We start from the raw sequence: 288,358 nt of genomic DNA, 5'->3' as shown, positions 1-288,358 counted from the left end.
GTTTCCTGCTGCATTGCTCTGTGCGTGCGTGCGTGCGTGCGTGCGTGTGTGTGTGTGTAACTGCGCACATATGCTCATATTAGCATGTACCACTGGCTTCCCTGCCCTGACCCACCACACTTCCCCCAGGAAGGGATGAAGAGGAGGGTGGGAGAGGGCAGCAAGAATCTTCCCATCATTGCCTTCAACATCATTGGAAGCAGAAAAGCTTAGGGGGACCCTAAATGATACTTCCCCAAACCCTCACTCCCATTCTAGGTCATTGGGTGTGGGGGGAATTCCAGGAGGGAGAGTAGGGTACCAGGGCCTGACCTCTGTGCATTTCGATGTGTGTGAACAGCATGCAAAGCAGATGCAAATATTATGCAAACTAGAACTTTTCTTTTTCTAGTCAACAGCTCTGACAGGCTCCGAAATGGGCTATAGGGGGCCCAGAGCCCAAGAGGAGGTGTGGAGGTGAGGGCAGGCATCTGGTCTGCTTGCCAAGAGGATGCTATGTTGTTCAAGCAATTCTTGAGCACCTACTATATACTTGACACCAAGCTGGGGTACAAATGAATATGCAGGCACACAGTGCAAGTAAGGGAAGTAAGGGTAAAATCTATCTTCACAGGACTTTGGGTGAAGGCCTTCTGGAGACATCCTTGCATTTAGCAGCATATGAGACTAAGTAGCAGAATGGTTAAATTTCTTCTGACCTCAGCCAGACCTGGGTTTGATTCCCAGCTCCATCACTTAATCACTGTGTGATCTTGGGCAAGGTACTTCATCTCTGGAAGTTTCTGTTTATTTGCTCTGAGCTCCTAGAGCACAAAATGCCAGAACCAAATGCAATTGCGTTGTCTGAGCATCTGCCTGAGGGCAGGGCCTGGGTTTTCTTTTCTCTGTCCCCACCACAGCCTTGTCTGGAGGTTCACTCAACTGATTGAATGAATGATACTGAATCTTTCAACTGTTCTGGCAGGCAGGGAGGGCAGGCTAATCTCGAGATCACTGAGGGGCTCAGAGGGTTACCCTAGGATGGTGAGTTGGAGTCCTGGGATGAGGAGGGACCCCAGTTTAGGGAACAAGGACTGGGTCTCTTCCTAAGGACTTCACCCCTTTAACTGCCCTCCAAACGAAGGTGTTATGGGAGACAGGAAGAGGAGCACATGAAACAGGGCCAGAGTAGGTGGGGAGGAAAGGCCAGGGGAAGGTTCTCGCACCAAGTGTCAGCTGCATATGAGGGGGGTGAGTGGAGTAGCAACAACATCCACAATACTATCCAAAATTTATTAAGCACCTATCCTTTATCAGGCTCTGTGATAAACTTTTCATGTTATATCATATTCAAATCTTACAATGCCAATCTTCCTTTTCTTTTAAAATGCTCAAGGAAATTGATAGAGACGCTTCCCTAAGGTCACTCACTGGTGACTATCAGTATCAGAATTTGAACCTTGGGATTCTTGCTCGGTGGCTTTACCCTTCAGGTCTAAGTAGCTTTCAAGCTCCCAAAGGCCTACCTGGGTTCAACTTCTGCCTCTCTCACCAAGCTTCTGTTGTTCTACCTCACCCTCACGTCCACTTCATCTGCCAAAATATATCACTGATCCAGTGACCTCACCTTCACTTTTTCTCTCCAGCCTCACCCTCTCCCCCACTTCCCTGATCTTGCTGCTTGCACCTTTGCCTTCCTCTGATCTATACAGTAGCCAGAGGGATCTTTTAAAAATTTAAGTTGGACCATGTCACTCCCAGCTTAGAACCCACTTTGCATAAACCCTGACACCTCACCTGCTCTGCAAAGCCCCCTGCTCTATTTACTTTCCCTTTGAGTCATGTCCACAGTGCCATGCTCCACACCCTCTCCTTTGCTTGGCTGGCTCCTCCTGGCCTTTCAAGCCTCATTGCAGATGTCACCTCTTCAGAGAGGCCCTCTTTGACTACCATAGCTAATACGGTCCCCTCCCTGAAGTCAGTTTCGCATGACCTATTTCGATAGCTTCATGGCTTTTCAGACTCTGAAATGCTCTTATTCAACTATTTGTTTACCTGATTATAGTCTATCTCCCTGAATTAGAACGTTAAGTCCTATGAGGCTGGGGGCAAAACTATTTTTGTTTTTTGGTGTCTCCATAGTCTAAACACTGCCTGGCACTTATTAGGTACTCAATAAACATCTGAAAGAATGTGGTCGTTGGTGTGACCTGGATCAAGAAGTACTGGCTCCTCTCTACCTCAGTTTCCCTTTTCTGTTGAGCTCTGTCTCCTTTCAGCCTCCCAGGGAGCGCTGTGAATGAGATCAGAGATGGCAAAAGGCGCCCTTCGAGGGAGGGAGGGCATGATGCCTGCTTGGGGATGAGGTCAGCGCGGCAGACACCTCTCCGCAGTGCAGAAGGCAAGCAGAGCCGCAAAGATCGTCTTGGCTAGACCCCTGCCCCAGCATGAGATCCTAGACGGGCAGGGGAGGGCACCGCAACCCCTTCCACCGGTGGGAAGCTTCTCCTGGCGGGGCCTCCTCTTCCTCCCTCCCCGGGGAGGCAGGTGGAGCTGCGTCCTCATCTTTGTTCCCATCTGGAGCGCGTTTGGCGCGGCGTGGCGGGGGCGGGGCTGCGCCCCCGCGGTGCCCAGAGAGACGGGCCCGCCCGCTTATCTGATCTGCGGCTAATTGAAACTCCCTGCTCGCGAAGGTCAGCTCGGTCCCTTGACAGCTGCCGAGTCGAGCCGGGCCGGATGGAAAACCCGGGCTGTGCAGGGCCCGGCGGGGCGCAGGGGGAGGGGTTGTGGGGGGCTGCCTCTGCGGCAAAGTAGACAAAGGCAGCCCCTCCCTCCCCGTGAGCGCTGCTGGGGGTCGCCAGAGGTAGCGGCCTCCGCCCTCACCCAGCGGGGCGCTCCGGCCGGGGTCACATGGCCTACTGCTACAGGGGAGGGGGGCGCCCTTAATCCCCATGCGCCCGCCTACCCCGCTCCCACGCCGGGGCCCCGTCTGGGGTCTCTGGGAGAGTCACCCCCAACTTCCTGCCCCTACCCCGCCTCCACGCCCCGGCTCTGAGACTTCCTGCCTCCCTGGCTCCGGGCAGCTCAGGCTGTGGGAAGCTGGCGGGGCGGGGGCGGCCCGGTCCCCTCCCCCTGCGAGCCCGACGGGGCTCTGGGGTCCGGGAGGAAGTGAGCGCGGTGGGGGGCACGGCCTGGCCCCGGGGCGGCCATCCGGTGGGGCAGGTGCGGCCTCAGCCCTGGGAGGGAGGGCTGGAAGGCCTGTTGCTAATGGTGCTGGGGCGGGGGAAGGGGGGCGCTGCGGGGAGCCCCGTTTCCAGGGTTCCGGGTGCGGATGTGGCTAGCTCCGGAGACTCCAACCCCGCCCGCTGCGCCCTAGGCGGACCCAGGCAGTGCGCAGCCCGCACGCGTCTCCTCCCCTCCCACCTGTGAGTCTAGGCTGAGGATCTGGGGAGCTCCCAAGGTGTAACTTCCAGCCCCGAGGCTGACCGCGCCCTTGAACAATACTTTTTGGGCCTTGGCTTTCCCAGCCTGGAAAAAATGACCCCAATTACGCTACCATTTTCCGGAACCACGTGACTATCATAGAGTTAAGCGTTTAACGTATTCTGTCTTAAGTCTCACAACAATTCCATTTTACTGAAGAGCATGCTGAGACGCAGAGAGGTTGTGACTTGGCCGAAGTCACATAGCTAGTAAGTTACTTAGGCTGGACTCGGCTGACTCCCGAGTCCGCGTTAACCACAGGTCGTCGCGTTTTAGCCAGAGCTCTGGAGTCGTGCGTCTACATAGGTCTATTCCCCAGGGCATTCACAAGTGCAGTGAGCCCCTCGGCGGCGTCTTGCAGCACACGTTCGTGTCTCGGAGCTGGGCACGTGTTTCTTGGCGCATCTCCGCGTGCCAGAGCCCGAGGACAGAGGCACAGCTTAGCGCACGGGTGCCCAGGTGCGCGGTTTCCGGTTGGGACCAGACCATCATATGGCCAAAGCCGCGGGCAGTGTGGAGCGGGGGCGGGGAACTCGGAGTAGAGTCCACGCGGGCCGCGGCGCCTGGGAGGCCGCAATCCGGGCGTCTGCAGCCGGCGAGGCGCGGGGTGACGCGCGGGGGCCCAGCTACCGTGACCTCCTCCGCGGTTTCCATGGAGACGGTGCACTATAAATAAAAAAAAAAAAAAAAGAGGAATTTCAAACCCGTTTTCTACGGCGCTTGGCGGGAGGGGGGAGGAAAGCTCTCTTTGAATCGAGTTTCCCATTTCACCTTCCCAGGCGGTGGGAGCGCTTCCCCCACAGCCCAGCCGGGAAATTGCTGCCCCTCACGCCGCGTGGCGCCCCCCGAGGAAGCTAATTAGCGCAGCCCGGGAAGCTGGGGACTGGGGACCTGGCCCAGGGGGCTGGGGCCCGCTTCTTGGGTAGGGAGAGCGCTTACAAATTGCCACCCCCCCACTCCAATCTCTCCAGGCGCGCACGCAGCCCGGCGCAGGCCAGGGCACAGGGCGCAGGCGGGAGGTCGCATCTGCAGCTTTGGCGCAATGAATCAGGCGCGGCGGCCGCCGCCGCCGCGGAGCGCGTCTGGCATCCGGAGTCTCCCGGGATCGAAAATAATTTGGGCAAAACGGTGGGAGGTGTGTGCGCGCGCGCTCCGAGGGGAGGGCGGGGGAGCAGGCCGGGCGGGGTGCGCCGGGCGGGGGGAGGTGCCATCCGACAGCCCCGCTGTGGTGAGAACAGAGTTGACACTTCTTTCCTTTCCACTTACTGCGGCAAGTACTGCGAGGAAGCTTAACCCTCTCGTTGCTTGGAGGGTTATAGGCGCCGCGAGCGCCCTCATGAGGCCGTGCCGGGGTTGGGGGCCAGGTGCGTAGGCTCTTTTGAGACCGGTCTTTGCGGCTGAACGGGTTCAGCTCCTGGCTCCTCAGACCCGCGCCCCCACCGGAACATTCCTGAAGGCATCCTCCCTGGGGCTTTTCTCGATCCCTACTTTTACCTTCTCCAGATCTGGCAGGGTCAGCGCAATGACCTCAGTTTCCCCACCTATACAAGAGGGTATATGTGTGTGTTTTTCTGTAGTAGCTTCTCAGTCTGGCGACTCTAGTTTGTGACCATCCGGCTTGGGCACTGGGCAGAGGCCGGAGTGGGAGGTTAGGGAGGCGGGTGCAGGCCAGTGTAAGAGTGGGACCCCACCCTCTTTCATCTCCCGCACGCACTCTAGGCGCCCTTCATCAAAATGGCCGGGTTCCTGTTTTTGCCTCTGACGGCAGAAATGTCACCGCCGCTGCATTAAGCACGCTCGGTGGGAACTCGGTTTGGATCGAGGAGCTGGCGCTCAGCCCTGCCAAGCTGCCTGCCGCAGGGGCGTGGGGGTGGGCTGGCTGGCCAGTCGGTCTGGCTGGGGTCAGCCTTTGTCTGTCTGTGTCAGTTCCCACCTTCCTGCCTCTCCAGTCGCCCCCACCCACTCCCTTTCCTTTAGCTGTGCTCCTTGCTCCCACCCCCTGTTTTTTTTTTTTAGGAAGTATCTGTTCATACCCTTATGCCTGTCTGGCTCAGGGATGGCAGGGGGAGATGACTGGGGGGCAGAACTCACTTATAACTCCTTCCCACCCCCTTGATGGGGTACACCTCTAGAACTCATGGATCTTCTCCCTTTTAGATGAGAAATCGCCCATTAGATGAGCGAAGAGTGGTAGGCAGGTCTCTGAACATCCCTGCCATTATGACCTGAAGTTCCTCCATCAGGGATTGAGTTGGGTTGCTTTCTACTTTCCTTCTGGCCAAGGGCTCCCACCACCTCAGGAATTCTCAAGCCTTGGTACACTGCAGACCACTTGGCTTGTGAACTTACAGTTGTGGAGAGGGAGGGGAGCTGTATGTGGAGAGTCTGATTTAGTGTCCTGTCATCTACATGCTTCCCAAGACTCCAGGGAAGGCCCTGGTTCTCTGAGGCAAGGTTTCCTCACCTGGGAGTTAGAGCTCAGAGTCCCATGGAGTTTGGAGGTCATAGTGACTAGCACCCTCACTGCTCAGGCTGAGAGACTGAAAGAGGAGAAGGGACTATCTAGGGTTCCTCCGTAAGATTGGGGCCCCATGGTTAAGAAAGTGGGCTCTTCTGGCTCTACTACCTGTGGAGGACAGATGAGCTAATGTCTGTGCCTTGGTTTCCTCAATTGTAAAATGGGAATCACACTGACAGTTCCTACCTTACCATAAAAATGTGTGGCTTCAGTGCATGCAAAGTGCTGAATGCAGGTTCAGGTACTTAGTAACTGCATGAAAAATGTGAACTTTATTACCACTGTTATTACTTTCAGAACCAGAACTGGAACTCAGGTCTGTAGTTCAGACACTGGTTCTGGAGGCAGGGAGTCTGGCCCAACTCTCTCTGGTTCCCTAATCTGTCCTTCAGGGACTCTGCCAGGTCCTGGGCAGGGAAGAGTGAGAGTGGAGTAGGAGTCAGTCCCCTGGCAGTGGTCTCATCTGTGGGTCTTCCCCAATAGACACTAGTGCTTTGGGTCTTTTTTACCCTTGGGAATTATGTCCCCTCACAACTCTAGCAGTTACAGATGCCCATTGGTCACTGGCTTGGTTGTGCCTAAGGGTTTGCCTCTCCTAGACCCACGCCCAGCCCTACTTCTTTGTCAAGCATCAGATCCTGCAATAGTGGGAAAGGGGCCAGGTAACTTAGACCCACCCCCTCACAAAGGGGACAGTGGTGAGACAGGTAGTGTTGATGTTGGGCATTCTAGGAGTAGGAATAGGATAGGAATAGGATACCCATACTGGAGAGGGTTTTGGGAATGTCAGATCCCACCTCTCGCCTTTGGAAGGGCAGGTTGAGGGGGAACTGAATGAGGCTGTAGGACCACCATGTACATGGAACCTAGGGCCAATGTCTGTTTCATTCAGGTGCTTTGGGACTACTGGTTTCTGAAGTGTCACCCAGGGATCCTGGTCAGAATGCTGGAAGGACTTCCCGAAAACGGGGGCTATGCACTGGGGAGGGTCCTGGGGTGGCATCGGGAGAGACTCACACTAGCCCAGATGTTCTCATGTACATTCATGTACCCATGAACATTTGTGCACACACATGTTAAACACCAAATGTGTAACACACTATGCACTAACACACAGATATGCATTTGGGCACCCAAATGCACAGACACTAACATGCATGTACGCATGGATATCTTGATGTACCCATACATACATGTAAACACACGTACACACATGGCAAACCCCTAGGCATTTTCACTATCATCAGCTAATTTGTGTATATGTGGATTGTCTGTTTCCCACAAGGATCGATCTATCTTTATTCATTGGCAAGTACCCTGGAGAACAGATTTGTTCAACCTCGGGACCCACATGCCTAGTGCTCATAAGGTGTACAATTCAGTATTATCTGGAATAGATGAGTAAATGTATAACCGTATTTAGTAAATGTATGTGTGAATAATACCCATAATAGTAGAAACAACTACCATTTATTGAGCACATGCTGTGCCCCTAATCCTGTGCTAAGTGCTGTCTTATAGGTACCATCTTATCTAAGGCTCATAGCAACCTCATAGCAAGTACTATTAAAAGTCCTGTTTAGGCCTATGAGAACTAGGATCCAAGAAAGAGGTACTACCTATATTAGTTTCCTAGGGCTATCCTAACAAAGTACCACAGACTGGGTGGCTTAAACAACAGAAATTTATTCTTTCACAGTTCTGGAGACTGGAAGTCCGAAATCAAGTTATTAGCAGTCTTCTTTAGAGGGCTGAGGGAAGGAACACTTCTAGTCTTCTCTCCTTGACATGTAGATGGCCATCTTTTCCACATCTCTTCACAAATTGTCTTCCCTCTATGCATATCTGTGTCTAAATTTCCCTTTCTTGTAAAGACACCAGTGGTACTGAATTAAGGCCCACCCTAATGACCTAGTTTAACTTGATTATCTCTGTAAAGGCCCTATCTCCAAATAAGTTTGCATTCTGGGAAACTGGGGGTTAAGAATGTCAACATATGAATTTTGGGGGGACACAGTTCAAGCCATAATGCTACCTAAGGTCACACATCTAGGAAGTAAGGTAAGCAGGATTCAATAGCAGGTCTGGAATGCCAGAGCCCACAATATCATTCTGTCATCCTCCTATTGGGAGGGGTGGGAAGAGAGAGAGAGAGGGAGAGAGGAAGGAAGAGAAAGAGAAGAGAGACCTAGTAGTCACTCTTTATGGCTCCCTGATTCCCACCAGCATGTGGGTGTCTAGTGCCTGCTTGCATGAGGACTTGGCCCTTTGCAGCCTTAGCTCACTGGCATGCTGGTAGCTTTAATGTTCCTTCGGCCATGATGTGGACACCCAGAGCCATCCCTCAGGACCCTGTTGGTCACTGCTGCCCGACAAGTCAACATTGACAGGAGTGCCTGGAGATACACACCAGGGGCCAGGGGGGTGCCTGACTCCCCCCACCAGCTGCCATCTCAGATGCTTCAGCCTCATTTCAGAGGCTGCTGGCTTTGAAGCGCTTAGCCTAGTCAGGCGGGAAACTGGAGCCAGTGTGGGGGCAGGGTGGGGCAGTCAGGAGGCCTCTTGCATCAGCTGGGGCGGCTAGGACCAGGCAGGCCTGTGCTGGTCTATGTCCACAGCATGAACCTCTCCTTGTGTTGCAAGGAGGCAGGGGAGCTGGACCTTACTCCCTCCTGTTCCTGTGAGATTGACTGGGGACGCTAAAAAGGAGACCAAAACCAACAAGGGTGACAAAACCCACAGCCTGACAGGGGAGGCACAGCCTCAATCCTATGGGGAACCCAGACTTGGGAGGCGGGGCCTCTGCCTTCAGGGAGTTTTCGGTCTGAAAAGCTGTAGCTTTTCTGAGCCTCAATTTGCCCATCTAGGAAGTGGGATGATGGTCTAGTTTTCTGTGAAGGTTCTGGGAATTACTATGGCAGAGAAGGACCAGGACTAACATGGGCATCTTACCCCATGCATAACTATAGCATTTAGGGGGATGATGATGATGGTGGTGATAATGATGGTAACGGATAGTACTCACTGAGCACTTATTGGGCCTCAAGTTGAATGCTGAGTGCATTCTTATCCAGTTATCTCATTTAATCTTTTTAGGAAGTGTGGGAGGTGGCTACCATTATCACTGCCATATTATAAGTGAAGAAATAGAAGTTCACTGAGGTGGACTTGCCCAAGGTCGCACAGCCAGAGAGTCAGGGAGTGGGGGTTTAACCTTGCACTAAAGGTTTCACAGCAGACCCTGCAACTGTGAGAGGATGGGAGTCTCAAGGTGGGAGCGTAGGGGTGAGACTCTACCACGGCCAGTAATGGCCCTGGTTCTGGGGTCCCCACCCTCTGAGCCTTACCCTGGTCTTGGTGGCAGTGGCTAAGGCATATCCATGGTCGCGATGATGTGTACTCTTCACCGAGGTGAACCTAGTGTCTGCCTCTACACTTGAATTTGGTCCTCACAGCAGCATTGTGAGGTCAGCGGGGTGGGAATTATTTCTGTTTTGCAGATGAGGATGCTGAGACTCAGAGTGGTGGAGTCAGTCTCCTACGCAAGTCAGAAGGGTGAGGCTGGTCTCAAACTCAAGTCTCCTGACACCATGCAGATATTCTTTCTGCTGGAGGCAGGTAAGTGTCTTCAGGTCATTTCAGAACAAATCCTCTGTCCCGCCCCCCCCCCTCCCCTGCCTTGGGCTGCTGGAACTGTGACAGGGTTGGGATAGGGAAGAAGAGGATGCACATTCCCAAGAACCAACTCCCAATAGCAACAACAGTGTTGACAGTTGATGTATACTGAACTCTCACTTTGTGGCAGGCACGGTGCTTAAGTATGCTTATGCAGCCTCAGAATTTTTCTCAATACAGCGCTTTAGGTAGCCACTACCAGCCAGCGTGAGTAGGCACAGGGAGTGCAGGGAAGACCAAGGGCAACATTGCGGGGCAGATGCGAGACGATCGCGATAACTAACGTAGGGCAACAACTAGACTATAGGCACACAGGCACAGAGAGCCCCTTGTATCTTAACTGAGGAGCTAGGAAAGGTTTTTCAGAGGAAGTGATATTTAAGCTAAGGATTGAGAGTTCAATATGATTTAGCTAGGCAAAGATAAAAAGGCAAAGAGTCCTAGGTTAAGAGAACAGCGTAGAACCACAGAGGCCTGAAGGTAGGAGAACAGCCTAGCTGATGAACTTAAGGATGCTAAATGTGGTGGAGGGTGGAGGTGGAGTGTGAGGTGAGAGGGGAAGGCAGGACATTGATTCAAGGCATTGCAGGTGGGGATAAGAGGTCTGGTCTTGGCCCTGTGGTATAGGGGCCCACTGATCCAGCTTCCTGTCCCCCCTCCACATGGTATTTTCCTATCTCCAAGACACCCTCACATCAGTTAGACTCATTCACTACCTCTGAGTAGGAAGCGGAGCAGGGGTCACCATGCCCATTTTACAGAGAAAGAAACTGAGTTTCAGAGGTTATAAGGTTGGTTCACTCTACCTGGCTGGTAAGGAAGGCTTTGGGCCTGGGCCCAGACCTTTTTAGGCTGGTACTGAGCTGAGGGCCTAGACTATTTGTAGGACATCAGTGTGGGTTCTGGGGTGATGTATGGGGTAGTGTAGGGGCACAGTCTGATTTGGGGAAGTAGAGAGAGGATGAGGACTCCCTCTCCCCAAAGCTCCAAGCTGGAGAGGACCATCACCACATTCCTCTCACAATCCATCCCCAGTGGCTGGCTGGGGGTGAGTCAGCCTGGATGAAGTCACCTGCTTCCGCGCACAGCCTGTGCCCCCTGACCTGGGAGGCGCCTGCCAGGGGCACCAGCCGAGCCAGAGGACGGGCTGGGCAGCTCTCCAGGTTGCTCTGTCGCAGCTGATTTAGGGGGGCTGAAGGTGTCCGGAGCCATCAGAAGCAGCTGGGCGTCTGGGGCTGCAAGGCCCATAAGTCATGCTGCTGCCCGCCTTTCCCTGCAGTGGTCCCCGAGAGGTCTGTGATGAATCGCCAGAGACTGGGCTCATCAAAATCAGTTTATGCCAAAGTGAAATTAATTTCTGTCTCTCTGAGATGAGGTGTGGGAAAGAGAAGGGCAGCTCTAGAGGCAGGCCTGTGACAGCACTGCAGGGAGTGGGTGGGATCCTACAGCGTGGCCACGGTGGTCCCTGGGCTAGAGGCCCTGTCCATTCTACAGAGGGGGTGACGGAAGTTTCAAAGGAGCCTCCTAGTCTTGGAGACAAGAACCCAGGTTTTTGTTCTTAATTAATTCTTTCTCCCCTGCCTTCCTCTCTTTTCTATTTCTCTAAGTATTTATCGAGCACGTGCTTTGTACCAGGCACCGTTCTATGGTGGGGACACAGTGATGCACAAGGCGAAGTCCTGCTTTCATAGAGCATGCATTCTGGTTGGGTATGACAGACAGACTGGTAATAGATAAATAAGAAAATACCAGATAGGAAAGAGAGCTAGGTGAGCATTAAAACCGAGTAAGATGGTCAGAGAAGACTTCTCTGTGGGAGACAGGCAAGCTGACCCTGGAGTTTTGAGATAATAATCCTTCAGTTGTGAAGCAAAAGTTCTGAAAATCTAGCCCTGGTGGGGCTGGGGCTGGGGTAGGAGTAGGAGGAGAGCACATTTCAGGGGAAAGAATCAGCAAAAAGGCAGTAAAGGCAGTAAAGGCAGGGGCCTCCCAACCAAGTACTCTTCTGTGGCTGCTGACCACAGCCTCTGTGTGCTTCAGCCTGGGCCTGGCAGTGTGGGGGCCTAGGGCAGGCTGGGTAAATGGCTCTGCTTCCTGGCATGTCTCTCTAACTAGGGGGAGAGTTCAGTAACTTAATATATTACTATTATTATTTTTTTTCCCCAAGAAACAAGCATGGATTTCTTATAGGGAAATTCATAAGACTTTTTAAAGGTAAAACAGAAGATTTCAAAGAAACTTTGAGTGGGGCAGCTGGCTCTGACCCAAGAATCTGCTTTCATTCTTCTAGAGCCCCTGGGCTCCTTTGCAGTGAGGCATCAGCAGCTAGGTCAGTCCTTTCCCAGCCCGTCTTTACTTGAGCCCCTCTCTATCAGGAATCCACTGTGGCTCTCCATGGCCTGGTAACAGTGACAGTCCTCAATTCTTGAATAATTTCCTTAGCCTGGGCATAGTTCTGTGTGAATCCTCAGAACAACTCTTTTAGGCAGAAACTATTATTATTTTCATTTTAAAGATAAGGAAACTGAGGCTCGGAGAGGGGAAGAGACTTTTCCAAGGTCCTACAGCTGATCCGTGGTAAAGACAGGAATCAAACTCACAGCCTCTCCTGTAGCCACATCCTCACTCTTACCTGCTCTTGACCCACTTTCCGTTATCCTGTGCTCCACAGGCGGACCCAATGGTCCCTTTGCTGCTCCTCAAACATGCCGCACAGGTTCCCACCTCAGAACCTCCTCATGTGCTCTTCCTTCCATCTGGAGTCCCCTGCTTCCCTGTCTCTGTTTGTCGAAACCCTAACCATTCTTCATGGTTTTGTTCAGCTTCTTCCTCTTCCATGAAGTCACGTGCTTAATCCCCCAAACAAGGGGCTGCCCTTATCTCTCACGCCCCACAGCTCTGTTTGGGCTCAGGGCCCTTGTCACACATATTTTCTTTGCCCAGGGATTGGAGTGTGACAGAATAGAATTTAGGTTCAAGTCTCATTTTTGTCACATGTTGGCTCTATGATCTCGGGAGGGCAACAACCTTTGTAAGTCTTAGTTTCTTCATTTGTAAAGTGGGCCTATAGTGGGGAGCAAATAGATAATGAATTAGAAACACTTCGCATAGGGTCTAGTTAGCACTGAATAAATAGCAACTGTTGTTACTTAGCCTCTCCCAGCCTCAGTTCTTCATCTGTAAAATGGATGGGGAAATACAGTAATTCAATGCTCTTTTGTAGGGTGGACGTGAAAGATGACAAAGGATGTCCGAAGTGTCTGGCAGTGTCCATTTAGAGAGGGCAGATCCAGGGGTTCATCACACACATCTCATTACCTCACAAGCCCAGCCCAGGGCTTCCGTGGCTTGGAGCATATTCCTTCAGTTGACTCAGGTAGAGTTACATTTCTGTGGGATATGGCCTCAGTCAGTCCAGGCAGCCCTTATGCCCAACCTTGTGGGAGAGGTGGCATGATGGGTGCCCACAAAAGCTCCATCATCATTATCATTATAATAAATTTTTTGATTATGTGCAACTGGCATTTTCTTCACTCTATGTAAAGCACTTTTGGAAAACTTTGCTGTTTTTATTGATTTGTAACCTATTATTTAAGTACAAACAGCAGCTGTACATGCAGCTTTAAGCAAAGTCCCCAGCTACCTTCCAAACAGACCGCTGCTGCCTGAAGTCCTTCCTGAGTAGAAATTTGGGAGCTCTCTCTGTCTAGCCACCCCCCACTCCTATCCTCCCTTGGTTATGAAGCAAATTTTTTATAAACTCTGCTTTTTAGTGACTGGGGGGTGCAGTGAGGATAGGGGAAGAGCCCAGCTCCTTTTATAGAGGGAGGTGTCATCTTCAGTGGCCTCCACAGGAGAGACCAGGTCTGAACAGCATTAGCAGGAAGGTGGTGGTCTGAAGGGCCAAGTAGGTAAATCTACTCTGAGGTCTGCCGGGAGGGGGCTGTCCTCACAAGGCCAGTGGGGCCTTTGTCCCTGAAGACCTGCAGCCTTTCCCACTACAAGGGGAGGTGGATCCTACTTTAGAAGTACAGAGACAGCCGACAAGAGGCTAGGACTTGTGTTTCCTTTCTGGATGGCAACTGATGGAAATGGAGCCTCTCAAAGGAAGAAGCTCTGTTTTTCCAAAGGGTAACTCTTAAGTGTGAGGTCCCTGCAGTTTGTCTGGTCTCCTGGATGTTCAGGTGTCCTACCAGTTGGGGTTGGAGCATCAGTTTGGGAAAACATTCAACAGGAGCTAGAGAAGCTGTCCAATAGTTTAGAAAATTGGATATAAGAAGAAAGAAATGGGGAAGTAAACCCTAAGAAGGCTCTTTTTTGTTCATAGTGCCTGAGAATTTTAAGAGACCTTTGTGTGGAGGAACATGGAGACCTGGAAGCAGCTGGGCTTCCAGGTGTCCCTGTGGGGCCTGGTAGCCCCTCCTTCCCACCTTAGTTTTCCATGGCCTCATATGCCCAGGGACAGCCCTTGCCTCCTATCTACTTGGGTATTAGAAGTCCAGCCATCCTCATTGTGTAAAGTTATTTAGCCAACAGTGTTTCTTGAGAATCCCTGTGACTGGGCTGGGCTCCTGGGTCCCCTAAAAATATATCCCCATGGGAGCCCTCAAGGGACTCACTATCAAGATAGGGATGTCAAACTAGTGGACAGCTGATTACATCTCATGTCTGAGGTTGGGGATGCTCATAGCAAAGACCCTTCATCTGGTCTGAGAGGCCAGGGAAGCCTGCCTGGAAGTGACTTGCTGGGTTCCAGGGTCAGTCATGTGCTGCATAATGACATTTAGAGTATACGGTGGTGGTCCCATAAAATTATAATGGAGTTGAAAATTTCCTATTGCCTAATGATGTTGCCATTGTGATGTCATAATGCAACACATTGTGTGTTTGCGGTGATACGGGTGTAAACAAACCTAGTGTGCTGCCAGTATTACAGAAGTACAGCACGTACAATTATAGTAGTAGGCTGTTCCATCTAGGTTTGTGTAAGTGCATTATGTTTGCCAGTGACAAAACTGCCTAAGGACACATTTCTCAGAACCTATTTCCATCGTTAAGCAGTGTACGAGTGGTTATAGCTTTACGACTTACTAGCTGTGTGACCTTGGAAGAGTTCTTTAACCTTGCTGTGCTTTACTTTCCTCATCTTTAGAGTGGGAATAATACTTCAAAGGGTTGTTGAGAGGATTTAATGAATTAATACATGTACATATCCCTTAGAACAATGTCTGCTACACATGTTAAATAAAATATAAAAGCAGCTACTACTTGGACAAGTAGGACCTGGCAAGCAGATGGATGGGCAAGAATGTCTTAGGCAAAGAGAACAAAGGCCTGGTTATGACAAAGTAGGCTCCTCTGAGGAACTCCTTTCTGTGTCACTGTGACTGGTGGCGACCCTGGTTTATGATCTGGGCTGGTAACTCTACCTCTCCCTCCTCCACTGCCTTGGGGCCAGAGATGTGACTAAGTCCATGTGTCTGGCTGTGCCCACTTGCCTATTCCTCTGCCACGCCTGCCGCTGCCTGTGATCTGGGCGCTGGGCTGGGTGATGCTGGGCATTCTCCCGTGGGCGTCTGGAGTTCCCTGTTTGGTGGGGCAGCCCAGGGGTCAGGAGTGGTTTTTGGCCTAGGTGTTCTCTGAGCAATGTCCTAAAGGAAAATGAAAATGTCCCCAGACAAGGGGAGGGGAGGGAACTCTAGACAGATGGAACGACCTGTGCAAATGTTGGGAGGGAGAGATTCAACTCAGAGAAGCAAATAAACCTTTGGTGGAGTTTAAGCTGTGGGCCTGGGAGCCTCTTTGGTCGGGTTTTTATCAGGCAGTTTGGATTGTCCTCACCTTGCCCTTTTGCCCCAGTAGGGTTGGTGGCCTAAGAGGTTAAAGTCCAGTCTTGCTCCAGGGCCAGCCCAGGAACTGGGGGTAGGGGCCAGTTGCCCTGGTCCCTCCCTCCCACTCCAGAGCCGGGAGGGTTTGGCAAAGCAACAAGGCAGCCTTTGTGTCCCTCTGTGGGTCTAGGCACGTCTGGCCCAGCCTAGGCGGCTGCTGGTTTCAGTGCCCTGTGATCCAGGCCAGGCGGTGCAGGGCGGGGCAGGCACTGCATCCTCAAGGTCCCCAGTGTGGCTGTCTTATATCCCTTGCACCCTCACCAGAGCTCCCCAAGTGGGGATGCCTGTGCCAGGAGTATGTGGGGATGTGAGGGGCTGGTGGTGTGGACCCAGAGAGGTGCTGACGGTGGGAGCTGGTGCCTTTGAAGGCTCCTGTGTGCCACAGCATGTGCCTGAGGGGTCCCCCAGTGTGAGTCTGCATTGGGGTGAGGATGTGCTTCAGGGTGTGAGGATCTGGGCTGGAGCACATGAGCAGCCCCCAGCCTGCTCAGAACAGAGCACTGCTGTCTCTCTCTGCAGCGCCAACAACGAGGCCTCTCTCTTGGTGCATAATGTCCCCTCTGTATTGTCTGCTGCACAGTGGTGACGATAATTTTAAGGCCCAAGTCCTTTTCATGGGTGGTGGGGGGGGGGGGAGGATGGAGGCTGTCTGGGAAGGGCCAGAGCTCTTGGGCTGGGTTTCAACCCTGTGTGTGGGGAGGCCTGTGGTGTGTTTGGGGCCTCCCCCTATATACGACCCCTACAGGAGCAGCAGAGGGAAGTTGGGGACTCCCATAAGCTTCTATCTGACTCCCACCCTGAAGTCACATGGCCCCATCCTACTCCAAGTCTCTCCCCCCAATCCCAGCCCACATTTCAAGGCCTGGGGCCAGGACCTCAAAAGAGCCAGCTCTGGTAGCTCGTTTTGGTCACTGCCTATCTCTGTTAATGCAGATGTTTCTTCATGTCTACACCTAGTCTTTCCTACTGCGGAAGCACTGGACCACCAGTTGTCAACCTTTGTTCTCAGGACTCTGTTATGGGCTTTATAATTATTGAGGACCCCAAAGAGCTTTTGTTTATGTGGGTTATAGCCATCGAGATTTACTATATTAGAAATTAAAACTGAGAAAATTAAACATATACATTCATTCTTTTAAAAATAGCTAATAATTCTATTACATGTGAACAGAGATACTATATTTTTATGAAAAATAACTTTGTTTTCTGGAACAAAACAAAATTAGCAGGAAGAGTGGCATTGTTTTGACATTTTTACAAATCTTATTAGTATCTGGTTGAATAGAGCGAACAGCCCCCTTGGGGTTGGATTCTCAGATCTGCTTTGGCTTCAATCTGTTGTGGTATATTTGGCTTTATATTTTATTGTTGAAGTATATAAAGAAAATCCGGCCCCACACGGCTTTCCGTTGGGAAAAATGAAGAGTATTTTCATAGCTTTTTCAGATAATTTGATACTACACCAAAACTTGACACGCGGTAGTTTCTTAAAGTTCAATTACCAAGTAGAATCTGAAACCCTACCAATGAACTTTTCATATTCTGTTACATTACAGTCTATTTGTCTAGCTCTCACTCTGAGTGGATCTTTTGCCCATGCATGAATTTTTTTTTTTTTTTACCCATGCATGATTTTTATAACGTAATGTACTGGTCATTTAGAAAACATTAGTTCACTGAGTTATACAGATCTCTCAAATGTTAACATATTTCATTATATAATCACATCTGATATTACCAATTTCATTAGAAATGTACCAAGAAGCTGTCAAGCTATTTTGACCTATACAAGTATTCTAAAATTCAGATTTTCACATTAAAAAAACCCAGAATTTTATCATTGGCAATAAATACTAGTTATTTTCCTTGATGTGACAGGCTTACTTGATTATTTTTGAGCATATCTCTGCCAGATAGCCAAATCTGAAGTTTGTCAGTCTTTCTGGTCAAGTAAAAACGGTGTTACATTAAAAAACTAGCTAGTTCAGCTTGTAACTCAAACAACTGCACAACTGCTTTTCCTGCGGCAACAATCATACTTTGGTATGTTACAGAAGTGCTTTATGTGAACTTCCCATATCATCATATACAATGTTAAATCAATGTCTATGCAAGATTTAGAAAAATTACTAATTTTTGCTTCGCTTCAACAAGGACATTCTTAAGTGAAACATGCTTTTTTTTTTTTTTTTTTTTTTTTTTTTTTAAATGGAAGCTCTTGACAGTGACAAATACAAAAACTCCTAGTATAGTTTGGTGTCACTGCTTCGATTTGTATTAAGGCACCAACAATTTCACTCGCTACTGCTTTTGTACCGAAATGCAAATCTCAACACAGTAAAAACATCAGATAATGTCTTAGTATTATTAGTAAAATAATGTTAACCTCACCTACCCGTGAGGAGGACTTGGAGACTCCTAGAGGTGCGTGGACCCTGCTTCAAGAACCGCTGTGCTAGGTTATTCTGCCTCATTCTGTGCTCAGTGGTGACGGGCCAGTGTCTTACATATTTCACTGGTTCGGACACTGAGGCCCAGAAAAATTCCACTTGGGTCCTCCTTTCTTATTCCAGCACCAAAGTAAGAATTTTTTTCCTGGCAGGGGATTGGAAAGGCTTCTCAGGGGAGGTGGCATTGAATTGATGGATGGATGGGCAGTATGCGAAAAAGTGAGGGTGGGGCCTGGGAATGCATTCTTGGTGGAGGAAAGAGCATTGGTAAAGGCCAAGGGAAAAGAACACAGATTGAGGCCAAGTAACTAAGGGCCTTGAGTGCCAGCCTGAGGGCAATGGGTGCCACGGAGCAGTGTTGACAAAGGAGGTGATGGATGAGATGTGCCCAGAGACAGAGGGCCAGAGAAGAGGGCCCTGGCCCTTCACCAGGAGGCCTTCCCAACCCAGCTAACCTCAGAGCTGTGTCCTTAGGGTGGTTTTGACATGACCATGACATGACCACCTTTCATGACCAGGATAGCAGAGTGTGGTTCGCTGTCCAGAACCCCCTGCTGAAAAGTGTCTCCACAGGTTTCTGCACTGACAGACAGCTTCTCTTTCCCTTTGTATTGGCTTTTGTGGTGACCGTGACTAGCCTCACCTAGTTTCTTAGGCCACACATGAATGTGAGGGTGATGGGCAGAAAGGTACATGAGGGGAGAGATTGGTAGTGGTGGCACGTCAGTATGTGATGAGGGCCTCGGCCCAAGTCCTGTGAAAGTAGGGACTATAGAGCTGACCCTGAGAAGGAGCTGCCTTCCCACTCCACCCCAGGCCTTACCTGCCCTTCTCCTCCTCCAATGGCCTTGTGTCCCTGCTATATTCTTCCCCTCCTCCCAAGCTGCTGGGGCTCAGCTTCTGACCAGGTCATATATGGGGAGACAGATCTCAGTTTCTGTGCAACACAGGCCTCTCCACCCTACTGTGGACATCAGTGCTTCACTGTGAGCCTCAGCTTCCTCATCTGTAAAATGGGCACAATAATTGCCTTCTCCCAGTGGTACAATGCTCATGGCATAGTACCTGCATGGAGTAGGGCAACTGGGGTGGGGATGGGACAGAGCTGGAAGTTGGCAGATCCTCCCCAGGGCTTTCTGCTCAGCCCCGGGAAATGGGTGGCAGGTAGGGAGGAGGAGGAGCAGATGTGCCCGCGTCTCACAAGAGCAGCCGCATTTAGCCACGGAGTCAGGATTGAAATATTCCTGAGGGAGAAGAACCCTGAGGCTTCAGGGCGGCAACAGCTCGTCAGTGGGGAGTGGGGAAGGGATGTTGTCACCATCTGCCTCGTGTCTGTCTGCGACTAAAATAATACTGGGGTGAGACTCGCCGCAGGCACGGACCCAGCCGCAAGGTTCCCTGCGAGAGGGAGGGGCTGCGGTGCTGGGAGGCTTGTGGGGGGCTCTGCCTCCTGAGTGCAGGGTTAAGGGATCCCCAGACCAGGCTGGGGTCTGCTCCAGAGGGGAGACCAAACAGTAGCTAAGATCCCAGGAAAGCAGGGGCAACAACAGAAACACAACGAGAGGGACAGACAAATTGCCTGATTCAGCTTCCATGAGCTGATCCCGAATATAGGAACCAGAAAACGTAGCAAGAAGCTATTTTAATTTCAGCCGACTTATAAATTTTGGGCCTATGGTTTACTGTGGTTTTTATTTTGAATTAAATATGGAGGATGCACCATCATCTCAGAGCTCAGGGCTCTGGGGATGGAGTGCCCCCGCCTTTCCCACTGGGAACAGTAGTCACGTGCCAACTGCCTCTCAGTGCTGACACCCCTGGGCCTGGGCAGGTGCCCCTTCTGATTGGAACCTGGCTGGGAGCCTGATGCTTGGCCTCTGGGAGGTGAAGCAGTCACGTCTGGTCTTTTGCTGTGGGTCTCACCAGGCACGAGCTGTTAGATATTTTTATTTTTGCAGAGAGAACAGACCCATGACCTCAGCAGTTTATTTTAACTGCAGAAGTACCCTAACTGCTGGTTGCTGTGTGCTGACATGGTACAGGGCTGTCAGTTCAGCAGGCAGCACATGAACACCTACTATGTGCAGGCCCTGAGCTGGGACAGGCTGGGCCAACTCTTAGCATACAAGACCAGCCACCTGGGTGCAAGGGAGGGTGATGGGGAGGTCAATGCGTTGGTGCAGGGTATGGCAGGAGACCACGGCTATCATCCTGGAGGAGGTGGCAGATGTATTCAGCCTTGAAAAGAAGACAGGAGGTAACAGCAAAGGAGAGTGGGGAAGATGCCCCAGGCAAGAGGGAACTGCGCATACATATAGCCCACCTCATAGTTGCTGTCTCTTTGCAGCAAGGGTATCTGCATTTCAATCTTAGGTGCAGTGCGGGTCCCTTTCTGCAGACCAGACGCTATGCTAACTGTTTTACCTGTGCTTTCCCAGTCAATCCTTATCAATATCCCATGAGGATGGTCTACTTAGTGTCCATCATACAGATGAGGAAATTGAGGCTCAGAACTAGCTAATAACTTGAGTAAGTAAGTGGTGGAGGCATGGCCTTGGGTTACTGTGTGCCACTCTTGCACAATGCCCTCCTTCAGCGGACAGCAACTGAGCATCGGCTGTGTGCAGGCCCTGAGCCCGGGTGCGTCCTGGATTTAGACCTCAGCAGCACACTCCAGGGTATCCTCGGATGGCTGGGATCTCTTATCTCCATCTGGGCAGAGTGGCCAAAAGGACGTCTCTAGGGTGTGTGCGTGTATATAGTGGGGAGGGATATAGGTAGGACCCTAGAAAGCTCTGCTTTACAACCTTGAGAAAATCTCTTCCTCCTCTGAGCCTCAGTTTTCTTATCTATAAAATGGGGCTGCAGCATGTGCTGTGCAGGCCGCTGGTAACAATTAAAATCGAAAGCCTGAGTGAGTAGTCCTCTATGAGTTCACTGAGCCCCCAATCAGGGCTGATTCCCCTCAAAACACTGGGAGAGCGATCTTCCCGGAACAATCCAGCCACCAAGCTTTCCTTGTAGCTGACAGGCCCCCTGCCACCACAGCAGCCACCACCCTAAATTATTCAGGACCCTCCATGCCTCTGTGACAGCCCCTCCTCTTCTCCTGCACACCAGGCTGTTGGCCCCAGCCTCTGAGCCTCTGCCAGGTCTCTGCTGACCTTGGAACCCCAGAAATTCAGCCTGTTCAGGTGGGGCTGTGAGTGTGAGAGAGTGACAGTGAATGAGGAGAGCATGAGTGTGAGTGTGCATGACGGTGTGTAAATGTGTGAGTGTAACTGAGGGTGTGAAATGTGGCTATATGAGTGTGAAAGTGTATGAATATGACTGGGAGTGACAGTGTGAGTGTGTGTGATGGTGTGAACGTGAGTGTTAGCATATGTATGAATGCGTGTGAGTTTGTGTGAAGATTAGTGTGTGAGTGACAGCATATGTGTGAGTGTGATATACTGCGTGTGAGTGAGGATAGGAGTGTACCTGGACCCTGGGTCCTTTTTAGGGGAGAGAAGCCAGGCTCAGAGAGAGGATCCCTCTGTTCAAGAGTGTACTGTGATCTGGGAGTCAGATTCCAGCCTGGGGAAGGAGGGGGTTCACTCACTTCTACTTCTAGTGTCCCTTAGGGTTGGGTACAGGGAAAGAGGCAGAGGTTTGTGAAGAGGGTATGGTAGTATTTGGTTCATGGACAGGACCTGGAGTCTGCTACCCTGCAGGGGTCAGGCCACTGCCAAACTGTTCCTGGTGTGTCTCATTTCCTTGTGCATTGAGACCCTTAGAGGAGAGGTAATGCCCTCCCACTAGTCTGTTTGCTCCCCTGAGGCTGGGAGAGCTGAGAGCCCTGTGGTGGGAGGTTGGGACTATTCTCTTGGATCTGTGGCCAGGTGGCAGCCCCCCAAGGTCTTAGGAGGGTTGGGGAGAGGGTGGGAGTCCGCTGACACTCTTGCTGGAGGGCCCCCACCCATAGACAGGAAGGACAGAGCAGACCTCTGTCTACTTGGCCTTCCAGGTCTCTGTGGCAACCCCTCCCTTCATATTGCTAACCAAACCTACCCACTCCTACCTTCACACTGGCCCTGCTTGTAGGGTCACTGTTCGGTGTGTAGAAAGATGGAGTAGAGTAGCTAGGGGGTAGGGTGGGATTTAGGAACTCAGAGCCAGCAGTGTGTGGAGGTTGGGGGGTTGACTGTGGTGTGAGTGGTGAGGTCTGTGTGTTTGTGTGAGGATGTGGGTGACTAAATTTACATTTCTATCTGTGAGTTTGTATGTGTACCAGCAATATATGTGTGACTGTGCTTGTGTTTATTTGCAAGTGTGTGTGCAAGTACCTGTTGGTGTGACTAGATGAGCATGTGCAGTCTGTATTTTAGAGCGCATGTGTGTAGAGAAGCATGCTGTTTGTGTGAGAAGGGTGAGAGATGATTGATGGGAGGGACATGTTGGGCGCCATACTCAGCCCTACAGCCTCATCCTTCTTCAGGCCTTCCTGGCATGGCCTGACAGCCTGTCTGACTATGCTGGGGCCATGCTGCTGGGAGTGTAATTGCCTGGCTATGGCTGGCACAACCTCAGAGCCCTATGAGAGGAGAGCTATAGGTAGTGGAAGTGAGGCAAGGTGAGAGCCCTGATTGTTGAAAGGGACACAATGAACTGGGAACAGAATGTGAGTTGCTGGAGCCTCGTGCCTGGGTCCAAGTCCTAGCTCCTCCACTCACTGAAGTGAGCTGGGCGAGTCACTTTCCTCTCTGAGCCTCAGTTTCTGCATCAGAGCAATGTGGATTATCATGGTCACTCAGCAAACATCCTATGAGCTTGCCTTTTCCTGGCTCTGGGAAGTTGACTAGTTGGGGGCCTGGACACTGGCCTGCTAGAGGCAGTGGAAATGCCTCTTCCTCCCTTTTCCTGGGGCCCAGAAAGCCTGACTTGTCCCTGCTGCACCCCTCTCATTAGAGGGATATGCGTGTACATACATGTAGAGGACTCACAGGAGCATAAGTTAGCAGGTCATTCTGTCCATCCCCTTGCATTCTGGGAGGGTCAGCCCCCAGCCCAGGGAGTGTTTTCCATTCCTCTACTGCTCCCATGGTCAGAAGCAGGAGCGGAGCAAGTCCTGCCTGTCTCCATTCTGGCCTCACTTTCTCCCTCTATAGAGTGAGGCAGGTAGGGTGCACTGGGGTGGGAGTTCTGCTGCCAGGTCCTCACAGTTGGCTAGCTCCCCTAGTGCCCCGCACCCGCTTGCCTACAGAGCTATGGCCTGGGCAGCTGTCCGGCTGAGTGGGTTAGCAACACAAGACAGATGGCGAGGGATTATCTCAGCTTCTCAGAGTGCAATGGCGGCAGCAGTAAGGGTGGGGGTGGGGGAGGCTCACACCCTCCCTATGTGTGTATACATATACACACACAAATGCATGCATGTACACGTAGCTCCCCACTGCTGCCCCAGCCCCAGCCCCAGCCCAGCCTATTTATGAGGAAGGCAAGGAGGCAGGAAGAGAGATTCTGAGAAGTGGTGAGAACCGTGGGACTTGGCAATCTTGTCCTTGTCCAATTTGACTCCTGGACCACAGGCTGAACCAGCTGGGCTGCTAAGAAGGCCCTCCCAGGCCCCTCCTGGACTCTGCCCCTTTTTCTAGGATTTCTCTGCGGCTGCTTCCACTGAGAATGTGTTCAGGAGAACATGTACTTAGAGTGAAGCCTGAGGCTCAGAGATGTGTGAATTGCACCCAAAGTCACACAGCAAGTTTGGCATATCAGTAGACTCAGCTCTGGGGTTCAGCAGGTGGCAGAGTCTCAGATATCTTGGCACTGGTATAGGGCCCCTAGGTCTTCTGCAAACAAGGTGTATTTTCCCCAGCACTTGATGTTGCTGCCCAAGGTCCCACAGGGGTGCGTGCATAACTCATCACAGGAGCAGCTGTACGCACACAGGACTCAGGCATCGCCTCTCCTTCACATGTTTCAAGTTCTGGATGTAGGCTATTTGGAGTTGAGCGACAGAGCTGGGTCTCCAGCCTATGTCACTAAGAAAGAATTGGGGTGTGGTTAGAGCCCAACAGAGTGAATTCTCCCACCTGTCCCCCAATTTGTCATACACAGATGATTGGAGGGCTTTCTCTCCAGCTTCAGCCACAGGCTCAGCACCGCCCCCCATCCTCGCTTAGATTCCCTCTCCTCTTGCCAGGCCTGAGTCATCTGTACTGCACCCTGGGGAGGGGTGTAGGCTGGGAAGCAGGCCGGATTTGAAAATGGCAACCCCATAGGACACTTTTCCTAGCATGAGCCGGAGAGGGAGGGCAGGGCGGAGCCCCCATGATAGAAATTGGTTCTTCACTTATAGCTGCCAATGTCCAGACCTCTCCTTCCTCCCCAAGAGTGACTCACTCCCGCTGAACTCTGGAGTGGGGACTAGGGGCAGTGCAAGGCTGCTAGGGTCGCCTGGCCTCACTCTGCATGCAGTAAATCCATTATTCTAGGCTCCTGAGCATCAACCTGTCACTGGGCTCCCTTGTATTCTTGTGTGCCTGTCTAGGACTCATGGTCATGCTGGCCTGGCAGTCAGCTGGGGAACCAATTGGGCCTACCTTTGAAGCTGCATTATTTGCATGCTTGCAGGACTTGGTGAACACCATGTTCTTGTCACAGGTAAGACTCTGTGAACCACAGACTTCCCATCTCCAAGCCAGGCCAGCCTCTGTCTCCTCCCATACTCTAGTCCAAAATGACCCCTGACCATGCACACATCTGGATATCTGAAGGTGGGCACAGACAGAGAAGGGTGCTGGGGAGAACCTAGCCCCTAGTTCAGGCCAAGCACTAACCTCTCAAGTTAGTCATCTATATTGTGAAGGTTGGGGAGACCATGTCTAAGCTCCCATCTTCTTTCAGAGTTTGGCCTGGGGGGGTAGGCTTCATGAATATGTGGGGTCTGAGAAGGGTTCCCCTTCACTCTCACCATTGGGACTTTTCGTCTTCTTAAGGTTTCACAGTAACATTCTAAAGAGTCACGGTGAGAGCCAATCAGAGAGCCCATGTAAATGAGGGCTCGCTGATTGGCTATCTCTTTCACGCCCTTTACGAAACTTCAACTTCATCAACTCAGCAAAGATTTTTCCCTCCGGCCTCTAGCGCCCGGCAGGAGGCGGGGCCGGGGTCACTAGGACCATTCCCCTGCCGCAGGCTGCCTGGCCCGCCAAGTCTGGCGGTTTAGGGACAGGCGTGGGCGAGTGCGTCGCTCGCTCCGGCGCGGGCCTTCGGGAATTTATTCCCGCATAGAATTCCCGCGGGGGCGGCTCAGGAAGTGAGCCCCCTCCCCTTCTTTGTCGGACCGCTGCAGAGCGGACTGCAGGCCGCGGGTATCGAGCTTGGCTGGGCCGGATCGATATCTGCCCGCTGGACTGATGCGCCAGGGAGTCGGCTCGACAGGGCGGGTTCTGCGTCAGAGTGATGGCCCTGCAGCCCCCCTCACCACCCGCCCCCATCCCCTTCACCGGCACTCCGGGGGAAACAGAGGCGGAGAAGTGTGTTGGGATTGAGGGCACGGCCTGGGGCGGCGACATTGCCTTGTACTGGGCCGTGGCCCTCATGGTGGGGGCGAAGGTAGACCCGGCTGCGCCCTGCTTCCCAACCTCCGTTTGTTTCCCACCTCCCCATGGTTACCACGCAGTTCGACGTCCTCTCGGCGTTGTGCCTGTATCTCGTCCCCTCGTCCTTTCCTTCGCCTTCCTCCCACTCTGTGTCTCCTCTCTGTCTCTGAGGTCCCTCCCTCCTCTCGGTGTGGGTGTCTCTGTGTCTATCTCTACATCTCCGTCTCCATTTCTTTCCCTGCCTTTCTCTGTCTCTAGCTGTCTCTGTCCCTCAGTCTCAGCTTAGGTCTCTCCTGCTTCTTGCTCATTTTTGCTTTTCTCTCTTTGTCTGTCTAGCTCTCTCTGCTCTCCCTCCCCTCAACCCCCGCCACCACCCCAACACACACACACACACCTCACAGTCCTGTTTACGACATCCCCAGGGCTGGCAGGTGGGCGGGGCTGCAGCAGAGAGGGGTGAGGGAGAGAGACGCAGCCTCCCCCCCCCCCCCAGCTGTTAACCTTCACGCTTCAGGCCTCTGCGGATGGCAGAGGAGGGGGAAAGCCCAGATGCCAGCTTGGCGGAGGTGACCAGGAGGGGGCTGGGGGCTGCCCCTCCCTCAGGGCTCGTCTCTGGGGAGATCTGGGGCCGGAAGACGTGCGACAGAGGGCGCCTCCGGCAGAGAGAGGCTATTGGCGGATGAGTGGCCTCCCAAAGGCTTTTGCTGGCGGGGCAAGTGCCCAAAGGAGCCTCTGAGCGGGGGCCCGCCCTGCCCGCGGCCGAGCCGGACGTGGGGGCCGGCGTGAGAATCCCGCCCATCTGTAAGCCGGCCTCACGCCGTCAGACCCAATTTATCTCGCCGCCAAAGTTTCACAGCCATCTGCTCGAGTGGAACGGCTTCCAGCGCTGGCCCCACCGGGCCCCCCAGCCAGCGCGGGGATGTTTTCCAATACGGCAGTATCGCAGTCCCCCCACCCCAAAGCAAGGAGGGGGTGTGGGGGGAGGCGGCAGAGCGCGGTGCGTGGGGCTGGCAGGCAGCCCTCTCCGGCAAGCGAGCCGACCCTGAATTTTAAGCGATTGATCAGGAAGCGCAGGCCGTTCCCATCACTTAGAGCAGCCAAATGCGACGGCGGCAGGGATTTCAAGGGGCCTTTGCGGAGGCGGTAATGAGGTCACCGTCACCGCGCCAGCCCGCAGACAGGAGGGGGCGAAGGCCTGCGGGTACACGTGTGTACACAGGCCTGTGAACACAGCCACACCTGTATCCACGTGATCCCTGGGGCCCCAGCACTGACCGAGGGAAACTAGGCATTTGAATATGAGCTCAACACTGTCTCACTCGCTCCCCATTCCCCCCCCCCTGCTCCCGCTCCCCCCGCCCCCCCCTGCCTCCAGCGGGTCAGACCAAGTTAAAACTTAGCCTCTGTCCCATCCAATATCACCTCAGACAGCTTCAGCACAGGGAACCCCAATCCTCGTCCCGCTCTGCTATCTACCTAAAATAAAAACATTTGGACACCTGCCCACTGCACTTCGGAACAAGCCTGCAGAGACGGATGTACCCCAGGCCCCAATCACATAGGTGCATACATCCCGATTACACATCTGACTTCTGTGTTCATCATTGGTACACTCCCGACCACCCCCTCACACACACACAAACATGAACACTGGAGCTGCACCATTCTCAGCCCAGCACACCCCTCCCCTGGACGCACACATGTGCACACTCGCTCCCAAGACTTGGCGCTTGCTGCTGTGTCCATGCACCGGTGGGCGCCTTCACTGCCCACCAGGCAGCGCGAGTGCAGACCTCAAAGAGAACAAAGGCCGGGCGGGTGGGAGGGGGGCGGTGAGCCCCCTGCCTCGTCCTCCTTGGCGTTGTTCGTCTGTCTCTGCTCCACGGCCACCGCATCGAGCGGCTCTGATTGCTGAGTAAATCACCGCGATGATCTGAATAATTATCGTCTCCTGAAAAGGGAAAAAACAAGGGAATAAATAAACAGGAGAGAGCAGCCACCTGATTCTCAGAGCCCTGGGTGGAGGGCATACATCAGGGTGGGTGTCAGTGGTCCCCTGCAGATCCTAAGGACTTCCTTAGGATGCAGTGCGGGTGGGGGCGGGGTGGGCCTCAGAGCAGAGTTCTTCCGCACAGGTGGCAGCTAGGGTCTGGTCTCCTCTCTTCATTCATCTCCCCAGGATAAATCAGTCCCGCCCCCAGTTGTCCTCTCCCCGCTCTTCACAGTCAGGCCTATCTGCCCTGTAGAGCTCCCTCGGTCTCTAAGGTTTGGCTCCAACCTATCTGCCCCCAGGGATGTCCTCTCCTTTCCACTTTAGTTTGCCTGACTTCCATCTCTGAAGTTCATCCCCAGGCTACTTCCTTTGGGAGGTTCTTCCTGACTACCCAGCTCTCCAGGATCCTCCCCTTCCAACATTCCTCAGAGCCTGACTGATTTGGTGGTGTTCACCTGGTCTTCTCAGCTGGATAGAGAGCTTTGGTGAGAAGCAGCTATGTTTTAGACAAAATAATTGATAACAACAATAGCAATAACTACCCCATCCTGAACATTACTGATGTACTGGCCCCATGCTTAAACATCCTCTCACCATGGATCCTCACTCAGAATTCTGTCTGGAAAGTAATATTCCCATTTTACCCATGGGAAAACTGAAGCTTAGCGACAGTGAGGCTTGGCCCTGCCCTTTCCTCCAGGATTGAAATGCTGGTCATTTTCTGGATCCTTCCTCTAGAACCTACAGGTCCCAGCATCATGACATAAACATCTTAACTTCATCCTGCCCATCCCTGATCTGCCCACCTCCCTCATCTCTGTTTTTCTATCCTCAGGAGGAGTGCCATCTATGCACTGTGACCTCCAAACCCCCAAAGGGCATGACCCTTCCCCATAGCCTCAGCATCAAAGGAGGGGCATCTCAGCCCTATGCTTCTCCTGCCTGAAATGGTTCCAGATGTGGGGACTACATTGGCCTGCAGAAGACACAGGGTTAGGCACATGGCCAGGTTTCCTCCTGGAGGCTGCCCTGAGGGAGGCCCATCCATCTCCCACTCCTGGCACCTGGGAGCAGGGTTAGGCACATGGCTAGGTTTCCTCCTGGAGGCTGCCCTGAGGGAGGCCCATCCATCTCCCACTCCTGGCACCTGGGAGCAAAACAAGCATGGTTCCAGGAGGAAGTCCCCCAGGAGGCTGAGGAAGGAGGTCCCTTTGTGGAGGCTGGGTGTCTGGGGTAGGAGAGAAGCTGAGTTTGCATTCTATCCTCTGTGTACAGCAGGCTGCTGGATCTGTGGTCTGGGGGCCTTATCCATGACTGGGCTCTCCAGGCTGTGCAAGGAGGCCCAGGACTGAGTGGTTTAGATCCCCTACAATCCTCTTCAGAGACGTGCCATTGTAGATGGGGGAAACTGAGTCAGGGGTTCCAAACTGGCTCTTAGCTAATGGTGCCTATGCAGACCTGTCCCATGGGGGTCCCGATTCATGGGCCCAAGTTTTCCTGGAGGCATTGGGGGAACCCGAAAATCTTTGTCTGTCGCTTGGATAGAGAACGGAGAAGTAAGACATAGTGTTGGTCTAAAAACACGTCAGGTAGTTCTTTCTACCTTTGAAGATGAGACAGGGCCCTGCCTGGCTCTGGAAAACCCTCAGCCCCTACTTCCTAGCCCTCTTTGGGGCCCAGGACAGCACCTCCACTCTAGGGGGGAAGCAGAAGTGGTCAGAATCCATGGGGTGGTTCACAAGCACCCCTTTGCCCCAACACCTCTGCCAACTTCTCTTAGCCTCAGAGGGGAACAGGATGTCTTGGCTTTCTACTCCTTCCAACAATAAATATTTCTTTGGCACCTACTATGTGCTGGTACTGGGGGCACAGAACCCTGGAGTTCAGAGTGCTCAGGCAGATGGGGAGGCATACTCACCTACCCACATGTATTCACACAAATTCTCCTCCCTCCCTTCCTCTCCCCAGCGCGTGACCACTGGGAACCCCAGGGGAGGCAGTAATAAATGTGGCAAGACCTTTTGAGTTAGGCAAACCTATGTTCAAACTCTGGCTCTACTACTTATTAGCTGTGAGCAAGTCGATGAGCCTCGGTTTCCATATCTGCAAAGTGGGAATTCTAATAGTACATGTTTCATAGTGTGTCTTGAGGGTTCAGTGAAATAATCCAAATGTAGGATTTAGCTTGGTGCCTAGCCCATGGTGACTGCTCATCACTGTTAGTTATTAGGGAAGAAGGGAGGGAGGAACTCTACGGTGTCCCTTGGTCATGCCAGGGCAGCCTCGCCATAGCATGGCTTGTGACCAGCCTTTCTAATCATGGTTGGAGGTGGTGGATCTTGACAGGTCCTCTGAGCTGCACACTCTTCTGAAAGCTTGGTTCCCTTCCTGACACAGGCTTTCCTGACTGGCCTGGGCTGGCTGTCACTTTCTTGCTGGCTGCCCATATTCCACCCATTCATGTCTCCTCCCAAATACACAGAGCTCTCCCACCCACAAGAACATACTCCTACCCCCACCTCCATATCTAGCTCAATTCATCAGGCCCATGCACATAACAGTCACAGTACAGGCACTCACACCCAGTGCACACAGGCCAGGAGATACACACAGAGGCAGAATGGTAGACACAGCCATGCACAGACACTCGAGTACAAAGAGGCACGAGGACATCTACATCAACATCCACACACACACATAGGTACACACACAGCACAAATAGGTACAAATAGGTGTATGTATACACACTCAGTGACAAACAGGATATGCAAGCATATTGCACACAAAAGAATCCACAGGTATATGCTCTCCCCGCACACATGCATACTAGGATAGGCACAAACAAGTACATACAGACACACAAGGACACAAGCACGTGTGCACAGCAAGAGACATGCACACATGTACGCACACAGGCACACACCAGCTCTCACCCCCAACCCCCTGTGGGGAGCTGGCCTCCCGCCAAGCGCGGCGCTTTCTGCTGGGTGTGCACAACCTTTCACAGACTCTAATTGAGTCGAGGGTGATTTATAACACAGCAGCGCCCCTGCCCGAGTGGGCTGCCCCCTCCTGCTGCAGCCCTGGCCACAGCCTTCGTCCCCCACCCCCATCCTCCTTATACAGGGTCATACACATAGGCCCCATAGAGGGAGAAAGGGGCCTTTCCCTCCTTGCCACCAGCTCTGTTCTTTATTTTTGCCTTTCTCCCAGGCCAGACAGGGCTTTGAGAGGTTTTGCTTGAACTTACCCCTTCCTCCCTGCCCCCAGCATTACACAGCCCTGACACTAGGAGACCAATCACAGCCTTCTTAACCTGTCTGGCTAGGGACAGCCACAGTCGGGACCTTGGTTGCAGCTCTCATGTGCTTCCTGAGTTGCAGCAAGAAAAATTGGATTTAGACATGAGAAGGGACTACCCCAGTGTGCGGGAGGTGAAGGTGGGCTCTAGTCAGCAGGGACTAGGAGAGTTTGGGTTCAGGGTAATGGGAGAGGGAAAGGCTCCTGAGAATCCCATTTCCTGCCCCTTCATCCTTTTGGATAACTGAGCTGACTGTGACCCTCCCTCCCAGCTGTCCCCACGGCCTGTGTGGCCGGGCCTGTGATTAATCGCATTAATTAGGCCTTGAGGTTTGGCTCATAAAGTCCTCTTGTCCACCTAACGGCTGTAGGGAGGGCCTTTGTCTTGGTGTGTATAGGGGAGTATGCACCCTGACCCATCACCTCTGACCCCTCACCTCTGACCCCAACATAGGCTAGCAGCTCTAGCCATGGCCCATGAGCTCAGCAGAGAGCTATTTCACTCTCTCGGCAACCTCCTGTGTTGGGTGCTGATGCTATTAACCCATTCGACAGTGAAGACAACCAAGGCTTAGAGAGGCCAAGTCCTTGCCCAAATTAAACACCTGGTTTATGGCAGAGCTGGGATTTGAAATCAGACAGCAAAACAAAGCATGCCTGACCCAGGGCCTGACTCCATGATAAAGCCCCACGTTGCCCCCCAGGAACCCTGGTGCTCAGGGTGCTGTGTTTTGGAGCCCTTCCTTGGAGGGGCTAACCCTCTCCATTTCCAGAACTGGGGTTAGTTTATAGCATGAGGGACTCGGGTTAGATTTAAGAGGGGTATCCCTGGCAATAAAAAGACTGGGATCCAGGAGAAATGTGTGTGTGTGTGTGTGTGTGTGTGTGTGTGTGTGTGTGTGTGATGGCAGCCAACATTTAGTACTTGCCTATTGCCTATTGACCTACACAATCCCCTGAGAGAGGAGTTGAACCCCATATTAGGGGTGAATAAAACTGATATTCTCACAGTTTAAACCATCTGCTCCAGCCTCATGGATTCAGAACAGTGGCACCCCACCCCTCCCCCCACTGTCTGGCCTGGCCTCTATGGCTCAGTGACCCCACTTCACCTTTGCTGTGGTTCAGTCCAGCCCTTGGCCCTTCCGAACTCACTTGAACACACATGAATACCAATGAGCGAGGGTGTGAAATGGGTGGCCTTGAGAGGATGGGGTGTGTCCCAGAGACTGGTGGAGTAGGGATTTGTACTTGGATGTGTGTATGTCACTTGTGTATGCTTTTGTGACCCAGGCCTGTTTGTGCCTGGGTGTCTTTGTGACACTATGTGGGTTTGTGCTTGTCTTTGCGTATCTCTGCATCTTTGTGTTTGTCTATAGATCTCAGTGTATATCAGTCTGTCTCTGCATGGCTTCTGTGATGTTTGTATGTCACTGTGTCTCTGTGAGCTTCCTCTTCATTTGCCTCTGTGTGTGTGTATTTTTGTATGTCTGCCTCTGTCCTAGCTTATGGGTGTATCTCTACATGAGCGTTTCTGCAGGCCCTGCTGGGTATGTGTGTCCTGTGTCTGTTTCTGCAAGTGACTGTAGGTGTGACAGTGTGTGTGATGGTGTGTCTATGCGTCTGTATCTGCGTGTATGACTGTGTGTGAGACTATCTTAACTGTATCTGTGTGTATGTGAGACAGTGTGTGCGTGTCACTGAACAATGCTGTGTGACTGTGTTTTAGAGCTGGGACTAGGGTGGGCACAAAATTTTTTAGTGTAGTATTTTTCAAAAATCACTATTAATGCAAAAAAAAAATTCCACGATGCAAAAAAGAATAAACATATTAAAGTCTGAATCAGTATGTGTGCCTGTCTGCGCGACTGTGAGTGTGGCTGTGAGTGTGCGCCTTCCCTCCCGAGTCCCGCCAGGTGAGCCCACCCCCCTCCAGTCATGCTGCGCTGGGCTGAGCCGCGGTAATTTCCGAGTCGGCGGCGGCTTTGTGTGCACCGGCCGCTGTCTTGGGGGCGGGATGGAAGGGAGGGTTATTTCTCCCCCCTCTTCCTTTTTATTGGGTCATTAACAACGGCCCGGACTGCCGCTGTGCCCCCCCCACTTTCATGTCTGCCGCGCCTCCCGCCATTATCTCCCTCCGCCGCGCGGCGTAATTCGATGCCAATCAGGTTTGGGGCGCAGAGGCAGCGGGATCAAAGACCCGACCGCGGCGCTGGAGGGAGTCGGGTGGGGGAGCCGTCTGTGCTCCCCCAGGGTCGGGGCACCCACCCTGTGCCCTGTTCAAGTGTCCAGGGTCAGACTGGGGAGGCCCCGCCCGCCCCGAGTAGGGGTTCAGAAAACCGCGTGGGGTGGACAAGGTAGTCAGTGGTGGGACCCTGCAGTCCAGCAGGCCACCGGGGTCCCCTAGAAAGCTGAAGTTGGGACTGGTTTCTTGGAAGGCGTGGCCTTTAGGCGGAGCGGTGAAAGATTTTGGTAACAAATGTGGAGCTGGCCGGGAAATGGCATTCTAGGCAGAGGGACCAGCTTGGGCAAAGGCTGGGGGGCAGGAACCAGCAGTGTTTTAGGCACAGGGAAGAATCTGGCAGATTCTTCTGGCTGCGGTATTCTATGAGCACCGAGCAATGGAGAGTTCTCTAGAGGGAGCAATGGAGAGTTCTCTAGAGGAGAGGGACAGAATCCTAGGGCCTTTAGGACAATTTATCTGTCGATGGCCCCTGCCTGCTGGAAGCCCTGTGGACTGACTCAGTTTCCTCCTTTGGTAAATAGGGAAGCTCTTAGCTCCCCTCACCTCCTCCACAAGAGATAAGTGAGATGGTGAACATGATAAAACAAACAAAAACAAGCACAGCTCACATTTATTGAGCACCTACTACTTGCTGGGCCAAATCCTGATCTTGTTTCTTCTTCACAAGAGCCCTGCAAGATTGGAACTCATTTCACAGATGAGCAGAGGCAGAGAGGTAAAGTGACTTGCCCAGGGTCCCAGAGCTCACAGGAAGAGGGTCCTCTCCTGGGAAGGTCCCTGCCCCAGCTATCTGTCCTACTCCCGCCACACCTGGGCCTTAGGGAAGGTTTTGCCTGTGTGGAGAGGCGATGGTTCCACAGAGTGGGTTCAGTGGTGTTGAGGGGAACCAGAATCATCTTCCTCAGACTCACAGCCACCTTCACTGTTTACAACCCCTGACTTCGGCCAAGTTCCTGCCACTTCCCCCCGGTCTGTTTCTTCATCTGTAAAATGGGGTTAAGTTTCTTTGGCATGTTTCTGCTGTGAAGGGTCAGTGAATGCATTCGGCAAAGGGCGTTTTGAAAGTTAGATGCAGTATAAATGGCAGTTTTTATTATGATCAACCAAAGATTGGGTGGGGATTTGTGTGTGCCAAGCAGCCTGGGCAGAGGATGGAAAGCCCCCTTTTCCCCCAAGGAGAATGTCAATGTTCAGTCCCAATGATTTTGGAGAGTAGTTTTCCTATCCCCACTCCTGAGAGAAATAGATTTTTCTCTCTCAAATAGTGCTGGATCTTCACAACTCTAAAAATCTCAGATCTGAGAATGTTCTAAGCAAACCGCTGTATACATAATACATGCTTCTGTTCTCAACTGAAAACAGGCCTCTGGGCAGCGAAGGTACCAGCCAGCAAGGGACCCCACCTTTGTCCTCTACCCCACACCCTCAGATCTGGGCTCTGGTAGTCTGGGATTGGCGGGGTGGGGAGTGGAAGCACCTGAGCCACTGGTATCTTCCACATGGTTTCCTGAGTACCTGCCGGGCTGGGTTTGCAGGCTGGGTCTGTGTTAACACTAGGGAGGTGGCTGTAGGAGGCCCCCAGAGAGTACCCGTTCTGGTGGGGGAGGCCAGTGAGAGCACCGTTCCTGCACTTGGGGGGATCCCTGCTCAAATGGGCGAGGCTCCCAGTGAGCCCGGAGGCACCTTTTCTTCCTGGAGGGACAAATAAGTTGGACTGAGAAGAATGAATAGAAGTTCACCTGATGAGGGCAGGGGACAGGAAGCACATTTTAGGAATGTGCAAAGCCTGGAGGCCTGAAAGAATAATGCACGATGAGTGTTTCTGGAGGTGGGGAGGATGAGCAGGGGTGGATTGGGCTAGAAAGGGCTGTGAGACCCCAAAGGGGCAGAGCCTGAAGGAGGTCGGACCCAGGGCAGCTTCAGAGCAGAAAGTCACCCTACCTCGGCCTCCTCATCTGTACTGTGGGCACAAGACACCATCCCCCACCCCCCTCAGGGTTGGATGGAAGGTAAATGAGACAGAGGAAGGGGAGGCCGCACATTCTCCACCCAGTTAGGGAACTGAAGGATGGGCAGAGGCTGGGGTGAAGAAATAGGAAAGGAGGTCTTTGCCTACACTGTTCTCCATGCACAGGGAGACTGACCAGAGATCCTGAGCCCTCTCCCAGACCTCATCTAGCTGTTCTGCTAGGAAGAATGTTGGAGAAGAGGTGGCTATGATTAGCAGCCCCTGAGACATGGGCATGTGGCTTTGGCAGAGTCTACTGCTGGGGAAATGGGATCTGGGTCCTAGCTGTCAGGTCAGGAAAGCTGCTCTCCACTGGGGGGCTCTGCAGGGTGGCAGCCTCAGGTCTAGCTAGGATTTTTTGCTGTCTGTTGGTTCTCCATCTCCTGCCTTCCTGAAGAGGTCCATTGCCCCCCATCCTCTATCTCTCCTGGGGAGTCCCTGCCTGGCTGGAGCTGGGTGCTTGTGTGTGTTGGGGAAGGGGGTGGTGGCTGTGCTGCACACCACAGATCCCAGCTGCCTCTGGACACTGAAAATCCAATTTTCTTCCTAATTGTCACCGCCCGCGCTCTCTCTCCTCACAGCCTACTTCTGCTTGGCGGCACCATGTCCCCCCCATGCTCCCCGACTCCTGCCTCCTGCTGCCCACCCCACGGCGGACGCTGCCCCCCCTCTCGGTCACCCGTGTCGGGACGCACCATATATCATGTCCGCAGCTGGGAGGGGCTGGGGGAGCGGATGGCCCCCGCCCCAAGCTCCCTGACGAAATCGTCCTTTTCCGAGGCGGATGACAGGTTGTGGGAACAACAGCTTGAATTACGGAAAGAAGTTTCCCCACTGAGTTAATCTGCAGTGGCTGGAGGTGACCTTCTGGAGACGGCGATTAATCACGGGCCGTGGCGGGCGCCGCGCCACGCCGGGCCCTTTGGGGGAATACTAATTCCACTACAAGATAAATCATAATTTGACAATAATCATCTGCCCTAATCACTCCAATTCTTCCGTTTAATTATTTGTATACACCATGTTTCTTCAGCGAGGACCCTGTGTGCCCATGGGTGGGGAGGGACGGCTGCCAGGGCACAGACCCCTCCTGGGTCCCTCGGCCTCTTGCCCTACTGGTGTGCCTGGAGAGGCCTGACCCAGAACTGCTAGGGAGAATGTTGGAGAAGAGTTGTGACGGCGTGACTGGGGAAACTGAGACTCAGAGAGAGGCCAGGACTTGCCCAGGCTTAGGGTGAGCCAAGCAGAAGACTTAGGCCTCTGGTGTTCAATCCGAGGCAGCACCCCATTGCACTGCCCTGCTAAAGAATTAGCCCAGGGCGCCTCACTTCCACTGCCCTGCTCCCTGACCTCTGTCCCCAGTCTTCAGTGATGCCTGGTACCACCCTCCATCTGTCAGCATGGACAGGGTTGCTGACTGCTTTCACTCCCCCTACCCAGGCCCTGGGCCTGGCCGTCTACTCAGGATATGAGGATCAGGGGCTATGGGCATCTGGGAAGATGTTGCCTGGTGCCACCTACCAGGTACTGTGTGACCGCTGACAGTTGATGGGACCTCTCTGAATCCTGTAAGCCTTTACCTGTAAATTGGGTGGGGATCCGTCTCTTCTAGCGCCAGACCCTTCGGGGCACTCATGGGGACATCCACGGCCCCTTCCTGTTCTGTCAGGGCTCAGCCACTAGAGCACTGCATTTCTTACTCCCAGCCCCCTACGGATCTGGCTCCTGGTGTCACCATGCTCAGCCTTCGGGTTGGGCTGCCAGGAGAGTTTCAGAGACCTAGCTCTGCTGTCTCTGATGTCCCCCTTGGCGGGGCTGGCTGGGCTGCTGCCAGCTCTGGCTCCCTAAAGTAAGAATTAGAATGACTCAGTGTCTTCCTTCTTCCAGGCCAACTCCGCGCACCCTTTGGTGGGGTATAGTAGTGAGGGGGGTACAGTGGGATCATTGGACCCAGCGCACCCCCCCCCAGGTGAGACTCATGTGGGAACTTCGGCACACCTTTGGCAATATGAAGGGAGATGGCTTTCACAAACAAGAGCTAAAAGCCTCGCTTGGTGTGTGCTGATGGGGCTACAACCGTAGAGAATGCTATACTGATGACGATGAAAATAATGCTCATGGCAGTGAGTGTTCATTCCTGACAGCAGCCTGCTTGGCAACCTCCTGGTCCTAAGGACGGCGAAGGAAGACCAATGATGGAAACACAGCCCTCAGCCTCAGGATGCCCAGTCTCAGGGAAGAGATGTGGCCTCTTTCCTCAGACCTGGGAGAGAAGAAAAAAGTGGGAAAAATACAAACCACAGTAATTACCTGCCAACATTTACAGAGCTCCCACCACGTGCCAGGCCTGATGCTCAGTACTATGCCTACTTCATACCTGAGTCCTCGTGACGAAGTGTGTGTGTGGTATGGAGTCAGCCTATTTACAGATGGGGAAATCAAGTCTCAGAAAGGTGAAGTCACTTGCTCTGTGTCACCAAACTTTTGAGTACAAGGTTGCGATTTAAATCCAGCTTCTTCTCCTCTCTCCTGTCTCGCAGAAATCTTGACAAAACCATCTTATCAGTATTATAGAATTTCTGGTCAAAGGATCTTGGAAAAGCCGAGCCAGTCTTTTCACCTCTCAGGGTCTCAGTCTTTCCAGCTGTGAAAGGGGCCTGGGGCAATTGTGAGACTGGGGATGTGACAGGGGAGCTGGTTGGGGCCTCAGCCCCTCCGTACCCGTAAGTCCCTTCCCTGCTGCTGTGGTTTCCCTTCGCTCATGCTTTGTGGACACAGGGCTTCCTTCTTCTCTGTCTTTAGCCAGACCTGTGCCCTCCCACCCCAGCTTCTCCGTGACCCCTGCCTGGAGGAAGAATGTATGTGGGACAGGCGGTGTCTTATAGCCCAGAGACCGCTATTTGATGCCATTCTCTGACAACCCCTGGGCAGATCAACCATGGCTTGTGACTGGTGGGGGGGACCCTGCTGGCTTTGTGAGAAGTGTTTTAGTCAGGCACTGCCTGGCTATCCCACAGTCCTTACCCCACCCAGCCTGCCTTTGGGGCCAGTATACCCACATAGCAGCTATGCCTCTTGAGGGTGGCTGTGCAGGAGTGCCACACCCCAGCTATAAAGACCTGATTGGGGGGGGGGTGTCATTTAGCCTTTTTTGATCCTCAGTTTCCTTATCTGCAAACCAGGGATAATAACACCTGGTTACCTATTGTTAGTATAAATATCAGGCGTGGTCAGGTCACACAGCCAATTGTCGCGGTCCCTTGCTCTGGCCCCTAAGTCCCCTTTTCGGGGTGATCAAAGGGAGAGGCATCCTCCTTGCAGACAGCACTACTCTCAGCAAGGCACTGGGTCGGCCCACTCCCAACCAGAGCCTGCCACCCTTCCTGGGAGAGGAAATGACAAGAGTAGTGGCTGGTCAGGTGGTGGGGGGGCTGTGGCAGGAGAGAGGGGAAGCAAAGGCTGCCCCCAGTGGGAGAGAGATGGCCTGGGGGGAGAGCAGCTGAGTCGCAGGGGAGGAAGGGAAGGAGGGAGGCTGTCGTGCTATAAATACCTCCCAGGTAACAGGACGCATAAATGAAGGGAGGGAATTAGTCACATTCCACGGCGCCTCCGAGAAAGGACAAGGAGCAATGACCTAAATCCATGGAAGGGAAAAAATTAAGCTAATCTTGGAGGGGATGGTTAGGGGCTGGACACTGTGCCTCCTCAGAGCAGTGCCCTGGATGGGATCTGCTTGCTGGACAGGGACCTGGGAGGAATCACCCATAGCAGGAGAAGTCTGGAAGGCACATCTTGTCTTCTCCATGCCCAGATGTGTGAGATGTATGACAGGCTCTTTTCTAATCAAGGTTTCCCTGGCCTCTCAGAAAAAAATCCATTCTTCTTGGAAGTCCTTTGAGCAGTCTATCCCTGGTCTTTCCTCATATTACTCTGGAGCATGTTCCTGTTTGCCGCATTCCTTGTCTTCACACTCTCTGAGACTCTCACCGTATCATGCGCCCAGATCTGGTTATTGGGTTCCTGGTTCAGGCAGAAGAATCTTTGCTTGGGAAACAAGAAAGACGTACCCTGTTGCTTCTCTGCACGTCACTGCCGGTGCTGGGTCCACCTGTCCCTGACTGGGATGATGACTATGGTCTACTCTCTAGTTTCCCAGCGCCAAGCTTCACCCCCTTGTGCTCCAGCACCTCTCTTATGGTTGCCAGAGCAACAGTTAGTGCATGCCCTCCCTTGCTCACACCTTCCCTACTTCTATAGGAATGGAGTCCAGTCCTCTTGGCCTGCAAGCTGAGCCTCCAAGCCAAAGTTCTGCCTTGCCTTTACTTATTTGCACCCATCCTGCCACTCTAAGTTCTCCAGCTCTTTGCATGGATTGTCCTTTCAGCTGAGGATGTCTCCCCTTGCTCTGCCTGGCAGACTTGCATTTTCTTCTAGGCCCCAAGCTGGAGTCTGAAATTCTCTCTGCAACCTCTGGGGCTGACTTGGGGTCCTTGCCATCTATATTCTGGAAACATTTGCAGCAGGGTTAGTGTGGGGAAGTGGTTAAGATCCAAGTTAGGAGGCCAGCTCTGCCCCTTCCTATGTGGCCTCTGGTGAATAAATGAGCTCTCTTGTGCCTCAGTTTCTTCATCTGTAAAAAGGGGTTCTCGCAGTGCTTCCCAATGGTGGTTCAGTTTGGGTGAGAGAGACCCTGCATGATAGCACAGCCCACAGTCAGCAGGCGGCTGTTGTTGGGGTCACAGTATTGATCGCACTGTTTCTGTGTCTGCCTCCTCTGTGGGCTGTGAGATGTTGGGGGGTGGCGCTGCGTCCTCGTGTGACTCGTCGCCGCAGCCGCAGTGGCCAGCTCACGCCTGGCACTGAGACGGTCGGCAAATGTTTGCTGAATTAATGAGTGGGGGCTGCAGGGCGTGCTTGGGCTGCAGTTCCGCCTGGGCTGTTGCAGCTGGGGCGCCTGTGTACATGAGTGTGCCGTGGGAGTATGAGAGAGGGGTGTCTGTGGGTGAGGGAGCTGTATCTGTGTCCCGGGGGTCTGGCGGCGCCGTGGGCAGCCTGGCGCGCCCGCTCCCTGGGGTCCCCGCCGAGTGCCTGCCTGGCTGCGGGACCCCGTTGCCAGGAGCAGTCAGGATGCGGCAGCGTCTCCATGGCAACGCGGCATCTCGAGCCGCGAGCCGCCCTCCCCCGGCGCCCCGCAGTGGGCAGGAGGCCGAGCCTGGCAGCCCCTCCCGGCCCAGCAGCCAGCAAGCTGGGCCAGGAGGCCGAAACCTGGTGGGAGGGACTGAAGAGGGGGCTCTTTATTTTTCTAGTGATGAGGGGCTGTCTTGCTTCTACTTCGTTCTCAACTGGGGAAGGTAGACAATGTGAGAGCTCTGTCTTCTGCCCACGTGCCGCGCTGCTTTCCATTTCTGGCCAGGGAATTAGGAACAGTCCTGGTCAGACCAGGAGACCCTCACTGGCCCAAGGACATCTCTGATTTAAATCCTACCCGTGAAAATGGCACAATGATACAGGCTTCTGGGGCCGTTGTGAGGTGGCATTGAAACACTTCCAGGGAAGTGCCATCCTGGTCCAGGGTACGAATGCAAGCTTAGTGACTTCCTATACTTACCCAAATGTCTGCCAGTACCCCCACTTCCCACCGACAATGCCCATGTCTCCAATATCTGTCAAGAGCTGTCTCAGTGCTCCTTTCATGCCATTTCCACAAACCCACTCAATGTTCTCACTGTGGGCTCATTACCCCCACTCCCCAGTTTCCACCCAGTGCCTCTGGTACTCACCCAATACCTTCCCAGGGCCTCCCAGTACTTCCAAGTACTCACTTGGTGTCTCCAGTTGTTATCCAGTATCCCTCTATGCCTACTCAGTATTTTCGAATATCTACTCAGGCCTCCTAGTTATTACCTAGTAAGAATCTCGTGCCATACTTCTAGTTTAGGCTTGCTGCCCCTTAAAATCCCCTAGGGAGGACTCACCGCTACCAGTACCTGCCTAGTGGCCCCTAGTGCCCTCTTATTACCCATTAGTACATGCGCATCGAGCATGGCTCCCAGTACCTTCCTAGTACTACTGTTCACCCAGTGCTAACCAGTACAACCTCTTTCTGCCTAGTATACCGTACTCCCACTCCATACCCTCTCCCCACTCTCTGCTTCTAGGTAAATCCTCCTTAGCCTCCTGCGGGGCTCCCAGCCTCTCCGCCCGAGCTCGGCCAGACCGCACTGTTTTCGGCGGCCAGGAGGGGGCGCGCAAACGGTCAGCTGAAGACCGAAGCGTGGGGCGCGGCCGGGGTGGAAGTCGAGAGACTGCATCCGAGGCCCTTGTCTTACGGAGTCTGAGTCCTCGTCCAGGGTGGGGCTGCATTTTGGACGAGTACTGCTGGGAGTGATTACGCCCCCAACCCCGCATCCTTTGCTAGGCCCGCTGGGCCAGCCGCCGTCGCCGTCGTGGTTTCGGCTCAGGGAGGGGGCGCGCGCCCTCTGGTGGCCATGGAGCGGCTCAGCGCCCTGGGCTGCTGCGCAGGGACGGAGTGGTGCGTTCTTTCCCTCCCTCTTCCAGCGTCCTAGTTTATTGGGCCTGTCCTGGAGCTGGCGCGCAGAAGGGAGTTGGGTGGGGGCGTTGGGGTTGTAGGCAATCCAGGCTTCTCTCTGGGGGCTAGGCAGAGGGACTGGAGGCGGAGATGAAGGGAGAACTTTGGCTAGGGAGCTTGGGACTGAGAACCCTGGGGAGGGACTGTGTGAGCAGAGTGGTGGTGGTGGGGAGAGCGCTGAGTCCGCCAAAGAATGGATCTCTACTCAGGGATTCAGCATTTTGGGCTTTTATCTGGGTGTGCTGCCTGCAGAAGGAGGGTAGGGGAAGATGGCGGTGGCAGGATGAGGCATCGCCATTTCAGGCCCGGCAGCTTCTGACTGGTGCTAGGCCCTTAACAGTGGCGTCGCCATCGATCTACCTACCGATTACTGCCCATTACTGCCTCTGCGCACCTGCCAGCCCTCAGTCCTCTTCTCACCTGCCTGCGCCTGTTCTCCAATTTTTAGCAGTCTAGGAGGGGTGGGGACACCCTCTCTGCTCCCACGGTGTGAGGTTTCCTCTCCTCTGTATGTTGGGGAAATGGATGGAGCTACAAGTAGGAGGGATTCAGGTTAGACTTCTGCAGTCTGTCCTGGATTTGGGTGACCTTGGCCTGTAGGACCATCCAGCGTCAGTTCTGTGATCTTGTGCCCATCTCTGGTCTGGCATCAGGACAGCACTCAGTAAGCCTCTGCTCAGTGGATTAGCGAGTTCCTTTCCATTTATATGGCCTTAGAGATGCTTCCTCTGTCCTCCTCCTCACTGTATGGATGAGGAAAACAAGGTACCCAGCAGGTAAAGAATTACTCCAGGATCACCAGGAGTAGATGGGTGAGTGGCAGGATGAAGAGCACTGGTCTGGTCTGGGTTTGAGCTCAGTTCTGATGCTTGCTGAAGGAACTTGGGTGAGTCACTTCCTACTTTCTAAGCCTCAGTTTCCTCATTTATAAAATGAAGATAAAACCTCTATATACTTCCCAAGATGGTTGTGAGGATTAAATCTGATGATGATGATGTTGAGGAGAATAATAACAGTCATAGACACTGTAAGCTGAGTGCTCACTTTGTGCCAGGTGCTGTGGACCGTGACTCAGCACCTAACACCCAAAGTTTGTTATACTAGATTGACAGTAAAAGCCCTGGCTTAGGGCCTTTCTGAAGAGGCTGTCAGCAACTACCAGTATGAGCTCACAGGCAGATTGACAAAGCCCCTACCAGAATCCAGGCATCTAGGATGAGCTCAGAGCTCCTTTGCCTGTGTTAGACCTGGAGGCAGAGGGAGGGACAAGATGACCTTGAGCTATCCCCTGTGCATGTTCTCTAGGCCTGGATCAGATTTCCGGCCCTTGCGAGGGCTGAGAGAGCTACATGATGGAGGAAGCATGTGTCCTGGCCTGGGCAGCTGGACCTGGAAGCCTTGCCCCGGAACCTGGGGCCTTTCCTGCAAAGGGAATATCCAAGAGCAGGAAGGAAGGAAGTGGGGAGGGGGAGGAAATGGGGGGAGGGAGAAAGGATGGGACAGGCCCCAGCTGGGAGTGAGTTCTCTCTGGGACTAGCCAAGAAAAGAGGACATCTGGACTGGCCTGGCTGAGAGGCCATCAGTCCGGTCACCCTGGCTGGGGCTCAGATGTGTGTGTGGTTGGAAAGGGGGGTGGTCAGGCGAAGAGGATGACTCCCACCCTTCGTCTCCTGGTCTGTGGAACAGGTACAAGAACTCTTCAGTCCAAAGCTTGATGGGAGTAAAATGAGGTTAGGGATGCAAAGCGCCATCTGGGCCTTGAATGTAGTAGGTGCCTCAAGTTCTTCCTCCCTGACCCTCCTGCCTGTTCTGTGAGACAATAGACAGCTCCCAGTGCCTGTGAACTCATGCATTCATTCAACAACCATGATTGAGCACCTAGTATGCGTTGGGGTCTGGGGCTGTTAAACTGAACAGAAGCCAGTCCCTGCCCCACAGAGTCCGTCTGTAGTGAGGAGGGAAGGATGAATCACCAAGCAGTGATGGGGGAAGTACAAGGTCTATTATAGTTCGGAGGAGGTACCTGACTCAGCCTGGGAAATGGGGGGAGGCTTCTTAGAGGAAGTGATATCATGTCAAGACCCAAAGGGTGAGAATACATTAGCCGGAAGTAGGGGCATGGTAGGGAAGAGGGTTCTGGGTAGAGGGAGGGGCAGGTGCTAAGCCCAGGGTTCCGGGGGAGCAAGGCTATGGTGGCAACAGAATGTGTGGCAAGGGAGGGGAGGTGGGGCTTTGAGACTCAGGTATAGGGCTGTGAAATTTATTCTGAGGGCATTGGGGAACCACAGAAGGTTCTAGGCAGGGGTGGCACGGTCAGAGTGGAATAGGGCCCAGCGGAGGGCACTCAGGGCCCCCACGGTGAGTGAGCCTGCCATCTCCATGCCCTCGTCTCTCATGGCTCCTCCATGGGAAGCAGCCAGGCTGGACCATCACATACCCTTATTACTCCTCAGGTTTTCCCACCCCCCTTTGATTGGCACTCCCCACCTGGATATTATTTCCCTGGATAAGCCAACCCCTCACGCTGGCCATGAAGACATAGCACAAGGAAAGACAGAGCCATCCACAGTCCCTTTTCTTTTCAGATGAAGATAGAGAGTATTGCTAGAATGTACTCAAATCACAAAGTGAAATAAAAACAGTTGAGTTAGTTTGTACTTTTTTTTTTTTTTTTTTTTACCTTTCTAGTAAGAATAAAAAACATGTATGCACAAGCCAAAATATGAATTGTATAATTTCGGTGATTCTGCATAAGAGCGAAATGCCCATATATTTGCATTTAAAACTGACATCACACAGCGTAAAGATAAACGATAAAATTCATGTTACACATTTAAATTTTTAATTTTTCTTTTCTTAGAATGACATTAAACAAATAAACAGTGAAGAATCAAGAGATAGACTACATAAGAAAAGATAAAGCTACCTTTATATATATTTAATTTTATTATATAATATTAGATCCTTTTCCCTTGTTTTTGAACAAGGAGCTCTGCATTTTCATTTTGTGCTGGGTCCTACAAAGTAACCGGTCCTGGGTAGAAGGACCTTCCATCTCTGTTTTAGAGTGGGGAACTGTAAGGGCAAAACCACCTCTTTTTCTGTGATATGCTTCCTGGCTGGTGGAAGCCTCAGCCCTCCTTGGGGTCCTGCTCTCTCTAGGTGTACCACGATCCAGGGTTCGGGGCAGGGCTGGGCATCTGGGAAAGCCAGTCCCTTGGGCCTGAAGATACTGCTGCCCCTGGCCTTGGGGGGCAACTTCACTGGCTACCAGGCTGCCACTCAGCCTGGTAAGGTTCATGGGGTTCCTGATGCCCTCCCCGTAAGATGGGCTCTCCAGGGTCAGGGCCTGGAGATGGGCCTCAGAAACAGGCTACTGTGGAGCTGGAGATGAGCTTTGGTCTCCTCTCTCCCAGCGCCTGTCCTTAGCTAAGAGAGGGAAAGGGGGTGGGTTCTCTCTTCTTGGCTTACTTTTGGGGACAAAAAAGAGGAATGGAACCCCCTTGGCAGTGATCATCCTGCAACCTGGCCACCTATAGGAGGTCCTCACACTTGAGGCAGAGGGCCAAGGGGTGGCAGCAAGGCTAGGTGGGAGGGAAGCACCTCCCCTGACTCAGTCCCTGAGGGGGTGGGGGAGGAGCAGGCAGCACAAGTGCTTTGACTTCCTCTCCGCCTTTTGTCTTTGACTTTGGTTTTAGACCCACCAACTTGCCCAAGCTCTTTGACACTGTTTCCTCCTATATGCCATGGGATAATGCCTGTACCTGCCCCAAGGGCTATTGTGAGCCTTCTCTGAGCTAATCCACAAAAACATTTAGTGCAGAGCTGGGCACTTAGAGGCCACCATTCACAGAAGCTCACCTGTTGTGGAAGAAGAGGTTGGCGACTCAGTGGGATCACCAGAAATGCCCTCCGTCTCCTCTCTTTCCTTTGGATCCTCCTTCTTTCTTCTCTACCCTGCTTCCCCACTTCCTCTCTCTGCTGTTCCTCTAACACTCCAGGCTCGTGCTCACCTCAGGGCCTTTGCACCTGCTATTCTTTCTGTAGCTCTGGTTTTTTGGGTCTTAATATAAATGTCACTTTCTCTGGGATGGTGTGCCTGACTACCCCAGCTGACATCTCCCTGATGAAGACACTCTGTTATATTTCACTATTTAATTTTTCACATAGCACTTGATAAGTGATAACTTCGGTTACTTGGTTGTTCAGTGTCTTTCTCCCCTCCCTCTAGGCTGTGAGCCTCGGGTGGGTGGGTACCTAGTCTGTCTTGTTCCCCGTGTCCTCAGTGACTGGCAGCACACAGTAGGTGCTCCACACAGACTGAGCCCTGCTCTTATGGAGTTCATAGTTTAATGAATGAGGCAGGATTGAACAAGCAAACAAACGTTTTGATACATTTTTAAAACTGCTTTTTAATCGTGCTAAGATATAACGTAAAATATATGATATGATATAAGATATAAGACATAACGTAAAAAATCACCATCTTAACCATTTTAAGTTTCCAGTTCAGTGGCATTAAGTACATCGCATTGTTGTGCAACCATCACCACCATCCATCTCCAGAACCCTTGTCATCTTCCCAAACTGAGACTCTCTACCCGTCAGACAGTAACTCCCCATTCCCTCTACTCCCAGCCCCAGGCAACCACCATTTTGCTTTTCGTCTCTATAAATTTGACTACTGTAGATAGCTCATATATGTAGAATCATATAGTTTTTTTTTTTTTGTGACTGGCTTATTTTGCTTAACATAATACTCTCAAGTTTTACCCGTGTTGTACGTAGCATGTTTCAGAATTTTCTTCCTTTTTAAGGCTACATAACGTTCCATTGTATGTATACACCACATTCATCCAATGATGGCCACTTGGGTTGCTTTTACCTCTGAGCTATTGGTAATAATGCTGCTATGAACACGAGTCTTTGAGACCCTGCTTTTTAATTCCTTTGTGTAAATACCCAGAATTAGAATTGTTAGATCATATAGTGATTCTATTTTTAATTTTTGAGGAACCATTATACCCTTTTCTACTGTGACTGCACCCTGTTACATTTTCAACAATGCGCAAGTGTTCCAATCGCTCCATATCTTCACCAACACTGGTTATTTTCTTTTTTTGTTTTCTGAGTCGTCCTAATGGATGTGAGGTGGTATATCATTGGGGTTTTGATTTGCATTTCTCTAATGATTATGATACACATTTTGAAGGAAACATGTTTTGAGAGACTGGAAGAAAGGAAGCATCTGAGCTCCAGTGGCCTGGAAGCTCTGGTGGTCTGGAAGGAGGTGGTATTTAGATTGAGGCCTAACAGAAGGGAAGGAGGCAGCCAGTGAGGATCTGGAGGGCACGGGAATAGTGAGTTCAGGGGACCTGAAGTGTGAGTGAGCAGCGCATATTTCTTTTCTGGAGAGATAGTGAATCATGGGCAAGGGGCTGGTGCTGGGAGACATGGTCTGATGGGGAGGCAGGGCTGGGAGATCCAGGGCTTTAGGCCAAGGAAAAGAGTTCGTGTTTGCAATTTATAGTCAGCACTGGTTTCCTCAGGTTGTGGGGATGAGGAGGGAAGAGGGGACACCCGGGGACAAAGGGATGGATGGTCGTAAAAATGGCTGATTGGGTGATGATGTCACAGTATGCATTAACGAAGGGCCTGGGTCCTGTGGGTGTGTGCCTGTGTTCATGTGTGCAGATGGAGGCCTGGTGTTTACCTGTGTGTGTCTGGAGAACACCCAAAGACCCAGATCATTACGTGATCTATCTTAAGAACGTGCTGTGCGTACCTCCCTCCAGCCCACAGTGGAGGGAGGGCGCAGTGTTGCTACCCGGCTCCAACTCCAGCCTGGAACCAGCAAGAAGGATCCAGAGCCATACCTCGGGGTTGAGGCTGGCGTCTGAGAATGACGACCGGTCTTTGAAGGTTTGGAGACTAGAGATTGCCCACTTGAGACCAGGAGATGACTTCACGCCCACCTTTGCAAGGCTGCACGAGACACGGGGGGCGGGGGTAAGGAGGGCGCACCTTCTAGGGGAGCAGGGTCGGCTACTGCAGTACCGAGGAGGGCCGCGCGGGGGCGGCCGAGGGCGCCGAGCAGCGGAGAGGAGGAGGGAGTGAGGGGTGGGAGAGGAAACGTGGGGTGGACAGAGGAGCGGGCAGATCTGGGGGTGTATGTCTGCGGGGCTTTGCTGTTTGTTTCCGTCTTCATGTGGCTGTGTGTGTGAGGGTGGAATGAAGTCATGAGCTCATCTCCATCCCAGTGGTATCTCATTTCATCCTCAAGGCAACTTCCTGGCAGGCCCAGAGAAGTGGAGACATTGCCCGAGGTCACTCAGCAAGGTTGTGCAGCCCAGGCCTGCCTGACCGTTCCTGTGCTCTAGCCATTGGCCCTCCTTGAGAGAGTTCATCTGTCTCCTGGCCTCACTTCGCCCTCATTCCTCCCTGTCTCATCAGAGCACCTCGCCCTGGCAGGGCCAGGGAGCTGGCGGGGGTGGGGGGGGAGGTGGGGGGGGGTGTGGGGGTAGGGGGTGGGGGGGGGAGCTGGGGGGTGGCTTGGACTTGAGACCTCCCTGAGGCCCTAGGGGACTGTAAGCTGGGTCCTCTTTAGAAAAACTCTCGCTGAAACTCCGTGCCCCCTTCAGATATATGAGTGTGTGATTGTGGCAGTTTGGCCATCCCTGGAAGAAAAAATATGAATGATTTCAGCTGAGACCATTGAACAGAGGGGCAGACTGCGGCCCAGAGAGGAGCGGGGAGTCATCCAGGATTCTGCAGCAGGGCAGGGGATGAGGGCCTGTTTATTTTTATCTGAAAGGGGCTAGAGGACCCCAAACGAGGGAATCAGTAAGATATATATCACAGGTTGGAGACCAAGGGGCAGAAGGGCCATGATCTGGCCTCTGCCTCCAGAAAGTTCTCCCTGACTACCTCCTCTGCCACCATTGTCAGAAATGGCCTCAGAGTTCCACTGACACTTTGTCTGGTTAGGCAGGCTAAAAATTCACTGTGAGTTGCTTTAAGGAACCTCAGAGACCTTCAGTCCATCCTTCTGGCCAGCCTACAAATTCCCTCTTTAACCCTCCTGACAGTCAACTTATCACCTTGTTTGTACACCTCATGTAACGGGGAGCTCACTGCCTTAAAAGGCAGTCTGTTCTATTGTAGGACAGCTCTTTCCAGTGAGACCAAACTGGCCTTCCTGTGCCGTCCCACTGTTGGAATTATCTCACCCTGTGGAGCACAGAACAGTGCCTCTGTCTGCTGGACACAGGCCCTGGAGGGCAGCAGAGAGGGATACACCCCCCCACCCCACCCCCCGCCTTCTCTCCAGATTAAATGGTCCCAGTTCCCCATAAACAGTCTTTCCTGCCCTTCAACTCCGAGGTGTACTCTGGATGGGAATGGCCCCTTCTGCGCTGTTTTGTCTTCAAATTTTACAGTGAACATCCATATAGCCACCACTTAGATTTTATAATTTAGGCTAATATTATATTTGCTTTATCATTGTCTATGTATCTCTCCTCCATCAGATATCTCCTTTTTTGGAGGTATTTCAAAGTAAGTTGAATGTAACATCACACTTTACCCCAAAACAGTTCAACATGCATATCACTAACTAGAGTTCAATATTTGTGTATAGTTATTTGTCTTTTTGAGGCAAAAATTTATATATAATGAAATGCACAAATCTTAAGTATACCATTGGTTGAGTTTTGACAAGTGCATGTACAAATGCATGGATCTTGGCCCATCCGATCAAGTTAAAGAATATAAAGAAGTTTCCTAGTCACCCCCTGCCCCCACTGAATTCTTTCCACAATGGCCCATTCTAGAACATCATAAAAAAAAAGAATCATGCAGTATCTACTCTTTTTGTGTCTGGCTTATTTCATGCAGCATAATGTTTTAGAGATTCATCGGTAGTTCGTTCCCTTTTATTGCTGTATAACAGTTTGTTAATCCATCTGTCTCTTGATGGACCCCTTGGGCTGGTTCTTATGGACAGATGAATGGATGGATGGATGCCCAGCCAGGTCTCCCTGATCCTGAACTTACACAATTGCTTTGCTGGAACCTGGATGTCAGCTTCTCCATTTGTCCTCATTAAATTCCATCTTGTTGGTTTTGACTTAACCCTCCAGCTGGTCCTGATAATGATGAGGTGGTGAACTCACATACATTTACTGTGTGCCAGCACCGAGCTAATCCATCCAGACTTTAGAACCACACTATGAGGGAGCTACTATTATCTCCATTCTAGAGATGAGGAAATTGAGGCACAGAGAGGTTAAGTTACTTGCCCAAGTGACCCAGTTGTAAATGACAGAGCTAGGATTAGAACCCAGGTAGTTTAGAACCAGATATTATGGTCTTAACCACTCACGCTATTGCCTCTTTTTGGCTTCTGGTGTCATCTCCCTTCATCTTCTAGTTTCTGCAAACATGTTCATGCCTCTAGGTCTTCATTCAAATTATTGGTTAAACAACAACAACAACAGCAGCAGCAGCAGCAAAAAACAGGCTATGGACCAGCTAAGTCTAGGGCCAAGGACAGAACTTGGTGGCATAGCTGTAAAGGTCCCCTTTTGCACTGGCCATATTCTATTTGTCATTAATCCTTGATGGTGATATCTCCACCAGCTGCAAAGCCACAGGATCGAGATCTAGCCATGGATCTCTGCCATGGTCTCAGGACAGCGTCCATCAAACATGCCTCTGTAGTCTCCACACAACCAGCATCTCGTGTCCTCAGGTTCACCTGCCCAGGGGCTGAGGAACAACGGGAGCAGATTGGGGCCAGGGTAGCACTTATTTGAACCCATGTGGACACCCGGTGGCCCATTATAGTTCCTGGATCTTGGCCCAGCATCTAGCTTGTAGTAGGTGCTCAGCAAATGCTTGTTAATTATTTTCTTGAAGGCAACTTTATTTTATTTTTTATTGCAGTACAATATACATAACATGAAAGTTACTAATTTACCCATTTTTAAGCATACAATTCAGTTGCATTAGGTACATGAAAAGTGTAGTGTAACCATCACCACTATCTATTTCTAGAACTTTTCGTTATTACAGACAAAAACTCTGTACCCATTAGACAATAAATCTCCATCCTCCAATCCCTGGTAATCTCTATTCTACTTTCTATTTCTATGAATTTACATATTTAGATATTTCTTATAAGTGGAAATGTACAATATTTGTCCATTGGTGTCTGGTTTGTTACATAGCATAATATTTCCAAGGTTCATCCCTGTTGTAGATGTGTCAGAATTTTATTTCTTTTTAAAGCTGAATAATATTCCATTGTGTGTGTACATGCCACATTTTCTTTATCCACGTATCTGTCAGTGGACACTTAGTTTGTTTCTACCTTTTGGCTATTGTGAATAATGCTGCTATGAAGCTTGTTGCTTGTTATAATCCCTTTCTAATCAAGTTCTCCCCAATCCTTTTCACTAAGATGGTTCTTGTCAGGGTCTCTTGTGACCTTCATGTAGCTAAATCCAATGGTAAATTTTCAGTCCTCGTCTCACTTGATCCATCAGCAGCATTTGACTTGGCCCATCTCTTTCTTCCCTGACTTTGTTTCTTCATTTGTTTCTGGGATCCCACGTTCTCCTGCTTTTCCTCTACCTCTCCGGATGCTCTTCCTCAGTCCCCCTTCTTGTTTCTCCCCTTTTTCCTCCCCTACCTCTTCATGCTGGAGACCTTCAGGGCTCCATTTTTGGTCCTCTGACCCGCCCCCTCCCCAACTCCCAGGTGACCTCATTCCTCTTCCGGAATGTACATCTCTAGCCAAGACTACCTGCCGATGTGACATCTCCACTTGGGTGGCCAATGGACATCTCGAACTCCACTTATCTAAAAGCAAGTACCTGCTTTTCCTTCTTCAACACTTTCTTCCCCGCTTCCCCACATTAGTTCCTGGCAACTTTCGTCCTTCCCATTGTTCAGGTCCCCAACTTTCGCTTCGCTCTTGACTTTCCTCTTTCTCTTACATCCCACACCCAACCCCTCAACTCACCTTATTGGCTTTACTTTCAAATTATAGTCAGGACCTGGCTACTTCTCACCAGCTCCACTGTTCTCATCTTGGTCTGAGGCCCCATCGACTTGCCCCTGGAATTCTGCTGTAGCCTCCTCGTAGGTCTCCAGGCTCAGCCCTGACTCCTTCAATCTATCCCCAGCGCTGTGTAGCCAGAGGGATCCTTAAAAAAATACGAGTCAGATGGGGTCGGTTCTCCTGCTAGCTTTCTGCCTCATTTGCACTCTCCCATTGTTCTCTCTGCTCCTTGTTGTTCCAAGTCCATGCTATGGCCTTTGCACTGGCTGTTCAGTTCCTTAAACCTCTCCTCCATATCTATATGACAAATTCTCTTACCTCTTTCTTGTCTTTGCTCGAATTCACCTTCTCAATGTGTCTACCAGTAACATTTTTTTTTTTAAGCCTATGGCACCTGGTATTCCCAGGTGGTCTCCCATCCAAGTACTAACCAGGCCCAACCCTGCTTAGTTTCTGAGATCAGACAAGATCAGGCATGTTCAGGGTGGTAAGGCTGTAGGGCAAGTTGCGTTCTTTTTAAAGCTGCAATACCCCTCACCCTGTCCACCTCCCGATCCCCTTTATGTTGTCCTATTTCCCCCTGGAGTACTTATCACGATTTATATTATAAATTCTACTTCTGTAAGGTGTTTGTTGTTTCTTTTCTTCTCCCACCCCCACTGGAAATAATTCAGGAGAGCAAGGATTTTCATCTCTTTTGTTTACTGATATGATTCACCTAGGCTAGTGCTTGGTACAGGTAGGGACTCAGAAAAAAAGTTGTTGAACAGAAAAATGAAGGAAGGAAGAAAGTATGATCATTTGGGAAGAAGTCTGCAATCTAAAATGGGTTGAAGTCACGAAAAGGCGGGCTTCTGGCTGTCGTGGACATTAGTGCTGCTGTGCAGCAGTCAATTCTCCTTCTGGTAACTCCCCCTCCCCCCAGCTTCACCCCTCAGTTTTCCTTTGGGACACATGCCCTCCCACAGTTGGTCTGGTCTGTATGAATGGCCCAGAGCCAACTCCACTCCTTACTCCAAGGGGGGCAGTGACGCTTTAGGCCACAGGGATTGATTCAGGGCTGGGCATGAAATGAAGGCAACACAGAGGGCTACTGAATGCAAATGTGGAGAAAGATCCCGTTTGGGAGCCTGGATTCAGTACCACCTGTGGCTGGATCTACTCCTGGACATTTACATGAGCCTTTGCACCGAAGCCAGTTTCTGTCCCTTGCAACTGCTTACACTCTGCCTGCCTGAGCTCCTGAATTAGGAAGTGAGGAAGGGGCTGAGTAGGTCCTGCAGGGTGGCTGTCCCAAGTGAGAGGAGCTGAGCATACAGAGGGCCCACAATGATCTGTGCTGAATGATAGGACATGGAGCCCTCAAGCTGTCAGGGGAGTACACAAACATTAATGGGGCAAGACAGACTGAGGGCTCCTGCTGTACCAGTGGCAAGCTAAGCTGAATTTCGAGCAAGAAATAGGAAGGGGGAGCGCTCCCAGATAGGGCTCCTTCCTGAGCTGCCACTCCCACCACCTCTAGTGCAGGCTGAAGAGCCAGTTAAAGTGCGCACCAGGGATAAAGTACGCCCCAGGGAGTGGAGTCTGGGCTTTGACACTTACTAGAGCTGTGTTCTGGGATAGGTTACAACTTTCCTGGCTTCAGTGTCCTCATAGGTAAAATGGGATGAATGATGTCCACCTCATAGGGTTGCTGTGAGAATGAAATGGGATAATGTGTGAAATGAGATAATACCAAGAATTTAGCTTGAATCTGGCTTACAGAGCTCTCAGAAGTCAGCAGCTATGATTATTGCCATCAGCGGTCTCGCCTAGAGTCATTGTGCCTTGTGGGGCAGGTACAGTTCTTGTAGACACCGGCAGGTGGCGCCCTGAACCCAAAAGAGCTCATTCCTGCAGCGACTGTTCTGAAGGGCTCCGGAAGTTGGGCGGGGTGGCCTTTTGGATCTCGGCCAGGTAGACCCTTGCCTGCCCGGCTGCGGTGGGGAGAGATACCTGCATTCCCCTCATATCCAAGGAAGCTTGGGTCACAACGGGATAGTCATGGGCGCCTCAGTTTTCCATCTGTATTGTGGAAGAGCATGGCCTTCGGAGACATCTGGGCCAAGTTGAGGAAATACTCAGGTCGGACCAGGTAAAGGACTTCCAGAACGAGCGCTCATCCTAGCGCGAAGGATGGTTACAGAGCACCAACGGCTGGATCTTAGGGCGCGGCTGAGCCTAGTGCTGAGCCAGGGGGATGACCCATATGACCTCTGTTCACTTGCTTTCTGGATATGAGGCAGAGAGCGGGGCTGCACGGCGCGGAACACCCGGGACCGTGCTTGGACCCATGACGCGGAACGCTCTGGTAATTCTGAGCCTGGCCAGCAGGGGAAGAAGAGAGCCGCATGGGCCTCGCACGGCAGCCTCGCCGCCCCGAGCTCGCCGTCCTGGGAACCATTCCGGCTTGGCCACGCCTCCCTGGGCAGGAGTCGACTTGTCCCTTGTCCTTCGCTTTGAAACAGGCTTGCCCTACTCCCTCCCTCTGGGCTTCTTGGGGGCAACGCGTGGGGTGAGGGGAGCGTCAGCTTCAACTCTAACTCTGCACCCCCCAGCTGAGTGCCATCCTCCCTGGACCTCAGTAACCTGGATGGGATCTGCTGGCCACTCAAATCTGAGCAGCTCCGACTTCCTGGGATGGGGTGGTGTTTTGTCCCCAAGGGTGAGGGTCCTCTCCCTAAGCCCCCACTAACCCAGGCCTGCATGGCCAGCTGGACCTCCGGAAGGAGGGGAGTGCCCACCCCATAGCACCCTGGCCAGTTCCCGGCATTCCCCTGGATAGGCTCCCAGAGGCCCACAAAGGACCTCAGACAAAGTTCTGGGCCAGGCTTTGCCTGTGCCCTGGGCCCAAAGCCGGTTGGCTCTAGGCACTGCAAGTCCCTGGCACTCCTTGTGGGGCTTTGTCCACCAGCTCTGGACCAGTGCTGGCAGGGCCATATTTGCTGGGGGAGGGGTGGAACAGGCGACTCTCAAAGTTTACACAGTCTCCCTTTCCTGGTGCCCAGGGCTATGCTCCCCTCCAAGTGACCTTCCCCCTACCTCATGGTTGCTCAAGTGGCGCCCTTTTCCTACTTGCCTTCTCTTGACTGGAAGTCCAAATCCTCACCTTCTTCACTGAGCTGCTCGTATTTTACCACCCTTATTCATTCACTCATTTATTCAGTAAGTACTTATTGAGTTCCTACTATGCTCCAAGCCCTTGCTAGATGCTGGGGATTCAGCAATAACAAGATACATAGTTCCTGCCCTTTTAAAAGACTTCACAGTCCAGGGAGGTAATTGGCAGGAGACTAGTAGAACCTATACTTAAAATTTGATTTCATCTAGTGATTAACAGGGTGATGCAAATAAGTTGTTTGCTCCAGGAAGCTCCACCTACAAGGATACTTCTCCCTGAGCTGTGGATGGAAGGGCTTTGTCTGGGCCCTTCCCTAACCTCCTCCCAGGGCCTGGCTACAGGCACATAGTAGGTGCTCAGTAAGTATTAGTTGAATGAATGAATGAATCATCACTTCACAGCCAGAGGCTGTCCAGTCAGTGAGAGTGGACTTTCCTCCCCACCCTCCCTCCTGGCTAACCCAGGAGTAGGTAATGTTGGGGATTATACAAGCCAGATCCTGAGGCTCCAAGGACCTCCCCGCCTCCAGGCATCTAAGGCTCCCTGCCTAGCTCCTTACTGCACGGCTTCCCTACCTGGGCCCTGTCAGAATCCCAAGCCTCATTCTTGGCTTTATCACACATCCAGTCCAGACAGTAATGGCACAATGTGATCCCTGCCGTCATGGGGGAAGACGATGGCACCGCGTGGGCCTAGAGGGTGGTGTGCCCAGCCTGGGGACATCGCCTCAGAGGAGTCTTCTCTGACCACCTTGCTAAAGTTGCCTGCACCCTTTCAACTAGGTGCTGTCACATCCTCCTTTTTTGGTTTCAAAGCACTTTTTAGTAACTGCAGTTCTCTTTATCTGTTGGAGTGTTCTTTATCTGAGTGCTTTGCTGAGTGCTTAGCAATGTGCTAGGCTCAAGGGATACAAATGTGAAAGAATAAATTGCCTGCCTTCCTGGGGCTTATGGTCTAGTGATGATAGTGCTGGTGGGGAGACAGACAATCACCAGAATAAGTAAGTAAACATGGCATACAAACGTGTGTTATGGAGGAAAAGAAAGCAGGCAAAGAGGAGGTGTGGGCGAGGGACAGGTAGTATTTTAGGTAGGGTAGTTGGAGAAGGTGACGTCTGAGCAGAGAGCTGAAGGGGGATGAGGTGAGTCATGCAGCCGCCTGGGGGTGAAATGTTTCAGGCGCGGGAATAGCAGTGCAAAGGCCCTGAGATGGGAGCATGTCTGGTATGTTAGAAGAACAGTGAGGCGGCCAGTGTATCTGGAGAGGAGTGAGGTCAGAGAGGTGGTGGGGGTCAGGTCACATAGGACCTGGTGGCCATGGCAAAGACGTGGTTTAACTCTTAGTGACATGGGAGCCATTGGAGAATTTGGAGCAGAGGATTAACATGACTTACATTTAACACGATCCCTTTGGCTAGTGTGTTGGGAATGTCAGTAGTGGAAGTGGCAGGATTGATTAAGAGGCTACAGTAATAACCCAGGTGAGAGTTGATGGTGGCTTGGGCCCAGGTGGTGGCAGTGGAGCCGATGAGAAGTGGCCAATTGGGACATACTCTGAAAGTAAATTCCACGGCATTTGTTGAGGAATCGATTAGATGTGGGTATGAGAGAAAAAGAGGCAAGGATGACTTCTAGGTTTTCAGCCTGAGCTGAGGGTGGTCATGTGTGCCGTGATGATGAGGGAGAGGGGGTCAGTTTTGGTTGGGATGAGTTGGAGCCACAATTTGGATGTCCTAGTGGAGCCTTCTGGTCAGCCGTTGGGTCTGTTGGTCTTACCTCAGGGGGAAAATGTTGGGGCTGGAGAATCTCACACAAAGAGTCATCAGGGTTTAGATGGGAAGGCACAGCCAGGCAAGGTAAGAGGCAAGCCAGGCAGTAATGCATCCTGGAAGTCAAGGGAAGAAAATGTTTCAAGAAGGAGGAGGTGATGTCAAATGCTGCCGAAACTTTAAGATGAGGCCTAAGGATTGACTTTTGGGTTTGGCATCATGACAGTCACTGACAACAAAGCCACAGTCAGTCTATTGAGCCCCTTTGTACAAATATCAGAAAGAGGCAATCTCTTCAGGTGGACCCAGATGCACATCCAGGTGCAGGCACAAAGACGGGAGATACCTCAGTGTGAAGGACAAGGGATCCCCCCCTCCCCCATAGCCAGATGTAGCCTTGTGCCAGGCACACAGCATGGTGAGAGGACGACAAGCTGGATTTCAGCTTCCTCTCCATTCTTTGTGCAGTGCCCAACCTGTACATCTGTACTCAGCAGTTGTGTTTGTGACCTTGCCGAACTGTGTCAGTGGAGTGGGCATGGATGAGAGCATAAGACTCAGATCTGAGTGAATTTAAGAGAGAATGGGAGAGGAATTGGAGAGCATGGACTTTTTCAAGGAGCTTTGCTGTAATGGGGAAAAACAAATGAGACAGTAGCTGGAGAGTAGAGAGGAATTAGCCACGTGAGGGTAAGTGAAGGGGAAGGCATCGCTGGTCCCCTGCCTATCAAGTGAGGTCATTAGAAATGGTTGGGATGTATAAGGTTGGAAGGGGTCCTAGAAAATCACATTTAAGGTGGGAAGTGTTAGGTGAGGTCACTGGACAGTGGGCTGGGGTCTTTATCTTGGGGGTGCGGGGGGCAAGGGTAGGGTTGGAGCATGACTGGGCACACAGTAGGTGCTCACTTAGCACTCTGGGATTGGCTTGGGGAATCTCTGCCCAGTCTCTCCTCCCTGGGCCTCAGTCTTCTAGCTGGAAAATGAGAGAGTTGGGTGCTTTCTAAGCCAAGCTTCCTCTAGGCCCAGGGTTGGACCCAAATGGCTTCCTCCAGTTGACAGGTCTCAGATTCTGGCTTCTTCTTCTCCCTGATGCTGTACCTTGTTCAGGCTGAGGAAGAGCAGGAGGCCCTACCTGGGTATGGGGAGGCAGGGGGTCAGATAGGGGCTATGGGGGCTAAGTGGGCCGAGAACTGTTCCTCCCACTCCTGTCCAGCCTCCGAAGCCAGCTTTTTCTAGAATCACCCTCAGGTGGTTGGGAGAAGGTGGGGGAGGATGAAAGGGAAGTCACTTGGAGGAATGGGGAGAAGCTGCAGATTCTTTTTTTCTGGAGGAATGCTGGGTAATGTAATGCATTTTGGCTGCTGGGGGGAGGGGTATGCTGACCTTGTTTTCTTTCAAGAGGCTGAAGTAGTTACAAGGAATAATAGTAGTAACCTTCTATCCTGTGTCTGTGGCACCCAAAGCACTCGCACAGAGCCCACCTGTGTCCTTGTGGCAGCCCTTTGAGTCTTTGAGCCAGTTCCAGTTGACATGGGAGAGTGAGGTTTAGGAACGGAGTATAGCTGCCAGTGGCCACACAGCCAGGAAGCAGCAGAGGCCAGACTAGAACCCAGGTCTCCCACTCATGCAATAGGCTCCCAAAGCTGCCACAGACAGCGGGCAGATCCAGGCCAGGGGTTAGGTTCCGTGCACTAGCCTGGACCAGATTGAGTGGAGAGACAGCTGAATCTTTCTCCTTCTGTTCCTCCCTCCCCTCCGCCCTCCATTCTTTCCTTCCACATGTATTTATTAAGCTATACTGTGTGCTGGGTGCTAAGGATATGTGTGAACAAGGCTGATCTTGCCTTCAGGGGGCTCACAGTTCATCTTGTCGGCCAGAGGTTAAATAATCCATTCCATGAGTAAGTCACTCATTACAATGGGAACAGCCATGGCCTGTTAGTGCATCTGTGTGCCAGGTCTTGGGTGGGTGGGCACTGAACAATCAGCTCCTTTTATCCCCACGCCAGCCCCACAAGAGAGGAGCTGTGACCATCCTCATTGGGTAGATGAGGAAGTGGAAGCTAAGGAAGGTGGCCCAGCTGTGTGACTTGAGGTCCTGAGGATGGGGAGTATGGAAGCAAAGCCTTGTCAACTTCACTTCCCCTCATAGCCCTTGCTGGTTGCCACCCCTTCCTACAAGTAGCAGAGGGCAGATGGTAGAGGGCAGGGCATCAGGGAAGCTATAGTCCTCCCTCTATGCCCTTCATGAAGATCCTGGGAACCTGCAATAGAGTGCTCCTTGTTTCTGGGCCCTGTGGTGATGTCCTAGGGTTTGATGGGCAGTGAAGTGGTGTGGCCGGAGTGCCTTCCCAGTTTCCCAGCTGTATTTACAGACTCAGAACTCCTGGGATCTTAAGCATGTGGCTTATGCTTTCGGAGCCTCAGTTTTCTCATCTGTAAAATGGGTTGCAGAATTGTTTTGAGGGTTAAATTTAACACATGGAAAGCACTTAGTATAGTAGATGCAGAGTTAATAGCAGAAGTGTCACTATGGTTGCTGAAACCTTGGTTCTAGATGTAGCCCAGCTTGAAGAGGGAAGAGACTAATCCTACCTCAGACCCTGCACCTCCAATTACTGCCACAGCTTAGACACCCTTCATAGGCCAGCACATCCTCTCTTCTTTCAACCTCTGTTTCCTAATGAGAGGGTCCCTAACTGTCTGTTGAGGAAGGGGGATCTAAGCAGGAATTTGAGGACTGAGTAGAAGTTCATTGAGCACAGCAGGATCAAGGCCTGACCAGGCAGAGAGAGGGTGGAACACCGGCAAAGGTCCAGAGGTGAGAAGGAGCCGGGCTGGGGTAGTAAACGGCCCTGCTGGTGGTGGCAGAGCCAGGAATGGTAGAGAGGTGGGACTGGCTTCCTGAGGCTAACCCGGAGCTCCCTTCTCTGTGGGACTGGGCCTACTCACCCTCCCCTCCCCGCAGCTCCCGGTCTCCCTATACCCCTATGGGCAGGAGCCCTTTATTACCTCTCTGGGAGGTGGAAAATTCCCTGCAGGAGCCTAAGGCCAGGAAACTATTCTTGGTGTCTAACCCAGGTACAATACTGTCAACCTTCTTCAGAGTTAGGGTTCTGGGGTCCGGGGTGACGACTAGCATGGGGGAAGGTCTGTGGGAAGGTCCATAGCCCCGAGCACCCTGTATCTCTCTGCTTAGGAAAGCCAGACCCTGACCTGGTGCTGGGACTCTGCATCTTTGATCGGACCCACTCCTCCTCTCCCTTCCTTTATCTTTTATCCTCTCTTTCGTAATCCCCCCACCTCGCCCCGCCCTCAGATCTGTCTCTAGCCCTCATTCTTACCCCATACTCCAGATCAGTCTGTCCTGTCTGTCTTGGTGGTAAGGTAGGTAGGTAGGTAAGGCTCTGTCTCCCTCTCTTTGGGATTGTGCGCCTTGTCTGCCCCCTGCACCTGCCCCCTGCACCCCCTCGCTCCAGGTGTGGAAGGCAAAAAGTCAGACCACAGCAGACCACGGGAGGAGGGCAAGGACTGCTTTCTCCTTTGCTTGGAGGAGGGCTTAGTGGATCCTGGGGTCTCAGGGTCTGGAGCCCGAGGGTACTGCCCAGGAGGTGGGGGTTAGAGGACAGCTGGGGCCCCGGCGTGGCTAAGAGGGGGGACAGAACCTCGCGGCGCTCCCTTCCCCCACTTTCTTAAAGGGCCGGTGCGTGGCCGTACTGGACGGGGCCAGCTGAACCCTCCCGGGCCAATTCAGGGCGCACAGTCCGGCCCTTGGTGCGGAGGCGTGGCGGGCCAGCCCGTTAGGGTGGCCACTGTCGCCTCCTGGCTCCGCTCCCGCCCCCCGGCCGCCTGCAGTCACCCCCCCCCCCACACACCGCCCTTCCCCGCCCTTCCCGCTCCTCCCTCCTTCTCTCCTTCCGTCCCTCCCTCCTGCCGTCCGTACCCCCATCTCTGCTCAGCTTCTCCACAGCGCTACTCCGACACCTGAAGGGACAGAGCGGGTGCAGGAGACCCAACAGGCGACAGCGGAGGAGTGGGACGGTCAGTTCAGCGGCAGCCTCCGCATGGCCCCACCGTGAGAGGCTGGACCCAGCTACTGGGGCCAGGAACGGTGAGTGGGGACGCGGGGCCACCTTGTCCCCAGGGGCCCGCGTGTTCGAGGACCCCGCCCCTCCCGAAGCCAGGCTAGGAACCCGTGAGGGGGTGCTGTGGGGAGGGGGGAGACACGCATGCTGGGTGGCAGGCGCCGCCCTCCGCCCTCAGTGCCAGCCAGGGTCTGCTAACAAAGCTGCATTTTCGAGATCAATTCCGTGGCGGCTGGAGCATCGGAAGGATACGGTTGTCATGGAGATGGGGCCGAATAAGGAAGCCGGGAGATGACCGGGTCTGGGCCAGGGAGTAGGGGCACTGCTAGAGAGCCCCAGGCCATCCTACAGGGAGGGTCAGGGCCAGCCCGCCCAATTGTCTCCTGGGCTCTGTCTCCTGATTCCCCATTTTGCATAATTTGAATGTGTATGTGTACGTTGATGGGGTGTCAGTGGGAGCTTGGTGGCCAGGGACCTGGGATATTGGGTGCCCAGCCTGCCAGCAGCCACCTTTGCCACCCAGCAGCTTTGAGGATTTATTTCTGTTTCCAGTTTCCCAACTTTGACAGTCTGGCTTGGCAGCCAGGCCTCACTGGGTTCTGAGCTCTGCCGCTAGAGCAGGGGCTTGCATGGGGGCGTGGCAGGCAGCGGGCAAAGCCGAGGAGGCACATAATGGCTGTGGCAGCCGCAAGGAGGGAGGGGTCCTTGGAGCCTGCTCTTGGGGCTGGAGTGGGGCAGGGAGTCCAGATGAGGGGACCACCTTGCCCAGCTGGCCCCCCTCCTAGGAGGAGATATTCTGACTCTTGCTGTCCCTGGAGGATCTGTGGTCAGATCTTTGAGTCAGAACCTGGGGTATTGTCTCTGTACAAGCCCAAGGGGCCACTGCCTGAGCCTACCTCTTCCTCTTAGGGCCAGCTTGGGGGAGTGGAAGCCCCAGCCGCAATGGAAGTGGGTCTGAGATTCCTAGCAGGACCAGGATAAGCCAGGCTGAGCTTGATGGGTGGGTGAATGGGAGGCAGGGAGAGGACTCGGGATTTGGCCAGGGCAGATGGGCAGCTTGGGTCTGGGGAGATGCATATGGACTTTTCTGGCCCGTGCCAGACTTTTCTGGATTTCCTAGTTCTTTCTTCTAGACCCTGGAAACAAAAGCTGCTTAATGAGAGGTAATACTCAGACAGCTTGAGGGAGATTGGTTAGGGGGCAATGGGACCCCTTTCAAGGCCAACTCCTGACCCTGGGCAGATATAGTCATTCTTCCACCTCTTCCCTTTGGAGGTTAGGAACCCTGTCTTCCAGAGAAGCTACCTGTTCTGTGATCTGTGATCTCTGAGTCAGTAAAATGGGCCAGGTGCCCTCCTCTCTCCATCCCACATCTCTGGAGGAAGACTTGCCCACCTGAAAGCCCCCCTTTCCCTCATATATGGTGAGAGACAGTGGATTTTGAATGGGGCTATTGCAAAATTTGGTTCTGGTAGAAACATGGCAGGTCCCCAGGTTGTGACCTGAACCAGAGGATTCCCACACACTGGGGGGAGTATGTTGGTGATGGCCCAGCTAAAGGCAGGAGGATGACTGGAATGTCCTTGGAAGGCCTCCCAGCCGGTGCCTCTTGTAGTGGCTGGAGCCTTGGTGCTTGGATGACTTGTACCGGTATTCCTAGGAGTGCCCGTGCCAGACTGAGAGGTTTCCCTCTTGCTGCTTGTCCTGCTCTGACAGCAGTGGGGTGTGCACTCCCCTAGCCTACCTTACCTGCAGTGTTTCCTGAAGGGAGAAAAGCTAGCTGGAAAGGACTTGCTGCTCTTGATAGGACCAAGAGAGAGAGAGGGATCAGGGGTCATTACCGCACCCAGCTTCCGTATGTTGAGCACTACCACTAAGCTAAGTAAGTACTCTCATACACACAACAACCTGTAGAGGGAGGTGCTACCGTTATTCCCCTATTGTAGGAAAAGTTGCTTGTTCAGTCAGTCACCTACGTAGTAAGTGGCAGAATCAGAATGCGTACCTGGGTCAAACTGTTTGAAGCTTGGACTTATGTCCCCAATCTCATTCTCCTCTTCCTTTCAGATGCAGGTAAAGAGGGAGGTGGGAGTGAGTGCCTTTCCATCTGGAGCAAGGGGGTGTCCTTGGGGGAAACTGAGGCACTAAGCTGGGATCTTCTAGAGAGGTAGGACGGAGACGTTCCCATTCCGGATGTTGGCTTGCAGGAGAATGACACTGCTTCTCTCGACAGACGATGCTCTAGACATTCTTTGCCAGATGGTCTTTTCCAGGGAAATCTGTTTTGAGTGGCATCTTATGTCTGGGGCTCCATATTTAGCCTGGCTCCTCACACGGGAGGATACACTCAGGCTGTCGCCCCTTGAGGGGTGTTTGGCAGGAGGAGTGGGCCTGGGCAGACCTGACTCTTTTCCGCAGCTCAGGCAGAGGTGGGTCAGGGCTCACGTTCCTGCTAGTCCTGCCTCAGCTGCGGGCTCCCCTACTGGTCTCCCTGGGACCTGGCTGTTTCCTGCAGAGCTCTTGTCCTCCTAAGTGGGTTTGTTTACTGCTAAGTTCACTTTCTTAGGATCTGACAATCTTTAGATGGTGAGCCGCTCCAGGTCTGTGTCTGCATGGCCCCTAGAATGCCAGCATCCAGCGTGACCCAGCCCAGGCCCACAGCCCAGCTTGAGGGCTGCTTGAGTGGAGGACTGCCTTGTCCTCTTTCCTATCCTGCCAAGCCAGGCCCTGAGCTTCCCTCTTTGGAATGTCTTCCTCCACTTCTTTCCTCCCCCATTTACTTTTTGTCTTGTTAAACTCGATAGTACAAAGAACACTCACCTATATACCCTTCACCTAGAGAACTAGATTTGCCAATTGTTGACATTTTACCCACATTTTTTTCTCTCCCTCTGAACCTTTTGAAAGTAAGTTCCAGACATAACACTTCACCTTTAAATACTTTAGCATGAATTTCCTGAGACAAGGACATTTTTCTACATAATGATGATACTATTAACATACCCAAGAAATTTCATGATACAATTTAACCTAATAGTAATCCATATTCAGATTTCTCTAGTTGTTCCTGTAACATTCTTTATAGCTGTTTTAAAAGTTAATTTTTTGATTGAGCATCACACATTACTTTTAGTTATGTCTCTTTATCCTCCTTTAATCTGGAACAATCTCCCAGCTTTTTATTTTTTTTCAAGTCGTTTATGTATGACATTGTCAGTTTTAAAGAGCCCTGGTTAGTTTTCTTGTATAATGTCCCACATTATGAATTTGTGTTACTGCTTCCTCATGAGTAGATTCAGGTTAAACATTTTTTGGCAAGAATATCCCATAGGTGGTGGATGTCCTTCTTAGTGCATCCCATCAGGAGGTGCATGTCATTAGCTTATCCTATAAGAGGTGGTGCTAAGTTGGGTCACTTGGCTAAGGAGTTCCTTTGTTTTAATTCCATTCCTCTCTCTTCCCTACCTCTAGAGTCTTCATCCACTTGGTTATCCATGTACCTGGTCAGCAAAACTGACTGAACCCCTACTTCAAACCATATGCTGGAGAAGGGTGATTAAGCAGGCGTGATGGGGGGTCTTCATGGAGTCCACAACCTCAGGGGTGGGGGTGGGGTGGGGTGAGCCACAATTCAGGGGAGGTGCTGATAGAGCCAAGGAGAGGCCCAGGGAAGCAGTGAGGGGCTCGAGGAGGGGAGAGGAGAGTGAGGGGGGCAAGACAGGAAGAAAAGGAGGTGAGATCTGGACACAGCTGGCCACAAGGAGCCACTGCAGGGTTTTGAAGAGGGCAGTGATGGGGCAGATGTCAGTGCTGGAAAAGGAGGATGGAATGGGATTGGCTAGGCCAGCATGGTGGAACAGAACCTGGTCAGGAGGCCATGATGAGGGCCAGCACCAGATGCTGGGCACTGGGTTCTAGGCTGCTGCATATGCCACACAAAGGGAATGAACAGAGGGGGTGGAGTTGGTGGTGTGGTGGCCCTGCTGGGACTGGGGTGTTGAGGGGGATGGGTATGGGGGATAGGGTAAGGAGCAACTTAGGAGGCAGAATGGACAGGCACTGGGGTTCGACTGGAGGTGGGGAGAGCTGTTGTGCAATGGCTTGGGAAGAGTGATGGAGAATTCGGCTTCGAGTGTGTGAGATCCGAGGTACTGTCCAGGTCAGAGGAGCAGTGTGTGGAAATCCCCAGGTCTTGCTGATTACCTGTGGCCACCCTTTCAGAAGCTTGTTTTGGGATGAGGGCAGAAGGAATGCATGCCTAACTCACAGCAGGGAACCCACAGCATGGTGGCCTTTCAGGCACCAATAGGGGAGGGACTTTGAGTAGGCATCAGGGGCTGGCTCAGAGGTATCCTCCACTATGAAAGTCAGGATAATCCCTCCCTTGCAGACCCCCCAGCTCCCTTACCTTGTTTTTCTTCTTCATGCTTGCTTGGCAACACCCCAACCCTGGTTATATCCAGTGCCAGGCCCATTCCACATCTGACCTGTGCAGTTGAATGGGGCTGAGAAAAACCACTACCCCAAATTGTCTCACTTTAAGGTCAAAACCATGAACTTCAGATGGGTCCTTAGTGTTGTCTCGCAGTCCTACTGTGTGTCTCCAGTCCATCTCCTCTCACCCTACCTGATGATTATTTCATACTTTTTCTTCTACTCTCTGAGCTCCTCTTTCCCAGTCCTCTCTCCCGCTGATGACATTGCTTCTTCCTTATTTGAGAAAACAGAAGCAGTCAGAATTTCCTCAGACTCCCAGTGTTTACATTCGCCCATCTTCCAGCATCTTCCTTCCTCCTCTCACTGTGGGTGAAGAGTCCCTGCTCCTGGTTAAGGCCACCCTTCCACTTGTGCACTAGATTCTGTTCCCTTGTAACTGCTTGAGGACATTGCTCCAGCATGGGGCCCCTCCTACATTATGGGTTTCTCCTCTACTGGATCATGTCATCAGCGGATCTTGCTGTTGTCACTCCTGTCTTAAAAGATGGCTCTCTTGTCTTCTCTAGCCAGCTATTGCTGCATCTCTCTGCTCCCTTTTACAACAAATCTCCCCCGAAGAGTTGTCTAGACCAATTGTCCCCATGTCCTCTCCTTCCACTTTCTCTTGACTTCCACTTTCACTTGGACTTTCACTCCCTTCCACTTCACCAACAGTTCTTCTCAAGGTCACCAATGACCTCCATGTTGCTATACCCAGTGGTCAATTGTCAGTCCTTCTCCGTGGCATTTGACACATTCAATCCCTCCATCTTCCTTGAAAAATTCCTTGACCTCTAGGGTATCCATTTCCTTGTCTGTTCCTTCTCAGTCTCCTCCCTGGCCCCACCTCTTAATTTTGGGGTGCCTGCCCCAGGACTCAGCCCTTGCATGGCTGCTCTTCTCCATCTACACTCACTCCTGTGCCCATCTCATCCAGTTCTGTGGCTTAAAGCCACCTGCGTGCTGCCAGCTCCCAAATTTATATCCCAAATTTTGACTCATCTTCTCAGCTCTAATAGCCTACTCAGCATTTCAACGGTCATGTCTACTAGATGCCTCGAACTCAGCTTGTCCAAAGCCGAGCTCTCACTCTTCCTTCCCAGACCTGCTCCACCCAGTCTTCCCTATCTCAGGAATGGCAACTCAATCCATCTAGGTGCTTGGGGCACCTAGACCTTTCTTTTTTTCTTACCCCATGTACTGTCTGTCCATCAAGGGGTGAGTCTTTTTACTAGTGACTAGATTGCCCATCAATGAGTTATGGAGTTATGAATAGGAGGGACAATTTCAGAGATAGGGACAGGGAAGTGAGAGTGGAGTGGCCCAGTATGGTGCCTTTTACACCTGCTCACTTTGTACCACATGCTGCTGGCCCTCAACCAATTCCAAGGAGACTACAACCTTTGTCAGACCCTATGCTGAGGTCCTGTGCAGGGACAAGAGAGGACAGGGAAAGAAGAGGGGAAGGGGGACACAGCAAGGGAGGGTTAAGTGGAGCTACATAATCAAGAGGTTGGGGAGATGGTGGGGAGGAAAGTCACAGAGAGGAGGCAGGGAGGAAGGGGACTTCCTTGGGAATGGATGGACAGAGAATGTGAGGATCTAGAGTACAGGCTAAATGAAAATTGGGCATCAAGAAGGGAGGATGAGATTTCTTAGTTCACCTCTCCTGGCTGTTGAAGCAGACTGGAGGGAGGCTGCTCAAAGATTGAGCCCCTTGGGGACTGCTCCCCCAGGCTTTTTAGATGAGAAAGGTTGGTTGGGAGGACTTGCACCTGGTCAGTCCATTGTAGCTCTCAACCCACAAGCTCATGGGTCAGATGTGGTTCAAGAAAACAGAGTGAGTCCTAGGTGCCCTCTGGAGCTCTGGGAAGACAGAGCAGTGGCCAGTCACTTTATCTGGACAGCCTAGTCCTTTGTGGTCCCAGATAACTGAGGACTCACCCTGTAGGGAAGTCAGCTGGGGGTAAAGTCACTAGCTATAAACATGGTTTGGGATTTGACAGCAGACATTGTGAATTTCATCAGTGTTGAGGGCTCTCCAAACCAGCATGCAGATGTATGCAAATGTAAGCAAATGAGGGTGCCAAGTGGCTCGGGGGTAGGATGAAAATCAAGCAGAGAGATGTCAAGGGATGACCTTTTCAGAGCTGGGCCCGGGGGTCCCTGAAGGTCCCAGCAGGCTGTGGGGCACATGTAGATAAGATGCAAATGTGTGTGTAGCCCCCAGGGACTTCTGCCTGCCCAACCTGGGGTGGGAGTGTTGGTGGGGCTAGGACTGCAGGGTCCTCATCTGCCTCAGGAAAGGGTGGGTGCACTCTCTGGCCCACCCTTCTGCCTCCTCCCAAGAGCTTCTGCCTCTACCCTCAGGCTGGGCCTCTGAAGCCTTAGAACCTGCTCTGGCAGGCTGCCAACATCTAATGTCTGCTGGGGCCCACCGAATGTCCTGTGCTGCCGGTGCTGCTCTCTCCTGTGCTCCACCCCCCGTGTGGGCAGCCAGCCCGTTCCCCTGCAAACCTGAGACAGGATTCTGGGAAGCAGTAGCCACTGCTCTTCCCTGAGCACTTGTGGCCAGCTCTGAGCCGAGCATTGCACCTGTGCCATCTCCTTTGTCCTCACTGCAATCCTGCAAAGCAGATGCTGTTAGCATGCCCCATTTTCCAGGAGAGGTTGCTGGGCTCAGAGAGATGGGTTTCTGAGGTGACACAGTTTGTGGGTAGCAGAGATGGGATTTGAGCATAGGTCTTTATGACCATCCCAGTCTGAGGCACTTGATGCTGCACAAGATGGTCCAAGCTGGGAAGACCAAGTAGGTTAGGAGGAATTAGAGTCACTTTGGGGAACAGAGGCAGGGACATTCCCAAGGCTCTTGGGTAGACATCCTCTCCATATCGACCTGGACACCTCCCTGCCCCGGACAGTTGGGACATTGAAGAGGTACATGCCCAGGTTGATCTGTGCCTGGGGAGGATGCTTAGAGCTCTGGGGTGACAGGAGATCCTGATCTCTGCACTCCTTGGCTGGGAGAGGCTGGGGGCGGGGTGGAGCATGGTGAGCTGTGTGATCCAGTGACCCCATCATGGGGTCTTCCTGTCAACTCCCTGCAAGGGAGTCAGTGTAGTAGGAATTTTAGGGAAGGGCAGCAGGACCAATGGAGATATTCATGTGGGTTACCAATGGGCAGAGAATAGGTCTGAGAATGACAGATTTCCAGCTTTTTGTTTTTTTAAGTAGTCCTCATGGAATCTTCTCTGAGTGTCCAGTGTCAGAGGTCCTTGAGGATTTTCCAGGTCAGGGTTCATGCCAAGAGCCTATGGATAGGCTTTTGAGGTCCAAAAATACTCAAAATATTGTGCACATATGTGACAGTCTATCTGGGATGGGACCCACAGCTTCACCAGATGCTCAAAGAGGTCCAAGGCTGGGAAACGGTAGAATCTCTGATGTACACAGGAAATGAGGGGCTTCATTTGCCTAAGCTCTCCTCGCACACTGGAGGTAAAACCTGAATGTCCTGGCTCCCTGGGAAAGCTGTGGTCTCAGCTTTGCCTCTACACTGACATTCCAGAACAGTTTTCTCTGGACCTAGTCCCTTCAACATACCCTGCCTGGGCTCTAAGCAGCCTCGAACATCCCACAGTATAGATTTTGCTTGTCCTGGGTAGCACTCAGCACCATTGTCCCCCATCCAAGATCTTCCTCCTACTCCCTTATCTTCCCCCAAACCCACACAGCCACCTGATGCTATGGGGTATGGCTGTGGGTACCCACCTTCCCTACCCCCTACCCTAGCCTGAGGCACTGGTTGTCCCTTCCCTGCTCCTAGTTTCTCCCAAAACAGAATGGTTTTAACCCCAGTTGCCCAGTGATGTGGGTCTAGCTGCCCTGGACTTTGCCCTCAGGCATGAAGGTGCCTCATCGCCACCTCACCACCCGGGGGGACTGCCTTCCGAGTAGCTGCCCAGCTCCCATGTATGTTTGCGTGTGCGCACATGTGTGTGCGTGCTCACAAATTGCCTATATTGGATGGTCGCTCACAGACATGCACACATGTGCCTGTCTCCATACATCCTCCCCTCTGTCCTATAGAGCAAGTTGGGCCCTGGAGCCCTTTCTGCTGGGTCCCTCCTGCAGCCTTTCCTTGGGCTTTCCACAGTCCCTGGCTTGGATCCCAGCAGGGAAGACACTGTACGAGGTTATCCCTGTGACAGTCCAGCATCATTCCAAGCAGAATGCCAGCCTTGCCACTATCTAACTTCGTGACCCTGAGCATGTTTTTCAACCTTGCTCAGCCTCTGCCTACAGCAGGAATGTTGATTATCTCCAAATATTTTAAAAAGTGCTCACTGTTTGCCAGGCATAGTGCTATGCCTCAGGGGAGACAACAGCGAACATGAAATTGTCCCCACCCTCACCGAACTTACATCCTAGTGAGGGAGGTGGGCAGGAAGTAAAGTTTCACTTTTGCTAAGTTATGCTTGGCAGACATGCTGCTCTGTGGAGGCGTGTGAGAGAGTGCCGGGTGGGCAGAGAGAGTCCCTCCAAAGAGGCAGTGTTGGAGTTGAGCCCTGAGTGACAGAAGAGGCAGTCATTTAAGATCTAGGGAAAGAGCATTCTAGGCCAAGGGTACAGCTGGTGCAAAGGCCCTGAGGTGGGAAATGAGCTCAGGGAGCACAAAGAAGGCCACGTGGCTGATGGGGTGGGGGATGGGGAGAGGGCAGTGAACCAGTTCAGGCAGGGCTTTTTTAGGTCATGCTGAGGAGACTGAATTCTAATTGAAGGGTAATGGGAGCTGTTGGAAGGTTGTGAGTGAGGAAATTATGTGGTGTAATTTGCATTTTCACAGTTCACTCCAGCTGCCATAGAGAGAGTGGGGAGGGGGACAGGGTTGTCTCAGGAGCAGCTGAGACCCAGAAAGTGGCTGGCTTGGCACATAGCCTTGGCCCAGCCAGAGGTCCACTGTCATCATGGGCTTCATCTTGGTTGGTGCTGAAAAAGATGCCGCTGAGCCCAAGGTCATCCCAAGGGCAGTGGTTAGCAGAATCCCTGTCTGGAGCGGAACCTGGTTCAGGTCAAAGAGGATGCAGGGGACCTGGCCACTCCTTGGGATAGGTGCCCTGTGGCCCAGCTGTGCCCACCTCCCCTGCCGGCAAGAACAGAGGAGGTGGGCAAGGGTGGAGGTGGGCACAGGTGGAGGTGGGCAGAGTCACTGCTTTGGGTGGACTCTCCTGGTTGAGGATTTGAGCCTTTGATCTTGTGGGAGAGTCTGATGGAGGGCCTGGGAAACTGGGGGCTCATTCTGTACCTCCGGCCTACCCAGGTGTAGAGCAAAGCTCCTCCAAGTGCTAGAGACAGCTGCTCAGGCAAAGCCTTTCCTGGTTCTGTGCCTCAGGCTTGCATTTTGTCAAACATGGTGGTAGAAAGAGTGGACAATGGCTGCCTTTCTCCTTGACCTCTGTAGTGTTCTTCCTTGGATCTCAGCTCTGTCGGCATCCATGACCTTGAGTTTTCCCACAAGCTCTGGGGAAGGGGAGCAGAGGTGATGCCCCCATTCTTCAGATGGGTCTGGAAAGGCCAGAAAGGACAATAATGAGTTCCGGGGTAATGGCGGCTCAGAGTGAGGACTTGGGGCACTGTTTCACACCTCTGCACAGAAGCCCCCCTTTATATACCCCTCCTTTGGGATCATTAAGAGAGGGGGGTCCTGGCTCAGCTATTTCTGGGCTTAGCTGGCTCTCAGCCCAGGCAGGGACTCTGGGCCCCCCGCCCAGAGTGGAGCTCAATGCTGCCCCTTGTCTGCCCACCCCCAGAAGCTGAGGACACGGCCCAGTGCCCGGTGTTGGCAGAACCTCCATCCCACTCTCAGCTGTAGGAGGACATGGCAGGGCAGGTAGGGCTGGAGCCAGCCTGAGGCAGCTGTTGGAATTTGGGGGAGGTGATGTAGGAACCTCCCGAGAGGTCCTAGATTTGTCCACAACCCTGGGTTAGGGGCTGGTGTAGACCAGGCACAGGCGAAGCTGCTTATGCTCTCAAATCTCAGGCTTCACTGGGAGCTCAGGCAGAGCCCTGACCAAAGGGGAAGCACCCTAGGGACTCAGCCTCCATGTGTGGGTGTGAGAGCTCGAGGCACCTTGGTGGAATGGGGTAAAGCCCTGTGCCCAAGATATAATGCTCATCCAGGCCCCTGGGCTAGAAAGCAGCCCAGAAGACTAGAACTCAGGCAGCTGGCCAGAAGGCCCCACTCTCCCTCTCCCGTTCTTTCTCAATGCATCCCCCTCCCCACCCAAGGAGCCTCAGCTGAGAGCTGACCTGTTCTCTCTCTACTCTGAACACATAGCCTCAGGGAACAGAGTGAAATAGCAACTGCAGCAGCAGGGATTTAGGGCAGACCAGAAAGAATCCCTCACTCGGGGTGAGCCTCTTTGGGGGGGGGGTGGTCCCTGGTGTCCTAGGATCAGGGTCCAGATATCCTACAGTTTGGCTCTCCAGATTTTTTACTTAATCTATGAAGTTTTTATTTTTATTTTTATTTTTATTTTTAATTAAAGTTTATGTTCATGATCTTCAAAACTCTAGAAGGTGACACTCAGGGTAGGTGGGCTGGGGCCCCAGATCTCTGCCTGTCCTGCCTTCTTCTCTTTCACTCAATGTTTGAAAACTGAGGTTAAATGACTCTTAAGTGGTCTTATGGTGTCAGAACTCCCTTCAAAGGCCAGAAACCCTCAGAGGAGTAGACTTACCTTCTTCTCCAGGCTCATCTTCTGTGAGTGAGAAGGAGGTTCCTCCTGGCATATAACTCAGTGTTTCTCAAACTTGCTTGTTATAAGAATAACATTACTATATTTGCTCTCTGCAGACTATAATTCAGGAGGTCTGGGGGAGGGCCTTATTATCTGTAATCTAACAAGTCCCTCAGCGGACACTTATGACCAGGCAACTAGAGGTAGTATGGGTCTCACTTAAACCCCTGTGGCTGTACCTGAAGCTTGTTCTGCTGCAGCCCAGAAGGCTGGCTAGTCCCTCTCCTCCTCCAGCCTCTCCTGAGCTCCTAGCACCCCTTCTCCATAAGAGGGCAGGGGTGCTGGGGGAAGCTGAGTCCTGAAGAGGGGAGAAAGGAAGTTGTTTGGAGGGGCTGGTACGTGTCCTTGGTGGCAGAGGTCACTTGAGGGTGGCTGTGTGGCGGAAATAGCCCAGACTTGGTGGGGCCGGGGGCAGGGAGGGATGAGGGGAGAGCCAGAACAAAGCCCATTACATCTGCCCTTTCACCCAGGACTGGATTGGGTAGGAAGCCTCTGGGAAGTGTGGGTTGGTTCCGATCCATTTTTAAAAGGGGCGGAGGTGCAGATGGTAGGTAAAATGGGTCTCCTCGCTTCACAGCAGAGAAGCAGACATAGAGAAGGGCAGAGGGAGTGGGGTTGGCCTGCGTGGGGCGAAGAGGCCCGACCTCAACCCATGCGACATTACACCGTGAATTGGGCAGAGCAGAGCCTGACTCTCCTTGCAGTGGTCTCTCCAGTGTGCCCCATGACAACCTTCTCACGAGTCCCTCCTCAGGGCTGGGCGAGTTCCGAGTTCTCCCTTCTCCTTCCTCCTCTCACATTCAGGGCTTTGTGCTCTGGGCAGCGAAGGCAGCTTCCCTCTCCCGGTGGCGCAGCACCCGCCCAGCACCCTGGACAGCGCCTCACGCTGGGCCTCGGGATGGCCGCCACCCGGGCCTCATTTTGGCTTCTCTGGAGTAGCCTCTGTTCTGATAAAGCTGCACTTCTGTTGACTTCCTTTCCTCCCCTCTTAACTCTCCCTCTAAACGCAGCTGCTGGCCTAGTTCCCTCTATTCACCACAGATTCACTCTTGTCTGGCTCCCGGAGCCGGGACGAGAGAACATGGAGAGAGGCAAGTGGGCTGACTGGCCGCTGTCCACCTTGGGTTTTGTTTCCATCACTCATCAGCGGGAGAGTAAGGGGGCTTGGAGGAATCCTGGACCCTTCCTTAATCCCTTGCAACTTGATCTTACTCAGAGGGCTTTGGTGATTCTGGAGGGCACAACGGAGGCACAAAAGAGATAATAGGGAAGGCAGGACTGAGGCACACAGAATGGCTGGGGAGAAGTGAGTGGAGCTGGCTTGAGCAGGGTACTGAGGACGCCATGGCCTGAACCCAGACTCCAGCTAGGAGGTTTTGAGAAAGCGTCTTAGCCATCCCGTCCCCATGCAGGCTGCCTGGTGCTGGTTCCACCAGGCTTTAGACCTCCCCCCAACAGCACCTGCCCTATCTGACCTACCCCTTCATCTGTCCATCTGCTGCCAGGTCTAGTGGAGTCCCAGGAGCAGCCAGCACCAGGTGGAAGCAGTGCCTGTCATGGATGAGGATAAGCTCCCATCTGTACTGCCTGGGGAAGATGGTACCACCTGGGACCCCAGCCTTGTGCCTGAGGAGGAGCCTGGGGTCCACAATGGAATGACAGCCAGTGAGGACTTGGATAGTAGCCACAACAGCACAGGATGTGAGATGATGGGCATGCTGGTGGACACTGGGGAGCCCATAAAGGGCCCAGATATGGCCCTCCACGGCCTCAGCCTTGGCTCCTCCCTCACCAATGGCCTTGCCCTGGGGCCAGACTCGAACATTCTGGAAGAGTCTACAGAGTCCAGGCCCTGGAGGGCTGGTGGGCTAGTAGAAGGAGATGATGCCTCCAGGAGCCTTTGTCCAGACACTGAGGACCCTCAGCTGGGGTAAGTGGGTGTCTTGGGATAGGGGCTCACCACATTTGGCTGCTCTAATGCTAGTGGCCTGAGCCTAGCCACTTAGCCTCTCTGGTTCTTGTTTTTCTCATCCATAAAAGTAGGAATTTCATGTCCCTGTTTTGCCTAGCTTCTGGGTGTTTTAGGAAAACAGAGCCATGAGATTTCAAAGGCCAACAGGCCTATGATACCCCGCCCCCACCCTCAAACCATCACGGGCCATTTATCTGTGTGGCTGGAAGGCCATACCCCCTCCATTCCAGGCTAAACATTAGAGTTCCAAAATGTGTTGATGTGGAAGGTCGTCTGGCCTGTCTCTCCACTTCCTGGAGATGAGGATCTCCCAATTCCATAACTGACCTCAGGAGAGTAGGTTTTGTGGGTTAATCCCCATCTGGAAGTTCTACCAGGAATCTCACTTCAGTCCTGCTTACTGGAGTTACAGCCCCACTTTTATTATCCTCAGCAAGAGGTAGAGAGACCTGGTGTGTTAGAGGTGTCAGTTGGACAAGGAGGGTAGGGATGGGTCAGGGGAATGTCTAGAACAGGGGTCCCCAACCCCCAGGCTACAGACCAGTACTAGTTAGTAGCCTACTAGAAACTGAGCCGCACAGCAGGAGGCGAGCCGCCAGTGGGCAAGTGAGCAAAACTTTATATGTATTTGCAGCCACTCTCCAGCACTTGCATAACTGGCTCAGCTCCACTTCAGATCTTCAGGCATTAGATTTTCATAGGAGCACCAGTCCTTGGTTCCAAAAAGACTGGGGACCACTGGTCTATCAGACTCCAAGGTGGGCTGAGAATAGAAAGCATATAGAGGTGTTAGTGTGCACAGCTGCAGGCCCTGGCCTGGGTAGGCAAGTGTGTGGGAGGTGTGTGAGCCTGTGTGTGTGGGGCATGCATGTGTGTGCCTGACCTGTGCATTGGTGTGTGCACAGGGATGCATGAGCATGTTGGTGTGCACGAGTCTGTGTTGTTAGGAGTGGGAGGTGTTTGTGTGTGCCTGGCCTGTGGACGTGTGGGTGCACATTTGGGTCTGCATGTGAGTGTGTACGACCGAGTGTGCCCAGGGCTCCCGGGTAGCAATGTGATCATGCAGGGTTGGGCGCCTGTGGGTATGCCTGGCCTTAAGAGCATTTCTATCCAGATAGGTCCTAGAGTGCCACCTGGCTGACAGTGGGGTGTGGGCAGGGAGCTAGGGCTTCTCAGAACACACTCTTTGCATTTCTGTGGCATAATTAATTTGGGATGGCTGAAGGTAGGGGCACATGGAGACTCAGAGGCTGGGCTGATGGTCTTTAAGCCCCAGCCAGAACCATCTCTCAGTTCCGTTCAGGTGCATGAGAGGGTGGGAGATGGTGGGTGGGGGGACCATTCATAGTTCTGACAATGAGGTGAGAGCCCCCCAAGGACAGGCTCTGTGTTGTTGCTCAGATGTCTCCAGGACCCAGCACAGGCCTGGCAGAAGTGCCTTTGCTGGGTGGATTTGCTCTGTGACCCTTCCCTGCCCTCCCCTCCTCCTGGAGGTCCACAGAGGCAACTCCACCCCAGCCTCCTGCCAGGCATCCTGCCTCTTAGGTTTTTGCCCACCTCTCCACTTTTTCTGGCAGGAGGAGGTCAGACGAGGCTGCAGTCCCAGTTGCTGGGACTGGGTCAAAAGATGGTTTTTCTCACTCAGGTCAATATGTTTCTCCAGGAAACACACTGGGACCAAATCTTAGACACCAGAGAGATCCAAGGTGGTATTTGAAGGGGAGGGGAACTTCCCAGTCCTTCAGATACAACTCTGTCTCTACTAAGCACTAGGATCAGGGGCAGGAGCTGCACATAGCCAGATCCTCAGGGGGAGAGAGGGGTGTGCTTCTTTGCAAATGATGGGCCTCAATTTATCTGAAATGGGTCAGGCTCAGCCTGCTTCTTTCTTTGCCTGTGTCTCTTCCTCTTATTGTCTCTACATTTCCTACTCTCTCTATCTATGGCTCTCTTCAGCTCTATTACTCTCAGTCTCTCCTATTCTGTCTCCTTGTTTCTTATGTTCTCTGTATCTTTTTCTTTTTCTTTTGTTTCTGTCTCTTTTATCTCTGTCTCTTATTTCTCCTTCTCTCTCTCTCTCTCTCTCTCTGTCTCTCTGTCTTTCTCTCTCTCTCTCTCTCTCTGTCTCTCTGTCTCTGTCTTTGTCTCTCTCTCTCTCCCCCCCCCCCCCTTCATCTCTCTCCCTCCTTGTCTCTTTCTTGTCTTTCTCTCTTGGTCTTGCTCTCCTTCAGTCTTTCTCTCCTCTTCCTTCCCTGGCCTCCCTGCACACCTGAGCCTCTCTGTGGTTATGAGTTCTCCAGGATACCTCGGTTCATTTCTATGTAATGCTCTGTTTTAGGCATTGGGGATACATCAGTGAGCAGAACATACCAAATTCCTACTCTCATGGAGCATATGGTCTAGTGGGGAGCTACATAATAAATTATGAAATGAAATAAACTATAATACAGTATGTTAGAAGGGGATAAGTGCTTTAAAAAAATATGGTAGGAAAAGGGGGTTGGGGTGTTTGGGCAGGTCCCAGTTATAAATAGGGTGGCCAGGGCAGACTTCATCAAGAAAGGGACAAGGAAGGAGGCTTCAGCCTGAGGGATGAGCACTCTGGGCAGAAGGAACAGCCAGCGTAAAGGCCTCTTCTGGGGGCAGCACAGGGCCCTGCAAGGGCTTAGGCAGTGCAGTGCGCCATGGGGCTACAGACATCTGTTCATTCACCCAGTGCATCGTGCAGCAAGGTTTACTGAACACCTACTGTGTGCTGGGTGCTTCTGGCCTTGTGTGGGGGGAGTTGGGTGGCTCTGGGGCACTGACGAAAACAAGGGAACAACCATCATACACACCCTGATAGGGGCGGGAGGCCATGAACTGCTATCCTGAGGATGGAGAATAATGAGAGGGGGCCGGTGTGGTGGGCAGTGTGGACCTGCCTATGTCAGTCTCTCTGAGAACGTGACATTAAGGCACAGCCTGAGAGTGGAATGTGGTCATCTAAGCTAAGACCCTCCCAGGCTGTGAGGACAACAAAATTTGACTCAGTGTGACACTAGTTGTGATAGGGGGAGCAGCGTCCTGGGCCAGGCACAAGTTGGGCACTGGGGGATGGGCCATGCCTGTCCTTTTCCCTGCTGTACCCCAGGACCCAGTCGGCCATCTGGTACCCAGTGCTCAGCAAGTATTGGCTGAAAGAGCAAACAGGACACAATTCATTTCCACTTTCCGGGGGCTCCCAGGCACAGATCGGCAGAGCCCCAGCACCTATGACGGGGTACACCCTGGCAGGATGCTCACTTGCCCTCGCATCCTGCAGGTTGGGTGGCCCAGGAGAGCCGGATGTGCGGGACGGCTTCAGCGCCACGTTTGAGAAGATTGTGGAGTCGGAGCTACTGCGGGGCACCCAGTATAGCAGCCTCGACTCCCTAGATGTGCTGAGCCTCACGGACGAGAGCGACAGCTGTGTCAGCTTTGAGGCCCCCCTCACACCCCTCATCCAGCAGCGGGTCCGTGACAGCCCTGAGCCAGAGGCTGGCTTGGGCATTGGGGACACGGGCCCCGAGGGGGACATGGGAGCAGCTGGCGCTGCTGGGAAGCTGGGCAGCCCCCTGCGGCGCTCCATCTCTAGCAGCCGCTCAGAGAATGTCTTGAGCCGCCTGTCTCTCACGGCCATGCCCAATGGCTTCCATGACGACGGATCCCGGAGCCCAGGTGGGGACGAGGAGGAGGAGGAGGAGGATGAGGAGGAGGAGGAGGAGGACACGGACAAGTTGCTGAACTTAGCCAGGTGAGGCAGGGCCCAGGCTGGGGGCTGGGAGAACCATTGAGCAGATGGGGAAAGAGACCCAGAGGCGGCAAAGCAAGTTGGGTGACTTGGTGCCCAGAGTGAACAGCCCTCTCCAAGGTCATCATGACCTTCCTCTGCACCCAGACTTCCCGCCCCACTCCTGAGGGTCCATTCTGCCCTTCCAGGTCTTTCCAGCCTGGTGGGGCCAAAGAGCTGTGTGTGGGTTTATGGAGCATCTGGTGATATTACCTGAGGGACTGTTGTGAAAATCTGACTTGATCCCCTCCTGGTTCAGTGGAGCTTCTTTCCTTGCTCAGAGACCTGGGGATACCTTCCTGCTCCTCCTCAGGGCCTCTGACCCAGGGCCTCTGAGCTCCTCCTCTCCACCCTGACCTTCCCTCTGCAGCGACCCCAGCATAAAGGATGGCTTGTCTGATTCGGACTCAGAGCTGAGCAGCTCGGAGGGGCTGGAGCCTGGCAGCACAGACACGCTGGCCAATGGCTGCCAGGGGGTCAGCGAAGCTGCTCGCCGCCTGGCTCGCCGCCTCTACCATCTCGAGGGCTTCCAGCGCTGTGATGTCGCCCGGCAGCTGGGCAAAAAGTGAGTTCCGTCTGCTGCACCCCCCACCCCAGCCAAACCTGATGTCTTCCTCAGCCTGAGGGGGTGTGGGTGACTTCTATCAGGGATGCCTGGTGCTCAGGGGACTCCCAACAGTCCCCAAGAACTCCTCCTCCTGCCCCTGTCCTCATTCCTGGCCTTGCCCTAAATCTGTTTCCTTTCTGGGCTGCCTGGGCGAGGGCCCCTAGGGGTTGAGGGAGTGGGATGGGGCATGTAGTTATGGGGCCACGACGGATGGTAGTGAAGACAGAGCAGCTGGGTGGGGGATAGTGGCCCGCCTAATGAGGTCAGGGAGAGGAGAACCTGGGCCTGGGCTGGGAATACCTAGGACTCAGGAGCTGGGGAAGGGATCCCTGGTTCTCATTAAGACCCACTCACTGTCTATCGGAGACTGGCTAAAGGGGTTAAAGCCGCCAAAGCACAGGCCTTTGGACAGGGGAGAGCGGGGAGAGGGGGTGGGAACTAGCCAGATGGGAGACAGGCAGGGACCGTGAGACAGAGGAAATCGGCTGGCACATCCTGAGCATGCCTGACCATCATCAAGCCCTCCTGCCTTTACCCTCGCTCCCGAGTGCCTCCCAACACCCACATTAAGGCTCCAAGATGTGCAGAAGCAGGCCTAGCTCACAAGGCTAAAGGGAGCAATTCAGACCTAGACCCCCAAGTGTGAGCTAACTAAAGGCTTAGGCCACCAGGAGGTGCTAAGCTTGACTCTGCTCCTGGATCCCCCTCTTCTCTCCTTCCTGCCTCCTCCGCCCTCCATATCAGCCCTGCCACTGTCCTCCGAGCCCCAGCTTGGAAATCACAACTCTAAGCCCCGTCTTCTTGCTAGGCTGTGAGCTGCAACCTAGTGATACCCTTCAGAAGCCTTCGTTATGGTCGATGTCCATCATCCCTTGTCCTTTTGACACTTCCCTCTATAAGAGTTTTCCCATAAGTATTTAATCGTGCCTAAGTCTTTCCCATCTGAAAACAAAAGTTCTTCCTCAACTGGTCTTCCTCCCCCAGCCTCCTCATAGCCAAAATCCTCAGATTTTCCGCCTCGGGTGGCCTCTGTCCCCTTGCTTTCTCCACATTCGGCCCCTCCGGGCTGGCTGCCTCCTCTCCCTCTCCCCTCAGAAGCCCCTCCTCCAGGTCAGAGGCAGCCCATGTCTTGAATCTGGGAGCCGCTGCAGGACCTCACCTTCAGCAGTGTTGACAGGCCAGCCACTCCTTTCTTTTTCTTTAATTAAGCTTTTTATTATGAAAATTTCAAACACAGAAAAGGGGAGAAAATATATCAAACCTCCACGTACCTATTACTCAGCTTCGAAGTGATTAATGTTTTTCTATTCTTTTTTCCCCTTCTCCCCCCAAGCGCCCCCACCCCTATTTACTGGAATCTTTTAAAGTATTTTGTGGGTACTGTGTCATTTGATCCATAAATACTTTAGTACGTGTCTCTAACTGATAAGGATTCTTTTACATTGTCATAATTCTGTTATAATTTTTAAGAAAATTAACAAAAATTCCTTAATTATCTCTAACATTGTTAATGTTTTATTTTATCTGATTGTCTCAAAAATGGTTATTCAAGTCAGGATGCAAACAGGATCCACACATTACGTTTGGCCAGTATGTCTCATAAGTCTCTTTTAGTCTACAACAGTAGAATAGTTCCTCTTCTTTTTTGAATGCCACATATTTGTTGAAGAAACAGAGCCGTTTGTCTGGAAGAATTTTCCCCGTTTTGTTTTTGGTATCGTCTGGTGTTATTTCACATGTTCCTCTATTTCCTGGGTCTTCTGTAATTGGAAGGGAGAGCGAGGGCTCGATTAGGCTCAGATGGAAATTTCTTCTCTCTTTTGACGAGAATTCATCACGCCAGTCTTCCTGAAGCACTGTCTTCCTTGGCCTCCGGGACTCCACACCCCTGCCTCTTCGGCTGCTCTTTCTCATGCTTCTTCACCAGCTCTGTCCTCAATCCACCCTTAAGAGGGGCTTCCTCAGATCCGTGCTGGGCATGCTGGCCTGTGTGTGCACCCTCCTCTCGCATGGGCCCATCTCCACCTACCACCGTGTTGTTGTTTACCAGCTCCGCACCGATGACTCATGTGGGGGCATCCAGTCCCGCCTGTTGTCCTGAGGTCTGGACATTTCCTCCCGGGGCCACTTACTCTGTCATGTGCCACACTCGTTCCATCCCATATCTGGTGGATTCTGCCTCTGGAATCTCTCTCCTCCTCACCCCTCCTATGTATGTCTTGGGCAGCTACTGTAGCCCTCAGTGAGTGGGCGTTGCAAATACAGACCTGACCATCTTACTCATCCTCCTTTCTACGTCAATCTCTCAGAATCATGTCTGGATCATTCCCTTGGCCCTCGGACCGTATTCTCTGCCCCATCTCTTCCTGCCCTTGTTCTTGCTCTCTGGCTCTGGCCACATGGCCCTGCCGGTAGCTTCTTGGATGTGTCGCACAGTTTCCTCTATTGGGGACACTCTGCCTCATCCCATGGCCTACTCCCTTCAACAAGCCTTAGGTGTTGCCCAAGACATCACCTCCTCTAGGAAGCCTCCATGACGCACCTCACCCCACTTCCAAGGTCAAACTGTCAGAGCTTGACTGGCCGGCAGGGGGTGGCAGCCTAGGGATGGGCAGGTTTGGTGGGAGGGTTGAGGTACCCTGGGCCACTGCCCCTGTACCCCCAACTGTTTGTTGTGCCTTGCTTCTCATGGACACTCCGTGCTCTCCCGACAGCAATGAGTTCAGCAGGCTGGTGGCCGGGGAGTACCTCAGCTTCTTTGACTTCTCCGGCCTGACTCTGGACAGAGCGCTCAGGTCAGTGGGGCTGGGGCCCGGCAATTCTAACAGGTGGTACAGGATGCACATCTGGATTCTCATGCCAGCTCTATCACAAACCCGCTGTGCCACCTTGGGCCAATCTCTTGATCCCTCTGGGGAGGCTCTGGGGAGGGGCCATCAGAGGAGCAGCCATGAGTGCCGGCTATGTGGTGGGCGCCGAGGATCTGCAGGCAGGAGTGCATCGTGACACGTTAGGAGAGGAAAGGAGGTGACTCCCACCCCCGACTTCCCTGCAGTCATTGAGAGAGAAGATTTGATCTGAAGTCCCATTGGTGCTTGGATCCAAAGATTAGCCCTCAGGAAGGCCTGCAAGGCCCAGGGAGCAGAGAACATGGAGTGGGAAGATGCAGCCCAGTGTTCAGCAGGCCTGGTGGCCAGATCGGCAGAGAGACACCAGGCCAGAGACCTCGGGAGAGGAATAGCGCTCTCTGAACTAAGAGCTGGGTGGTCCATGCATGTTAGACCTTCTCTGCATGTCCCACGTGTCTCTTACACTTTTTTAAAAAATGTATTTTCTATTCCTTTTTCCCTGCTTCAGTTGGGATATTTTCTATTGATACGCTTCCAGTTCACTTACCCTTTTTCTGTGTCTAATATGGCATTAAACCTATTTTTTGAGTTTTTACTTTCTATTATGTTTTTCAGTTCTAGAATTTTCATTTTATTAACAAAATTTTTAATAGATTTAATTCTCTGGGGGAATTCCCCATATTCCACTTGTTTTCGCCCTCTTTCCTTGTCTTTCTTGACATTTTAGTCATGGTTATTTCTAAGTCCTTGTTTGCTTGCCCCAATATTTGCATTATCTATATCTGTTTCTGTTGTCTCTTTTTCCCTCTTGGTTTTCCATCATGTGTCCTGTCTCTCTGTTTGCTTAGTAGCTTTTCAGTTAAATGCTGTGCATTTTGTATAGAATCATAGCAGCTCTAGATCATTATATATGTCTCTAGGGAGGGCCTGCCCTGTCCTTTGCTAGGCAGTTAGAGGGAGTCAGGGGGCGTGGCCCTAATCCACTCAGGGCTGAACTGAGGAGAGGTTCAGGGGTCACCCGATTCCAGAGGGCAGGCCCACCAAGCTTTCCATGGGGAGCTTGCTGTGTTCATGGGAGCCTGTCCCTTTGGCGGGTCTTGAATCCTAATTATGTCTCTTCAGTGAAGCAAGACTCAAAAACCAAATTCCTCTGCTTCTCAGAGGCTTTCTGCTGAGCTTTGTACATCCTGCCCCACACATCTTCAGAATTTGGCAGATCTCTCAAATGAAAACTGGCCGTCTGTTTACAGCCCCTCGAGTCTCTGGGTTTGTCCTTTCAGCTCTGTGAAGCCACCAAATGTTCTGCCTCCTGCCTGTGCCTATAATCGTCAGTGCCCCAGGGAACAAGCAGCTGCGGACAAGCCCACCTCTCCTCTCTAGACTCGGGGCCCTTTTGGTTTTTGTTGTGCCAGTAGTTTCCTGATAGCTTAAGAGTGATGTATTCTGTCTGGCTTTCCTCGTCATCCTCAGTAGATGTGTTGGTCTGCGGCAGGCTGCTCTAGCTTGCGCCGAGGCTGACGTTTGTGTTGGAATGAGGAGGATAAGTGGGGAAGGTGTTTGGTAGGTCAGCTCATGATCAGAGGCATGGGTGCTGAGCTGGAGGATCTTGTATGTCAGCCTGATAGACTGAGGCTCGACTGCACAGGCCCTGGGGAGCTACAGCTGGTGCCGGGTGTAAAGCAGATCTGGGAGGCAGTGCTGACAGCAGCATGTTGGTGGCCTTTAATCCAGACGTGTGCAGGCTTCTGAAGAGGGCCAGTCTACAGCCATACCACCCTGAATGAGCCCGATCTTGTATGAAAAGGGCCAGGTGAGAGAGGACAAGGCCTGAGTTTGGTAGTGGCTGTGCTGGGTTGAGGCTTGGCAAAGACCCCCAGGGAAGGGGTGTTTGGGCTGGGGAGTAGGAGCTGGGCTGGATGGCTTATCAGTAGGAGAGGCTAAAGCTGGGGTTGGGGATGGGATTTAGAAAGTCCTAGTGGAGTGTGAGGAGAAGGAGGGGCCAGAGTGGGGGACCAGCAGGGAGGAAGAGAATAGGGAGCAGGAGAGACAGGGAGAGGAGGAAAACTAGATGGCAGATAGAGTGTTTTTGTGCAGCAGTGATTGAGATTGAAATAGAGAGTGGTCAGCGGTTCTGGATGTCTTGGGAAGCCTCAGAGGGTAGGGGCCGGCCAGGATGGGGCCCACAGGTCCCAGGGTGCCTTAGGGGCACCATGAGAGAGGATAAAGCAAAGTGGGCACTACAGAAACCAAATGAACCACTGCAAAATTAAGAACAAACTAGCATCATGAACCCAGGACAGATAGAAGCCCAAAGTGTCTCAGCTTGCAATTTCCCCCAGGTGAGGGACCCAGCCCCATCTTCCAAACCCCTTGGGTTTAGCTGTCAGGGCCCCTGAGAGCCGGGGACCTTTGAATTGGGCCTTGAGAGGGATTCAGAGCTGCCCAGCAGAGGAGGGAAGGGCCTTCCAGGTGGGGCCCAGTCTGCTCAGAGGCAATGCCTGCCCTGTCCAGACTGTGAAGATGGTGGGGCGGGTAGCAGGTGAGTGTGAGGCTGGATGGATAGGAGCAAGGTGGGTTAGTCAGGAAGGCCAGGCAGGATGTGAAGAGCTTGGATGTTATTCTGAGAGATATGGGGAACCAGTGATGGGTTTTAAGCAGGGGCGAGTCTTGAATGCATGCGGGTTTAGAAAAACCACCCAATGTCTGCAGGGAGATGTGTTGGGGTGGTGCAGGGGGTGCACCTGTCTGGAGGCTGTGGCAGGTGTCCTGGGGGCCTGATGAAGGCGGGGGAGGAGGAGGAAGGAACTTGGCGACAACTCAGACTTGGGGTGGGGGAAGAGTGAGAGGCCAGGGTTGGGCCTGGGGCTCAGCTGGTGGTACATAGAGTGGGGACGGGAATGACCGAGGCAGAGCAGTCTGAGGGCAGCGATGGGCAGTCTAGGCCCAGGCGTAGAGGAGGGAGAGGGGAGCGTGCATCTATCCTGAAAAAGGGCCGATGCTGTCACTGAGGTGTTTCTCTGTCTTTGTCCTTCAAAATCTGTCCCCTGTCTACTTTCAAAAGGGCCTTGGATGGTGATACGGGCTGAAACTCTAAAGCCTGCCAGGCCCCATGGCCTCCACACTCCAGAAGCCATCCTGGGGGCCAGGGTGCCTCCCTGGGTTTAGATACTGGGCATCAGAGAGTTGGTTCACTTGGGCAGAGGTGTGTGTGTGTGTGTGTGTGTGTGTGTGTGTGTGTGTGTGTGTCAGGGGTTCCTACACTAGGTGAGGACCCAGACTGATCAGAGGCTCTGGGAGGTCCTCAGCATCCTTGAATTGCCCTTCAGAACCTTCCTGAAGGCCTTTCCGCTGATGGGGGAGACACAGGAGCGCGAGCGAGTTCTTACACACTTCTCCCACCGGTATTGCCAGTGCAACCCTGATGGCAGCACCTCAGAAGGTATGGTCACCTGCCCCACTCTTCCTGATCCACCTAATCCCTCTCAGACAGGCCCCAGCTTCCTCCTGCCCTTGATCCACCTGCGACTTTTGTCCTGCTCAATAAACATTGGGTGAATAAACTCTGGCATGAGGAATGGGTCTGTCTGCTAGGCAAGCGACCTCCCAAATGCCTTGCCCACTGTCGTTTCCCATGCCTGAAAGTCCTCCATCCTAGACTCAATCCTTCAAGTCTTCGTTCTCCTTAGTCCCCTGTCACAATGCCAATTCTCAGTGTGGTGGGAGTCCTGGTGTGGGGGTCTGGGTTGGGGTCCTCTTAGGAGCAGGACTTGCCCTATGGATAGACCTGGGTCTCAGGGGCTGGGGGACTAGAAGGTTATTGGAGGAGATGCAGGCCATGGCCTGGGACCTAGAGCCATTTATGGGTCTGAAGTTCAATGTAAGTTTGGCCGCAGGAGGCAAGAGTCTGGACTAGAGCAGGCCCAGGGTGGCCAGGTGTTCTCTGAGGGCAGGTAAGTCTCCCAGTGCTGCAGTGGGGGTGGGGTAGGCAACATTGCTCAGACCCCGGGCCCTGAGGTGTGTTTGGCAGGTGGTTGGCCTCTTCCTGTCTCCAAGGCCTCTAGGCTGGCTTTGTATGGCTGGGGTGGGAATGACGGGGTCCTCACACTGAGGGTGCTATCATCTCTGATTTAGATGGGATTCATACCCTCACTTGTGCCCTGATGCTTCTGAACACGGACCTGCATGGACATGTGAGTTGGGGAGGTAGGGAGGGGGCGTGTCCTCTTACTGGGCCACCCAGGTTGTCCAGAGACCAACCCTTTCTTCAGCCCCTTTCCTGAGACCCCCTGCTCAGTGGCCATGCTTCTTTTAGCAGACCTGGGAGCCAAGCAGCTTGGCATCTAGACTTGGCCTTACCCTCGTTTATCTACCTGAGATCTGCCTGGATCCCCATCCGAGCAGGGCAGTGAGGACAGCTTAGGCACACGGGAATTTGGAATGTGCAAAGTAAAATGCACACCCCTAGCCATGTCCAGGCCAGACGTCGCTAAAAGATCGTGTGCTCTTCCCCCCCTCTTCCTATGAGCTTGAATGTGGCCTGTTGAAATGCCACGCCCCAGGCACCCCTTACCAGTCAAATGGCAGTTTCCCTAAGGAGGCATTCTCATCACCCCGCTCCCCACCAGGCAGACAGTGAAGCGACAGATGGGTGCTTGGGTGGGCCATGAGGCTGTGTCTGGTCTGGCCCCTGGGCTGTCTCAATGCTGCTGTGACTCAATAACTCCTTCTTTTCCCTCCGTCTGCTCCGGGGACCCCCTCTTTGGGCTTCTTGCCCTCCCTCAGGTGGTAAGTGTAGTTGCTGGTATGCATGCCCTGTGAGCCTAGACCCCATCTCCATGTTCCCCTGCCATGTCCCCCATCACTGCGTCTGCCCCCACCAATCACTGCCCCATCATTGTTTACCCAGAGGTTGTTGGAGCCCCCTTGCTGGGTTGGGGATATTTCAGTCACTCACTGGGACAACAGGCCAGCATGTCTGGTTCCAGAGTTACCCAGGGCATGTAGGGTGGAAGAAAGAACTGGAATAGATCTGACGTCAGATCCTATTCTCACCTCCATGTTGTAGCTGTGTGACCCTGGGCAGGACACAGGTGCTCTCTGGGTCTCAGGTTCTGCAACTGTGAGGTGGAGGTGGTGGTTCCACTCGGGGTCCTGGGGAGGACCGAGAGGTAATACATGTAGTACCAAGCATAGGGCCTGGCACGAAGGAAGGATTTTATTATGAATAATATTATTGTGTAAGAATAACAATATAATTCATTAATATTAAAATTTAAACAATAGAGAGCCTGAAGGCCAAGCCCACAGATCCCTGCAAGGTCAAGAATGCAAAAGCCATGGGCTGATAACAGCCTGAGTTGGCATGGGCACACCGGGGCACATGGCCCGGAGAGGGTGAGAGCCTCAGTGACCTTGGCAGAAAGAGGAGGAGTCATGTGATAACTTTGGTTATGTCCACCTGGGCCCATGGCCTGAGTGTGGATGGTTGGGAAGATGTGTGTATGCCATGGGAATGCCACCCCGGAGCTAACGCCCATTAGCAGCTCATGTTCTCCCAAGACTGGCTCACTTTGTTTATGGAGAGCGAGTGTTGCTAGTGCACCCTGAGAGAAGCATTACCCCCTATCTCCCCATCCCCACCCACCCTTGGCTGGGCCTGAGGGCAATCTCAGGACCCTGGCACTATTATGCCAAGTCCTGGTTGCCCCTCCCCATGGCTAAGAGCTGATCAGCAGGCAGCAGCCACTATTCAGTGAACCCCCAGGCAGAGAATATTCCAAACTTGGCTGCCGTGGCCCCATATTAATGCCCCCTACTGAAGGGAAACATCAACGCCTTCATGGATCAGAGGTGGGTGGGGCAGGGTTGTCCAAACTAGTGGCCAAGAGATCCCGGGGATCCTGTCTTTCTTTCTGAAGGCGGGCTCGCTCGACGATCAGGAGCAAGGGGTGCCAGTAGGAGAGCTCTGTGTTTCTCCACACTCATAGCTGTGTGGGCTGGTGCGAGTTACTCACCTCACTAAGCCTCAGTTTCCCCCATTGCACAGTCCCTGTAAGACTTAAGGAGATAGTGCCCAGGGCCTGGTCATTGGAGTGAGCGCGAGTTCCCCCAAGGACCCCCGTGGAGGCAGCGTCCCCTGCTTTGTGCTTTTCTCCTCTCTTCCTCCCCGCACACTGTCTCTCCTCAGACATCCCAGGCCTTGGGATAGGTCTGTGGCTGGGATGGCCATAAATCTTTTTTGTTGGGAGACAGAGGCTGTGGGAATGGGTTCAAAGGTCAAGGGCAGGCTGGGCAGCTCTGTTGATCCAAACGGGGGTGGCAGGGGGAAAGAAGAGCTGGGAACGCAGAGGTCCCAACCTATCCACCTTCCTTGTGCTTTGGAATGATCCAGGTACTTGTCTTTTTTTTTTTTTTCTTCTCTTTTTTGGGCACATGTCTTTTTGCCTGGTCATTGTTATTAACATATTTTAAATCAGATAACTTATTTGGAATGATTTCATTTCTTTGCCATTTGTTGAGTCTTGTATTTCTGTCCAGAAAGAGATCAGTTTTAGTAGATGTTTCATGTGGACTTGCAATAAAAGTGTATTCTGCAGTTATTGCTTGTAATATCCCATATGTGTTGATAAGATCAAATCTCTGAATCATACTGTAAAAATCCTCTATCTCCTTAGCAATTTTTTTTATTGTGGTAAAATACACATAACAGAAAATTTACCATTTTAACCATTTTAAAGTATGTAATTCAGTGGTGTGCAACCATGACTAGTTCCAGAACTTTCTCATCATTCCAACAGGGAACCCCGTACTTGTTAGCAGTCACTCATTCTTTCCTCCTTCGTGTCCCCAGCAACCACTAACCTGCTTTCTGTCTCTATGGATTCGCCTGTTGTGGATATTTCATGTAAATGGAATCATACAATATGGAGCATTTTGTGTCTGGCTTCTTTCACTTAGCATAATGTTTTCAAGGTTCATCCATGTTATAGCACGTGTCAGAATTTCTTTCCTTTTTATGGCAGAATAATATTCCATTGCTTAGGTATACTTTCCTTGCTTAGTCATTCATCTGTTGATGGCTTTTGGGTTGTTTCTACCTTTTGGCTATGGTGAATAATGTTACTGTGAACACTTGTGTACATGTTTTGTTTGAATACCTGTTTTCAATTCCTAGGAGTTGGGTCATATGGTAATTTTATGTTTAACTCTTCGAGGAACTGTGAAACTGTTTTTACAGTGGCTGAACCATTTTAAAGTTCCACCAGCAATGTATGAGTGTTCCAATTTCTCCATATCCTTGCCAACACTTATTTTATTTTATTTTAAATTATAGCTATCCTAGTAGGTAGGTTTTGGTTTTGTTTGCATTTCTTTAGTGACTAATGATGTTGAATATTTTTTCATGTGCTTTTTGGACATTTGTATATCTTCTTTGGAGAAATGTCTTTTCTAATCCTTTGCCCATTATTTTTTATTTTTAAAAATTTATTTTAAAAACGTGGTAAAATATACATAACATAAAATTTACCATCTTAGCCATTTTTAAGTGTATGTTTTAGTAGTGGAAAGACTATTCACATAGTTGTGTAAACACTCCAGAATATTTCTTTTTCCATACCGAAACTCTATACCTGTTAAACAGTAACTCCCCATCTCCCTCCCTGCAGCCTCTGGCAGCCACCATTTCATTTTCTGTCTTTGTGAAATTTAACTACTCTAGATACTGCTTATAAGTGAAATTTATACAGAATTTCTGTTTCTGTGACTGGCTTATGTCACTTAGTATAATGTCCTCAAGGTTTATCCATGTAGTAACATGTGTTAGAATTTCTTTCCTTTTTATGGCTGAATAATATTCCATTATATACAAATACCACATTTTGTTTATATGTTCACCGGCTGATGGATACTTGGATGCTTCTTCCTTTTGGCTACTGTGAACAATGCTGCTGTGAACATTGATGTGCAAATATTTTCTCATTTATTGTACCTTTTGCAGCATATACTTTTAAAAAAAAAATCAAGTCCGATAATCTTTGTCTTTTTATTTGACGAATTAATGAATTACTAATATATTTGAGTTTAACATACCAGGTTACTATTTGTTTTTCCTTTGACATCTATTCTATATCCCCCCCCCCTTCTTTCTTACTTACTTTTGGATTATTTAAGTATTTTTTGGAATTCAGTTTGTTAGTTGTGCATTTTGTTTTTAGAATTCTTTTTGTGGTTTTCAGTATGCATCTTTGACTTACTAAAGTACTTTTACTACTTCCTGAGCAATGAAATAAGCTTAAAACACTTAAACTCTATTTATTGCCCTCTCAATTTCTTTTCTTTTCTTTTTTTGTCCTCTCAATTTATATACCACTGTTATCATGCTTTTGCCTGTCATATCTCCCTCTATATTTTATTCCCCAGGAAACTTTATTATTATTGCTTTACACAATCAATATTCATTTAGATCTGGTCCCTTTTTTGTTGCTCTTCATTTCTTTCTGCTTCTCTATGCTTCCATCTGGGATAATTTCCCTCTGTCTAAAGAACTCCCTTTAGTATTTCCTTTCTTAATTTCAGCTTTTTTGATGAAGTATGACTGGGCTGTTTCCCAGGGCCCCTTGTCCCTGGTGAGCCCTGAATTCTAATTTTTGTACTCAGTCCTACAAGACCACTCAGTCGATCAGCCTTTTGGCCATTGCTTGTGAACTGGCAGATGCTTCAGGGAGAAAAACTGCTCCTCGTGGGGCTCACCTCTCCATAGTTCCCTTCTTTGCAGGGTCTTTACCTTTGAAGTTCTCACTGCTTTTATATTTCTCCAATGCCTTTACTCAGATGTTTTATTAATATTTTGACCAGCAAATTGCCTTGCTGGAAGGTTCATCTGTGATATAGTCTGTTGTTACTAGGATTAAAAAGCTTGCCTGGTTATTTTTTGATTTTGCACTCCTGACTGATGGCTGGGGGTCATTCAGTGTGTGCGGAACTCAGGCAGTATTATCAATATTGCCCTCATAATCTTCTACTATGAATGCACATGTAAATGGCTATGTATGCATATACATACATGTGCATATAATTTATACACATAAACATACAAAACATACTATATCAAGGCACACATAGGATCTTTTCTCTTGAAGCCTTTGGAAAGATGTAGAAAATGCCTGCTTGTCAACTACTTTTAAAGCCTTATATCATTGTTTTTTGAGTTATTTTCTGTGGTATTTCAGTGTCCTACATGATCAGAGATTCTCTTTGGTAAGAGGGTGCCAAGGTTAATAAATTTGGGAAATCGTATGTGGGATCTTTGCCTTGGAGACACCCAATACACACAAGCACATTAAAGACTCTGAAACATGTAAATAAATTTATTTGGTTATGAAATCCTTTTTTGGGGAATACCTGTTTCTATTGGTAGGTAAGTCTTGGGAAACACTGCCTTATAGCAAACCTAAATCCACAAAATCCTACACCAATAAGTATCTGGCGTTCAGGGGTCTTTGTCTTTACAAAGATGGAGTGCCATCCAGTATTTCCTCAAATAGGGATACTGCAAGGAGAATCCGAAAGTATCAGGTGTTGGGTTTGGAGGTCTGGACTCCCTTTGCTCTTCAGTGGTTAAAAAAAAGTTAGAACTTGAGGTTACATTCATTCCTAGCATTTCGTCTGTTTGTACCTCTTGGAGTAAAACCATCTGCTCGGGTTCCCCTGGTGCCAGTGCAGCTCGGCATGTGGTACCCATATGTGTTGGTGGACATTGATTTTTGATTCTCATAAGACCAAACTCTCCCTCACTTCATCTTCATCTTGGAGGTCTTGCCACCCCTCTGTACAGGTAAGAGGGTGAGACAGTTGTGACGGAATACACAGAGCTTCTGCTCAGGAGCCAAGAGGGCTGGGTTCAAGTCCTGGTGCTGTGTGACCTTGGGAGAGTTAACCATGGAGTAGCGGGTGAGAGCATGGGCTTTGGTGTCAGACACACTCAGCCCTTCTACTTCCTTGCTGTGCGATCATGGACACATCACTTCACCTTCCTGCACCTGTTTCCTTACCTGTCAGTTGGGATAATAACAACACCCATCTCACCTTCTACTTGTTTTGAGAAGGAAACGAAATAATGCATGTCAAGTTCAATACCAGGAACATGTAAGCACCTGTCAAATGTCAACTATTGTAATACTTCATCCAACCTGACTTCTTCATCTGGGTTTGAGGAGAACCCCAACCTCTCATGATGCTTGATGATCAAATAGAATCTTGAATGTGAAAAAGAATTTTGTAAACTCTTGGAGACAAAGGGAAAGACAGGCAGAGTTTTCCATTCCTGCCCTTGATGCTGCCTCACCCTTTCTGGCTGGGCAGGGCAGGGTGTGAGGACCACATCAGCCTCCACCTCCACTCTCAGGCAAAACCATGTCTTCATTACAGAACATTGGCAAGAAGATGTCCTGCCAGCAGTTCATTGCCAATTTGGACCAGCTGAATGATGGCCAAGACTTTGCCAAAGATCTGCTGAAGGTATAACCTGCTAAGGTCCCTATGCCCCCCAGCTATGGCAGGGGTGAGTAAAGAGGAGAGAGGTCTCAGCCACACTCAATCCTGATTTTCCAGATCCTTAATCCTGAGGTCAGGGTCACCATGACTTTGGGACAGAGTTAGAGACCATTCAGCTCCACATTTAACTGTTGTGTTCCAAGTTAGGCAGAGGGGTAGGCTTTGTGCAATTTTAGTGCTATATTGTCATTATTTCTGTCATGGTAATCAACCAATTGTCACAGTTGCCACTACTATCACCACCACCACCACCACCACCACCACCACCACCACCATCACCATAGAGAAAAGCCCACTTGTTCCTTCAACATCACCAGGAGTTAAGGGAATCTAGTTTTCTTTTGAGGCTGAAGCACAGGGTAGAACCCTGGCCTTTCACTTCTGCTAAATTCTTGGCCTTGGAGAAGGAGGAGCAGGTTTTCGGAGGTAGATGATGAGTTCAAATTTAGATAATGGGTTTGAAGGAGCCGGCAATACGAGATGGGTGGTCAGATAGTGAGTTTGGAGGTTAAAAAATAGGATATTGTCTCCATCACTCTTCTTACTATAATTATCTTCACCAAGGAGCACTAGTTAAGAATGTATCTGTAAGTGAGATAAAATAATTCCAGTCCCACCACCCACCTGCCCACTTCTCCCCATCTATTCATTCACCAACCTACCTAGCCTCCCACGCATCTATCCTTTTATCCACCCATTCGTCAGCTCAATCATTCATCTGCTCATACACCTGCCCATTCATCCCTAACCTACACATACACTCCCCGCACTCCTAAACACTCCCCAACACACTCCACATCCACTCATCCATCCACCCACCCACCCACCGACCCACCAACCCATTTACTCACTTATATTCAAATCTGTCCACCCAGTCATCTACTCAGTCATCCACCATCCTATTCCCCACTAACTCATCCATCCAACAAACAAGTATGAATCGAACACTCGCTTTGCCCCACTGGCTGAAAAGTACCTCCTTGCTACATCTACATTGCTAGAGGTAGATGGGAGTTTCTTTAGTTTCTCATCAGAACTCCTCTTTCTCTTTTTACTCCTCTTCCAGACCCTTTACAACTCCATCAAGAATGAAAAGCTAGAATGGGCCATGTGAGTAGTGCCCATGGGCACAGTTATGGGGAAACTGAATCGCTGGGAGGGGAAGGAGGGAGCAGCTAGGGACGCAGGGAAGTCACTCTGATACTCTCCATGGTGCTGATTTCTCCCAACCCAGGGCCCTCATGACCCCTGTCCAACTTGCCAGCACCTGGTGTTGAGTTCTACTTTGGGTTTGTTTTCTGTCCTGATAAAAAGTGTGCAATGTTTACACTGCTGTGGAATAGACTAAACTGTGACTTTAGTTCCATGATGTCTACATTGGTTTTCTGTACTGGGGATATGGCCCCTATTCCCAAATGATGATAACTTTTTCCCCTTTGGAGGACAGGCAAGCAGGAGGCACCGGTTCCCCTATAACCCCAAGAATATGACCATGTTTAGGTGGCAACTGTTCTTGGTGGTGGGTGGGGTGACTTCTTTTCCTGTGAAGGCAGTGAGACCTGGAGGTGCCCAGTCATTTGAAAAGAGGTGTGGTGACTTTGGCGATTGGGGAGACTGAGAGACTCCAGGGGAAAGTAGCCTCCTTTCCCTGCTGTGCACCCCAGGGCAGCCTGGGTCTTTGAGTCCATGTCGAGGTTCCAGGCAGGGATTGTTAGGAACGCCAGCCCCACAGGAAGAGCTGATGAGCTCCTTTCAGGGCTCCAGTGAGAGCCTATACTTTATGGGCCTCATTGGCCGGCCGCCTTCCCCCAGCACGTTCATGGGCTTGGGCAGAAGCTTCAGTCTGGCCATGAGTTACTGCTCTCTGGGGCTAAGCTTTCAGGGTTGGTGAGAGGAGGAGGAGTACAAGAATGGAGGCCTGGAGAGAGTAAGGTCTCCAACTTGTGATCAAGGATGAGGATTGGAACTTGGAGGTCAAAAACCAAAGACCAGAGGTCAGGGCCAGAATTGAAGACTGAGGGGTGGGGTCAGAAATGTAGATCTGTGATCTGGAATTAGAACCTCCTCATCTTTGCTCTTCACCTTGACTGGCTCCCAGAGGGGTGGTAGTGGGGAGAAGGCATGCTGATGTGGGGCTGAGGCCTCCCTGGAGGTGGTGTTAAGGCCTGGCACTTTCCTAGTGATGAGGACGAGCTGAGGAAATCACTGTCTGAGCTGGTGGATGACAAGTTTGGGACAGGCACAAAGAAGATGACACGGATCCTGGATGGCGGCAACCCCTTCCTGGATGTCCCACAGGCTCTCAGCGCCACCACCTACAAGCATGGTGTGCTGACCCGGAAGACTCACGCCGACATGGATGGCAAGAGGAGTGGGTGTCAGGCAGGGGAAGGGGCACGGGGAGGGATGCTAGTCCAGATGGGGTCTGCCCACCTTGGCCACTCCTCAGGAGATGCACATGCAGATAGACAGGGGGAGAGATTGGGGTGAGTTGTTGCAGGCACACTACCCATACTCCCCTCCCCAGCACCCCGTGGGAGGCGTGGCTGGAAGAAATTCTACGCAGTGCTCAAAGGGACTATCCTGTACCTGCAGAAGGTAAGACACTAACCCAATGTCCTTACCAGGGAAGGGCCAGCTCATTCTCCCTTCCAGGCCCTGCATCATGGTGCCCAGAGGGTCCTGGGCAGGACCTGGGGCTTAGGCAGATGCTGGCTCCTCTCCCATCAGAGGCCTGGCTTAGGCTTGTCCAGAGCTTTGGTGGCTTTAGTGAGAGTGTCTTTTAAATGCCCGGGGCTCGGAGGGTACCCAGGGTAAGGCCTGTTCAGGCCTCTGGGGCAAAAAGGGATATGGGGAGGAGTACCTGGAGTGATTCTTTGGGGTGAGCATGTCATCACAATGGCAGGAGCTAAAAATGGAGAGAGATAGAGGGACAGAGGGAGGGAGAGGGAAAGGGAGGGCCGGTGTGGGTGGAGGAAGTGTAGGTCAGTAAGCTGGAGTCTGGCCATGACAGAGGCTGGCCTACCCCCTACCCCATCTGTCCAGGATGAGTACAGGCCTGACAAAGCTCTGTCTGAGGGCGACTTGAAGAATGCTATTCGCGTGCACCATGCTCTGGCCACCAGGGCCTCCGACTACAGCAAGAAGTCCAATGTCCTCAAGCTGAAGACGGCCGACTGGAGGGTCTTCCTGTTCCAGGCGCCGTAAGTAGGAGTGGGAGCCCGCTCGCTCCCACCGTGGGCTCAGGGCCTGTGCAGTACAGCACGGAGCCTGTACTGCATCCCTCTCCTTCATCCTCCTCAGGAGGCATCCTCAGTACCCTTGTGTGTGAGGGTATACGGGAGGCACAAACCAACAGCAGGAGTGTCCTGCAGGCAGGGTTCTCCGTGGATGGTCTCATAGCATCTCCTGGGAACTTGTTCGAAATGCAGTTTCTCTGGACCTACCTTATACCTGCTGAATCAGAGCCTCTGGGGATGGGCTGGCAATTGGGTTTTAAGGAGCCCTCTAGGTGATTCGGATGTGCGCCAAACTCCCTCCACAGGGGGCAGATGGAGGCTTTGTGAACCATCCTTCACTTTAAGTCAGGGTGGGGAGAATGAGTGGGAAAGACTCACCCTATAGTTTCCCCGTGAGTCCTTCTGTCCACTCCCCTGAACGTTGTCCTTTTGTGACTTGAGATTGGGGTTTCGTGTGGCAGATGAGGGAGGCTAGTAGGCGAGCTCTCAGGATGGGTGCATACGTGCTGGGAGAGGTGGTGGGGACGGCCAGCTGGCTGGCTGTCTCTAATGATCCTGGGCCTGCTGGCTTTAGAACCCATTAGTTCCAGGGCCTTTAGCTCTGGACCTGTAAGCTTTATTTTCATAGGAAAATCCAGGTCTTGCCTGGGAGCGGAGACAGAAGGGAGCTTCCTACACAGAGGTGACCAGGCCCATCCAGCCCCCATCCCACCCTTCTCCCTCCCTCCTCTGTCCATCTATTTGGAGATATTTGTATCTTCTCTGTGTCAGGCTAGTGTGGGGTGCCGGGTGAGGGAGCAGAATCCTCTTGTGAGAAGCCAGCACTCTTTCCCCTCCATTCCTGTCCCCAGGAGCAAGGAGGAAATGCTGTCCTGGATCCTCAGGCTCAACCTGGTAGCCGCCATCTTCTCGGCCCCAGCCTTCCCAGCTGCTGTCAGCTCCATGAAGAAGTTCTGTCGGCCCCTGCTGCCCTCCTGCACCACTCGCCTCTGCCAGGTACAAGCTGCCGAGATCACAACACCGCCTCCCTAGGCTGCCACCCCTGTGCCAAGCCCCCAACTCAACAGCCGCCACCTCAGCTCCTATACAGTCCTGGTCCAGGGCTAAGAGGCAAGGCGGAAGGGCAGATATCCTCCTCCATCCCACCACACTCCACCCCCATTTACAGATGGGAAGCCTGAGGCCACATGCCACACAGAGGCCTGGCAGTGCTGTGGCGGGTGGCACGGGTGTGCTTCTTTGCCAAGGGCAGTGTGTCCTGTGGATGTGATTGTGAGCCTGTGGGCATTGTGTGTGTCTGGGCACAAATGTGAGAGAATGTGTGTGTCATAGGGAGCTAGGCAAGGGAGCCGTGGCTGACCCTTCATCTAGTCACCTACCCTTAAGTATTTTATTTGTAATCCCCCCAGAATTCCAATTCATTCATATTCCAGTTTTTTAGGTTTGTTTGTTTGTTTGTTTGTTTGTTTATGAAGAAGAAAGGATAAATGGTGGGCTACTTCTTGAGGGTTAGAGGGCAGGGGAAGCTTCTTACTTCTTGCCTCTGCCAGCTGCTGGCCCTTTTTGTACTGGGCCTTTGTCCTGGGCCTCTCCATTGAGCTCCTGAGGCTGCTGCCTAAGCCCACAGTCCCTGTGCACACACACTCAGTGCACACGCTCACACTGTACATGTGTCCACACATGCACGCACACATGCACACAGCCCGCTGCCCGCATAGCACAAAGCGACCTGGCTGTCCCGTGACGGGTGGCATATGCGTGTGTGTGTTTGACTGTGAATGACAGTGTCTCTGCTTGCCTTTGGACATTTTCCTGTCATATATGTCTGAGTATGAATGTGAGAGGATGTGAGTGTCATGTGGAACAAAGGGCAGCCACGGCCAGATTGCCCCTCAGTCCAGTGTGCATGTGAGTCCATATGAGGGGTTGTGTCTGGGTGATTGTGTGTCTGTGTTAGGGAGTGTCTACATGCACCTACAAGCCTGAGGGTCTCAATCTCCTGAGCCTGCTGGGGAGTATCTAGGAGAGCTGATGCTGACAAGAGCATGGTGGAAGGAAGAAGGTGGAAGAGTACTCCTGCGGGCCTGGAGCCTGACTCTGCCCCATGTATTTGATGACCCTGGCTAGACCTCAGTTTCCCTTTGGTGAAGCAGATCCTTGCAGGACAGGATTAGATGCACCCCTGTGATTTCCTAAGAGTGGGACCTCACAGTCCAGGACTTGTCTTTGCAGGAGGAGCAGCTGCGTTCTCATGAGAATAAGCTGAGACAGGTGACTGCAGAGCTGGCTGAGCACAGGAGTCACCCAGTCGAGAGGGGCCACAAATCTAAGGAGGTGGAGGAGAACCGACTGAAGGAGCATTATCTCATGTTCGAGGTGGGTTTTCTGTAGGGGCAGAGTGTGAAGGATAGGGCTGCAGCTGGAGGAGGAGGCCAGCTGCCTTCTTCCGCCTCCCATCCCCCAACATCATTCCATAGTCAGGGGCTCCTGGTTTGGAGGTTCCCACTTTGGGGGCTCCCCTGAGGCAATCATGAACCGTGCATGGCCTCCTACGAGGCTGCCAATTGTTAAGCAAAAAGTTGTGTCCTCTCTTGGGTCTCTCCAAGAGCATTATCCAGGCTTCACCGGCAACCTCCACCACCCGTCTCATCCTTCTCCAAGCCCCTCCTCACCTCCACTTCCCCACAGGCTCAGCTTTCTCCAGAAGCTTTCCAACCAAAACCCAGAACTCCGAAACCCTATTATGTGACTTTCCCCACTTGATCTCATTTTCCTCGTTCACATGTTTCTCAAGCAGAGCAACTTAGTATCTCCTAAGCTCTCCCTTCTTTCCACCTCATCTCTCTCTGCTCACTACCCTGATTCTGCCTCATAACAATTTGCAAGTGTCGCTGACAGAGCACCACCTTTATTGGGTGAAGGATAGGAGGTTGGCTTGGGGAAGGAGGCAGGAACCACTTGTCCATTTTGGACTTCCCTTTGGACTGCCCTGCGCATGAAGGTCAGTCAGAGAGGCTGAGATTGAGCTGGGAAGCCTCCAGAGCAGATGGGAAAGAAGTCACCAATCTCAGTCTCTAGATTTCCACACTGATTTCCTATTGAGGTATGGGGTAGAGAAGAGAGTTCCCAGGATAGAGTTTTAATTTGTTGAAAAACATAAAACTTTGTAGCTTTCCAAAGTCTTCTCAGATCTACTCTCTCAGCAACGTAACATGGTGATGGCAAAAGCTACAGTGGACTGATCACATCAGAGAATTGGCAGTTGTAATTCTTGTCACTTCCCTTGTATCGACTAATTTAATCCTTATATCAAGTCTGTGAAATGGGTTTTGTTATGATCCCCATTTTATAGTCAGGAAAATCAAGGCTTGAAGAGGTCAGATCACTTGCCTGAGGTGACACACTTAAGAAGTACAGGAGCCAGGGTCCTGAGCCAGGGTCCTAACCCAGGAGATAGATTAGAGCTCTAGTGCGCTGGTCTTCCTCACTCTCACCTGACTTAACTGGGGAGTGAGATGGGGTTGAGGGAAGGTAAAACCCAGCAATGAAGGATCTTTCTGCTCATGAGCTGGGTGAGAATAGGGCCTTCTGACCCTTAGTCTCTGCTTTTCCCAGTTCCAGCCTCCCTTGACTGTGGTGAGGGCCTGAAACTCAAAGTCAAGGCCCTCCTCAAACACCTGTCAAATCTCCCTCTTAAATATTTACTAATTTACAATCTATTTAATAGCTTGTGAATGTACCTTGCTCTCCATGCCTTCACCAACACTAGACATTATCAAATGTTTTAATCTTCACCAATCTGATAGGTTTAACAAGTGGCATCCCATTGCTATTTTAATTTGGATTAAAAAAAAATTATGATTAAATATATAGCATATGATTTACCTCAACTATTTTTAAGTGTGGTTCAAGTAGTATTAAGTCTGTTCACATTGTTGAATAACCAATCTCCAAAACATTTTCATATTTCCAAATTGAAACTATTAAACAACTATATCTATTAAGCAACTCCTCAACCAGTCCCTGACAACCACAATTTTACTTTCTGTGAATGTGACTACTCTAGGTACTTCATAGAAGTGAAATCATACAGAACTTGTGTTTCTGTGACTGGCTTATGTCACTTAGCACAATGTCCTCAAGGTTTATCCATGTTGTAGCGTATGTGAGAATCTCCTTCCTTTCTAAGGGTGAATGATATATAGGTACTACATTGTGTTTATCCATTCACCTGCTGATGGACACTTGGGTTGCTTCCACCTCTGACTGTTGTGCATAATGCTGCTGTGGACATGGGTGTGCAAATATTTCTTTCAACTCTTTTTGGATATATATATGATAATGTTATTTTCCATTTTTTGAGGAATAGTCATACTATTTTCCATAGTGGCTATACCATTTTACATTCCTATCAGCAATGCTCAGTGGTTCCAATTTCTCCATATCTTCACCAACACTTTTTTGTTTAATAGTAGCCATCCCAATGGGTGCAAAGTATTTCACCGTGGTTTCGATCTGCAGTCCCCTAATAATTAGTGATGTTGAGCATCTTTTCATGTGCTCATTGGCCCTTCGTATATCTTCTTTGGAGAAATGTCTATTCAAGTCCCCTGCCCATTTTTTAAATTGGGTTCTTTGTGGTTTTGTTGTTGAGTTGTAGAAGTTTTTTTTCATACATTCTGAAAGACCTTTAGTAGATATATGATTCACAGATAATTTCTCCCATTCTTTAGATTGCCTTTTCACTCTATATTGTGTCCTTTGATACATAGACGTTTTCATTTCGATGTAATCCCATTTGTCCATGTTTGCTTTTGTTGCCTGTGCTTTGGTGTCATATCCAAGAAGTCGTTGCCAATTAGTTTTGATTTTTTAAAATTATGAATGGTATTTCTGTGCATGTCACTTATTATTTAATTGGACCATGTACTATTTTTTTATTGATTTGTGAGAGTTGTCTGAATGTTAAGGAAATTATTCTTTTGTCATCGAAGGTACAAATATATTTTGCATTTTGTTGTTTGTCTTTTGACTTTGTTTTGGCCTTTATCTGCCCTTTCTCCAGAAAAGCCGTTACGAGACCTATATCCACCTCCTGGCTGTGAAAATCAAAGTGGGCTCAGACGACCTGGAGCGGATTGAGGCCAGGCTGGCCACCCTAGAAGGGGATGACCCTTCTCTCCGCAAGACACACTCAAGCCCTGCCCTCAGCCAGGGCCATGGAACTGTGACTGGCAGCAAAGCCACGAAGGATACCACTGGGCCTGATACTTAGCTGCCATGGATGGGCAGGTCCCAGAGGCAGGCAAATGCCCCCAGAGGGGTCAGTGAGCACAATCCTGGCCACAGGCCACTTGGACCAGCTCCAGGCAGTTGACGGGCAGCCAGAGGAGTGCAGAGAGCCCTGTAGGCTAAGGAGATGAAGATGCTATTCATGCGTTGACCTTCTTGCATCCTGGGGCTTCTTTGGGCCTCACACCCTCTCTCCAGCCCTCATATCCCTCTCTACTATGAGCCTCCTTTTCTAGGCCATTTGTGTGCATGCTCTAGATACCATCTCACTGAAGAACTGGGAAAGGTGGTTGACTTTCCAGGCATTCGTCTTCTCACAAGTTCCTCTCTCATCTCCCTTGTTTTCAAGGGCAGGTCTTGACTCTAGGTCTCAACTTGGACTGCCACCCTTTCTCCTCCTCCTTCTTCAGAGTTGACCAGCAGCAGATTTGCAGACCACCAGCATCATCCTCTCCTCCCTCCACCCAGCAGCCTCTGGACCCATGCCCCGTTCTCACTGCCTCCCATCGCCATAATCCAGGACCTGGGTCTGCTCCCTCCATGCCTAGCCATTTCTGCTCACATGTGCATCCACCTCACCTTCCATTCATTGAGGCCACTACTGCTTTCTTTTATATGGACATAAATGTATATATATAAGAATTACATGTATATAAGGACTATATATATATATATATATATATATACCCCTTTAAAAATGGTTTTGGAACTGATATGAGTTAGAGGATAAAATAAGATGAAGGAAAAGCCTACTTCAGAGCTCCGCCTGTTAGCAAGGAGGGCTGCTATGTGGCCACTGGTGGCCCTGACACTTTGGGAGGGAAGGTGGAGATAGTGCTGACCTCTTCTCACCCCATTTTTTCCCTCTTCCGGCTGACCTGTGACTTACACTTCTCTTACAGTTGATGTTTTGGAATAAATAGACAGTGTGTGTGTGCGCCACCCCATCTGTCCCACAGGCATCCTGATGTGTGAAAAGGATGGGACCATGGCTCTGTTTATGTTTTGGTCTTTATGTTGGTGCTGCCAGGTCTCTGAGCTCCAGCGGTGGCCTCTTGTACAGATCTACTGCTATAGGAATAAAAGACACTCTGCCTTGCAAATAGCTACTTGTCAACAAGCCCAAAGATGTCTGGTCGGGAAGGGTTATGGAAGCCATTAATCTTTGGTCTTGGGAAAAGGTGGAATGACAAGTCACTGATTGTTTTTTAGGCTGATATTTCTTTCACTTTTCTAGTGACTCAGAAATGCTAGCTAAGGACATATTTGGGAAGAATAGAGAAATTTGCCACATGATGATCACAGACTAGCATCCTTTAAATCCTGTGTTCCTTAGACTGACAAGTGCTGGGGGTGATGGCACCCACAATGCAGCTATAATAAGTAAATCCTTTCTATTTTTTAAATTAATTACTCTAGTTCAGCCAAAAATTTGACCTCAGTGGTAACATATTTAGTTAAGTTGACCTTGCAACTATATTCCCAACATTTACAAGCCCACTCACATTTGATGCAAGGGACATGTGAGCCCGTAGAGAGATGTAGTGATTTAATCCAGATTATTTAATTTGGATTAGCTAAAGTGTATTTTATAACTAAACTGTTTGGCCCCTTCATTTTGCTGAGGGGAAGTAAATGTTCATTTAGTTGAAATTGCAAGAGCCATGTGTCAACATAAAAAGCTCTCTGTACTTTCACCATGCTGTCTCAAAGATCCTTTGATTTTTGAGGTCAGCTTCCCATCCTCTACCTCATGAGGGCGGGTAAGTGAAAGCAGAGGACCAAGCTCTGTCCGTTGCAGACGGATGTGCTTCCCTGGGCAGTAGTTGTGCCTCCCATCAGTAAAAAAAGAGTTTAGTTCACTTTCTTAATTGTATAATTATTTATTGTAAATTATATACATGTACTACTGTACTAAAATATTATGTACATTATAAAACATACACAAAAATAGAAATTTAAAAAAGATGACATGGAAATAAATCTAAATCAAAGTTCTAATATTTTTTTTTTCCTGCATTCTAATGGACCATCATATTTGCCCCACAACCCCTTAATAATGCCAGTTTTCCAGGGCTATCCAAATCCAGGGGCTGGAGGACCGCAGTTGAGATGCCGTAAGTGGTTTGCGCCATCTGGTGGTCCTGGGAAGTGGCTGCAGGCTCAGGGACTCCTGGGGACTCTGTCTCTTGAGCCTTCACCCTCTCATTCAGTGGAAGTCTACAGTGCCGCACACTGCTGGGTGCTGGAGATACTGTGGTGAAGAAAGGATTGACCAGCTCCCTGTCCACATAGGGCTCACAGTCTAGTGGGGAGGGGTACAGGCAGTCACTATTACCATTTGGGACCCTGGGAGGGCTGGGGAGACAAGCCAAAAATGACCTGGCGGAGAGAAGAAGAAATAATTGGAAGAATGGGAAGAAAACTGACTCAGCAAGCCACCCGAATGTCAGTGCTTCTGGGGGACAGGGTGGTAGTAGGGAAGTCACTTAACAGGACTACACCTCTTCCTCTCAAGCCATACTAAAGATGCTCCAAGGCAGAAATTTGAGAGCAGAGTGGAGAAGGGGCCTCTCTGGCCACATCTGCTCCCAGGTCCCATTAACACTGGTGAAATGAATGAGTGTCTGCAATGATGAGAAAAGGAACTAGATTAGAACTAGCCTTAGACTCTGAGCAGGTATCTTAGAATCCAAAGCAAATAATGAAGGCACCAAATAGGATCATATAAAGGCCAGTGAGTTTACCAGGAGGTCATCCAGAATTACTTGGGGTCACATCAAGGTTGGTGGGTTCGTTGGAGTCAGGGAGGTGGTTTCTGACTGAAAATTTAGAAGGTAACAGCAACTTGGCCCTCAGAAGGGTCAAATGAGGATACTAAGCTGGGCCGTGAAAAAGTTACTGGGTTCACCAAGTTAATTCCCAATTACTTGGGGTCATTAAAAGCTCAAAGGGTTCACTGGAGTTACAGAGGTGGTTTCTGACTGAAAGTTTAGAAGGTAACAGCAACTTGGCCTTCAGAAGGGTCAAATGAGGACGCTAAACTAAGTCATGAAGAGGTCAATAGGTTCACCAAAAGTTCATTCCCAATTACTTGGGGTTACATGCAGGAATTACTGGCCCTCTAAAATTTTAAAGCCAACAGCAAGCTTAAGAGCCAGCAGAGGGATCTGGATGAGATCATCAGATGGGGACTAGGAGAGGTCAGTGATTTGCAGGTTTATGTAGCATTTAGTTCATTATTTTCCTTGATTCTTTATAACGGGGGTATTTTTGTCCAGTGCCCCTACAGTGACTACAACTTTAGTTCTTTTCCTCCATTAACTCCCTTTTATCCAGTTTCTGTCACTCCCTATGAGCTTCAAGAATGCAAGACAAAGATGGTGATTGTCATCACCGGCATCAAATTAGCCATTAACAGGCACCTACAGGCATACCTCGCTTTAGTGAGCTTTGCTTTATTGTGCTTCACAGATGTTTCGTGTTTTGCAAATGGAAGGCAAGACCCTCCACCAGCAAAAAGATTACAACTTGCCTTATTGTAAGATTTGCTTCACTGCAGTGGTCTGGAACTGAACCCACATCTCCGAGGTATGCCTGTATCATGTGCCAGAAGCTGTACTGGGTGCTTTATATGCATAACCTATACAACATCCCTTTGAAGTAGGTATTAACATCACCATTTCAGTTGAAACTGTAGCTTAGGGAAGTCCCATAGCTAGTGAGGGGCAGAGCTGGAATTTGAATTCAGGCCCTGTTGATACGTAAATCCTCTCAACCTTAAGCCTCTCCGTCCTTCCCATCTGTAGGTCTCTGAACTGACCACATGCATCCCGGGGGACGTGTGCGCGCATGTGCGCACAGGTCAATCATCTGAGCAATTTGGATAGAAGACTTCCTCCTGTTGGCTTGGAACCTAATGGTTTCTGGAGCTGGGCACTGGTTTAATAAATAAATCAATACGGACAAAGCTTCTTAATCCTGGTCTTCCCTCTGCCTTCTCCATGCCTGAAATCATGTACTCTCCATCAGGGACTGCGGGTTTAGACAAGCCCTGGCTCTGAGGGGTCTAAAGTTGGGAAAAGTGCAACACCCTGTGGGCTTACAAGCTGCAGCAGCTGTGGTCCTCCTGGCAGCCAAGGGTACCCATTATCCACCTGCGTGTCCAGACTGCCTGTGACATGCCTGGGCCCCAAGGGTCATCTTGACTCAGCTGCCCCAGTGCCAACCCCACGATCCTTCCCTCTTCACCCACCTAGCCCCGGAAACTGTTGCCTCAGTCCAGTCCCTGTAGCTCCAGGGCAGGAACTGGGCCAAGGTTCTGAGGCTGAGCTTGAAGCAGAGTAATTTGCGTCAGCTCCTTGGCCGGGTTCCGTAGCAGCCAGGGGGGATACCTTGTGAATGTTCTTGGGAGAGGGGAGAGGGTTGGAGCCTGTCCTGGGAACTGGAGCCAGGGAGATTGGAGGGAGTGTCCCTTCCTCCAAGGGACTGCCCCGGCCCTCTCCAACTTCCACGCCAACAGCCATCCATCTCCACCCCAGGTCTTCATCCTCCATCTTCCCCTCCTCACCTGGGGGCTAGGCATACACAGTCACACACGAGTTATTTGATTTTATTTACAATATAAAAATGTTCAAGTGTCAACAGTCATGTGTTTGGACATTTCAGGGCAGGGTTCCCATTTGTTTGGGATATTTTTTTTAACAATTATCTTTTTGACAAATTACCAGTGGACCCAGTTTTGGGGGGTGGGGAAGACAGGGCTGGAGAGGGAGTGGAAGTCATAGGTGGGTTGGGGCTGGGAGTGGGGCTGTGAGAAGGAAATGGGGTTACTTTATTGCTAAAAGGGGAATCAAATACACTGTCAAGTGGCTCTTCTCGGTCCCAGCGTGACCATGCATTCAATCTAAAGAATCTGAAATGCAAACGACATGCAGGCAGTAACATAGAAAAGACAATCTGTAAACGAAGGTGCTGCAGAGGAGGGTGGGGCATCCTGGAGGCTGTGGGGAGGAGGAGCCGAGAAAGTTGGGGCCCTGGCAGAGCTGCCCCCTCCCTGGCACGGGGGCTTTTGGGAAGACCTGGTTCTCAGTGCCCCCTCCTTTAGCAGCTGTGAGGAGCGGGGAGGCCCCTTCCCCATTCAGATTGCTGTCGCTGGGCCTTAGTCTTCCCCTGGATGTGATCTGATCCCAACTCTAGCTCTAAGCCTAGGATCCATGCCCTCTCGTCAGGAGGCCCAGGACTCAGGATCTTGCAAGGGGGCAAAGCTACTCCTGTCCTCATTTCCAACATCAGGGCTAATCTGTCTCAGCCCCATACCTTGCCCCTACACCCCAGAACCCTGCAGCCTCTTCCCTAATTTCTCTCACCCCCGCCAGCCCGAGATCCTACATGTCTACATGTCCCCCATCCCCACCCCACAATCCAGACTTCCCTCCAGGAGCTCCAAATTAGCGTACAGCAAAAGGCACCACAATATAGGTTTCTATTAAAGAGTCATAAAATTGGCCCATCTCTCTTTTTTTTTTTGTTGTTTCTTTTTTTTTTCTGAAGCTGTAAATCAGGATGTTACATATAAATAGTTTCCCTATAAAAACGTCATTGCCGTTAGCTAGTATTATAAGACAATTTTTGCTAAAATGAAAATAAAACATTTTGTTATACCTTTTCCCTTTGATAGAAAATAAAAATATTTTTATTTCTTTTTTCCTTTCTCCAGTTGGTGGTCTTCGTTCTTCTGAAAGACAAGGGCGGTGGTGACGACGGGCCCTAGAGGGGCGCTGAGTCCTGCTTGGCCCGCGGGGGCGGCGCGCGGCTGTGTCTGCTGCTGGCGCGCGTGCTGTGGCTGTCCAGGGAGTAGTAAGTCCTGCTGTCGGCTGCCCCGCAGAGCGGTGGCGAGTCCGAGCGCAGCGCCTCGTGCCCGCTGCGCAGGCTGAGGAAGGGCGTGCTCTCGGCTGCCAGCGCCCCGTCGGCGTCGTCGGCGTCGTCATCGTCGTCGTCGTCGTCGGAGGCCGAGCCGCCGCCGGAGCCGCTGCTCAGGGACAGCGAGTCTCGGGCGGCGCGTGCGCGCTGCGCCGCCAGCCCGTTAAGGCGTGAGCGGCGCCAGCGCCGAGGTCCCGCCGATGTCCTGCGGGACGCACCGCGGGCTCGCGGCGGTGGCGGCGGCGGGGGGACGCATTCCTGCGTGGTCTCGTACTCGTCGTCCTCGGGGATGCGGAAGGGGCTCGCGGGCAGGCTGCCCAGGCTGCCGCCCAGCGCGCAGGCGCTGCGCCGCGGCCCGGGCCCTGCCGCGGGATAGTAGTAGCTGTCGTAGTTGTGCTGCATCTCAGTGCTGGGCCCCGGCCCAGGGGGCGCCGGGTGCCCCAGGAGCGGCTCCTGCTCCGCCAGGCGGTAGCTGATGGGCGCGGCCGGCGGCAGCGACACGGCGTGTGCCGAGTTGGGGGACGTGATCTCGAAAGTCGGCACCTGCGTGGCCAGCGAGTAGTGGAAGTCTACAGGAGAGAGGCGCGCGGGCGTGGTCAGGGCCGACACGTACCTGCAGGGAAAGGCAGAAGCGTGGGCGGGGGGGGGGGGCGGGCCGGGACCTGGGGAAGCGGGGTGTGTGCGTTCAGGGTGGGGTGCGGGGGGGGGCGGGGGGCGGCAGAACCCGAAGGAAAGAAAAGCAGTAGTCTTGCCCTAGATCACGCCTGCAAGAACCATGGTGGTAATCCTCAGTAACCTCAATAATAATTGCCTTAACCTTTCCAAGCCTCAGTTTCCTTATCTATTAAGTGGGGATAACCATAATAAGTGTTCATTCTATAGCATTGTTGGGATGAGTCCATAAATGTATCAGTGGGATGTCATAGCCCAGTACCTGCTTACTCCTGATGTTCCAGTGCAATTATTAATAACATTCTCTTCTATTCTGAAAAGTGTCTTAGTAGGACAATTAAATTAGATGGTAACTGTGCACCAGGGTCCACTGGCCTGGTCTCTGTCATTAACACGCTGACGCCCCTTAGCAGATCACTGGGGGATGAGGCTCGTTGGCGTACCTCTGAGGTGCCCTAACGGTCAGCCCTGGGTCAGTAGTGCAAGCTTTCTGGCCATGGTAAGGTACAGGTCACTGGGTAGGAACTGACCTCTCACTGTGTGGGGAGTCACGCAGGGAGTCTACGGAGTCATGGTAAGGTGGCATGGTGGCCTTGCGGTGCTCCTCCAGGCTATAGGCTGCTGCCCGACGTGCCCGGGCCTCCACACAAGCCGGGCTGTTGCACTTGCTGGTGCCCACCGATGACAGCATGATTCCGGACTGGGAGTCAGAGGTCAGGCTCTCAGAACGTTCCAGGCTCCATGTGTGGCTCTCATGTCTGGAAAAGCCAGAGCAGGGTGAGGTGGGGGGTCCAGAAGGTGTGATCCCAGGCTCACCCCCTCTCTGCTTCTTCATTCCATCTCAGGCTCCCTCCGCTCACTGCCCTCCTCCACTCTGTGCTGATGTGTAGTATCACAAATGCCCAACCATGATACAGGGAGAAAGAGGGCCGAAGTCCTGTGGATGAGTGAGCTGCAATGCGCACAGGCCTCTTCCTTTCCTCCCTGAAACTAACCTACTCCTAACCTAGTCCCAGGTACCCCTGTCTGGGGCCCTTCCACTCCCATGGTCCTTGGCCACTTATCTCAGGAGCCCAACTCCAGTGGCCAGTACAAGGGAGCCTGCCTGTGCCATGCTGGTCCCTAGAAGACAAAGGGGCCAACCATACTATTCCTGAGCTGTGTGAGCCTTCGTGCATATGTAGACAGGCCTCCTTAACTCAAGAGAAGGAGGCCAAGGTGGACTAGGTTCCTGTGGGCCAACCCAGGAGATGGTATCAAATAGCTCTGGGCATTTGAGTGAGTAGGCACTTTATGCCAGAGAAAGCGGGGCTAATGAGGTCCAACAACACTGAACGGTAGGTGGGAGCACAGTGATGCTCTTGCTCCCCTGGGGCTGGTTTAGAATGGAGAAAAGGATCCAGCGCCTTGAGCAACTGAAAGAATGTTTGGCAGTGGGTTCTGGTTTGGAGCCCCCCGCCTCCATCCTCCTGCTCAGAGCCTGGCTAGGGATTCGTGTGTGTGTCCCCAGGCAGGTATGTGATACATGTGTCCTTGCTCTCTGTGGGTGTAGGTACAAGAGTCTGCACATCTGTGTGGGGGCTTGGGTGGTACCCACCTACGGCTGGAGGTGGGCGTGGCTGTGGAGCAGTGGTGAGATGGAGAGCAGGAGTGGCTTCCAGAGAAGGTGGTCTCGGTCTCTCTTTGGATGACATGGTCTGTGGCTGCCACGTTCTTGGAGATATACTAGAACAGAGAGAGAGTTGGATGAGAGTTAGTGATGGGTGACTAAGTAAGCCTTTCTTCCTGATGGAGTCAGGGAAGTGAGGAAGGAAGTTCCAGGTTGGGAGAGGGTCCAATGAATAAGTGACTCGGCATTGGGGCAGCAATGGCCCCAGCAAATTAACCCTCCTGCATTTCCTTAAAGAAGTAGACAAAGTGAGGCCAGTCATCCTGGTGAGGCAAGGTGAGGCAAGGCGAGGCAAGGCGAGGCTAGCAGGCAAGGCTGAGCATGGGAGGGGCAGACTGCTACCCTGGCCCATCTTCAAGGGCACCAGAAGCCTGGCTGTATAGCGAGGGCTCAGATGGGGACCTGGGAATACCACTCACATCTGCCATCTGGATCTCTTCAGGGTCCAGCCGGGGGTGGCTGGGTCCATTGGCCAGGCTCCGGTTCTGGTGGGCTGGGCACAAGTTCTGCCGCAGGTGGTTGTGCATCTTCTTCCGTTGTTTTCTGCACAGGGGAAGGGTGTGTTAGCCTGGCACACCCCACTAACACATGAACTACCCTAACTGCCCCTCTCGGAGAGCTAGTCTCTCCTCTGCCTGGACTGCTGTGGCAGTCTCCTGCACTTCCAGTGCTCAGGCTACCCTGAGCAAGGACCCCTCCAATCTGTCTCTGTACCATCACCACTAGCCTAAATTCAGCAAGACCTGAGCATAGTGGTCCTGAACTTTGGACTGCTGAGAGAGTAGAACACTTTCTAGCTGTGTGACAAGTTACTTAACCTCTCCATGATTCACTTTCCTCATCTGTAAAATGGAGTGATCATTTACCCATCCCAAAGACCACTGAGGACTAAGAGTAGATAAAATACTGAAGCATAGCGCTGGCCCACTCATTCATTCAATTGGTATTTAATTGACTTTTTGCTGTGGTCAGGGAGTCGAGGCCTGTGGGGCTACCTTACTTGGGCACATATTAAGTGCTCATTACATTTGTTTTGTAATCAACATGTCCGATCATGTCACACACCTGTTTAAAACCCTTCCCTTGCCCTCAGTTCCCATTTCTTTCCCCAGCCATGTCTCTCACTGGCCTCTCCCCACCCCAGCTTGTTGCACTAGGAGTTTATTTCTGATCTTCCACTGTGCCCGCCCTTTCTGGCTCTAGGCCTTTGCACATACTATAACATCCAGCTGACACATTCTCTGCCTCTTCACCTGCTAACTCCTCCTCATCTCCCAGGCCCAACCTAATAGCTCCTCAGGAAACTCCTTCTTGGCCTTCAGCCAAGGTTAGGTACCCCTCAAATATGTCCTGTGACCTTGTGCTTAGAGCACTGGCCATTGTGCCTGAGTCAGTGTCTTGTGTCCAGCAAATATTGAATAAACGTTTCTTAAAATGAGTAAGTGCAGAGGGGTTAGAACAGGGGGCTTGCTTTCACCCCAACTCTTGGTCTCAATTTTCCTACTTGGGCCTTCATCCCTCCGTCTGACTTTCTGGTCCTGGACTCACCCAGAACAAGGTTGGCAGGGCCTTAGAGCCCATAGATAGGGGTAGCAAGAGTCAAGACCCAGGGACTTAGTCCCCCAAATGGTGGCTCTACCCAGACTCTTGCTCTTTAGATCAGGGAGGATATGACAAACCTATCATTTTTCTGAATCACATCACTCTACAAGCTTCATTGGTTCCCCATCATCCTGCAGGATAAATCCAACCTCCCTAGTTTGGCAACCCCCCTATGGTGCCATCTGGGTTCTAGCTGTTTTATCTTGACCCCAGCCCTTAGCCCCAACTATTCTGATTGCTAGTTGCAAGTTCCTGCTTGTAAGATTTAGGAACACAGCCGATCTTCTCCTGCATTTGTCTTTTAGCTTCCACTATTCCGCTGGAACTGCCAAACCCCTTTCTGCCCTGTTTTTCCCATTGCCCTGAGGTTCTTTCCCCACATTTCCTCTGCCCAGGTGAGACCAGGCAGTGCCTTGTGAGGTCTCTTTTTTCTTGGGTATGTACCCTTCTTCTCTGTGTTTCCCTACCCCCAGCACTGCCCCAGTGTCTGCCTATTTGTCAGGGTATATGCTTCCTCACAATATCTTCTGAGGTCCATACTAGGATCATTCCCATTTTTCAGATAAGGACTCAGAGAGGTTCACCAGGTTGCTCAGGGTCACACAGGACATGGCAGAGCTGGATTTGAACCCAGATTTGTCTTCTCTCAATGCCTGTGCTCATGACCATTCCCGTTTAGTCCTCTAGGGCTGGTCTCCCCCAACCTCAGCTCCTGCTTCTTGGTCCAGCCCTTCAGCCCCACAAAGGCTGCAGAAGGCAGTTGAGGCAAGGCATGATGCTGGGGGGTGTGAAGGAGAGCCTGAGCCTGTTCTTACAAAAACAGTCTTAGAAGCCTGCCCCTGGCCTGAGTGCCCGACACTCACTTGGTCTTGCAGTAGGCAACCACACAGACGATGCCCACGACCAGCAGAGCCACACAGATGCCGGTGATAGTCAGGACCCTCTTCTGGTACAGCTCTTCAGCTTCTGCAGAGGCAGGGGATGTGAGGGGGGTAGGCAGGAGGTAGGTGGACTCTTGGGGATGGTGGTGCAGAGACACCTCCCCCAGCCCCTCCAATGCCTTGGGTTCCCTCCAGCACAGGTCCCGCCCAGCTCCTTTCCCTCCTTGCTTCCCCAAAAGTCTCCTCCCTCTTGCCCACTTCTGGATTGCCTTCTGCGCCCCAGAACTCCACCCACCTGTGAATCTGAGCACAATTGATTACCCCCGAATTCACCTTCCCAAACCCCATGCCCTGTCTGGGGCACATGAGTGGAAATGCAGGGGGATGGGGGGATGGAGGTGACATTTCCCAGCCCACAGAGGAGGGCAACCAGCTTGGCCAGCAACCCTGCTCTGCCCGCTATGGCCTGGTGGCTGCAAAGGACCTTGGTGGGCTGTTCTTCATGGCAATGAATGTGGCAACCCTGGGCAGAGGCCTGGTTTGCTGCTGTAACTTCTCTAAGAAGGTAGAGAGTGGCTTGTTCTGGGCTGGTGACAGGATATCAGATCAGAGGCTGGACTTAGGAGGGATGCCAGGGCCAGGAGCAGGGACAGAATAGACCAGGCCCACAAGGAGAAAGGCCTTTGTTTATCCCTGCAACCCTGGCCCATGCCAGCCCTTCCCGTCTCTGCCTGCGAGAAGTCCATGCATGGTGCTATAGGCCCTTGGCACCTAGGACAGTCCTTTTGCTCCAGGTACAGCTCCACCTTTTCTGAGGAGCTGAGCTAGGCTGGGCCTCAGGCTCTCAAAAAGACCCGACTAACCCTTCTACCTCACACTTCTTGGTGGAGCATCCCCTACCCTTTCGAAACAGAGAAAGCCAGGAGGAAGAAAAAGAAAAGGTGACAGCACCAGCCATAGTCTAGGCCTAGAGCCTAGACACCCACCCCTGGCCCCACCTGCACCTGTTGGCTGGTCCCTCTACACTGCTCCCCTCCCACCAGCGTAGCGATAAGCGGAGGCTGGACCCCATACCTTGGTGGAGCCCTGGAAAATGTCTTTAAGCTCTCAGGCTTGCTGCACCTCCTGTGGCAAAGGTATACCCACCAGCAAACACCGGGGGGAACAACCTCTCCAGACACGCACACCTATAGGACTACGCCTATCTGATTCACAGACAGATCCCTTCACAAAGATGTACTCGCGCACACATCCAGAGAAGCACACATGCACACGCACACACATGTGCATGCGTGATCACACCCGCTGGCACACTCGTGTGGAGTCTTCAACAAACAGCCCTCCACATCAGACCCCCATTTTGGGGCTCTGTGGCCCACGTCCTGACTCCAGTTTTCATCCCCGTCCACCCCTAGGTCCCCTTCAGTCAGACATCTGTCTCCATCACTCCCCTGAGACAACTCTGGCCATGGTCATGGACAACCTCTCGGCTGACTCCCCCTGCTGGGCCCACTCTGTTGTCTCCCAGGTTTCCTCCTCCTCCACTGACTGATGTCTCTGCCTCAGTTGCGGCTTTTTCCCCTTCTCTGTGGGCTACAGGCAGAAAGGCCCAGAGCTCTTCCTTTCCTCCACCTGCCCTCTCTCCTTTAGTGATCCCACCTGGACTCAGACTTTAAATGCCATCGGCATGCAGCGAACTCTCAAATTTCTATCTCCTGCCCTGGCTTCTCCCTGAGCTCCAGAGTCCCACATCCAAGGGCCATGGCCCAAAACAAGTAGTGACCCCCAACCTCTTCCGAACCTGCTCCCTGCTCCCCATCTCTTCAGTAGCAGCACCACCTTTCTTGTTCCGCAGGCCCTGAACCTTGGAATCATTCCTGATTGCTCCCTTTCTTCTCACCTTCCCCGGTACCTGGCCCATCAGCAAGTCCTCTCAGTTCTACCTCCCAAGCAGATCCTGGATCTGACTACTTCTTACCATTTCCCCTGCTTCTGGCTTAGTTCGAGATGATGCCATCTCTCACCTGGATGGGCCGGTCACCTTTTAACTGGTTTCTCTGCTTCTACTCCTCCCCACCCTATCCCCTGACTCAGTCTGTTCTCCATCCAAAAGCCACACTGATTTACAAACATAAAGCGGATCTTTTACTTCCTGCTTAAAAACTCACAATGGCTTCCCACTGCAACTTGAATACAACCCAAAGCCCTACCATGGCCTACAAGGCACCAGATTACCTGGTCCCAGCCTCCCTCTTAGATCTCATCTGCGGTCCTCCTCCCCATGTCTGATCTGCAGCAGAGTTGCTAGCAGCCTTTCCATCCATTGAACAAGGCAAGCGCACTCCAACCATACCACCCCTGACTTGCTGTGGCTCTGCCTCAAATACCTTCCCCAAGCTGTCTATAGAGCTGGCTACTTTTTCATGCCACCAAATGTCACCTCATTAGACAAGCCTTCCCTGACCACTTAGCTAAAGTAGCTCCCACCCCAGCTAGGCGCTATCCCATTACCTTCTTTAATTTTCTGATAGCACTTACCACCACCTGACAGCTTTCCTGTTTGTTTGTTGTCTGTCTCACTCTGTGAATCTGAGCTCCGGGAGGGCAGGGACTCTGTGTGCCAGATCGCCATACTCTGGCAAATTCCGGGGTTCAACAGATGTTTGTTGAGTTGGTGAGTGAATTAATGTACAGACCACCATGACAGACACAGACACATTTACATAGGCTCACACACACCACTGCACCCTCACAGTTCCAACTGCACAACACTCAGCTCTTAACACAAAGTATTCCACTGCGCCCCTCCATGTACTTACATCCCACACTCGTTATCCCTAACAAGGTATAAACACATTCACACCCCCCAACACACACATCCTCAGACTCACCCCTGTGCACCCTACCACCGCCACATAGATACCACCCAGGCTCAGCCTCTCTCCTTCCCACCCTGTCACAGTCAACAGACATACTCTTAACACACAGACTTTTAGCTCTAGCTTCTACTGAGAACAGCTGGTAGCAGCTGGGAGGTGGGGACACTGTGGCCTTCCCAAACCTGCCATGAGAACAACCTTTGATGACTGTAGGCTCCATGTCATGTCTGAGGTCTGACCCCACTGAAGCCTTGGCCCCTCTGAACCCCTTATTTCCCCTGCTGTAATACATCTGGACGCTTGAGGCAGTGTAGAGCCTCCCAGCACAAGTCAGAGAGCTGGATAGATTGACCCCTCAAAGTCCCTTCCTGTTGAAGGCATTTTCCAGGGGCCAGAAGGCAGGCACCAGAGGCCAGCCTGCTCTAGACCCTTGATTACAGATGAACACACGTGCCCTCGTGGGGACAGATCATGGAGGGAGTGACAGCCTCAAGCAGATGGCAAAGACGGGCATACAGACCCAGGGCAGGGGGCAGAGACAAACAGCGTTCCCAGCCACCAGCCTGGTGCAGGATGACAAGCAATGGAGATAGAAATGGGAGAAGGAAGGAGGATTAAAGTTAAATGAATGGAATGTGCTGCCTCTCTGCATAACTCTAAACCAGGGTGCCATGGCTTCCGGACACCAGCTCTCCAAGGGGCCAGCCCACCCGGACTGCACAGAGCTCAGGAGGCCCCTCCTCTCAGAAGCCTCCCAGTGATCGGCCCCAGGCAAGGGGGCGTGACCATACACTGGGGGTACAGTCCAAACACAGGGAACCCTGCCATTTTTGAGCTCCTCTTGTCTACCCCAAAGAGGACGTCTCGATGGGGCAAGGGGAAATTTTTGGAATTTGTAAAGGAAGCCAAACATCCAGCACACGTGGTATCAGAGGCTGCAGAGGGGCTATGTGGATGGTACTGAGTGATACATGAAGGCTCCGTACCCTTTAGTTCAAATCCAAGATGCTCTGGCAGTGCAGAAGAGAGGAGGGCCAGAAAGGGAAAGGGATGGAGGGAGAGATACAGAGAGAGATGGGGGAGGACAAGGGCGGGAGAGAGAGAGAGAGAGAAACGTTGGTCAGGACTCTTCAGACACCAGCAGCCAGCCTGTGAGGTGAAAGCAGGTTAGTGGTGTCCCCTCCCGGCTTCCTGAGCCCCTTCCCTGGCAGCCTAACCCCAAGAGCCCCTGGGAGGGGTGGAGAGAGGAGATGTTAGGATCAGCAGGCAGGAGAGGTTCTTTAGAGATGAGCTGTGGGGTTAGTACCTGGTGGGAGGCAGAGGCGCAAGAGTCAGTTGGCATATGTCCCCAGGGAGGAAAGGTGAGTGTAGGGGGGACAGGGGTCAAGGAGTCCCCATTCTTCCCCACTCGGTGCCAGCGCCAGGCCTTCAGCACTTTCAAGCCCCTCCAGGCGACAGCTTGCTCAGCCCCAATCTCATTCATGGGCCTTTTTTTTTTTTTTTTCTGTTTAGAACAAGAGTGCAGGGTATCCAGACTGGCCCCCTTGTCCCTGTCAAGCCCCCACAGGCCGAGCTGGCCCACCCATCTACTAGGAGCCTGGGCATGGAGACTCAGAGTTTGTGGGGAACAGAAGTGGGGAGAGAAGGAGGCTCCGAGCGGCAGATCACTTCTCTACTTGACACCTCCAACACCCTAAAAGCCTACAGGGGCTGGGCCTCGGGATCTAAGCCTGATTTCACAACAACGAAGCAAACTGCAACTCTGAGAGTCAAGAAGGTTCCCTTATGGAACAAGCAGGCTCTGTAAGTGGTGGTCCAATTGTACTTTTTATAATGGGATCATGTTGCAAATGTGCAATTTCGGGGTCCTTTGAGGTAGATGCCCACGCCTGCCCAAGGTTGTGACTCTACACATACCTGGCCTACCTATCTCTCATTCTTTTATCTGTTATATGGCGGTCAAGCCTGACCATGGCATCTCTGGGGGGTTTGCAACCCGGCTGTGCTTCAGAATCACTCGGACCAATGGAATCAGGGTCAGGTGGGAGCCCAGAAATCTCAACAGTATTTTTGAAAAGCTCACCCACCATTCCAATGCAGTGGCCAACACCTGTCTGCAGGCCTTGAGGCTCAGTTTTGTCCCTAATTTGCTGTGTGGATGTGGGCAAGTCATAGCGTTTGTTCACTTATCTGTCAAGAGTTTCCTGTGCACTGTGAGGGGACGATGTGGGCATGCCAGACAACGGGAGGCTCAGTGCAGGTGCAGGGCCTGCACCCTGGACTCCCCAAAAGTCAGCTCCACTAGATTGGGGAGCAGGTAAACTTGTGTTTTGATGTTCTCCTCTCCTGTGGAGGAAGGAGAGCACATCAGCAGGAAGTCCTGTGCGTTGTCTATCCCTGGACCTCTCTCTGCTTCCTAATAGGGATTCCAGAGGGTTCTGCATTTGAAAAAGGGCAGGAGAGCAGGGTGGCTCTGTGCCAGGGCCCAAGATGGCTCTGAAGGAGGCTCGAGGAAGATCCTGGGCTCTGACCCCCAGTTCCATGCAGAGACCACACCCTCAAAGCACAAACTCCAGTCCTTCCAAACACAAGCCCTTCCACTTCTGTTAAACATAAGGTTGGGAGCGTTCTCGAATGTCAATTCTTTGCAGTCTTTCTTCTACTGCTTGGAGTAGGAGTCATCCTAAGCACAGTGAGTCTACTCCTCTGCCAGGCCTCCCAGTGCTGGTCATTTGTGCTAAGCAGACAGTACATGCTTGAGAAGCTCAGAGTCCTTGAGGGGCAACTTTCCCTGAGTAGCTAAACCTGTAGGCCCAGGGACCTTCTGGGTATGTTGAGAGAGTTCCCATGCTGCCTGAGAGAGAACAGCTCAGTCTGACCACAGCACTGGGGACACTAAGAGGGCTGTGGTTCATAGAGCTTGTCTAGGCCTGATTTTTGATTATTGTTGTGTTAGATAAGGCAACTGGGGCCCAGTGGTGCTAGGAGACTTTCCCAAGGTCACACAGCAAATTAGGAGACAAAAGGGAAACTGGAGGCCAGGTCTCTGGTCTTTGGGACTAAACGATAGTGATTCTGCCTACTGAGTCTCTGGGCAAGCTGGACTGGCTATTCCTGAGGACAATGACTGTCTGGAAAAGTGAGCAGGACTCCCAAAGCTGTTTAAGAGTTTTCCTCTGCATCGCTTTTCTGGGAACCAAGTAGTAGCTATAGCAGCAGCTTCTGGGCCTCCTGACTGTCCTCCTCTTTGAGTCAAGGGCCTATATTATTTAGGATGGACCAGTGGTGACTAGCAGGACCAGTGATGTCACTGAGGGCTTGGCTAGGCCTTAGAATGGTAGCCCTGCTTCCGTTTCACTGGAGATGGATTCTGAGGGGCCTGCGGCTATGTTCGCCCCACTAAAGAAAACAGTCTCCTACTTGTAATGTTCATTGGGTACTACTGAGCCAGGAGGAATGGTACCACTGAGACTCAGACAGGTCTTATTGAGTAGAAATTTCATATTGAGAATTCTTTTGGGCCACATGCCCTACCCACAGCTCTTATCCCCACAGCCTTCCTCTCTGGCCTCCAACTTGAGGGGCTTGTGGACAGTGCTGGCACCCAAACTCTATTAGGATAGTTTACCATCTGGGCCAAGTGGTCCCTACCCCCCTGCGGACTCTCCTTTCCTTTCCAAATCTTGGCTTTCAGGCCCCTAGAAGTAGGGGGATGGGGGGTGGGGTGGGGTGGGGGCAGCAATTTCTAGACTTTTGTGTCATGGCCTAGGGAGGACTTGGAAGGCTCGTTTCTCCACCCCGAGACCCAAATCCCCAAACCTCTTTCTCCAAGGGCTACCTAAAGGGCCCTATCTCTAGGGCCCTTTATCTATCTCTATCTCTCCATGCCCAGGCTCCTTCAGTCTGGTTCCTAACTCCTCATGGGACCCAGAAGTCCTCTCTAGAGGAGGTGTGGGTGGGCTAAGCAGGGGCCAAGTGTGCTCTGGAAAATGGGTGATAGGGTCCAGTCTTGTAGGCCAACAGACCACAGGGCCCAAACACAGAGTCCAAGGCCAGCAGTGGCTTTTTGCTCTGCTCCGCCTCCACCTGGTGGCACTTGAAGGAACTGCTTCCTGCCCCAAATAGAACTCTCCACACTTATACCCTCATCCATCTGCTGCAGGGCTCACAATTTTTTCCAGCAAACTGTGCACACCAGAAAGCTCCAACCCCAGAAGAGGAAGAAAGGAAGGGAATGAACACCTGGATGGGGACTCAGACCAGAGAGGGCCTAGAGAGGGTCATCAATTATCCATGGATTCCTCAGTCCCTCTATCTTTTAGCACCTACAGCATACCCCACTGCGCCCCATCCCATAGCCACATAAATGGCTCCAGTTTCTGGCTAACATGGAAACCACTGCCCTGGGGCCTGCTCTCCCTCAACTTCTCTCCCCCACTACCCTTTCCTCCCAAACCAAACCAAAATCAACTCTGGCCAGACCCGAAGGCTTTCTGAGAACTTATTTCTCTCTCTCAAGCACACCAGCACACGCATGTACACACTCACTGCCCGGCCCCATCAGCAACCTGACATCCTCAAACAGGCCTTCATAGCCAGGCGAGGCCTCCACAAATACTTCTTCCCATGCTGGTCAGGCTGCCCGACCCAGAAGCAGTGAGGCGGCCTGAGCATGGCTCTGGCCAGCTGCAGGGAAAGCTCAGCGTTACTGCGCCTAGGTAATATAGCGATATGGGGGTTGGGGGTGGCAGGGGTGTGTCGGTCTCCTCTGCACAGGCTTCTGGTGAGCACTGAGGACTGAGAGGAGCCCAGGACACCACCACATACTCCCCTAGTCTCGCTAAGCAAGACCCCATCCCTCCCACAGGGGGAGAATATCAGTCACCAGGGAAGAAAAGAAATAGAAGAAAGAGACATACTGGAGAAGTTGACCATTGCGAACTGTTGACACCTGTCCCCGGTGTATCCCACAGGACACCTACCAAAAGAAAGAAAACCAGAAAGAGAGAGCCAGGATAGCAAGACACAGGCATTGCAACACCCCGGCACGGGCTCCTGCCAATGCCAGCTGGGTTCTTTGCCACTGTTACCATTTGTACTGGCCTTGCCACTCTGCCCCTTACCTGTAGCCCTGAACTTTAAACCCAAGAATTAGGCCAAAAATGAAAAACAAAGCAAAACAAAACAAAACAAAAGAACTTACAAACCGAAATACAAAAAAGAGAAACAAAACAAAACAGCCAAAGATCAAAACAACCAACACCCCTGGCCCTACGCCCTACGTTGGGGGGACTGCACCCGGAAGCTTTCTAAGGAGCAAGGACTCGTGTTTGTATCTTCAAACATACTTTGCTTAGGATCTGGCATGTACAATCGCAAAGGCAGTTTCTCCAAACATCTCTGTCCGAAGAATCCGTTTGGACATCTGGAGAAGGAAAAGGGGAAAAATCACAGAACAAACTGGCATCATCCGCGAGGCTCAGGTTAGAAATCAAAGTGCACAGTGATGAATGAGAAAACCAAGTGGGGCGCTGGGGCACACTCGTCACGGAAGGGGCTGGAGTCGGGGCTGGGTGGAGGGCTCGGAAATCTCCTTCAAAATCTCTCTAACGGATGTGGCTCCATGGGTAGTGGGGAGGGTTTGGGGCGGGGAGGAGGATGATATAGGGAAGCAGTGTAGGGAAATCGGGAACTTACTGCCTAATTGTCCTAATGGTTGTTGAGACTTCCCTTCTGACCTGCCTGGGACCCCAGGTGGCCAGAACTGTACTTGGGGCCAAGCGGTCAGCAGGCAGGCTGCTGGCGGCCTTTTTGAAAACCAAGTTCTGGGGAGCCACTCCTAGGCCCTATCCAAGTGTTCTCTCCAGAGCCTTGGGCAGGTTTTCTCATCCACGAAGCAGCCTCCAGAAAGCTCAAAGGAGAACTCTGGAATGCTGTTCCCCGACTATGTGCCCGTGACAAAAGGGACCTTGGAGATGTCTCATCTGTTCTCTCAAATAGGGTTCTATGGCCAAATAAGTTTAGGAAATTCATTCCTAGGCATCCTTGTACAGTTACAGTGCACACTGACTATGAAAAGTTTTGTAGGAGGAAAGAGCTGAACTGTCCAATGTGTCTCAAACTTATTTGACCATGGAAGTTGTTTTCTGAGGAACCCTTATGAACATGGTTTGGGGACAGCTACCCTGGAGCAATATACATGGGGAAGCTTAGTGGGGAACAGGTAAGGCTGGAGAGGAGCCAGAATTACCAGTGTCCCAAAGCTGGTCTGCAGAGGCCAGGGGCAAGGCATCTGGCCTCGGGTGGGAAGAACCACAATGGGGGCTGCAGCAGGCTCTCCCTGGGGCCCCTGAAGCCTGTTCCATAGCAGGAGCCTACTGGCCATCTGGGATACCTGTCTTTCCCCATGACCTGCTCCTCCATCCCTGCCTGGCTGTGGTGGGGGCTATTCTCCCAGGCACCACCCACTCCCATCTCCCTGACTTCGTCCTCCCCTCCAAGTACATTTCTTTCTGCTCTTTGGCTGCCACTCTCCTCTCAAGTGAGTCCCTATCTTACAGATTCTGGGAGACATGCCCAGCCCTGTAGTCTCTTCTGAACCCCAGCAAGAAACTTATAGACAGGGCCACACCGAGCCCCCATCCCCTACTCGGAGATGGGTCCTTGCTGTCTATGCCTCTTCTTCCTTAGAAAATTACGTCAGCCCAATACCAGTGTCCCCTCAATAACAGGTCACTGTTTGACATTAATCAGTAACTCCTCATGAGGTGAGTGTGCTCTACCTCTTAGCATTCTAGTGTATACTAACCATCAGTAGCCCCTTGGACTTATAGGGGATGGCGGCCATTGGCTGTGATTGACACAGGGCCCCCAATCTGCTCCGGAGGACTGGGAGTGGTTGGTGAACAGCTAGCAGGAATTTCTCTTGGCCTTGATGGTGTCTCCCTCAGGGGAGGCAGGAGGTTAGTCCCACAGTGTTGGTGGTGTGTGTATGCAGTTATGCCTGGCCAGTGGGTGGTGGAGGATGGCTGGAAGTGTGTCTGGAGAAAGTAGGGTGGGCTACAAATGAAGTTGATGCATGCTCGTCTTGTTAAATAGAGTGTCTTGGAGGAGCAGGCTACCACCTTGTCAACACATCCTGCTCTGATCCCTGGCCCTCGTCCCCAATTATCCCAGCCCAGGAAAATGGAGGTCATGGCTAAGGCTTCCCAACCAGCTCTAGTCAGGCTCAGCTCTTCTTCCTCAGCTCTCAGAAACTGAAGTCTACTTGGGATGGGGACTAGAAGGGGAGAAGTGATTTTTCAAGCAGCAGCACCTTTGAGAGTAGAAGATAAAGACCTATGAAGTTGCCAAAATGACTCTTGGAATTCGCAAAGAAAGAAGAAAGAGATAGGTTTGTCTGTGTCCAATGTCTGAGATTAGCTCGGCTCTTGGAGACAGGGAAAACCTGTGTGTGTGCGTGTGCGTGTGCGTGTGCGTGTGCGTGTGTGTGTGTGTGTGTGTGTTAGAGAGAAAACCGGGAGTGCAGGGGCTGGAGGAAACAAGGAGAAGTTCATTCCCAATGCTGACAGTCTGGGATGCTGTCTTATGGCTCTAAGCACACCCCTGTGTCCCTCATCCCACACCCAGCCGGGACTAACCTAAATGTATCCTCATCTTTCATGGCCACTGAATCGCACAACTCCAGGTGGCGCCATGGATGTGGTCCACAACACAAACACGCCCCCTGGAGTTGTGCGAGATTGTCCTAGCCTTCCTGCCTTGAGAAAGTGTGTCCCCACTGGCTAAACCAAAGAAAACAGTGGGGCGTGGGCACAATGCGGGGGTGGGGAGGATTGACACCCCATGCTGTTCTTTGGCCACTGGCTCCTTCCAGGGGGCTCCTGGACCTCCTGTTCTCTCCTTAGCCTCGCTTGTTGAGGATGAACCACATCCTGAGGCTGGCTGGGGCTTCCCTAGAGAAGGTTCTGGGCTGGGCCTACAGTTTCTCCAACCTGCACCCAGGACCAGGTAACAGGGTACAGGCAACGTTAGCCTGTTACCCAGGAGTGGGGTCTGAACTCAGTGTGGGTGGCTGGCTGGTAGAGGGACCGACCTGGCACAGGAGCAGAGGGAACAGTCTAGAAGGAGCGGCATATAACAGCCTTCCCCCTAAGTCATCAGCTATGACTATGGGAAGGTCTGTGCCCAGGGCTGGAGAAGAGCAGGGGTGAGAGACGGGCAGAGAGGAGAGCCCACGGGCTGCGTCTGGGGTGACAGAGAGGTTGGGACTCTGCCTCCCCATTTTCCCGCCCCACCTCCCGGGCCTCAGGTTCTCCTTTTGGTAGCCTGGGGATAATGCCATGTGTGCTGCCCTCACCCGGGAGAGGGGGAGAATGAAGGATGAGGGTGTGCCCCAGGCACTGGAGGGAGGGGAAGGGTCTCTGGCCTCATGAAGGGGTGGGGTGGAGATGTGGAGGAGATGAGCAGGCACAGGGGTATGGGAGGGGAGAATCACCTGACAACGGGGTGGGGGAGCAGAAGGAAGGGGGGATGAGCTGATGGGAAAGGGAGGCATGCCGCTGGTATGTGCACAGGGCTGGAAAGAGAGTCTTGTTCTGTCATCATCCCCTGAACCAGTCCCCAAGAGTCACGCACCAACCGTGCTCTACAAAAACACGGAGAGAAGAGGAGAAAGCAGCAAGAGGAGGTGCAGAGGCCCCTGTCTGGTCCGGACAGGAAGCAGTCCCCTTGATTTGGACCCCCATTTTCAAATCCCCTTAACTTTTCTTTTTTTTTTTAAACAAAATTCAGCATCAGTGACACTGTTTCTTTTGGCTCTAAATTCCAGAAAAACAGGAGGGACGGAGTGTGCCTGCTTTCCAACACCCCCGGCAGGGCTCTGAACCAATACACAACAACAAGTGTCAGAAAACCAGGAAGGAAAACTGATTTTTATAGAAACTGGAATGAAACTGACCAGTCTAGTTTCATTATCCAAGCTAAGCGGAAATGCAAAAAAATCAAAATAAAAAGTAAACAAACAGCACAAATGGTAAGACGGTGAGTCCCGTTCCTGAGTTCTCTCCTTTGTATTCCATTCAGGTGTCATCAGGAATTCCAAGAGGCCTGCCCCGCTTCCCTCCCTACTCACCCGCCCCCAGAATGGCCTCTGGGCTCTGCCCGGCCCCCCTCCCCCCTGTCCTTCTCCAGCACAGCTCTGAGGACCTGCCCTCCTGGCCGCAATCCCCACCAGGGCTGCCCCCTCTCCCCTGAGGGCTCAGAGAGTCAGGGAAGTGGGTTCCAGGGAGGGTTGGCATGGGAGGCGGTGGCCCTGGGTATCAAGTTCAAGTGCTAAGCAGGGACCCCCCCCCCCAGTTGCCTGGGGGGAGGGGAAACAGGACACCATCTTCACAATGGCTCAGGCTCCTGCCCTCTATTCTTCTCAGTTGTAGCTGGGTGGGACTCAGAGGGTCTTAAGGTACAGCCTTGATGGCAAGGCCCTCTAAAAACCCATGAGCTCATCACTCTCTTTCCCACACTGAACTCTCTGGCACTGGAATTCTGGGACCTCATGGTTCTCCTCACCCCTGGCACCTGTCCTGGGTGGCTGAAACCTTCCCTGCCTAGAGCCAGGGATGATTTCAGTGGCGTTGCTAGATTCTCTTCAAGGTTCCAGGGTCCAAGGGTCTAGGGAAGAAAAGCCTGGTGTGTGTGTGTCGGGGGTGGACAAGAAGGGGGTGCAAGGTTAGGCTGTCTCTGTGAGGTGTTCCAGAACACTTATGAGTTTCTATAGACATATTCGAAAGAGCTAAAAGCATTATCAAGGCTAGAATGTTCCCCAGGGTCTGTAGCATTAATGTGGGAGCCTCCTAGAGGCAGAAAGAGGGAAAGGATGAGGGGCTGAGTCTGGGCTGAAAACTTCCCTAGGGGGCCTGCTGTTTCTGTTGGGACTGTTCCCTGAGATTCAGGATGGGGGAGGTTGGGAAGGGGATGGCAGCAGGTAGAGGGTGGGATGGGGAAGGAAGCCGGCAAAGGAGGCCAGCTGGGGCGGGAAGCACAGACCAGCCTGACGGTCCAGGCCCAGCTAGCTGCACACGGGGGAAGAGTGTGAAGGAGGGAAGGAGGCACAGCCCCTCATTATCACTTTGTGTGGCGGGCTGGTCTTTGAAAGTCCTGGCTAAGGCTGTAGTCAGGAGGGAGAGCAGGAGAGCTGAGGAGTGCTGAATCTGACCTTGTCTTTGGGGAAAGCAAATGCCTCTCTCTGAACCTCCATCAGTACTCTGGTGGCCTTTGCCCAGATGCCATGGGAATGGGGCAGCTTTGGCACCTTGCCAGGCCCTAAGCTTGGGCTGCTTCGAAAACCTAAAGCTGTTCATTAGGCTTCCCTCCCATTCCTCTTCAGGATCCAGCCAGAACCTGTGCCGCCTTCAACAAACACCCCCTCCCCCTCCTGTTCACCCATCAGAGAATCTGTCAAGGGGGCACTGTGGGCCCAGCTGTCCAGAAGATCTGGCTGGGCCGGAATGAGCCCTCCCTGATTACTATGCTTCCACCTGCCCCGTTTGCTACGCTCCTGGGAGGGCCTGCTAGAGAGTAGGCTCTGGCCCTTGGGGAAGCAGAGAAGCCCCAGCATGAGCTTCTCCTCAACCGTGACTTCCCCCATTGGGCCACACCCAGAGTGGTGTCCCTTCACTCCACAGAGAGGGGCTAGGAACTGAAGGAGCACAGGCAGCGCCCAGGGCGGATCTGGGCACTGGGGTCCAGCTGGTCCAGAGGTGAGCACTGGGGCTGGAACCCTCAAGGCTCCAAGAGCAGACCCTCAGCTACCAAGGGCTCAGGACTCATGTTCTACCTGACCCTGCCAGGCGCCTTACTTTTGGGGAAGACACATCCTGGGAAATGTTCATTGGAACAAAGTTCGGGGAGTTGCTGAGAGATGTGGGATGCGGGGGAGGAGGGGAAGAGAGAGAGAAAACTCAATGCCCAGTCATAGACTGGCATCCCCGTCCCCCTAAAAGGTGTTGGTGAAAGGGCGGACACTGGGAGATGGGGCGGGTAGGGGCCTGCAGAACGGACTGCAGAAGCCCTGAGCCCTTTAGCGCTTACTTCCAGAAAGCGGATAAAACCTCCCTGTCTATACCCCTTGGGGACCACTTCTCAGTGTCTGGAAGCCCACTTTTCTTAGAGCCCTCCACTTCTGCCCTCTCTCACCCTGTTCTAGCCCCCAGGCCCACCCCCACCGGTCACTTACTTGCAGGAGAGCTGGTTGATGCCCTCGATGTAGTAGCAGACGCCTCCATTGACACAGTAGGACTTGGCACTCTCGTTGCACTTCCGGGCATGTCCTGACCAGGATGACAGAGTGGTGCTCACTGGAGGTATGAGAGATATGTGCCAGTAACATACTGAGACCACCTCTGGGCCCCAGGCATCACCTCCTTCAGGGCCCATCTCAAAGCTCGAAGGTTAGAGACTGCCGGGGTGGCTGGAGAGGGAAGGTCCGGGGGGTCCCTCCCAGTCACTAAGGCAAAGGGGAGGCCACCATGAGCTCTGACCATCTGCCTAGCTCCGCCCCACACCCGTGCTCTGGGCAAATCTCCAAAGGCCAGGAAGATTTTCTGTTTTTGGAGGGGGAGAGAGGCTAGCGAAACTGCTCCCTCTGAAAGACCGGGCTTGAACGCTGTTAACCCAGACTACGCATCTGATTGATCGGCTTCATCTGATATGTGAAAATAACTAAAACTCTGCTCTCCCATGGGATGGCATCTGGAATGCTGGTTTCAAGTGAAAATTCTTGACTTGAATGCCAGTTTCCATCTGTAAGCTAACCCCCTGGGCTGAATATCCAGATCGGGCCGCCAGAAAGGGGTTCCTGCTCCTCCCACCCCAGCCTCTGGGGCTCTCAGGGCCTCACTCTCACCCAGAAGCAGCCTCCTGACTGAGGTGACACATTCTACCTTGGCTGGTCCTGTCTCCTCAGGGGTATTGAGTCTCTACCACCCCCCTCAGTGATGAGGGGTGAAAGGAGGAGGACGGCAGGCACTCCGCGCCCCTGGTGTTTAGACGTGTGGGGAGACAGATGGAGCGCGGGGACTGGGAGTGTATACACAGCTCGGCCTCTGTATATGTCTGAGGAGCTGGCTGATAAAACCCAGCGGGCAGGGCCAGCTCCCACCTTCCCCTCCACATCACGCCTGCTGCTGGTCTGGCATCCTTAAGCCCCATCCCTGCTGAGGTATCCTGCCTACGCTCAACCCTACACCCAGCTGGGACCCACATGCTGGCTGGGAGAGGCCTCTTGCTGGTCTCTGTCCCACTTCTGGGTCACTGAGACCCAGGGAACTAATAAAGGGACAGAGAAGAGAAATAGCTAAGGTGACCATGCCTGTTAGTTATAAAATCCTGTTGCTGGAAGGATGCTACAGGTTGTCCTGCCCTTTGGTTACATTGCCAAGGGAGAGTGAGGAAAGAGAGCAGAGAAGTGCCTGCCCAGAGTTACGATGTGTGTTGTGACAAGACCTCTGAACTCCTGATGCCTGATTGAGCATTCTTGCCAGCCAGCCAGTCCCTCGTGGAAGAACATGTCAACACCAAAGCTTGACGTAAGCAAATGAACACAAAACTGATGTGGGCCACAGGCCTGGGTCTTCTTGTGAGCCTTGTCTAAGCCAGAGAAATCTCGGCCTGGACCTGCAAGGCTCAGCTTGGCTTCCACTGCAGTCACGGGTGGCAGAGCCTATCCACTGTAGCACTAAGTGAGCAGCAGACAGCAGCAAGGATGGTGGCAGGAACCATAGCTGTAAACTTGGGCATGTCTGTGCTCATAGAGGCCTTGGGAGGCAGTGGGAAACCCCTGCAGGAAGACAGGGCCCCAGCTGGGATGCATTGGCCTGAGCTACCAGAACCATGTTGTCATGGGGACTAGGGCCCCAGAAAGGCTAAAAGGGAGGCCAGCTGGGGAGCCGGTCACAGAGGGGATGGGAGGAAGTGACCACAACCCTTTCCACCTTAGAGATAAGTACCTTAAGGCCACACCCATGATGGCAGGGCTTTCCCAAGGCAACATGTCTGTACACCCTCGTCAGCATACCTGTATTTCCCCACTGTGTTCTCCCATGTTTGGGGAAGTGAAGATGACACACTTGGACTCCAAATTGGAGAGTCTGGCTGCTCCCTTGTTACCTCCACTGGGATGGCTCCGAGCCACCCCAAACTCAGCTGCCAATCACCTGCCCAGCCACGTGCTCCTCCAGTCGTGGTCACCAGTGACTTCACAGCACAAACCTAAGACCTACAGGGCATCCTTGATTCTTGGCCTCCTTTGTTCCCCCTGCCATATGTCACGGAGGGCTGCCTTTTTACCACCTCACAAGGCTCCATCCATGTCCCTCTCCTGCCTCCTCAGCCCAGGCCATGGTCTCGTTGGTGCATGAGCACAATAGATTCCTCACTGATCTTTCTGCCCTCACCCTTGCCTTCATCTCTAACTTTTTGACTTTGCAGCTACCAAAGTGGTCTTTAAAATATGTAAATCGATCAATCACTTCCATGATCAAAACCACCAATGACTTCTATTTGTACCCAACCCCTCCCAGGCCTAATCTGGGACTTCCCGCCTCTCCCGCTTCATGTTCTGTCCGTCTCTTGCTGTATATTCGGACTACACTGGCTTAGTCCGGCTCGTCTAACAAGCCAGGTACCTTCTTGTCCAGGACTTTCAAAATATCACTGTCTCAGAGAAGGCTGTTCAGGCTCCTCCTTATGCCTTCTCTTAGCTTCATACACATCTACTTGTACTGATTCTAATATAATTAAATGATTAGTTCTGCAATTACTGGCTGTTTAAAGCTTAGCCCCTCCCTTAGAATGTAAGCTCCACTCAGGCAGGGGCCATGTCTGTCTTATTCACTCCTGAACCTTGGCCGATAAGATACCTTTTCTGTAGGCTAAAGCATTGTCTCCTATTAAGATGAAAATATTCCTGGGAGGTCATCAGAGAAATGACAATCAAAACCACAGTGAGATACCATTTCATACCAACTTAGATGGCTGTAATCAAAAAGGATGGATGACAACAAGTGAAGATGAGGAGAAATTGGAACCCGTCATACATTGCCGATGGGAATGTAAAATGGCACAACCACTTTGAAACACAGTCTGGAGGGCCCTCAAAAAATTAAATACGGAGCAATCCCAGTCCTAGGTATATACCTGAGATCACCGAAAACCTGTACACGAATGATATAGCGGCATTATTCATAACAGCTCAAACAACTCGAATGACCCAACGACCCAAAACGATGAATGGATAAACAGAATGTGGTATATCCATACTGTAGAATAGTATTCATCAGTAAAAAGAAAGAAGTACTGATACATGCTACAACACAGATAAACCTTGAAAGCATTAGATGAAGTGAAAGAAACTACTAATGAAAGGCCACATATTGTATGATTCTATTTATATTAAATGTCAATAGGTGAATGCATAGAGACAGAAAAAAGATTAGTGGTTGCCAAGAGCTAGGGGAGGAGGAAATGGGGAGTGACTGCTAATGGGTATAGGGCTTCTTTTTGAGGTGATGAAATGTTTTAGAATTATTGGTGAAGACTATCCAACTTTGCGAATGTACAAAAAAAAAAAGCCACTGAATTATATATGTTTAAAAGGGTGAATTTTATGGTATGTAAATTAGACCTCAAAAAGTGAACTTAAAAAATGCTTGGGCAGGGTAAGCCCAGGAAGTCTCTATCAGCCATCATGTCTTGGTGCGAGTGGGTTTATGAGGGACCTGGAGGGAGGATGGGTCAGGAGAGAAGCCGACACAGTGGGGCGCTCTCCCTGCTGCCCGCTGCTGTAACTGTTCTCTTTTGCTCATGGAGAAACCTCTGCTTATCTTTCAAAGCCCAGATCAAGAGTCTCTGCATCCATCGAGGCTCCTCTCCTGCCTGCCCAAATGCCTCCTTTCCCTTTGGTAAAGTTATCTATACTTCCTCTTCAGTGTGTTAGAACAGGCAGATGCTTTGAGTTCCGGTTTTAGCTTCTGTCATTTAAAGAACTTCGGTGGGAGCCCAGACAGTAACTCCCCAGAGCTCAGAACAGGATCTTGCTGAGTAAGGCCTTACTCAGCAAGAGAGAGTGTGTGTGTGTGTGTGTGTGTGTGTGTGTGTGTGTGCACGCATGCACACACATACATGCTTGCATGTGTATGCAATTAAACAGCTAGCCTTTTTAAGCCCCCAGGTAAGGAACAGGCCCAGAAACCTCTCCAGGGCTTCCATGGTCCTGTGACACTTCAGGTCAAACCTGCTGCCGTCTGGGTAAAACCAGGCCTAGCCTGACATCCTGGGACTGGTATGGCCACCAGGACATTTCCAAGTTCTCTTCCCCCTGGGGATGAGGCAGCTAGTTTCTCTAACTCAAAAGTGGGCTGGACCAAGCAGATTGTTTTGTTAAAAACACCACAAACTTCTTGCCGACTTCTCTTTATCCCAGCCAACTCAGGAACGCAGACTCTTGTGAGCTGGCCGGCTGTGAAGGGTGTGCTGTGATATGGGGAAGGAGAATTGAGCCTCACCAGAACAGAGCTACACTAGGCAGCCAAGAGACACTGTGATGCCCCTTGAGCAGCCACCGCTCCTTGCCAGCCCTCCCATACCCTCTTCTGGCCTCCGCACCCTACTAGCCCTGGCTACCCTGGGGCCCAGGCGGGCCAAACCAACCCACCTTGGGATGAGTCAGAGGGGGGCAGGCACAGCTGCCCGCTACCCGCCCTCTACCCGCCTCCCCAGGGTGTGGTTGCTGCAGGTCTACTAGGTTCCATGGGTAAACAGGAAGCCTGAGCATCTCTGCTGGGAAAACGACATCCCCTGCAGTGGCCCTGTTCACCTCTCCACATCAAGAGTAGGCTCTTGCCTGTCATGGACTCAACAGGGCAACAGAGGAGGTGTGGTATGATGTGGTGTGTGTGCGCACACGCATGTGTGTGTGTGGTGTGGCGGCTAGGTGCACAGGATGTTAGCCTCAACATCAAACTCAGAATCCCAGAGGTTTATCTATGAGCAAGGTAGAAGGAGCCTAGAGATCATCTACCTCTGCTTCAAATAGGAAGATCTAAGGCTAGGGAGGTGGGATAACTCGCTCAGGGTTGCACCACAAAGCTGGGACCAAAGCTCTGGACGCTTTTCACCACTCTGCCCTGCCACTTTCCTGCTAGCCTGGAGGGACAGGAGGCAAGGAACCCTGTGGGAAGCTCTGAGGGTCCCGCAAAAGCTTCACTGGTTCCCAAACTGATCAGAACATGGGCTGCTTGAGGGCTGAGCGGAGCCTGCATAGGGGGTGGGTTGCAGCTGTCTCACAACAGTCCCCAGGCTCAGGCCCCAAGCCCTATAATGGCAAGAGGGTGCTAATGTGGTTTTTTTTGCATGGGAACCTTTCCCTCCTCCTCTGCTAACAGTAAGCCTCTAGGGAAGGTTTCCCCCTCCCCCCACCCACCATAGTGCTGGCAGGGCCACACTCAGACCCCTCTGCCTCTCAGTATCCCCTCTGCACACTTAGAGGACTGGCAAGGATGGCATCCCATCCCCCTGAGCACAGTGACTGGGCCAAGTGAGGTGCATCACCTAAGCAGGGGCAGTCGGAATCCATCCCTGTGACTGAATAGACAGAGACAAAGCTATCTCTGGGTGTTGAGCTGGGATGATGTAAACCTGGACTTGTCTGAAGCCATGGTCTCCTCTTCCCAATTCATTCCCCAAACAAGGGAGAAGTCCATTTTCTAATAGGGTAGAGTGAAGCCGACACCAGCGGGAGAGAGCGTCCTGACCCCTGCTCTGTGTTCTCAGACTCTGTCATGTCTAGGGCCAGTTCTAACTCTGGAGGTCTTGGTTTCAAAAGCCAATAAATACATTGCTTCAGGTATTTTTAAGGTGGGTTTTTGTCAGTTCTAACCAAGAAAGTCTTGAATAATAAAACAGGACACCTCAAATCCAAAGTGGACCTGAGACTGTCTGCCCACTCTGGCTGAGGCGGCAGGTGCTAGACTCCTGGGAGGCCCATGTTCCCAGGCTTGGAGCACGTTGGGAGGATTGGGGGGCCCAGGTACCCCCACAGCAACCATGCCCAAGCTGGGGCATGGTAGAGGCAGTTGAAGAACTTGTAGAAGGTTCTAAGTCCTTTTATTTAATATTTCCCAGGTGCCTGCTATGAGCCAGGCAGTGTGCTGGGCCCAAAGGCCAAGGTGGTACGTGGGCCTCCCAGAGAGAATAGACTCAGTGTTTGCCAACTACTTTTACATTGTACAGCTCTATCACTAGCCAGCTATTTGACTTTGGGCAGAATATTTAACCTCTCTGACCTTCAGTCTCATAATTTATAAAATACATCGTGGCCTTGAGTAAGGGCTCAAGAGATAATGGGAAGCCTGGCATGGAGCATGCTCTCAGTAATTGTTGCTTATCGAAACTCTTGGGGAGAAGGCATCACCCATGCTTTCCCCCCCTCAGGCTCATAATTCCACTGGGGAGGTCACACCCACAGAGGAAGCTCAGCAACAATATGAGAGTTGAAGAACCATCAAAGGCTAGAATTCAAGAGCTACACCAAGACCACGGTTGGCCAAGAAGTGGCCCAGGGATGGGGCCTGAGCTGGGAGTGGTACTGTGATGGGTTGGAGAGGTCAAGGAGGAAGGCTGACTGGGCGAGATGGTGTGGGAGGAAGAATAAGGATGAGATGTAAGGGACTAGCTGCAGTCAGGGTTGGAAAGATCATTTGGACCTTTCCTTGAGAGCTAGGCTGTGGGACAAAGTCTTTGTGGCTTCATGGGGTGGGCGCATGACAGTATAAAAGTGTCTTATGAGGCTTTTGCAGGGATGAAACCTGGGCCAAGGTTGCTCCTGAGGTGGGGTTGGAATGGAAAGGACACGCATGGGCCAGATTCAGAAAGAAGCCTGACCAGGACCCATTTGCTACAGTGGCAAGGGGGATGGAGGAGCCTGAAAGGCCGGGAGAGCGAGGGGTCCCTCATAACACAGGGCAGACAGCAGACAGGGTCTTCCTCTAAGGGCAGGGCTCAGGACAGAGAATGTTCCACAGTGTTAGGTTTGGAAAGACCTAGAAGGCTCTATGGTGGAAATACAGGTGGGTGAGGACAGATACAGGATTAGAATCTATGACAAGGCAGGAATTGAAAGTGAACCCAAATAACCAGAGAGCCAAATGGTATGCTCAGTCTGTGGCCTGTGCCAGGGACGGGCAGTCCTGGTGCCTCCCCAGTCAAGGGAAATGACCAGGGCCAGAGGGCACAGCCCAGCAGGAGGCAGCCTCCACGCTCAAGCTGGACCTGCCACTGCAGAGAGGGAACAATTAAGGGTGACTTGAGCTTCTGACCTTATAAGTTTTCAAGAGAGAGGATGACATGTGGGAAGAGGCCTGTCATCACTGGACAGAAGCTGTCCCTGGGGCCAAAGACACACAAGCCTCCTACCTTGGCGCTGTGAGGACGGCTGCCTGCACGTGGGTGCCCAGCAAAGCGACAGGCAACAGGCAGGCAGCTCGCACACATATCCTGGGCCTGCCTCTCCCTGGAGCCCAGCTCCTGGCAGCCTAGCCTCCCATAATTACCTTCTAAAAATATCCTTCCCCCACCCCCACCTCTTGATTTCAAAATATTTAGTTTTTAGGGTATTTAAAATGAGAGCTGGCGGCTCTTCCAGGCCCAGATAACAAAGCTAAACATTTATGCTTCGACTGCATTTCTCTGAATCGGCTCAGATCTCGGGGCTTGATATGGCAGCAGCAGGAGGGAGGGGAGTCAAGTGCAAGATGGATCATGTGCTGGCCTCCTGAGGGTTGTGGGGGGACTAGCCCACCCCACTGAACCCCTGTAGCACCCCTCCCTTTGTTGGGGGACCACCTACCGCTGTTGACGTGGAGCCGGCCTTTGACCGAGTCCTTCCCCAGGATGTTCTCGGCCTCGCAGACATACTCCCCAGCATCCTCCATCTTCACCTTGTTGAACTGCAGTCGTGAGTTCTTTCTGGTTAGGGAGGGAATAAGAGGGGGAGAGGTGTGAGCCAGGGCCCAGGCTAGCTGGGGCTCCCCAGCAGTCACCCAGCGGTCACGTCTCCCATAAGCGGCAGTGGCTGTGCAGGGTGGATGGGAAGTAGAGTCTGGGGTCTGGGTGGAACACTGAGTGCCTGGAGCTGGAGGGAGACCTGGGCACTCGAGAGAACACAGGGTGGGGCTAGTGGCTACACATATGTTCTAAATCTATGAATCCCCACATCTACTTTTCCAGGGCTGGGCCTTATTTGCAGCTATTTTTCTGGGGGTCCCTTAGGAAGTCACATGGCCACCTCCCTCCTCTTCTTTCAGCCCCCTCCCCCAGTCCTGGTGTTTTCCCCCACACTCCCACCAGGTCAGCCAGTGGCTCACCAGCTACTTAGCCTTCCCTTAGAAGTTTATTTGGAAGATTTCTGTGGAAATACCTCACAAATTTAGATTTAATAATATGAAGGTCTTAAAATTATTTTTAATAGTTTGTGTGTTACATGTGGGGAAGCACCATGGTAACTGTAACTAGTCTGGACTCTTAAGTTTTGGTATTTAGGTTAAAGTCTGAAACAGGGATTTGATACATTAATTATTTTAAATTAAGATGTATATGAAAATCCTTTTATTTTACATATTTCGTGATTTTTAATACGCTATTAGCTTCAACATCTAAGGTGCATACTGTTGCTCAGGTAGATGGCCTTACATCCCGCCTTCCCCCTCTGCACTCCCTGACACAACAGGCTTCGTTTTTGCTGGAAACTTTCATAACCAATGTGTGAGAACTACGTAAAAGATTCCACATTTCTAAAGAAAAAAAAAAAAAAGTGGCAACCTGTCATTCTAGGTATGCAAGGTACCTGGGGAGGGCCTGTTCTAATGGATTCCCATGGCACCTGTGCCCAGTTTTCCAGTCCCAATCTGTGGCTCTCCCCGACTTCACATGAGCCCTCTGTGGTGTCTCCAAGGGGCTTTCATTCATTCACATTCAATAAATGTTTACTGAGTGCCTTCTGAGTGCTGGGAGCTTGCTTACCTCAGGGAACTAAAAGATCCTATTCTAGTGGCCTGACCTGACCTTCATAGCTAATCTGGAGATGGACAGAACAGTACAGATGGGAAAACTGAGTTCTAGAGGGGCTTTTGAACTTGTCCAAAGGTACTGACTGGCAAAGCAAAGGCAGAGGTGAACAAGGCACTGAAGTTGGTGAGGACGTAGGCTCCTCGGCAGCTCATGGACTGTCTCCTGGACCCTGACATTGGGGCTAGCCCCCTCTATAGAGGGCTCTGCTCCCAGATCCCTGCACACCAAGAGCCGTGTGGCCAGGCCTGGGCAGAGGCTCCAGTGCTATGTGGACTCCAGGGGACCTGGCCCTGGTTCTACTCTTTGCCGAAGACCCTGCCAAATCTCTCCTTCTGTCCTAGTCTCTCTGTACCTGCCCCAGGGTGCCTGGGCTCTGAAGGGTCTGGCCACACCTCCCACTGCTCACTCTGCCTCAGTGTTCTCTAGGACCTGCCTGGTCAGAGCCCCAGATAAAGCTGGGGATCCCCGTCTGGCCCCCAGGGAGAAATAAGTAGCATGAAAATTTCTTTCCATGATGTCATCTCCTCTTTTTTTTTTTTTGTTCTCAAATTAAACACCAGATTCCCAGAATATGCTTAGTAGGTTGGAGGGATGGCAGGACAGTGGGTAGGGGAGCGCGGCTTTTGCTGCTCTGAGCCCAGGCGTGTAGGCTAGAGTCAGGGAACCGATGAGGAAAGGAAGACAGGTGAGGTGAGCAGAGAGGCTGGGACAGGTGTGGAGGGGATGACAAACGGAGCCACATCTCTACTGGGGCTGTGCTTTGAGCACCTGTCTCCTGGGCTGCCCCCTACTCTGTTTCTAGGAATGGGCCTCTTCCCAGACCTACTCACTCCAAATCCCCCAAACAAGGGTCCATGAAGTTGTCTTGTCATTAGGCCCTGTTGCTGTGATGGGGTCCTTACTGATGCTATGGTGACAGCTGCCTGACTCCTCCCTATCCTTCCTGGCTCAAGCCAGTCAGTGTCTCCTTGGCCTGATGTCTGTCTACAACCCTCTTCTGTCAGTTCAAGTTTGTTCCCTTCATTAAACAGAGCCTTAGAGGCCCCTCTGGCTGAGAGAGCATCTCTTTCCTGGCTCTAGCCTAATTAGATGCCACAAAGCCCAGCTTCCCCAGGACTAGGCTTCTCTTGCTTCCTGGCCACGGGCTCTTTCTTGACACTAAACAAGCAGAAAGGGGGCGGGGGTCACTTGAGGGTCACAGGTTCAAGGTAGAGGGGATACACAGTCAGAATCTCCTTGTCACTCACAGCTGAATTCAAAGAATCTTCCCTTATATGACATCACATGTAGCAGGGTAAGGCAGAGCTAGGTTCATACATATCCAGAGGGATGAAAGCTACCTTGAAGGAGGGGCTTCCCACACGAAAGTGTGAGACCTGGGGAAAGGAGGCACAGGGCTCAGGGAGAGCCCCTCCCCTTTGAGGAACCAGAAAGAGGCAAGGGGACAGAACAATGACCCCTGCATGTACCAGCTGTGTGATGATCTTGCCAGTTCCAGGGAGGTGGGCCCTAGAGTTGCACAAGAGGCCCTGGGGTCAGAGCTGAAGGGTGGGGCTCTACGGATCCCTATGGCTCTGAAGGACCAGAGGGGTTGGGGATGACACACACTACACTCTCTTCTTCTCGCTAGCCCCCAGGATTCAGGACTCTCTCCTACCTCCTGGCAGGCCTGGCAGCCCCTCTCTGTGCTGACCCAGGTCTGCCCCTGTGATAGACGTCCCTCCCCTCCTTCCTCAGCCAGCTTTTTGCTGGCAGAGACGGGATCTGGGCGGCCACGTCCTCTACCCGTCCACACATTTTCCTCAGTGTCTACCTCCCTCTGCCTGCCTGAGGGGCCTGTTCCAGCCTGCCCCTCATAAATAAGGGAACACGCGGTTCTGCAGGGGAGGGCCCTGCGCCCAGGGCTTGGGGGGCCAGTTTTCTCCCGGCATAAGAAGGTTTGGGTGAGACACCTCCTGTAGCAGTCCCTGAGACAGACGACACCCTCCGGGGAGGGGGTCTCTGCAGGCCAAGAGCGATGTCAAGACTGAGTGTAGCCTGGGCAGAAGACGTTCTAGGAGGGCCAGAGGGCAAGCTGCAGTTGGGCAGAAGGAAAGAGGATGCTGCCAGGAAGGAGATCCCTGCCCCTGCCCTTGGCTCCCACACAAGGTGAAGTGCGTGTGGAGCTGGCAGCTCTCTCTGAGTCACAACAGGGGAATCAGAAATTCCCTATGGCCTACTCCTCCGCCCCATCCACTTACTGCTGCGAGCCCAGGGGCAGGATGAATGGAGCAAGGAAGTTTCAAAAAGGTGGCAGATAGGTCAGGGCTCTGATAAGAAGGAGATAGGGGCACACTTAGGGTCTTAGGGGTCCCTGACATCTAGAAGGAAAAGAGCTGACCAGGCCCTGTTTCTGGACTGAGTGAACTGCTTGTCAGATAAAACTGAGGCTTTACCAGGACACTGAATTGCTCAAAGTTGAGGTCAACCTAAAGAATGACTCGCCTAGTCTTAGTGTCACCCTGTACCCAAGAGAGGAGAGCTGATCCTGCAAAATTCTCATTAAGTCAACACTGGATGTTGATCTCCTCTGCCAGACTGTAAAGTGGAGGGGTGTGTGTGTGTGTGTGTGTGTGTGTGTGTGTGTGTGTAGACTCTGAGGCTCTTTCATGCTAGAGAGACAGCCACCCTCCACCCACCCCCCTCAACAAAGCAATGGAACTGTGTCTAAGGCACCACGACAGGAGATGACAAGAGCTGCCTGGAGGGCTCAGGAAGGTGTGGAGGATATGACCTGTAAGCTGGGCCTTGGAGAACTTTCCTAGGGACGGTGTGTGTGTGTACGGGGCAGCTGCCAGCATAGGGAACAGCCTGGGCCCACGTCCAGGGTCATTAAAGGAAACAGCAAGAATGAGGAGCACTTGAGGTGTTGGGGAAAAGTGGGGCAGTGACTTAGAGGCCAGAAAGAGGAGTCGGAAGGGCCCCAAGGCCTGGGCTGTACCTGGCAAACAGCAGGCTCTCAAGATCTGTCAAGTAAACGAATGGAAGATCGGATATGTGCCCATGTTAGAGAGATCATCGTCCTCTGTCAGAGTCACGGGAGTCAGTGACTGTAGACTTCCAGAATTGTAAGCAAAACTGGGTAGACGAGATACATTTCTTTCTAAAGAAAGGGTTAAGGCCTTTACCAGATTATACACTAGTAGCTAGACTAGCAACTCTGTGAAGGCTGGGACCATGTCAATTCCAATCCCTGGTGTTATCTCCAGCCTCTGGCGGAGCACCTGGCACGCAGCTGATGTTATGTTATGAATTCACAAAGGGGCCTGTGGCCCAGAAAAGGTGGGGATGACCGAGAATGGGGCAGTGGAGGAAAAGAGGCTAAATCTGGGTGAACAGATAATAAACTTGCAGGGCAGGGAGAAAGGTGCCTCCGACACAAGTCAAGGCCATGTGTCTTTTCCCATTACCTAGATCTCTGCCCAGTATAGTAAGCTGAGCTGAGAAACCAGCCTATTATCATGCATCACCTCCCAAATGCATTCTGCAGATTCTTTCACCAAAGATTGCCAAAATGGCGGGCTTTCAGACACTATGGCAGATCCTTCGAGAAGTTTTAGGGACAAAAGGAGACTTCCACACCTAAAGTTGACTTTGACAATCAAATTGCTTTCGACCATCCAGAGACATGAATTAAGCATCTATAGTCTGAAGACGGTGAGTCAACATAACCAGAAAGGACCAGAACTGCAAGAAAAAATTAGGCGTGGCAAGGCAGGGGGACCAGAACCCGATCCGCAGGTGATCTGGGGCATGGCACAGGGTTCTTCCAGCTGAGGCTCCACCTTATCAGGAAGGGAGATGCCAGGAGGGAGGGAAGGCTGTTGCTCACCTTCCATTGCCATACTTGATGCGAATGTCTCGGCTGCGGTTGAGCTCCTTGCCATCCTTAAACCAGCGGTAGGATGGCTGGGGGTTACCGGCCAGGGCCTCGCACTTCAGCGATTGCTTCTCTCCAACTTGTCCTGTCTGACTCTTCATCTTCTTCAGCTTGGGCTTGGTGGCTGTAGGGGTATAAGGCAGAGAGGTAAGCATGGTGGTGGGCGGGGGACAGTATCGAGCATGAGCAGTGGAGGAGGGGCCACTGTCCTTGGGTTGGGCCTAGAGAGGTGCAGGGGTGAGCTTGGGGAGCCACCCCTCCTGGTGTCATTTCCTAGTTTAATTCCATGAGCATTCACAAAGGGTCTGCAATGATGTCAATGTGGTGGTTATTACCTGTGGAGAGTTTCCTTCATACCTGGAATGGTACAAGGAGCTTTATATGCATTGATTAATGAAAATAACCCTATGAGTTCGCTGCAATGATTAAACCCATTTATAGACGGGGAACTGAAGCTCCTTGACTTCAGTGCTAATGACCTATAACTCCTGTCTCAGCCCCCCAGGCCTATGCTGGGCCCAGAGGACAAAGGTGGACCAAGATGACAGTTATAGCACCTGCCCTGGCATTAACATCACAACATGGTTCATGGAGACCTGGGAATGCTGAAGTCCAGTGGAGCAACCCCAACCAGGGCTGGGGGAGGAGAAAACTCAGCTAAGAGCTAAGGGGTGAGGCTAGGAGGAGAAGGGAGGGTGTGGGCCAGGCAGAGCCATGGCTGTGGCTTGGGAGAATCACATGTGGTCTGGTGGGGTGGGCTGACTTGAATGAATGAAGTGGAATGACTGTGTGGGGTACAAGGCATGGGGCTACAATGGTGTACACAAGCCCAGCCACGGATGTAGGGCTGCAAATGTCAAACTGAGAGGCTTCTCCCATTTTTCTTAAACACCATTCTATATCCACATGCCTGGGTCTCCCATTCTTTATCCCCTAGCTCCAACAACCTTAAAAAAAAAAAAAAAAGAATAAGAAAAGGAAAGAAAAAGTACTCTGTCCTCAGGAAGGTGAGGGCAAGCCCAAGTTCCTTGCTGGGGTACATAATAATTTCCTTTGGAGGAGTGCTTTACAGAACATGCAAAGACTTCATGCATGCTCTCATTGGTTCCTGAGCAAGAGTCGTTACTGACATAGATGATGAAGATGAGTCTCAGTGAAACTTTACCAAGGTCACATAGCCAGGCAGCCACAGAGCTGGGACTAAAGCCCAGACACCTGGATTTGCAATGCATCAGGCTAGTGTCTGCTTTTGTAGTCTTGTCTTCCTTTGAGGAATGGAGACCCTTGTTTTTATCCTTCTAACAGCAGAAGAGAGGGTGTACTAGGGCCAGGGAATTATCTGGGTACTGATTGGCCCCATCTAGGCCATCAGTCCTTTCCTCAACAACTCAGAGCAACACACCTGAGCTAGCTCCAGATAAAGGCAGGTGAGAGGGCCTGGATATAGATAAGGGTACCTCATTGAACATAACCTGAGCTGCTGCTTGTAAGTAGGGAGTAGATGGGAGTGGGGTGCAGGGACGAAGGAATCATAAAAAGGCTCCCAAAGCCTTAAAAATGTATGACATAGACTACAAAACAATGCTCATAAAGTGATTTTGTTCATTTTAGAAAACTTAAAAATACAAATGGGTAAAACAAAATCATCCATTATCCTAGTACTCAGAAATAAAACACACACACACACTTTTAAACAAAATGGAATCATTGAAGTAGATGAGGAAAAAAATTTTTCAAAATTAATTAAAATAATTTCTTCAATAAAAATTTAAAAAATAAAAAATAAAAATAAATAAAATAAAAACTGGAAATAAAAAAGGAATCACTGTCAGTAACATGTTTCTTTCATTTAATGAAACAATATAAGCCTTTCACCTGGGCATTAAATATTAATAATAACATTTCCCAAACTGAATTCTATAGGACACGAATATCCAGAGAGATAATAATAGATAGTACTTGAGAAAAGAATTTCATGAGCAAATTAGTTTATGGAACATATAGGTAAACACAGTTAAAGAAGTGTCTTCATTGACTTCAGTATGATTCTCCAAGTAAGGGTCTTGAAACCTTTTTTTCTTGGAATGCTGAGTAGTATTTCAAAGCAATGTATTTATAGATCTATACTTATTTTAATAGGTAATATATTCACATGATTCAAATTTAAGAAGTGAAAAAGGGTGTGGGACTTAAAAAAACAAGTCTTCCTTTAGTTTCTGACCACAGCCACATGGTTGGTTGCCTTTCTAGGAGGCAACCAATTTTATATTTTATATCCTTACAGAGATCTTTTTTTTTTCTATAGCATCATTTTTCATGGTTGCATAATATTTCTGTATGGGTATATCACAATTTATGTTTTTTTTTCTGCCTCCCCTCCCTATCATAAACAAGCCCAGAGGAGGATCCTTGCAGTTTCATCCAGTGTATACATTACATATCCAATGCACATACCCAGTGTACACTGCTGTACAGGCAGTGTGACTCTTGACTCAGATTGTCTGGGTTCAAATCCAGGCTTTGCTACTTGTTAGCTTTGTGTCCTCGGGTCATTTACTTAATCCTTTTGAGCCTCAGTTTCCTCATCTGTAAAAGACAGGTGATAGTAGCTCCTGTCTCCTGGGAAGATGGCTTTGAGGATTATATGAGTTAATGCATGTAAAGCCTGGCACACACAGAGCATTTAATAAAAGTTAGTTATTATTGTTATTATTATCTGCAATTATTTCCTAAGGCAATCTTCCTAAAAGTGGAATTGCTGCGTCAAAAGGGTTTGCAATCTTCCTCAGCTTTACCTGCTGCCAAATTACCTTCTGGAAAGGTTGCCTCAATCTGCACTCCCACCAGTGAATGACAGTGCCTGTTTTTTCCACACCCTCACTAACATGAGGTATTATCACATGTAATCTTCGCTAATTAGCCAGGCAAAGATAATGTCTCTGTTGTTTTAATTTGCATTTATTTGATTCCTGGTGAGGCTGACCACTTTTTATAAGTGTATTGCCTCGTTGTATTTTTTTCTTTTTGAATTGTCTGTTCTTGTCTGTACTCTGTTTTTCTATTGGGTGCTCGGCTTATTGATCTGTAAGAGTTCTTTATAAATATTAAGACTATTAATTTTTTGCTACATTTCTTCCCTAGTTACTTGCTTCATCTATTTTTAACAGTTTTTTCTTTTTGAATAGCCAGAGGTTTTATGTATATCAACCTATCAATCTGTTGGAACTTTCTGGAACTTCATTATTCTAAATAAGACTGAAGCCTCGGCATCATTCTCCCTTACTTAAATCACTACCTTCCTTCATCTCCTTGTTCAGGGGTCTTGATAGTCCATTCACTTCAGAACAATCCCATCTAATTCACATGTTCCTCATTCATTCATTCATTCATTCACTCACTCAACCTACTATATGCCAGACATTGTTATGGGCCCTGAGCATATAGTAGTGAACCAGACAGATAAGGGGCTTGCTCTTAGAGAGCCTGGAGAAAAGAAGCCCATGTGGCTGGAAGATTCTGGAAGGCAGGGGTGAAATGAGGGGAGCCTGGTATGTGGCTACGTGAGCGAGGACAAGAAGTCTGGATTTGTTCTGCCCATGCCCAACCCCATTTTGTAACTTTTTATGTACCTCCTATAAATTTTAAAATTATATATATATAGATAGATCACATTATATACCTAGTACACAGCACTGGTCTAAAGGATGACAAAATAAAAATAACCATATATTTTCATTAACCAATGTCAGCATAACAAATTAATTAATTAATTAATTAAACCATACATTTGAATCATGCTATGTTCTTCACAAGGAGTCTTTTTTTAGACCTCTTAACAGTTCCTCACAAGGACCAACTGAGATACAAGAGTCCCCCCTTATCCACAGTTTTGCTTTCTGAGATTTCAGTTACCCATAGTTTGAAAATATTACATGGAAAATTCCAGAAATAAACAATTCCTAAGTTTCAAATTGTGTGCTGTTCTGAGTAGTGTGATGAAACCTTGTGCTGTCCGTCCTGTTTGGCATGTGAGTTACCCCTCTGTCCAGCACATCCACGCCGTATATGCTCCCTGCTCGCTGGTCACTTAGTAGCTGCCTTGGCTATCAGTGACTGTGCTTGTGTTCATGTAATCCTTATTCTACTTAATAAAGGCCCCAAAGCCATTCACATACTTTTATTACAGTATATTATAGCTGTTCTATTTTATTATTAGTTATTATTGTTAATCTCTTACTGTGCCTAATTTATAAATTAAATTTTATCATAGGTATGCACAGGAAAAAACAGTATATATAGGGTTCAGTACTATCTGGGGTTTCGGGCATTGACTGGGGGTCTTAGCATGTATCTCCCACAGATAAGGGAGGACTGCTGTACTAAAAACCATGTCTCTTGCTCTAGCAACATCTAGTCCTGGTCCCTGCTCAAGGAAATCTTAGTTCACAGTTCTTTTAAAGCCAAAGATGTGCATTTTGAAAGAGAATATGACCCTGAGAACAGGCTATGATTTTGGCTTTAAGCAAGTCACCTGGGGGGAGGGTCATCAGCTAAGGTGATAGGAAAGAGAATAACACCCACCAGGTGGCACCTTGAACAACTCCCAGAGGACCTTGATGCCCTCACTCCTGGGCCCAGAGCTCTGTGGTGAGTAGCATGGACAACCCTCCAAGATGGCCCTGGATTTGTTTTGCAGTTGTGATGGGAAGGCATCAGAGCTTACGAGTCAGGAGATGACTTGATTTCCCTTTGCATTTTAAGCTCAGTCTTATCCTAAGCCACCATTGCTTCCCCCTCTGTGGCTTCCAGCTATTGGATCCAATACCAGCTCTTGGGGACATCTAGGCTAAGAGGTTATTCACAAAGCAGGCCTTTGAGGAACTGGAGATACTGTTTATGGGGTCTCGGACACAACTGGGCCAGCTCTAGCCTCTGCCTGGGCTCCCTCTCTGAGCTGGGTCCAGTATTATCTGAGTCTCTATTATGGCCCAGGGCCCAGAATGGAATGCTAGCATGGAAACCACTGTATTTTGTCCCCATGGTGTCTTGAGGTGAAAGCTGAACTAAACAGAGAAACAGCCTTCGTGGGATGGTTGGGATCTGTCAGTCAAGTGCTGAACCCCCACCCCCAAGTCAGTTGACATGCATTTACTGAGTGCCTACTGTGTGTCAGGGTCTGTGATTTGTCCGAGACTAGCAGTATATGGAGCAGCCACTCCTCTGTTTGTTCCCCTCTGTTATTGTTTTGTTTCATAAGAAATACATTTTTTGTTGTAGAAAAATTACACAATACAAGGAAAAAGAAAAACACATTTAAGTCTATTCAATTACCGCCAGAGAGAAAACCATTGTCAACATTTTCAAATATCCCCTGTAAGACTTTTCTCTGTAAAATGTTTTATATCCTACTTTTTTTAGTCACTATATTGTACAAACATTTCTTCAAATCTAGAAATACAGATCTAAATCATCTTAATGGCTACACAATATTCCATTGTTCAGATGAATTTATTAGGGTGTCTCTCATGTTTTGCTAATATTAACAATACTGCAATAAACTTCTCTATAAATTCAACTTTGCAGCCAAAGGGAGAAATCACAGTCCTGAGGGTCTGTGCATATTTCCCCACACAGAGGAGACTCTCAAAGGCCCAGCACACAGGAGAGTGACGGGTGAAAGGCATCAGGCAGAAAAGCATGAGGAAGATCTGTGCACTCAAGAAAGGGGTGGGAATTCCCACACCCTGCTTCTATGACTTTCACTGGCACCCTGTATCCCTGTGGCTGCTCCTTTCCCACCGGTGCAGGGGCGGGGGGCAAGCTGATGGCCCTTCAGTGTTGGGCAGGTCTCCCTTCGCCTCCCCTAACGTCTTTTCCTCAGACCAAGCCCTCTCTGCTGAGCTCCCAAACTCCTTAAGAGCTCACTTTGTCCAGCTCCCTTTCTCCTAGAACAGTGCACATCTACGCAGCAGGACTGGGGCTCTCTGGCATGGGGGTGTGGTGTGCAGGTGTTAGAGTATGGGGAGATCTCCTTTGTCAGCTTTGTAACAACAAGAGGAAGATCTCTCAAGGAGGACCCAGGTCTCCATAAAAATAATTCCCTTGAGGATGAGTCCCCTAAAATCTTAAGACACATCTCAGTTGCTATGAGCTGGGCCATCGGGTGACTGGTGGCTTCTGTTTCTTCATCATCTCATGCCAAGCCATGGCATCTGGCCTGTATCTGTTTGACAGGGAATCCCCGGAAGGTACCTCGCTGAAGATAACAACAGCAGCAAGAACAACCAAGGCTGCTTTTTTTCTCACATCCCGGCCCTGAGGCCAGGAGATACCACTACTGCCAGCAGCTTGACCTCATTCCTCTTGGCTGTGGGCGGTGGGTGTGGAGCCCGCAGAGATCTGAGAGCAAGACAGACGCCTAGAACATCGCCAGGCAGCCCAGCCAGGGAGGACCTGGCCTGGCCTCCATCTTGCCAGGGGGTAGGGGCATCAAACTCTTAAAAGGGTTAATGATCCTGATCTCATGACTAAGGCTGAGCAGTCCCCTTTGCAGGACAACACCTGGAGACAATGTGGCCAGCCTGCTTATCATCAAAGTTTCCCACTGTCCTGATGCTACTAGGCTGCGGGCGGCCCCCTCCCCACCCCTCTCCCATCCACAAAGTGACTGTGACCTATTGGAGGTTAATTACAGACTCCAAGTTCAAATGAGAAAGGAAAAAAACAATAACAACAACTAAACACAGCTGATTTAAGTGGGCACAGAGGGCCTGCTCTGTGAAACAGGCAGTCAGGTATCCTCCCGTGGCCTGCAGAAGAACCATTTGATACTCATGGGCCAGGCCTCACAAAGGGGATGGCCCCTGAGCCACATTTCCTTAGCCAACCAGGCCCAGCCTGGTGCCTGGGCTTGCCTTGCCCTCTTTTCATACCCTTCCAACAAATATCCACCTCCTACAGTCCTATGATAAACCAGGTAACCTCCCAGGGATCAGAGGTGGGTAGGATGCTGAATAAGACAACATGGCCCCTGTGCTCAGGTCAGGTTCTGCCTCTTGTTTGGGCTCCACTGAGACTGGCACGGGGCAGAGTCTCTCAGAGGGCCACTTTCCCTGCTGCACCAGTGAAAGCCAGTTCAAACCTGATGGGCTTTCATCTCAGCAGGCCAGGTGCCTTGCTCCTCAGCTATGAGGTAGAGAAGAGGGGCCAAGGCTGGCTTGGGATGGGAGCTAGAAGGGGAAGCTAAGCTGTTCCAGGAGGACAAGTAAAGAAGGACACGGGAGGAAGGAGGGGGAGACAAAACTCGGCAACTCCAAGGCCAATAGAAATGACTCCTGCCTTAAAGCTTTGCCTGCCCATCCAAAAGCACTCATCAACTGACACCCAACCATACAGTGTGAGTGCAGGGCATAACAAGGCCTGGCCTGACCAGCAGGGTCAACGCTTTGGCCCCCTTAGCCCCCTTTGCCAGGAGCCAGGCATCCTGATCGAAACGCTGGCCTCCTTGGTGTCCTGCCAGGGCAGAGATGCCCAGCTCCAGGAGTCTGGCAGCCACACGCTGAAGTTTCTCACTGGGGCTGAGACATGGGGACATGATGAGGCAGCAGAGATGAGGACCTAGGGTATGCTACCTATGTCAGGGGAGACTATGTCGTTGGGTTTGCAGAGGTGTCCCCTGCTGGAGTGGCATAGGGGTACTCAGCACAGACACACAGTTTCCCTGGGTTTTACCTGTACTTGTGTCACAGGCCAGAGACATCTAGAGATGGCACAGGCAAGACACAGAGGAGGTACTGCTTAACAGAGGAAAGAGTAGCAGCTGAGGACAGAGCAGTTCAGGTCTTTGTCCCAGTGTCCTGATTTTCCAGCTGTCTGCCCTTAGGTAAGTGGTTTAGCCTCTCTGGGCCTCAGCTGACTCATCTATAAACTATGCTCTATCTATTTCAGAGGACTAGAGTAAGAGAAAGCTCTCTATGGAAGAATGAAAGGCTTCTAACCATTATCATCTCTTTGGCAGCTGGGGGTTGAGGTAGGGACAAAGCAGAGATGACAATCCTGGAAGGCCATTACCATTTGCACAAACTCTCTTTAATCTCCCCACTGGGGAAAGCTGGGCTAGGACTAAGTCTTGAGCCCTGGCCCAGAGAACCCTCTGTGGAGAGGGACTGCTTTTAAACTACTAGGTTGCCCCTTGCTGGAGGATTAGGAGGAGGGGATCCCAGAGTCCCTGTCCTCTTTAGGATGGGCTTGTACTTCCCACCTCTTCAGCCTGGCTGGAGAAAGTTGTTTGTGAAGCTCTGGGTCATGGGAAATGCAGGGGAAAGGGAGGCAGCTTATACACTGGGCAAGAATGGCTTCTCAAACTGGGATACAAAGCAAGCCTCTTTCTGAAGGATCTGCCAAATTCATTAGTAAGGCAAAGCAGCAACTTTGTATTAAAGCAAACAGATGTATGATGGAGTACAATGTCAAGTTCATGTGAATTTTTAAGATAAAATAAAAATACAAGAATTCAAAGACATGTTGGATCAGGGGAAAGTTCTTAGCTGGACTGATACAGGTAAGGATAAGGCCCATGTGCAGATACCCTAATGTGTACAGGGGGCCTCAGGCTGCTAGAGGGTCCGATTTCTTCCCTGCAAGTCCATCTACAGGGATAGAGAGTCCTGGCCTACGCACTCTGGGGTTTGAGAGGGCTGAGATATGGTCCTGTTTGTCCCAGCTAGTGAGAGAGGGAGCTGGAAAGAATTCACCCCAAAACGTATGACTGCCTGGATATTCAGTCACTGGCTCAAATATAACATGAGAGAAACTAGTTTCCCCTGTCTTCTCTCCCTATATTGTTCCTGGGTTCCCTCTTTCAGTCACCTTGTCATCTGTGACAACTCTCTCTTGACTCCCCGCAAAGATCAAGATCATTAACCTTCCACCAAGCCTTTTACCCTCTTAGCCCGTCTTTGTCTGCCAGGCCCTGGTTCTGGCTCTATTGCGCCACCTACCCCTAGTACCACTACACTAGCAGTGGATAAGGGGCAGAGTCACTTCTATGTGCCTCTGGCCATTCAGGAATCTTCCTTGGCTCCATGATGTCTGTAGAATAAAGGCCACCTGCCTTCCTTGGCTGGCAGCCAGGGCCCCTGGGGCAAGCTTACTGGGTCAGTGAACAGGCCCCCTTCCCATACATACCTCTCTGGTTTCGCCCGGCCACTTCCCTTCAGGACATATATTCTAGGCAGACCAAAACCACTGGCTGTTCCCCAAACATGCCTGTATTCTGCCTCCCTCAATGCCCCTTCACTCTCATGCCATTCCCCACACAAAGGCACGGTCGAGAGTGTCAGACATGCCTCAAAGTGGTCTCCGTTTGCACTCTGGCTCTGTCTGATATCTTGTATAACCTCTATGAGCCTTTAGTTCCTTGTCTGTAAAACAGGGACAATCTCACCCACTTAGGATTGTGGAGAGAATTAAATGGGGGTGATGTATGTCAAGAACTTATAGCACAGTACCTGAAACAGAGAGAACTCAATAACTGGCAGCTCTTGTTAATACTAAATCCCTCATGATCTCCTCAGATGCCACCTTCCTATAACTCACGCAGCCAGAAGCAATCTCTGCCTCACACAGACTTCCTGAGTGTTTCTCCTGCCCTATTTGGGGCTTCCTATCTCAGAGCTAACCAGGTTTTTTAGACTGTGGGGACCTTGGGGCTGAGAGCATTGCTATATTCCTGGCATCTGGCACTAACTAGGTACTCACTGATCACTGGCTGAACAAATGAATTAATGATGTAAGGCTGGACTGTGACTGATGTGTGCCTCACAGTGGCCTAGATCGAGACTGCTGCAAACACTCAGGGGAGGGTGAGGCCTCTTGGCAGCTAATTCCAGGGCCCTTTTCCACCCAATGCTCCTCCCAACTCAGCTCTCCCCCTCTTTCTCTGCCCAAGTAGGCATCTGCCCAGGATAGCAGAGGAGGCGATAAAGTCAGGGTCTCACTGAAGGACTACCCTTGCTCAGCCCATTAGGTGCCCAACCGCTGAGGAGCCAGTGGTCAAAGGCAGGAAGCTTGGCCAAGGCAGCCTCTTCCCGTGAGACCCCTCTCCTCAAACAGCAGAGAGGTCAGCAAGGTCTCCATGTACAATGATGAAAGAGCTTGAGAGTGTCCTTCATTTTTTGCTCAAGCATGCATCATGTACTCAGCACAGATCAGGCACTGAGGGTCAAGTTGACATGATCTCGATGGAGGTTCTAGCTGAGTGGGGTCTTGCCCATACAGTGGCATGGGTACTGTGATGGGGGGAGACACTCGGGGAAAGCACAGAGGATACACCTTACCCTCCTGCCTCACCTTGGGGACAGCGAGGGCTCTGTGAGGAAGCGAAGCCTATGCTGGGCCTGAAGGGTGACAAGAGTTGGCCAAGTGAAGGGAAACAGTGCTCTAGGCAAAAGGAAAAAGATTCAGAGGATGGTGGTGCGAGACCACAGTGCACTCAAGAAACTAAGAGAAATCCCATCTGACTGGGTGGCCACGTGGGAGGTGGGAGACAAGGCTGCAGTGGTTGGGTGAGGGGCAGTGCCTCCAGAAGCTGTTGCTCTCATTCTTTCCCAGTGGTTGCCAAACCCTTCACCTTATTGGTGTGTGAACTCTCTCTGGGCCTCGGTTTCCCTATCTGTATAGTGAAGGGATTGAACCATGAGCTCAGATCCAGCCATGCCTGACTATACCAGAAGTTAGAGAAAAGTCTGTTTTAGGTAAATCTAAACTTACCAGCCTGACATTCAGAAAACCCACTGTTTCGCCCCATTGGTCTCTCCCTCTTATACACCACGGGCAGCGTATCTTCAGGATTGCACTTTATTTCCCAAATGCCCTGTTCCCCACTTCTGCTCAAGAGGTTTCCTCAGCCTGAATGTCCAGCCCTTTAGATCTCCTTCCATTCTCCAGACCCACTTCAGCCCACCTCCTCCAGAAAGCCTCCCAGATTACTCTGACGGGAATGAGTCTCTCCTATCCATTCTGGATCAGCCCTTGTCAGGGTCAGCCTGGCAACTGCAATTAGGTCTGTCCACAGGACCAGAAAACTACCCAGATTGGTGCTAGATCTAGCCGGGCTCTCTGGAGCCCCAGGATGGTTCTGGCTACGCCTCTTGATCACAGTAACCTCAGTCGCCCCAGGAACTGCCTGTTGGTGCAGCCTCAAGGCCGTCCTCCTGTGTCAGTTCTCTATGGCTCTATTTGCACCTTATAGCCACAGTCACACTGCAAGCTCCTTGTAAAGGCAGGGATGCAAGTGCTCATCTTTGTAACCCCTAAACCCCAGCCAGAAAGGAAATATCTGACCAGTTCATGTGATGGGAGGAGCTGCTCCAACAAGAAGACAGAGCGTCCTCTGCCTCTGGGGCACAGACTATGGAAGAGCCCAGAGCCAGGTAGACTGTGCATGGTGAGGCAGGGCAGGGGGCAGACTTGAGCTAAGATCCTATCCTGCCACTAACTCATGGCTGGCTCACAGGCAAGTCATGGCCTCTTCCTGCCTCGGTTTTCTCATCTGTAAAGTGGAGACGATAAAATAATACCTGTACTTTATAAAATCAGTACTGACACGTAATAAGTACTCAGTAAGTGATAGCTCCCTCCCTCCCTGTCCCACTTGCCCATGCAAGTAGGCATGGCCATATTCCTACTCCTTGGAAGGCCCTTTCTTGCTCTGGTGAATTCCTACTCACCATGCAGGCTCAGCTCAAACGTCACTTCCTCTGTGAAGCTCTCCCTACACCCTCCCAGAACAAACCATTCCTCTCCTCACCATACGTGGCCCATATCTCTGGCCTTACCCTTGATTCTAGTCATAGGTATTTGTATGAGGATCTGCCTCAGATCCTGAGGGTAGCACCTATGATTTATTCACACAATAAGAGCTCAATGCTTGCAGAATGGAGTACACAAAGATGAGCAAAAGCACACGCAGTTTGTATAGTTACGATGTGGCCAGAACCTGGAAATTTTGCTAAATGGATGGTTATACCAGGGCTGGGCTAGAGGTTAACAGGAAGGATATGCTGCCACTCACCTCTGCTAAGTTATATATGGTGGATATGGGCTCAGAAATAGTGGGAAAACAATGGAATCACGGTTCTGATGGGTCCCAGGTCTCAAGTTTTGGCAAAGCTTTGCCAGTGTTTAAAAAAAAAACCCATCTCCTCTCTTCTTTATGCCAACTGTCCCTCAGGTCAGCTTTGTGGGTCAGAGAGTGAGAGAAGGCCTAGAAAGGTGAGTGGGGCTGACCAGGCATGGGCAGCCCCTCCAGGAAGCCCACTGAAGCCAGGGTTGGGGCCTGCCCATGCTGGGGTGGTACCTTTCCCCCCATATAATCCTTACTGGCACTGCCCTAAGGTCAGGGCTGCTCTGATTTGTCCCTGAACCTTCTGGCACTAAGGGCAAAGGGCAGTAACAGGAATCACTTGGGGATTCCTGCCAATATCTGAGTCTAAGGGCCTCTGCTTCCCAAGAAGTTTCTTCTTCCACCAGCAGCTCACAGAGCTCATACAGCCTGGGGGGAGGAGGGGCTCAGATTATACTGGTAAGGGAGACTATTCCCTCTGTTTGCAGCCCAAAGCACTTAGTCCAATTTTACTATCTCAGACCTACTGGCCATTCTATTCCCTTACCCCAGGTGATTCACTGCCCTATACTAGCCTCACTGCTGTGCCAATCTGAAAGACTAGATAGAGCTCTCTGTCCCCTTGTCCTCCCCCACCCCCTTACTGAGTGCCCAGGATCTGGGCTGAGGACCAATGAGTCCTGGTCTGTAAAGTGCTTTGAGCTCTCAGGATGAAAGACTGCTGGGAAGTACAAAGTTACTCTCTGCTTGTTGTTACTGTTCCTAATGAACCCTGAGGTGCCAGGGAGCCTGAGCAGAGTGTGAGCCACAGGCTGAGCCCTGGAGTGGCAGGGGGATTGCTTCAGGTGCCTGGCTCAGCAGGGTCAGCCAGGGGCCAAGGCCAGAGGTGGAGGCTGCCAAAAGCAACCGACAGATGTGGCTCAGCCACATGCACATGGGCATATCACCACCTCTGGCCTGGCCCCGGACAGCCTGAAGACTGGGAGTTTGTCCTGGAAGTCTGGGCACTACTTTTACCAGAGACAGGAGATGAGGAAGACCTCATAAGGATTTTCTGTGCCTATTCAAATGAGATGTGTCTAGAGCTCTAAACTAGTGATGGTAATCCACCTTCATATTCCAGAACACCCCAGTGAAGACGAAGCCTGCCTCCTGCCCTCCTGAGGTGGCTACAGCTTCCCAATTCATAGGGGAGCTCCAACAAAGGGGACTTTCCCATCAAACACTGACTAGTCTTGGAGGGGGGAGGGGCACACAAAAAAGGCCAGTAACTTGGAATCCAATTTCAAAGTTATTCTTTAAAACAACACAGACACCTTCAGGGGTTGTCACTTTCTTTGAGACCAGCTCCCCCGCCCCTCCCACACACACCCCAAACCCTAATCTCATAGCTCTCCTCCTCTCAGAATTCCCAGAGACACTGGGCCTGAGGCCTCACTGAGCCTCTCTGCTTGGCATGGAGAAGGTGAGAGTTGAGAGCAGAGTGTATTTCCAGAGACCCAGAGAGGGAGGTCAGTGTCAAGGTCACACAGGAGCAGAGCAGGAGTGGACCCTATATGAGTGGGGTTATGACCTACTCTTAACACTGCTGTCAAGGCTGGCAAGGCTATGCCAGCCACCTCCCCTCAAATCTCCTGAGATAAGGGAAAGTGGAGGATAGGGGGGAACCCAGACCCAGGTAGGGATACAGGGCGTCAGGTGAACTCTGAGTCATGGAGCAGAGTATGCACCTGCAGTTCGGCCCCACCCAGCACCCTGTGCTGAGGCAGAGGAAAAGCCCATTTCCTCACGCTGTCCTGGGGTATGTGGAGAGGAGGAGATGGGGAAGCCAATTCACCAATGTCACCTTCTCTCTCCTTCCTCTCTCCCTCCCACATTCTAGATTCCCTCTCCCATCTAAGCTGAAGATTTTAGTGGATAATTTGCTCTCACATTCTCACATGTCTGCACCTCCCACATGTGGTCCTGCCCTGGCTAAGACCCGTCTCCAGGTGCCCAGTCCATGTTCTCCCTGGCTGGGGTGCTCTGAGCATGCAATGAGAGGACCCTGAAGCCTCAGGGGGCTGGAGGGGAGCTGTGAGAGATGCCTCCAGCTCTGTAGGCCACTGTTGGCTTCAGCATCCATAGTACCAGGTTTGAAATCCCATCCCCCTACTTACATACAGGGATTTTATACTGTTGCTTCTCACTGACATAATGCTTTCTCCTATATCTTATCAGATCATGACACTTCCCTATTCCCTCCCCACTTCAGAACTTCACAGGTCTCCAAAATCCCTCTAGCCCAGGCCTTGCGTCTACTTGGTATCTGCTCACCTGTCAGCTCCCTGAAAAAAAAGGCTTTTGGGAAGAGCTGGCTGCCCAGGGAAGCAGAAAACAAAAGGAAGCAGAAAAGAAAACGCATAAAGAAAGATTATAATTAGACATGAAGAAGGACTTTCTCATTCAGGTAGAAGGTGCTGGAAGAAATCATTGAGAGGCCTGTGGAATCTCCTACTTGTAGCCTGTCCCACCTGTGCCCCAGTGCGTACTCTACCCTTGACAGCAGGCTGCTCATTTCCCTGGCACTATTGATTCCCACCTGATGAAGCCCACCAAGTGGCTTGCTACCAGCTCAGCTCCTGCAACTTTGACATTGGGGGGTGCCTTTACCTAGCCAGCCTGCCAAGTGCCCACAGTAGGATGTGTATGAGGAGCGGGGGAAAAGAGGGGTGGCTGACTAAGCCAAACCTATGAATTTTGATCCTGAAAATAGGCATCTGAATTCCTTCAGGTCTCAGATTGGGAGGTCATCCCACGCCACATTGACCCAGTATAAGCTGACCCACATACTGCTCAGTGTCCCTTTCCTTGGGGGGGGGGGGGGGCTCGTGGACATACTCGCCCAACAGAAATGGACAAAGAGGCTTCCTTACTAAGGAAGAAAACACAGCCCTGGCCTTTAAATTCTCTTACGTCCTCTGTCTACTAGGCTGAAGGTATTGTTGGTTCCTAGGCTCTTCCCAATCAAGAGACCTCAGAGGTTACCTTGTTACCCCCCTTCTGTTTTTACACAGAAATTCATTAAAGGAAAGACATTTGGTCAAATTTTCAACCACAACCGAAACCTCCCAACTCCCAGCCCCGTGCCTTTTCGAAGACATTTTAATGTTGTGGAATCCCAGTGAGAGGAACAGAGATCCAGCAAAATGGGCGGGCGGTATTGTCCAGAGAACGCTGATTTGAAGCCCCCAAGACCTATCTCAGGAACTTACTTTGTGACTTCAACTTCAGTCAGCCTCAGTTGCTCCCTCTGTAAAATGGTGCTAGGACTCGCTGCCCCAGATTTGTTACATGGAAATGAAGCATTTGAACATGCCTAGCCTGCTGCTTAGTAGAAAACAGGCATTAAAAAAAACGCTGACGAAGGTTAATGAAGTGAGAACCCAACCGTACCCCAACAACGCGAGCCTGAATCTGCAGAGGTGGACCTGGACTCCTAGCTTATCCTTGACAAGTCCAAGACCAGCTCATTGAGTGGGGGCCCTTCCTCCTTCACCCTAAAGCTGCCCACTGAGGACACCAAAGTGGGTCTCAGCACAGGCTCTGATCACCTAGAACATCTTCTCACCTCCCTCCTTGGGGACAAACCCCAAAAGTCCCAGGGAATCACTCCCGAAGACCACAGGGTCTGAGGTCTGGTACGGTTCTCATGGAAGTATCTATCACAGAAGCGCGGCTCCCTACTCTCTGGGGCTCCCCCGCGGGACAGGGCATCCCCTTTGGGTCTCTGGAGATGGCAGGCGCTGCTGCCCTAGCTCCAATGGCTGAGCAGAACTCAAGGAGGTGTGGCACATGGGTGGGAGCGAGCCTGGAGCATACTCCAGGAAGGGAAGGCAGTGACAGCTCCCGAGCGCTCCGCCGCCGCGCCAGGCCCCGCGTCTGCTTGTCCGCTCTCTTTCCTACCAGCTCCATTCTGCTGCTCGCTCTGGGGTCTTCACCTGCAGGCTGGTACCAGAGGGCAGTGCCTCATTCCCGCCCCCTCCGCCCGTCCGGTGGCCGGGGAACAGGCGCGCACAGCCACACACCGGCTCTGGTGCGCAGTCTGTTGCCTGCCCCGCCACAGCAACTGGCTCGCCCGCAGGCACTCACGCCCCTCGATGTCTGTCATATCCGCGGCTCACACAGTCCCAGACTCACCCGCACAGCGCAGGGGGCGGGTGAGCAGGCGGCAGGTTTCCCCCTGCGAAAAGGGGTTTATGTGCGCTCCGAGGTACCCTACCTTTCTCCTGAGGGTCGGACTCCCACTCCCGCTTCCTCCCCTCTGGGTGCTTCTTGCCGCGGCCTCGGCCCTTCTTCCCGGACTCCGACATTCTGCTAGGGGTTCCCGACAGTGGGACGGATGCAAGGCGGGTAGACTGGAACGGCCTCCGCTCTCTAGAGCCGAGCTGCGCCCCCGCTGCCTGCAGCCCCAGTGCCCGAGCGCGCGCCTGTCTTATAGGCGGTCACACCCTCCGGGGGAGGGGAGCGGCGGCCTTAACTCTTCCCCTTCCGCGCACCCGCTGCCTTCGTCCCCCCTCCCTACCCGTTCAGGCTGGAGGGGGGTTGCGGGCGGCCCAGCTCTGAGTCCTGGACCCCCTCCCCGGGCCCACCGAGTGAGTGAGGCCGGACCACGTCCTAGCAGAGCGCCACAGACCTCCTCGCCAGAGAGGGGGCTCGAGCGGGACTGGGGGCCTGAGCCGTGATCGGGGAAGGGGGGGGAGTAGAGATCCCGCAGCGAGGGCCAGGCTAAGGACAGCATGGGGGTGGGGAGACAGAGAGAGGAGGGCCCAGGAAGGGACTGAAATGAAGCCCACTGGCCAGCCCAGCGGGATAGGAAGCACTCTTGCTCCCTGCAGTCTCCTCCACTGCCTCGTGTCCATTCCCTCCCCACGACCTTACAGGGACTTTGCCCGTGCCTCCTCATCCTTGACAGTCTGACTTCAACCCCATGGGATGCCACCATCTGGGGGAATACCTTTTATGCAGCCACCACTTATGTTTGATTGCAGGGGTCTATGACCCAGGAACCCCTCCCAGCTGGGGGCGGGGGGTGGGGGGGCTGTAGCCTGAGGGAGACCCGGGTGCCCCAGGTGGCTTGTAGCCTCCCTCCCACACACACTCTGATAGTCCAGGCTGCCAGCATCAGCTGGTTTCTCTCTTCAAGGCCCGTGGAAGTGAATTCAGACACTGACACCGACCCCAAGAACCACGCCTCCCAGAAGCCACTGGACAAGGGCTGCCAAAAAGGACAGCGTCTTGCCTCCTGCTTGGGTGTGGTGCTGAAAGGGTTACATAGCAAAGGCTCTCCCTCTTCTGGCTCCCAGAAAGCGGAGCCTGCGGTTTGCCTGCCTCTTTCAGCCTGAGGTGTCCCCTTACAGCCATCCCAACTGGAATCCGAGTCAAAGATCATCTCAGCCAGTCCTCTGCCTCCTCAGGAGAGGGTCCCAAGGCTTCTCTGGACAGCATCTTCCTTAGGAGAGCTAGGAGCAGCCTAGGACTCTGAGTCAAAGCTAGGGACTCTGGGGCTCCACGACTACCTGGGGGCCTGACCAGACTTTGAGGCTGAACTGTGGATGGACACGGAAAGAGAGAAAATGGAGGTGATGTCCATGCAGAGGACTGATCTCTGGTGCTCTTGGGGCCTCAAGCCTGCCCCATCTAGGGCCAGCTCTGGGGAGACCAAGTTTAAGAGATATGCCTCCTCCCACATCCCAACTGAGGCATAGTGAATTTTACCTCCATTCACGTGAGGGGTCCTGGGCAAAGCCAGAGCCAGAGTCTCACTTCTGTTCTAACTCCCTATTCATTCAGCTTCCAAAATGGCATTCATATCTACCCTACCTCAGCCATCCAGGCTGCCTCAGTTTACTTCCTCCTCCTGTCCCACAGACTCTGGTCTCCCTGCTTGAAGTCTTGTCTGATCAGTTTTGACCTCCTCAAGGCCATCAGAAGGAGCTTTTCTCAAACTTAAACCAGGTTACTTCACTCACTATTGCCCATGGGTAAAACTCAAGCTCCTTATTCGAGTCCAAAGCCCTATTCCATTGGGCCCCAGTTCATAACTTTCTAGCCCCTAATCCTAGGCCACATTTACCTATAAGCCACACATACCATGCTGCCTCCTCTTCATTTATTTGCACATACTAATCTCTCTGCCCAGAATGGCCTTCCCCCTTCTCAGCCTGGCCAACCTCTCCATTTATTCATTTAGCAAATATATAGTAAGGCTTAATTGTGTTTCAGGCACAGTGCTATGTGCTGGGGATTGCCATGAGCAAGACAGACATGGGACTGCTTACATGAACATTACAGTCTTGGTGGGGATGGACAAATAACTAATTATACAAACAATGAATTAATTAAAATTTGTGTTAAATTTTAAGGAAACATAGTCATTAAACAAACATTTTTCTGTGTTGGCATATAGGTTGATAGAGGAAACAGACTATAGCGAGGGAAGGCTTCCCCTAGAAAATACTTAAACTGGGATTCGAGGCATCAGTAGGAGTTGGCTGGACTAAAGGGAGCTGGGGAAGGACATTCCTGATGGAAGCAACAGCATATTCAATAGCTGTGGGGCAAGAAGGAGCTTTTGTGCTTTTGCAAAACCAAAAGATGGTCAGTGTGCTGAGGGGTGAGTGGGTGTGAGTGTGTGTGAGTGTATGTGTGTCTGTACTTGGGGTGTGTGGGGTGGCACATATGTGTGAAAGGAGCTTAGAGAGGAGGCACGTGGAACATTGCAGGCCCAGTATAGACACTGGAGTTTATCCTAAGAGCAATGGTCTGTGACTAAAGGCTTTTAACCAGTGTCTGTGAGGGGCGAGAGAGGGCCATGACTATATCCTCTGTTTCCTGAGTACTTTTTATGTGTCTCTATAAGAAAACATCACTTTGTATTGTTTTTAGTTTTCACCTCTGTCACTCCACTAGTGTCAGGCCCCTCTAGAGCTGAGAGCCCTGGCACATGGAAAGTGGTCAGTACCTTCCTGTGGGACAGATGAGTAGATGAGTGACTCCATCCTGTTAGCAAAGAATGGCCCAGGGCAGCAGCAAGACAAAAATGGCTCCAAGTGGGAGCCTGTAGCCAGCTGAAGACAACTTCTCCTGGGTAAAGCTCTCCTGGAGTCCAAGACTGCTCAAGGCTTGATATGAGTCAGAAAGGCTATGGCTCATAGGAGCCATGAGCATGCTGCATGGGCTGGGGTACCAAGACACAGCATGAGGGAAGTGGAGCTTGAAGAAGGTCTTTGAGGATGGAAAAGATTTTGATGGAGGTGGGGTGCAGGCAAGGGGTTCCGATGGGTGAGATACGGCTGACCTAGGGGAAGCATTGTCTCACTCATGAGACAGTGAGCAGACCAGGTGATGTTAGGAAACTCAGGGAGCTACTAATAATTAACATAGCAAACACTGGATACTTAGTGCGTGCCAAGCTCCTTATACGTGTTATTTTTTGTCACCCCCACAGTACCCTTCTCGGTAGGTTCAGTCATTATCTCAGTGTTACAGTAGAGGGAACAAAACCAGGGATAATGTGATTACTTATTCAAAATCAACAGTAGCTGGGAAGCTGCAAAGTGGGGACTCACGCCACAGCCACCGTTCACTGGGGCCCTGCTCTTCAGCATCACACTACACTGCTGTGCACAGAGATACACTTGGATTGCCAGGCTGAGGCTTTTGGACTTTATTTAGTAAATAAAGAGAATTCACTGATGATTTTTTGAGGAAGAGAGTGACATGTGCATTGGAAAAATTAATCTGACTAGAGTGCGTAGGGTGGATAGAAAGGAGAACATAGTAGATACAAGGGAATCACTTAAGCAGGTCAATCTTAAGTATTTCTTTAGAGCTTACTAAGTGCCAGAACCTGAACATTGTGAGGGTCAGGTCAGGAGGGCCCGAACTAAGGAGGGAAGGCAGTGAATATAGGAGCTAACATTATATTATTAATATATGATTTTTTTATAATACTTTGACATAAGTCTACTATTATTCGCATTTTGCAGATGAGGAAGCTGAGACACAGAGAGGTGAAATGATTTTTATTTGTCCAAGTCAAACAACTAGTGCTGTTGGGGACCAAGATCCCAGACTCTTAAGCATGGCTCCATGATGTTGCTCAAGATGTGGAGAGGGAGAGAAAGCAGAGAAAAAGCCTTTTTAAGGCCAACCACTGGCCCCAGGACCTGAACAATCCCTACAGCCCTGTGAAGGATGCTCAGCGCCCAGGTCACAGGCAGGTAAAGGGAGCCACATGGCAGCACGAGGCATGCCGGCAGGGCTCCTGCTAGCCTGCCCTCCCTTCTCCTGCAGCAAAGACTGCTCGAGGAAGGACAGCTGGCACTTGGAGCACCCCCAGCTTGGACCAGGGCTCTTGCCAGGAGCCTGAAAATGACCCTAAAAGCAGGACCTGTTGCTGTGGGAACTCCTTCCTCTTACCACAGATTGTGTAATGGCCTGCACGGTCTCATGTGGGAGAGGAGCCGAACCTGGGGATGACCCAGAGACCACATCATCCAGAGGAGAAGCCTCTCCCCTATCCCTGTTTCACAATGGGACACTCATAGTAACGTAACAAGTTAATTCAATTCCTTTACGAAGCAAAACACAATGTTTAACTGGCTAACAAACTTCTTTTTTCCTTTTTAACATTTTCATCTCTACTTTGAGGCTGTGCCATGGGCAAACTTTGAAGTTTGGGAAAGTTTAGACTTGTTTGAGTCATGTGCAAAAATGCCTTTGAGTAAAAAGGGGGGAAAACAACTACACTACCCCTTCCCCCACTTGAGACCTTGGGGCTCCAAGAGGATTGCCTATAAAATTCTCCAGAAAAGGGGTTTTGGGGACAAGCCCCTGACCTTGGATTCACTGCCTGGTGGAGAGAGTCAGTGACCTCAGGCCAGGGAGAACCTGCAGCAGCTCCTTAGGCCTACCTCCAGCACCAGGAAAGGGCACCCCTGACCCAGCCCTGAGCCATGGCATGTTTGCTGGGGAGTTAGAAGTCCTCAGAGAAGATGAGGCTAACCTTACCTTCAGCCACCCCATTTTAGTGCTTCCAAGTCATGAGGCTCCTCTCCCTCACTCCCCACCCAGGGAGGCTGCCAGAGGAGAAAATAGATTGAGGTGCCACTCCCTGCAGGACCAGAGAAATCATCACTCATTGTGGGGAATTATGCAAGGTCTGGGAAGCTCCGTTACCCCTGTGACTCGGATGTGGTGGGATCCTGGCTGGAGCATGGCATGCCCTGAGGAGAGGAGCACATGGGGGACAGTTCCCCGCTCATCAGGCCCAGAGAACGCCTCTCCCCAGAGCTGTTACCCGGCTGCAGCTTGAGCATCCCTGTAAACCAGGACGGAGTTCTCTCTCATACAACTTCACTCATGACTCTACCTCCCTCAGACAGCCTGCAGAGAATGGGGCAGACAAAAAGAAGGGGGGTTGCATGATGTGAACCAAAAGGGGGGTTGCATGGTGTGGACCATCAGTTAGATGTTAGGACACCTGGGCTTGAACCCAGTTTTGCTCCTGAGATTAAATTAGTCTAAGCAGATCCTTTCCACTCCAGGAACTCAGTCTACAAAATAGGCCTCTGCTTTCCAGCTCAGGAAGATCACAAGAATCAGGTGGTTGAAGGAGTAAGGGACTCAAGATTACTGTGGAAAAGCACTTGATTGCCAGGTGAGACTGAGTCTGGAGACACAAACAGAGCTGTAAACCCTGGTTTTCCCCCTTAGAATTGTGCCTACCTACTCAACATATATACTCGTTCACATCTCAGTGCATGAACTTCCCTGAGCCCTGACACTGCAAAGACCGAGATCAGTCAGCCTTACCAGGCTCCAAACCAGTCCTCCATTCATTTGTGATCTTCCAGAAATGAGGACAGTGCTAAGACATTGGCTCATGCTTCCCTGCCATGCCCTTTTAACTAGATCCCCTTTCCCTTTGCTCCCATGGGACAGAGGTCAGCTGTCCTAGAGCCTGAGCTGAGCCCTAGCTTTGGGAGCTGCCACCTTTGTCTCCACTCCCACCATTAGGAGACTCCTCTTGCCTCAGCCCACCCAGTCCCAAACATAGAAAATTCATGTTCCCTGCTCAGGAGTTTAGTCTTTCTCCTTCATTTCAGATCCCCCTGGGAGTGAGAAGGAAGTGGAAGGGAAGGGGCAGCCCATCCCAGGAGTAGCCCCAGGACACACTGAGAGGGACCGAGAGTGAAAGCACTGGCCAAAGACAGGGTAGGGAGCCTCCCCTGGCTCCAGGGGCCGGGAGAAGAAAGCAGAGGCTGCAACGGGAGAGCAAACCAGGGGAGAGGTGAGGCAACAGGCAGGCCTGGGCAGAACTGGAAGTAGGATGGGGAGAGAAAGTGAGAAACCGGAGCAGCCGCAGTGGTGGTGGGGGGGGGGGGTGGCAGGAGTGCGAGTGAGATGACAAAGAACAGAGGCAGCAGGGAGGCAGGCCAGGAGTTAATTCCAGTGTCCCCAGGGACCTGCTAGGTGCCCTTGGGCAAGTCCCTTTCCCTCTCTGGCATGCCTCCGAAATGGAAAATGAAAGGTTGGACTAGATGATCTTGATAGGTCCACCCATCTGAGGAATCTCAGGGTTCCAAGCTTGCCTGCAAGAGGAGAGAGGGCTGGGAGGAGACGAGTGAGTGGCCCTTAGCCCCACGGAGTGGAAGAGATGTCATTGGTCCACAGGTCCTTCTCCTAGCTCCACGTTGTCCCTCAGCCCTTTCCTTCTGTGGCCTCTTGGCCTGGCAGAAGCCCTAAATTGTTGTCTGTGAGCCCCTCTATTAGGCTGGCAGAAAGCCTGAGGCATGCGTGTCAGGTGAATAAGCGGGCATGGATGCCTGCTCCAGCCTTTTCCAGGGCCTAGCCGTGGAGTAAATTGCCCCATCTGCTTGGAGATACCTAAGAGACTCCAGCACTTTATCTTATGTGACCCAGAGCCACAATTCTCCCTGGGCTGAGAGGTGGGAGCCTGTCTACCTTTCCCGGGGCTGGGGGGTGATTCAGCCCTTCTGCCTGCCTCTCTCTTCAAGCTAACTGCATAATTACACACCAATAATGCTAACTGGCACTTACACACTGAGTCCTGTTTAAGTACATAATTTATTTATGTAATGACATAATGACTTGTTTGTTGGCCTGGGGGCCGTGGGGACCATGCACAAGGGTTTAGCTACTGTCTACACCACCCTGGGGACACAGTGACTGCTTGGATCAGCAACCTAAGGGAGCTCTGTTTCCCATAAACAGTTGTCCCTTGCCTAGTAGGTCCTGCTCTAGTGTGGCAGGGTAATGAGGGGCCAGCCCACTATATGGAATTTGCTTATATCTCTCTATCCACTCTGGGAGGTCAGGCTAAAAGGGCCAGGGCCCATTCCCATCCCCTTGAGGACCAAGAGGGCTCCGCTAGAAGGTTGTAGTCCCTTTCTAAGCAGAAGGAGACAATTCAAAGCAGGCTGGCAAATTTTGAGACTCCTGGGTCACCACCCAAAGAAACAAGAGGCCTTGCCCAATATAGGCATTTATGAGCCTGGAGGCAAAAAATTCTCTTCTCTCTCTAAGCCCTGCCCAGCCTAGCCCTACCCAACCCAGCCCTGCCACCCTAGCCTTGGCTGCTCCTGGGACCACAGCCCAGCTTCCCTGGCCTGGTCTGGGTGCTGGTTCTTACGCTAGACAGCCCTCTTGGGACTTAAGGGACAGCCTCACAGATGCTAATTTCACAGTGGCTGTGGCAGGCCTCAAGGACCCTGAAGACTCAACTCTAGCTCTGTTCTTTTCCTCTTCACTACCCCAAACCACCCCTTTCCTTGTCTTCAGAGCCCCCTTTCATAGCTTATGAAAGTTCTATAACTAGCTTCAAAATAAAAACCACCAGAATTTTAGGCTTTTAGCTTTGGAGCACCCTGGAGCTATGAATACCATGATTCACCCAGAAGCAGGGTATACACATTCCAAGCAGATAAGATATCAAGATAGGGTCAAGAAACTTTTCTCCTTTCAGCTCGGCCAGTTTCTCTCTGGTGGTATCTGGGGTACATTTTCTCTTTGGGCCTTAATGTTTACCTGTGGACCAAGGGAAACCACAGTACTCTCCAAGGGCCACTTTAGCAATAAAACTTCCAAGAAGAGCTCTGAGTCTCTAAATATGTCCCCAACTCTGAGAACTTCATCCCTTGCCATCAATTGTTGCTCCTGCAATTGACCCTGGAGCAGCCTCTCTCCCACCTTTGGAAGGTTCACCACCAGTTCCCGAAAACCTTACTCTTGTAAGCCAGCCTGTGGATGTATATGGGGATGCCCGTGGGAACCAGTGCACACATACATGGCCTCAGGAACTGTGCACACCTGCACCTGGACCACTTTGCCCCAGAATTCCTTGCAGTCTTCTTAGAGCTATAGGCCACAGCATCAAGGCAACCTTCCCCCTACCCCCATCATGACAATGATGGTGACTTCGATGGCCCTCTTGGACCCATATTCACCCTTAAATCTGTTTCCTATACCCTGTCCCAGTCATGCCCAGGCTTCTGGTGAATCTGACTCCCTTTCCCACCCACTCTGAAACAGTGGGTTCTGAGAACTGTGGTCAGTGAGTGCCTACCACAAGCCTTTGTCTAATTACCCACATTGTTCTAGGTTCTGACTGATGTCCAGCCAAGTGCTTCCTTTATGTAACTTTATACTGTCTTCCCTCCTAAATCAGCCTATACCTCCAATACCACTAACCAACCCCTAGTCCCTGGGGTTCACCTAGCAGCCAGTGGCTTCAGCAGCTCAGCTGCCTGAGGGGTTCCCATTAGAGCCTTGGCACCTTCTCCTTTGCCTGGCCTTTGCCTGCTCCTTAGTGTCAGACTTGCTCACTTAGCACCTGCTCTGTGGTAGGCATGGTGCTGGGCACTGCAGGATGCAAAGGTTCTATCTAAAGGAGGGACAGCATTTTCACGGCACCTTATGGATAATTTCCTGAGAGGATCAGAGTAAATATCCCGGATGTTCCTTGAGGAGAGAGTTAGTGTGACATGGGGTGGTCAGTCAAAGTGCGCTTCCTATAAAAGGAAGGGGAAGACTCCAATGAGCAGAAAAGGCTGGAGGTGGGGTTTGTGAGGTGGGGATGGGAGTATGAAGGTCAGAGGAAGGTGCACTGACAAAAGGGAAACTGTGGTGCCTCAAACCCCATACCTGTGCCTCTGGCCATTTCCCTGTCCCTACCACCTCAGGACCAGGGAGCCCACACATTTGGAGTAGCCTTAAGGCCACCTTAGACAGAGAACTCAACCTCACCTAGAGCTACTTTCCTCTACACATTTTCCAGGGCTCCACGAAGAAGAATGACATGCACATATACATATGTGTATCGGCTTCATAAGCTCTTCTGCCAAATCCCCCAGAATCCTCTTTCTCCCTCTTTCTTCCACTCATACTAGTACACACCTCGAAGCCTCATCCCTTCTAGCATATCCCTCCCATTCATTACATAACTCTGGGATTATTTTTGCCCAGAGGTATGAGCTACATTTCTGCATATTTAAGCTGTCCTTGATTCATTCCTGCCCGTTTCTTAGTTCTGTTTGCCCAGGTGCCCGCCCCACCCACAGGCTCTGAGGCCCCTGGGAACGTGCCCATGTTGGGCTCAGCTTGCCTCACAGCTACGGGAGGCTCCACTCCTGGTCCAAAGGAGTGGACACAGAGATACTGGGGCCCCACCTCACGTAGGTCCTAGACCATGGTGGGCCCTGGGGCCGGTTACACTGGAATCACAAAAATTCTGATACTTTCCATTGCTCTTCATTCTTTCCTTCCAGTGAACCTTGACCCTTGTATCTCCTAATTTTTTCCACCCTCGTGGTTGCATCCTGGTGCTATGGCCCCAGGGTACAGCTCCAATAATTCAAGGGGGAAGGGGCAGAGGGAGGAAAGACAAAATGCTAATTAATGGTTTGCTTTCTCTTAGGTTCTTACAAATATAATGGCTTAATACAATTACTGAGATGGTTGCAAGGGGGCTCTTGTTGCATTGTAAAATAATTATCTGACAATCATTGCTTTATTTTTAAGAGCTCATTACCAAATAGGCTGTGATCCATTCTCCAGTCTTCTCTCCTGCTGTGGAAGCAGAGACGAGGTAGACAATGGGGCGGGGAGCTTTTCCACTCAAGGTCACTGGTTGAAATGAGGATTCAGCTCAGCAGTTTCCAGTTACTTTGAGGTGCCAGCAGGCGCCAGCTGAGCTACTGAGGCTTGACAAGCTTGGTGTTGGCCAGGCCCCCCAGGTCCTGGACACATTACAGTGGCGTCTATACAGGTCTCAAGGGAGGACATTGAACTTCCCAGGAGAGGGTGCCACCCGAATTTTGCCAGCACTATCACCTCCACACACATATCCTATGCACTGAAGGCCCTGTCACATGCTACACAGTAACACGTGCCAGGCTGTGCTGCCTGCTCTACACATATTGTCTCATAACAACTCTGAGTATTGTTATCCGATTTATAAGCAGCAGAATTACATAGCTTAAAAGTTTATGAAAGACTGTGCTAAATTCTAGATGACCATCTCGTTAAAATGCAAGGATCACGGTAACATTTCTTTTGTAAAAGATAAGATAGGAATATAGGTAATGCTTTCTTGGAGATATGGAACAGCCCAGAAAAGGCACACGAGGAGGGACTGACAAAGTGGGTTCAGAGAATAATTAACATTCCTGTTTGACCTACATAAAAGTCTCATGTAGGGAGTCCTGAGAGATAAGCCTGGGCAAAGAGGATGCGAATCAGTTGGCTTAAGAGTTCTTGGAGCTCATGCCAAGGAAATGAGAGGACATAGAAAGTTTCTGAGCAAGGAAGTGACCCAACCCAAGTTCTCCTCTTGGAGGCTCATCTGGCAGCAATGTGGTGCAGGGCAGAATAGAGCCTGGAGGCAGCAAGATTGATCAGCACTACATTTTCCACAATGGGCAGCAGCCACCTGCTACCGACTCACTGGGGTGCTTGCTACAAATGAGTACTAATCCCATCCAATATATTCTGAATTAGTCTCTGGGGTGGGGCCAGACTTGGTCTTTGGTCTGATGCAGACGGTCTATGAAACACACTTTGGGAAAATGTCCTAGAGAATCCAGCCCCCACTGCTCAGCTTGGCAGTTAAAGCTTCTTGTAACTTGTCCTCACCATTTTTTGCCCCTTATAATTGTATTTTTTAAAGGTAATTGAGATGTAGTTCGCATACCATAAAAGTGACCCATTTAAAGTGTGCAATCCACTGTTTTTGGTATATTCAGTTATGCAACTATTATTATAAGCAATTTTAGAACATTTTTATCACCCCAAAAGAAACTCTGTACTCTTAGCTCCCCCTTTTTCCTTTCTCCTGCAGCTCTAAGCAATCACTGTTTTCCTTTCTGTCTATAGATTTGGAATTATACAACATATGGTCTTTTTATGACTAGCTTTCTTCACTTAACATACTGTTTTCAAGGTTCATCCATGTTGTAGAATGTATCAGTACTTCATTTTTTTTTACAGGTGAATAATATTCCATTATATGGCTATACCACATATTTACATATTCATCACTTGGTGAACATTTGGGTTGTTTCTATTTATGGCTATTATCAATAATATTTCTATGAGCATTTGTGTTTTTGTAAAGCAAGTTTTTTGTGTGGATATATGTTTTAATTTATCCTGAGTATATATCTACCTGAGAGTGAGACTGCTGGGTCATCTGGTAATTTTGTTTAACCTTTTGAGAAACTGCCAGACTATTTTCCAAAGCGGCTGTATCATTTTATATTCCCATCAGCATTTATGAGGCTTCTAATTTCTCCACATCCTTGTCGACACTTGTTACTTACATTTTTTGATGTTAGCTATCCTAGTAGGTGTAAATTGGTTTCTCATTGTGTGTTTTTTAAAAGGAGCTTTATTGAGATATAATTCATATACCACACAGTTCATCCATTTATACAATTCAATGTTTTTTGGAATATTACATTATTTCATTGTGGGTTTGGTTTGCATTTCCATGTTGCAAATAATGTTGAGCATCTTTTCTTGTGCATATTGGTTATTTGCATATCTTCTTTGGAGATATGTCTATTAAGGTTCTTTGCTCATTTTTAATTAGGTGATTTATCTTTTTTATGATTGAATTGTAAGAATTCTTTATATATTATAGATGCAAGTCCCTTATCTGATATATGGCTTGCAAAAATTTTCTCCAAGTCTAAGGGTGGTTGTCTTTCACTTTCTTGATGTTCTTTGAAGCACATAAATTTTTAATTTTGTTGAATTCAATATCTATTTTTTCTTCAGTTGCTTATACTTTTTGGTATCATACCATAGAAACCATTACCTAATCCAAGGTCAGAAAGACTTAAACCCATTTTTTCTTCTAAGAGTTTTATATTTTTAGTTCTCATTTTAGCTTTTGACCTATGTTGAGTTAATTTTTGTATGTGGTGTGAGGTATCCTTTTGCATGTGGATATTCAGTTGTCCCAGTACCATTGCTACAGAGACTACAATTGCATTTTCATCAGTTCCTCTCAGTGATTCTTATGTGGACCACAGTCTGAGAACCACTAAATTAGAGGATATAGAACTAGGTGAGACAATGGGGGTCATAACAAGAATTGAGATAAAAGGATGGATGAAAGATATAGGGATTTACAAAATGGTAACACAAGGTGACAGAGTGGCTATAGTGACCTACAAAAGTCCAAAGATAATACCATGATTACACTTTTTCTTTGTGTACCCTTTTACAGCTTAAAATGTGTTTCCACATACTTGGTTTCATTCAGTCATCTTAGCGAGGTAGAGAGGGCATTATCATCTCCATATAACAGATGAGGAAAATGAAGGTCCAAGATGTGGTTAGTAAGTCGCCTGGACAAGCCTTACAATTCTGAACATTAGTGACTAGAAAACTGATAAAAATTAGGAAAATAGGGGAAAGAGTTGCTTGAGCTGTTTAGACAAGTTGGACTTGGGCTGCCAGCATACCATGCTTAGCAGATATCTGAAAATGCAGCGCTAGAGACAACTCAAGAGATCTAGGTTGAAGATAGGGTTGGAAGAGAGTCACTGTTAAAGTGCATCATTAAAGTCATCAGGGCAGGCAAGCCCTCCAGAAAGAAAGTGCAGAGAGAAAAAAGAAGGGCTGAAGCAGAGGCTCATGGGAAGAGGCCTGTATTTAGAGGTCAGGAAAAAATCACCAGTGGACTTGACCAGGAAGGATCAAAAGAACGGATAGGAAAGGAGGTAGAAGAATTTTCTGAGAATAGGGTGGGTCGACTAGTAGAAAACACTGAATAAGTAGCTAGGAGTGTGAAAACTTCCAAAAGGTAGGGAATATATGAGCAAAGGGAGCTAAGAAGGAATATCACATATCAGTGATCTGAAGAGCTGGCCATTGGATCACACTTCATGCTTGATGGGATTGTGTTTTTTGTAGGAAACCCTTCCTGAACTATTTTTGTAAAGCAAATAATCACTTCTAATATCTGTTTCCCTTTCTCTCAGAGAGAATTTTCACATAAAAGTTTTGTTTGAAGCCAGCTACGCCTGCCTGTGGAAGGGAGCATGTGCTTCTGAAATGTTTACCCTCCCAAGAGCAGAGGAGCCAGGCCAGGTTAATCTATATATAACCCATCTGAATATAGAGTAAGCAGGTAATTCTGTGAGTTTTGAGTTTATATTCAGAGTCAGGGAAATGGCAGCTATAATGTCACTAATCTTATTCACTCCATAACCCCCTAAGCCCCAGATAGTCCTGTGTTACTAAGAACAAGAGGTACTTGCCAGGGACCTGGTCCTTATGTATAGCTTGTATGCATTAGCTGTTTGAGGAAACAATTTGGACTGTTCTCTGAATTACTGCAGCTAAGTGATACTCTGGATAGAGGAGGGGCCATAGGAGGTGAAAAGATGAAAGATGCAATGTTAGAATGATCAAGCATGTGGAGAATGGTACAGGATACTCTCTTATTCCACATCTTAGGCCTTATGGTTTAGTTTGTATCAGGGTAGAGGTGGGGAGTGAATTACATGACTAAATGACTAGCTTTGTGAAAGTTTAATTCAATTGAGCAGGATTCTCTGAGCATCTGGTATACCCAAACTAAGCCCAGTGGGAGATATGATGATATTGAAAATAATCCCAGTCTTGAGGAGCCTGCAATTGTCATACTAACAGACAAAAGATGTGGTTTCTTGCATATGCTTGCATGCAAAATTGAATTATAATACAGAGGTCTAAAAGAGAAGCAATGATTATACACCATGGAATACCAGGTAACCACTTTAATGACAAATATGTTGGCTATGTTGATCTACAAAGCTTGTGAACAAAATACAGCAATTAAACAAGGCAGAAACCACACCAGAGGCAGCTGTGTGGGGTTCTCAACCAAAATCATAAGACTTTGAGCAGTAAGGATTTACCTGTTTGGTATTCCATAGTGTTCTTCCTATAAAATTGCTTAGGTTCATAATAAAAATAAGTGGTCTAGGAAACAAGTGCTATAGAACTGTGGAGGATAAAGTGGTCATGGAAAAATGAGACAACAACTGGTGGACATTGATGGATGGGTAAAATTCACCCAAACCAAAGAGGGTGGGGAACATTCCAGAGAGAATAGCATATGCAAGAGTTCAGAGGCAGGAATGTGTAGATTGTAACAAGGCATAGTGAGGAATCCAGTTTAGCTTGGAAAAGTAGATGTAGATCCTGATGTGAAGGCTTACATGCCAACCTAAGGTATCTGGATTCTATTTTATAGGCTGAGGAGCATTCCTGAGGGTATTGGTCAGCAATTCTCATTAATCTTCACATTTGTGAGGATTAAATGAGTTAATCTAGGTAAATTCCTTAAATCAGAGCTAAATGTTTGTTTATTATTATTATCATCATCATCTTTGTGACTGGTCTCCCAAATACACCACACGTCTCTTGAGGGCAGGGATTCTATCTTGTGGAGGAGGGAAGTAGGGGGTGATCAGCTAACTCAGACTCAAGGGGTCAAAGAAGCCTTCTCAGTGTAAAACATGGCTTCTCTGAGACTGTGAAGACATTAATCAGGCATGAAGAAGGGTTGTACCTGGAGTAGAGATTGAGGGGAGGAAAAGGAGATTGTTCCAGACAGAGAAAACAGCACAAAAGAAAGCCCAAAGGGGAGAGGAAGTATGTGAAACCAAAAAAGTTTAGCTACCATCTTTTGAGAAGGTTTCTGCTTTAAAAGGAAATAACAAAGTGGTTACAGGAATGTTGCAGAATACAAGGTTAATATACAAAAGTCAGTCACTTTCCTATGTATTAGCAATGAAAAGAATGAAATTTAAAATTAAAAACACATTTTCATTTACATCAGCACCCCTCAAAATGAAATACTTAGGTATAAATTCAGCAAAATATATATAAAAGATCTACATGAGAAAAACTACAAAACTATGACGAAAGATAGCAAAGAAGAGCTAAGTAAATGGAGAGAGAGACCATGTTTGTGAATAGAAAGATGTCATTTCTTCCTAACTTGATCTATACATTCAATGCAATCCCAGTCAAAATCTCAGCAAGTTATTTTGTGGATATTGACAAACTGATTCTAAAGTGTATATGGAGAGATGCAAGTCCCTTAATAGTTAACATCGAAAGAGAAGAAAAGAGTCAGTGGATTGATTTTGGTCAAGACTTTCTACAAAGCTATAGTAATCGAGAAAGTGTGGTATTGAGACAATTTGGTGAAAGACAGAGGGGAGGGGGTTGGGGAACTGGGAGAATGGAGTGAAGGATTGGAGAAGTACAAATTAGTAGTTGATAGTTGGGCACAAGGATGGGGAGTATGGCACAGGGAATGCAGTCAGCATTAATATGATGGCTAACTGGAGGGCCAAGGGAGGGAGGGAGCAATTGGGGGAATTGTTTTATGAATAATATAGATGTCTAACCAATGTACTATATACTTGAAACTAATTTAAATAAATAAATTTATTGAAAAAAAGAAAGTGTGGTATTGAGAATGAATAGACAAAAAGAATCAATAACAGAACCCACATAAATATAATCAACTGATCTTTGACAAAGGAACAAAGGCAATATGATAGAGCAAAGACAGTTTTTTCAACTAATGGTGTTGGAACAACTGAATATCCACATGCAAAATAAAAAAAAAAAATCAATATTGGCAGACTTTAGACCCTTCACGATTATCTCAAAATGGATGATAGATCTAAATGTAAAATGCAAAGCTATAAAACTACTAGAAAGTAACACTAGAGAAAATTTAGATGACCCTGTGTTTGGCAATGACTTTCTAGATACACTACCAAAGGCCCAATCTAGGAAAGAAATAATTGATAAGCTGTACTTCATTAAAATAAAAAACTTCTAAATTTTCTAATCACAAAAAAAGAAATGGTAATCATATGATGTGATATAAGTATTAACTAACATTATGGTGGAAATCATATTGCAATGTATAAATATATCAAATCAACACTTTGAACAACTTAAACTTACACAATGTTATATGTCAATTATGCCTTAACAAAAACAAAAAAACCTAAACAAAAAACTTCTAAAAACTTCTGCTCTGAGAAAGACAATGTCAAGAAAATGAGACTACAAGCCACAGATTGGGAGAAAATATTTGAAAAAGACATGTCTCATAAAGTATTGTTATCTAGCATACGTAAAGAACTCTTAAAACCCAACAATAAGAAAAAGAATGATCTGATTTTAAAACAGGCAAAAGACCCGAACAGATACCTCACCAAAGACTATATACAAATGTCAAGTAGCACATGAAAATTGTTCAACATCATATATCATTAGGGAATTGCAAAATGAAACTATGAGATACCAGTACACATTTATTAGAATGGCCAAAATCCAGAATGCTGACAATACCAAATGCTGGCAAAGATGTGGGCAACAGGAACTATAATCATTGATGGTGAGAATGTAAAATGGTACAGTCACTTTGGAAGACAGTTTGGTGGTTTCTTACAAAACTAAACATAGTCTTATTATACGGTCCAGGTATTATGCTCGCTGGTAGTTACAAAGACCAAATGAATTGAAAACTTATATCCATGCAAGAACTTGCACAGGATGTTTATAGCAGCTTTATTCATAATTGCCAACACTTGGAAGTAACCAAGATATCCTTCAGTAACTGAATGGGTAAATAAACTGTGGTGCATCCAGACAATGAAATATTATTTAGTGTTAAAAAGAAATGAGCTAACAAGCCACAAAAAGGCATGAAGGAATCTTAAATGTATATTACTAAGTAAAAGAAATCCATATAAACAGGCTACATACTCTATGATCCCAACTATATAACATTCTGGAAAAGGCAAAACTATGAAGACAGTAAAAAGATTAGTGGTTGCCAGGGAGTGGGATGAATAGGCAGAGCACGGAGGATTTTTCAGGCAGTGAAACTATTTTGTGTGATACCATAATGGCAGATACATGTCATTACGCATTTGTCAAAACTGATAGAATGTACAACACCAAGAGTGAACCCTGACATAAACTTGGGATTTTGAGTGATAATGGTGTGTCAGTGTAGGTTCATCAACTTTAACAAATGCTTAACTGTGGAGAGGCGCGTTGATTGTGGGGAGGCTATGTGTATGTAGGCAGGGAGTATGGGGAATCTCTGTACTTTCTGCCCAGTTTTGTTGTGAACCTAAAACTTATCTAACAATAAAGTTTATTAACTAAAAAACAAAAAACAAATGAAAATTATGGAACTGTGTTTGTGCTATATGATTTCTCATTAAAATGTATCTTGTGTGCTCCATAGTCTCCTAGGCATGTCTATGGTAGACAGCCCTGAATTAGAAGTACACAGCTTGATGAACACAAGGTAGAAATGAGCTACTAGGACTTGCTAAGAAACCTTGGTTCTTGTCCTGCTCAGCCACTAATAAGCTCTGTGGCTTCGGATAGGTCTTAGACTCTTCCCTCCGCCCCTCACTGGGGCCAAGTTTCTTCCTCTTTAACAGAGTTTAGATGGACTATCCCCTCTGCAAGGCCCCTTTCAGTGCTCATGGCCTGTGCCTGTGCCAAAGAACTTGGGAGCTCTGGCTCTCTGATACCTTCACTTGAGAAAAGGGCCTTGGAGATCAACCTCCGAGGGCTCGGCCAAACTCAGAGGTCCAGCCATAATTCATCAGGCATGACAAACAAGAGACCAGCAAAATCCCAAGGGGTGAAGGGGTCCATTTGGCCTTCTGGGGTCGGCCATGCCTGGGACTTCTAAGCAACTCAGGTATATGTGCTCTACCCAAACAAGTGGATCCTAGGCCCCTATGACCAGGTGGCTTGGTGCTTCAACAGCAGTCCTGTTGATCTTTTTCCCCTAGAGCTGGCTGCCAACAGGGCTAGCTGGAAAGACTGGGACCATGTCCTGTGCTGAGGACTCTCCACTTCAGAATGTTAAGAGGACTCAGAGAAGAGAAGACAATGAGCAAACTAGGCCTGGTCCTGCCCTGCCCAGGATCACTGGGATGGGTGAGTGAGGTCTCATCCCACCTTCCACTGCCACCTCCCATGACCCTGCAGGCAGGCCCTGAAGGGAATCCTCGAGAGGCCCATGATCCTGGGTAGGGGAAGGGCCCTGGCTGTCTGGGCTCTAGCATCTCTGGTGGATTTCCATCTCTTCTGATCAGAACTGAACTCTCTTTAATAAAATATCTTGGTGCTACATTAATTCGGTTCTGACAAGAATAAAACTTTTTGGTTTGAGAGGTAATATCAAAAGTGCAGAATTTCTGGTAAAAGGGAAAAAGGAAAACCCTGAATATTTTTCTCAAGGGCAATGAATTATGCCTTCCTTGTTGTGTCCTACAGACAAAATTACTCAATCGGCTTGTTCTGTTTTAATTAACCCAGCTAATAACTTCCCTGCTGGATTCCCTTGTTCATAACTTCTTGGTTTCACATAATAACGTGTTTGTTTCTTCCTTTGTGTTCTAATGAAATGATAATAACCTTCCCTGGCATTCGTTTCATCCTTAATATCCGGAGATTTCATTAATATAAACCTTCTTTCCATCTGCTCTTGCTCCCTTTTAAAGGAAATACTTCTGTGTTCTTTTTACTTGTCTTCTTTGGGGAGGCTCAGCTAATCTGTTCTTTCCTCCAGAAAGAATATTTCTGTAAGGCTTCCTTGGGCCGACGGGGCTTGGCACAGGTTCCGTCAGCCACCTCCCTTCCAGGGCCTCACTGATGTCTCTTTGCTGCTGCTTTTGGGACAAAGACCATTGCTCGCTTGGAGCCTATCTCTTCAAGGAAGGCAAGGACACTAAGTTGCTAATGCCTTTTTTGGGCAGGCTCAAGGTACAAGAGTGAAAACGATGCTGGTGTGGGGATCTTGAGAAGAGGCAGTGACTGCTGCCCCAGGGCCTGCACAAGTCGTGGGACAGTAGTCTATGTCAAGCCCAGGGGCAGACCACAGGGAAGGCAGTGGGAGGCAGGAAAAAGAGGCTAGCCTGAGGTCAGGAAGATGAAAGACTAACCAGCGTTTGGGATAAAGTAGGGACGTGCAGCCTGTCAGTTCATCAATTACTTCCACTGTCTGGTTATCTTCTTTCATGTTTTCTTGGTCAAGAGCTAAATCTCGACTACAAACCAGGGTCAAGGTAGAAAAATTCCTGCGGAGTGAGTCCTGGGTTCAAAATAATGCCGCACTGAAGACTCTACTGGGTGGCGGCCTGCACCACACAACTCTGCACTTTCTTGTATGCGGTCTTCTGCTCTTGTAAGTGTGGTGGCGGGAACCCACCTCTGCCCTATACCAGTGGGAAACTGAGACAATGCTCCCTGAAACACTAACAACCCCAGATCCCAAGAGCTGGTTCCCACTGAATGTACCTAACTTGACAGTCACAGGAAGGGAAACTTTCTTGCAGCCGAGTGGCTGGGAAAGACTTCTGCTGTTCCCTGGTGAATATTTATTTTGATTTCTACTGCCACCTAAGCTAGTAGCTTGTCTAGGGCTCCTATTCTGTAGCTAATCTACTCTCCTGGAGTCAGGCGCATGGACTAACTGATCAAGGGGAAAAGCACAAGCCTTTCAGCAAAGCCAAGCCAGGGAAGAACTATGCCTACAGCAAGGCTTCTGAGGTCTGTTAGAGGACCTCTGCAGGGACAGAGAGCTTCAGGAAAGATGGCAGGGCACGATTCTGGCCCATCTTCCCACAACGACCTGGCCAGCACAGTCTGGGAGGCTCTACCTCTCCACCCACTCTGCAGGGTCTTCTAAGCAGCCATCTATGGGTGCAGGGAGGCTGCTCCTGTCATGTGGCGGGGCCCATTCTGGCTGCCCAGCGAACCTTCACCTTGTTTCTTTCCACCTCACATGCCCCCCTGCCATATGCACCCAGCAGGCACAGCAAATGTGGCCATTGCAGCCCCTGAATCATCCCATTACCCTTAACATGGCAGCCAGGTGTGGCGAGAGCATGGGGTCTTCCTCAGACACAGAAATAGAGCAGAAGAACTTTTAGCCCCACAACAGAGTTACCTCTTCAGGTCCCCAAGAGATAATGTGCCACATTACACATGCTCTGGCTGCTCTGCTAGGGTCAGTACGCATGGGTGTGGGCATCTTGGCTCCTTGCATTTAACAGCTGCCTCTGCACTTTCTGAGGCTGGCACAGGTGTCAGTCGGGAAGGATGACATTACAGAGGCAGCTGGGGAGGAAGCACTGAAGCATGGGTCCTCCTCAGAGAACAGTGCACACAGCACGGGTATGGCCATGCTTGGCCACATATGCTCATACAAGCCTGGCTCTGGACAGCCCTCCAAGGAAGCCACCCCTTCCTGATTCTTCCTGCTTCCCAGACCCCCGGCTGGCTGCAGCGAGTGATGCTGCCATGCTTACAGCCTCAGAAACCTGGCCTCTGGACGCATGGTCTGTTCTGAGGTGAACTGCTGAGCAGGAATGAGCAATACCTCTGGGCAGGAAAACAGTCTGTGCTGTTCCGCTTCCTTATTTCATAGGCTAGAAGTGGTCAGCCTCCAGCCTCCAGGCTCGGGCAAGCCTGCCTCTAGCCTAAAGGTGATATATGAATGCTCAGTAAACCCCTTTAGGAGTGGAGCCCCCCACTCCCTCTCTTTTGGGAAATCTGATCTTACTACTTATAACTCTCCTTCCAACCCAAAGTGGATACAATGGGCCCCATCTATGAGGCATATCACCTGAACTTACCTTCCAAGCATGCTCCATCCAGACCTTCCGCCAGGAGTTGGACACAGCACCCTCTGTGACCATGGAAGGAAGAAAAGCTGCCTGGCTCCTGAGAGGGTGGAGCTCAGGGCCATGTGCCAGCCACTCATGACCAGACCTTTACTGTTGTGATGTCCCTACTACAGTCTAACCTTAGTGTCTTACGCGGAGTCAAGATCCTCACACAGTCCTGTTCTGAGAGGCCAAGAAGAACCTAATAAAAGGATGTGGTACCTGGCAAGGGTCACAGCTGCCTCTCCGGGAGACCATACTGAGAGAGCATGCGAGTGGGAGTAGCAGTCTCTTTCCCTCCTCCCCACTGTGGTTATTCTTGGCTCATTCTGGGCCCAGATGCCTCACCCCTGCCCTATTGCCCCATCTTATTTGGAACCTCCACTGCAGTGAGTCCCAGACAGCTACTCTCCCCCTTCCTCCCCTCACCCTACCTTTAATCTCCCTCCTGTACCTGAAGCCTTCCAGTTCCCTGTGTAGAAGCTGTGGGATTGCTCCTCTAAGAATACACCAGACAGGAAAATGAAAATCACAAAAAAGAAATCTGGCAAAGGGTACAGGACAAGTTTTGAATAATATCTGGCCCCACTTTCTTCTTATCCCATGTCCAAAGAAAACCATCCCCAGAATTACTTCACTGGCTTCGGATGGGATAGCTACTAGCTCACAGCTTTGCCTACCCTCTCTCCTGGAGGCCAAGATGCAGACTTTACAGAGATGCAGGGCATGTCCCTGCTTTGTCCCCTGTCCTAGAAAAAGCTTCTCTGTCTTAGAAAATGGAACCATTTCGGTTGCCACACTATTACCCATGGCATGCCTTGCAGTCCTCCACTACTGGCCGAAGAAGCTCCCTCACCATCGGTCAGTGTCCCGTGGCCAATACTCACGTGACTGGTGCAGCTATTATGACAAAGCAGGAAAGACAACAAGATGAGCATGAGTGACTGGGTCTCGGGTCCCATCGCTGAGCTATGGGACTTGCCCATTTTATGGCAACAAAGCCAGCCATCCTGACAGCCTGCCCGGGATCTCCACTTTCCTGCAGCAATGAACACTGTGGGTCACCTGCTCCCTGAAAGTTTCCCCTCCCATGTCCTGTTCTCCCAGGGCACTCTCCCAGATCACCTAGCTTTCTGGAGGCTATTTCTTTCTCTCCTCCGCTGTCAGGCTATTCCTTTTTCTTTCACTCTGTTCATGTAAGTGCTTCTCAGGACTCTGCCCTTGGCTTATTCATCCATCATTTATTACTCCCTTCCAGAGAATATAAGCCCTACTCAGGGCCAGGTACTGGGCTGGACCTTGGCCACTTATTTCGCACTCCCTGTTCAAAGACTTCCACAAACCCCACAGTAACAACTACTGCTTCTTCTAGGATAACCCAAATCTTCAATTCTGAGCTTTTTTTTTTTTTTTTTTTTTTGGTCAACCTTGTGGTCTTAACTCTAACTGGATACCTGACCCTAGGAGATGAAGCTCAGACACTACGAATGGCACCGAACATCATCTCCTAGAGCCTGCTCCTTCTGGTTCCTGACTCTCTGACTTCTATTACTTGTCTCAGCATCTTGTCGGCCATTGGAGCTGAAAAATCAAGAGTTGTGTTTGACTGACAGCTGGGCATCACATCCAGTCACTGGTTGTGTCTGGCTACTTCTGCCTGCACTGTGTTCCTCTTACACGTCTGCCCCTTCCTCACTATTCTTTCTTAACATCCCCACCACTCCCGACTTCCCTCTTTCGTCCTCGCTCTCTAGTCCACCACCCCCAAAAAGTCCTGCACAAAGTTGCTGGATTAATCTCTCCAAAAAAGCTTGTATCTTGTCCTTCTTCTGCTTAAAGTCCTTTCTGAGTTTTTTAAAAATCGATTCTCAAGTAGTGTCCAAATCCTGTGGCCTGCCACTTAAGGTATTCATATTGTGTCTTTTCTCATTGTTCTGGCCAAACACACCCTCCTTCTTTCCAGCATTGCTTATTCTGGCCCCAAGGCTCTTTATGCCACCTCTGTTATTCTTACACCTACCCGTCCCTAAAGAACAGATCAGATATTGCCTCCCTCCAAAGCCTTTGTTAAACACATCATGCCTTCTATAGTGATTCCTGTGACCTCGTTGCCCTGACTAGACCATAATCTTTAACTTACAGGGATCTTTTCTCCTTTCTCATTGTATTCCTAGCACTTAACACAGTGAGTGTTCATTATACTTGTCAGATGAATGAAGATATAATTCCTGCTTCCTGGGGAAGGCAAGAGAATAAATGAGATCGAGTGTGGGCTATGTGTTCTTCAGAAGGAAGGTGTGACGAGTGGTCACAGTTGTACAGAAATGTCTGTCAGAGAAGCCACACTTCCACCTGAGTATCAAGGAAATAGTGCCCTAGGAAGCTATTTGTATGTTTTTCTCTAAATGTTTTTAAGCAAAGGCTTGCTTCTCCCTTTTGTCAAAAGACTAGATACCATAACTTCTCAAGGACCCCTCCAACACTCAGACTCTTTACTCTAGTGAAGGGGGCTGGCACCTCACAAGTCTCTTACACACCGACCCTCCCATCAGTTGCTGGGTCACTCTGTCAGTGAGAGGAGTTATCTCCATATTCCGGTTGATTCTAACTCTACCTTAGGGACAAAGGAAGAAAATCACCACCTGGGATATTCACTGCTCATTTGTTGGAATACATGATGGCACTTAGGGTGAGCCATTCTAACCTAATTCTTAACTCAAGACGCCCCTTCCAGCTTCAGAGACGGCTTCCATACAAACATGTCTACGTGGTTGTTCGTAGGATGAACTAGGATTAGAACGTTTTCCCATAGCATAGCACCCTGTCCCTTCTCTAAATTTCTCCCACTCTGAGTCAGGACTTATTCCCTCTCAGACCTAAAGCAAAGAACCAGCTTAAATCATAATCAGCCTCTTTCTACAGATTTGCTGTATTGTGCTTTCCCTGGGGAAGCAAGGTAAGTGAATTAAAAAGAAGGTTTTCCCTTCCAATTTGCTGATGCTAGAGTAAACCAAAGGACTTGGCTAAGCAGCGAAGAGGCAATCACGTCTATGAGACACCGAAAGCAAGACGATTCCTAACGAATCCCTGTAAAGAGATACTGTATGTTTTAGCCACATGTAGAGTATATTTGGAAAATGATTCAACAAAGAGAATCAAACTCCTCCTGGTCTCAGAGACAGAAAAGGAGCAGAGTTCAGTTCAAACTTGAGGCAGGTTTTCTTTAGTTTGTGTTTATTCTCCTGGTGGGAGGTCTGCTTTCCATCTCTACAGAATACCCTTCTGCTTCTGATGATAAAGTGCATGCCTCACTGGCTTCCATATCCTTACCGTCTACTGTGGGCCCTGCTCAGGGCTCTGCTTGGCAAAAATGGCTGAAGAAAACTCACCAGGGTTAACAAAGGCCCTGTGGGATATCAAGTAGAGGTTCAGGGCATGGCAGCTCTTGGGTAGATACTGATGGAAAGGGTACCTCAGGCTGAAGCAAGACAGGCAGGCTGTGGGCTTCTATCTGCAGTGACAAAAAGTTTGTGGAGAATATGGGGCCACTGGACACCATCCAAAGAACCAAATTATCTGGGTCTATTCAACATGGTGATAGCCAGACTGATAGCTAGCAAGAGCAAGAAGTTACAAGTCCAATTGAGTTAAAACCCAAGGACACGTGGGCTTTGAGTCAGATGGACCCCAGTTTGAATGTTAACCTAGTCATTCATTCTCACAAGCTGGTAATTTTGGATTCACCATCTAACCTTGCCGAGTCTCAGTTTTCTCATATGTAAAACAAGGAAAATGGTACCTACCTTACAAGCTATTATAAATTTGAGATAAAATGATAGTGTAAAGTGCCCAGGATAAGACCTGTCACACAGAAGGAACTCAATTTTCTGATAGACTAGAGAAAAAACATAATCTCAATCCTGAAGGAGTTTATGCATTCGAATTATAGTATACCTAATGGTGAAAGATTAAATTATTTTTCCTTAAGATTGGTAATAAAATCAAGAATAAGGCAAGGATGTCTTTCCTACCACTTCTATTCAACATTGGACTGGAGGTCCTAGCCAGTGTAAAAAAGCAAGAGGAAAAAGGGTATACAGATTGGAAAAGCAAAGTAAAACTCTCTTTATTCATAGATAATAGTGTTGTCTATGTAGAAAATCCTAAGCAATCTACAAAAAAGCTACCAGAACTAATAAGTGAATTTATCAAGATTATAGGATATATCACCATTATACAAAAATCAAACATGTTTCTATATTCTAGCAGTGATTACCTGGGGCACAAAGGAACTTGTTGGGGTAATGAGAATATCCTATAATATGAATGAAATTTAAACAATATCATTAGTGTAAAAAATATGAAAAACTTAGGGGAAAATTTGATAAAAGATGTATAAAACTACACACTGAAAATTATGAAACATTGCTTGAGAAAAAGTAAGATCTAAATAAAAGGAGAGTTATTTTGTGTTCATGGATCAGAAGATTCAATATTGTTAAGAAGTAAATTCTTTCTAGATTGATCTACTGATGCAATGAAATCCTAATCAAAATCTCAGCAGGCTTTTTAGTAGAAATTGACAAGCTGATTCTAAAATGTATGTGGAAATACAATAGAATCAAAATAGCTGAAGCAATTTTGAAAAGGATGAAAAAAGCTGGAAACCTTTCACCACTTGATTTATTATAGACTCATTTTTATAAACTTATTATAAAACTATTATAATCAAGATAATGTGATAGTGGCACAAAAATAAACATGTAGATCAATACAGCACAATAGAGCATCCAGAACTACACATGTATGATCAACAGATTTTTAATAAATGTCCTAAGGCAATTCAAGGAATTCTCAGGGGGAAAAGAATAATCTTTCCAACAAATGGTGTCAGAATTGGATAACCATATACCAAAAACGAACAAACAAACAAATATACACAAAAAAACTTGACCCTTGCCTCACACCATAGACAAAAATTAACTCAAAATGGGCCATAGACCTAAATGTAAGAGCTAAAACTAAAACAACTTCTAAGAAACAAACATATAAAAAATTTCTTAGTGGCCTTGGGTTTGGCAAAGATTTCTTAAACAGGACTCAAAAATATGAAATATATAAAAAAAATTAATTGGACTTTAATATAAATACTTTTGTTCTTCTAAATAGTGCTATGAAAAGGAAAAGGCAAACCATAGATTGGAAAAAGATGCGCAAAACATTTTTGATAAAGGGATTATGTCTAGAATATATAAAGAACTCTTAAAGTAACATAAAGACAAATGACTCAATCAAAAAATGAGTGAAAGAGTTGAACAGACAATTTACCAAAAAATACATACCAATAGCAAATAAGCATATGGAAAGATATTTAATATCATTGATCATCAGAGAAATGCAAATTAAAACTACATTGAGATACTACTATAAACCAAATAAATTGTTCAAAGTTAGAAAGAATGATCATAGAAAAGGTTGAGGAGGATGTGGAACAACTGGAGCTCTCATGAACTGCTGCTGGGAAGAGTAAAATGATAGTTTGGCGATTTCTTAAAAAATTAAATATACACTCCAAACACCATCCTTCCATGCCGCTCCTAGGTATTTCTCCAAGAAATAAAGACATGTCCATACAAAGACTTGTAATCACAAGTGTTCACAATAGTTGTAATTGCCCCAAACTAGAAACAATCAAAATGTCCATCAACAGGTGAATGGATAAACACCTTGTGGTATATCCACACAATGGAATACTACTTAGCAATAAAGAAGAAACATGATACATGCAACAAGGATGAATCTCAGAAACATTATGCTTAGCAAAAGACACCAGACACAAAAGAACACATATGTTGTGATTCCATTTAAATTAAATTCTAGAATAACAAATTTAATCTGCAGTGACAAAAAGCAAGTCAGTGATGGCTTGGGGCAAGAGAGAATGTTTTGGGGTAATGGAAATGTTCTATATAACATGATAATTGTAGTGTGTGACATGACTGTATACATTTAACAAAACTCACAGAATTGTATCCTTAAAATTAATGAAACTTATGTAAGTAAATTCTATCTCAATGAAAAAAAAGATGAGGCAGCTCTATCTGATATATATGGAATAGACTCCAAAGTTTATAGTAAGTGGAAAGAAAAACTAGGTGCAGAACTATGTAAATAGTATCCTATTATTTGTGGGGAAAAAGAAAATATATATGTATGTCCCATAGAGGCAGAGACTATCTCTTCTAGAGAATGTAATAGTGAAAATATAATAGTGGTATCCTCTAGAAAGAAGGATTCAGTGTCTGGAGTCTGAAATAGGCAGGGGACTTTATTTTCTTTCATGCATTTTGGACTTTCTGCTATGTACATCTGTCTAAAGATCACTGATATAGGGAGGTACAGGATGCTGTGGAAGATAGAAGGACATCTACCTTACATCGGTGATGAGTGTCAATAAATATTTCCTTGGAAAAGTTATGTCTAAGCTGTGAAAGTGGGGAAGAAGAGAAAGAGCATTCCAGGAAGAGAGTATGTGCAAAGATACCAAGGGAAAAAAAAGGGACATTAGGTAACTGCAGAGTAGTTCTGTAGAGCTAGAACATTAAAAGACAAATATGAGGTTGGGAAAAAAAGTGACAGCTATGTTTTCATCTTGTAAGCTGGAGGTCAGCAAAATTTTTCTATAAAGGGCCAGACAGTAAATATTTTATTTTATTTATTATTATTATTTTTCCCTGCCTACAGCACCTGGTAGTCCTAAGTGGTCTCCCATCCAAGTACTACACAGGCCTGATCCTGCTTAGCTTCTGAGATCAGACAAGATCTGGCACAGGGTGGCACGGCTGTACAGACAGTAAATATTTTAGACTTCATGAGCCAAGAATAAAAATCAAGGCTATGCTGTAGGTACTTCTACAAAGGAAAAAATCAATTTCCACAATTTGTATTGATGAAATACAAAATATATAATAATTGAGTACAATTTTTTGTAATACAGGTCTACTAATGAGGATAATGGAAGTTCCTTTTTTGGGGGGAGGATAACATTTCACTGAATTGGGATGCAAAGTTTCCTATCATTAAAATTGATTGTAAACATTTGTTCACCTGTTAGTACTGATCTGTGGTGAGATTTTATGCATTTCATCTTGGAAAATATCTTTCCACACAGTTAAATACTGACAAATATTGATATCAATCCATGAACATATGATTTTAATTGAGCATATTCACACTTGAAAGGTATTTATAAAATTCTACTAGATTCTTCTCTCAATATTTGCCTTTTAGCCTGTCATTACATTGGAGATTAATCACTTTCAGCTGAAGCCTAGGTGGAAGCTCCTCAACCACACAGTTAAATAAATTTTGAAATATGGAAATTTCCTTTGCACTTGCATCAACGTTGGAAAAAACACAGATAAAACCATTGTTTGAGCTCAGAATACTTCTCTTTATATTTCTGTGGGAATGGAGATTCTGCTTATTTCAACTTCTGACAGCACAGAAGTATAGAAAGCAGCTTGACATTACTTGTGATTCGAACAACATTAGTTGTGGTTGAGACTATTTTACCACAATATAAGTTTCATAAATAAGCATTACTTGGTCTTGTAATTTTAGGTTTGATTCATTAATAAATATATCAAGTCTGCAGCAAAAGCTAAATTCCAAAAACACTTAGATTTGATAATAGTGCTAGAGGGTAGTTTTCTCATTCAGAAAAATTTCTATCTCAGCTCTGAGCTCAAAAAAATCACAATATATAAAACTTTACTACTATTAAGCCATCAAAATGCTGTATTGTTGGAGAAGTTAACATAGTCAGCTCTTATTTCTGACAAAAAGTCACAGAACTGTCAATGGTTAAGTTTCCAAGAGCATATCTATCTATCTATAAATTATGTATATGTATATGTGTGTATATATATATGTGTGTGTGTATATATATATGTGTGTATATATATAAATATTATATATACATATATATGAAGTTTACTCTTGACACTACTTGTTGAATAACACATAATAGATTAAAATATTTTCTTCAAAGTACCTGCCAATGAATAATATAATGAATAACTAACTACTGGCTTTAAACACATTTAACATTTTTACAAGTTTTATAAATTTGCCCGACTGAGGCTTTTTCTGCTCCACACATATTTTTGCCATCATTAGTTATAACACATCTTAGCAGATTCCCCTTCAGGTTGTTTCGAATTAATGTTTTCTCAACTATTTTAACCTGTAGTTCTCTATACAGACTATTTTTAGAGGCTAATACTTCAGTCACTTCAAACTTGGCACTGATTCTTCAAACAAACAACTGGCCAGCATCATTAACATCTGGCAACACATCAAGAGCCAAGGAAAACCTCTTGAAATCATTTGCCTTGTCTTTTAATTTACTATTTATGTTGCTCCTAATGTCGTCAGCTCTTTGAACAACTCTTCTTGCTAAAAGGCTAATAGTCTTAAGTGAGTTTATTTTCTCTGGACATATTCTTTTGTTGCTACACTCAAACATGATTTAAGTAACTCATCGGTTGTAAACAGTTTTCCTTGCTTTGCTAACAAATAAGCCACTTGGAAACTTACTTTGGTTACAGTCTGATTTTCATTTTTTATTTTTGTGAAGAAATTCTTCTGTGATGAGATATTCCATTTTAAATTTTCTGATTTTTCTTACCATTGCTTTCCTGTGATTTGGGAATATTGTGACAAATATTTAGATTGGTGGTGTTGACATATATTGGGTTCTTTTAGCATAGCTAGTGTCATTTGGCAATAAACGATTTTTTGTCACTTAATTTGATAATGAAAGAATCTATAGCCCCCTGTGGCCTCAAAAGTATGACATTCGAAGTCTCCTTTATCCTTCTTTTCTTGTTTTGACATAGTAAGTATTCACTGGCGATAAAAAATAAAATAAAATGCTACAGTACAGTGATACACATGTTTCTTGAAATGCTATCAAGTTAGAAGCACATCACTGTGATTTGTAATTTGAGCAGTGCAAAGCGATGACAATGACGGTGTCATGTATGGTCTTTATTGCAACTACTCGACTCTGCTACTGTAGCACAATAACATCCACAGACAATATGTAAATAAATGGGAATGGCTATGCATTCCTAAAAAACTTAATTTGTGGGCCCTAAAATTTGAATTTCGTAAAAATTTCACGTCAAAATATTGTTCTATGATTTTTTGCAACCATGAAAAAGTGTATAGGCAAGAAAATTAAATAAAAGGGATTCAGATTGAAGAGGAACAAGTAAAACTATCTCTATTTACAGATGACATGATCTTGTATATAAAATATCCTAAGGAAGCCAGTTAAAAAAGATTAGAACTCATAAACAAGTTCAGCAAGTTTACAGAATACAAAAAAATATGTGTATATATGTGTGTGTAAGAATATATATGGAATGTATATATAAATATTTATTTTTAAGAATACATATCAATTGTATTTCTATTCACTTGCAAAAAAAATCTAAAAATGAAATTAAGAAAATAACTTTATTTCTAATAGCATCAAAAAGAATAAAGTATCTAGAACTAAATTTAACAAATGAAGTGCAGAACTTAAACTCTCAAAATTACAAAATACTTGTTGAAAGAAATTAAAGATCTAAATAAATGAAAACATCTAATGCTCGTAAATCAGAAAACTTAATATTGTTAAGATGCCAATGTTCTCCGAATAAAGAATGCTTACAACTCAATAATGCAAAGATAAACAACTCAATTTTAAAATGAGCAAAGGCCAACTCAACAACAACAAAACACCTTGATTCAGAAATGTGCAAAGGACATAAATAGACATTTCACTAAAGAAGATACACAAATGGCTGATAAATACATGAAAAGATGTTCAACATCATTAGTTATTAAAGACATACAAATCATGAGACACCACTTCACACCTACAAGATGGTTAGAATACAAAAGACAGGTAATAACGTGTTGGTAAGGATGCAGAGAAATTGGGACTCTCACATATTGCTACTAGGGATGTAAAATGGTGCAACTGCTTTGGAAACAGTCTGGCAGTTCCTCAAAATGTTAGCACAGAGATACCAGACGACCCAGCAATCCCACTCCCAGGTAGATATATACTCAGTGGAAATGAAAGCATATGTCCACACAAAAACTTATACACAAACGTTCAAAGAAGCATTATTCATAATAACTAAAACGCAGAGACAACCCAAATATCCATCAACTGATGAGTAGGTAAATAAAATGTGAGATAGATAGATAGATACACACACACACACACACACACATACATACACACACACACACACACACAATGGAATGCCAATAAATTGACAATAAATAGGAACAAAGTATTGATACATGTTACAACATGAATGAACTTTGAAAATGGTATGCTAAGTGAAAGCTGGTCATAAAAGACTGCATATTGCAAAATTCTATTTCTATGGAATGTCCAGAAGAGGCACATCTACAGAGACAGAGAAAGGAGATTAGTGGTTGCCTAGGGCTGGGAGCAAGGATAAGAGGCTAAAGAGTATAGGGTTTTCTTTTTAGAGTGACGAAAGTCCTCTAAAATTGATTTTAATGATGGTTGCACAACTCTGTGAATACATCGAAAACATTAAATCGTATATTTTAAATGGGTGAATTGTATGGTATGTGACTATATCTCAGTAAAATTGTTTTCCACCCCAACTCCGCCCAATATAAAAATGCTGCTGGCAGGACCATACCGAAACAGGTAGAAGTTTCTTTTCCTGGGGCAAATACTCTCCACAGTCAGAAGTGAAACAGGGGCCACGGAATCTCTGTTGCACCTGCCATTGGGTCACATACCTCTGGGCTCCCACGCATCAACCCTTCTAGCAATGGGAAGAAAGTTCAGCTCTGGACTCACTAGAAGACCTAACCTGAACAGACCCCCCTTGTCCCCCAAACAGAGGTCCACTTTATACATCATTATTACCATCACTTTGATTATCACTGCCACCATCCCAGACCATCATCTCAGCCCCTATCCCAGACCACATCCTGACTACTAGCCCAGCCAGTATACTGCCAGTAGCAGTTCCCATTTATTGGGCACCTGCTATGTTGTCACTAATCCTCATTGCCGACCTGCATTCCAAGGAGTCTGGACTTTATCCTGAATGGTATGAGAAGCTATTGAATGAGTTTAAGTTGTATAGCCAGAGGGTTGTATCTGCATATTAAGATTTACTCTGTAGCATGGAGAATAGATGTAAGACTGGCGTAGACCGGTTAGCAGGCTGTTACAGTAATTCCAGGTGAGATAAGGGGTGGCAGGATGTGGGGGAGGCTGACAGAGAATTAGTAGAATTGAGAGATGCTTAAGAGGTGGAATATATAGAATCTGATTTCAGATTGAACATGGGGGGATAAGACAGACTAGAGTCAAGATTCTCTCAGCACAGGCAAGTTCAGCAGCCAAGGGCAGCTGTCTCCCACTCACTATCGAGTTCTTTGAGTTTTGATGATCCTGAGACTCCTAAGACTAGATCGCCCACGTCTCTATCAAAGATTCATAAAGTAGGCATTTTGGTGAGGAATGAGACTGATAGGATTAATTTGATGACCGCAGAAATGGTCTCCTGTCTCCCCTTTCCTTTTAAGAGAAAATAAAACTTTTTTACTCTGTATATCAAAGGATCTCCAGGAGGCCCAGTCTTTCCTTAACCAAATTTCTGTCATTTTCACCTCTTTATTAGTCCTGAAAAATCCATTAATCAATTAATTCCACAGATATTTGATGGTTCCGCTAGGTACCAGGCATGATATACTATATTAGGTTTAAGGATTCAGAGATTATCTCCCTCTAGCACAACCTGCTCTTAGGAAAAGACCCAGAGAAGATTTTTACTGAAGCACAAATGAATGACTTCTTAATATGATCTTCCTTTAAGGGAAACTTGAATTCGTTTTTTTTTTTTTTTTATTTCAAAAGTAGTTCACAGACAAACATAAATAAGACATAAAAATCACTAGAACTTCCACCGCCTAAAGATAATCATTATAAACATGTTGATCTTTCTCTTGCCAGACTTCTATGCTATTTCTTTCTTCTCTGCTTCTGTTTTATTTTAACTAGGGAATTTAAATTTTACCTAAAAGAGCATCTTAAGCTAAGGAATGACCCCAATGTGGCAGTTATTCAGTGTAGAGAGCTTTCTCAAGATCTCAAAAGTCACATATCTAAGGTTTCAACATACGTGGTTGTTTCTAAAAGAGGCCCAGCTAGGTATCTGGCCATGGCTAGGTGTTAATGTTTACTACCTTCCTCTACACAAGCCTCACATGCCTTGGTTTTGGGCAACAAAAAAAGAGAAGTAACAGACAACCTCAAAGCCAGGACAGGGTGCTGGCTGGGGATGAGGTCTCCCAAAGGGCAGCTAGAATTGCTACATTTTTTTGGTGTGGCTACTGCCTCCGTCTAAATACCAAATTGCTGCTAGGACCAGCACATCCATGACAAAGAGACAAGTGAAAATTTGTTGAGAGTGATGTCCCAAACGCTTACTAGGAAAAACTGATTCAAAGGATTATTTCAAAGGATTATTAGTAGAAAAGGAATTTCGGGCTCCCCAGGGTAGAGCCGCCTTTGGAGCCAGGCTGTTTCAACACTTATAACATGTCCCCCAGAAGGTCAGCTGGAGTGAGCCACACACAGAGACCAAACTCCCAATGCCAGCAACACAGATGGTTAATGCTAGCCCCGTCCCTGCCTAGTTGATCCTTCATGTCCCACCCCAGGGGAGAGTTGGAGTGTTTGCCCATCCTTTGAGAACTGGAATGAAGAACTAGAGGTTCTAATACTTCCCTCACACCCACTGGTGGGGCGTGCCTTCTGTAGAACATTTAGCTTCTTCCTAAGTATAAAATTCTCGATGCTGAGAGAGAGCTAAATCTCTCCTTTCTCTGAAATCTAAGAGCACCTTCCCATTACCACCTCTTTAGGTAGGTGCCGGTCCCAAAGCTGCGTTGTGACCTGATCTTTCCTGGGAACTGGGGAGGTAGTGGTCTTTGACTTCCCCAGGCTGACCATTCTTTCTGCAGATGTCTGCAATCACAGCTGTCTCCTTTCCTGGGGCAAATATTCTCCGCAGCCAAAACCGAACCAGGGGCCACACAATCTCATTACACTTGGCATCTGGTCCTAGTCAACCTCAGGCCCATATTCCGGCCCTTCCAGTGGTGGAAAGGAAGTTCAGCACTGGACTTCATGAGAGACTTAACCTGAATGGACCCTGCTTGTCCCCCAAACAGATGTTCACTTCACGAATCATTGTTACCATCACTTTATCACTGCCACCATTTGAGCCTCTCTCCCAGTCACCGTTTTAGCTGCATCTCCACTACTAGCCCAGTCGATGTCTTGGCCACTGCTGCCGACAGCAATTCCCATATACTGGGCACTCTGTTGTCTCTAATCCTCACTGAGAACCTACTTGCAAGTTCACTGAGCAGGAAACTGTGGCTCCAAGTGTGAGTCAGAGAAGAGGTGAGAGGGTTTTCAATTTAGTTTGGATGATCCGAAGCCTGTGCTGTTCTCACTGGCCCCTGCTGCCCTCCCTATGCTGGACTGAGCTCTGAATACGAACCAAGAAAGATAACATACAAACCTGCTGGCTATGGGACTTTGGACAAGTCACATACCTTTATTGTACTTCACTTTCATCTCTAAAATGACAGTTTTGCTTGAGGTGATGCTGTGTGTGTCCATGGGTGAGAAAGGAGTTTGCATGTGGGCATCTGTGGCTTTGTACTGGGATGAGGTGAGGTAGGGGTAAGGCCAATGTTCCTGCTCACCAAAGCCAGGGCGCCCATCTAGAGCTGCCAAGGGGACCTAGTCAGTCATGGTCAGGCTGGAGGGCGCCTGTCGACTCCCTGCACTGCCTCTAGGGTCCTGTATTTTGCAATCAGGAAGAGGGGCCCTGGGAGTGCCGTTGGAATGTTCCATCTGCCTGGAGCCCTTTGGAGGGCTGATGGAACGATAAGGCCTGGGCTCTGTGGCTCCTTTCTGTCCCTCTAATGAGGTTCCTTCTGCCCCGCAGTCATGGATGGCTCCCAAGTTCTCTCAGATGCCTCCTCGGTCCTTCTGCCTGCCTTTTATCCTACACCACCCAGTTTCCTCAGCTCCTAATTGTGTTTCTGAGACCTCAGTCCCCAGGCCCTTGACCAACCAGGCAGAAAACCCACTGGTTACAACACTGCAATGTCAGCCCAGCACCCCCTTGCTGTACACCTTCCCCCTGGCTCACCCCAGCAGCTCTGCTTGGCCTGGCAGGAAGGCCAAAGCTTGCAGCCTTGGGGTCTCTGTCCTGGAAGATCCAGAGAGCACAGTGGCCAGGAAGGAGTACCTGTGGAAAGGTAGAGGCATTCACTAGCTAAATTGCCAGGGAGAGAGCATGGCATAACGGCATATAATTTATAGTCAAATAGACTAGGCTTAGAATTCTGGCTCTGGCTCTTCCTAGCCATGCGACTTTGGGTAAGAGCTTTAACCTTTCTGAGCCACACTTTCCTCATGTGTAAAACAAAGATAATAATATCTACCTTGCAGGGTGATTGCAAGGATTAACCTAGATAATATATTTAAAGCACCTAGCTCAGTGCCTGACACAGAGTTGGCACCCAAGTTGGTTTCCTTTCCCTCCCCTGAAACCCCTATCCGGCCTCTGCCAATACCAATGGGCATACTGATTAGGCAGATCACCTATCAATTATCTGAGGGACCAGCGCTCAGTCTAAGTACATTTTATCTTTTAAACTGTGCAAGCTGTGGACTGTAAAAGGTGGGAAAAGGGAAAATGAAACAAAGTGGGGAGAAGGTGGGTGGGCAGCAGAAGGGTGCAGAGCAGAGCCTCGGCATGAAACAGGAGAGGTTGTGTGGCTCAGGGCCCCTGAGTGTCTCAAAATATGTGTATGAGGAACTTGTTAAGAGTAGCCGGCCCCCGGGGGGGTGGGAGGGAGGGTCATGTAGGCTCCAGACTCAGAGCCTGGTTTCAGGTACCTTTCCACTGGCCTGTCTGGGCTGGAAGCAGGGAACCTGATATTTGCATACCTCTGCAGATGTGTCCCAACAGCCTGCCTGCCCCAGCATGGTGCAGGAAGAATAATCAGGAGGAATAATCGCACTAAGGCCCTTTGGAGAACCAGATGACCTCTGCACTGCAGTGCTCCAAACCGAAGGGTCGGGATATGAGAGAGAGTGTGTATGTAGCCCCATCCCCTAGTGGAGGAGGCTGTAGGCCTGGGTTCAGAGGGATGCAACATCTGGTCAGCTGTGAGCTTGAGCCAGATGTGCACCGGCCAGATGTAGGGCAAGCTCCCCTGGGTAGGGGCTGCACAGGAGGGAGTCATAACCTCATTGTGCGGCCTAATCCTGAACATATTACTCTGAAATATGTGCACCATCAACAGCATCGCCATAAAAAGGGGCCTCAATAAAGAGAGAAGAGGAAAGAGTGAGGCCCTGAGCATTGCCAGTGGGCCTCTGACACACTCTCTGGGGTCAGGGTGAGCCCAGGAGGAAGTCTGGGCTAGTGCTTAACCCTGAGCCCTAGCAGTGCATGTGCTTGTGAGAAGGAGGTGGGGGAGGCATGGTGGGGGGGAGGGTGGTGGTGGGGGTGGTAAGCTGGGAGATGCGTCTCCCATCCTGCAGAGAGAGCTACTGAAAATTCGAAGCAGTGGACATGGCCAAAAGAGCCTTTGTGACTGAGGTGAAAGGGTTAATGGATGTCGGGGAAGCGGGCATCCGAGGAGGGCTAGAAGTGAGCCAGAGAACAACTCTGGGCCTCTTTCCTTGGCCTTGCTGAAACTAGGTACTCTGGATGCTTCTGGCAGGGAAAGTACTAGAATGTCTGTCTACTCTTCCTTATCCAGTGTCTCTCCACTCTTACCCCCACTTCCACCCACCCAACTCCATCCCAAGAGAACCAGCCAGATAAGCCGCAAAAACGCAAAGCCAGGATATCAGGGCTGGGCTGCCTTACTACCTGGGGGCATTGGGTCTGGGCCCAACCAGCTTTTTCTGGAACACTGACAAGGTGGGGTGGTCACAGCAGGGTTTCTGGAGGATGGGGGTGGGGGAATCTCAAAGGATAAGACAGGTTTGGCTAGATGGTGAGAAGAGGACAGTACAGGAGGGTGCCAGGCCCCTAAAAAGCTGAGATAGAAAGGGAAAAACAGAAGGAAGAATGAAGAAGAAAAATTGCATGAGAAGCAGAAGGACCGCAGAGCCCACATGGCTCAGGCTCTTTCGGATAATAGGGAGAAAAAGAAAGAGGTGTCTTTAGTAGGAGCAAGCTGTGAAAGGGATCCCTAATAACAGGCTCCAACTCAGGGACCTCTACCCCCACCCTGCCCTGGAAACTACAAAAGAGCCAGAAAGAATGGGTTAGAGTTGAGGGCAGGTAAGCTGTTCACTAGGAGGGGAGGGGAGGGAGTGTTTGGAAGCTGATGAAGAATAGGACCCACAGAGGAGTGGGAGACACGTAGAAGCCAGCGAGCGGCTGGGTTGTAGGTTCTCCCCCTCTACCTCCTACATGTCACAGGCAAGCATAACTGCTTCTCATTACCAAAAGTGACTGTGGAGAAAAAATTCAGTCCAGCCCAGGTCACAGTCACAGCCCTGAGCAGCCAGCCTCAGCCAAGCCAGAGAGGAGCAGGCTGGCGCCCCAGGAGATCTGCAGGTGCCTTCCGGTCCTGAGGTCCCCAGGCCACCCATGTCAGCACCTATAGTGGGCAGTGATGATAAGGAAGAATTGAAATGGCTGGAGGAAAAGAAAGGGAGGCTAGTTATGTTAATACCTTCCTTCTGGCTGTCTTGCCTGTTTTTTCACTCCTAATTCATTCACCAACATCCTGGCCAAATCTGATCCCACTGATCTCCTATTGAGAAAGTGGCAATGGCTTTGCAATGCCTAAATCAAGACAAACTTTGGAGCCCAAATTGAAAAATTATCTGTGATTCAGCTCCTCTGGACCCCTCAGTTCTCATTCCATGGTTCCCTAAACCAAGTCCTTCACTCTCTGCAAAGGTCCCTGTGCATTTCCTGCCAAGTCTCTCTGTATCTTTGCTCACACAGTTTTCTTAACATAAAATGCCTTTTCGTCTCTACCAACTCATTATTATTCCCCTTTTACATTCCACTCATCTGTAAAATTGGGAGAGTAATAATGCCTACCTCATAGGGTTTTTGTAAGGATAAAATTAGAAAGTGCTTGGAACAGAGCCTGGCACAGAGTAACGTTAGCTATTAATACAGTTATTCTTGTTCTATCCACTCCCCTTCCAGTCTGAGCCCAAGTTCCACCTTCTCTATCGAGTATTATCTCCCTGATCTGGCCACCCATGCTTGTCATCACCCTGCTTCTTGCATTTACCAGCTCAACTCACTTCTGTTCAAACAATGTGTTACATACAATGCTAGGGACCCTGCCAGGCAGCAGGGAGGAAATAGGGAATGAGACGTTGTCCTGCCCTTAAAGAGCTTATAGTCTGGAGGGAATCAAAGAAGCAAAAGGCAGTTACAAGAGGGCATGCAAGTGCTGGGGTCAGAATTCCTATGCACAGAGTGTCATATGGAGCACAGAGGTAGGACCAGCCCTGAGGATCAGGGAAGGCTTCTTGGAAGAAGTGATAAACTATTGGGCATCTGAAAGCTGAATAGGAGTTAGCATGGTGGAAGGCGGGAGAAACAGCATGAGGGGAGGGGGAAGCAGAAACAGCATGAGGGGAGGGGGAAGTGATGGATTTGGAAACTACAGCGAGCTCAATAGGGTTAAGAATGAACTGTGAGAAGGGATGGTGAAAAGCTGAGGCTAGAGAGGTTTGGCAGGAGCGAGATCTGGAAAGGCTGCGTAAGCTGGACTGACGCTGGGGCTGAGTCCTGTGGGCAATGGGGAATCATGGGAGGGGCTGTGCTGCACACTTTGGCCCTTAACATATGTGTCTGGAACTATTTTTAACTGTTTCACATCTGTCAGATTTGTCTCTCAGGAGATATATACCGTGCCTTCTCACATGCTTTTTTCCAATGAGACAGAATATATATCAGTAGATATCTATTAGATGCTTCTTGAGAGCAGACCATGGACTGAGCTGGGTTGTGCACAGAGCAGAAGCTCAGCACATATCTGGAGCCAGGTGGTGTAAGAGGAGCACTTTGCACTCCACGGACAGGGGGAAATCTAGGTCAGTACCCAGCCACAGACAGCCTGGGGACAAGCCACTCAAATGCCCCCAACATTCATTTTCTTCCTCTAAACTGATAGACATGCTTCCCATCTACCTGCCTACCACACATGACAGTGCAGGTGAAAACCCCACAAAGGTACCCAAAGGAGGAAAAGATGCTGAGACAGAGAGGATTGGACCCTGTCGTGGAGCTAGCTCTGGAGGCTGAGGAAAGGAGCCCAAACCTAGAAGAACAAGAAATGAATGTGTGCCTCTCAACAACTCCCCACCCCATCCACAGTGCCTTCTCTGTCTATTGGTCTCTCTCCAACTTATAGGAATTATTGTCAACCCCAGAAGTTACCCAGTTGACCTTCCTCTAACACATTGCAGTAATCAGGGACCTGAAGATGTCAGGTTAGGATGCTCCGGCCTGTCCCTGTTCTGACTATTTAGCATCTCCTCCAGGGAGCCTTCCCTGACCCCCAGCTCATAGTGCTCTCTCCCTTCTCTGACTTTTTTCTACTACCAGGCAGCACCATTCATGACTATGATTTCCCTCTAAGGACTCCAGATCTCAGAAGGCTGCTCCCATCCTCAAGATCGTAAGCTCTTTGAGGGCAAGATCCGGCTGCTGCCTCTCTAGCATCTACCATGATTCCCAAAAGCGCTCATTGTGTGCTGGTTCCTGCTCCATCCTCTTTGAAGCCAAGGAAGAGGATCTGAGGATCTGGATAGGCCAGAGCTGGGTCCCAGGGATGGAGTAGGGGAAGGGTGGCCTCTCCCGACATACACCCACTCCGCTTTCATCAGGCAATGGCCATAAGCTGGGAGCAGCGGTTGTGTAGCTGCGAGATGAAAAGTCTTAGCAGCTGGGCAGAAGGGCTGAAATCCCAATCAGCAGGATGTGGAGGTTCCAGGAGGCAAGGTGATGAGGCAGGTGGGGAGGCCAACAGCTGCCCAGTAAGAAACTGAAATATATGCAGCCTCTAGTGCCTGACAATTGTTCCAAGGCAAGGCCCTACTGATCTTGTCACCCCAAAACCCCTCCCAGGAAGCTGTCCCAAACCTCTTCCAGCTTCATGGTACAGTGGGTGTGCCCAGAGAAGCATAGCTGAAACGTGGGCTACCATCTGGAGGAGATGACAGGGTCTGGGAGACTGTGTCACCACACAGCCTTCTCCCTGAGGCAATCAGGGCAGACCTCATCAGCACTTTGAAATGAGCATCTGGCTAGTTCCAGATGTGGAACCAGATGTGAGAAAATGACATGCTAGCATTGGCTGGTAGGCAAGTTCAGAGGCCATCTTCTACCCTCCCAGCTGGAGTGCCTTTTCAGGGTCTTTTTGTCCATGCCCCTGCCAGCATACCTCCCTTGGTCTCATATTCCCAGCTACAGGACTCCCATGGTTGGCCAAGAGGCTCCTTGTGTTTGTCTTTGGTCTACTCCAGAATCACTTTATTCTCTTATTCTGTGGAGATGGGAGCTAGCTGGTCACCATCCTCCAGTCAAAACTCTGATGTGTATATGTGCGTGTGTGTGTGTGTGTGTGTGTGTGTGTACACACACATGTATGTTTGTATGTGTGCACATTCACATAAAGAATTCTAAGAACAAGAGGCCAACTCGGATCCCTGGCCCTGAAGGGGGCATTGGTGAGGATGCAGCCCCACCCACCTACTATCCGGGTAGGAAAGCCAAGCCGAAGAGGAGAGGTCTGCCAGAGGCATGTGGGAGGCAAGAAGTGAATCTAGTAGGCTTAGATCTCAGGCATCAGGCTTCTGGTGTTCTTTCCGCACTGCTGCCTTTCTCCCACCTCATTTCACTCCCTAAAAACACCCAGCTCCAATCGCTGTCTCAATTTGTGGAGTGAAGAGAGCTTATTTCTTAGGATGAGCCTCTGACTGTCAAGAGCCACAGGTAATGATGTGCAGATGTCAGAGGAAGGAGGAGCAACTGAAAGATGGCACTGTCCTTTTCCAGGTTTCTGAAGGATGAGCCTAGGGTAATGTGGGCTGATGGAGAAGGGTTCCCTCAGTCACCTAAGGGAGAACCCCCCATTTCCGATGGGCTTTAAGCCATCATCACTTCATCCTTCAGGGACAAGCCCTTCTGGATTCTCCCCCTGGCAGGTTCTGGGACTTCTCTAGTCTATACAGTGCCTCCTGGAAATTCCTTGCGACAAGGACCTCAAACATAAGCTTTCCAAAGATTGGTTCACTTCATCTCACAAAGCGGAGCAAGGCCTGACTCTAACTTCGCCCAGCCTCAATCTCTCAGTCTGTGAAACAGGCAAGGAGCACACAGAGTGGGAGAGGAAACAGCACCTTCGAGCAGAAGGCGTGGCAACCTTGCTCCAGAATCACTCCTGAATGAGCTGCGGTTCGAGACTCAGGATGTACACTGGCTTTCTTAGGAGGGGTTGCTGTATAGGGCCGAGGGCCAGCAAGCAGGACAAGAATGCTGGGCTTTTTCAAGAATCAATAATTTTCTGAATTTGAAACCTCTTTTCCAAACTTTTCAGAGCACATACTGTACAGTCCCTTCATTAAGGATTAATTACTAGCTAAGTTTGAAGTTTTTGGAGTTGTCTAAGAGTTCCATGAGCTGAAAAAGAAAACATAAGTGTGTTGTTTTTTCTAAATGGAAAAAAGACATTTTTTGTGGGTGTTTGCAATGCTCACAAACAGCTGAGGGGGTTTTTACTCTATCTTTCCAAAAATCATTGCTCCAGGCCATGACCAAATATGGAAAAAATGACCAAAAAATAAAAATCCCCAAACCAAACCACAAGCTTTTCAGAAAGTTACAAATAGTCGAAGTAGGAACATGTAACAGAAATGGCCAGTGGCCTTGCCTAGCACAATTTCTCAGCATTTCCTGCCTGCCATCCCAACTCATGTCTGCACGGTGCCCAGGCAGCTATTGAGAGACTTTCTCTTCTAGGCATCTGAGAACCAAGGAGCCTGGCACAGACCCGAGTGCTGGGGGACATCTCAGCACTGGATTCACATCCTCATTTCACAGGTGAGAAAACCGAGGCCCGTCGGAGGGTATGAGTGACATGCCCCAGACCCCACAGCCAGCTATGGCAGAACCAGATCCTCAGGCTGGCTTTTACCTGGCTGTTTCTCAATCCCCAGAAATGCTGCAGGGCAGACTCGGGCTCCTGGGAAGCCAGGACAGGGAGCCGTCTGTGTACAGACAACAAACTGTAGTTACCAGAGGGAAGGGGATAGGCGGAGCACGAAATGGATAAAGAAGATCAAATGCAAGGTAATGGAAGGAAACTAGACTTTGGGTGGTAAGCACATGACAGTCTATAGATTGAATTATAATGTTGTACACCTAAAATTTATATGTTAAAAACCGATGTTACCTCAATAAAAAAAAATTATGCACACAAACATGTAACAAATGGGAAGACATTCGCAATAAAACACTAAGTGAATAAAACCAGGAAAAAAAGAAAAAAGAAAAGAAGCCATCTGTGGCTCTGCTCAGGCCACGTATGTCACTGAGAATAAGGTGGGTGTTACGGAGAAGGTGTGGGCTTGGAGACAAAGACCTCGTCCCCGTTTTGGGAAGCGAGTGCGGCGGGCTCTCGTGGAAGGACACACTCGCTGTACTAGCCGTGGCCTCAGCTCCCACCCTGGCTCCTGGATAGCTGGCAGGAGGAAAAAGTGAGTAGGGGTTGGTGATGCTGCATATCCGCTCCTGGGTTCCAGGCTCTAATTTGCCAGAAACTATGTCAATTCAGGAATCTCCTCTACATCGTCCCTATAACCAAGATCCAGGCCAAGGCTCCTGGCAGTGAGAGCACCAAATCCTAACCACTAGACCACCAGGGAATACAATACCAAGGCTCCTGGGATGTCGTTTCCCAGACCGATTTCCCCCAAGGAGAAAGAGAGAGGGGACGGGGGCTCTGCTTTCCACCGAGCTGAGGCTCAAAGGGTCTGCCCTACATATGGCCCAGAATAGTAATGCAATTTTGAGGTTAAAACTCTGGTACCAGACACCTGGGGTGACTACTAATGCTATCACTTACTAGCTGTCTGACCTGAGATTTACGTAACTTCTCTGTAAGTGGAAATAATACCAGCACCTACATCCTCTGGTTCACAGTAAGTGCTATGGACATTTGTAGCTATTATTCCTATTGTTATCTACTCTATATTGGTAACTTATGGAAGAAAAAATAAACAAGTAAATACCTAAGAACCCAAACTTACTTCCTAAGTTGGACAGAATCTGCCCATTTCCAACCTCCTGCCAGCTCCTCCGTGAACCCCGAAAAAGTTGCCAGGCTCGTCTGGGCCTTGGTTTCTCCACTAGTAATATGGGGATAATAGAGCCCTTTGCTGTTCTGTCAAGTTCTTTGAGAGGCTTGGATGAAAGGCACTAGCAGCAGGGTGAGATGCTGCTATTACAGCTAATGACAGAACCAACACGCTCGTAAGCTGCTGCCCAGCTCTGACTCAGGCTGTTTACGGTTCTAGGCCTCACTAGTGGGGGGCTGAGTGGGTCTGCGGTTGCGCAGGCGAAGGGGGAGCCTGGGCTGATGCCCTCACCTGCCCCACTACATTAGTGCCTCTCCTTGACCTAGAGTCCTGCAGGGCTTTCTCTCCCCAAGTTGAACCCCTCCTGCCCTGTCTTCCTGAGAATCCCAGCACCCCTCACCCCCCACGCCTGCCTCCTCTCCTCCCCTCCTGCCAGGACTCTGGCTCTAGCCCTGTGTGTGACACATCACTCCAGAGGACATTCAAGCCTGTTGGGAAACATATGGAAGCCATGGTCTTAGGCTGCTGCAGCCAGAAGAATAAAACATTCCCCAAGGCTAGGCCCTCCCTCTAACACCAGCCCAGGGACAGTGACCCAGAAGGGGATGATCCGCATGGCGCTGGACTCCCTCTGTGACCTCCACATCTGGTCAGATGCTGCAGGCTCATCCCTCCCCCACGGGAAGCATGGGAGGCTGACCAGGGAAGGGAGGTTTTCATAAATAAGCCCCTCCCCGCTCCAGAAGGCTGTGCTGGGCCACTTCTGCTATTTATCACCAATTCAGTGTCTAGATTAGGTTGACCCCCTAGTCCCCTATGGGAACTGGAGGTGGCAGAAGGGCTGATGGAGCCAAAGAGCCATTAATATTGGGCCGCCCCCAACCCCCTAAAAGAAAAGCTCTCTCCTTGACCACTCAGTCCAGCTACAGGAAGCCTCTGCAGTAGCCTCTGTCCTAATCCTAGTACTAGCCTGGGGATAAGAAAACTCATCCAACCTAGATTCCAGGATGACTTGGGGCCGAGGCAGACCTAAGCAAGCCCCTTGGCTTCCAAAGTATCTCCCTCTTGCCAAAGCTCTGGCTTTCCTGACCAACCCAAAGAGCAACAGGTCACTGAACAGACAAATGACCAGACAGCAGGAGACTTTGGCAGCCAGGGTCACCTGCATGCCTCTTCCAATCTACCTGTCTCGCTGGCTCCAAGAACTAGTTCTCGACCTCCTGGCATCTTTTCCCCTCTCCACCCTCCCTTAGGCTCCTTCCTACTACTCCCAGGTCCAGCCCCTGACGGTCCTTCCTTGCACCAATGTTGCTGAACCCCCATGGCATATCATGTGGCAGACACCAAGTGCCAGAATAGCCAGAGCAAGCACAGAGAGACGAACGCTACGCGGGGGGCAAGCTGTGGAGGACGGAGAGGGGGAGAAAACTGAAACTCCGATGGGAGCAGGGCTGGCCAGAAACCAGTGGGCTTGAAACAGTCAGGGCAGAATGGAACGCGTGAGATTGGAGAGAGCATTCCAGGCAGGGGTAATAACGTCAGTAAGAAATGGAGGAGCAGAGTCACTTGGCATCTCCAGGAAAATTAGCTCCTATAGAGCATACAGATAGGGAGGGGAGAATAAAGAGTGGCCCCAGATTGAGCTCTGGGAATCTTGGGTATTGAAGGGAGCACATGGATTCGGGGTGGGGTGTGGGTATACCCAGGGAAGTCACACCAGACGATCTTCACACGGACTCCCTGGAGTTAAAAGTAAGGGGCTGTTTTTTTTCAGAAATCCAAAGCAACCTTGCAGAAGGGCCCCTTGCCCTTCCCAAACCCTGGAAGGCAGGGAGGAACTGAAAGGAAACACTCTCATCACTGTTTAACAGAGAGGGAAACTGAGGCTCATTAGTGCTGAGTCATCTGCCCAAAATCTTAGAGTAAATCAGTAACCAAGCCAGTGGAATATTCTAGATGCCTGGGTGTGGAGGGATTGTCTACTCCATCACTTGCCCTAGGCAGGCCAGATCCCAACAAATGGGGCTTCTGAATGCCTAACCAGCTCAGGAAGCTTTTTTTTTTAACGACTAGTACCACATATTTGTTGAATCCAAATCTAGCCTGAGTCCTTCCTGCTGCTGTTCGAACATACAACTTGTCTGGTTCATAGGCAAGATGGAATCATATAAAAGCCTCTCTAGACTTGAAGGTTATTTTGGGGCTCCCCTTCAGATTTCTCTTCTTCAGGTTTAATCTCAACAGTTTCTTTTTCTATAGGCTCAAGCCTATCATGATTGACATGGCACACACACCCGGTGCTCCATGACTATCAAAAGAATGTGTAAATGGAAAATAAACGAACAAACAAACTAATGATTACCAGATAAGCACAACACTTGAACTTCTGTGAAGCAGATCTCAAGTAGCAATCCCCAACCAACACCCTTAAATGTGCTTAACAACCTGACATGACATGTGTGGAGCCACTCCAGGGTAGCCTGGAGATATCCTCGGGGCATATTCTTACTTTGAAAACATGGGTATCTTCCCTCTTTATCTATTGTGATGCTTTTCCATCTTCAAGGTTATGTTTTCTCATTGTATCCTAAACCTCACGACACACCTATATTTTGTGTACAAATAAAGCATAGGCACCAGACCCTGGGGGAAAACCTGACCCTATCTTAACCAGGATGGCATCTGTGCTGGAATCTTTGACAAAGAGGGTTACTTCTACAGATAGCTAAAGCTTATTTTCCTGAAAAATCCGCCTTATCTTCGCCCTTGTGATCCTGATATACGGAAAGAACTAAGCCCTACAGGAATAGGTATCACTTATGCTGACCATGTGCCAGGCACTGGGCCAAACACTGTATATGGATATTCTTATTTGGTCTTCAACCACCCTACAGGTTATAGGAGAGAAAACCGAGACTCGGAGAGGGGAAGTCTGGCGAGGAACTAGCAGAGGCAGGCTTAGATCCTGGTCTGCCCGTCGCCAGAGCCCACCCGTTTGCGTTGTTTGCTGTCCCGCCTCTCCCCAGGCATAGTGGTGCAGGGGAACTTGAATGTCTCCAGTGCTCCCTGCCCAGTGCCCCTCGCCCTCTCCAGCATGCAGAACCGCATCTAGTAAGAACACTCAGTCGCAATAGTGGGTGTTGTTCACATCCAGCAACTTGTCTTTGTTTAAACTGGTTCCTTTTCTGGTTGTTTCCTTTTCTCCTAATCTCAGATTGAAGACCTATTATTTCCAAGCCAGGAAAAAAGAACAAGGAAAAAAAAGGGACCTCTGTTCCAGGAACTGCAACATCTCTCTCTGTGCTGCCCAATTTCTCACTTCTCTGACTCTTGGACAAGCCCAGCCGTGTCTAGCCCCCAAATTTGGCAGGACTGTTGGTCACAAAGCCTTTTCAGGGTCTTCTCTTCCCCTATATACCTTCAGGCCAAGACTAAGTCGAGAGAACAAGGAAGGAAGGAAAGAAAAGCAGATCAAGGAAAGCACTGGAAAATGATAATAAATTCTAGTTCCTAACCTGGCCTTTCTACCCCTATACTCTCCTGGGACTCCACTATGCATCCCCTTCCTGGCCTAGAGAAGTAGATCCAGAGAGAATGCGTGGTTAGTCACACACAGAAACAGGTGCATGCTCACGCGCGTGCATGCATGCACGCACGTGCGCGTGTACACACGCACACACACACACACACGCTAACTCCAGACTCTCTGTCATAAACACACATGCCAGCCTGGTCTTATTTACAGAGGCACTCAGAGCCTCAAGGGACACAGACCCCTGAGTCCAAGACACACATAATCATGATCACATGCACTCACAATCACAAGATTTCAAACACTGCCATACACATGCACTTTCTCTTAGGCACAAGCATTGTCACATGCATGTTCAGGGAGTACAGACCAGATCTCTGGATATAGGCATTTGTGGACAGGCCCAAAGAACAAAGGAAACTGGAGCTAGACCATTGAATTAGAGGAATCCTCAAAGTTCATGAGGCCTCTATTTCTCAGCCCCCACTCCATTCAATCTCTGGAGCAATGAATTGACTGGGTCCCCTCCAGTCCAGGCAGGGTGGATAGCCCCCATCCCAAAGCCCAGCCCATCTCCCTGAGGCAATAGAGACCAAGCTTATGCCAGGATGATGGTTTCTATCCGAATGTCAGGAGACGCCACCGTGTCTCCCTGGGAGAGAGTGAAGTTTCTGGCCTCAGGCCAGTGGGAGCCTCTAACCTACAGCTGGCATCCACTCTCCCAGCTGAAAGGGAAACAAAGGTGCCTTGATGTAAGGGCACGACAATTGTTGGTGGCAGGAGACACGTCAGCAGGAACCCTGCCACCACCCTCAGGGCAGGAACCCTGCCACTACCCTGTTAACCCCACATGGTTAGGCTGGTCCTCCAGCCTCTCCGCCTGGCTCCACAAAGAAAGGTCGCCTTTGCCCTGGGGACGAGCTGGCACATGCTCCCCTCTAAGACCTCCAAGAGTCTATATGAGTAAGCCAGAGCTGGGCGAGGTGAGGGAGATGGGGGAAGCTAGACAGGTCACTACGTCGCACGTTAGGTCAGAGGAGAGCGCTCCAGAGGGATGTTCCAACTCTCAACATGAATTTGCTCAAACCAAAGCCATGGGTTTTCCCAGAAGGCAAACAGCTGTTTCGAGGAGAGAGCAGCCCATACCAGCACAGATGCCACACAGCTGGAGGCATCGCATGTCCTAGCCCCACACCAGCCCTGCTAACGCATCAGGGACTGAACGTTTCACCCAACCAGCCCCAGACAGAAGGACTCCATCACTTCTGCTGACGAACCCAGGGCCTCCTGAAGGCCTCCCAGCCACGGCAAAGCCAGTGGCAGCCTGTCCGCCCAGATGCATCTCCTTCCCACTCTGGACAGCCCTTCACCTCAGACACAGTCAGTGCTAAGAGGAAAAGCTCCTAGGAGTGCTCATTGGTACAACTACTGCTGAGGTCCGAATGTGACTCTGAGGTTAACGCAGCAGAGGTGTGACTGTGAGGGCTCAAGGTCTCTGCAGAGGAAGAAGTGTGCTAGCCACAGGGGAGAGAGGACCGTGGGCATGGCCCCTCCTATTATCCTGTCATAGCACCCAAATCAGCCTATTCATTTCCTTTCTAGGACTTAACCTAATATGTACTTGTGTTGTTTTCATATTTACTAATTATTTATTTCCCCCGCTAGGAAGTAAGCTCCATGAGTTTGGAGCATGTCTGTCTTATTTATTGTGGTATCCCAGTGTCAGCCTGGTGCTTGGCACGTAGGAGGGACTCGGCAAGATTTTTTTGAATGTATGAATGAGTGATCTCTGCCAACAGAACCTCTGCACACTGAGCTCCATTGCCCAGAAAGAAAGAAGAGAAATCCTTAGAGACCATGAGAATCCAGATTGGGAATGGCAGGAAGTTCTCCAAGTCAGGCCCACCTGCTCCCATCCATGCATCAGCTCATACCATGTTCCACAGGTCTATCCTTAGCACCTATTATGTGATACTGAGGACATCTCCATGAAATTAAAAGACAAAAAAACCTGTCTCCTTCCCTTAAGGAGATAGCACTTGGGTAAGGAAGGCATATCAGGAAGCAAATGACTACAACTTAGGCAGTCTGACAAGTGCTATAAGAGAGGTGAGAACAGAGGACCAAGGCCAGTCTTAGGGAGCCAGTATGTTTCCCGGAGAAGGGACATCTAAGATGATCTTTAAGGAGTGGTATGAAGTAGTCAGCAAAGCTACAGGGATTTCATAAAAAGGGATCCATACATGGAAGAGTCTAGAAGGAAGAGAGTGTGTGGCTTCAACAAGGTGAGAAGGGAAGTTCAGTGTAACCAGTGATGGTGAGAACATGCCTCTGAAGGGTTGTAATCAGAAAAGTAAAAGAATCTATGCTTGTGACTTAGAATATTCCTTAAGTATTCAGAAAAAGAAGCTTAGAACACACGTTCTCACGCAGAGGGCAAATGGCCCATCCTCCATCCCTAATGGGTGGGCAGGAGAGTATGAGAGCTGCTCAAAAAGAGGCCTGGGAGGGGATAGGGGTGTGAAGGCTGCCCAGACTTCCCCGGTGGCTCCGGCCGATAGATATTTCCTTGCCTCCTTGCCCTTTGCTTTGGGAGGTTAGCCCCAGGGGGTTGGCAGGAGACCTGAGATGCCAGTCATGTGGGAACCGTGTGTTACGGACCTCTGTCTGCACGGCCCATAGGGATAGGGTGAATGGGAGTACCTGGAGAGGAAGAGGAGGCACAGAGTGATGCTGGGGCCAAGGACTATGGGAGTCACAGAAGCTATTTACAGTCAACTTCCTCTCTAGATTCCAAGTAACTTCAGGGACTGTGCCTTGCCATGGCCACAAACTAGATGCCCAAAAATTGTTCATCCTGAGCAGGAGGATAGAAGACCCACTCAGGTACTCTCAGGACACATATCACCCCACTCTCCCCAGAGAGTCTCTCTACTGAAGAACAAGTACCTTTTCCTTCCTTCTACATCCTGCAGCCCACAAAGGCCCTCCCACCAGGTCAGAAAATAAAGGCTGAAGAAATGCTGCTGTCATGTATTAGGTGGGTCCAGAAGATGGTTAGTGACCAGCTGCACAGAGAAGCAGACACTTATGAGGAGAGGCTGGTAATTTAAGGCCCTTCAGAAACGAGGCATCATCAGGGCCTGTACAAGGCCGGAGCTCTAGTCAGAGATCAGCCACCAACCTACTATGTAATGCTAGAAATTTTTTCAGCCCTGGGCCTCAATTTTCTCACCTGTAAAAGGAGAACAGCTCTATGTGGTCACTCAAGTCCTTCCAGAGGTTTCACCTATTGGGTGGAGGTTGTGTTGTCCCCCAAAACCTCTGTGGGAAATAGCTTCTGCTTTCCTAGTAGACACTAGGAGCCTCCTGTCAGGCCTTGGAAGACCAAGGTTGGGCCCAGAATTACCACGTTTATCAGACTGTCTGAAAAAGGGTGAGAAGGAAGGATGTAGAAGCAAGAAGCTAGAAGCAGGTGTTGACAGAATACAAAAAGAGACTCAGTGGGCCTGGGCTCTGGGTGGTGAGGGGCTGGGTGAGGGGACAGGAAGCTGAGGCCAGGAGCCACAAGAGTACAGGTGTAGCCCTTGGCTTGAACTCTGCACCGAGAGGACAGGAGGCCCGCAGAACTTGTCTTTTGCCTCAGGACTGGCTTTTATCTCAGTTATGTGAAAGGAGAAACTTGGTAGACAGGCGCCAAGAGGGGAGGGCCAGGGAGACAGCAGCAGCTCCCCTTCAAGGCCTTCAGGGGTTTGGAAAGAGGAAGGAAGGCTGGAAAGGGCGGGAGGGGTAGCTCCCAAGCTGGAGCATCAGTCAGCCAGCCACCCTGGGAGGTCTGTATTCCACTAACCTGCACCAAGGGCCTGCTCCCATTAGGCTGTGTTTTAGATACCACTCTGCTGAGCAACATGGTAAATTCTCAGACAGGCTGCACAGGATTGAGAGAGCAAGGCCACCAAGAGCCCAGCTCCATTGCCTGCACAATAGATACTTCACAGCAGATGCATCAGCTAACCCTCAGTGGGGAGGGAAGCCTCCTTCCAGGAGCACCTGGTTAGGCTTTCTTGGTAGACTTAGCCCAGGAGAGGCCTCATTCCAGAGGACAGCGCAGGAGTGAATGTGCAGCTTGCCCTGCCACCTGGTGGAGAGAAGAGGTGGGCGCTGGAGACAAAGCTCAGACAGGTAGAGCGCTCTGCCACCTGGTGGAAAGCTGGGTGCTCACGCAATCAGCCCCAGAAGCTGAGGACCTGGACTTGGCAACCTGCTGTCCTGAGGCTAGAGTATGAAGGAGGTAGCCTTCTAGGACATGGCCCTGGTCTTTAAGGACTCACAGTCATTTTGGGGAAACGCAGCTCATTTACATGAAAGATTAGACAATAGGATTGTACATGCTTGGTCATTCGATTCAGTTCATTCACCCATCAAACCATCCATTCATCTAACTAGTCAAATACTCAGACGTTCTTACTATAAGACTTAAGCTTGGCCCTCAGGGAGCTTTAGCTCTATTGTCCTTATCTGAGTAAGACTTTTTTTCCCCCCTAGGGCTTTCCTTTTTACAATAAAGTGTTAACTATTTCATTAATTTATTATGTGTATCACTTTTGCACCATCACAAAGTCAAAAATTGTAAGTTGAACCATCATAAGTCTGGAACTGTTTGTATATGCCAAGCACTTTGGTGACAAAAACTAATGAGAAATGTCCCTTCCCCAAGGGGTACTCACAGTCTGGTAAGTAACAAAGACACCAATAACTACACACAAGATATTGGGCAGGGCTAAGGGTAGAATTTTATACAAAATTCTCTCAACGGCATGAGCAAGAACAGTTACAATTTTAATAATGGTAATAATAGCTAAGACTTATTGAGTGCTTACAATATATGAGGCACTGTGCTCAGTGCTTTATTTGAACTTTAAGTATGAGGTAGGAGGTATTAACTCCACTTCGTAAATGAGGAAACTGAAAGAAAGAGAAAGAGAGGTTAAATAACTAACTGGCAAGGCCAAGGTACAAACCCAGATCTAGAGCTTGCAGCCTTGACCATTATGCTATCTAGCCCCAAAATGGCAAATGATTAGCACATGCTGCTGGACCGATCTGGGGTAGAAGGAGGGGAAATGGCTGGAGCAGAGGCTCGGAGGCCAGGCTCTATAGTATTCTGACCGAGAGAGTAGACTCTGGCCCTGAAGAAGTGCTGAGAGAGAACCGTTCTAATTTAACCCTCCAAGATTAGGGCCAACTTGCCTGGCCTCTCTTAATAACTGATTATGACTCCAACATAGAATTTCCCACAGCTTTTCTTAAGCGAGTTCTACATCTAGCAGAAGAAAGTAAGAAATAAGAGCTATCTTTGAGCATCTATAGGGCTACTATCTGGAAGCAAAACTAAATTTATTCTGCGTAGCTCAAAAGGACAGACATAAGACAAATGGGGAAAGATGAAGGGAAGCAGACTTTGTCTGCCTCAGTGGAAGGACCATTCCTACGGATAAGAGTTGATCCCACTGGCAGCCTTTGAACAGTGAGCCACCAGGTGGCAGAGATACTAGGAGGGCAGCTTCTGTACAAGGGTCTTAGCGTCCCTTCCGAAGCTGAGATGCCACACCGTCTATTCCTTTCCCCCCATCTTTCATTACAAACATTTATTGAATCTACCTTATGCTAGGCACCGAAGCTTTCAGAGGTGAATAAGATACAACTCTTGCCTTCAAAGATTTTAGAGTTTGGTGGGGTAGTGAGCCTCTAGACCTGCCCCCAAAATATATGACCTTTATCTTATACTACATTTACCTCTTAAGGGCAAGGGAAATGTGTGCCCTTTTATCCCTATTGGAATAATTTTCTACCCACAGTTGACATATGAACTGAAATAATATTGAAAACTGGGTGTACTATCGTGATCTAAGAATAATAATATAAAAAATGATAGCAATGAAAAAAACCAACATGATTTTACTGTGCCAGACATCGTACTCTTCACTTTACAACTATGGTTTTCACATAATTTTGCTGGTAAAAATCCAAAGGCACACTTAATCTTTCAAATCCCTAAGGAGTTCTACAAAAAAAAAAAAAAGGTGTCTGACTATTCTCCACATTGTCTAAATCATACCACAGGATATTGGCTTGGTATTTCAAGAAGACTAGGCTAGCTGTAAAATAAAACAATCTGGAAACAAGATGGTCCAAAAGACTGGAGTAAAATACCAACCAAGACTGTGCTGTTTACTCTTGGGAAGACTTGACAAATGACATGGACTCCCATTGGGTTCTGGTGATAAAAGGAGGGGAATAGAGGACATGACCTGGTTTGGGCATCAGAAAAGGTCTGGCTGGGCACATGGCTGGATCTTTAGGCCAGCTCGATAAAACTCTACATAATAAGGAAGTGGCCTTCATAGGACCACCAGGACTACCTCCATTGGATGGACATTCAGAGTGAGGAACCAGAAAATGCAGGCAAGGCTTATTTACATGCTGTCATGAATAAGACTGACCACAGGGTTCTGCGTTCCACTCCCTTCTCCGACCCTTCATATCCATGGCCATGCTCCCCCCACTGCTTCCCCTATCCCTCCATGTCTCTCCCTAACTATTCCAGCCCTGTGTCTCTCTGCTGGGCTGATCTTCTCTAGGTACCTCTGGGGCCACCTTCTCCTCCAGCATGAAATCTGTGCAGGAAAGACCAGAAAGCAAGGAAGAGGGGTGTGGCTGTGGCAAGGAGCAGTGGGAAAGTAGGAGGATGGAGCATGTTCATCAATGGGCAAGAATCCCAAGTGCTAAAACTCAGAGACTTGGCAGTGCTAATCTGTGTGTTCAACCCAGGTAGAATGTATAAAACCTTGTGGGACTTCTTAGTCAGCACTATGCACCAAATCTTCCCATATATCTTTGCTTGAGCAATGAGGCCAGTCTCCATAACTAGTTTTTCTTTTTTCCCTTGAGTTTCGAAAGTTAATGAATCTCCATCCTTCTTAGAAGGAGCACAGGGTTGCCACACCAGCATCCCAGAGTCCATTCGATTTGCCCGACCCCAGTTTTTCTAACATGGGCAGAAAAGAAGTTGATTCAGCTCTGTATTTTGGCCACAGTCAGAACCACTTCAGGTGCCTCCAGCCAGCCCAGATGCCAAGCATATGGCATTTATAGCCCCTTAAGTTTTGCTGAGAGCTCCCAGGGTTGGCATCAATTTTAATCTAAACACTACCTCCTCCGTGATCTCTCTGCCTGCCTCAGCTTTGATGCATGCATCTATTTTTCACTAGATGATAAGTCACTACTTCCCTGGCATCTAAATGACTGGGGTTGGAGGAGGAAAAGAACTAAGTGGGCATCTGTTCCATAACACGTCCATCCTTAGGAGGCGGCTGACAAGGAGCCCACTGTGCCTGTCATTCTTTCCCCAAACTCCATGCTACAACCGCAGGGAATGACAGGGAGGAGCTATGGCCCAGATCCAGAAGGAAATTAAATAGCCTCAAATTAGGTCAAACGCACCTTTGGCACAAACCCACCAAAGAAAAAACTGGAAGACAGCATGTTTCCCTTCCAGTAAGAAATCAGTGTATAAAAATCAAGAGCTCTCATGTATACGAGCAATATACAATTAGAAAATGCAACCAAAAAAAAAAAAAGAATCTTCCATTAACAATGTCAACAAAAACATAAAATGACAGCAACAAAGTTAGTAAGAAATGCACTGGATATACCAATACAAAACCAGGCTCTAGCTCTAGTAAAAGAAACAAACAAACAGACATGAATTCATTGGAAAAATGTAGTATTTTATAATGTAAATCTACCCGAGTTAATCTCTAAATTTAACACCATTCCAGGAAAAATCCCAAGAGCATAACTGATTCTCAAATTCATCTGGAAGAAAAAAAATGTATGAGACTAGTCAAGAAAAATATCGATTAAAAAAAAGGGGGGAATTTGCACTGTCAGTGTTAAAATGTACTATAAAGCTATGGTGACTTAAAAAGTATGGATCAGGTACCAGAATAGATTGCTCGGTAGAACATATTGTAAAGAAATAATTATAAGTATCTAACAAAGATTTCATTATGGGTGCCAGTGCTTCTATAAAATATAATATTATAAACACATAGGATATATTTATCATTTAAAAAATAATTTTTAATATTTATTTTGTAATTTTATGTTAAAAAAGAAGGAATGGATTGTCCAATAATGGTGCTAGGATAACAAGTTAAATACACTTTTTAAAATTACTATATTTATAATATATAAAAATAAATTGTGGATGATTAAAGATTTAAATGTTAAATAAAACATTAGAACATTTAGGAGGATGTCTATGTAGCAAGAGCAAAAATGTCTTTCTAAGCATAGAGCAAAAAGCAGTCCAAAAATAAATTTGATATGTTGACTACATCAAAAAATGTAAACCTTCATTATTGATGAATGTCACAAAACTAAAGACAAATACAAACTTGAAAAACTATATGCAACATTTATCAGACAATATAAAGGTTAACATTTTTGATATAAAAAAAGCTTGTAACACAAAAAGAAAAAGATAAATACCTCAACAGGAAAATTCTTAGACATAAAAGAAACACAAAATGCTAATAAATATGTTAAAATGTTCAGCCTAAGTAGTAATCAAAGTAAATTAAAATAAAATAACATTTTGTATATTAGATTTGTAAAGATAAAAAAGAACATTGATGAGAATGTGCAGAAATGAGCACTCAAATACTGACAGTGAAGTGTAAGTTGGTGTAATCTTTCTAAATTATAATTTAGCGATAGGTATCAAAAGCCTTAAAATGTGCCTATCTTTGGTCTTTACAGTTTCACTTGGAAATTCATCCTTAGGAAGTAATAATATGCAAAAAACTTTATCTAGAAGTATATAACTAGCATAACAAAAATTGAAAACAAACTATCTAATTATAACTAATTGATAAAATAAATTTGAGCTGTATTTATAAAATGAAATATGTAACCTTTCAAAATGATGGCATAGTTGTATGGCAACTATAATTAAAAATAATTTAAAAAAATAAAATAAAGTGATGGCATAGAAATACAGCCCTTGCCATGAAAGGATGTTTCTGATACACTTTTGAATGAAAACGTTGTATCTAAATGTCTAACCACTATACAGTACACCTGAAACTAACACACTCAAATGTCAACTGTAACTGAAGAATAAATAAAGAAATAAAGAAATAAAGAAGCAGATAAATAAATAAATAATGGGGCATATTATGAGACAATAGGTACAACACAGTCTGGGTCAGCAAAGAAGGGATTTGGGCTAAATTGGCAGCACAGGAATCTGAGCATCAAGAGTGGCCATCCAGACCATGAAATAACAAAAAGTAGGGTAACAGGGATCAGGGCTCCCCAAAAGGCTGGAGGCAGAAGCAAGACAATCACACACTCAGCTAGGGTCATAATTATACATTTTATAATAGAATAATTTACCAACAGTCTTTTCTGCCAAAGTCTAGATTAAACATTTAGAAATCCAGCCTCGTCTTCTTTTGTAGCTGTTACCATCCCTCCCTTCTCTTCCGCACATGGGATATAGACCTCAGAAATGGCCTAATCCTGGTCACAACCTCAGGACCATCCATCCTCAGCACCAAGGCTGAGGACAGCGGCTCTCCAAATAGGCCTTGACTTGGCACTCCTGCCCTCAGGGCTTCTGCTGCCAGGCCACAAATCCAGGACACTTCCTTCCTAAACCCAGAGGGGAACAGGCCCACAGAAGGCCTCCTTAGATGCAGTAAATGTTCCCTGGATGTAGAAAACCCATTTCCTGGTCTGTATGTGGGCCATGGGCCTCCTATGTGGGCTAGCAGCCAACTTGCCTCTGGAAAAGAGGTTTCTTGAATGCTTATACACAAGCACCTCACATGTGTGTTATAAAAGTATATTTAACACGTGCTCTACATGGGCATAAAATGTCCAGGCCACCCTTAGTAATGTAATAATGGTCCTATACCTCCCCCTTCTTAAATCTCTTAGAATCACTCAGCAAATTCTAATCCAGGCATCAAAAAACTTGGAATCAAAATCAGGGCCAGCATCCCTGATGCTGTACCTTCTGGCATTTAAAAAAAAAAAAAAAAAAAAAAAAAGGCCTGGTACAAACACCTTTCCCAGCACTGAAAAAATACACAGTGCAACCTCTGTCCCTATTCTGCTAGCCCCTGGGGCCTTAGAGGCACAGATAGGAATCTCCTGCTAGAGGAGTCAACCCCGCTGGGCCTAGCCTTCTACCCTCACCCGGGTCCTGCCACCATGGAGAGGCTGCTCTCACTCCCTCTTCTGTCCCACCCCCGGACAGTGGTATCTAGGACCCCGGGCAGACATAAGCACTCAAGCTTCTCTGTGGAGTGCCAGAGAGGTCAACACAGAGCCAGGTGCCAGGACTGGGGAGCATCCCACATGAGGAACCCCGTGGACAGTCCTGCTCACCTCATTACACAGGGGAAGTGTCCCTCCAGGGCCCACGAGCCATCTGGGGAACATCCAGCAGTGCCAAGGCAGGCCGGCTGGGGCAGTCAGGACAAGGCTGGGACTGTTTTGCCAAGGCTGAAGGCTTCCTGTGCAGCAGTGGAGAAGAACCCCCACCCACCTCACCCCACCCAGTACATGAGAGAAAAAACCTTCTGTAGCCCAGGGCTGAGCTGCTTTTCAGCAACTGGGGCTTTCTAGCTATGTAGAACTCCAATAGCGCAGCAGATCTCAGAGTCGAAAATAATAATGATTTTTAGAGCTAGAATTAAAATTGGTCTATTTTTCAAACAAATCCTAAAAACATCTACCATTTATTATTTATTATGAACCTAATTATTTTACATATTATTACATTTATTCTAAAGAACAACTCCATGAGGTAACTATTCTTATATTTTCCTTATATTACAGATGTAGAAATGGAGACATAGAAAGGTTGGGAGGCTTGTCTAAGGTCTCCAGCTTGTGAGAGGCAGGACGGGTCTGTATGACTCTCAAGTCCATGTTCTTCTCCACTTGAGGACACTGGCTCTGTGACCTTGACAAGTCACCCATTTATGAATAAACAAATGATCTTTTCAGGGCTTGTGTTCAAAGAGCGGGTTTCTTTTGTGTTTCAGAAAAAAATATTGCTGAGTGGCTTCTCTAGAGGCCTTATTCCTGAAGGTTCTTGAACTGGTTAAGGGTATAGTAAGCTCCATGCAGACCCTACAGCCTTGGAGTCTCCCTTGACGGACAGCTGAGGGATTGGATCCTATGCAATGACTGATCTGTCACACCTGTCTGCCCCAGGTGCCAATGACGCTTAGTGCCTGGAGAAAAGGGACTCACTTCCTCCCTAGAGTTCCCACAAGTAGCCCCCAGATCCTCTGAATAAGGGCTTTGGGATAGACTGACAAAGTCAGAGGCATAAGATGCCTAGGGTTATTAATCTAATCCTATCGGTCCCACAGATGAGAAAACTGAGGCTTGTGGGAATTGGTCACTAAAACAGTCTCCTGGCATTCTTTTATCTTTCCCATAAACTTAAGTCCTAGAGGTAGGGCCAGATGTTAATGCTTAATGTGAGAAATTCCCTCCCTAAAAGCAGGAGTCTGAGGCTGAGAGAGAGGAAGAGGGGCATACATGGTTACGAATACTATGTGGAAGTGAGAGAGACCACAGTTCAAACGCTCACTTTCTTCTGCACAGCTCTGTGATCTTACCAAGTTACTTAATCTCTTTATGCCTCACTTTCCTCTTCTGTAAAAAAAAAAAAAGACAATAATAATGCCAACTTCACAGGATTGGTCTAGAATTTGTTGAAATAATGTATAGTCTAGTGCCTGGCTCAATTACAAAGGAGTAATAAGGAAATCTGAATAAAAGATACACTTTGGTTAATAATAATGTGTCAGTCTACGGCCATGCTACCCTGAACAAGCCTGATCTCGTCTGATCTTGGAAGCTAAACAGGGTCAGGCCTGGTTAGTACTTGGATGGGATCGCATCTAGGAAGACCAGGTGTTGTAGGTGTAAAAAATTAAAAAATAAGGGATTGTAAGTTGACAAGGTCCTTGCAATCTGCGAGGCCAACCAGATGTTGCCTTGTCAAAATAATAATAATAATAATGATGATGATGATGATGATGATGATGATGTGCCAATATTGGTTCATTAATTGCAACAAATGTACCATACTAATGTAAGAAGTTAATAATAGGGAAATCTGGGTTGGGATATATGGGAACCCCCATCTTCACAATTCTTCTGTAAATCTAAAATGTCTAAAGTAAAGGTTTATTGTAAAAACTAAAAGGAATATAGTAGAAGTTGTCCTTGTTATAGGAAGGGATGGTTATGAATCATGTCCCTGAAAATCCAGAAATAGCCAGAAAGAATCAAGCAGCAAAGTCAGCATCAAAGCCCCTCATCCTCAGTCAACTCGAGCCAGCTCCAACTCCCAGCCATGAAAAGCAATAGACACAGGTGTGACAGGCATCAAAGCACCAGAGAAAGACTACCGAATCTGAAGTCAGACACCGAGGTTCAAATTCTAATCTACCACTTAGTATCTCTGTGACCCTAGACAGAGCCCCTCACACTCTGGAACTCCTTTTCCTTCTCAGCTTTGGCCTATTTCTCCCTGTCTAGAACATAGAGTCGTTGTGAGACTAAAATGAGAGATGCGGCAGGCAGCCGCTACGATGGCCCCCAAAAACCCCCGTCTCTTGGTATTCATGGCCTTGTGTGATCTTCTCCCCTTGGGTGTGGGCTGGACTTACTGACTTGCTCTAACAAATAGACAATGGTGAATAATGGGCTCTCATCATTTCATAACCTGAGATTAGTATATAAAAAGACTGTGGCTTCCCTCTTGGATGGTTTGTCCTGAGGAAAGCTAGCTGCCATGTTGTAAGGGAGCCCTGTAGAGAGGCTCATGTGAGTGAGTTTGGAAGTAGATCTTCCAAAGCCTGCTAGGAACACGTGAATGAATGAACTGAGAAGCAGATCCTTCAACCCCAGTTGGATCTTGAGATGATGCAGTCCTAATGACAGCTGCACCACAACCTTATGAGAGACCTTGAACCAGAAGTACCCTGCTAAGTCACACCTGGATTCTCAAAACACAGAAACTGTGAATTAACCAATGTTTGTTGTTTTAAAGCACTAAGTTTTGAGATAATTTTTATGTAGTATCATATAACTAATCCAAGAGACAATCTATGAAAATACTTTGTTGAACACAGAAATTTGGTAAAGCCAGAAACCAAAACAAAACAAACCCGAAGGCCCATCAGATTCCACAAAAGCCCCTCCACATTGTCACATCTCATGCCATTTCTGCTTATCACTTCTCTTCCTTCCTCTCGCTCCCGGAGCACCTGAAGGCAGGTAGGTTTGGTGATGACAGCTCATAAGAGTCGCCCCCTACAGTGGGAAGAACTTAGCCATTCTGGGGACCAGAAACACTCAGATGAGGCAATTTAGCTCTCTCCTGACTTGAGGCAGGGCTTGTATTTCAGATCAAGCTAAACAGTTGTCCCAAAGAGAATCAGCCCCAATTTTTTTTGGGGGGGGGGGTGGATTTCTCTCTAATTCACAGTGTTTGCTGTATCGCCAAAAGAATTTCTGTCTTCCTTCTATCTTGTTTTGCTCTTTCCAAGATCTGTCCTCAGGATAGAGAACCTCTTGAGTCTAACCCTTAGATATAAAGGAATGTACCAGTAAAAAAAGCTTTGCTCCCAGCACGAGTCTGGAGCCAGTGTGTCCCCTCCCGGACAGACACCCTACTCGCATGCTTGCTCTTCCCAGGCACTATTCCCTTGAAGGTTAAGGAACAGGAAGGCCATCCACCTTCCAAGAGGAGGCTAAGTCCTCTGGTTGTATTTGGTACCCCAACTCCACTGAGCTCTGTGGGGGAAAGAATGACCTTGAAAGGATAGGGCCCCTGTGGAGAGAGAACTACCTGTTCAGACAAGATGGACTCCACCTAACTCCAACACCAGTCTCCACAACCATTTGGCTCCAGTACAGAACTCTCTCCAGTTTCTTTCCCTGTCCCTTATTCCTACCACAAATCCTCCCCTAGAACTTTTCTGAGCTCGCTAGGCAACCCCTTTTCCCCAGAGAATCTCCCTCCTGCTTTCCTTTCCCAAAGGGCTAAAATCTATGTACTTCCTGACTTGATTACCCCCTACAAGGAGCCTGGCAGTGCAGAGAAGAGATTTCCATAGATGCTTCTCTGAGGGGAGAGGAGGGGAATGGAGACACTAAGCCTGAGCTCCTAGAGTACAGCTGTGGCTGTGAAGACTTGGCAAAAGCATCAACAGCGACAGTGGCTCCCCAGGAAGGGCTTGCTGTGATGTGAATGATCCAGAAATGAGGGCCCAAAAGAGAGCCAGCAGGATTCAGGCTGGGCTTGCTGCACATGTGCTGAGGCCTGGCAGGGAAAGCTGCTGTGGCGCTCATGGCAACTGCTCACACCTAGCACCAGCCTGAGTGCTGCTCATCTTGGCATGAGCCCCGCCCCTGGTCATAGCTGCTCCTCCAACATCCCCTTCTCCTAGAAGGGGCTGGGACCATTCTTCCCAGACCTAGGACTGGAGTTCACAGTCAGGAAAATGTAGCCCACCCACCTTGCACAGCCATGGGGGAGGGGCCAGTCTTCCCAGCACACACGTCCCTCCCTGCTCTGGATCTCCCTCGTGTGGCACTCTTACAGTGCCTTAACCCGCCACCCTGAGCAGTGTCAGTCATGCCTCTGTGGCCTCACCCTTCTCTTAACCAGAGGTGCTAATCTGGAGAGAACCCACGTGGCTGTGCAGAACCAGCTGAAGTTCTGGCTCTATTCCAGGCCCTCAAGAATAAGGAAGTTGTCAAGGGACAGGTCCCAGAATTCCCAAAATGTCTCCTAGGGTTCCATGGTTCCAGCGTGTTGGGAGGAAGACCCTATACAGCTTTTGGAGGCTCCTGGCTATCAGGAAGGGAGCTACCTGTCATGCTCTGAGTGTGGTAATTAATGCGGTGCTACCAGGCTGCGAGGGCCAAAGACAGAAGCTGAGTCCTGTTTACATCTGTGTCCGAGCACAGAGCCTAGCCCAGGGCAAGCCCCCTGTATGCCTGACCCCCTGGAAGAGACACTAGTGCAGAGGAGAATAAAGAATGAAGCAGAGCAGGATGTGGGGTGCGGGGAAAAGGGGTTCACAGCTGTCCCCAAGGCTGCGCCAGCTCAGAAGTTACCTTATATGGTCCAGGAGGTCAGGCAGCCTCACTGAGGGCAAAAAAGAATTAATTCAGTGAGAGTAATCAGCAAGGCATGACTTCTTACACTTCCTCACACTAGGGGTTCTTTCTACTCTCTGTTTGCTATAAAGTCAAGAATAAACTCCTCTGCCTGGAATTCAAAGCGATCCACAACGTGGCTGCCTCCCTGCCCTCCCACTGCTCCCCCGCCCCCAGCAGCTCGGCCCCAGCATCCCCGCACAATCCTGGGTGCCCAGCAGACCAGCCTCATTGCTGCCCCTGCATATTCCTATCCTCACTACCATAGCTCCTGTCCTCCTTCCTCCCTCTTTACAACAGATCGGAGCCTTCAAGCTCTGGGTCCCCGGGCTGGGCCGTTCTCTGTAAAGCCTGTTCTAATCACTTCTGCCCACACCAGTCTCTGCCTTTTTGGAACTCCTACAGCAGCACTCCCAGCCTGTACCATGTGACCAAGCCCGTTTATAGCATCTCGCATTGCTCATTAGTTGCTTTTCTCCAAGTTGTCGTCAACCAGAACAGAAGAGCTGCATGAGGACCAGCAGAGTGCCCGGCAGGGCTGTAAGGCCAGGTTTAAATTCTTTCAGAGTTGAGACCCTGTCCAGACTGTTCTGTGTCTCTCCCAGCTCAGGCAGGCTCAGTAAATGCCAGTAATGATTTCCTTTTCTGTTTTCAGGGATTATCCTCCTCGCATCCCCCTGCAAGGTACCTTGCTTTCCCCCAGGACATTGAGCAGGGCAATGAAAACCAGCCCTTTGTGTGGGTCGCTAAGCTGGTTGAGGAGCAGCTTTGTCCTGGGCTGACTTTCATGGTTTGCCTCAGTCAGAGACTGCCTTAACATGGGTGCATACCACCATCCCTGCAGTACCTCCCCCCCCCCCCCCCCGACGCACACTCCCCTTCATCAGCCTTTATCAGCCCCGCTCCCATCTCTACCAGGCCAAGCCCTGACGTCTGAGGGATTAACTCTCCCGGACTGCTCAGTACCACAGCCTCTGTTTATGACCCTCCGTCTCTGGTCTCTGGCCCGGGTGAACTGGGGAGTGCTGCACATTCCTGTGGATGGGGAGGAGCTGTTTGAGAGAAAGGTTCCGTGGTGATCCTCACATTTGCTGTGCTGCAGGGAAGCAAATGGGTCAGGGTGGCGGCTTCCTTTCCCCTCCCCCATTCCCACAGCCCAGGAGCCAGACTCTCTGAAGATTTGAAAGAGAAGGTGGCTGTGAGTTTGACCAGACAAGCCACTAAAACTGCCTTCCAGAGAGTTGAATCCCAAGGTGCCCAGCGTCCAGTGAGAAAGGCTTCTGCTTCTGGGGTGGCCTCAAGGAGTCTGAGAGTGAGCCCGAGGACAGAGCTGATGCAGTGCAAGGCCTGGCCTGAAGGATGAGCTGACCCATCCTGGGGCTTTTCCATGCCAGGCCTGTAACACAATCCCCCTGAGGTTTCCTAGCCTTACTTCTCTACCAGCCCCTCAGACACTTGCCTTCACTGCCTATGTTTCTCTGTCGTTCCTCCTACTCTCATCAGCCCTCAATCTCATGATTAGCGAAGGCAAAAGAACAACCTTTACTATTGGTATAATTTCGATGCGTTTATATACATATGATTTCACTATATCTTCACAACATTACTTCATGTCAGATAGGGGAGGGAATAGTCTTCTCAAGCCTGAGAAATAATGCGATGTGCTCATGTTATTAACAAGTTATATATAGGGAAGTGACTGGAAGTCAGAGTTTCAAACACTTAGGTGAGAACCTGTTTGTTTGTTCTTTTTAAATGATACTTAGCCTAAACGCCCTGCTCTCTCATACTAAAAGCTTTCTTATCATAATGATTTGTTTTCCTGGCATAAGACAATTCAAAAAGAAAGAAGTAGACACTAATTAGATGCTAATTCTACTGCAAAAGTCTACCCTCCCCAACCTCTACCCAGGACCATGGAGACATCCGCCTCACACACTCATAAATGCCTTGATTGCAATGGGTATGTAAGATACATATGCATAATGAATGAACAGATATTTGTCATCATTCTTGTCAATGCCTTGCATTTGTATAATTTTAATTATATATATAAATATATGTATATTATAGTCCATAATTCATGGAGAGTCACAGACCTGAAGCTCACTAAAGATTCCAGGCTTCCAAGCCTCTGCAGACAGCTTGCCTAGGCAGAGAGAAAGCCAGGCCCCTCTGCAAAGCCCTATCTAGAGTTGCTCCTTCCTTGGCCATTCAGCGTGCCATCTCTTTGCCTCAATAAGCCCTAATTAGCTCGTCTCTAGGAGGTGACTCAGGGCCATTATCCTTCTTCCACCCCTGATGAACCATTGGGAGGAGAGGGGAAGTGACTTATACAGAGTCATATCATGAGTCAGTACACAAACCAAGATGAGAATGTGGCATTTGGGGCTCCCAGGGCTATATTTGGGCCACCGAGAAGTGCTGCTTCTCACAGCAGGGCCTGGACACAGGCAAATGCTGGGCACAGCTTCAGGAAAGTAAAAGAAAACAGAATCTGGAGCTTCATCACCCCTAAGCACTCCTTTCTTACATCTCTAAAATGCTTAGGAGCAGCTCCGCCCTCTTACTGTACAAGAAGAAACTGAGGCAACAGGAAAAATGAAGAACTCTGAATTTCTGGCTCCAGTCTGATGTTCTTCCTTAGGACCACTATAAACCCAGGCAAAACCTCAGCCTATCTACATGGCAGGTGTGGCCTCTAGGGTTTCCCTTCCAGGACCTGGTACAGAGGGAAAGGGTTTTGGCCTCATTTGGTCAATGTCATGAACTAGTGATCAGACTTCTCCTATAAAACACACAAATACACAGTTCTTAAGATATAACTGTCAGAGAACTTCAGTTCCCTTCTCAAATCCAAGGAGGAAAAGGTAGAAAGAACCCAGATACAATGAGAACTGATATCTAGATCAGCAAAGAGAAATCTAGCAATGGATATCAACAACGTTCACTTACCCTCACTCACCATCCCAAACACACACCCAAAAAGACCCTCGGGAATATTTCCTGAGTAACCTAACTCCTGCCATGTTGTCCAACAGAACTTTCTGTGATGATGGAAATATTCCATATCTGTATTGTCCAATATGGTAGCCATTAGCCACATGTGGCTATTGAGCACTTGAAATGTGACTAGTGTAACTGAGATGACTGAATTTTATTTAATTAATTTAAATTCCAATTTAAGTTTCCCACTCTGGCTAGTGGCTACTATATTAGACAGTGCAGCTCTAGCAGCTCTGAGGGGATATGAACCTGAGTAATTAATTGATTCTTGTATATGCCTGCTTAACCTTTACCCAACTGACTTGGAAAAACTCCCAGGTTCATTAGAAATCCCCGAGGCTCTTTGAGGGTTGAGGGTGGATGGAATCTGAGTGGGAAGACTCCGTGTAGGAAAGAGGGAAGAGGTCGCTTTGATTCATGTGTTAAGGAGCCTTTCCCAAGGAGAGGGAGACTATGCATGCTCCAGGAGAGGCCCCAGTGCAGGAGTCCACAGCTCTAGGAATGCCCACTGCAGGAAGCAGGGCATGCTCTTTGACTGGTAAAGATCCTGGCCAGAGGGAGACTCAGCAACCACAAAAAATTGTTACAGGGCAAATTACTAGAAAGACAGACATGCCCTCAACTGCCAAGGAGACCATTCATAAGTTGTCCCTGAATACAGAGCTCTGGATGGAGAAAAGAAGGATGGAACGAGCCTCTCTGTGGGTATTGCCTTTCTACTGCTAGTGGGAGTTAAAGGGGTTCAACCATTCAGGAAGGTAAGTTGCTAAAATGTATCAAAAGCCTTATTAAATGCATGTATCCTTTGGTATAACAATTTCACTAATGAAAGTTGAATTTAAGAAATTAATACAAAATATATGAAGGTTAAGCTACAAGGATGTTCATTTTAGACCTGTTAATGAAGCAAAATATTGTAAACAATCCAAGATGTACAATAAGAGCAGATTGTTAAATAAATTATGATAACTTCGTGTGATAGAGTATTTCTTACCTCCCACATCCAAGCTATCAGAGCAAGTCTTCCATTACCTCCAAAATATATTCTGATACCCTCCAAGTACAAAGTGCCATGCCCTCTCACCTGGACTACTGACTAACTGGTCACCCTGCTTCTACTTTTACCCCCTTCAACCCATTCTCCACATAGCAGCCAGAGCTGGCTAGCTTACTGACTGGCTCCCTAACTATTTTAACGTAATATGCACCCATAAAACCACCACAGAAGTAAAAGCTAGGAGCATGACAATTACCTATAATCTTACCATTTAGCTTCCTATCCATTCCAGCTCCTTACCTCCTCCCAGGCCAGGCAGCCACCATGCTGAACTCTCATGCCCTTGCTTTGCTTTTTATAGTGTTATTGCATCTATAAGAATTCTTAAACATGCATATTTATCAGTTATTTTCGTGTATTAAAAAAACATCATATGGTATGCAATTTTTTTTGTACTTAGTATTTTGCTAAGGTTTATACATATTACTGAATGTCACTATAGATCATTCATTTTCACTGCTATTTAATATTCTATTGTGTTTACAGACATAGTGTATCCTATCTCTCATTGATGGGCATTTAGGATTTTTTTTCCCTCTACATTGTTATTGTAAATAATGCTGCTATGAGCATTCTGGTCCATGTCCCTTATTGTATATATACAAGAGTTTTTCTTGGATATATGTGTAGAGTGGAATGCCTGCATTTTAGGGTATGTGAATGTTAAACATTAACTGTTTTCCAAATTGTTCACTAATTTACACTCCCATCAGCAATCCTGAAGATCCTGTGTATCCATTTCCTTTCCAACACTTGGTATTATAAAACTTTATTTTTTGCCAGTCAAATGAGCACTAAAGAATATCTCATTTAGTCTTAATTTGTACTTCCTTAATCACTAATGATAAATATGAAAAATATCTTCTTATTTTTATTGATCTTAAGTGATTCCTGTTCTGTAAAATGCTTATTATGTCATTGCTTTGTTTCATTTGGGTTTCTTGTGCTTTTCTTAATTTGTAGGAGTTGTTTTTATGTATTCCTAACATTAGTCCTTTGCTGGTTTTGCATGTTACAAAGATCTTTTCTCAGTCTGTAATTTGCCTTTTCATTTCTTGAAGGTGTCTTTCAAAATATAAAGATTCTTAATATTAATATGGTTAAATGTACTTATTTTTCTTTTGTAGTCAATATTTTTTTTGTCTTATTTAGAAATCTTTCTGAAACAGAATCATCTATATTTCCTACTAAGAGTCTTAAAGTTTTTTTTTTTTTTTTTTACATTTCATTCCTTAAACCATCTGGAGTTGATGTTTTGTATATGGTGTGAGGCAGAGTCCAATTTCACCTTTTTTAATGTGAATTTTTTCAACTTCCATTTATTATATAGTTCTTTATTTCCTTACTGATTTGACATTCTATTTCTATTAAATACCAAAGTTCCATATCTATGTGAATCTGTTTCTGAGCTCTCTAATCTATTTTATTGATCAGTTTGTTTATCCCGATATAACATTAATTACCTGAGCTTCATAACCAGTCCTGATAGAGCAAGTCTTCCTTTCCTACTTTTCTCTTTCAGAATTTCAGAATCCTTATTAAGTAACATAAAAAACTCTGTTGGGGATTTAATTGGAATCTGTAGGTCAAATAGGGGAGAATTGGAGAATTGACATCTTTATGATATTAAATTCTCCTATCTATAAATGTAGTATCTTCCTCCATTTATTTACTTCTCCTTTTAATATCTCTTAATGAAACTGTACTCTTTTTTTGTTCTGTAGAAGACGAACACCTTTTGTTAGATTTATCCTTAAGTATTTTACTTTCTCTGATAATGTTTTTAATGTGTGTTCTCTTTATGTCTTCTAGCCTGCTGTTGGTGTATAGCATACAAATTACTTTTACATATTAATCTTTATCGACCTAACTAAATTCTGCTATTATTTCTAATAATTTGTCTGTACATTGTTTTAGGTTTTTAAAGCAAATAATGACACATAATACGAATAATAACTGTTTCTAATTTTTGTGCTTCTCATTTATTTTCTTTGTATTTTCATAGTAGTAATAATGGGTACCTTTGTATCATTCCTGGTTTTAATGGGAATATGCCCAATATTTCCCCACTGAGGAAAATGTTTGTTCTAGTATTTTTATCTGGTGAAGAAGTTCCCTTTTATTCAATTTTATTATTAATGGCTGTTGATTAAAAACAAAAATGAAAACTTTTTTTAATAGCTAAAATAACACAAATATAGAAAACAGCAAAATAACACACACACATACAGCTTAATTATTATAAGACTAACACCTTTGTTACCATTATCCATGAAGGGAGACAAAACCAGCCACTCCAGAAGCCACACATGTGTCCCTTCCCAATTATAAGGCCCTCCCTCCCTCCCTCCTCCTACCTAAGAGTAACTGTTATCCTGACTTTTTGGGAATTATAGCCTTTTTTTTTTTTTTCTGGTAGTTTTATCACACAAATCTAATCTCTAAACACATAGTTCAGTTTTGCTTTTTTTTTTTTTAATTTTAAGTTATTAAGACTGACTTTAAGAGTAGTTTTTAAGTTCACAGCAAAACTGACAAGAAAGTATGGAGTTCCCATACACCCTCTGTCCACATACATGCGCCACCAGAGTGGTACATTTGTTACTACCGGTGAACCTACACTGGCACATCATGATCATCTAAAGTCCAAAGTTTACATTGTGGTTCACTCTTGGTGTTGTGCATTTTATGGGTTTGAATGAATGCATAATGTCATGTATCCACCATTACGGTATCATACAGAGTATTTTCACTGCCCTAAAAATCCTGTGTTCTGCCAATTCGTTCCTCCCCCATATCCACCCCCTGTTAACCACTGATCTTTTCATTGTCTTTAGAGTTTTGCCTTTTCCAGAATGTCATCTAATTGGAATCATACAGTATGTAGACTTTCCAGATTGGCTTCTTTTACCTAGGAATATGCATTTACCTAATTTTTAAATATGTCTTTTGAATCCTTTTCCCCTCTCTTGCAATCTATTCAATGAAGATGTCAGATCACTTGTTGTGTGTCTTCCTCTGTTGGATGTTGATTTTTATCAAAGGCTTTCTTTGGATCTAATGAGATAACTTTGTGGGGTTTTTGTCTCTCTTCTAATTATTTTGTTAATGAGGTAAATTACATTCAGGGAAAGCAATTGTCCTAAAACAAATCAGATCATGCCACTGCCCTCCAACAGCTTCTCACTGACCTTAGAATAAAATTCAAAGTGCTGCCAATGGCCTACAAGGTCCAACAAGGCCCCACAAAAAGCCCCATCTATATCTGCCTCTCTGACTTAATACACAATTTTCCCTCTTCCTCACTGTTTCAGCCATACTGGCTTTCTAATGGCCCATCGAACATGCCAAATTATTCCCAAGTTCTTCTTGTATTAGCTGTTCTCTGTTTCTGAAATGTTCTTCCCCCTAATCTCTGTATGGTAGCTTCCTAGTATTATTAAGGTCTCAGTTCAAAATTTCCTTCCTCAGCGACCTTCCTGGATCATCTGATCTAAAGTGGCAACCCAGTCAGTCTCCGACCACTTGTTTGTAATAGCCCTTATCAGTATCTGCAATTATCCTGTTCATTTACTTATTTTATTGTCATCTCCTCCCATTCTAACCCCTAATGGAAGCCTTCAGCAAGTTTTGTGAATTGCTTTCTTCCTAATACGTAAATTAGGAAATACCTATACTGGCACAGTATAGGTCTTCAATAAATATTTTTGTATCAGAATTATATTATAATAGAATTCATCTATTGACAGGTAAAGATATTTTAAACCATATTAAGCTGATAAAAGGCTTATGCATACAGGATTTTAATTTTATTAAAAGGTACATTTGTATATGAGTCTGATTCTGAAGAGTCAAATATCAGAAAAGACCGAAGCACAGAGTTAACACAGTCATCTCTGGGTGAGAGTCCATCTATTGTTGGTATTTATGTTCTTTTGGTTGTCTGTATTTTCTGCTTTTTCACTTCTTTGACAAGCACATATTGTGTTTATTATAAGACAAAATAATAAAAGTAACCTTGTTATGATGAAAGAACGAACAAGATTCTGTCTTTTAAAAAGTTCACGGTCTAGTTAAGAGCACAAAGACCCCTGAAATACTCAAGAACTCATTTACATCGGCATATGCTACCACCAAACGGCACATAGTAAGTGTCGGCCCAACCCTCTCCTTGGTGTCATAGGGAACCCAAGGACTGCATCTGCATTTATTTAGTCACGATATTCTGCCTCGTGCCAAAAAAGGAATTGTTATGGCTCATAGGAAGGTCCCTCTCATATCATCTATTTAAGGAGATGAGACATACACAAATGACAAAGCAAAACTCGATTCAATAACAACTGTGAACGCTTCATGTTTGGTGGCTGTGTCTCATCTAGTTCTCTAGCACCCTGGAACCTACCGAGGACTTACCTGGAACATTGATGCTCACTGAATGCTAGTTGAAATAAACAGTTCAGCATTTACAATACCACTATGTGGTCCTTGATAAAATACCAAATAAGTGAAGTGGGGAGTCAGTGTTTAATGGAGAGAGAGTTTCAGCTTTGCAAGATAAAAAAGTTCTAGAGCTCTGTTGCATAACAATGTGAATAGACTTAATACTGTATGCTTAAAAATGGTTAAGATGGTAAATTTTATGTTATGTGTTTTTTACCACAGTTTTTTTTAATGCCAAATAAAATGGTACAGGCTGGTACACACCACAGGGCTAAAAGCATTTTTAGACCAGGAGGGATCACTGTTCACACAAGGGGTTGCAGAAGACTTCAGGAAAAAGGACTTGAGCTGGCCCGGGACAGAAGAGTAGAACTGGCTTCCATAAGAAGGAGGAGGGCAATTCAGAGAGGCAGGGCATATAGGGACCAGCATGCAGATATACTGGGAGCCAGTGAATAAACAGATCAATCAGCTTTGATGAACTACAAAGGGCTTAAGAAGGTCAATACTTGGAATAAGGGTGTGAAGGGGGGTTGGGTCATAATGTGAAAGGCCTCGGATGCCAGGCTGGACTTGCGCCTAGAGTCGATGAGGAGAAATGAAAGGTTTTAGATTTGGGAAATGATGTGATAAAAGGAGTATTTCAAAAACACTAATTAGCATTCAAATTAGGATATAGTACACATTAATCTCAAACCTGCTGAAAGGGAAGGAAAAGGAAGCACCCAGATCTCCTAATGTGACATTCAGATGACAGCTACTGCTGAGACAGACACACAGTCTAGACCAAATAGGTCATCTGAATAAGCTTTTCAGGGAACAGAGGCCCTGCCCCCCTCCACTATCGTGAAGAATTGAATTCTATCACTCTTGTCTCCTAACCTTTTCCAAGAGAAGCTCAGAATCTCAAAAACAACTTCTTCCCAGCACTGTAATTAGCTAGACAGTGGACAGCAGTGATTCCCTGACTAAAATGCAAAATATAAAGAATGCTGCACTTAAAAAATAGGGCTCCCACATATACTGACAGGGGCAACTCAGCTCCAGCTGCTGTGCGCCTAGGAAATAATGCTGGTTCCCAGAATGAGAAGGAGCACAAGGAGGCTTCCCTGAGGCATTGCTCTCTGGACTAGAAATGAGCCAGTTGCCCAGCACCTTCCATCCGCAGCCAGCTAACTTGTCTTTTCAGGAACTGAAGACCAGAGTGAGCCATGGGCAACTGTCCCCTCAGAATAAGGGACATGTGACTCTATTGGATCTGCCCACACACAGTTGGTATCGGACATTTCAACTCTTTTAATAAAAAGAACTACAAACATCAGAAGTTATTTTATTTACAAGTTAATACATATGTAGCAAAAATCAGAAAACGAATAAGCAAAAAAAAAAAAGGTCCAAAAACATTCATTTTTTAGCATGTTATTCTGTCAGCAAATATAAATGAACATACTATTTCAGAACATGATTTTTTTTTTCACTGAACAATCGATTGTAAATGTTTTGGATGTCAATAAGTAAACTTCTCCAAAAGTGATGTGTGATGGATGGAAGCATGGCATTCCACAACATGGGGAATATGGGTAACCACACACAGTCAGGTTAACCAATGTCTCATTGTTATATATTTAGTTGTTCCCAATCTTTGGCTATTATAAACAATACCGTGATGAACATCCGAGAAATAAATAACCTCATCCCCCAGATCCTAACATTGTTATGGGTGGTGCATGTCTTTAAAATATGCCGTCAAGTTCTACTCTGAAGGGAGACACGTATAGCACCTACCATAAGAACAACACGTGTCCCTGCAGGGACCTGACTCAAATTTCATTTCTTTCAAGAAGTCTTCTTTTGACCAGATCACTCCAATGTGCCTTCTCTCTCTACCAAATGTTCTGATCTCCTGCTTAACAGTCATGTCCTTCCTTTAGCACTTAAAAAGGCCTGGCCTGGCCTCTGCCATGTATCCCTTGTCCTTCCAATTATACCAAAAGCTGCTTGAAGGCAGAGATCACATTGAGTACTTTGTAGTCCTGAAACGATGGCGCATGTGATTTGCACTCAATCAATATTTGTTGAATTATTTCATTTAAAAGCTTGAGGAGAATTGGAGGGGGAGGGTGCGGGGGTGGTAATCCTTGAATTTTAATTATGGTTCTGGGTGGTCAATGGAAACAAGAAACCAGGAAAAAAGCCCACTCTGCCTTTGCCCCTCCAAAAGCACTGCTGGAGCTCGGCACCCCGCCTCTGACCCACCTCACCTCCTTGGTCACAAACAAACAAAGCTCTGACAACTCAAAGAGCAGAGGGAATAAATGGAATGATCTTATTAAAGACCATTTGATACGTGGTCCAAAACACCACTCTAAGGGTTTAAGCAGTGAGCTGCCTCTATCTCCAAACAGTATTTTCCATGCTCTGTAGTGAAGAAGGGGGAAAGACAAAGGTCAAAAAAACCAGACCTGCCCCCAAAGTCTAAGGTAAGACACTGTTGCTTAATCCAGGGCGAAGGACAGACACAGCAGAGCTCCTCTGCCAGATGGGGTATCCTCTGCCAAAGAGCAGAAATAGGTGAAAGCCACCCCCCAAGAGCAAAGGCTCAGCAGTCAGTAAGGATGCCCTCACTTAGTCTGCGACAAGCCCTGGAACAAAGTAAATTCCTAGGAAAAGCTAGCAGGAAAAAAGCTTATCAAGAAGACAGCAATTCTAAGCCTGCTGCACATGGGCTGAGGCCTATCACACATATCTAAATGGGCCTGGGACCCAGGGAGAGCCAGGGGCCAGGGTCCCAACTGGGAGGGGTCAAAGTTAATCCTCTTTCCTGGCACTCAGTTGCTCTGAGCATTGTCCCTTTAGGTAAATTAGGAAGCTTTTGTTAAATACCTGCTCTGCCTAGACCTGGGCTAAGAGCAGTGAGGTATGTGGGAAACAAAGCATGGGCCCTCTATAGAGCTATATCTGGCTAGAGGCCCGAAATTTGAGATAGAAGAAGGAACAAAAATGCTCTGTTTCTGCATTGGTGGGCAGGAGCAGGGGTGGAGGTGGGGAGGGGAAAAGTCCAGAACTCTAGGAGGAAGTCAGGAGGTCTCCATTCTAGCGTTCTCTGCCACCAGTGAAAAATGACACAGCTTTGGATAAGTCATTTAACCTCTTTGGGCCTCTAGTTTCTCCACTAGAAAAATGAGAGACTAATCTGAATGCTGCCCACAAAAGAGTTAACAGGTCAAAATGTGGTTCTGAAATAAACCTCTGAGACCTGCAGAAATGCCTTTATGTGGTCAACTCTTACTTATTTAGAACAAGCCAAGAGCCAAGAAAGCCAGGGAGGGTCAGCCACCCTTCCACCTCAGGCCCGCTCAGCAAGCCTGTGTGGGGTCCTCCTGAGAGACCAACCCTGCACCAGGGCCACGCACTGTTTGCTCCAGGTCCAAATTAGAGCCCTACCCAGCCAGAGGACAGCAGGTCAAGATAATCTGCCTCCCCTACTGCTCTGCTCATTTCCTATCATTCTCCAAGTCTGGTCTCTACTGATGATGCAGCAAGAAGTGCAGAAATCGAAGTCCCCCCTCAGGGGCTTTCTCAATAGGCCGGATGCTTGTTAGCTAAGGATTTCAGAATTTGGGAGTTGGCCGAAAACAAGTAAACAAACAAATAAACACCGTTTACCATCTAGAGTCAAAGAAACTGTCACTTGAAATATGGAGTAGGACCAGAGAATTACAGGAATAAAGGAAGATAGGAAAAGGAGGTGAGACAGGGGAAAGAAGTAAACCAAGAAGGGGTCTAACATGTCTAAGTTACAGCAGAAGCCTCTGATGCCCACATCACATGCCCCTGGCTCACCTTCTACTTCCACACAGCTGTTCTGTGTGAGCGCAGACCCAGGGCCTGCTGAAAGGGTCACACCTCAAGCACACAACCCCCTGACACATAAGGACGACTTTCAGTCACTGGGGAATGGGAGCTAGTGAATAAATGCTCCAGCCTGGAGTCCTGCCAGCAGAAAATTCCATTAGTCACTCTGTGCAGTTGCCAGGAAGTCCTGGAAGAATGGAGTCTCCATTGCACACAGTAGGAACCTTCATACCACACTCTCGTTTGGCTTCCCCTTCTCCCCTGCCTTACTTGCATTCATGCTGCTCCCTCATTCCTGCTTCCTGGAATTTTCTCTCAAACACACTATCTGTACCCAAGTCCTTCTCTCAGGTTCTGCTTTCACGTGAAACCAAACCCAAAACATCAGTAGAGAATCTGGTGCTTACAAGCTGATGGGAGAGTTCTATGGTGACCCAGCATCTTTTTCCAAGGGATGCTACGTTGGTCTGCGAAGCTTTCTCTGTAGTGCCTGTGGCTCTCTGCTTACCACCAGGTCTGGTTACTCAATTGGAAGGCTAATCTAGCTTGCCACTGCCCCATCCAACAAGGCTCATGGGAAGAGGGAAGCGACAGAAAGTTCTCTACCGGTGCTCTGTGGCTCTTTGCAATCATTGTTCAGGAGGCAAGATTAGCATAGAATCTCAATTTTGTCTTCTCCAGTGTACTCTGCCCCATGCTGAGCCCCTCCCAACATCATCTCCTAGTGGAAGAACTCTCTTTTACAAGGAGGATGATTTCATTCTTGAAAAAGGAGGATCAGAGAAAAAGTACTCAAACTACATAGGAAATATACTTGGGGTGAGGACTCTTGGGTGCTGAGGGTGTGAGCCCCATTCCATACCCACCCAGAGGGAAATGGAGAAAGATGACATGTACATGCGCCACACACAAACATACACATACCCGGGATGAAAAGCAGGAAAAACAGTATCAAAACATTAGCCGTAGCTCTCTCTGAGTAGTTGAGACTGTGGGTCATCTTTACTCTTTTCTTTATACTCTAATGTATTTTCTTCAATGAATGTAAATACTCTTAAGTTTTTAATTATAAAAAAATGACACTTGTCCCTTCTACATTATGATATCTGCAAAGACCTAAATATGATCCATAAACACCCACAGATTTAGTTTTTGGGGTAATCTATGACAACAGCAGGCTCCAGATCTTGTGCTGGGAGGTTCTTAGACAAGAGATGTGGAAACACAAAATATTATCATTATCAAGCATTTTCTCCCTCAATAACTTGGTCTTTCAGAGGAAGCGAAGCACAGAGATACAAGTCAAATGCCTACACTCCTCTGCGCCCGAACGCTGACATTTCCCCGTCACTGCCCCGCTTAGCTTCCAGCTTCTGCACCTTTCTTTCAGCTTCCCCTGCCTACGAACCATGCGGGGCACCAAACTTAGCAACCTGACCACCCCACAGACTTGGGCATCCTGCTGAACAGTGAGGGGACTGAAGGTCAGCAGTCAGTGAGCTGGGGAGCCCCTGAACCAAGCCAGTTGTTAAGTAGGCGTGAGAACCCATCAGCTGGAAACACCGAAGGCGGGCAGGCAGGCGGAATGATTCTGGGTGAAGGAACATTGTAAATGTTGTCACCCAAAATAGAGCCGAGCTGAACTTGGCTCCCAGGCACTGCAAGCCTCCTTCCCGCTCCCTGCTGGCTCCCTTCCGAAGCCTCAGAGATGCTCCCCAGGACCCACACCTCTTTCTCCCCCCCCTACAGGATTGGCTTCCTCTGGGCTGCTACTCCAAACTGGAGACAGTGGGCAGAGGAGTAGCTCTGGTCTAAAGCTCCAGGAGCCAGCCCTGGGGACAGGCTCGGTCCCTCCTGGCCCAGCAACCATACAGATTCCATAGGCAGAGGTCAGGGAGCTCGATGAGGCCAACCAAAGGCATATCTACCAGGGTGATGTCACGAACCCCCTGATCTCTGCTAGTACCTCCACCCTCGTCATTCCTGCCACCCCAACCTCCAAATATACTCTTCTGTGCTCTATGAATCAGCCAGTAACCCAAATTAAAACTTCAGCATTTTCTTCAATAAATCCTTCTCTCTTACCCCCACATAAAATTATTCGCCCAGGTATACTGACTTTCCGTCCAATCTATTATCTTCTTCCTTTTCTATAACTTCTGTTGAACTTCGGGCTGTATCACTTTCCTTTGGATTACTGTAGGAACTTCCTGTTTTCTTACCTTCAACCTTTTCTATTCCATCATCAGATATGATCTGACATCACATGTGATCACTTCAATTCCCTCTTCGAAAACTTTTCAGGGGCTCTTCCCCACCTACAGAATGAAGCCCAAACATCTTTAACATAGGACTCACTGTCCTTCACCATCTCTCTGTGACCTATTTTGCTAGCCTTGTCTTTTGCCTCCTCCCCACTCTCACACTCCATGTTTTAGCTACATCAGACCTCTCAGAGTTCCCTGGATTTTCCAGATCCAAGGTGTTAAGGTGAGACTTTTTGCCTAAAGCCTGCTGCTGCAGGCCTTGCTGATAAACATTTCCCACTCTGGTCTCCCATGGGCATCCATACCATTTATTTGGAACTTGGCTCATTCAGCTGAGTAGAGCTTGTTTTCCTTTGTGTCATCACAATTAACCTAGAAGAGTTTAAAAGAAGAAACAGTGTCTTCATGTTTGTTTGTCCCTAGCATCTACCACTATGCACTATATTTTATAACACTTAATACATGTTTACAGTTTATGATGATGATACCATTAGTTATCTTTTCACTAATACTTTGTTACCGCAACCAAATTATAAGAAGCTTAAAGATATAGGCCATGTCCTGAATTTCTTTTTCTTTCCTTAAACATACATCATAATGCCTTGTATACCTCAGAAAGCAATTGATAAATATATAGCCCAATTATAAAAACAGATATTTATTTATTCCACAAATATTTATTAAACACCTGCTATTTGCCAGGCACTATTTTAAATACAAGAGATGGGACAGAGAACAAAAATGACAAAAATCTCTGTGTTCTTGGAGTCTATAATTCTAGTGGAAGGAGACAGACAACATTTATAAGACAAACTGGTAAAATATACAGTAATGTCAGACAGTGATGAAGGAGCTAAAGTGAAAAATAAAACAGAAAGAGAGGCAGGAAGTGATATGGGAGTTGCACTTTTAGACAGGATGGCCTGAGAAGTCCTCATTGAGAAGGTAACATTCAAAAAGGCAAAAGAAGGGAATGAGCCATGCAGATTTCTATATGAAGCGTATTCCAAGCAGAGTAAACAGCAAATGCAAAGGTGCAGAGGCAGGAACAAGTCTAGCAGGTACAGAAAAGAACAAGAAGGAAGGACCACACTGGATAATGTGGGGAAAATGAGGAGAGCAGATAGGGGCTTTGAGCAGAGGCATCACCTGAGATGACTTCCTTTCCTTTTTTTTCAATCTGGCTGCTGTGTTCAGAACAGACTGAAGATGGGTAAGGGGGAAAGCAGAGAGACCAATTTGGAGGCTATTAAAACAAGTAGGCAAGAGATAATGCTGGCTTGGATCAAGTGGATAATTGGGGAAGTGCTGAGAAAGAGGAAGTTTGTCAGTTGATGGACAAAATTGCCTGGATGTCTCTTGTAATCTTCTCCAGTTCAAAAAATGGCAAAACCAGTTGTTTAGGTCAAAAATCTTGGAGAGACATCCTACATGCCTCCTTTCTTCTCCCACTCCACACCTAATCCTTCACAAATCCTGTATGTTCTACTTTCAGAATAGATCCAGAATCCAACCACTTCTCATTACCTCCGCAATTATCCGCTTGATCTAAGCCACCATTATTTCTTGCCTAGTTGTTAAATAGCCTTCAAATAAGTGAGGTAATTTCCTACTTTTGATAATTATATTCTGGTTATATATCATGTCAATATTAGAAGTTGGGTGAGGGGTATACAGGAACCCTCTGTACTATTTTTTCAAGTTTTCTTTGAACACCAATAGGAAACTAATATACAGAGGTAGAAGGAAAAGAAATAGATGATATTTTGGAAAGAGCTACTGCTCTTGAGTAATGACTTGACGGAGGAATACTAGATTTTATCAAGTTTATGTCTCTAGCTCTATAGTAGACACACTATCATATTCTACAATTAATAAATGCAGAAGGCAAGAGGGAAATAGAAAGTCACTATCCGGCAAATACCACAACCAACCGTGGCAAACAGGATCCATCAATGGATGCTAAAATCAGTGGTCAAAGTTAGAAGAAAAAAATTGGAAGAGAAAAAGGATTTACATAGTTTCAAAGTATGTCCTCCAAGATATTTATTAACTATAAAGAGGAAGTTCGTAACTTCATAGTAAAGAAATTTGGCAGGTATCACCTACCCAATTTATCAAGGTCATCATCACCAGTAAGATGCACTGAGGAAGACACAACCTCATTTCTGTAATACTCTTGTCAAAAAGGCATAACCTCACTTCAGCAACATTAGACAGATCCAAACTAACCAACACTGTTCAAAAGTGTCAAGATCATGAAAGACAAGGAAAGACTGCAGAACTGTTACAGAGCAGAGATGGTGGAATAATAACAACTACGTGTAATGTGGGATCCTGAGTAGCCTCCTGGAATTGAAAAGGAACATGAGTGGAAAACTGACAAAATACAAATGAGGCCTACAGTTCAGTTACTTAAATTGTACCACTGTTAATTTCCTAGTTTTGATCATTTACTCTGGTTATGTAAGATGTGAACATTAGGGGGATTTGGGTAAAGTCGAGTAGTGTACCTGTCTAAAATTAGTTAAAAAAATTAAGATGAAAGATTATGTCTCTAGATTTACTATTGATTAAATATCGCCCCACAACTCCAGGCACCTTTCCCTCAGTTTTACCTGCAAAATAAGATGAACAGGAAGTGTGTCATTGAGTGGGTCTCCCCCACAAAATACCTAGTAGGCCTTGAGCTCCCAAGGACTAGAAGTGAGAATTTGAAAGAAAGACCCCAGAGCTTTAAATAGCTCTCCACCCACATCTGAGAACTCCTGTGAACATCAAAGGACCTGAAGAGAGATCCGAAACTGCCATTAATGAGTACCAGTTAGCAGCTCACCAGAGGCCCCCACCTTCAATTCGAATGGCCAAAGAAAGGTGGTCGGGGACTAGAAGCTGGTGCTTCCCCAGATGTGGTCACCCCAGCAGCATAGCAAGGCCAACACTGATCCTCCCCGCAAGTGTCTGCCTCCAAAAGGAAGTGCTTGGTCTCAAAATTTGTCTAACTGCATCGCTGCCTGCTTCTATTTACCTTCCATTCCCCATAGCGACTACATTCTTGGACAGAGATAGCCACGAAAGAAATAGTTCCGGTCACCAAGGCCAGAAGGCCTGTCAAGGTCATGTCCACAACCATGTGACATCCACACAACATGTCAGGTACCACATGCCCACTCCATTGCTTAGTCTATCCCCAGTACCACAGAAACCTCTGGCTCGTGTTAAAATGAGAAATTACACCTTCGACATAATTATGTCACTAAGAGTGCCTAGAATGCAACCGGGACCTGTGGCAGGCTTGGGGTGGGGGTGGGAGGATGGCAGGGTTGGGGGAAATGGAAGAGTGTAGGGTGCAGTGAGGAGCAGGGAGGGAAGCACTTACATCAGCAATGCTCTTAGCCAACTCCATCTCAGATGTGACTCTCCAAGTCTTCCACAAGACCAGATGTGAAAGATGTCTAGGACATCGCCTCTGAAAATTAGTGGCCCCTTCAGAAGAACAGTTTGAAGAGGGCCATTAGCACACATCACCCCATTCCTGGAGCCAGGCCAAAAAGAAAGGATTCTTCCATGGCTTCAGCTGCTGAGGGCCTTAGTTTTGGGGTCTGAGTGCTGTCAATAATTCTAAAATGTGCCATCTGTCACTCATCCTGCTCAGTACATATTCTGCCCAGCTGTACCAGGAGAGCAGCCCACCACCATGCTTTTAGGGCTATTGTGCACCATGACAAACAAGATGAGGATTATTCAGCTTCAGCAGAAACCTGAGGTGTTGAAGAAAGCTTTTAAGTACAGATTTCCCCAATTTGGCTCTCTCATATACTACTGGTATGAAATGGCACAACCATTCTGGAAGAAAACTTGGATACTATGTATTAAAATTCTCAAAAAGGTTCCCATCCTTTGACCCAGCAATTTCACTCCTGAGAATTATCCTAAGGAAATCAGAGTCACACAGGAAGATTAAGGTACAAGGTTGCCGTCCCACTATTAACTCTAGAAGTAAGAAATTGGTTAAAATAAATGTTATATGACTGAACATTGATTAAATAAAATACAGGCCATTCATACAATGGCCTACGTGTCCACATTATATGATCCTTATCTGGTGTGGACATGATATGGGAGAGGAGAGGTATGCAGAAGTTCCAGAAGAAGAACCATTTGAGATCTTGCTCCCTGGCATATGTAGTTAGTTTGGCTCAAATAAACTCATAAATATTTTCAAAAAAAAAAAAAAATTGCAAGAAAAAAAATACTCCTTAATAGTGGTTAATCTCTGGGTGGTTGAGATGCTGACGGATCTTTTTAGATTTTCTTCTTTATATTTTTCTGTTGCTTCTAAATTTTCTCCGACAAACATATATTATTATGTTAATAAGGAAAATAGATAGCTTTCATTTTATAGGTGAATAAACAGAATTACAGAGAGTTTCCTTAACTTGCCCTAGGATCTTTAGTGAGTCAGAAGTGAAACCAAAAATAAAGACCCTGGTCCTCAAAAGTCTAGCTCATCTCACAAACTGCCAGCATGTATGCAGTGGTGGCTTGAGGACAGTAGTTCTTAACTGGGGCAATTTTGACCCCCCAGGAAACATCTGGCATGTTTAGATACTTTTTTTGTTTGTGTATCTGGGGTAGGGGGCACTACTGTTACTGACCATCTTACATCACACAAGATAGCACCCCACGACAGACAATTATTTGGCTCAAAATACCAATATAGCAGGTCCTTGAATAATGTCATTTTGTTCAACATCACTTTGTTATAACATTGAGAGAAAAGAAAGTTGATTCCCAGCCGAGGCTACTGCTGAGTGGTGCTTGCACGTCTCCCATGTCAGCATGGGTTTGCTCCAGGTTCCCTGGTTTTCTCCCATATCCCAAAGATGCACAAGTGAGGTGAATTGGCATGTCTATATCGTCCTGGTCTGAATAAGTGTGAGTGTGTGTACACCCTATGACAGAAGGGCGTCCTGTCCAGGGCTGGTCCCTGCCTTGTGACCTGAGCTGCTGGGACAGGCCTCAGCCACCCTCAACCCTGAACTGGAATAAGGGGGCTAGAAAATAATTATCTTACTTGTTTTCATTAATCTTTCATAAGTGTGTATGGCTCACAATTTATTTCAATGTTTAATATTAGAAGTATTCAGGGTCTTTAGTTAGAAGTTTGGTGATGTGTTTGTGACCAGAAATATGTCATAAGAACTTAATTCTTGTTTACATTAATTAGCCTATGGTGAAATTGGTTTTGTTATCTATGTCATTTCAGTTAAAGTCACAGTTTCCAAGAACCTATTGACAATGTTAAGTGAGGACCTACTGTAGTTTCATTGTTAGAAGCCCTGCTCTAGAAGAAGGGGACCACGAATTTATTCCTCCACCACTGGACTTTGAAAAACCTCAAGTGGCTCAAAAGTACATCAAGAACCTCAAATCCACTTTCGTCCTAAGCAAGCTGCAGTGCCCTCTGCTTCTAACAGGATCTGACTTGGCAGGTAATGGGCCCCTGGGTGCAGAGTATCAAGGTCTTTATTACTTATATTAAGCAACCATCCTCTTCCAGCCAAAGAAAAGCAAATTGTTCATTTCACTCTAGAGCCATAATAGACACAAATGGAGCACAGCTTAGGATCAAGAGCTCAAGTAGAAGAGGTGAGTCAGTCGGGCGAAGACGGAGGGAGTGGCATACCGCAGCGTGACGCCCGGCTGCACTGAGAAGCAGGAGGCCTGTCCTTCCTCTGCATCTTTACTTCCGGAACCCTAAGATGCCGGAAGTAATGGGCCCCTGGGTGACCATGCCAGAAATTTAGCTTCCTTCCAAGTATTGTTAGAGTAGACGAGAAGGAAAAAAGGCCCTACCCAAACCCTGAGAAAAATTCTTTCCCCTCTCAAAAACTTCTCCATCAACGGTACCATCAGCTTGAACTCGTCCATGGGTTTCAAGGGGATACAGATGTGAAGACAGCTTTTCCTGTGCCCTTGGACCCAGCTTAGCAACTCACAGGACTCAAGAGCTGGAAAGAAATTTGATCAAACGCCCTCCCTTTACAGATCAGGGGACCACGTCCCAGAGAAGCTAAGTCACACAGCTATGACAAAGTCAAACCTGAACCCAGATCTTTCATTCTGTCTATTCCTTAACAGGATCTCAGTCCTGAAAGTCTGGTGCCATTGACCAAAGCCATCAGTCCTGTCAGAGCAACCACTCTCTAGTTGGCATTTCACATGGGGACAGGTGTGGGGGACCCAAACAGGGATATGTGCACAATGGGGAGACTATCCTCTGTGTATCCCACTTGGCTGCAGCCACTGAGGACAAGCTCAGAGTCTATGCAGGAGATGCTCAGAAAATCAGAGATGTGACTCACAGCAGGTGTGACTCTCTGGTGTTGCTACAGCAGCCCCGCAAACCTTATTCCAGCCAGAACAAAAGAGCTTCAGTTCACTGGGGTTGCTGCGTGCCCCTTTCACTGCGTAGTTGACCACACGACTCTTTGCTGTTACTATTTAACAAATATTTATTGAGCATCTATTATATATCAGAAACCAAACTGGACACAAGCCATTTGGGTCTGATCTAGTGTTTCTAAGGTCTAGCTCTGTGATGGGCCCCAATCACAGATTGCTTTGCGATCCCTTATTGCTCACCACTCTAAGTTTAACTACAGGAAACTCATCCTTACCTGAGCTAGCTTAGGAGAATCTAACTTTGGCTTGTAACCAAAAGAGTATACTAAAATCAAAAGAAATGTATATATACTGCAACGGATTCCAGATGGGTCAGCAAAAATGCCTACTTAAAACCTAGAAGGAGAAAGAATAGCCTGTTTATTCCAGCAGTGGAGGAAAAATAATCTTCTGACAAGTGATATGATGACAAGACTGATGGGTTAAAAATAAAATAAAAGCATGAAGACAGGTGAGGTATGGTAGTAGGATTAGAACATGTGCTCTAAGGTCAGACAGGCCCACCTCTACTTCTAACCAGCTATGCAGCCTTGAGCACACCACACTATTCGACTTCTGAGTCTCAGTTCCCCACATGACAAATGGGATAATAGCAGCAGTGCCAACCTTCTAAGGTTGTTCTGAAGACTGGATGAGATAACATGTGCCAAACAATTACCTAGCACTGGTACATATTCAGTAGCCGTTCTTTCTGGCACTTGGAAACCATTTGGTGCTCACCCTCCAATCCGATCCTACCCTGTCCCAGAAGATCCTAGCAAATGGTACCATGAGCTTCCCCGAGGGGCCTTGTTCACTGCACTGTGGTTCAGCACCACCATGTCTATCCACTGTCTCAAGGGAGCCTGCCTGAGCCAGATGGCAGTTTGGAGCTCAGACTGCCTAGGGGTGACTTGGACTCCCTAAGTGCCAGAAGCATCTTAAAGTGACACTGACTGATCCAGAAATCCAGGGAGGCTGGTCTGGAATGTGGTAGGAGGAGGAGGCAAGCCTTTGCCAAACCAATAGGAACAGAAGCTCGGCAGTGCTACCATGCTGTGAGGATTCATCACTTGTCAAAGACTCGTGGAGAAGTCAGTAGCCTCTCAGTGTTGCTGCTCCTGCAGGCTTGGGGCACATGGGGTCTCTTACCTGCCTTGCCTCAGAATGCAACTGTCTTCAGTGTCATAGCGTCCAAAACTTAAACCAGATCGCTCCTTCCCCAGAACCAAAAACTAGGCTGAGGGCTCTTCATTTGAGAGAAAGGACTTGTCCACTATATTCCCCATAACACTGTGAATGGACTTCTACACACAGAAAGTGCTGTAAAAATGCTTTGAACTAAATACTTCTGTACTGTCAGCAAGTAGAACTAGGAATGTGTACCTTAAGTTCACAGGTGAAGGTCAAGTATGCCAGGACCGATTCTCCCTCCCATCCTCAAAGGGAAGTGCCTTACTCATGCTGGATTAGGTATCTCTATTTCCAGCCAGAACCCTCAGTGATCCAGGTGGAGAATGTCAAAATCATCTGATACATGGGTGCTCTCCCAGGAGGCTCTCTAAGGCTTATTAATTATTGTTCAAACATCCCTTGAATCTGGCCCCCCTTCACAAGGCCTGCTGCCATGGCCTTGGTTCAGGCCCTTCTCATCCACTGGAGGGCGCTTTGTCACTAGGCCCTCCCACTCGTGCATGTCCCACGCACAGCTATCAGAGACCAAAACTAATCACATCACTTTCTCATGCAAGTCTTCAAGGGATTTCCTCTTGGTATGAAAAGTAAGGACCAAACTTCTCCGTGTAGCACATAAGACCCTTCCCAATCAGCCACGGCCTATCTTAGCAGCAGGGTCTTCCACCACATTGAACACATAGTACATCGCATGCCTTCGTGTCATTGCCCCTGTTATTTCCTCTTCGTTAAAATTCTCCTGTGCCATCTTCTAATTGTTCTTCAAAGTCCTTAGTCCTTCTTCAGGACTGTGGCAGGAAGCCTCTGAGATGGCCCCCAATGATCCTGCCCCCTAATATTCCCGACCCTCTGCAATATCTTCCCTTTGAGTGTGGGCCGGACCTAGTGACTCACGTCTAATAAATATGATATGGCAAAAGTGATGAGATATCACTCCTGTGGTTAGGTTAGAAAAAGACTTCTACCTTGCTTGCTTTGAGGAAAGTCAGCTGCCATGTTGTGAACTACCCTACAGTGAGACCCAGCTGACAAGGAACAGATATCTCTGGCCAACAGCAGTGAGGACTTGAACTTTGCCAGTAGTGGTGAGTGATCTTGAAAGTCCCCTGTTGAGGTTTGTGATGACTGTAGCCCTGGCTGACACCTTAATTGCACCTTTGTGAAAGTCCCCAGGCCAGAAGGCTCAGTTAAGTCACATATGGATTCCTGACCTACAGAAACTATGAGAAAATAGATGTCGGTTGTTTTAAGCCACTAAGTTTTGGGATAGCTGATACAGGACCCAACTCAAACATCCCTCACCTATTAAGCCTTCCCCAACACCCACTTCTATCCCCCAACCCATCTGTACCTCTCTCATTGCGCATGAGACAAATCCAAACTCCTCAGGGCCCTGCGTGATGATTCAATTCCGCACACCTTCCCACTGCGCATGGCACCTGTACAGTCTTTCAGTTACTCCAATGCGCCTTTCTCAACCTCATCTCCTTGCACATACTGTTCCCACTTTCTGGAGTACGTCTTTCCTCTCTCTTACTACAAGTTAGCTTCCACGTGTTCTTCAAAATCCCAACTCAAATCTCTTTCCTCGAAGAAGACTCTCTAACTCCCAAGGCTGGGTATAAATGTCCTCCATTTGTCCTCCCCCTTCTCTATACTTTTCTAATCAAAGCATTTATCACACACATTATGCTGTCTATGACTTTGACTTGTAAGCTCTTTGAGGGCAGGGCACATGTCTGTCACTCATATCTGTATACATACTAGTCCTGCCTTAACTTTTAGAAATTTCATTATACTCACTACAGGTCCTTCCAATACCTTGGCTTCTCAGTTCCTTGAATTCTTCTCCAGTGCCCCTGTGCTCCACCCTACTCTAGCCATTGACTCCTTCACACACTGCAGTCTCTCTCATCACCAAGAACTGCAGCCCCTCCATGAACTCGAATGCACGCATCCCACTCTCCCATCATTCTACTTTCCAGGTCTCTCCCTCTAGTATTTGGACTCTGACAACGCCTTTACCCTGACAGGATCTCCAATCCATTGATACCACCACCTTTTTCTGGTCCTCACAGTGAACGCGATGTCCTCTCTTCTCTTCTTTCCCCGCTCGCATTCACAATCAAGCTTTATAATATTTCCCTCTTTTCACTTAGCAAAATCACAATCCTAGTCAAATTTCAACTCCGTATTTGCAGCCATGCAATTGAATGTAGCTGGAGAAAAGCACGCAACCACGTAGACTGGTCTCACTTTAAATTCATTACCATGAATCAAAGATGGGCCGTTAACGATGTCTGTTTATTCTAGTCACTCATCTATTCCTCTAGATGACTGTTTCACTCCTGCTTTCTCTTCAGTTCCTCCCCCGTTCTCTCAGCTGATGACTTTATGTCCTACTTCACTGGGAAAATTGAAACGATAAGAAGTGCATTTCCAGATTTCGACCACAATATTTACTCACCCATTGGCTTCCATACACACAACTCTGCCCTACTAAAGACGAATTAATTGTTCATGGTCCCAGGGCCAATCCCTCAACTTGCGCACTGGGTCTCATCCCTCCCCTATGAAGAAAATCATTCCCACCACCCCCCCTCCACTGCCTGCATCATTAATTTCCCCTTCTCAAATGGATTGTTCCCACTAGCATATAAACATGCTGCTACTTCTCCCATATTAAAAATAATAATAACCTCCCATATTAAAAATAATAATAACAGAGTTTTAGTTTGAGAAGAAGTTCTGAAGATGGACGGTGGTGACAGTTGCACAGCAGTGTAAATGTACTTAATGTCACTGAACTTGTACACCTAAAAATGGTTTAAATGTCAGTTTTATGTTGTGTATACTTTATCAGAATAAAAAAAAATAGTAGAATAAAAACTCTTTGATTCCCCTTCTCCTACCAGCTAACATCCCATTACTTGTTTTCCTCTGCAGCAAATTTGCAATAAATTCCTTCTCTTCTGTTTTCTGTTAAATCCACTCAAATTAAGTTTTAACCCCCACTACCGCCCTGAAACTGCTCTTGTCGAGATCCCCAGTGACATCCACATTGCCAAATCCTGTGCTCATCTTACTTGAATCCCCAGCAGCACTTGGTGTACTTTCTTCACTTGGCTTCCGGGTCACCGCATTCATTTGGTTGTCTTCCTACCTCACAAGTCACTTCTCAGTCTTCTCTGCTGGTTCCTTCCCTTCCTCCTAACCTCACATTGCAGTTTCCAGTCTCAGGTACTTGTTCTGCTTTTTGCTCTACCTATACTCACTCCTTTGGTGATCTCGTGTACTTCCTTGGTTTTTAATATCACTTACATGCTCACAATTCCTACATTTTTATCTCCAGCCCATATCTAAATCTCCACTTAATACATCCAGACTATCCAAAACTGAACTCCTTATCTCCCCCCAAAATTTGATCCACCCACAGTCTTTCTCATCTCAAAGGCAATATCACGTTTCCAATGCTCAGTTAAAAAGCTTGGAATCATTTTCGCTACACTTTTTCTTTTCCACTCTATATTTTATCCATCAGGAAAGCTTTTGAGCTCTTCCTGTTCAAAATATCCAGAATCCGAAATCTTCTCATCCCTTCGTTTGTCACCACAATACACTGAGCCACCATCATCTCTCACCAAGATGTCTGCAGCGGCCTCCTAAGTGATTTCTCTGTTTTCACTCTTTCTCTTGAAAGTCTGGTCTCAACGTAGCAGACTTCGTGATCTCTTTCAAATATGTCAGATCATATTACTCTTCTACTCAAAACCCTCCTGTGAATCTTTTTTTTTTTTTTCCACTAAAAGAAAAAGCCAAATCTTCACATTGGCCTATATGGCCCTACGTGATCTGGCACCCGTTGCCTCTCTAATCTCAGCTCGTTTCATTCCAGGCATATGGGCCTTTTTGCTATTCTCTGAACTTGGCCAGGCAAGCTTCCACTTAGGTCAAATTCCCTCTGCCTGAAATTCCTTTCACCACGTTATCCATATGTCCTACTTCCTCACTCCTTCAAGTCTCTGCTCTAATGTCACTTTGTAAATTAGGTCTATCATAACCACCCTATTTAAAATCGCAACACCCTCCCCCACTCACTTTATCTCTTTCTATTCTTTATTGTTTTTCATAGTATTTACCAATTCTAAACACTATTCAAGTTACTTATTTATTATATATATTCTATATTATCGGGCTCTCCCTACTAGAAAGTAAATTCCATAAGGGTAGAGATTTTTGTTGGTTAATATTCCAAGCACCTGGAAGAAATCCTGCTATAGAGGAGGAACTCAAATATTGTTGGATGAATGAATAAACCCAGCCTAACGCCTACCATGTAATAGCGCCAAATATTTTATAAGCAAGTGAATGAATAAATGAATGATCTATCTATCACTAAACTGTGAGTTTCCCATGGGCAGAGATGTGACTTATTTTTGTGTCCTCAGTACCCAGAACAGTAATAGAGATTCAATAAATGTTGTTTAAATGAAAGGGGGGGGAAAACTGAACATGAGTGAGGCGAGACTGGAAATGTGAGGTGCCAGTTTTCTAAGGTTCATATTCTAAGTCTCCTGTTTCCTGAATGGCCACTCCCAACCTGGAGCTTTCCATTTCTGGATCTTTCAGGATGTAATTCTCAATAACTAGAACGAAGTGGTCAGGTAAATATGATGGAGGACAGGACATCTTACTGATGATGGGCTTCCCTGCAGGCTTTAGCTAAGGCTTCACCATCAGACCCCACAGGTAGGGTTTCCAGGTGAATGCACAGTAAGTCCATAAGTAATAGATGCAAACCAGGCGCCCATAAAGTTTAGCTCCAATGTTAGGCTTCCAGGACCCAAATTCTGATAACCTAGAAACTGGAAAATCAAGTTACTTCAACAAACACATCCCTTGTGTTTCTCCTTTCAGGGCTCCACATCTCAATAGGTAAGGTTGGCGCTGGCTCAGATACCTTTGCAGCCCATCATTCATTTCTAAAGCTGGGGGCAGGGGAGTGAAATGGCTCCTTATATTGCAGCTGTGAGATAGGCTGCTCCTGCCTGCCACACCCTCAAGTCAGGAAGGAAGCAGTCAGCCTCCTGACACAAGAGTCCTGCTTGCAACTGGAGAACATATAGGCTGTTGCCTGTAGGAGAGGCAGGAAGGGGGTGGTGCAGAAGGAGAGCTGGTGCCAACCTGAAAGTCAGGCAGGAGAAGTGGGAACTCTGCTACTATATTCTATGACCTTGGGTAAGTGATTTCACTATCTGGGCCTTCGTTTCCTCAAATTTAAAACTAAAAATTTGGGGAGCATTTGAGATCTTGCTCCCCGGCATATGTAGTCAGTTTGGCTTGAGTCAACGCTTATGAAAATTCAGAAATAAAATGAAAATAAAAATTAAGTTTTGAACCAGATAACCTAATTATATGATTCTCATAAAATGGAACTATTATTGACTTCTCTAACTTGACAGTTTGGGAAAACAGCATTGTCTGCATATACCATCCAGCCAATTCATCTTAACCCGCTCCTCTCTAGTTCAGCTGCCATTCATTCACAAAAATAAACAATCCTGGTACCAACTCTGTGCCAGGCACTGTGCTAGGACTGTGAATAATGAGAGACACAGTCTCTGCCCGCCAGGAGCTGTGGTCTAGCAGGGAGATAGATATCCAACATCACATGATTTTTCAGTTACTACCATGAATAAGTACAACAGAGATGTGGAAAAGATAGTGGTACTGCGTGAGCGGAGATGACATTGGTGGAGTCAACCGTGCAGGGCCTTGCAGGCCATGAGAAGGATGTGCTCTCGATATATGCCAAAGTTAACAAAAGGGGTTGGAGCAGAGGAGGGGTGGCAGAGTGAAATGTGATTGTATGTGTTTTTAAAAGCTCTCTATGAGGACAATAAACCAAAAGGATCACAGTCAATATGAAAAGGCAAGTAATGAAGCAGCTACAATGAAGCAGGTGAAAGATGATTAGTATTTGACATGGATGATATGAATGGAAAAACAGATAAATTCAAGAGAAATTTAGGAGGTGAACATGATAAGATGTGGGGGATGAATAAGAAAGAAGAAAGTACCAAAGTACAAACTTAAGTGGTTAAATCAGGGAAGACCATTCAAGGACCAAGTTTGGAAAGGGGGTGATATTATTGGCTCAGTTTGGGACATAATGAGTTTGAGATAGCTGCGAGATATCAAGTAGAAAAAATAAATAAGAAGGTGAACATATAAATCTGGAGTTCAAAGGTCTCCAACAAAAGAACTGAAGACATGAATTTGGAAGTCTTCATAAACCCAGTAATGAAGCCATGAAAACTGCACACAGAGAGTTTGCAGGAGAAATCAGAGAATCTAGGATGGAGACTTGATGAACTTGCACATTTAAAAATTGAGTAGAGAGGAAAGAGCTGAAAAACAGCAAATGTGAAGGAATGACCAGATAGGTAGGAGGAAAACTAAGGGAGTGATATAATGGCCACCAAGGAAACAACACATTTCAAGTCAGGATTAGTTCGTAGTATCAAAGTGCTGAGAGATGATAATCAGATGGGGAATGAAACATGTCCTTTAGGTTTAGAGACGTGGAATTCACTTAGAGCAATTTTGATGGAGTAGAAATTGGGTGTGAGAGGAGAGGTCATGAAAAAGAGATAAGGTATTTAGACTCTTCTTTCAAGAAGTTTGGTTAGGAATACAGAGAAATATCAATGGTCATTTAAGATGGGAGAGATTGAGCATGGTGTAAATGGATAGAAAGGATTTAGTAGAGAGAAAGACAGAGAAGGGAAAGTTGGGAGAAAGCAAAGTTGACCATATCAAGCTCCAGAAAAGGTGGGAAGTGATGGAGTACAGGGTGGAACTGGAGGAATGGCCTCAGACAATAAGGGACAGGCCCTCCGGGTATCAGAAGGGAGGAGGAGAGGATGAATGAGTAGGAAGGTGAGTTTATACTTGTCTCTTCAAACACAAAGTCATAAAGTCAGCTCTGCTATTGTTTTCCAGAGAAAACCTCAAAATCTATAGGCTTACTTGTTCTTGGTGAGCAGTATAGACCCAAGGAAGCAAACAACCTCTATGGGCCCCATCTTGACACCTAATATAAATGATGTTCCTTCCTCTGCCCCAATCCTGAGTCAGAAAAAGGCCAAATGGGAGCTGCTTCAAGCCCAGTTGTCCACAAAAGATGGGAGAGGATCTCTGGGAGACAGCCCAGGCATAATCAGGTCAAATCTGGGAAAATGACTAAAAACGGCAATAAAATAGAAGAGAAGTCACCAAGTGCCAGAATGCAAACAAGAGATCAGATGGGTATGTTAGGAGAGGAAAAGGCCCCCCTCCATCTTGCGGTAACTTTGGAAGAGGGCAGAGGCTGCCCAGCTAAGGTGCTTCCCACGTCACTGTCCAGGTGCCTGAGCTATAGGCCCCTGTAGGCTGGAATCTGGATAGTTTATCCAGTTCACTGTCTCATAGCCAGAACTATGACTCTCGGGCCAGAATTCAATCAGCATTTCTTAGGCCAACATGCAGAAACTGCACTAGGACACAAAGATTCAAGAGGACAAGTACTTACAAAGGTCACAGGAAGCAGAAGACCATTAATACAGAAGCCAAAACACAAATCCCAGGTCAGCACTTGACCCTTGTAGGTCCAAACCAGCACTCCCCCAATCTAGGTCCTGATTCTGTTCGCTCTCTTCCCAACCCTTTGAGGTACTCCTCACGTGGACCACAGAGAGGATACTCATTTACAGTGTCAGTGCCTCTAATAAAAGCTCATCCCTGGGGAGGAAATCCACAGAAAAGCTTAATTCCAAATAAAGAACTATAGAAGGAGCCTATTTAGAATGCAGCCTCCTAGGTCCCTGTCATCCAGAGTCCCCCAAACACTGGGGAAGATAGAAGAACAGGCAGGGAACTACCAGGAGGTGATAACTGACACTTAGCAGGCTGCCTATAATAAGCAAATGACATAAGAGAAATAAACACAGTTTTGGGGTGAGGTACTGCAAACACTGCCCTAGCAGACCCAGGGGCTCCAGGGAGTCATGCTGGGCTAGAAACCCGGTTATTTCTAGGACACCAAGCAGCATCTGACCTGAATCAGGAGGCTCTAGAAGCAGGGGCCAGAGGGCCAATCAGAGTCTGAGAAACATAGCCCCGCTCCAGCCAAGGGCCTTGATCACTGGGCCACTCTCAGAGTTAAGCAGAGGGAAAAAAAAAACACAGAATTCCTCAAAAAGCCCCATCCAAAGGCTCTTTAAATCTCTGAGTCTTCACATTAGCCAGGAGGGGATGCCTGTATAATCAGTAAGAGCAAGTAATCCCCCTTATCATTCTCTTTGTTTTCAAACTAGCTCTGCCTAGAAAGCCTGGTTTCAGAAGAACTCCTTCACTTACAAGGAGGGTGGTCTGCTTAGAACTCACCTGATTTTTCAGAGCCTCAGGTTCCCAGGCATAACACTGGGAAGGGAAGGCCCACCTTCCATGTTTGTTGTGAGAATCAAATGAAGTCATGTCTGTTAAAGGACATGCTCAATAAATGTCAGGGCCTCTTTCTTATCCTGTTTTAACTGAGGGTTTACACTCATAACTAAAAGTTCTTGGTCTATGTTCCCTGAACCTGCGGCAGAGGAAAAGAGGGGAGTGGCTCAGATCTCCTTGCCATTCAATTCAAAAAGTAGAAAGTCCACACAGGAATCAGTACTAAGAATTTGAAGTTGAATCTGAAGAGTTTTCAAAGGTAAAAGAAAACAGGAACAGAACTCATCCCAAAGAGGAGCTTCATGGAGAGCATACAGGTTGGCCTATCACTTGGAGGGGTTTATGTTAGGGGTTTACAGGACAGAGATGAAAGACCCAGCTCCTCACCTTCTAACACCCCAGGACTCAAGACAGTCAAACCCAGGGTAACATACCAAAGTGTATCTTGTCCTCTTTAGTAGAAAGCAGAAAATAAGAACAAAAATGTCATTTGAGTTTTTTTTTTTTTTTTAATCAACAGGCAGAGTATGTCTCAAGATCAGGACACATATGTTCAAACCGAACTATTGCTTCCAGAGACATGAGCAATGAGAAAGGATGAGCCTGAGACACGGCAAGATGCTCAAAGTTAGACTGAATTCTACAATTGCTGAGGCAGTGAAATACCCTCCATGCATTTTAGCAATTCATGTAGAAAAAGAAAGTTTACACATGTAGTCCACCTGACTCCAAGAAAAGTTAGCTGATTCCATCATGCCTCCTGTGCCATCAAGTGTAAGGCACGGCAACTTCAGAGACGTTGATGTATGGGGTGAAGGGAAGTGCATCACCAAGCCAATGAAATAGAATACATTTCATTGGCCTGAGGAAATATTCTATGCTCTGTCTCAAATTCCCGCTTGGTGGCCTTGCCCTTTAAGCCCTTGGTAGAGGGACTGTAAAGAAGTTATGCAAAAGGCACTCTCAGAGCAATAATCTTTAAGAGTAAGTAAACTGGTTAGTAGTTATAATAATAACAGCACAGTCTGACACAGCACTTTGCAATCTCCAAGTACTTTCACAGACATCATTTCCTCTAAGACTCACAATATCCCTGTTGGCAAGAAAAGCAAATATCATTAGCCCTATTTTTCAGTTAAGGAAACATGCTTGCAAAGGTCAGTTGTCCCAAGGTCACAGAGCTAGTAAGTGGCAAATTGGAGTTTAAACCAACATCTCTCTCCTAGGACTGTCTGTTTTATGAGACAGAGTCTAGGACCATCCCAGCATGTCCACTGAAGAAGTCCAAGAGTAATGCCTGGCCTCTGTATTTTTAAGTTCTGTCTTTATTTAACACTTTCTTAAGAATGATCTTTAAAGGCCTATAGAGGCATGGCATACTAGAATGGACCATGCTTTGCTATCCTCTGGTAGTCACTGCCCATAACCTACCAGAGAGTAATCTCAACCACTTAAGTTTCATACCACCTGGGGAGCTCACGATTCCCCGAAATATCGTCTCTGTACCCATAAAATAAGTATGGCTTTGTATTTTGTGAATTCCTTCTTGAGTCCAGGCAGAAGGGTCCTAAGAATTCCTGTCTACATCTACTTAGGGAACAAGGATAATGAGAACTTCACTTAACCCAGGTGGCCAGGAGACCCCGAAGAGCAAAGGCAGAGAGCCAGAAATGATCTCCCAGTGTAGGAAAAGAACAACCACATCCCACAGGCCAACAGGCCTCATTTTAAGAAATATTCGGGCTCCTCCCAAAGTAAGAATAGCCTACATATCTACATGTATAAAAACAAGAAGGCTCCATCCTCAGCCCTCAGCTCTTCCCTCCTGCAGTCCCCTGCTCTTCCAGCATCAGCTATCCCCTCCTCATTTGTAGGTCATGGACTTGCAATTCTACCTTTCCAGTCTGATTCTCTCATGTAGGCTACAGCCCTTTATCAAGGGAGCCCCAGCCTTCTCCCTTACTGCTCCTCCAATTCATATGCTGCAGCCTAACTAAACTACCTCCCATCCTTCTTTAGGTCAAGAATGTACTGAGCTAGGTACTGTGCTAGTTCCAAAATCTGTTTTGAACTTTCTTTCTTCCATGATTTTATTCAAGCTTTTCTCTCTACCAGGAATGACCTTTCCCTCCTACCAACTACCAAAGTCCAACTTGACCCATCTATCAAGGCCCATCTATAATTAATTCCATTTCCTTTTCCTTGGAGTCTTTTCTGATATATCTAACTATATTCGTATTTGTTCTTTCCTCTTCTTTATGTGCTACCCTCTCTTGTAGCATAAAAATTAGTACCTTAACCACAATTTAATGATCTGCCATTCCCTCACCAGAACTTCACAAGCTCTTCGATGATACATGCACGTTGTATTTATTTTTACATTTCCTGCTAAGAGATCTGCCCAAAGGAAGCACCAAAAAATAATTGATCACTTACTCTCTACTATCTTTTCCACTTGGGTGTCTCAGCAACAAGAGAAAGCCTAACACTAAAGTGCCTGAGTTCTGCCATTTACTTTTGCTTCATGACCCTGGGCAAATTATTAAACTTCTCTATGCTTGCAGTTTCCCCACTGTAATAAAGAGGAGAATAACTATTTATTTCATATGGTTATTATGAAAACTAAGTTAACATTTATAAAGTGGTTAGTAAATTGCCAAGTACATTATAAGTGTCACAAAAGTATTTAAGTAAATAAAATCATTGCCAAACTCATCATTTTCTTCCTTAAAATTACTTTTCCTCACAACTTCTTTTTTGCTAATGGCACTATTATTTTATCTAGCTGTCCAAGATTGAACATTGACCCCTTTCTCTCCTTCAGCTCATCACCAAGTCTCACAGATTCTAGATTCTGTGTATTTTACCTGACTTTTCCCCTAGTATCCATGGCTTTGAGGACTTTATAACTCCCTCCTTAATCTCCCAAACATGTACCCCTCCCCAACTCCAGTCTACTCTGAATTGTGTGAATTGTGCGTACAAAGTATTTGCAAACATTCCTCTTTTTATATCATATCTCTGCACCAGTACCTACAATGGCACCCTATCATCCCCAGAACCCAGTCCAAACTCCTTTGTCTATCTCTGGAGACCCTTTATAATCTGGTCCTGCCCTACTTTCCTAATCTTATCTCCCCTATATCTTTACTCCAACCACACTAAACTCTTCCGTGGTCCTGTAAAGACATCTTGCTTGTCTCTACTCTGCTCATATTGTTCTTTTAGCCTAGAAGCCTTCCCCTTATCTTCCTAAATCCCCCAAACCTATTCATTGTTCCAGATTGACCTCCAGTCCTAACTCTGACCTGAAAAATTTCAGCCCTAATTGATCTTCCCTAGCTCTGTAGTCTCTAGTCTATTTTCCTTTTTGCAATTATTACATATACCTTTTGCTTTATGTTGCTTGCTCTTGATTAATGTTAATCTGATAACCCCAACTAGACTGTCAACCTCTCAAGAGTAAGGCACAGGACTACTAGACCTTCTTGCACCCTTCAAAGAAAACAACAATGAAAAAGCTAAAAAATGTATCTATTAGCTAATATTTGATGATAAACTTGCCTCTCCCTTTCTTTGGAAGGCAGGGAGTGGATGAGAACAAGGCTGCATACCCATCTAGCTGATCCTATATGCTGTGTTCACAGATGGTGTGGCAGTCCTACTTGGGGAATTAGCTATAGCCAAAAAGTCTGCTCTCTGTTGACAAACGCCAGCAATCACTGTAATCTAGGCTGCCATATGGTTCACCCAGGCCTGTAGCAAAATCAGTTTCTCAGGGATATGGAGAGACCAAGCAGGCCAACTCTCCTAACTACGGAATGGAGGGATTTCACCTTGAGCTTGTCCTTCCAAAACAGTAAGGCACAGAGGCTCCAAGGACAAACCAAAGGTCAAATAGATGCCAAACATACATCCCCCGAGGCTCTTCTCAACTGAATCTCCCCCTCTCCTAGAATCTAGTGACATGGGCCCAATAAGTCCCCTCTTTCAAGACTCTCGAGACTTCTCTAGAGGAATTCACAGCTGGGCAAGGGCAGAGAAAAGAGGTTACACCACCCTCACTGTCTGGAGAGAGCTGCCCAAAGGCATAGTTTAATTTCTGTTTTCATAGCATCTGGTTCCGAGGGCCATTAACAGAGTAAAACAATTTTGTCACTGAGCCAGTTGTCCTAATTTAGGAGGCACACCCCCCATTTTTTGATCAACTATTCATCATTTTCCCCATTCTCCCTCCTTTATGGATTTCAAAGACAGGAAGAGGTCAGGCCTCCATCATCTTCCTAAATTGCCCCAACCCCTCCCATCCAATTATCACAATCACAGACTCTGGGAGCTGCTCGGGTTTGATACTCAAAATGGAATACAGGGGAAGTCCAGCTTCAAGAAAGAAATTCAGCATTCCAGACATCCAGATTTCCCCTCAGCCTAGGATTTTGGTAAAAATTTCAGATAATAACTATAAACCCATGCAGGCTCTATTCTGATGCCATGCCACTTACCTCACTGGCTTGAAATACTCCATCCCAGTTCTCGCAGCTCAGAAAGAAACCACCATTTGTCAGCTCGAAAAAAGCCCAGGGTATAAGTACAGCTTGCACAAGATCATACAGAAAGCAGTGGACAGAGACTAGACTCAGTGAGGCTGATTTCCAAGAAGGAGTCTCATCACTTAAAAACAAAACAAAACAAAACAACAACAAGAAAACCTGACTAAGCTTAACAGTCTCTTCTTCCTCAACTAAGGACACAGCCTAAATTTTCCTCCTGGCCACCTAAAAGAATCTCCTGTCACTTCTGACTGCCTGACTCAGATTGTAATTCTGCCATTCATTTGACACCAATCACTCTGTCTACCTACACCCTAAGGCCCTAATATCTCCCACCCCTTTGTAGCAAAGCAGAAAGCTCTAAGTATCTAGAGGGCCCTGGTTAAATCGCTTGTGACAAATAAGCCTTCACTTCTTAACTTGGGCTGCTTTTGAACCCAGATCTCCTGGCTATGCTCCTTGGCTATGGCACATGTAGGTATCCTAGAGTCACAGAGGAAAAGAAATCACTTTTTCACTCTTTTTTTCCTCAACTAAGATTTATTAAGCTCCTATTAAATGCCAAGTACCGTGAAGGTGATAGTGATACAGCGATATACAAAACAGCCAAATTCTCCTATCTCTGAATAATATTTTCAAGGTGGTTCCCAAGAGGCTAATAAAACACAGAATCCAATCTGCACACAAGAGATTTGGTTTGGATTATTATAAACATCAGCAACAATATAGTAAAGAGTCCAATGCAGCATATTTTAACTAAACCAATCCCCCATTTTCACCTAAAGTGGCTGCCTTGATTTACCACTTTCATATCTCTACCAACATATTACATACCTAGGCCAGTCTCCTCCCATCGACTAGATTTTTATTCCCAATTGCCAGTTTTAATCCAAGGTAAAATTCATTCTCTTTTCAAGTCACCAAGCAGTTGTTACACATCTAAATTATGTAAAGCACAAGTAAAAATATATGTAAAAATAAAATAAAATAAAATAAAATGAAATGAAATACACACTTTGCTCCAGTTTCATCCTTCATTCGAGAAGCTCACAGTCTGGAGGGCCATACACACATACCCTCTTTCCTCATCCAACAATGCTAAATGATAGAATAATCCATTCTGATAACAGAAGAGCTATGAACTGCTACAGGGGATGCCGTGATTCATTCGGACTGAGGGGACTGGAAAAAGCTTTTAGAACTGAGATGTGAGCTGAGCCTTGGAGGATGAGGAAACCAGCAACTGACTGAGAAAGAAAAGAAAAGCATACTAAGCCAAGAAGACAGAATGCACAGAAGCACTATGGAAGAAAAATGTAAAATGTATTCAAAAATTTCAAAATGGTACATTTTGGCTATAGCAAAAAGTGTGGAAGAGTGGGCTAAGGGCTTAAAGACAGGCAGGGATCGAACTGTGGAAGGCCTTGCATGCCATGTGAAGGAGTTTTCACTCTATTCTACAGACAATAAGAAGCTATGGAAGACTTCTGGGGTGGGGAGAGATAATTACTTTGTTCTAGAAAGCTAATTCTAACAATAGACTATAGATGGAAGACAACAGAGACTCTGAAAAACAGGGAATTTCACCAGTAGCTACTATAGCAGTCTAAGTGAGATTTAAGTACCCAGCTAGAGCATTATGAATGAAAGCATTAGATTGAGGAGGTTTTGCTGTAGTAAAAACTGTCATGACTTGATAGTGTCCTACATACAAGGGATGAAGATGAGAAAGAACCAAAAATGATTTTGCAGTTTCTAATGCTTGGAAGACTAGATAGATGTTGTTATCTAAGATGGTGTCCTAGGCAGAATAGACTATGGTAAGGAGAAGATAAAGAGCTCAGTCAGAGACATTTGGTTTGTATCCTTTGTTAAGACCTCAGAAAGATCAAAGGCAATGCCTCAAAGAATCTTTGAGACAGACAAAAGGCCCTTTAAGGATCCTAAGGAGGTGCCTCCCAGGTCCCTCTCATTAAATAATGCAGATTCCAGGAATCTGGAGGGTGTTGTCCCACACCCCTTCACAGGGAGCCCAAGGTAGAGAAGAGCTTATTTTGATAAGATTTGAGTGTGCTGCTTTTGTCCAAGGTAATAAACCCTGATAAGATTCATAGGCAAACCACACATTTTTGAAAAGAAGTATACTAGCAGGAACACTACCAGTTTAGACCAAAAGGATCAAGCAGTACAAAATGAAAAGAAGACTTTGAAGCAGGAGCTGCGTGTATTATATATAGTTTTTATTTTCTATATATTATGATGTATTGACATCTTAAAAAAATCCTTTCTGGCTGGGCAGAGACTCCCCCTTAGGGCTAGCCAATTCTTAGAGACAACAAAGGACTCAACCAGGAGCATGTCTTTGATATGCAAACTAACCAATCCAGAGCCACACCTCCTCTAATCTGCCCCTTAATCATCCGAGGACAGGGTATCAGGCCACCAGGGACCACCTCTATAGTTTAGAGCCCACCAAAATTATTCAAACGAGCCAATCCTAATTTGTCACCCTGCCCTGCTTTGCCTTCCCCAAGGAAACCCCAATAAAGACTATGACCTAATGCTTTCCCTCTTTTCTGTCTTCTACCACCTGATCAGAATCTGGCACTTCTCCTGTGACTCTATGCAGCATGCAGTGACCCCTTCTGCAGGACCTGTGAGTAAACTTGTTTGTATATTTGTTTTTGATCCTCTCCTGTGTCTCCTCTTGTGGCCACACCTGACTGACCATAACCTGAAAGAACACAAAACACTGGGAAAACTACTTAGCTGCAAACACAGGCTGCATTTTATGAAAAAGGAAGAATTCACAGGGCAAAAGCAGGAGTCTATAGGGTAGAACCAAGAACAGCAGAGAATCATTCCCAGGCAGTAAGACGGAGACTGTTCACGTGCCAGGCTGGATTTCAGAACTGCTACAGACTAGTGACTGCTAGCTCCCCTCTTTCTAAATGGGCACATATACCCCAGGAAGCAGACTAATGAGACATGACAACTAAAGGTGATGTGGGATTCTAGACTGGATCCTGGACTAAGGAAAGGCCATTAGTAAGACAAATGGCAAGGTCTATACATTAGTTTAATAGTATAGCATCGATACCATTAATTTCTTGGCTTTGATCATTCTACATGGTTGTATAATTTGGCGAACCTGGGCAAAGGAGAGTCTTTGTATTATTTTTGCAACTTTCTTGTAAGTCTAAATTTATTTCAAAATTTAAGGTAAGTAAAATAAAAATAAAATCATTTAAAAATGTTTATTACCAGTTTTTTAAAAGGGGCATCTATAGCAGTTACCCTATGTCTATTTCAGCATCGGGGCCGGAGGCAGGTAACTCATCTCTTTGGTTCACGTCTTAGGTCAAGAGAAACAGCGCACTCGAGTTGCTCTACTACTCAAGGCCTCATGTGTACACCTAAACCCCATTTAGATAAGGACACCCCGTGGCTCCTGAGCCTGAGCCAGCCATAATACATGAGACTTTTTGAGGAAGGAGGATCTTGGGTAAGGATAAGTATATTTTTCATGTATGAGAAAAATAAATAATTTCTGACCAGAGGGCAGACTGTAATGGTTTCAAAACATGTCTACCAATTCTTTGACCATCTTTCCACCAAGACGTGAAGTTTAATTCTGCTCCCATTGAGCCCGCTCAGGCTTTAGTAACTCTCTTCTAACAAACAGAATGTGGTGGAAGTGACACTAGTGACTTTTAAGGCTGGATCGTTTAAGGCAATATAGCTTTGGCCTGGCCCTCTCCTGGGATGGACCTTGCCACCATAGTGTGAGAAAACTCAGGCAAGGTCCCTGGCCCTCAGCCCCAGCTAAGCTCCTGGAGGAGAACCAGCCAGCATCGACTGGTAGACATGTCAAAGAGGAAATGCAGAAACGACCCAGTCTCAGTTACTGTCTGACTGCTCGGCCACCACCTGACTGAAAATACATGAAAGATGCTAAACCTCCTAGTTGAGCCCAGTCAATCTCTAGAACTGTGGAGATAATAACTAATAATTGTTGCTTTTGAAGCCACTGCATTTGTTTTGCAGCCATAGATAACTAAAACAATATGCCACAGGCAGTTAGAAACTGGGACTCAAAAGATTAAGGGAATTTTTCCAAGTTCACATAGCTAGGAAGGAGCAGAGTCAGGATTTTCATAATAGAATCCACATCCATTTTCTTTCCACCAACAACGACATTACAATAACAGTAATTGCAGCTACTGTGTTGAATGTTTCCTACAAGCGGGCGCTGTTCTAAGCACTTTACGTGGAGTGACTCACGGAATCCGTATCACAGTGATATGAGGTGGGTGTTATTATCAGCCCCATTTTACAGTTGGGGAACCTGAGGCACAAACTGGTTAATTAATTTGCCCAAGGTTATAGAGCTAATAAGTCATAGAGTCAAGATTCATCCTTCCAAGTTGGCTCCAGAGCATGCAGCCTTAACTACTATGCTATGTAGAGTTGACACTTCAAAACATATTACATAAATTGAGAAGAGAAGCAAGGACAATCCCTTAGGAACTGTACTTTTTACAAGGCAGGGATGAATGATCTTCAAAGGAAGGGGGAAGAGAAAGAAGGAGCACCACATCTACCTACAGCAGGATCCATAGACCAGCTTCAATCTTTAAGGGTGACCAGATCAACTGCAAGCCAGCCATGAGACCTCCTCCCTGAAACCTACAGCTGTCAGTAACAAACTCTTCCAAGGAAAGGAATCTTTGAACCATAGAACAGAGAGTAAGGTCTGCTAGATTACCCTGAGTCATGTGGACAGAGCAGCACTACTGCCCTTTTGTATTCTTCCTCTTACAATGACACACTCATCCCTACCCTGGAAGGATTAGGCTGTTATTTAACTTTAGAGAGGAGAAAAGTAATCTCTTGTATTTACTTTAAAAAGATATGGTTCACGACATTGGCCCAATGAAGACCGTCAAACTCATCGAGACCCTTTATCAATTTGATGCTTTCTTTTAGACACAGCTCCCAACACTCAAGTTTCAAGCGACCCCTCCATAGAACTAATCTAGAACTGGTGTCTTTAACTCTTCCTCTGTACAGCAAGCTCTGGGTCTATGGCAGACCATTTATCAGAGGTCCCGAGGCCATGACACCACGCAGGAGAAGCACAGGCTCCACATTGTGTGTGGGCAATGGTAGAAGCTGGGGTAAAACCAGCAGAGGTAAAAACAGTATTCCCAAGGGAACCAGTCTCAGCTTCAGCTCCCATTTGCCCTCCATTAGCTGAATGCATACCACGCACAGTGGGAACCTACTCAGATAATTTACATAATGAGCGACTAAGACAGCACACTCCCTCACAATCTGGGGCCACCCATGTGCCTCCCTTCAGCCTACAAATTAGATTCTTCCCCAGCAGCGATGAGTTTCTCTTGGAGGTGGTGCTGTCTTGCTTTGCCCAGACTATGATACTACCTGGCTCCACATCCTAGTATCCTCTCAGTACCTGTCTGAATCACCTGGGCTGAGCCCCAGAGGTGCCATCTGAAAAGGATTACTGTCAGTACCTGAGGCCAAGAAGATTTAACGTACGTGTCACTAAGAGGCTAGTGAATGTTATGGGCCTTTTTGGAAAAAGCATTCCCTTTTGAAAATGAGATCTGAAAGTATGGGAGAGGCCTTCTTGGAAACAAAACAAAACAACCATTCTGTCCAAAGGAACTGGACCTGAGAGAAATTTAGCCGGATTTGTCAGATGTGGTTCCATTCTCATAGATAACTCTCCCAGGCCTTGTTACTACCTTCCCATCAAACCTAAAGTCCAAGGAAGTGTTGGAAACTTTGAACTAGAAATTTCTGGAAACAATTCTCGTTCTTGGGAATGGGGGCTGAGGAATGGCTGTTACATTTATGACACAAGCAAGTACAATGGCAGACCTAAGTAGGAAGGGGGGAGCATGGTGGGATAAGGTAGAAGAGGTGGAGCCCAGGTAAGAGGGTGTCAGAAATAAAACCCATAAGAATAGACTATGAAAAGGAAACAAAGAGTAGGAGCTCCCTAGGAGCTCTTAGCTAAAAGAGAGCCCCCTTACCCCCACCCAATACTTCTGTCAAGCAGACATGGCAGAAAATGCCTCATCTCAAGGAAATAGTGGAAGAATGGATATGCCAAAAGAGAGGCATGAAGGAATATTTGGTTCCCACTCCCTACACTTTTGGGGAAATAAAAAAGATCTAAGAACCAGTACTGGCCCCCAGAAGCCCCTAAGCTGCTTACTAGACAAAAATATACAAGCACTACTAATTTGAGACCTCAGCTTGCTACAAAAGACACCTGGTCAAACCTTTTACCTCCTAAGCTATTAAGCTTGACACATGAACAGGCCAGAGTAACAGAACCTAAGTGGACATTCCAGTGAGATACAAAAAGCTCAAGTGGCAAGTGAAACTAGAGAATTTTGCAGAATGCCAACTAACTAAGACAGAAAGGAAACACAAGCCAAATATTGACACGCATGAGGAAAACCATCTAGGGATAATTCTAAAACGTGAGAAGAGAGAATTACTTGCCAGAAAATGAAGATAAGGACTATCAAGAAAAATAAATCTGAACTGAAACATAACTGAGAAGCAAAATTCTGTCCATTATCAAAATGTCTGAAGATGCTTTCCATGGTTGGTCTGTCCCTTAGCCTGGGCTGTCATTTGAGGAACCTTGAAATTTGTCTAGGACATAAGTGGTCAGTAGAGAAAGTGAAAGGGCTCACTCACTTCCTTCTTTCTTGGCAATAGCCATTAATCAACAATTTATTTAACTATATTTTAAATTACTGCCCCCAAAGATCTTACAAGCAGGTGAAGGAGATAAGATACTGACCCCACAAAAGACAATTAACAATGCATGGCATTAAGTGGTTAAGGGTCAGATAAGTGATACAGTCCATAAATACTAACACTCCAAGAATAAGAAAAAATGAGGAATAGTTGCCCATTTCTCCTTCATCCTGGTTATTTCGTGTACTACAAACATATCCCTCTACTACTGAGAATGCTGCTCTCTGCATGGAATCAATTTAATCAATCAATTTCATCTCTCTCTATCTCTAAACGACCCCACTTCATCTATCTCTATTAAAATCCCATCTCAAACTACTTCAAGAAATTTCTTTACTCCTCTAACCAGATATAATCTTCCCTTCATGACTTTTCTCGTCCTCCCAAAAGCACTATGTTGCTATATCTTATGGTATTCATCATATTCTGGATTGAATGACTGTTCTTTGTACTGCTAGATTGTAAGCTCCTTGATGACAAGGACTATATCCGACGCAACTTCCCTAAGTTTCCTAGTTCTTGACACAGAGCATATATTCAAATATTGGCTGAAGCAAACATTTGAAAGATAAAATTGAAAGAAAGCTTTTTTAGTAGTACCACCTTTGGGAATCCAAATTGCATCCCTGTCACAATCGAACTGATGATGTTCTGACTTTCCTATAGGCTGGACCAGGTATTTAGCCACGTGGTGAACTTCCTCTCATTCAGTTCTAAGGAATGTTAGTTCAGCTTGGCTTCTGTTAGTTGGACCAAGATCAAGATCAAGACCAAGTAAAACATCCCAGCCTAAAGGACAAAGACAGATCCTCAGTCTGTATAAACAGATCAAGGAGGGAAAGAGGAGGGGAAAGCCAATGTCCTCAGTACAGGGCAGGAAATCTGTGAAGGAAAAAGAGAATCATTTAGGATTCTGTTTCTGAAGAGAAAATAAAAAGTAAGCTGAACATCACATCTTGGGGGGGGTATGTATGTTGCTGGTAGAATACAGAAACCCCTAGGATACTTATGCCTCAGCTACTCTGGAAACATCTGCAAGGGTAAACAAAATGTTAACCACCTCCAGCCCCACCCCAGGAGGCAAGTAGCACAATCAGGTCCAGAGCAGAAGGACAGAGAAGAGCTAACAGGCTCTGTCCCAGAGAAGGTCCCTGGAGAGACTATTTGGATTTCACTTCATGTACAAAGCAGGAAGGGGACGTTACTTAGAAAGGAGCTTGTATGCCACACTCTGCCAGCAGCAACTAGCCAGAGAAAGAAGGCCCCTTAAGTTAACCTCATTTCGTAATTAACAAAAACATCACCGCTGATTAGCAGCAAGTGATTTCAGTTAGTGTGAATCTGTCCTCTGACTCCAGGTTGGCAAAAGCTTCCCAGCTCTTAGCCTGGGTACAGCATGTCCTCTTTGATGTCATCCTAATGCCTTTTAATCACCTTCCTGGTTTGCTGCAGTTGCTAAGTCCTCCATGGAGCTCTAGCTCACCAAGATTCATCTGTGTGCACTGTTGTATTTAAAGGACTCTACTTCCATTTCACATGAGAGACATTTTTTCAAACTTGTCACAATTTAACACTTTCGTCAGTCAATTCATCCACTTTCCCCAGTTTTCTAAAGAGTTCCCTATATGACCTCCTGAAATTCATAAACTGGATGTATTTTATGTACAAATTCCAATCAGTAAAATGGGAGAAGAGAGTTAATTTACTAGAAATAAGACAAAAGTCTTCATTTCACATACACCCAACCAAACTCGAAATTTTGGGGGGGAATTTCTTTGACCTTTGGTATAAATTATAGTAACAGCACTTTAGACCTTGAAAAGAAAAACCCATGAACAAGTGGTTGAAAACTGCACAAGCAAGACTTCACCAATACTGATATGATCCTTCCTTTTCCAATCAATGTTCACAACTGCCACATGCCACTAAGCCAACAAGATTTAGAGAGTGAAGAAGTCCCACTGTTTAGATCTGCGTATTTGCTTTTCCCAGACTTATCCAAATGGCAATTCCCTGATCCTCTGACATTTTAACAGTGTTTAACACTGTGTTCAAATCAGTTACTTTAAACACAGTACTTCAAACTAGTATCCAAGGGGCCCATTCCCCCTGAAATGGACCAGCTGTACAGGAATATGGTCAAAATCAACCTCTTCATCAGCAACTGGGGGCTTTGGCTTCTGGATGAAAATCAAAGCAATCATGCACTGTGGAGTTTTCTCTTTCCATATATAAATCCCTGTGATTTACTGCGTGGATGCTCTTGTGACATCAGCGAGAGTGTGAAATAGTAGGAACTGCTATATGGGCAGAACTGCAGCCCCTAGAGCTCAAAGACAAACCTTTGGATCTCTCCTTTGAGCATCCCAATTAAGATTCACTCACTAAATTCATTGTCATGGAAAATGTCTAAATGGTAAAATATCTGAGAAGTAGGTTGGTATTTTCACTCCTGACCTTAGGGGTTATATTTGTGAGGTAAGGTCCTGATTAGGCTAGATTAAAAATTATATGTATTACTTGAGAAGAATTTACCATAAAATTAGCTTAATGTCAAAATTAACATTTTCTGTCTGTTAAGAAAAAATATATATATGAGACTACTTTGAAAAACATTTTGCTTTTAGAGAAATATATATTTCAAGGATATGTTATTTTACAATCGCCCTAAGAGCTGGGTAGCTGAGGACAGGGGTGAGAGGGATTCTTTTCACCTTATAGTCTTATGTACTTTCTGAATTTTGGGCCGTATAAATGTGTTACATCTTCAAAAATATAAGTAAAATTTTATAAAGAAAAAAACTAACTTGATGTATTTGCTATTAAGAAATAAACTTAAAATGCCCTTGAAAATAAAACCCGGTAAAGAGGATTGGGACCAAGAGCAAGTTAGTCACCTAGTTAGTTAATATACCACTCTTTGTAGCTTCCAAACTATTTGTTAATTCAAACTGATAGTTGTCTTATTGTTGTTTAAACCTGTGGTTTGGGGGAGTGGTAATCTATCTTCTAAAAAAAGAGGGTCTTTCTTCTTCAGCAAGACTTTTCTTCTCCACTGCTCAAATCCCATTAACGCCAATCAGCGCAATGATTAAGCACTTTGGGGTTTAGTACTCCAGCTGATAACGACTCCTTCCGAAGAAAGGTTCCCACAGCACAGGTAAAGGCTATCATCAAACTCAGCTTTTCAGCAGCACAGGACTTTGTGTCACAGATCTAGAGTTAAGATTGTTTTAGTATTAATCTGGAGGCTTTTTTTAAAACTTCACTTGACTTTATCCATTCAAAAGACACTTAGGAGAGTCTCACTATGAGCCAGGTACAGCATTGAACACTGGGGGCGAGTGAGGAGATACAAGATCTCAAAGATAAGACGTGGTTCCTGCCCCCCAAGAATCTCAACCGGCTGAGGAAAGCACCCACTGAAAGAAATAATGACATTATGATGGTAATTCTGCCCCTAAATCTATAACCAAACTTTGCCCTCACCACAAGGACTGGTCAGTTTCTAATCTAGTTTCACTTTCCCATCTTCAAGCTGCAGCACAGCTGGGTTTCCAGCTGGCTGGGGAAGGAAAGAATCTTTAAATAAACAGCATTTTTAAAATACGCAGTCGCTTTTGCTATACTGAATTTTGTGAACACCTTTCTCTGCTGTGTGAATCTAGGTGCCACATTAATTAAAAACGATCCTAACGAATGTGAAGTCCCTCAGGAATATACCTTTTTCTGTCTTTATTTTTTATTCTTCTTATTATTTTTAACACCTACAGCATCTGGTATTCCTAGTTGGTCTCCCATCCAAGTACTAACCAGGCGCGACCCCGCTTAGCTTCCAAGATCAGACAGAATCAGGTGTATTCAGGGTGGTATGGCCGTAGACTATCTTTTTGGTCTTTAAAAATCAAGTACACTATACTTTGGAAGAAAACTTCAAATCAGGAAGTTCCCCCCCAAAAATGAATGAATGACCTTTCTTTTTTTTAAATGCTATCTACTGTGTCTATTCAATAATATAACAGCTTAAAATCATATACATATATTCATATATACCTATAAATACATATATATTCAATACATATGTGTATATATAAGGATATACATATGTGTGTGTGTGTGTGTGTGTGTGTGTGTATGAAAGCAACAAGATAGGGTGTGGTTATACCAAAACATATGCAACCATTGTTAAAAATGCAGGACTATTGGCAGAACAGGATGCTTTTATGCCATTGTACAGAGTTGCTAATCTCTGACAATACTTTCCATTTTTCCTCTCCTTTCTACAGAAGGCACAGAAAACCCATCCATTTATGCAATCTTCTTAGAAATGCAAAGATTTTACTTAACTCTTTACCACCAGAGGTGGTCATTTTGGTTGAATAATGCAGATGAGGTCTATGAAAATGCCCCTCTGGCAGGCAACACTATTCCAGAACTTCACAGGCTTCGAGTCAACATTTCACAGCTACCGTGAAATTAGCCATTTATGAGGACCTTTTAGAAGGGGTCCAGTATGACCCTTTTGCGTTGATGCTACTGAGGAATGTGCCAACTTTTAAGCACAATATATTCCTCTATACGGTAAGTTGTCTCAAAGTCCTGGCCCACCAAACACAACTTTCTAGATCATCTCCTAAGAACCACACCTTTGAGAACCAGACACACTCAAAGCTGAAACTGGCTAAACAAAGTAACAATTCAGCCACAGTTGCTCAATATAACTGCCATGATGACAGTTTCCAAGTGCCAGTTTCCCTATTTTGCAATGGGCAAATCTGCTCCAAGGAGAAACGGTTCCCAATGATCATGTAGCCCAGAGGGCTTTCTTTGGAGATAGAAAACAGAAAATGAGTTTGTTAGTTATTTCCTGCTGAACACAAGGAAGGTGTTGTGGTTAGGATGATTTTGTTTCCTTATTTAATATACCATTACCAGTGCATGTTTTTCTTTAACCACACAGAAGAAAACAAGAAAATGCAGTTTATGTTCTTCTGTCATATTATCACCAGTTCTACGAGTCTCTCCTTGCAAACATGTCTTTTAATTTCTGTTCCCCTTACATAAACTGTAAAACTGACATATATCTATGTACTATCAATTCAAAGCAAATATTTTTATGTTCTAAATGTTTACTTCCATACCAGTGCTGCTCCTTGATAATCTGTGATGTGGAGGGCCTTCTCTTTAGTAGTGATTGCAGTCCTAAATTTATCTTTTTGAGAGCTATACTATACATGCTATTTTAATCATATGAGGTGACCATAGCCTAAAAGCAGACTATATTTCTGACCCCCCAATTTTTCATAATCTCCACATTCAACAATTAAAGTCTTAAAGGCTCACTAAGGCAAACAAGGTGTAATTGATGGAAAGGGGGGAGCTGGGAGCAGAGGAGCCAATTACTCTATGGGGTTATCTGACAATGACCATCTGGTCTCAGTAGACAGACTAGGGATTACGTGGCAATGTGCTCTGTGCATATTCAGGAGCAACTCACCAAAATCCAAAACAGAAGCTGTCCTTGGACAAGGTTCAATAAATGGTTTTACTATCTATTTCCTACTGCACGATACAGTTCCACAGCTCCCCAAGGGATCTCAGATAAAATACTTAGCAGAATAAATAATTAGAAATTCTTAACTGGTCTCAACTTGTCATCATAAAACATTTCAGAGCATAAAACCAACGCTGAAGAACAGTCAACAATATTCCTCAGAACAATGTCAGAGAGAGAAACTGCTGTTATTACCAAACGTTTCTCACTTCTTGAGACACTGCAAGATTCTTTTGATTAAAGTGAGCACAATCAAACATAATGCCTAGATACACTCCCACCACTAAGCTAAAATTTGTCTCTTGAAGGACAGGGTGGTAGTAGGGAGGGGGGAGTAGGGAAGCTTCCAAAAGTCAAAGGCATTGATTTAGAAAGATGAAGGCAGCAAAACTTCCTGAGCTGTTCTACATTCTTTGCTACTCAATGCCTCCTTGCACTACCCAGAATACCAAGTTCTATGACAGCCCAGGACATCTATTACAATTCAGTGATTACACAGCTCAGAGTCACACCACAAGCACCAAATTCGGCCTTAGTTGGGACAAAATGAAACACCAGTATGAATAAGCACAAGACAAGCTTAACAAATACTCCAATCTGAGGACAATTTGGCTTGAAATGCCTGCCATAGAAGTAACTACTGGATTCGGGGACAAGAAGAAAAAGCTCTGAAACTGACATTTCTTTGACTTTTGACAAGAGAGACCTCCATTCCCAGCTGCATAGATTTACAGATTTTGGTGTTTTGTATCTCATCACCTGCATTCCTGTGCAGCACCCAACATCATGAAGATAAGAAATGCAGGCAACACATCCTTCCAGTAATATGTCAGAGCTGAACTTACAGCAGTCAGCAGAAGTTACTTTATTTCATCGTCATCACCATCAACAGACCGAGTAAGATCTTCCAGAAACAGCCCAGAGAGGTGTCTGCTCACTAGTCCCGGAGGTTAAGAGAGACTGTACTACCCACTACGCAGGCAATCACGATTAAGAAAATCACGATGGAGAAAAAACCTGAGCCACATGGAGAACGGAAAACAGTAGCAGAAAAAGTCCAACTCTGCCTGCGCCAGCGGTGTGGATGAGCAGAGCCGGGAGCCCAGGAGAGGAAGGAGGGGGCGGGGGCCATCATTCTCTAGGAGAACTTGTAAGCGGAGGCCTTCATATCCTGGGAGTCTGTCCAGCTGTTCCTGCAGACCCTGCCAGCCTGGGCAAGGCAGGCCCGTGGGAGCAGAGCGGGCAAGGCCTCGAGGGTCACTCCTGACTCACTGAGCCTCGGGCCAGCACCACCCCGACCTCGCTGTTTTTCCTGCCGCTACTGGGCTATGATGGCAGCTTTCCAGCCCCACATGCCATATATCAGCCGCAGATCCCTGCTGGCACAGGCCAGAGCCTCCCCCTGCCTCCCATCCCTGGCACACTTTGAGCCTGATCCTCCTTCCCAACCTCAACCCCCTCACCCACCCGTGCCAGGCGCCCTGCCCAGGGGCGGCTCCACCCCCAGAGGCCGGGCGATGCCAGGCCTGGGCACCTGCAGCACCTCCCCTCCCCGCCCCCATTTTCCACCACCCCGCCCCTCCCCCCCTTTCCCCAGCAGAGGGAGGGGGCGACTCACCGCAGTCAGTGCACAGGATCTTGCCCACCTCTTTCTTGAGGTTTTTGCCGTTGGTGTCGAGGGGGGCAAAGGCCGTCTTAAAGACTAAGGGCTGCTCCGTGGGCTCCAGGAAAAAGATGTAGCGCTGGTTCCTTTCGAGCGGCGCACAGGAGCCCACGCTGATCACCTGCTCGCGCTGCAGCCCCCCGCTCCGGAGCGGCCACTTGTCCAGCACCTTCACCAGCGCCACCCGACCGGAGGCGGGCGGCTCGCGGGTGCTGTTGGCACTGGAGCCGCCGGCTGGGGCCAGTCCCTGTACCTTGCCCTCCACCACCACGGGTGCCTTGTAAGCCTGGTCCTGCACCGACTTGAGGCTAGGCGAGTAGCAGGCAAGCGACACACCGAAGAGCAGCATGGAGAAGCCGGGGGCCGGGTCGCGCCTCATGCCGCCGGCAGCTGCGGCTCGAGAGCGGGCGGCGGCTCTCGGGGCTGCGGGGCTGCGGGGCTGCGGCTGTTGCGGCGGCCGCGGCTCTGGGGGCGCAGCGGGACGAGAGATGCTGCTGTAGCTGCTGCTGCTGCTCCTGCTGCTGCTGCTGCTGCTCTTGCTGTCGCTGCTGCTGCTGCTGCTGCTGCTGCTGCTGCTGCCGCTGCTGCTGCTGCTGCTGTCGCTGTAGCTGCTGCACCGAGCCTTCTCCACTGGCGGCGGCGGCAGCGCTGAGCAGCAAACCTGCCGCATCTGGCCAGGCCATTTGGGGGGCTCCGCCGCTCCGCCGCCGCCGCCTTGGGAGGGGAAACAGAGCCTGCTGGAAAACCGGAAACAGCGTAACGTTAGCGCCTCGTAGCCCTCCACCGGCGGCCCGGGGAGGTGGCCCAGCTAGGGCAGGGGACAGGCGGCAAATGGGCCGCGATGCGCAGCGCGGAGCCGCGCAGCGCTCGCACCCTGCGCGCCAGGACCTGGAGGAGGATGCGGAGGATGGGACGCCCGCCCACTTGCTCTCTCGCGCCCCCTCTACCTCCGGACCGAGTGAGGAGCGCGGCTTCTGCAGGGGAAGCTTGGGACTGCACTGCTTTAGGGCCCAGCTTCAGGGCCCGCAGGGGCGCGAGAAGGGCCGTGCTACCCTTTGCTCTGGTGTTTTATCCGCATGACAGTGGGGCAGTGCGTGACGAGGAGGCGGAGTAGAGATAACGGATTCTCGCACTGTCCTGTGAACACGGGAGTGAGACAAGGGCGTGCCCCTGCCTTTGGCCACCACCGGCAGCAGCCACAGAGATTGTCGCTGTTGGAGGCAGAGTGGGGGAGGGGGTTGCGTGTCCAGCCTCCGCCTCCTGGCTTGTCCCTTTCTTTGCGAGGATCCTAGAAGCTGACCCTTAATTGAGCCCACGTGCTCGGCCCTGACACTGCCAGGTGAGCGCTGGAGATTCGAGCTGAGGGGAAGGATCCCAGCCGTGTCATATGGGAAAGAGTTGGGGCTACGTGGGGTCTTGTCTCAGCATTTAGGACACCTAACCAGGGGTGGTGTTTAGGAGAGGGTCCAGTCCCAAGACTCTGGGCTTTTCCCAGCCGCCAGGCGGGACCAGGTTGCAATCTCAATTTTTAAAAAGCCGCTCCTAAGGGAGGTGGGGGCTTCTTGGGAGTTAACCTGAGAGCAGAGCCTGTCAGGCCAGAAGCTTCTCCACAGGAAATGGTTTCCTTTAAAAAGTCTGGTGCTTACAAGAGGCAGGAGAGTTTGCTATATTGGAGCCAGCAACTGATTTTAAAAAGCAATTCACGACCCATTCCTCTCATATTAATAAGGATCCAGAGAGTTTTCAATACCCAGCTTACATGCTTGAAGGATGTGAATGGAGAATTTTATCCCTGACTGGGCCTGGCAGGAAACTGGCCCAAGGATATTTGCGTTAGGCTAAGACTGGTATTCTGAAAAGCAAAGAAGGAGTTAGACCTTCCCTTCTGCCTAAGAGCCACCTTAAATTTAACATACCCAAAGCCAGCAGCATTATTTCTCCCACCCCATTCCAAATTCCCTGTAATTATTAATGCACCATTTTGTGCTTGGCCCCCAATTCATTCCTATAAATCCCCTAGTCTCATCTTAGTCTCCCTCATCTAATTAATCACCAAGTCCTTTGACTTTACATTTAAAATAACTCCGATTTATCTAGCTCCTTTCCAACTCTGCAGTGAATACTCGAAGTCCAAGTACTCATCATGTCTCACCTAGACCAAAGGCTTCCAGCTGGTCTCCACACCTGCCCCATCACTCTCCTCCAGTCCTACCAACTGCCAAAGTGATCTTTCTAAAAATAAACTGTAAACATGGTTTGCCCCTGTCACTGCTCTAAGGAGTAAGGTCCAAGCTCTTTAGCATGATTCTTCATAGATTCCCTTGACCTAGCCAGCCCCATACTCTGGGCTCCAACCACCCACCCTAGCAATCCTTGGCACAGGTTTCTTGGTGTGCTTCTGCACATAATGTCTCTTATATCCAGGAAGCCTCACCTCTACATTGTCCACCTAGAAAACAATTCTTTCTCCAAGGCTCAGCTCAGCATCATACCTCATTCCTCTCTTGCATTCCCACCACCATACACATACATGATGGAATTAATCCCTTTCTCTTCTATATTACCGTGTGTCTCAGACATATTGCTGCACTGACCTATACTGTACTTCAAGCAGCTGTTAATGGAGCTGCATTAGACCCATTAGACCAGGCACCTTAATGGTGGGGGCTATGTCCTACTAGTCTTTGGATCTCTATTTGATGGGAGATCCAACACAGTGCCTGGCATAGAAGAAGGATCAGCAAATCTTCAGTGAACAGAAAGTCAGCTCACTTAAAGGCACAGCTCATCTTGTTGGCCCCTTCATTGTCCCCATTTTCATTTCATAGATCACAGATCTCATACATCACAGAACATCACTATAAAGAAGATAACTAACTCCACCCTCTCATTTTTCAGTGGAGGAAACAGTCTTAGTGAGAAAAGGGAACTTTTTCTCAAGATCACACACAGCCAGTCTTCTGTTTCCGAGACCAAAGTAGTGAGGGAAGAGCTTGTTCTCTGGGGTCAAGCAGAGTGGGGTTTCAAACCAATTTTATAACTTATTAACTTTGGAATGAGTCTATTCCACCCTCTAGGCCTCAATTTCCTCATTTGTATAAGGGAGGTAATAAGAGGGTCTACCTCATAAAGATTTTTGCTCAATATGTATGTATGTATTCAGTAAACATCCAATTGAATGGATCCTCTGTGCCAAGCACAGAGGCACAGTATTGGTCACTAGGTAGACTGCAGTGAGCCAAATTCACACTGTCTCTGCTCTCAAAGCTCATACTCTAGTTGGAAAGACAACACTAAACAGGAAGATGACTAGGTAACTAAATTACTTAGAGTGCTACATGTCCTGAAGGAAATAAACAGGATGAAATGATAAGAAATAATGGCAAGGGGAGAGGGTAGGTCTACTTGGATAAGGGAAGACTTCTTTGAGGAGATAACATTTACACTGAGACTAGTAAGGTTTGAGGGATGTAGACTTTGAGAGATAAGTGTAATGTGCCTAGAACAATGCCTGGTGCAGAATTAGGGTCAAAATTAATGTTGAATATTATTGATATTTTACTTATACCAGTGGTTTCTAATCTAAGAGCTGAGAATCTCGAAGTGGTATGTAGTTATTGTGGACTAAGACTTTCTGTACATTAAAAAAATATGATGCAACTTTTCAGTAGTAGATGCCACTGTGATGAATAAAAATACATATTTTTTCAAATAGCTATTTTAAGTACAACAAGACACTGTTTAATATGAAGAAGACTGAATCAAAGTGAAGAAGAGTGGCAATATATGCTACCATTTTGTCTTTTTTTAAAGGATAAACACATAAATATTTATAGAACATAGATTACCTTTGAAATGACAAGCAGAAATTAAAACAATAGTCAGCTCTGGGAAGAACACTGGATAATTGAAGAATGGGGTGCAAAAAGATACTTTTCATGGCATTCCTTTTTGTACCTCATGAATTTTGATCAAGTTCATATACTATCTATTCAAAAAATATTTAAGAGGGGAGTCTCTACATTTTTACTGTTGCTGAAATGTTATTATGTATTTTCCTCAATCAAAAGCTATGTAAAATAGAACTATTATTTATATAGGATTCATTGAAATTTTCTTAGTTTAGAATGAGATTCTCATACTAAAAAGGGTTGGGAATTTTTTTCACTATAATTTTATCCTCTTTAGACTGCAAAGTAAGTTTTGAGATCCTAATTCTATAAGGATTTCTGTAGCTTTAGAAGGTGGGGACTTAGGCAAAGACTTCTAAAGGAAAGAAAGGTACCTGTCCAGTTTTCCACAAGGTAAGATATGTGTGAGGACAAGCTTTCAGAATTAGCCTTAGCCATTTAGTATAGAAGAGGAGGATATTTGGATTCCTATGACAGCCTAATTCCTGGGGATGAAAGTGAGTTAGTATGCATATCTTAGAAAACAAAGCTTGATATTCTGAACCTGTTAACTCCTCGTCATAATTCAATAATTGATAATAAAAATAAGATCCACCATATATTAATGGCATATTGTGTGTCAAGAGTTTCATGTCTATATTTCTGTGCCTCAACAACTTTTCATTTTACAAATTAAAGAGACTTATAGAGATTTAATAACACCCAAATGACAGGCAGAGTCGGGGTTCCCATTTAGGCTTGCCCATTGCCAAAACATGTGCTTTGTGCACACCACCACATCTTTGAGTGAGAAGCATCTCTCGGCCTCATTTTTATTGTCATCTAAGAGGTCTGTAACCTCTCCAAATTACTTCAACCAATGTCAGATTATTTGAAATTTATAACACTGGAGACCAAGTGGTATAAGCATAATTTTACAAAAAGATGAGAAAAATTGAGACACGAAAGAATTTAAGTGACTTTTCTAAGATCACAAAACTACTGATGGGGCCATGATTTATCACAAACTCAAGCTCACACTTTTGGGATCCCCCCTCATTTATTTGAAGTTTTCTAGCCTTATTAAGATATAATTGACAAAATTGCAATATATTTAAACTATACGAGGTGATAATTTGAGATTCATTATGAAAAAATTCCTACACTTGAGTTAATACATCCATCACCTCATATATTTACCTTTTTGTGTGTGTGAGAACACTTAAGTTCTACTCTCTTAGCAAATTTCAATTATATAATACATTGCTATTGACTATAGTCACTATGTTATGCATTAGATCCTAAGAGATTATTCATTTTATAACTGAAAGTTTATATACTTTAAACAATTTCTCTCCTTTCCCCCTCTCCCCAGCTCTTGGCAACTGCCATTCTATTCTGTTACTATGAGTCTGACTTTTATTTTTTAGTTTCCACATATAAATGATACCATGCAGTATTTGTCTTTGTCTGGCTTGTATCACTTAGTAAAATGTCCTCCAGGTGCATCCATGTTGTTGCAAATGGCAGGATTTTCTTATTTTTTAAGGCTGAATAATATTCCATTATATATATCACATCCATTTTTATCCATTCATCCATTGATGGACACTTGTTTCCACACCTTGGCTATTGTGAATAATGCTTTCAAAGAACACGGAGAACAGATATCTCTTCAAGATAATGATTTCATTTCCTTTGGATCAAGCTCACACTTTTGAATAGAACCACGGAGAAATGGAAGCCAGACCTGTTCACTAGCTACCATGGCTCCCCACAAGGTTGTGATAAAACTGGTTCGTGGTAGCAGTGGGCTATGTCACTATATAATAATCACTGAGAACAAAAACAGAAGTTGACAGAATGGAATAGACATTCTGAATTCAAGATAGAACACCCACATGAAAAGCTTGGCTTCTTCTCCCAGATCCCTCCCACACAAGATGGACTTTCTCCAGCTTTAGCCAATTCAGTGGCCAGAAATGGCCACTGAACCAGGTTACATGACTTACTACATCCAGGAGAACTGGCTAGATAAGAAGAAATGTATGGCCTTTATGTGGTCACTGAGTCTTAACCAATCAAGCCAAACACTATGTAGGACAGTCTCATTTTCTAAATAAAGACAGTTGGTAAACTTCTTTTTTCTCCTTTTGAGGTCTGTTTTCTAAATTTGGCTTCCAGAGTCACTCTCAGGTTCTGTGTGGTTAATTTCTTTTCCTCCAAGGATTTTTCAAACACAGAACTAAATAGAAAACAGATATAGAGAATCTGAGACTATTAGCACTGGGAAGGACTTTAGCATCCTGATGGCCTGATATCCCTTCACAGAGGAAGATACAGAGACCATAGAGGTGATTGGAATTGCTCAATGTCACACAGCCTAATTAGTGGCAGAAACAGCACTAAAACCCTGACTCTTTGCCTAGTGCTCTTTTGCCTGCATTTCAAAATCCTGGCTCCAACCCTCCTGAAATGTGCATCTGGGCAAGTCACTTCACCTTTGTAAGCCTTAGTTTCCTCCTCCAATAAAATTGGGGTAATAATAAATCTACCTCTTAGCAGTTCTGTGAAGATCAGTGAGATAATTCATGCAAAATGCTTCACAGTACCTGGCACAAAGTAACTAAGAGTGGGCAATGGACTCAAACTGCCTACATCTGAATTCTAGCTCTGCAATTTGTTTAACTGATATTTTGGCCTAATTATTTCATATCTCTGTGACTTTGTTTCTGCAACTGTAATAAAATGAGTGCAGTAATAATAGTTCCTACCTCATTAAAATTGTTGAGAGTCTTAAATAAAATAATGTATATAACCCACTTAGAATAATGCTCAGCATGTTAGCTATTATTAGTCTGACTAGAATAACCACTTTTCTTAGTTTCAGTAGCCATATTTTACCCCAAATTCAGCAATTTTAAAACCGCCCTTTTTCATATGTTTTGAACACATGCTAAAATTCTTACGACTGGAACCCAATGTTCTACTTTATGTTTAAAAAAAAGAAAAGTCGTATCATTGGTTGTCCCAGCTCTCAATCAAGAGAAGACTGATTGAATAATTTTTAGCCTAGGGCTGTGTCAGGAGTCCAAGGGCTTCCACTTCCTAATTTGCTGAAAAGGGCAGCAGCCCCTATGTCTGAGTTGTTCCATCTGGGATAATAATACTTATTTCTTTGTAAAGTGCTTTGAGACCTTTGGATGAAAAGCACTATGTGAGCACAAATTGTTATCTCTTTTCCAGATATCACTTTTAGATACAAATCCAGAAGCTCCCTAAAACAGACCCCAGCAGAAGTACAATCTAGACACAGATGTATCTGTCCTGTATTATTGCAATCAGATAATAATACACTCATGCTTCGCACCATCATTAGTTTTCTTTTACACGTCATAGCATATCTGATTTGGATTGAGAAAATAAAGTAAGATGTCTTTAAGCTGGTTGTTTTTCCTGTTTAACATTTAAAGATTTTCCTCCCTCTGTTTTCCCAATTTGTGTATTGGGAATCCTCTCCTGAGGTCAACAGAAACTCTAAGGTTGATTCAATTCTGGGGGCGTGAAGCATGATGAGAAGAAGAAATTATTCTCAGGCTGGTATATCTTTAAGCATCCGATTCAACCTTGTTTCTATCTTGTAATTTCCAGTTTACGTGCATTCTTTTTCATTTGCTTCCTAGACACTTCCAATATCATCTACAGTCAGAAATTTTAAGATGTTACTTTTCCTGAGTTTTCTTTATAATTCATAAATTTATTTATTCATTCTACCAGAAAACATTTATGAAACCTACTATGCATACTGACCCAGATGCTTAAATAATAGCCATGGTTCCTGCTAGAGCTAAAACTTAGGCAAAATGAGAGTCGTCTGTTAAGCTAGCACCTGCCCTATACCACGCCCTTCACCCCCACCCCACACCCCCATTGCCTCTCAGGCTCAGTGTCCCACTGTCCTCTCAGTAATCCAATTTTAAGGACAGAGAAAGTATGCTCTTCAAATACTAGGTCCTCAGTATTTGCTAAGCTTCACAAATTCAATCACACTAAGGGATTAATATCTATTAAGGCCTAATGCATACAAACTCCATAAGTTATGCCTTAGCTTCTAAGACATTCCATATCATTCATTCCAACATGAGTTTATTCCAAAAATAGCTTTATTCATTCTTTCTTTTAAAAAATACATTCGATTAATATTTACTTTGCAATTTATCACTCAAAACTATTTTAAGTACCTACTTTACACCTAACTTTATACCAGATACTGAGAACGCAGGTGCAAATAAGACACATGAGGTCCCTGCTCTTGAAGAGCTGATACTCTTTTTTTTTTTCTAATTAAAAAAATTTTTTTCAATTACAGTTGACATACAATAAATATATTAGTTTCAGGTGTACGACACAGTGATTAGATATTTATATAACTTATGAAGTGATCGCCCTGATAAATCCAGTATTTACCTGATTCCATGCAGTTATTACAATACTACTTGACTATATTCCCCATGCTGTACTCTACATCCCATGACTTTTGCAACTACCAATTTGTACCTCTTAATCCCCTCCCCCTTCACCTGTTCCCCATCCCCCAATCTGACTACCATCAAAATGTTCTCAGCATCTGTGAGCTTTTTTCTGTTGTTGGTTTGTTTATCCTATTCTCTAGATTCCACCTATGACATTTGTCTTCCTTTGTCGGACTTACTCCACTCAGCATGATACCCTCTGGGTCCATCCATGTTGTTGCAGATAGCAAGATTTCATTCTTTTTTATGGCTGAGTAATATTCTACTACATATCACCTTTTCTTTATATATTCATCTATTGATGGACACCCAGGATGCCTCCATATCTTGGCTACTGTAAATAATGCTGCAATAAACATATAAATTCACATGTTCCTTCGAAGTAGTGTTTTGGGTTTCTTCAGATAAACACCCAGAAGTGGAATAACTGGGTCCTTTTTTGTCTCTTTAGCCTTTGTTTTAAAGTCTATTTTGTGTGATATAAGTATTGCTACCCCAGATTTTTTATGTTTGTTTCCATTTTCATAAAACACCTTTTATCATCCCTTTACTTTCAGTCTATGTGTGTCTTTTGATCTGAAGTGAATCTCTTGTAGGCAGCATACATAAGGATCTTGTTTTCTTATTTCATTTAGCCACCCTAGCTTTGGATTGGAGCATTTAATCCATCTACATTTAAAGTAATTGTTTCTAGATATGTAGTTATTGCCATCTTATTATTCATATTTTTTATCTTTTTATCTTTTTTCTTCTTAAAAAACTCCCCTAACACTTTCTGTAATACTGGTTTGGTGATAATGAACTCCTTTAGCTTTTTTGGTTCTTCTATTCTAAATGCTAGCTTTGCTGGGTAGAGTAATATTGGTTGTAGGACCATGTTTTTCATCACTTTGAGTATTTCATGCCAATCCTGTCTGACCTGCAAAGTTTCTATTGAGAAATTGGCTGACCATCTTATAGGAGCTCTCTTATAGGTAACTAACTGCTTTTCTCTTGCTGCTTTTAAGATCTCTATCTTTAACCTATGGCATTTTAATTATAATGTGTCTTGCTGTAGGCCTCTTTGGGTTCATCTTGTTTGGGACTCTCTGAGCTTCCAGAGCTTGCATGTCTGTTTTCTTCTCTAGGTTAGGGAAGTTTTCAGTCATTATTTCTTGAAATAGGTTTTCAATTCCTTGCTCTCTCCTTCTTCTGGTATGCCTATGATGCAAATGTTGTTAAGCAGTCCTAGAGGCCCCTTAAACTAGCCTCATTTTTTTGATTCTTTTTTCTTGTTGCTGTTCCGATTAATGTTTTCTGCTACCTTATCTTCTAAATCAGGGGTCACCAATCCCTGGTCTGTGGCCTATTAGGAACCGGGCTACACATCGGGAGGTGAGTGGTAGGTTAGCAAGCAAAGCTTCATCTGTATTTGCAGCTGCTCCCCAGAGCTAGCATCACCACCTCAGCTCCACCTCAGATCAGCAGACATTAGATTCTAATAGGAATACTAGACCCTGATGCAAAAAAGGATGGGGCCGCTGTTCTAAATCACTGATTTGATTCCCCGCCTCATCTAATCTACTATGAATTCCTCCGAAGGTATTCTTCATTTCGGTTATTGTATTCTTCATTACTGACTGATTCTTTCTTTGTTTTCAGTATCCACTTTTATGTTTTCTATCTTTTTGTTAAAATTCTCACTGAGTTCATCTACTCTTCCCCTAAGTTCATTGAGCATCCTTATATCCAGTGTTTTGGACTGTGCATCTGGTAGATTGCTTGTCTCCATATTGTTTAATTCTTTTTCCAGAGCTTTGTTCTGTTCTTTCATTTGGGACATATTTCTTTGTCTTCCCATTTGGCTGCCTATTTGTGTTTGTTTCTGTGTAGTAGGTAGGGCTGCTATGTCTCCTGGTCTTAGTAGTATTGACTTAAGTAGTAGGTTTGCTGTGGGTCCCAGTGACACAGTCTTCCCTGGTCACCTGAGCCAGGTGCTCCAGGTATGTCCCTTGTATAAGTAGTGTGTACCCTCCTGTTGTGGTTGAGCCTTGGTTGCTGTTTGCTCATCAATGGGAGGGATTGTCACTTGGGCTGGTAGGTTGAGAGACTGGCCATGACCAGTAGAGAAGCTATTGCACAGGTGCTGAGCCTACAGAGCAAGATTTGCTTTAGGAGGGCTCTGGTGCCTGCCTTGTCTGCCCTTTGGGTGTGTTTTCCCCAGATGTGATGATCCAGCTCAGAGAGAAGCCAGCCACCGGGTGTGTAGGCCAAAGCTTCCTGGGAGGGGTCCTGCTGCAGGCCAAGTTGAGTTGCAGCCTGCACCCTGACCAGGGCCACCTGGCATGAGCCAACAAGCAATCCACAGATGGTTGCCACCCACGTTGGGCTTGAAAGTGCCTTGAGAAGTAAAGCTGCAAACTGAGACTGGCTGCCGCTAGTGCCAGCCTTGAGGCTACTCAGCAAGAGGTATGGGGCACGTGGAGGCCAGAAGCTGCTTGTTTAGGTTTGTGAACCTTTGAGAGATTTTAGAAAGGTCCACAGCATGAGCCAAAACAGGCGTTTAGATGGAAAATCCACTGGAAGCATCTTGGGTGGGCCAGCTAGCTGGGAGGGATGGGGTCTCAGGGAAGCACCTGGGTGGAGCGGTCAGTGTTAACTACACAATGGAGACTCAGATATGGCACCTGCCTGGTCTGCAAGCTGGGTGGGGGAGGGATCAACAAAGGAACAATGCCCTCTGCCAGCATGTCTGTCTGGAGGAAAGTTGCCTTTCCAACCTTCTCCTTGAAGCCAGATAACTCGCTTCCTCCCATAGGTCCCTGGTGCCTTTCGAGCTGCTGCCCCAGCCCTGGAGCTCAGAGAGAGTGAGCCCGTCACCAAGTAAGTCTGTGCATGGATCCCTTGAAAGGCTGCAACTCTCTCAGCCTTCCACCTCACTCAGCCACAGTCTCTGCTGGTTTTCACAGTCAGAAGTTGTGGGGACTTCCCTTCCCGGCATTGGAATCCTGGGTTGGGGAACTACCCCTCATTTTTTCAGGGGACCTCCACAGCTGGCATACTTCTTCTCCCTGTTCTCAACCGCCATACGTGGTTGTGGGACCAGCCCATTTCACATCTCCGCCGCACCTACCAGCCTCAAAGTGGCCTCTTCTCTGTATCCCTAGTCGTAGGACTTCTGATCAGCTAGACTTCAGGTGACTCCCGGTGATGGCCATTCTGTAGTTTAGTTGTAATTTTGATGTGGTTGTGAGAGGAGGCAAGCACAGCGTTTACCTGCTCTGCCATCTTGACCAGCAGCCAAGAGCTGATACTCTTAAAGAGAAAGAAACAAAAAAGGAAACAAATACATAAAACATTTCAGTAAGAGGATGGAAGAGTGTGCGAGTATGATTAAATTTAATCATAGGACAGAATGTCATTTGCAAGAATAGTCTCTCTAAGGAGGCAATATTTGAGCTGAAGTCTGAAGGATGGAGAGGAATCAGCCATACAAAACTCTGAGAGCACAGCATTTGAGGCAGAGGGAATAATACTGTACAAAGGGCCTGAGGCAATAAGAAACCTGACATGATCAAAGTTTAGAAGGAAAGCTAGTGAGGTTGGAGATTTTTATAACAAGGGAAAAGTGTGGCATGGAATAAGGTTAGGGATATAAGTAGAGATCAGATTTATGCTGGGCTATGGTATTCTAAGTACAATGGGATGTCACTGGAAGATTTAAGTAGAAGAATGCCATGATCTGGTTTATATTTAAGAGATCACTTTGAGATATGGAACAGAGACTGTAATGGTGCAAGAGGGGAACCAAAGAGAGCAGTTAGGAAGCTGTTACCATAGTCTGGGTAGGAGGTGACAAGTGGCTTAGACTAGGGTAGTGGCACTGGAGATGAGAAAAAACGGATCGAATTCAAAATAGAATTTGAAAGCGGAACCAATAGGACCAGCTGGAAGATTGGATGAAGTGAGTAAAAAAAAAATAGAATGATCAAGGATGACTCAATTTTTGATTTGAGCAACTATCCAGATGATGACACCATTGACTGAGATGGGAAACTTAGCAAGTAACATAATGAGGCTGGGGAAATAGAAAATTCTATGTTACCTGTTATACATTCAAATGGAAATTCAAGTACCAGACTTCAAACAAAAGGTCAGAGTTAAAGGTCTAAATTTAGGAGTCAACATGTAGATGGTATTATTTAAAGCTAAGGAACTAGATTAGATGATGAAAAGAGAAAGCCGATAAGGAAGAGGATCTAGAACAATACTGTCCAATAGAAATATATGTGAGGCACATATGTAATTATGAATTTCTAGAGCCATATTAAAAAAGTAAAAAGAAACAGATGAAATTAAATAACCCAATATATCCAAAATATTATTTCAATATGTATTCATATAAAATTACTTAGATCTTGGTATAAACAAGAATATAAAATGCCAAGTCTTTGAAATTCAGAGTGTATTTCATCTTCACAGCATATCTCATTTCACACTGCCCACAGTTCAAGTGCTCAGTAGCCAGGCGTGCATGGTGAAAGTCTAGAGCTTAGTCCTGGGGCAACCCAACATTTAGGGAATAGCAGAGGAGGAGTCAGGAAAGGAGACTGAGAGAATGGTGCCATGAAAGCCAAGAGAAGCATTTTAAAAAGAGATTGGTCAGCTATGTCCAACGTTAATAAGAGGATGAGTAAGTTGAGAAAGATCAATAGAATTCAGTAACATGGAGGTCACCGATGACCATGACTGAAGCTGTTTCAGTGGAGTGATAGATTCCTGGAAGGAAGCCAGAATGGAGTCAATGAAAGGTAAGGAAGTGGTGACAGCCAGTATAAACAATTTTCTCAAAAACTTTTGCTGTACAGACAAACAGAGAAATGAAGCACTAGTTAGAGGTGGATGTTGGGTCAAGGGAGGATTTTTACCAAAATAGGAGATGCTAGAGTATGCTCGTATGCTAATGAGAATGTTCCAATAAGGAAGAAAATGTTATGGGAGAGAAAGGATAGATGAAGAGGGAAGCCCTGCGGAAGAGGAGAGGACGGGCACAGGAGCGCAGAGAGAGAGGCTGCCCTTTGACGGGAGAAGTGATTCTTCTATTAGAACAAGAAGGAAGACAGAGGGGATACAGTATTGGAGTGTAGAGATACAGATTAGTTTATAGATCTGAGTAGGAGTCCTCATTTTAATGCAGGGCTGAAGCCACAAGCAAAAACAAAACAAAACAAAAAAACCTCATGTATTTGAGAAATACAAGCCAGAAAGATAAAAAAGTAGTGTGCATGTGGAAGATGGAAAACTATTCTTTTTCTTTTCTTTCTTTAAAAGTGCTAAGTTGATTAATATAAGAGAAGACTATACTTTTCCAGGGTCTGGGATGTTGGGGTCCACTTTCCAAGTTACCCTTTCCTCTGAATCAAGTTACCTAGGAAACTAGTTTAGTGATCATAAGGTTGCTTGATGGTCAGAGTCTCAGGGCAAAGGGAATTAATGATCTTGAGGTCATTTCATTCAAGCTATAAAGAAGCCTGATGAACTATTTCTGATACATATAATATGGTACACGTGTCTGTCACAGTCAGAGTCTCTCTCCTCTGAACAGTATTGGAAACATAGTGATAAAATCTCCTGATCCAATCTGTAGGACAATCTACCTGAGGCCCTTTTAATTTTATTCCTCCTTGGAAATGTAGACTCTGTCCATGCCTTTAAGCAACTGCTAGAGGGGAAATATAGGAAGGCAGAGTCCTACTCAAAATAGTTTACTGAAAATAATTTATTAAAGGGACTAATCACAAAGATGTGAGCAGAGTTAAAGGAAATAACAGGTATGTAGAGGCGCCCAGGGACTAGCAAGATTTTGTCAAACCTTCTCATTCCTAGACATGGAAGAGCAAGATGAAGAAAGTGGTGTGGGATCCCAGTGAGTGCTTAAGCCACATAGGAGGGGCTGTTGGGCTGCTACTGAAGAACATGGCGAAAAAGTAGGGAGGAAAAGGGGAGAAGAAATACCCCAATCTCTTGTTCTTCTTTCTCTTCCTTCTACTCCTGTGTCAAGATTCTGTAAGCAATTAAAACTAAATAAAATTTAAAATTCTGTTCCTCTTGGAAGCCAGAGGATAAGAGAGCCCTGGTGATGTAATCCATGGAGGTCAGTGCTCTGGAGTTCAGAGCAGAACAGGGAATGGTGGAGAGTGAATCTGGGGTGTTGGGGAGTGGTGGGGGTGGGCAAGCTGAGTATAATTAACACAGAAAGATAAGATATCCTTACATGAAACAATTCAAGAAACAATTGGAATATCAACTATGGACTATCTATGGAGCTCTAAATATATGATAGAGATGAGGAGAGAAAGAGAGCTAAATAAAACTGGCTAACTCACAATAAAACTTTAGTAACTCTTAGCTTTCATTAATCTTTCTTACTAGACCAGAGATTTGGAAGCAGGGGGTTTGATATTTTGTGTTTTGTTTTATTAAAGAAAAAATTTTAATTTTCCCTTTATTGCGTACAAGGCAAAAAAATCCTAGAGGTAAAATATTTGTTTGACTTTTTGAGAAAAGTAATACAGTGCCGATTTTTATATCCTATTATGCTTGGTCCTACTACCCCTGCCTTCCTGCCCCCCGCCACCCCCCTGGAAACAGGCCTAAACCTCCGGAATATACCGGCTTTCTAAAGCTTAAATTTAGACAAAAGTCTGATGTAGACATTTGAGGTCACTAAGCCTCTGTCACCAGATGGACACAATCAAACAAAAAGCAATGCAACATCGTGGTTCAGAAGGTAGTCTCTGAAGTCAGATTGCATGGATTCAAATGCTTTCTCTACTACATATTAGTTGTGTGACCTTAGGTAAATTACTGCTCTTGTCCGCGCCATCTGTAAAGTAGAGATAATGATAGTACTTACTCCACAGGATTATACGAAATACACAAGATACTTCATGTGAAATCCTTAGGAGACTGTCTGGCATATAGTGAAAGCTTAGGAAGAGTCTTATTATTAATAAAGCCAATTTTCTGATTGCAAAGAATTCTGCAACCAACTGTATTTCTCTTTAATAATCTGGTCTTGGTGTCCTCTCCACATCTTAAGATTCTTTGATCTCTCTCTCTTTCTCTCTCTCTCTCTCTCTCTCTCTCTCACACACACACGCACGCACGCACGCACGCACGCAGGGTAGATAGTAAAGTCCTCATTTATACTAAAGATATATGAATATTTTTAAATTCACTCATGTACTCCCATATTAATTGGGCACCTATTATGTTTCAGATACTGGCCTAAGTGCTGGGCATAATATAAAAGTGAGAAGAAAACAAACACAGCCCTTGCCCCTAAGGAACCTGGGATCAAACAGGTGATACAGACATTAATCAAATAACCACAAATACAACCCGATAGGGCAATGCCCATTAGTGAATTATGATATCGTGGCTCAGTTTTTTTCAAATTCTAGAGAAAAAGAAGCGAGCAGAATTCTGGGAGCTACAAGTGAGCCATCAGGCTACATTGTCCAGTGTGGCAGCCGCTACCCATATGTGGCTATTTAAATTTTAATTGTAAGCAATTAAAACTAAATACAATTTAAAATTCTGTTCCTCATTTACACTAGCCATGTTTCAAGTGCTCAATCGCCATATGTGATTAGAGGCTACTGTAGGAAGCAGTGAATATATAGATGTAGGGAGCCATTGGAAGCCTCAAATACAAAGGAAAGTCCCATGGTCTGGAAAGGGGAGGTTGTGAGCAAAAGTAGGGAAAGTGCTATAAAATACAAAGAAACATGGCAAAGATAAAGGTTCTCAAATTGGAATTATAATTTCTAGTAGACGGAAAGGTACAAGTATGATGCGATGTTTACAATATCACATGGACTGGTTCCCCTGCCAACCACTTCCTTACCAAAACAATATTTTCATTTTCAGGTATTTTTTTAGTTTGAAATTTTGTGATGTAAGTCCGGGGGAAAACGGAAGTCTCTTTAAAATGAAATATAATGCTTACAATTCGACTTTTGTAAAATGAAAACTATAGCAGTATCTATCTGGGCCAAGTGGTTTTTCCCAGAAGCTACATTTTTAAAAAATCTACCAGTTAGCTTTCTTTCATATCTTTGTAATTCCAGGTTCTTACTCATGAACCTACTACTTTTTTAGGTTTCCTTTTCTACATTCTCTCAGAAACACAAAACTCTGAATATAATTTCATATTGACTGTGTTTATATCCATATAGTCGGAAGCAAGAGCTTTTCATTTCCCCTATGTGCAATCATTGTTTCAATGTTCCCTTTTTTTTGTATTTGACACTGTGTCAGAAAAATGCTATAAGTAGTATGAAAGAAAAAATGGGACATAAAAATTCTACACCCAGGATAAATCTGCCATGTGCACATAAAAATAAGAGGAGACTTGGTGACAGGTGACAGACAGTCTTCTACCTGGAAAAAGAAATTCAAGTCACCACCAAAGGAGAAATGAAGCTTTGCTTATTTTCTGGGTCTAAGAAAAATCACAGTTGTTGTTGTTATTATTGTTAAGAATTCTTATCATACAGTTTTAATTAGCAAGACAAAATATGGATATGGCTTCCCAGCTAGTGACTGTATGCATAAATTGTAAAATGTGATCCCCAAAGCTGAAACAATTCTGATACCGAATCCCATCCAAATACCACAGCTGTCCAGCATTTATGAAGTTTTTCTTGCTTGCGACCTCCATGCTGTGAGGAAAGCCAAGCATCTGTGTGGAAAGGCCCACATAGGGGAAAAGCAAGGCCCCTGGCTGAAATCCCCAGATGAACTTCCAGCTTGTTGCCCACACTACTTCCTCAAGGGATCTTAACGATTACCCACCTAAGAAGTAGCCCCCACTCAATCTCTATCACACATTATTTTCATTATAGCAATTCTCAGTGATAATGCTTATTTATTTGCTTTCCTGTTTGTATTTCTTCCCACTAGAATGCAAGTTTCATGTAGAAGGAGACCTTGTTGGCTTTGTTTAATATTGTATTCCCAGAGGCTAGAAGAGTGCCTGGATACTGTGTATGTACTCAAAATATTAAAAAAATATATTAATAGGAAGAGAAAAAAAAGGTATGTTTTTCAGAAATACATACCAAAGTATTTAGGGGTGAAGAACTGTGATATATCCAACTTACCTAATATGGTTCAGAAAAAAAGTGTGTGTGTGTGTGTGTGTGTGTGTGTGTGTACGTGTGTGTGTGTGTAGAGAGAGAGAATAAACGATAAATCAAGTGAAGTAAATGATAAAAGATGAATATAAAGGGTATAGTGTTTCTTTTACTTTTTTTTGGTAACGTGTTATAAATTTGAAATTATTTCCAAGTAAGTTTTTTAAAACTTTAAAAATAAAAAACATATTAGAATGTCACATAGATGTATAACTACTACAGCATGCATAATATTGTCTGGATTTTTCACATTATGAATACTTTCCCAAGTTATTACCTAATCTTCGAATCTGTTGTTTTAAATGTCTGTATAACATGCTATCAAATTGACACTCTAGAGTTTACTGGACCATTTCCTTACTGTTAAACATTTAGATGATTTTCAGTTTTTCCTAATTTTTAACAATGTTCACATTGATTATGCTTAAGAGCTGTAGAACCATATTACCTATATGCAAATCTCAGCTGTTATTTACTAGCCGTGAACCTTTGAGTAAATTACTTATTTTTCTATGCCTCGGTCGTATTCATAGGGTTGTTGTGAGTAATAAATGAGATGTTCATGTAAAGAACTTACCGTGGTACCTAGCACATAGTAAGCATTAACAAATATTAGCCATTTGTATAATTTTTGCACATTAAACTTTTTCCGTTTGGGAAGGGATCTAATCTTTTGCAATAGTAATATTTTAATATAAAGGAAATACTGTTATTTGGGGACATACAAGATAATTCATAATGTAGAGGTAAGCATGGCAATATTTTGAACAAGGACACCAATGGTTTTATAACCCTTGCTTTCTTTAATTAAAAAAAAGTGCGGGAATTCATCTAATAAACACATCTCTTGTTATCCTGAAGTATGCCACTAGGTGGCAGCATAACCAATTAAGTGGCAATATTAATTCAAATAGGTAATTTTCAAACAAATTGACAAAATCTCAAAATAGGAAGAGGGTTCTTGGCAAAGAAGTGTGGTCACAGCAGGCACATTAAATCTATGGCTAGTGAATCAGTTGAGATATATCTGTCCCAATACTTCACTAGGCGTTAGGTTGGCCAGACATCCTTGAACTGATTCATCTTTCCTCTGACCCCATTTCCACCCAGCTTAAAACGCTTTTTTCTTTCAAACTTTCCCATCTCAGTAAATGGCACTACTGCCATGCACCTCACTGGTTAAAGTATAAACTAAAAGTCACTCTGTTATAGGGTATGGAGCTTTTTATTGATTTCTAGTTTTGTAATATGATGGTAAAAAAGAATGTAGTTTGTGTATCAATTCTTTTGTTATTTCTTGAGACTGGCTTTGCAGTAAAATTGTATAAATTTTCCATGTGTACTTGAGAAGAACATGTACTCTGTTAGGTGAAGGATTCTGGCTAAATCCATGAAATCAAGCTTGTTAACTGTGTTGTTCATATCTTCTATGTCCTTATTAATATCTCATCAGCTTTTTCTGTTTCTACAGGAAATGCAATTTAAAAATCTCTACCTGTAATCAAAGATTTGTTAATTTTATTGCAATTCTGTCAATGACATTTTGTTTCATGTCTATTGAAGCTATATTATAAGTTACATATAGATTCAGAATTGCTTTATCTCCTTGGTAAATTATTTCTTTATTATTTTTAAAAATGCTTATTCTTAATAATACTTTTCCCCTTAAACTCTATCTTGTCTGGCACTAAATTACTACACTAGCATTCTTTTGGGTAATATTTTCCCATCATATATTTTCCTATTCATTTGCTTTCAACCTTTCTATGTCTTTATGTTTTAGTTGTATCTGTGATCAACATAGCTAGATATTTTTCTTATTATCTAATATCAGCAGTTCTGATTTTAACTGACAAGTTTAATCTATATTTTGAAATTATGACATATTTAAACTTATTTCTATTATATGTTTTTTTATTTATAATGCTATTTTTTCTTCCTCTTTTCATGCATCTTGTTGGATTGTTCTGGTTTTATTTAGTTCTCTTTTTTACCTTTGTTGGCTTAGAGCCTTTATGTTTCTATCTTCTTGGTAATTACCTGTACATTTCCAACATGTTCATTAGAAAGTCTAAAGCAACATAATTTATCTATTCTCATCCTGAATGATCAAGTGCCTTAGAAAGCTTTATCTCCAATCGCTCTCCCTACTATCTTGTTCATTGTTGTTATAGTATTTTAATTTTAACTTCTCACATTGTTATTCCCTTGATTAAAATCCTTCAGTAGCTTCACATTAGAAAAAATAATATCTAAACCCTTTGCCATAGTATATAACACAGTATGATCTGGTCCCCGCCTGCTTCTCCAATCTCCTCTCATGTCTCTCTTCCCGGTTGCTCACTACCCTCCAGCTACAATCATCTTATTTCATTCCTGGAACAACCTATGATTGAACACCAATTCCTTTCCCACCTCAAATCCAATGTACATTTTCCTTTCTATTCAGTATGGTCTTCTTTCTATTCTTCCTATTACTGCTCTCTCTCATTCTTCTCAGCTTAAATGTAATCTTAAAGAAGTTTCTTTTGCTACCCTATGTAGACCAGGTCCTCCATACCCCACAATTCTCTATAACAGCACTCTGTTTCTTTCCTCCATGTACTTATTACAAGTTATAATTACATGTTTGAATATATGTTTCCTTGTTAGTGCCTGCTTCTCTGACCAGATTTGGCTCTATAAGAACATCAGTAGGAATGGAAAAGCAAATGTGAATGAGAAACATTTTAAAAGAAAGATTAACACATTTTTACATAAAATTTGATGATAGAAAAAATAGAAGAAAAAATTAAATATAATTCTAAAGTTTCTCCTTTGGAAAACTGTAAGTATAGAGACACCGCTTGACAGAAATAGAATAATTGGGGAAAGAATTCAATTTGAATGAAATTGAGGAGGGGGAAAATTACTCCTGCTTAGAAATATTAAGGCTAAAGTAACCGTGGGACATCATGGGAACACATTACATAGACCATCAGAATTATGGTGGTGGAACATAGGTTAGAGATAAGGACTGGAAACGTAGTTGTGGAAATAATTTACATAGCTTTTCATTCCATATCAATTTAATATTCAATTTTTTCATCGAGCCATTCCAAACCTTCTGCTTTATATGCAAAAATACAATAGCTAAGATGGATGCTATTACTGCCATCATGGAGCTTATAGCATAAAGAGGGGGAGGAGCGGAATAAACGGTTGCGATAGAGTATGACATACTCCCACCGCAGGGATTAAATGAGTATTATTAAGAGCATATAGCAGGAAAAATTAACCTAGTTTGCGGGATCAGGGAAAGCTGTCTGGGTTAGTAATACTTTATTGAAATACAGAGAATAAGGAGTCATTTAGGAAAATAAAGAGGAAGGAGATTCCTTAAGTAGAGAAAACACTTATGCAAAATCTTTAAAGCAAGCAAAAACATGCACGATCAAATATTCCTACTTTCACCAAGGAAATATTCTCTACTCAGCCCTTTAAGAATTTTTTTCAAGTCGATTAAGGTATAATTTGTAGATGATAAAATTCACCCTTTAAGGTGTAATGCTCTGTGAATTTTGACAAACTTACACAGATATGTAGCCATTGCAACAATTAAGATACATAGTATTTCTATCACCCAATAAAGATCACTCATACCTCTTTGTACCTTCCATACCCACAGCTACCAGTCAATTGCTGATAAAGATTTCTGTCTGTGTAGTTTTCCCTTTTCTAAATGCTATACAAATTGAATTGTACAGTATGTTGTCTTTTGAACCTGGTTTCTTTCACAGAGTACGGTGTTACATGTTCAGTAGTTTGTTCCCTTATACTGGGAAACAGTATTCAATTGTATAGCTGAACCACAATTTTTCCCCCCAGTTGATAAACATTTGGCATGTTTCCAGTTTTGGGAAAATATGGACAAGTAATCCCATGGAGGGTTTTGTGTGGGAATAAGTCTTCATTCCTCTTGGGCAAATACCTAGGAGTGGGACTGTTGGGTCATAAAGTAAATGCATGTTTAACTTTATAGGAACTGCCAAGTGTTCCCCAAAGTGGCTGGACCATATTACATTCCCACTATGTTAAAGCATTCCAGTCGCTCTGCAACCTCACCAGCTTTTCACATGATCAGTTGTTGTTGTTGCTATTTACTTGAGCCATTCTACTAGGTGTGTAGTGGTATCTCATTGTCCTTTTAATTTGCATTTTCCTAATGATCGATAATGTAACATCTGTTATGTAGTTATGTGCTTGCTGTCTGTGTATATTCTTTGTAAAGTGTTCAAATATTTTGCCCATTTTTTCTTTATTAGATTGTTTTCCTTATTTTTGAGTTTAGAGAATCTTTTACATATTCGGGTTACCAATATTTTATCAGATATGTGTTTTGCAAATCTTTCTTCCCAGTGTGTAGCTTGTCTTATTTTCTTAGAGCGTTTTTCAAAGAGCAGAAAAATTTTTTTTCATTTTGCAAAGTCTAATTTCATTAATTTTTTCCTTTTCTACACAGCATGTTAAGTCCATTCCTCCTCATTCTTTTCTAGATAGTCTTCTTTCCCTGACTTCAGTCGTGAAGTTTTCCACTTTTTTTGCAAAAATCCTCACTCGCGCTTCTTGCTCTTCCCCATTGTCTTTTTTCTCTTTCATTTCCCTGCCAAATAGTTGGAATGAATTTTC

General features: G+C 47.6%; 2 protein-coding genes, 1 long non-coding RNA gene, 1 other non-coding gene and 2 pseudogenes across 13 annotated transcripts; 2 read left to right on the top strand and 4 right to left on the bottom strand.

The window, feature by feature from the left end:
* Positions 1-2,345: 2,345 nt before the first annotated feature.
* On the bottom strand, positions 2,346-4,571 carry LOC118605464. The gene is made up of 2 exons (XR_004952170.1): positions 4,402-4,571; positions 2,346-4,128 (listed from the first exon to the last, which is right to left on the bottom strand). It is a non-coding gene; the product is annotated as an uncharacterized LOC118605464 (long non-coding RNA).
* Positions 4,572-52,156: 47,585 nt separating this feature from the next.
* LOC118606269 lies at positions 52,157-52,275 on the bottom strand. Its single transcript, XR_004952320.1, has one exon. It is a non-coding gene; the product is annotated as a 5S ribosomal RNA (ribosomal RNA).
* An 8,335-nt stretch (positions 52,276-60,610) lies between these two features.
* On the top strand, positions 60,611-102,592 carry PSD2 (pleckstrin and Sec7 domain containing 2). The gene is made up of 15 exons (XM_016166350.2): positions 60,611-60,813; positions 73,569-73,993; positions 77,340-77,810; positions 78,217-78,411; positions 81,168-81,248; positions 84,629-84,741; positions 85,434-85,492; positions 91,731-91,820; positions 92,923-92,966; positions 94,037-94,227; positions 94,384-94,454; positions 94,902-95,059; positions 95,947-96,091; positions 97,328-97,471; positions 100,161-102,592. Exons 2-15 carry the CDS (start codon positions 73,620-73,622, stop codon positions 100,368-100,370), a joined length of 2,346 nt encoding a protein of 781 aa, XP_016021836.2. The 5' UTR covers positions 60,611-60,813; positions 73,569-73,619; the 3' UTR covers positions 100,371-102,592.
* A 2,391-nt stretch (positions 102,593-104,983) lies between these two features.
* Positions 104,984-267,095, bottom strand: NRG2 (neuregulin 2). 10 transcript variants are annotated; one of them, XM_016166341.2, is made up of 13 exons: positions 267,034-267,095; positions 266,042-266,823; positions 138,005-138,176; positions 132,914-133,032; positions 125,246-125,366; positions 119,361-119,437; positions 118,932-118,990; positions 114,999-115,161; positions 111,116-111,218; positions 109,070-109,193; positions 108,579-108,706; positions 107,512-107,739; positions 104,984-106,922 (listed from the first exon to the last, which is right to left on the bottom strand). In XM_016166341.2, the coding sequence occupies exons 2-13, from the start codon at positions 266,754-266,756 to the stop codon at positions 106,157-106,159; spliced, it is 2,775 nt and encodes a 924-aa protein (XP_016021827.2). In that variant the 5' UTR covers positions 266,757-266,823; positions 267,034-267,095; the 3' UTR covers positions 104,984-106,156. The 10 variants fall into 10 exon arrangements, with proteins under 10 accessions (XP_016021827.2, XP_016021825.2, XP_016021829.2 ...); XM_016166339.2 differs by lacking the exon at positions 267,034-267,095 and having other exon boundaries at positions 266,042-266,900; XM_016166343.2 differs by lacking the exons at positions 114,999-115,161; positions 267,034-267,095 and adding an exon at positions 113,672-113,768 and having other exon boundaries at positions 266,042-266,900.
* On the top strand, positions 213,395-213,513 carry LOC118606272 (annotated as a pseudogene).
* LOC118606064 lies at positions 262,634-262,752 on the bottom strand (annotated as a pseudogene).
* Positions 267,096-288,358: the final 21,263 nt, after the last annotated feature.

This window comes from Rousettus aegyptiacus, unplaced genomic scaffold (assembly GCF_014176215.1).
Source record: "Rousettus aegyptiacus isolate mRouAeg1 unplaced genomic scaffold, mRouAeg1.p scaffold_m13_p_7, whole genome shotgun sequence".
Taxonomy (NCBI): domain Eukaryota; kingdom Metazoa; phylum Chordata; class Mammalia; order Chiroptera; family Pteropodidae; genus Rousettus; species Rousettus aegyptiacus.
The sequence above is the reverse complement of the archived record's forward strand: the minus strand, read 5'-3'. Positions and strand labels throughout refer to the sequence as shown.

Bases quoted from the DNA above. Each gene is read 5' to 3' on its own strand.
- PSD2 (XM_016166350.2), top strand. From the start codon at position 73,620: ATGGATGAGGATAAGCTCCCATCTGTACTGCCTGGGGAAGATGGTACC. The intron at 78,412-81,167 runs GTGAGTTCCGTC...CTCTCCCGACAG, and splicing joins GCCCGGCAGCTGGGCAAAAA to CAATGAGTTCAGCAGGCTGG. The intron at 84,742-85,433 runs GTATGGTCACCT...TCTCTGATTTAG, and splicing joins TGATGGCAGCACCTCAGAAG to ATGGGATTCATACCCTCACT.
- NRG2 (XM_016166341.2), bottom strand. From the start codon at position 266,756: ATGCGGCAGGTTTGCTGCTCAGCGCTGCCGCCGCCGCCAGTGGAGAAG. The intron at 109,194-111,115 runs GTGAGTGTCGGG...TCCCCTGTGCAG, and splicing joins GTTGCCTACTGCAAGACCAA to AAAACAACGGAAGAAGATGC. The intron at 108,707-109,069 runs GTGAGTGGTATT...TCTCTGTTCTAG, and splicing joins AAGAGATCCAGATGGCAGAT to TATATCTCCAAGAACGTGGC.